Below are 288,358 nucleotides of genomic sequence, written 5' to 3'. Positions count from 1 at the left end.
CTAGATTATGACAATATTGGAACAATTACGATTATTATTAAAGACAGTCATTTTGTTGTTGTGTGAGAGCTAAATGCACATTGCTGGAGGCCATGACACGATGACACGAGATAAGCTGCCTTATGGTCTGGCTAAAGCTTGTCAAGGTTTGTGTTTTCCACTTGTAAGGAGCAGAGGCAGAAACAAGTGACTGCAATCTCTCTCCCTGCTAGGAATTTAAAGGTGTGATTGCACGAGCTACGAGTAAACACTGGCCCATCTGCTCTCTCTATCACCCATAACTGAGCAGAGCTGACACACAAATATGCCACCACGCTATGGAGTGAAATAGACAGCAGCCTCAGAGAAACAAGAAATAGATATATGACTATTACGTAATATCAATAGCCAATGGCATCATGTTAAGCAAGGCTTGTTGCTATGGTTGCTCATATCTCCACCTGTCAGAGGTAAAGGTGAAACGTTTGAAAACAACCCGCTTTCCTCAGATGAAAGGCGTGTTATGTCAAGTTGAAGTTTAACAGGGCTTGACCTCAGAGATACAGAGAGGCTTCCTGTCGTTGTGTTGGTCAATCAGAAGGCAGCGGTCATTGAAGAAGGCGGAGCAGCAGGTGTGTTTTTGTTCTTTAATCAATTCCAGTTTTTCCCTTTAAAAAAAATTACAAGACAGCAGAAAGCAGTGATTTATCTCCAGCAACGATCTTTCATGAAAGAATTCATAAATTACCACACTGCAGATGCCCCTGACAGAAACCAGCAGGAAGGTACAGTAACAGCAGTTACGAGTCACAGCAAATGAAAAGCCTCATGCTTCAGTCACAATAACAACCACTAAACACATTAGTACATACAACACTGTAGACCTGTACATGTATTATACTTATGGGCCACTAGGTGACATAATAAAAAAAATGATAATGAATCCAATCAATCGTGAAAGTGAGTAAAATGTATGAGAAAGGATTGCATACACAAAAGTATTAATCAAAGTGATTCTCACAGTTTTTGTGTCCAACACTTACAAATTAGGGCAAATCCCAGAATTCGTGTAACACATTGCATTTCCACCTTATCCTACTTTGAGTTTGTTTTATAAAAAGTATCTGCTCATACAAAGGTTTGATTTGATATGAATATTTACTTACATAATACAACTACACAGTGCAAACATATGTTATTAAACAAGCAATTTGAACTGCAGGTAACCAGCGTTGCATTATAACGAGATGTTATGCACCAGCATTTTTTCATGCCCATAATAGTGTGTCAAGTGTCCATTGACTGTGGTACAGTAGTATAACTAATTACACTTATCTAAGGATCATTGTGGATTTGGCACTATATAGTCTGCATGTCTTAAGTGGCAGATGCCTTAATTGGTTTCCTGCAGACTCTGGACAACCCTGCTCAATATCCTTTAAGTGTAAAAGCCTTACACACAGGACCTGCCATACTGACAGAAGGATCACAACAAGGCACAATAGCTGAGATTAGATGATCTGGGATAGAATTGAATGTCTTATACAATTCCTTCATTTCTGAAAAGTTTACATGTTGGCTCTGATAACCTAGATTTTCATTGCTGGACTTCATCTACCTGCAAAAGACTAAACCTTCACAAACCTCACATACAATGATCATTTAAGTTAAGCTGGTCCGAGCTGTTCAGGACACCCCGCTGACAGCTGATGTAAGATCATTTGCATTTTTCAGACTTTTCCCTTCCTTCTCCTTGGAGCCCAGAAAAACATTCTGCCAAGTGGTACTCTTTGAAATGGCAACGCACAGTGGAGGTGTCATGATGAATGTCATCACAGTCAACTTGTCACTCAGTGTTTCCGCCAGGGGGGCGTCTTGCCGTAATTTGACGGCCTTATTCAGCTCGGAACGCCCTGAACTCGAGCCGAGGGCGGCCGCTCTAGGGGTGGACGCCCTCTAAGCCCTGGTCTGGCGGAAACACTGTTGTCCCCATACATCTCAAAAATCCTTCCCAGTGTCAATGCATATGAACTCTTTAGAAGCCAGCTGTTTCATCACATCTGCTCCAGGATTGGCAAATATCCGTATGGTCTGAATGCTCTTGCATCAATTGATGCAATGTGATTCCAAAGATTTCTGTTGCACTTGATAGGAGAAGTGGATACTGGTCATTGTCCCCGTGTTTGTACGTTCACCTGGCATGCATGTAACCTCTGACCTCAGGAAACGCATCCCCGTGGGAGAAGGAAATGTGCCTGTGAGAGGCCCACTCGTGGGCGGCGGAGTGGTTTTATACACAGACTGGCATTATCTGCATCTCCTGCTCAAAGGACAGGGCCACTAAATATACCCTGCGAGGCCTTCCCAGGCTCCTCTGGGCTGGGGAGATGCGGCCGCTGCTTGGGCCGAAGGCCAATGACATGGCTGCCGACCTCCTCGGAAAGTATTTTTAAGGTCAATTACAGGGTACAGTGCCTTTAGATGGCCGACTGGTGCTGAGGAGGCCTCATATTAAAGGTTTATGTGGAGAAGGCCCAGAGAAGCCTGCCTTAGCTCACCCCAGCTCCCATTGTTACCACACACCCACTGAGACAGTGCACTCTGAAGGATTCATGGGGTGATGCGTGCAGCGTGTGTGAGTGGTTTTGTAATAAAAGAGAGATTGACATAAATAGATAAAAAATTGATTTGTTTGTGAAGAGGATCATTTATGTATTTGGTGAGGTAAAAGTCAGTGAATACAATCCTCTTGTGGAGTCTTTAATGTTATGTTGTGGCTAACCTGCCTCCACTCCACCAGTTAATGGAAGGACAGTTTAGTGCTACAATTTATAAATGACATTTCCCATAGGTCTCAAATTAGATGAGTCACAGGCATTTGCTTTAAGTCTGTTACCTTTTTTTTTTTTTTATGTTATGGTTTCTGCAAGCTTAACATTGCATGAAACTTAAAGTGTTTATAATTAAAGGACTGGTTAACATTTTCCCAAGTCTGTCATAAAAAGCAACATTCACAGCCACTTACGGTCATGAAAATATTAAAAAGTTTGAAAGAGAATTGTTAAATATAATTACTCATCCTGTCCATACAGTCTATGTACAGTACTGTGTGACAACATGAGTACAGTGAGAAAGATTGACAGTTGAGAGCCACTCTTTTGTTGGACCTGAAGTTGAGCTGCAGCTACTAAAAGTCGGAGATAGTTAAACCAAGTATTTATTTTTCTAAAATTGCAGTACAAAATTACAAGGAAAGAAACATCAAACATTATACCAGAGAGCCAAAATGTAAGTTTTGTAATAAATACATTTTACATGTGGAAGATACCCACTTAATTTAAATAACTCACACTGCCTGAGTCTCATAAAGTCTGTATTTGATTTTCAAATTGTGTCGATGTTAGTATGGGCATCTTAACTTTGTTTAAACATATCTTCAGATTTTAAAGTTGTGATTGTTGTGGTTTATAGTGCGATTGTTACAAAATATATTTTTAGCAAGCACACAGGCTTTAAAATGTCTGAGAAGAACACAGAGAAAACACAGAGCACTTTCATCCACCCAGACACAGATTATAAAATATTGTACAGAATAACAAACACACTTTGTTGCTCATTAGAGGGTTATCTTAATCCTATGCTCCCACACATTCACTTACACAAGCCTCATTCTTTAAACATAGGCCACACACACACAGACCCACACAGCTGACCAGCGCTCAATATAAACGGACATCCAGCGAGATGATTTTGGTCGCTTTCAGGGTTCATTCCAACACGACTCGGGCCGGCCATAAATACAGGCCTGTCGAAATGTGTTCTACCCCACAGAGAGGGGAGGGGAGGTACAGTAGACACCATTCACCTCTTTGTGTATTTGGAGGGGGCAGAGGGAAGGTTGGAGTTGGTGGCTTTGGTCTCCATGAAGAGTGAAGTGTTGATGGGACAAAAGTGAGGGGAAGGATTGAAAGGCCTATTTGTGCAGATGATGGGCCGGGCATCTCTGTGTTTGGTTTGCTGTGGCTCTGCTACAGTTCAATGGCAGCTCTATCCCTTCTCTATTTCAACCTAGATGCTTAAATAAAAGCAAAATAAAGGCACCGGAAGATGCAACCCAAAGGGTAAACATTGATATGTGTTTTAGTATTTAACTCTATCACTTTATCACTGTGCTCCAGACATAAATTACATTTTGAGTCAGTAACCCTTCAATTAGCTACAGTTAAGCCTGAGACACCAGTCTAGCAAGGAGCAGCCAAATAGTGAGCAAGTAGTGAAGTACACAGTTATTACTTTTAGGGATACAAAGCGTGTTGGTATCAAACATATATCAACCATTTGTTATAACCCCAATCCTTATCTAACCTTCACCACATGATATCTGCCATTTTAATGTGTTTTCAATCAAAATAGTCTTCCAAAAATTATGTTTTTTCCAGTTATATGTTTCCTTTGAAGCTATCTGCTACTTGTCTGTATCTGATATTTATTTAGGCATACAGAGTGGGCCTTTCCCCCTTTTTCAACTCTTCCTCTTTCACCTCTAACCCCCCAGGTCCCACATCAACTCCTGCTAGTCCAAATCCCCACACTTTGTTTCCCTGGGAACATCATCACTCCTGGTCCACATGGCTAGGCGAGTACACATCGCCGAGCTGCTAAGTCCACACTAGCTGGGGTGCCCGGTGTTTGCCCTGGGCGTTCGTGGCCGCTGGGCTTTCTGGGTCAGAAATGGCACACCAGGGTGTGATGGGCTTTGCTCTGGTAATGGCCATCATAGGTGTGAAATTCCCATAGCCGAAGCCCGGCAGCTCTGGAGCCCAAAAGCTGCTCAGACAGAGGGAGTGGATGAGTGCGAGACCTTTTGGTTAGCCACCATTCCGTGTCTGACTTCAAACCCACAGTCTCTTTTTAGTGGGGTCCTTTTTTGTACACAAATACAATACACCCATAGAACTAGTTTGTAAAAGGCTTTATACTCCTGCTGTACAGTCCTAATACTAGTGTACATTTCAGGTGAGCAGCAGTCAGTGAGTCATGGAGTACAGTCACCACATGTAGTCGCCCTCAGTTTCCCTAATTGACAGTTACAAGAGCGTAGCTGTGGGTGGTGATGGGGAGGCCTTTCATTGGGGTTCTGGGTGTGTCAGCACTCTGACCTGGAATGACCCTTGCACTGCTGTACAACCTTACTGCAACTCTGGCTAAATCTGGTTGCAGATATTATCATGCATCTAAAAAAAAAGCATTGCTGTTTTGTACTTGTTAGGCTTTAATTTTGAAGAAGATACTGTATATGCATGTGGAACTGAAGTTAATATTAAATGAAACAAAGACCTGATGCTTAATCTTTTCTTTAGCAGTTTAGACACTTGTTTGGCATGTCTTGTTCAAAAGGCAGTCCTGGTTATCAAACAGTAATGGCTGTGTGTGCTTCAGAGTGCACCAACTGCTGTGGTGCACAATTTGGCACACAGCCAGGCTACAACACTTGACTCGCCTGTCGCCTTGCCATAGCTACTTTGATTCATCCTCTTTTTCTAAAAAGTCCAGGATTGGTTCCTGTTTTTTTCAGAGGAAAATACAAGTTTCAGAGCTGTATAGATGTATGGAAAGCAAATGTATCATGGCTATATTTATCTCAAGTCAATTATATTTAGTATTAAATGTAGTTCAATGAATTTCTAATTGCATGTTGCCTTAAAAAGATCACAGTTTAATTTGTTTTGTGACCCGGGTATTACCCCCTGAGGGGAAGTTAGACTTCTCCAAGGTCATTAAAAACTTTATATGTTTAACATTGGTGTTTTATATGACTTTTTATGCCACAGAGAGGGAGAGAAAGAGTCTATTTGGATGGTTGGCAGAGTGAGGATATGAGTTTAAGGGTAACGTTTAAAGCTGTGTTTTTTTAATGCACTGCATGAACAAAAAATACTTGTTTAGACAAGTACTGTATAACACAAGCCATTGGTATCCTGATATGCAAAGTCCCCAGGGCTGGGTTTAAACACTCTCCATATTCATGCTGGAAATGTTGAGGAATTAATGTTTTGCTTTACTTTGATACATCCCACAAAGGTTTTCTGTGTTGAGAACACAAAAAGTCCCCTCTCTTTACATCTGCCTCGACTCTGCTTTCAATTCAGGTTGTTAAGGAACATTTCAATTTCACAACAACCTATGATTGAATCCTGAAGCCTAATGTAATTCCTCTTGCCATTCAATGGCAAGTTGTCTCTGCTGCAGTAAATAACATGAAATCCTATTGTATAAAGTTTTCCATTTATCTCGTTGACTTGCATGCCTATGTGATTTTACCACAAACTATTCTTGGAGTTATTGGCGTTAAGAAGTTTCACTCTGTACTATAATATTGTATTTCGTTTTGGCCCAGCCTTGTTGTTTTGCTTAATGTGTATAATGCCTGGCGCTCAGACTTTTGCCTGTGGCTTTTAAAATCCTATCACAGAAGCAGCCAGTTTTGGCTTTTCTGTAACCTAAATTTCTTACGAGATGATGGTGGTGTTCCTGACCCTATGGTGTTTAGATATTCACCCGTATACCCCCTTATTTATGGGAGTCAAGAAGACATCTGAAGACCTCTCATTGAAACCTGTTGTTTGGAACAAGCAGATTTCTGCACCAGAAGCACATGGCATTCTCATTACATTTGCAGGCTGTGTTTGTTTGGGGCTTGGTCTGAATTTCTTTTACAACAACAGGATTCAACAGAAATGATGTGTGGTGCAACAGATTAAATGAACAATTGAAATAAATGTTGGAGGAATTAATCTTGAAAAAGGACCTCCCTAAAAATCATCAATACAGGGACAGAAATGGGTGCAGAGTGAGAGAGATGTATAAAAAAGTGCAAACTTTGCCTCATCCCTGTTTGTAAATGGACTGTATGTACATTACAGCTCAACTCAGCCCCTAGTGGCTGGAGACAATATTTCATTAAATTGGGTTCTTGAAACACAATCACATCTTTTGCTACTAAATGTGGCTGACAGCCTGTCATTACTGTTCTAATTGTCCTTATTATATGGACCCATAGTGCTATTTTTATCTATTTACTGTCGTAATGGTAATGACAAGACTTAATGACATAGTAGACAGTAAACAAACAACAGCTTTCAGATGTTGGATTAGTTTTTTTTCCGTCATTTAAGCCCCAGATTAAAGACATAAAATACCACAGAAGGGCTGTCCGTGGCTCTGGTTTTGGAGGATTAGTGTTTGTTAGTAATAAAGAGCACTGAAATGCGTTTGTATCCCCTTTCTTTGCCTTCCCTGGACCAACCCCCTCCAACAGTCTCAAGCCCAAACCCCAGGACTGGGCTTTCAAAGCCTACAATGAAGGCAGCCTGTGACCTTAAGTACTGTTTTGTGGACCCGTGTAAATTTGACACCATTATACCACAGAGAGGGTCTGTGTAGGTGTTAATGCTAGTGTGGGAGATCCCAAGAGATCTGTATAATCCTTGCTTACCTCATAATGTGCTGCCAAAAAAAGTTGCTCCGTATTTTATTACATCATGCATAGTTTTGGTTCCTTTTGTTTCTGTCTGTGATATTTTGAATTGCTCTAAATCTTTCCTAGCAATCCCCCCAATGTTGTTTTTGAATACTCTGTTTCTGTTTCTTTCAGTGGTCTTTAGCGTATTCCTGTGGAGTAGTCCAAAAACGATCGCTGTTTCTAAGACTTGTTGAACTTAATTAAAATGAGGGCTTACTTTTTTTCTTTAAAGTTCTTCAAATGGGACACCATCTAATAGTGGTCCAAGTGGATGTAGTGGTGTGCATTTCTTTTGTTTTGCAGGATCAAGGCAAAACTGACTTTTTATGAAGTGGAACTTGACCTTCAGCATTTACAAGCAAATACGTTTTCTTGAAAAACTTAGAGCTTCAGTTTTTGCATTTTCATACCAAGGACCTACAATGCAGTTTGACCTCTAGTAACCCATAACTGTTACCTGATTGGAATATTCTTTACTGTGTCTGTTTCACTCTTTAACTGGAGGGAATTCCCTTTGCCGACACATTTTCCCTAATTACAAGTTGATCCGAAACTCTTAACATCCCTGTTTCTACTCTTCTTTTATTTTACTTTGCACCTCTCTGCCTGTGCCATGGCTCAGTTTAACTGGCACTCTTGGTAGAGCTAGGTTTGTGTGTGGTGGCACTGGGGGCAGGGAGCAGAGCTCGCTTGGGTTTAGCATACCCTCATAATTACAGACAGTAAACAGCTAGAGCTTTTATGCCTATTTTCCCTCGTCTAATGGGAGAGAGTTCACTTTGGCATAAAAAGCAAAGGCAGAGAAGAGGAAAAAGACTGGAGATGGACAAAAACTGTCACCCTTATTTTGGGTGTTGACCCTGTTAGCCGTTTGCAAAGAGTTTGTGAGACTTGGAGACAGGTTTATAGACATACAAACACACAGACACAGACATTGTCCCCACCCCCTAGAACTCAACACACATACTTCTTAAGCGACAGTCTTTTGATGTGTTATGTCTTACAGTAAGTCTTAATTAAAACTTCCAACACCCCCTGGTTAGATTTGTCTCTCCTCTTTTAACTTTTCTCCCTAAAAACTGTCAAATTGATCACGGTCTTACTCTGTGTTTCTTTTTCAGTGTGTCTGTGTTTTTCTTTCCGTCTGCCTGCCTGTCTCTGTCCTTCCCTCTCTCTCTTAAGTGAATCTCTGCTGCCTCACACTCTTCGCTTGGTCCACATTTAATTCTATTCCCTTTGCTTTTCCTTCTTCATTTTTTCCCCTCACCTCTCACACACACACACACACACACGCACACGCACACGCGCACACGCACGCGCACACACACATAAACGTATTCTTTCCATACTGCATATTCAGTGCAGCTCTGAGGTTGTGTATTCAATGTAAAATATGAAAACAAATAAGTAACCGCGTGTGGATTTGAACCATATGCTATATACCGTCTCTCTGTCTCTTCTCCTCCTTCCTCATCTCTCCCTGTCCCTCTCTGTCTGTGCACTGCACAGCGCTGGCAGGCTGCGTAATGGGAGGTTTTTTTCTAGAAGTCTGCTCCCCCTTCTTTGGCTGGGACAGGCCTGGAACGTGCTACTGGCTGGGAGTGTGGAAGGGAAGCGGGGAGTTAGGGAAGGAGGAGGGGAGGGAGGGAGAGGGGGGTGTGAGGGCTGAGAAGGAGGGAGACTGGAGGGGTGGAGGCGTGGTTTGCAGCTGGTAATGAAGTCTTCTCTTTTCATCCTCAGAAGGCAGAGTGTGAGCGGACGGGCCCGGGGTCTGCGCGGCTCCACAGCTTTCTCTGCCTGTAAAGTGTGCCGACCGCCCCTCCGCTCAGCGCTGTGCTGCCTGTGCGTCAGCACCCGCCTGCCACAGCTGGAACACAAAGAGACTGAGTCTGAGAGACCGCTACAGTCATGAGGCTTTCCATTGTATTGGCTCTACAGCAAAACTCTTGAGGTAAGACTTTAAACTCCTTCATGTGTTCTGCTCCTGCCTGTCTCTCTCTCTCACTGCTCTCACTTTACTGTCTGTCTGTCTCTGTTGATTGTTGTGGTGGGGGGTGGGGGTGGGGGCTATAAAGGGGGCTGTCCAATTTAGGTCCCTCCCACTTTAAATGTGCATGTGCGAGTGTGTGTGCACATATAGTGTGCAATGGTAGGTAGGTGAATGTTTGTGCATGTGTGAGCATGCACACATGAGTGTACTGTACATGTGTTTTTGCACATTTTCTACACTGTTTATGTATGAATGCAGACTGAGTCAGCATTCAGTGAAAGGTTTATGCTAATAGTGACAAATGGCTCCTATTAGTCAGGCAAGTAAGAGGGTCATATTGGGGCTAAGACATTCTGGAAAAAGATGGGACATCATTCATAGGATGGGAACTTTAGTAACAGTTGTCTGGATCTTGGATCACTTTTTTGTTACACTTTCTTTTGTTTTATTGTTGGTTTGTGCTAGTTTTATTGAAATATACAATTGTGTGTGTATCCTGGCAGGGGGTAGCATCTGTTGAGTTATTTATTTGCACTGTTGATTGCTGTTTCAGTCAGATGGATGCAACAGGCTCGTCTCTGTAAATAAAAAAGGACAGGAGACTCTACTCATCTGCAACCCAGTGACACCAGGCTTTGAAGTGATTTCAGTGGATCTGTCCTCCTCCCCGCTGGGCAATTCAGATCCGGCCTGCTACTCCCTCACTTTCATCCACATTCCCTTGGAAATCCATCCATCTGTATTCTCTCACTTACCTCCTTCCTGCTCCCATTCACCCCATGAGTTCTTGCACGCTGATACCCCTTAGTGAGCCCTTCACATCCTATCAACACCTTCTGTATTCTCATAGAAAGTATTCCTACTGTTTTATTCTCCACTAGTCTGACACTTCTCGGGAACGGGTCTTTCCAATACCTCTCCCGGAAAAAAAAAACTAAGCGACTTTCCATTAGTTTCTGCTGGGCCATGAGGATTATGGTTTCCCAAATGAATAGTGTACAGAAGCCCGGCTTAATTGAAAAAACACAAGCATGGTCTGCCATGGACGAGACGGTCCTTGTGTCACTGCAGAACTGTGCGAATGTACTTTCCAGAGCTGGCGTGTGGGAGAAAAAAGAGGGAGGAAAATACAAAAAAAACATGAGATAGAGTACAGACAAACAGAGGGCCGAGGCAAGTAGAATTATAAAATAAAAAGTTGGAAAATCGAAATGACTGACTGAAAACATTGATGGGAGTTTACACTAAAGGTTTAGAAGTGAATGCAGAGACATTGGGGAATTCAATTAGTATATACAAACTATTATGAAGGAATTCAGAAGTAAAAGAAAGTAGTGTTTTGTGTGTACATTTCATGTGGCCTCATCTGGTCAGGAAAGTGTGTATAAAAGGGGGTTTAAGGAAAGGAGGCCATCATTAGGCTGTTTGCTGGTCATTAAGCCCCAAAGGGAAACAATAGAGCCCACAGTAAAACCTGCTGGATTGCAGTTAACAGCAGCATCTTCCTCATGATTTTCCCAACAGGGAGTCATCATAACATTTAACCCCACTGAAGCAGTCTGCTCTGCTGTGAGAGAGTCTGTGTTGCAATGAGACCACCATGAGCCTTTAGAGAAGTTTGTTCTTGATGCATTTCCCATAAGAACAATACTTGACATATCCTATTAATATCTGCCTCGTTATCTGACTGCTGTCTCTCCTGCCCCTCCTCTGTCTGTCTTCGCCCCCTTGCTGTATTTGTGTGACGTGTCTGTGTGGCAACCCCATATGGCGATGATTGAGACCAAGCCGTTGGTTCAGATGGCACATTTGTCACACACATGTTTGCCAGAAGCTGTTGTTGCTATGGGTTGCAAGGTAAAGCATCTTTTGTTGACTTCCTCTCTGGGTGGCTCATTTTGTTTGTCAGGGCACTGTGACTGTGACCCCTGACCCCGCTACCACCTCCTCCTGCCTCTCACACCACTGCTCATTAATGTAACTCTAGACTCCCTGACAGCCCCAACGCCCCCACTCTTCCACCACACTCATGCATGCATGATTACCGGGAGAGAGGAATATGGAAAGATCAACACTTGCAACAGTAGGTCTTAGTTAAAGTCAGCCTTCTAAAGATACATCCACTGGGATTCTGCGATGAAATTGTATGCAGGAGTGGTGACCTCACTGTAACAAGAGAGAGTGTGTGGTGATTGAAATGTGAATGGAAAGATAACACTCCTTTTTTTGATTAATCCACATTTGCATTTTCATTTTAAAAGGCTATTCATCATAATCCCCCCCCTACTAGATTCTTTGACTACGTGACTATTTATATTTATTATTAAATTCAGTGGCAAGGGGCCTGATAATGGCCGTAAGGTTGGTTTATTAGAAGCTTAGCAGGTGCTCTCCAGACAAGTTACTGAGGTAACATAAGACTGGTGAGGTTATCCATCCCTCAATACCCATGTGGAGTGATAGGGTCATGACTCCTGACCTCTGTCCCACTCCTGACTTTCATTGGGCTTCAATAGTCAAAGCTGAACAGTGAACTTGACCTTATGAGAAAATACTCTGCCCCGGTGGTTTAATATTCCCTTCATCACAAGTGTAACAGAGCTGGTGGAGTATTTTAAGGAGATGATGAGTACATTAAAGTGCTTCTCATGGGTTCAATGATATGGTGTGTGGGGATTCCCTGGCAACCATCATAACCATCATATGAGTCTTTGACACATAGATTGTCCCTCAGCAACACTTTTGCTTATCTTGACTTAGACAAATATCATATTACAAGCACAAAACGTAGGGACAGTCACCAAATGGCGTCCTACCGAGAAAGACGAAAATGCCTACAGACATATTGGGGTTTATCCCATAATCCTGATTTGTGATTTTGCACATAGATATACTCATTAACAGAAAAACTAGTACACATTTTCTCTGATGGTATAAATGAGTTCTAATAGGCGGTGAATGAGGCATACAGTATTGTCAAAGTGACTTATCGAAAAGCATGTGTGACTATACAACTGACAAATCCCTGCCATACCATACTGTTTTTTATTAACATTTATTTAAATAAATAGCTGGCTTTAACATAGATATTCTTCTCGGAAACACACACCACACTACAATTCTTGGCACTTCTCCCTCTGTCCATCTTAAAGATTAGAGAAATGGTTGTTTGAAAGTGCTGCCAAGGTGTTTAAAGAACTCAGCAACAGCAAGGGGAAAAACAAAGAAAAGAGATACTGTCCTATCTTGTTCATACCTGAATGCCTGAGTTTAAAATGTATAAAATGATCCAGTTTGGATTGCATTTGACAGTGTACCCAGATGTGCTCCCAGTCACTAAAACTCTAAGGAGTTAGTGGTGCAACCCTTTCAATAAACACGTTCACAGGCCAAACTACATTTCTTTGCCCATATAATTTTCATCTAAATTTAAATTCATAATTGAAGAGTTGCCTTCAGGTTTTCTGTGTTAATTCTCTGAAACTTTACTAATATAAGTATACAAAGTTTTAAAAGTATCGGAAACCATATAGGGTTTGAGTTCTGTCAGTTTAAGAGTAAGTGAAAGCAATTTACTGACACATGTTTTGTATTTTGGTGTTGGGGATACATTTCTGTTTGGATTTACATCATGCTACAAAAATAAATACGCTATAGTCTTGTCGTGACAGTAAAATAAATGGTGGTATGAGTGAAATAAATAATGGTTTTGTAGAGCTCATGAGGGAAACATCCATAGTGTTAGCAAAAGCTTTATTTCTCAATACAACAACACACTGCTCCTTTTGCTGCATTTTCTATGACTCATAAGTTCTAAGTAAAGTTTGTCACAAGGTCATTGGGTATAATAATATAATATATTGGGATTTTTTGGGGTATAATAATTGCTGTTCAAATGCAGGCAGCTTCCTGAGCACCTGTTAGTTACAGCATAAATTGCCTGAACTGACACGACTTTGAATGGCCTTTTAAAGCAATTTAAACCAGACACTTTGTCCTCTCCTCTCTGGTGCTCTTTCCAGCTGGTGGCGCTCTGACTGACCACCTAGTGTACCCGCACATAGAATTGTGCCTGTAGATATGATTTGGAGGCTGAGGTTACTCAAGATGAGCAGATTCACCACAGTGCAGATGTAAATCACATAACTTGCAGGAGGAGAGAGTCCCTCTGGTTCCATCATTTCAGCTCTTTCCCCACCTCCTTTTCCTCTCTATCAGTGTCCTCCTCCTCAAACTGAACACATATTTTCCATTCTACCATATGTCTGTTTGTCAGGTCACACTTTCAATCTTAAAACCCCCCTGAGCTACCACACGCATCCACTCACACACTGACGAATATGTGTTACTGTGTGCATGTACAAATTAGTTTAAGTATGCTGTTGGGTACATTTTAAGAATTCCTAACAAAAAATCTAAGCATTTCTATCAGATTGTAGGTGGTATACTATGTGTCTGCTGACAAATAACTGTTGGATAAGCCGCCACGTCTTTATGAGACACTTAATCCAACAGGCAGAAAATTGGCCGGAATGTTTTCCTGCTCCTCTGCTCCTTCTGCTGCGTGGATGCAGACCCAGCAGCGCTGATTGCTTCTGACAGTGACAACAAGAACAGGCTGTCTGAGAAGACTTTCTGAAGACCTCCTCCTGCATCTGCTCAGAAAAGTCAGAAGAATCAGCCAAACCAAACAAGAAATTGCTTTTCTCTCTGAACTTCTTTGAGAACCTTCTGGAACTTAGAGGTTAAAGTATTAAAGTTGGGCTACCAGCATACAAGTACTGCAGTGGTTGGCGGTTAAATTTAAAACTTGTTTGATATCGATTGAACTTTGTACAATGTGCTGAAATAAAAAAACAGACATCATTGTATTCATTCTTCCTGATCTGGTCTGCAGTTGTGACATCAGATCTTTTGGGGGAGGGAAGCAAGGGAAATCACCATAAAATGATAGGTCAGGCACATCCCCAGACGCCTTGGCCAGTGTTCTACAGCTAAACAGCTTTAGAACTGCTTTCCCTTTTCAAATCCTTTTCTACTACATTCCTGCTCTTCCCCTCTCACTGCTGCGTTTCGCTCCAGATGTGGCATTGTTTGGACACATTTGTTTTGGGCTTAGGCCGGTAGACCTGTGCAGGGTGTGATGTCATGCTCTATTTAAAGGGAAAGCCATGAGAACTGGGTGGAAATGAGTGCACTGTGGTCTCACTTCAAAGCCTCTGTCTAGGACTACTGATGACTCTCATCCATGGCACAGCAATCTGTGTCATGGACAGATGACCACATTCATTTTAAGTGTTGACAGACATGTCATTTTGAAAAGGTTCATATAGGAGGCATCACTTTTCACAAAAGCAAGCTAGATAAAGTAAAACATGGTATATCTCAAATCGCCCACCGGGTTTACTGAATTTAAAAAATGTTGGAATGCTCAAACACAGAAACAATCCTTAGTTTTATTTGAAGTTTGCACTGTAGTTCTTTGTGGTATAACCGATTGAAACTTAAAACCATAGTTAGATGAAATGAATAGATGATGCCCTCAATTGAACCAACAAACATGACAGGGTTTTCTTATGGTTGAGAGGAGTCACATGCTGCACAAACTTCCATGCCCCTCTAATTAGCTCTGTCAGTCAATGAACCTGGCACCTCATGCCATTGAAGAATGGGATAATGAATCTCTTTCTCTGTCTGTCTCTCAGTGTGTGGGGTGTATGCATGAACAGTATGTGTATAGTTTATTCTACACCACTCTAAATACGATAGAATCCATTGTTAGTGGGAGTTAGGAATGGCACCTTTTCTTTGAAGAAGGGATGAGCAGATATTTTCCTCGATGACTGAGCTTATTGTGCCTTTTTATTTAAACTGTCAGCATAGTGGAGAGTCAGCAGCAGCTGACTATGAGGCTCTACTGTTAGATTCCCCATGAGAGTTCTGCCTTCAACACTGTTTGGCCTTCAAACACATATATTTGCCAGGTCCTCTCGAGTGTCCCTGGTTCAAACAGCTATAAGCTCCAACCCTGCTGAATATTTCCGGTTCAAACGGGCATGTTTGCTAGATCTTCACCCCTCACTGTTCCCTCTCCTTGTTTGTTCAAGGAGTTCACAGTGGCTTTTTGGTCCTTTAGGAGTTGAAAGATGGAATGAAACAAAGTGCTTGCAGACGATGAGCGTATTTCCATTCGTTCATGATACATACTCTCACACGTGCAGACACAGAGAAAGTGAAAGCAGCATTTGGATAATAAAGTCAACTGTCATCCTATGAAAACAGAGTATGTTTTTAAAGCATTGTTTGCCTCACCTGTGTAGAATGACGGTCTTAACAAATCCAGGTGAGCTGTTCTGTTGTCTCACATGTACGGCCATAGTTGATGCAGTTCATTGCAAGAATATTTAAGAAGCTCCTTTCCAAACAAGTTGGAAGAATACGTTTTCCCACTTTTGGCAGCACGTTTGTGGGTCTCTTTTGACTCTCAGCTTGAAGTTCCCCACATTGCAATTCCTCTGTGGTCAACATCAGAGACTTGGACACAGACAAGATTGCACACTTGCATGCACAGACATGCAAACAGACTTTTGGATAATTTATATTTACTTCCATACACGAACATAAACATTGAAGATAAAATGAGGCAATTCTCTAGCATGTGTGTCCTGTCTCAAATACATACTCACAAACACCCAGCACCCCGGGTTTCTTCCAGGCGTATTGGCCAGGAAAACGCATGGTGAAAGCACAACAGTTCGGCCCCTGGGTCATAAGGTCAAGCACATCTAGGTGATCAGCGCTTCCGCTCCAGATACTGTTTATGACTATGTGTATACACACCATGCAGTCTGTCAGACAATTGTATACACCCCACACCCTGCCTCGAGCTCACACAGCTGGCACAGCCAAACATTCACTGAGTCAGTTTTAGGGAAGGGGGAGGGTGTGTGTGTGTGTGTGTGTGTGGGTGTGTGTGTCTGTGTGTGTCTGTCTGTGTACTTCTTGAAGCTAAGAAATCTTCAACTGCCACCCACACACAAAAACTAATGCGTGCAAGCACACAAACTCTCAAACTCATGCAGAGATTGGCATGTAGGCTAACTGCATGGGAATTTAGGCTCCTATAATTCATTTTTAATTCTGGAAACACATTTAGCCAGATTGGATGTATTTATCTTTTTGGCAAAATATTAGGCCGATTGCTTCATGTTTCTCTTTGCCATAGAAAATCTGCAGTCTCTCGATCTTGATCTACAGTTTGCAACTGATGTGAAAGTAAATCAAGATGTATTTGAGCTAAAAGGTGTCAGGAAACAGAAAAAGAGGGGTTATTAAACTCACTTTTTATAGGGCTGAAACAGGTGGCTTGCAGAAATGGGAGGTGCAGATGGGTGAAGTGAGTGGGGTGGAGTAATGACAAACTTCAGTATAAATTAAAGTTAAACATTGTCATTTGAGGGGAGTGTCAGGCTGGTTGAAATTGACCTTTACTTTGCTTTAGTCTTATTTGTATTCAGTTCTGCTGTTTGTATGACTGATTCTCCTTTTGCTTCTACATTTCGGTAAGTTATAAATGTAAAGGGATGTAAAAGGGCCGTACTAAATCAGGTTATTCATACGAAAATGTACCATTCTTTGTCAATGGGCATTCTCTCGTTCCAGGCAGTAAAACAATATTTCACTGATCTCACCAGGAAATCTATCTGTCAAAGGAAAACATCTATTTTAAAAATAAAAAAAAACAAGCTATGGAGGCAAAATGTTGGCTTCCTGCTAATCCTGTTTCGTGTAGCATCTGTTATGGACTTTACATAATGGTCAACTTTGTCAACACAACTGACTGAGATTGTAATGTTTGTGTTTGTGTGTGCGTGTGTTTGTGCAGCCATGTACACACACACCTACATGTGCTTTTGTTTAAATGGCCCCTTGTTTAAATGGCCCCTTGTGGTTTCTCTTTGCTATCTGCTGGTTATATCTCTGCAGTAAAGGTTGGTGCCCACCCCTCAAGATTTACCCTCAGCACAGTCGTGTATATCTCAATTCCATGTTTGCATGTAGCCCTAAACTGCCAAGGAGAAGAAAGGGATTTGTTATGTGAACCATGTGTGACTGCTGACGCAAATGGGAGAGGTTAAAGTAGCGGGAGACTCAAAAAGTGTTGCTTCATCTGCCAATCGGTTTCCCTTTCCAACTGATGTCAGACATGAGATTGACAGTCTGCGAGATGCTATCAGCTCCTAAAAAGCCACTGAGGCTGAACATAACCACTGATGCTAGTGATAAGTGTATGTTCTAATCTTTTGTTGTTGTTGATAAAACAGTTGTGTTGTAATTTCATATTCCTAAATCCCACTTTGTTCTGTAAAGTCAAACTTGTTTTAGAGGGGCTGATTTCCAAAAGCTTCCAGGCCTGGTGAGTGGGCTTGTCCAGCTGTGCTAAGCTAACAGTGCTTCTCCCTTTGAGCCACAGTGATGTTACAAATAAATACAACAGATGCAGAGAGTGTACCGTGGAGGCGGATGTTTTCACAGATTATGGGAGTGATCCACTCGCAGTGGGCTAACGGCCTCATCAGTGAGAGGTGCAGTGGGTTTGTGCAGCTTTGGGTTGTGTGGTGTTTATGTAGCCCTGGGAAGGCTATCCTGCTACATGTTAACACAGTATTGTATCATCTCATGCCGACAGCATTATCATAAGGATGTTGACTCTGGAAAGCTAGGTATGGCTCAGATTCCTCCAAAAGTGTCATCCTGCCATAGCTGTGTATGGTAACTATATAAAGTACATCTGTTTTTTTGCAGATAATTTTCCTCTGAATGCATCAAACAGCTAAACCCTGCATAGCTACAGTGTATTACAGCATGACTTATGAAGCATATATGTGGTGAAGCAGTTTATCCAATACAAATCCAAGTAGGATTTAAGAGCTATCTTTTGGACAGGTTGGAGTAGGGTTTAGCTTTAAAGTAGGGCAATTTCAAAGATGTACTGTATAGTGTGTTGTTTGATGAAGAGTAGCTCTATCTAAGAGGACATTACATTCAAGCAGATCAAGCCATTAACCTTTCAACTTCACAAGTCATTGTAGTTGGCAGACAGGCCCACTGAAGGAATACTTCTGCCTATAATTCCCAGAGACCCGGGGCTCAATGAGAATGTTTTCTGCAGGAGGCACAGCTCCAGGTATGCTAACAACATAAATGCTCTGAAGCCCTGGAGCAGAAAAGCTTTTCCTGCTTGCAGGTCTGAAAAAAGAAACCTAAGGCTTTCAGATTTCTCCTGACAATAGAAAGCCTAATAGGCAGATCATCGCCAGAGCCACAAATGCCTCTTTCTCTCGGGTACTTTTATTCGAGAAGCTTAAACACATTGAAGGAGCTTAGTTGTCTTGTAGATACTGGCGTACACCTGGGAGAGGGGCTAGGGAATCCCCCGTCTCACTATCAGCAGAGAGCCCTGATGTTATCTCTTCACCTGCTTCTGAAGGACCTTTTCTGTCGACCTCTGTTACTCTTGTCTTCAGACGTAAATGCAGGGGAAAGCCACCTCATTCCGGCCTTTTTTGAATCTTCATGGCTCTGTTAGACTGCCACTGTGGTCCAGGCACCCTCCTTTGGCTAGAATGACATACTCAGCGAGGGGGAGAGAGGGTGGACAGGGCAGCGGTATTACTATCAGGTTACCCTCTAACTACTGCAAAGACTGGACCCGAGCCAGAGCTGCCATAGGGCTCTTCATATTCCCAGAGGCACTCATGTGTATTCTACTTATGAAATAACATGATTTGCCTCAGCTATTCGATTTCACAGAAGTTTGCCATTATTGCTGACATTTTGTTTTCCATCATTTTTTCTAGTGACTGAGATGAAGGGAAGGATAAGAATGAGCGGGGGTGGCAGTGTTTTGGTAGAGCAGTTGGATACAGCTATTTCTGTTGGAGAGCAGCTTCTCTCAGTGTGCCATGTGTTTTGAATAAAGCAACATATACCGCATATGTATTTTTACGTGTGATCGACAATTAGACCAAATGAGTTCCTTGTTTCTGACAGCAGCTCCCAAAGCATCAATAAAGTATGCTTGAGAAGGAGCAATTTGAAGTGGTTTGATGTGCTGTAACTCACCAGAGTGCTCTGTGATTAGACTTCATTTTCCCCTTAGGTTTGTCTTTATCACTTTCCCTCCTCATTTTTTCACTCTTTTACAACAGTGAGCTTGCACTCTTTCTTTCTTCTTTTGGCTCTATGACAATGTCATGAAAGTTCATGACCAACAAGTCCTTGATCAAGCACACACATGCCCACAGATGACTTCAAACACGCCTGCCAATCAGAAGCTTCAACTTTATTCCTAAATCTATTATTTATTTGTACTGCGAGTTTTCGACTAAGTTCCAGGTCTCATTTGCCAGTCTGTGATTGAGGGCATTATAAACCGTTCAACAGAGCTGCTGTTATTATTCAATATCTAACACAGAGCTTCAAGTCACGATGGACCTTGAGTGAGTTTTAATGAAAGATTTCCTGCTTGGTCGCTGCCAGGCCGTCTACCACGCAACATCCCCTGCTCCTTAAGAGCTTGCTCCTTCAAATTAAGGGTGAGGGAAAAGCTGCAATGCTAAAAACAGAATATTTTCAAAAGAACGGGACCGTAGTCAAGGAAAGTAACAGGAGCTGTATCCGACTCTAGACCCCGGCATGGGTCAGTGAGAGTGGGACTAGTAAAACCCAGAGGGCCATGTCTCCCCCTCTCACTTCACCAATTTAGGCCAGAGATGAGGTGATCCACATGGTGGGGAAGTGTGTGTGTGTATGTAGGTGTGCAGAGACAGAAGGAAACAGTCAGACTTTGGTTTTGGTCCAAGACAGGAAAACTCTGAAGTAAGCTCACCGTCACCCTCCAGACTAAAGAACTGGCCTAATTATGCCTAATGCAGTTTTGTGATTTATTCTTTTAACACTGCATGTGCGCATGCGTGTGTAATGGCCACCGCCAGCCTAATGTGGCAGTGACGCTGAAGAAAAGGTAATGTGAGGAGAATTGCACTGACTATGTAATGATATATCAGGCTTGTTTTCCTGCAGCAGATGTTTGTTTTCTGACAGCTTGTTTTTTTCACCCGTTCCTTGATTTGTGACAGGAGCTGGGGCTTACCCATTTCATGCCGTAAAGACAGAACAGAACAGCCCCCACAGGCACAGGAAGGAGTTTGGTCTGTCAGATGATGTCAGTGTTTGGAGAGGATGAGTGTGTTGGTGGTAGGGAGTTAGATGAGTCTGGTGGAGGGGAAGAGAAGAGTATGTGAGGGGGAGGCAACACAAGATCCCCCACAGAGATGCTAAACTCCGCTACAGACGGAAAGAGAAGGAAGAGGACTCTTTACAAGGATAGAGAAAAACGTTCCACTTTAAAACTGTGTGCAATCTAAAAATAACCTCCCCATTCTGCCGACTGCCCACCGGGGCATGCTTGTTAAAGAGTCTGTCTCCACAGAGAGCCAGCGTCAAAGTGCGGAATAGTAACAAACTAAAATAAGAGACAAAAGGGACAAGAGAAGAAGGAGGGATTACAATGGGAAATTGTAGTGGGAGGGGGGAAAAGAGAGAGTGAGAGCAAAAGAAGGCAGAGTGCTGGGAAAGATGTGGGATAGATGAATCTTCTACAAAGTGAGAATGAGTTCATGAAGCCTTAGAGACTGCCGAGTGGATCAGACTACTATGTTGTCAACTGTTCCCTCTCACCAAGCCAGTCAGACAGCCAAGCTATAAGCAATGCCATTACACACCTATTTGGCCTCAAGGCTTTTGTGAGTCTTGGTCCAGCAATAAAAGCACCCAGTGCTTGGAAATGTGGAATAACAGACAACCTTTTACAGGGCCCGGTGGCATGGCCTTTCTCTGAGAGGTTCACCTCACAAGCTGTGAATCACACACACATCACACACTAACCTATTCTACAAAGGCTTTCCTCTCTGAGCGTCTGACTCACAACTTGCTACTGTACTAGTTTAGCCAGCCACCCAGCCTGATGTGTCATCTCTATCTCTTTTTTCCGCTACTTTAAGGGAAAGTAAAGCAACAGGTGACTGTTGGTTTGTTTCAGTCAGCACTGGGACTTTGTTATTTAAGCCAATGACTTACAAGAAGCGTCTTACAAAGAGGGGAACAGATTCTAAAAATACTAGACAGTCTCTATGATGTTGAGGTCCTGCCGCGGAAACTAAAACAATCCTTTTACTAACATCTGCCCAAGGGTAGGAGACTCTAGACTGCACAAAGCCATGGTTATGTCTTCCTGAATAATTTGGAACAAATCTTGCACAGTTGCGACCAGGTGGCTCACTGTGCTCATCTTATGGTGAATGTATTGTACATAGAAGCACCCTTCATTTGACCTACTGTAAAAACCCAACTGAACTTTAACAATCCAGCTTAAGCAGGGGCTGATGAAGAATAATCAAATCAAATCAAATCAAATCAAATCAAATCAAGTTTTATTTATATAACACATTTATAAACGATTTTTGGTCGAGCCAAAGTGCTGTACAAATAATAAAAATACCCTACAGTAAAGACATTTTACAGCTAATACAACAGCACAGTTTGTTCAGAATATCAGTATGAGAAAAAACGACACCCTCTGTCCTTAGACCCTCACATCATCAAGCATCATTCATATGGCAGCTTCAGTTCCTTTCTTTATATAAACACACTCGCACTGCAAATGTCAGCATATAAATATTGCTCTTATATTCACACAGATGGCATAAAGAACAAAGGCTGCCAAGTATACAATCACAGTGATGCAATTACCCAACATAGCTGATAAACTACATATGGACGCAGGATGACACAAATATACTGAAGCTTATCAGGGGTGACTTTTTACTACTGTGATGTCATTTTTCCCATTTAAAAGAGGGGCGCTATCCCCCCTACCACCGTTTTAACAATGGAACATCAGCTGGGCGTCTGTGGAGGGATTGCATCACTGAGGTTATTCGAGCAGCAGACGTCTGAAAGAAACAAAACAGCTCAGAACTAGCGAGGCCATTGACCAACCTAACACCATTCATAAATTCATCCTAGATTGTAGCCAAGTGCACAGGACCTGGTGAAGTGAGGACTGTTTGACTCTGTAGGCATGATTACGCACGTACGCACGCACGCACGCACGCACGCACGCACGCACGCACGCACGCACGCACGCACACACACACACACACACACACGCACACACGCACACACGCACACACGCACACACGCACACACGCACACACGCACACACGCACACACACACCACAACAGAGATATGTATTTTTCACTCTCGAAAGTTGGACAGTGCTATTTCAAATCAGCTCAAAACATTGCAACCTTATATTCCATTTTAAATGACCACCACTTCTCTTTATGCATGCACAAACTCGGTGGGATACAGAGAATCTACTCTTTGGATACAGATTGCCAATCAGTTGGGAACTGTATCATCTGCTTTTCCTCAAACTTTTGCATACAACTCGTCCACATAGTTTTCAGAGCAGGAACTTTATGAACTTGATGTAATTCTTAGTCTTGACATTCCTTTTTTCAACAGATGAAGAGGAAATGATATGACAACCCTACATTTATGTTATGTCTGTGATGTCCAACGCTTGCATGCAAAGCAGTCGGATCCAATGTGAGTTCAAAATAAATCAGACATAGCTGGTCCTCAGTGAGTGGAAACAGAAGAGGAAAAAAGGATCAAAGACATGTGAAGTCATCCCATTTTATAAATGTATTGTTTATTTAGAATAAGTGTTTCTTTAGATATTCAATATTTAAACATAGTTCTGTTTAAATAAATCAAGGCTCATATTTATGACTGCACCTTTGACCAAGATCAGGGTATGTGTTGGTGACCAGTGGTCCTCACGTGGCTCCTAAAGACCCACTAGCCCTAGATTAATGGCTTTCCTCCTGCCCCAGAGATGCAAGCTGTGCCAACACAAATGGTTGGGCACGCGATGTTGGCGTGACAAATTGAAGTGAGGGCAAAAGGGCAAAACACAGACCGCAGCTCAGACTGGCAGTTTTTCTTTGGGAGCTGCATGAAGGCAGCATTAGGACCACAATGCTAAGCTGAGAGGTCAAAGGTGCAGGTTACAGACCTTAGCTTGTCCCTCGTCTCAGTCTTTAAATGGGCTGTGACAAGACTTCCGATCCTAACAGCCTGGCCAAATGGTTTATTCATCAGAGCTGTTCATGGGTGCAACCAACACTAGCACGTTTGGTGCACACAGCGGTTGGCACATAAATGTGTCAGTGTGCGCTCCTTATTTCGACTTGTGCAAATGGCAATGTTTCCATCTGATTGATGTGCGAAGCTCTGAAAGCAGGCATTTCGTTTGATTTTGACTAAACAAGATTTCAGAAATAAGAATTACCATAGGGAAAAAATATAAACAGTGAAAAAGATACACATCCATTTCCCAACTCAAGTCTTTGTTAAACGTGTGTTTATCATAATCCCCGATTTGTCCTTATTTCTGATTTCAGAAGCTATCATGTCTGGTTATCCCTAATGGTCTCTTAGTCTTAAGTCATATATTGTGTCCTGTCTCCGAGTGAAGTACTGGCCAATGTTAAAACAGTAGTTTAATGTTTGTTTAATGCTTTACAAGATGGTGTGACAGTCTGATATGGCATCACATATTTGCGGTTTTAACTCCTGTGGTTTAAAGTCAATTGGCTAGATCAAATTGGAAAAACAGAGCATGTAACTCATTACTCATTCTCAGATTAGATTTTTCGGAAATGCACGTGCAATGTGCAATATAACACACACACACACACACACACACACACACACACACACACACACACACACACACACACACACACACACACACACACACACACACACACACACACACACACACACACACACACACACACACACACACACACACACACACACACACACACACACACACACACATTTGTGGGCATGAATGCTTGCGTGCGTTTGAAGGTCAAGAGGGGATCGTTGGTGGTTGTTTATGCAGAGAGTGTGAGGAAGCAGAGTGACTGTGAGAACCTGAGTCTGGAACTGGGTTTCTTGTCTTTCTCAGTCACAGAGGAGCAAAGCGTTTGAGCAGATCTAGATTTGTAGCAGCTGTAAAAATAGGAAGGAGAGGGAAAGTATGATTCATGTGATGGGGGAGAGAATTACTCCGGCTTGCATATACTGATTTGCTGCACTATGAAGAGGATCCAAATAATGTGCCCAAGTCAGGCCTTATCAATTCGCTCCCACGGTGACTCAAGAGGGGTGGAGTGTAGGAAAGACCAGTTTGATAAGGGTTCAGCTTTATATAACTGACTAAACACATGCCCCAAAAACTATTCCCATTATTTATTTTTATGATGAATAATGCGCTCAGAGGATTTTTGAATGTGTGTTTTAGATTAGCAAAAAAAGGTGTAGACCCTTACTAGTATCCAGAGAATTTCTTAATGTGTTGCTGCACTATACCTTGGATTCCTCTGAAGGAAGCGTGGTCACTATGGACAATTCTTGTGATTCCACCAGACGTGACGTAGTGAGTTTCTCGGCTAAAATTACACACCCAAGTCTATTTTTGAAGGTGACGCAGGTACAAGCCGGACAGGAAGTGGAATGGCAAAAGCATTTAGAAAATGTTCTAAATAAAAACCCTTTTCACTTTTCTGTTTGTATCACAAACCACCACACGTCTTTCATTATGTAGTTAAAAACTGGATTCTCTTTAAATACTGGAAACTATAAAACGACCTACCCTTCTCACTAACTGATAGAAGAACAAATATCCAGGAAAGATTTGACAAATCAAGAGAATCTGCAAGTCAATTGGCCGTTACTGGTGTAAGTCTCAGAAGCAGTTTTGTGCTTTTAGTATGTTCCGAACCTCTGGTCTGACGGACTTGGAATAAATGCCACTCATTCATCCTATATACTCCCTTAAAAGTTATATCAAATGTTATCTTTTTAAATGTTACATAAATACTCTATTAAGTGCACCTGAGATGGTATATTTTCCATAAGACCTGGGTTGAGTAGAAACTCCAAAGCACACAGCATTCTCTTTGGGTCCCTCTTTGGCTTGGCCCGGACGTCCAGCTTTCACGCAAGCATGTGAAGCCGGGGAGGTTAGGCACAGATGAAGCACAGAAGCCACTTTCTCTATCCCTGCCTCCAGCACCGGTCTCCAGTGAGCCTGAGCAGGTCTGAGGGGAACAACGTGAGTTCTGCCAGGGGCTTTGGTTTGTTCCTCAGACTCCAGTTAGCCACTGACCTATAATAAGGCCTCCTGTTCAACATGGCAAAGGCAATGGGGAGAGTGGAAAAGAGTTTACAGCAGCACGGGTTGACTGAGTTTGTTGATCAACCGAAGATTAGTCCTGTAAACACAGGTTTGTTCTATTAGATACTCTGCAAAGCCTTAAGAGAGCTCCATCAGTAATACAATGTTGTTTCTGACAAGCTGTAGTGGTTCGCTCTTGGAGAGGGTTGAGTATCTTGATGTACCTTTCTCATCAGGTGTTGACTGAGTCTTTTGAGCAGGATCCTTCAGAAGTCTTTCTTTCTGGCCGAATCAGGGGCTGTTTTGTGTACGTTGGTAGGACCCAGCGGAGATCCAGCTGAATCAGTGGACATGTTGTCTCAGAGGTGCTGTCCTGTCTAGGATGGATTAGATCAATACTGGTGTTGTGTAGTGTTGGGACAGCAAGGACTGGATCAGTACTGGTTCTGTTCCAGCCAGGATCTGTCCGTGCTGCACACTCTCTGTGGATGTATGAATGGCTTCTTGCAGTGGCCGTACAGAGCGTCATTCTTCTCACCCTCATCTGAGGCTGACATCCGAGGGGGAAGCCCAGGGAGCCGGCAGGCTAAATGTTTTTCTATCCCCCTGGTAGGAATGGACGTATCGGGTGCTGTTTTAATGCGTTTCAAGTAGAAAAACAAGGCAGTGTCCTATGACTGAAGGTAGAAACGACAAGGACAGTAGTGAAAACAGACTGTGGCTCCGGCTGTTTGCCCTCCCCCTTGCAGTATACAGGGGGAAAGCGAAAACATCCAGTCAAGCGACAGACTCATCATTAATGCTCTAGGTTTGTTTGTCTTAAGAGTTATTTGCCCCCTTTGCCATTTCCCCAGGAATCTTAAATACCTCTGCCTGCTTGGCCCTCATTGGGTCCCTGTTTAAATAGTCCAACTCAGTGGGAATCCACTATCCAAAAGCTCCTGTCCTTCCCACTGTAGCCAGGGTCTAGATGGGACAAAGTGAGCATTCCAGGAATAGCTACACGACTCCAACCCACAAACCCACCTGCTCCCCTCCCCCTCAGCTGGGAATGTTGTGTTTTTTTACCCTGTACCCCTACCATACTGTCTATGACTGTGAGGGTTCCCAGGCAGTAGCAGTTTTTCCACAAAACACTAAAGGACTCATTTACCCATAAAGCATCCCTATAACTCTGCTAAGCTCAACGTTTTTTCCTTTATCTATGACTCTCACTCCTCTCTTTCCCTTCCCTTATGTAATGAGGCAGATGTAGGAGGCGTGGCTATAGCAGACAGATGGACATCGCACGAATACTTAACACAGGCACGTTTCACCTCCCCAGACCTGGGGCAACATTGACACAGCTCGTCTGTCAAGCACCACTGAAAAGAGGGAATGAGCATCGAGTGGATCTCAATGCCTCAGAACGAGGAATATTTGTAAATGTTAAAATAAAGGCATCCTGAGGCTGGCAGGGGAGAAATAGGGAGGAGCATTGGGGAGACGATGAATAGGGTCCTGTGCTCAGCCCCTGGGTGGACTGAACCCCTCTGTTTGCGCTTTTTTCGGCCTTGGCACACAGGGCTGCCTGTGAGGAGTGGGTCGGAAGCAGGAAGTGGTTGTGTAAGGCGATCTGCAGATGCTGCACAGAGCCCCTTTTCAACAGCAGACCCCTTGGTCCCTGCACAGCGACACATCAGGTAGTCCTCCTGCTGCAGCCACAGCAAGACACAGGCCACGCCCACATGTGACCACTAGGGGAGAGATGAGAGGAGAAGATAGGACAGTGGACAGAGAGAGGGGAAACCAAAAATTGGGCCAGTTGCAGAATGTGGAGGGACTGCAAGGAAAGATGACAGTGTGGGCTTCTGCTATTCTAGTCACTGGCCAGATAGGAAAATATTTTTTTAAGAGCGTTGTTAGGGTCTCTGCCAAAATTTGACATGGCTTGACAATTTTTATCCATGAAATCTTCTATTACTGCAAAGCAAGGAATGAAGAAAATGATAATGCGGTTACTTTACTGAAATCAGACACGGAAGATCAAGCTACAGGTGTACAGCAGGTTCATTTTGTCATGGCACATTATGGAGGAACCTGTTGAACTGTAGGCTATTGGTCTAAAGCAGAAAAGCTTCTGTTTTATCCAATTCTGAATCTGAAGTAGGTTGGCAGTCAGAGCTTAGGGCCTCGGGAGCTGGAATCTGTCTCCTTCACTTCCTCTCCCCTTCCTTATATCTCCCCTCCCTCCCTATTTTGGACTTTTGGATTTCTCAGGAGACCTAATTGTTGTAGGTGAATAGCTGAACACTGCTTTAATATCTGATTTCAGATCCTGCAACTGCCCAAGGTTATCCGGCCACCCACCCCCCCCCTCCTAGGTATTTATAGATAGTTTTTGCAGCTGCAAATAAAAGGGCCTCACTCACAAATGTGGCCCATTGACAAAACACTTAGTTTAAACACTGAGCAGGAATACTAGGCACTTCAACCAGTCCATCACGTTCCCCTTGGTTTTGCTGTAATTTTCGTGGCTATTTCCGAACCATTACCTAAAAGTGGTTTTGAGCAGGATGCATACCACCTCCTGTCCAACAGCGTTACATAAACAAACACAGTAAAAGGATAAAGTTAGGATCCTGCTGAGATGTCACTAAATGACAGCTAAACTGAGCTTCACTAGGTATGAATGAGCCTTTGTTAACCGGAATCATTGTTATTGTTTCCAAGCACTACTTTGGGTGCTACTAAGCTGCTGAAGTGGACCAAAGTGTCGGGGCCCTAAAATAGAAACAATTATTGAATAGTGTTTGTTCAGGCAGGGCAGCTTTTGTGTGTGTGTCCATCAATGTCCAGAGTAGAAACTATGTATTTTGTCTTTACATTAGTTTACAGTTTGTATTATTGTGACATATATTAAAGTGTGATAAAGTGACCTGGTCAGATGTACATCTCTGGCAAATCGTTTAACTCCAGTGAGCCTTTGAAGGTCTGCCAAAGCCACTGAAAGCTTTGAAAACCGAGACACAACAGAGAGGAATATAGACAAAGACAGAATCCCGCTCCCTGTCCCATCATAACACTAATAAAACAAAACAGAAGGAAAGCATACTTCACTGCCACCAAAGACCTGCTGTTTTGTCACTATGTATATTTTTGAATACTGTGTCACGCGTTGACACAGGCTACTTAGGAAAGCCTGAGTCGTAATTGGGTCATTTGGACATTTCCGTGGCCTATTTAAAGGGAGGCAAGCAGGGTGAATTTGGAAAAGGCTGGTACTGACTCACACACAGTTTGCCTGGAATTCCCTCTTTACCATTGGCCAGAGGACTACTGCTTTTGGCATTGGTGCAAATTGAAATGAAGAATAATAAAAGGGAGAGAGAAATATTACTCAATGTTTTTCTTCTTTGCTACCCTTTCCACCCTTCTCTTACCATACAGAACGTACTGGAATAATGCTGGGAAAGAAAAATCCTCTCAGATTTCCCCAAAACACTTAACTCAAAATAACCTAAGCTCGTGATCTTATTCTTTGAGTTAGCCCTGTTGCTTCTAGCATTACTCCCTGACTGTCAATCCTGGGCTTGCTCCACTCAGGTTCATCCTAAATCTTATACAAATGTTTTCATTTTCTCCCAGCACCAACCCCCACCTGCCCCTAATAAAGAAAGCAAGAAAGCAAAAATAAAGGAAAGGCTGGATGGTGCATCATGCAATGTGGTTTGAAGCAGAGGAATTTAAGAAGCTGTTACTGATGCTATTCTTTGCTGAGCTCCACCCTCCTGATTTTATTTTGGAGCGGTTTCTCCCAGCATTCATTACGTATTACTTTGTGCCAAGACTATAGGAAATTAATCCCTTCCTGTCACTAATGTGTTCTCCCTTTGATTCAAACCTCTGTGTGCCTGTGACCCCGGCAAAACAGAAATACATTTAACTGAAACCCTTTACTTCATCTACTGGGGCTTAGAAAGTAACATACCTACTACTCTATAAAAGCTAACTACCAAATCAGTCAGTCACACAATGTATGCTGAAATTATACATGAAAGCACACTTAAATACTGTAAAACCACACAGATGCACATATATACAATTATACCCAATTGAGTGTGCAACTGTACTCACACGCTATCGTTGAATTTGTGTAAAACCTGAGACGCTTACTTCGACCAAAGGTTCATTCCAAAAATGCGCTTTTGTATATCTGCTGGCTCTGTAGTCTCACAGGAAAACTGTTGTTTTTTTCATGAAAATTAGCTTGTTTTACTTGGCAATGATAAATTGTGCATTTAAGTAGCCTTCTTTCCCATGTTTTAAGGAAAACCCCTTTCACTTGTTGGAACTTGACTGTCTGTCACCTTGTCTGGAGATGTACGCAGAGAAACCTCCCTATAAGTCTTACAAGCAAAGTTCCTATACCTATAGGTGAAAGGTTAAGAGTGCGGCCTGCAGGTACGCAGTAGACCAAAGACATGTTATGCTGATACTCTCTGATGGATTTTAGCCACACCAAAACTTTCCAACTCACCCTTAAGAATAATTCTTCCCAAATGTCACTTCAGGGGCATACAGCCTGTCACTCTTTTTCCTCCATACTCGTCATACAAAGCATTCAGCAGAAGGTGTTGGTGTAGAAACTCATCAGCCCTGAAGCAGTATGAGTCACATCTGGGTACAAGAGAAATAAATCAAGCCAGGCTGTCACATGTATTTGAACAACATTAACTTTATTGTGTTCTGTAATGTACTTATTTAATAACACATGACATGGTTCAAATTCCAGATGCTAGTTAGTTTGCATTTGGTTTTTTGGAGGGGACTATAGAATTTCCTGACTGTTCAATACATTACTGTGAAGGAAGCACTAATGCCTATGCCATCTTTAAAAATCATTATCAAGCTTTTGTGACACGGCACCCTTATTAATGCTATAGAAACAGTGGGATGTGTATTGCTGACATAGTGTTTTTCGCCATAAATGTATTATGCATGTGGAAAAAGTACATTCTGTCAGAATACCTGTGCTTAATAGTGACACGACGATGTAGTTATCTACCACCCAGCCTGCTTGTGCATGTTATTTTTAGGTGTGTTTGTTCGTCGGTTCACAGGAGGGAGGGTTACGGACGGGTCAGTAAGAAAAGAATGAGTCCCCTGAGGCCGCTGACACTCAGGTTATAACTCTGCCTCTGCAGGCCCATCTTCCCTCAGGACTTTCACCTATGTAGCAGTGGGGCCTGAACTCCTCTCATTGCCACTGGCTTACTGGTGGTAGAGGATATGTGAAAGTTAATGGAGCAAAACTCCAGTTAATATGAAGAAAAGGCTTCCCCTGTAAATCGTTCCTGAATCGATCATTGAGATCCTGTGACTTAATACTTTTAGAAACTACTGAATGCCTGTGGACATTTCTTTATTTGAGATAAAATAAAAATCATACTCTATATAAAACTAATTCCTCTTGTAGTGGTTTTGCATGAATGTTTTTTTCCATATAGAACTAAAAAGCATGCGGATTAGAGATGCTACTGTAAAAATGTTCACATTTAAGGAGGACATTTAATTGTGTGACGTCTAAGACTTGTGTTCTTTTAAGTATTCGTTAACATTTTTCATACTTGTCAGCCTTTAAATAGTTGCAAATTAAAGAGTTAAGGAGGTTTGCTTGGGACTGTTAAATGGTGAGAAAGGGAAATTGATTGTTCACTTTTCTGATTGTTTTTCTTTGGCCGCTTCCGTTCTCTTTACTATCTTCAAGCTCAATAAAACAAAAGATGTATGAGTTCCTTGTAGTGTGTGGTAGAAACCATTGATGTCAAGACTGCCATATTTCATCCTTCACATCTTGTTTATGTTTGTAGGGGGTCCATCCACCACATCCAGATTCAGTATTTTAGGCTCATTTAAAATGGCATGCTTGCTAGTTACCTTTTAACCAATGTTTAGTTACTGAGAGTTCAGGACGTCTCTTTTTTTGCCTTTTAGAGATTATATTTATTGAGTGTCATTTACCTTGGAAATATCTGAATATCTGTTGCCAGTGCAGGTCAGCTTATCAAGCGACAATCTTCTTCTCTCTTGGTATAATAAAATGTGTGGGCCATTCCAACTAAAAGTTTATTTTACATTTAATAAAACTTCGTTGGCTTTTGAAAGGCAATTAAATACTTTGGTCCAAGCAAAAGAAGGGACAAGCAAATATTGATACGATGAAATAAGGAATGCCGTAGGAATAAAACCCGAAAGAATGATTCTGTCCAGTAAGGATAGGGTTATCATGGTAATAACACGGAGTCAGGACATTTTGCCTAGATTGCCGTGTCCTTAATATCCTGTTCGACTCATTTATGTTTTAAAGTCTATCGCACACGTTTTTCACACAGCGACCCACATAGAATTCCATTGACATGCAGAAATAAAGGGAAATTGTTTCAAAAAGAGGAAAAAATAACAGTCTAAAACAAAGATTCCATCATGTTTGTGGAATGCTGTGGTTAGCAATATGGAAACAGACTGAGTCCAGAATCCAGTGGTTAGAAAAAAATAAATAAATGAAAAAACCCGTCTGAGAAAGAGGAAAAACTTGGGAGGGGGTAGGGGGGGGGGCCTCTGGAATTACACACCAAAAAAAACCTTAGACACACACACACATGCATGAACAGAGACACATACTGAGACACGCTGACACACACTCACACCACACACATACACTGCTTCTATCCTTCCCACCGCGTAGCTAACCACAGTGGGTTAAGGGTGGAGTTAGGGGTGGTGGAGGTAGGGAGGCACGAGTATAACAAGCCTCCTTCAGTACTGTGCTCACTGTTTCATTTGAAGTTTTCGAATGTTGGTTATCCCGGCATCTTCCAAATATTCGGAAGGCGTCTGACAAAACATCACTGCCTCATTAATTATCTCTAAATGATACATTGAGAAACAAAGCTACTGACAGACCACAACTGTTCACACTTCTACATCCAGAGCTTGCGTATAAATAATGATGTGGTGGTATAGTTGTGTAAGCATGCTGAGCTCTCCTCACATCGCTGACATATCTCTCCTCCTACTCTGCTTTTGAATGGACACAGGCTTTGGGATCTTAAAGGCAAATTGCTTGCATAATAGCTGTTTCCAAAAATACAGAGGAGTAGGCAGGCACGCTGACCAAAGTTTTGGCAGTGCGCCCCAGCATGGGCCTGAGCCAGCCATTCCCGCAGCGCATTCCCTTCACTGGACCACTCGTGCTGGGAGAGGTGTGAGGAGAGCAGCCAGACAGCATTTATTCTGCCACCTGAGCCTCCCCCTTGCATCCCTCTGATTACACAGCCTACTGGGGTCTGCAGTATACTGAACCCCCCCCAACCCCCTCTTTACTTCCTGACAATCATCCCTTGGTATGGTTTACCCACTCGAATGGCTGTCCCTGCTACTCTTTTCAAGATTTTCTCTCCTCTCCACCCTCTCTGATCTCATCCCTCCTCATCATCGTCTGTCTCTTCTCCCTCAGCGGTTTTTGAGACTACTGTGTGGTGATATTTTAGTTAGCAAGCATCTGGTATAGCTGAACAAGACTGAAACATCCTGCTAAGGCCAGTTATTGATTTATATTATTATAAAGGGAGCCATTGTTTGTAGAAGTGGATCGCTCGGCCTGCTGCTGCCCTTCTCTTGGCTCTAACAATGTTTCCCGTCCCTGGAGAGTCATTGTCTTCAGGATTTAACTGCTTTGTGTGGTATCTTACTTCAAGTGTTGAATTGCTCTACTGCTAGGATCACCCATTTTAGTAGCTATGGTCTGTTTTTACCATTCCTTTTAGCCACCTTCGGGTGCTCTCCTGTTACAAAACACACATCAACAGAAATGTTGAATAGCTCAGGTGAAAGAGACGCTGAACCTCTACTCTTTTTAAGTTCACTGATGTGATGAGTCAACAGAGATTTTAACAGTGCTACCAGCATATTCTCACTCAAGCAAACACTACATACATCCCACACCAAAATTACAGGAAAAAGACCTTTCAGGAAATTGAGTTTTCATTCAGGCCCCTTTTACCCACTCCCTCGGACAGAAACCAAGACATACCTTTGTGTTAGTAATGAAAAGAGGTTTTACTTCCTCTTTTATTCTGGTAATGCACACACAGTAAACACATGTGAACCTATACCACAAACACACCAGTTCTTTAACACTCAGCAGTCTCAAGCATCAGGGTGGTGTTGTGGTAAAGCCATATGGGGCGCCACTGCTTGAGAAACTTAGTCATTTGACAGGAGGCCTAAAGAACACACAGACACACGCACAGCCTTAATTGACTTGTAAAACTCCACTAAAAGTCGCTTTTATGGAACAAATTTTAGACCAGTCTCACAGGATTTGATATCAACTTGTGCCCAGCTTGCAATTCTGTCACCACAACACTGTCTTTATACCCAATCCAAGAGCAATTTATACTTTTCATGATGAATAAACTGAATAAGCTGTACCAAAGACGCCAGAAAATTGGCAGATTGATATGGGTAAAGTCTGTGTGTGAAGTAATTCTGGTTTGGACCTATTGGTGCAAGGGAAGAGTTATTGAGCTGCTCGGGGTGGTAGGGGAAATGGACAAGGCATTTGTTAGGGTATTAATAACCCCTTACTCTTTGTACACTGACAGTTCAGGCTTAGGTGCTACTTCTGTAAGGCCCTTGTGATCCTCATACTGCTCTATCTGTTGCTGGAAGCATTCATCTTCAAGCCCGAACCTCAACGGCCAGTCTGTGTAAATACAGTCGAGGCTATATGCTGTATGATTGTGACTGTTGACTCTGTGGACCGAGCGTTTCCTGGTGGAGATGCTGGCAGAAGCATTCACACCAGTTTCCCCTCTGGTGGCAGAGCTGCAGACACTCCGGCTTTCAGATTCTATGGAGGTGTAGAGGGGATGTGATTTTTCACAACCAGGCCTAAACTCAGCCAAGTCTCAGTCTCAGGCCTCACTCCAAACCTGCTAAATACCTCCGGGAGGTTTACCAGAGGATGAGACAAGGAAACACATGGCAGAGAGTGATCCCTCTGGGTAAAAGAGCAGGGTCATATCTCACTACTCCATTTATCAGGCGATATCTTAACACATTGGCTACTGCTCTGTGGACGTAAACATAGCCCCAAAGACACAATGCCATAGGCTAAGCCATCTTATCCGATTTCTATATCTCTGGCCTCATCTCTCTGCATGTGAGAGGGGGATTTGGCTTTATACACTGAATAAATGTACTCTTTGGACATGTATGCAGCAAGGGCCCCTCAGGCCTCTTTAGTGCACCGCACACTGGCTGTGAGCTTTCATTTACACTGTAAAGCAGTCAACACACCATCAAGTTTGGAGTCTAATATTATTAATAAGGCAACAAGACATGTAGTGGTCTCTAATTGTTAGGACTATGATTTACCATCATTTAAGCTGGTTTGGTCCTTTCACCGTCATTTGTGTGCAGTCTGTCATCATCTCTCGGATAATAGCACTAATGGTATGTCAAACAATCTTATCATGACCTCAACATGGAGATGATCAGATAAGATCTCCATGAAAGGAATCTACAGTAGGTGTGTTGCAGACACAACTTTTGTCACCATAGAGCCTCAACTACAGAGCGAACTTCAGTCAGGATATATTGCTTTATGTTTTAAAGAGAACTAATGTCAGTTAACACAGTCACTACAGTACATATTCACTGACACCTGTCTAAAAGCAGATGTTCTGTAGTGCATGCAATGTTTGGCTTACGAGGCGGTACTTCACATTTTCACGTTGTAATAAATGGATAGTCTTTTGCAAACAGAGAATGATTTCTAAAGCTACTATGCTACCTAACAATTTATTTTTTGCATTTTATTGTAAAATAAAGTCCTTACCATAAACTAGCTGATAGGGGGTAATCCCTTTCACTAGCAGAGAGGCACTCAGGCAATCAGAATCGGAACATCTGTTGCTGATCTTAAAATGACAAAAAAGAGCCAAATATATCTCCATAAATATTAATGAGGATTGGATTTTAGTGGATATATTTACTGCATCTCTGCAGAGAGACTACATGCTCAAAACATTTGCTTTCTAATCTTTACGCTAATTATGAATCCATAGGACTCGGAGGGTAAATCTGGACTTATATTCTTTTAATATTTTGGCTGCTTTCCTCTAACTATTCTAAAAATGTATAGTTCAGAGAAGCAATGCCTTGTGCAGTAGTGATGTTTCACAATCTATTAGTTAGCTGTTGTGGAAAGTAACTACCTTAGTACAAATGCTAGACACTTTACTTCAATAATTGTCTTTTCATGCCACATTTCAAAGGGTAATTATGTACTTTTTACTCCCACCATATTTATCTTACAGATGAACTAACTAGTCACTATACAAACAAATGATTACAATTACAGCTGAAACAATGAGTTGATACATTTGCAACTATTCTGATTTGGTTTATTCAGTTTTAAAACAAAATCATTTCAGTTTCACAAATGTGAGAATGTACTGCTTCCTTTTAATTAGTTTAATTGTAAATGAACTTCAGTAAAATGTTCAATGTTAAACTTTTACCTGTAAAATAAAAAAATGTACACAGTGTTATTAGTTTTTTTGGATCTAAATACTTCCTCCACTACTGCTATTTAGTCAGTCTAGATGATAGGGGGCCCAATACAAAGCTCACATGCAAACCACATTCATTCAGTAATACTGGGATGGAACTGTACATTTTTCACTCCCTCCACGTGAGAAGACTATGAGAGCACCCCTTAAACTGTCAGGAATGTGTCTTGCTCATGGACACTTCAGCAGTGTGGAAGGTAGCCAAAACAGAAGCTTAAACCTGAATCCTCCACGCTAAATAGTGATATATCCCATCTCCCTGCCTCCCCAGCATAGTATACCGTGGATATAGCAGGGGAAACAGACAAGAAGGTGGCATAGAAGGAAACTTTTCCAGGCCTAGAAATTGCATTTTGGTGCTAACTCCAAGTTTCATCTGGTCTGACCGCAAACAAAGCAGGAGCAGTGGCAAGCCAAAGTAAACTTGGACCTGAGAAGCCGTGTCTGGGATGCCTGATGAAAGGCAAGAAAACGTCAGTGTGCCCGCAGTTCTCACTGTCAAATGGCTTACTGAATAATCCCTGATATTCCTCCATGATCTAAACCTGCAGCCTGAAAACCTAAAACTGTAGCAACAGAACACTGTCGCATTGTTGTGTCCCTGCTCTAAAGGAGTCTGTGATTCATTTACTGGCGGAACATTTTGGATTCATATACTGTATTTTTCTCATCCTTATACTGTTGTGAACTTCAGCATTCCAAGACCAAACTGGATTCTTTGTGTGACTGTTTGTGTAGAGGATTAGGACTGATATTTTTACAGCCATCACTTCACTGATGTGAAGCAGGACATATAAGAAACTATTTTCACTGGTTTAAAATGTCTTATTTGTTGTCAAGAATAGAGAATTGAAGTGTTAGTAGTATCTCCAAGACTTGGAGTATAAGTTTGGCAGCATTCTGAAACTCCCCACTGATCACACTGGCTCTTTGTGCAATGACAGCACCACGGTGAAATGCTGCAATAGTGCTCTCTGCTGGTATGAACTCGGAATATTGTTATTTAATTTACATGGATTTAAGAATGAATGGGGTTTTTTAAGGTTTACTTTAAAGATATATTAAAAAAGGAAATATGTTGTGAATGTGGTTTAATGCTTTGCTTGCCTATATTAATAGTTTTCAGATAAGATTTGAAAAGCACATGATATAATCACTTTTAATATTGTGTATAACTTAAACAGTTAACGTTTGACAACTGATCCTCTCTGTTCTCTTCTTCTTCTTTCAGGTTGGCTTTGCTCTGGTGCCTCATCAGCTGTCAGCGATGAAACTGAAGAGATGAACCTGCAACAAGCGGCCCTGTCCCTGCACTTCCTGCCACTGGACGTTTAGTGATTCATACCACACAGAGGACGATGGCCCTGTCTCCCAGATAGCCCTTCTGAGGAACAGGCCTTCACAGCACGCATTGTGCACCATGGCAGGAGAGACTCAGCGGATGCATGCTTTTAAAGAGCTGGCCGCTGAGTCCAAACTGCAGGATGAAGGGACAGTGCTGGAACAGCAGAGTGACAAAACCACAAAGGATTCTTCAGAGCACTTTTCAAGCACAGGCACTGATGCCAGAGCCGGCAGCAGAGGGGCCAAACTAGAGAAGACAAGGGACGTTCCTCAGCAGCGTGAGGCTGTCATACGGCCACAGCAGACAGGGAAGATTGACTTTAGCTCACTGCAGAACCGATCAAAATTTGCCACTGACAGGACTTGGTCGAGTGGCAAAGGCAGCCCCCAGTCCCCGAGTGGAAAGGGCCGCAGCCGAGAGAAGGGGAAGCGAGCAGGGAAGACGGAGCGTGGCAACCCGCAGCAGCTGTACAGACTGAGCATTACAAATCCACGCTCCAACCCCACCATTGGGATTGCCTACCCACAACAGAAAGTCACGCCACCCAAGAAGTTGGAGTCGAGTCGGGGCCCAGTCTCGGGCAGCTACAGATTCCACGTTCCCAGTATACCAGAGAGGGAGGCCGAACTTCAGCAAGAAGACCTCAACTATAGCCGCTGCTTCCAGGAGGCCTCGTCTAATCTTACCTCCCAAAGCTATACCTCACAGGCACTGGGTTCCTCAGGTGGAGTTTCATCCCACCCACATCCACCCCTGTCGCAGCAGCAGCAGCCTTCCTCAATGGAGAACAACAGCACACAGCCCGGCAGCCAGCTGATCCTTGCTGACTTTCAGCTGAGTGGATCTAATGTATGGCCGTCTCCTGAAAGGACTTTTAACGGTGCTAACTATGGGGTGTCATTACAAAAATCCACTTCCCTGACAGATGCTAATAAGGCAAGTGCCTTCTTGTCTGGGCAGTTTCAATATGGATATAATTTTCTGGAAGAATCAACCTCTGACTCTTTTCCCTGTGAACAGAACCCCCAAACCCAAGACTTTACAGACTCCTCGCTGGGTTCTGTTCATGTGCCCCACAACTCCTTTTCCTTTACGACTGGAGAAGGGCAAAACATTGCTCACAATAGCACTCAGTTTAGTAATGAACAGCTGTCGGAGGATAGAAACTCTTATCCTCAACCCCCGCTGTCTCAGTTTATTCAGGGGGTTCCTTCCTCTATCCAGTGTCCGAGGAATCTGAGCGAGGACTCAGCCAGTAGTGACAGCTCTGGGTCCAGCTCACAGCAGTCAGAGCAGGGGAAAACTGCCCTGCCCGAGAGCACAGACACTATTGCACTGGAAGACAGTCAGGATGCAGCCATCACCTCAGGGAGTAAGAGGAACTGTCATCCTAAAGACACAGCTGCCAACCAAAGACCACACATTCAAGGAAGTGTGCACCATGCAAGAAATATTTCAGGTCCAGGCTCCCAAATGCACTTTCCCAGCAAAACATTCAACAACATTCCAGTCAGTAACATTCACACAGGCTCCATGCCTTTTGATAAAAACATCAATAATAAGGTTTTAAATAGGTTACCACAATCATGGGAGGGGCCTAATAAGACATATTCACCAGCTGAACAAAACACAATTCAGTATACTGATATGAATGACAAGTTTCAGTTTCAGAACCAGCCAGCACCAGACCAAAGGTCCAATTCATCTAAAAATAGCAGAATGCCCTGGCAGCAGATACGGCCAACCCCTGCCATGCCCAACCAAAACAGAATTGAGTTATCTAGACAAATAAGCAGTCAGAAACTGCCTTACATTGTTTCCCCTTCTGACTGGCAGGAGGAAAGTAAATCACATAAACATAGCTCACTGAAAAACCCAGCCACTTTTCAAAACAACAGAACCAGTGATGGGTTTTTAAACCAAAGACAGGAGACTGTAAAACATAGCAATAACACAGTCTCTACTTTTAAAGTTGAGATGAGTCACGCACAAGTATGTGAATCCAAAAATAAGGGGGTGTATTTTGGACTAAACCAGTCCCTTCCAGCACCGGCATCGAGAAACTACAGCTATCCTCCACTACAGGTCCCACCTATGGGACTAATGATGGTGTCACCTTATGAATCTCCTTTGCCCTCACCAGTTCATAATGCTGCATCCAATAGTACCTGCTCCTCCCTCTCCCCAGCGTCCACCAGTCCTGTAAACATCAGTTCAGAGGACAGTCAAATGTCAAAGTCAGCCCCCCCTCACCCTTATTATCACCAGCCCATACCCAAAACACAGTTGTCCTCAGATCACCTGAACTCTAACCCTCATCAGTTTCATTCTGATGCTCGACGAAACCATCCTTACGCGCCAGACCGAGCCAAAGACGACATGATGAGCTACCTGCAAAACAGCACACATCCGAAGGCTAATATGGATGGAAACAAAGGTTACATGGACAGTTTTGGGGTGGAGCATCACCAGCCCCCGCCGCCATACTCTGCACATCAGCTGTTAGCGTCCTCATTAGCCGCAGCAAATCTTGACCAGTTAGATGTGCTTCTGACATGCAAGCAGTGTGATCAGAATTTCAACAACCTAACTTCCTTTCTGGGCCATAAGCAATATTGTGCTCAGCATACGTTTGCACAAAATGAACTCAAAGACATATCAAAGATGGAAGACAGCAGAAAGTTTCACACAGAACCCGCAAAAGCGGTGTCGTCTGTATCAAATGTTTTGATGTCACGGTGCCCATCTGACCTTCACCTATCTTTGTTGGGCCTCAATAAAAATGGGGAACTGATATCTGACAGTGAAACAAAAGGAGACAGCAAAGATGATCCAATGAAACTCAACCTGTTCTCTGGACCTGGTCACCTCCCTGTCACTCTCCCTGAGCTGGAAATGGATGCTAAATTAGACAGCCTAATTACAGAAGCTTTGAATGGACTCGGATATCAATCAGACAATGCAGAGATAGACAGTAGTTTCATCGATGCATTTGTTGATGACGACCTCACCACTGTCAAAGCGACATCAAATAAACAATGCCTGAAAACCAAAGAATCCCTGGTCTTTGAGAGCAAAAATAAACAGGCAGCAGAGGATGACAGGTCTTCCTCACAGGGAAAGTATTTTTATGACTCTGATGTTGAGAATCTTGAGATTGATAAACAGTACACAGAAAGCAAGCTTGAGAAAATATCTCTGAATTTGGAACAAGATGAGAGAATTAACATAAAAAAGGAAGTCTCTCATAAGAATTCAAGAATTGCCTCGAGGGAGAAGACGAGGGAACAAGACAACACATTGAAAGAGGCGAGAAAACTATGCAAGAGTGAGGATGAAAACGCAGGTACACAAAGGTTTCTCTTATCCAGCAAGTTTTCTGAGCGTTGTGGCGTTAAAAGCTTTCAGGAAAGCTCTGCACTTAGAGGGTCAACACCCTCACAGGCCTCCACATCTCCAACCTCAAGAACTGCAGTGAAAGAGAGCAAGAGGAAAAACTCTGGAGGGGGCACCTGGAGCAAAGAACTTATTCACAAAATAGTTCAACAGAAAAATAAGCTTCATAAGCTCCATGTTAAAGGAACTAAAAACCTCCAGTTTTCCCTCGTGATGGAGAGACTCACTCCCACTGTGCAGAACCCTGCATTTGGAGAATACGACTACGTCTCGGACACAGACGATGAATGTGAGCCTGTTAAGATGGCAAGCCAGGGCCGGCTGAATCAAAGCAGTCGGTGTAAATACACATACACAAAAGAGTGTAAGTGGAGGGCAAGAAGTGAGAGGGACCAGGCAGCGTGGCGACATGAGTCAAAGGAGTGTTTTGAGGTTAAAAAGAGTGAGGAGGTTTCTCTCTCGCCTGAGAAACATGCTTCTCACCAGAGACTCAGGAGGAGGGGTAGCAGGTCATCTACAAGCAGTGAAGTAAGCACATCTGTGAGTGTTTCAAGCGATGGTATCAGCAGCCCCAAAAGCATTGACCGCACTGACTCCGACTGTGAGAAAAAGACAGACGTCAAAAAGAATGAATTCCCAGAGCAGCAAACGTATGAAAGGTCTTCCCCGCAGAAGTTATGTAAAGACTCCAGCTCACTAGCACTGACATTCTCTAAGCCTGTCAAGAAGTACAATACCGACAAAGCCATTCTGTCAGACAGCACAGACGATCCACATAATCAGTCCAATCCAGAAGTTGATGAACAAGTGTCATCCTCACAAAGATCAAAAGACACAATCAAAAACTTTGAAAAAAGCAGAAGCTCTCATACGAAAAGAGAGAAGCTAATGTCTCCTAGAAAGGAAACTGGCAAAACAGTAAATCCAGACCAAAACGCTCCACAGAGAGAAGACAATCCGTGCACCAAAGAAGAACCAACACACGTGCTGTCTTTACACTGTAGTAGTACAGATAGCACACCACTACAGTTTGATTCACACTCTAACACCATCAACAAAGAACCTGATTTCAATATTGACACACACACAAAGGGTACAGAAGGCGAGGGGCCCCAAGCCACACAGCCAGAGCTATCAGACAGTACCACATTTGAAAAACAGAGTGACAGTGTCTGCATGGTGAAAGAGGCTATTCATTTAGTCAATGACCTAGACGCACACAAGCCTGCATCCCTCTGCACCTCTTTGATGGATGAGGTGTGCCTGTCTCCAACTAAGCGGCATGGCCCTTTGATACAAAAGGATATGCTCCACCTCATGCACTACCCCCTGGATCAGGACCAGGGGCTCCTGAAATCCCCACTTTCATTTGACACCTCATCAATGTTCGGGGATCTTACAGGATTTGACAGTGGCCTCTACTCAGATATGCCGATTCAGAAAGACGGTTTCCATTCAATGGAGAACACAACTGATAAAAAAGAAGAGTTTGTGTCATCCTTCTCTCCCTTTCTGGAACAGAGAGACTGGAACCTTATAGTTAGCCCTGTACTGCCGGATGAGATATCTCAGTACAAAAGCAGCTCTGAGAAACCAAACGAAAAGAAAACAGATTACAATCATGTTTCTTTGTCTCTGCCTGATAAAATAATTGACTACAGTGAAAGTCTCCACAGATGTGCATCAGAGGATGAGTTGGAGATAAAAAGAATAGTGAGTGAGCTTGAAAACCAGCTGCAAACAACTAAGTTGGAAAACCCAACCCTACTAGCTCAGGATGTCACAAAACAGCTGAAAATGAGCAAGTTTTCACCTTTACGTCTGAGTGACGAGACAGAGAGTGGGGGTCTGGATATAAAGTGCTCTGTGCAAACAATGAATGTAGCAGTGAGCAGTTTGCCCTCTGAGCCTTTCACTGAACCATGGTCCAGTCCATTCCACTTTGACCTAATGGGTGAGCACCACAGTCCCCACACTCCAATGCACAATGAACCAGGGGCCCTTGAGCATCTCACTGAAAACGTGGATGATAGTTTTATCACCACAGCCTCCCATATTGAACACCGACAGCTCCACCATGACCAGGAGTCAGTGAAGAGGGATGCTGAAAAAGAGACTCCTACTGAAACAAAGGAAGAGATTTTAGAACAGAAGAGGTATACAGAAAACCTCATGAAAAGCCTGGAGGTGATTTCCGACTCTATATTCAAAAAAGAACCCATTATATCAGAACACAAGGAGCCAAATGTCACCTCTCTCACAAGTCAACAACGTCAAGAAATTGAATGTCAGGCAACTGATGCAGTTGAGAGAGAAGATCACAGTGAAAAAGAAGCAATTACCGGGAAGGAGAATATATTATCACCTCCAAATATCAATGAGCGGAAGGACGATATTGAATTCATTCTGAATGAGTCACTGTCATCTCTCTCGAACAGCACTGACCCCACTGTCGATGGAAAACAGCCAATTTCATTACAGCCAAGTAAGCCCACAGAAAACAATGACAGCAAGGCTGGGACTAAAGTCACATCAGAGGAGGATATCACAGAGAATAGTCATTTGATTGAGTCCGCTCCTTGCTCAAGTGTGGTGACACATGACCCACATGTGGTTGAAGAGTCTGACAGAGACAGTAATGCAGCATACGATGTGAATCACTTATTTGAAAACAGTGGTAACAGTCCAGAACATTTGACCACAAATGGATATGAGGAAGCAGAGGCAGTGAAGGGGATCACCGATCAATCATTTAGCCAACCCTCATCACCAGCTCTACCTGACATTGGTCTCGACATTGACGAGCAAATTAAAACAGCAGGCAAAGAACATTCCACCGAAAACCATGATGACACTGAAGACATTAGTTCATTTGTCATTTCAGGAGTTGAATGCTCAGACAGTGTACACGAGGAAATAACCGCCGAACAGGATCCTTTGATTGGACTATCTCCATGTGAGAACCGCAGCCCTGCTAAGACTTACAGTGCAAGTCCAACAACTGCTCTGTCGATTGAGATCGTCACCACAGACGAGCCCTGTAGTCCAATACTTGTGGAACCCAATACAGAGAGCACCAGTCATTGCTCACCCTTCAGAGACACGGCATCCACAAAGGGACAAAGTCATCTCTTGATTATTTCACAGTCCGATGCCCTTATTGAGAGAGCTTCCTGCAACGTTTCGCCATTCGAAGAGTCATTAGAACCTGAAACAGGTCTTGGCTTTCAGGAACAAGATGATATTTTAAATGTTCAGGACATCAAAGAACACCTTCCTATTGATTTCCTGGCAAGTCACCAAAACTCACCATGCAGAGAAGAGGACGATGAAAGTGATTTTCCTCACACTGCCCCACCAACCAGTCCTCTAACTTCAGCCTCTGATCAAACAACCTTGGAAAACTGGAACGTTGAAGAGGGGTCATGTCAGTCACAGAGCAAATCCAGTGATATGTCTGTTAATCAAGGCTCAATTCAAAATATACAGTCCCCCATGAACACAGAAGAAAACTGCAACGGGAAAGAGGCTTTAAACAGTGACAGAGAACTGCACACAACAGCAGAGATTGAGTATTCCTTGATAAGCCCACATACTCTGGATTTGGGGGTAATTAAGTGTAAAATCCCCACCTCTGAAATCAGCATTCCTTCTCCACTTCCAGTCACCAGCCCAGCAGAACCAGCAGAAGTGTCAGATTGCCTCGAAAAGAGTGATTCGATGTGCGATTTCAAGCTCAGCCCTCTCAACTACAACAGCATCTCAGACGAACCTCCGCAACTGAATCAATATGACTACATTTCACCTGCCAGTGAACACAGTGAGAATGCAGACATCAAGCAGAGTCCAAGAGATGACTGTGGAGCATGTGACCTGAGCGTAAACCCTGCACTGATTTTCAACAAAGCTGAAGTAGAGGCGGTGGTATCACTGAACTCAGACCCTGCAGCTAAAATCATTTTATCAGTTGAACCACTGGTCCTCCAGCAAAGTATGGAATCCTCAGCTTTTCCATTGGGTGATTCCTCAACTGTTAATGAAAAGACAGATTTGCAGGTTCACCATGAAATAGTTGGACCTGTTGAGCCTTTGAATGTTGACCTGCTAAGAAAGGATGAACCAAAGATGTTAGGCTCTCAGCAGGCTTCTGCTGAAGATAGTACACTCATAAACAACATTTCAGATGGTCTGCCCACTTCTAAGCCACTCATTATCTGTGAAAATGAACAAATGCCCCCTCCACCAGACCCATCAGAGAAGCAACTCACAATACAGACTGGCCAGTATTCAAAAGCACAAGTACACAAAGAAGCAACACCAAAAAAGACACCAAACAGTGCCCAGCAGGGGAAAGAGCTCTGTGAAATCTGTCTTATGTGTTTCAGGACTGTGCCTGGGTTAAAGAGACATAAAGCGATGAAACATTTGGTCAGAAGTGAAAAACACATTGGCCTCCAGAGCACAACATCAAGCCATCAGGGGACTATGCTTATTTGTGAAGCATCACAAACCACAGAGAAAGAACAGAAAGATGATTCACAGACCTGTTACCCAACAGAAATAGACGGGCTGCCTGAAACAAGTAGCACTCTCATGTCTAAAGCAGCAGAGACTGAGTCAGTCCCGGAGGAACTGGCAAAAGAGACAAATGCAGTGACAGTGGGTGAAGTAGGCCATCGAAACCCTGTACTACCATCAAAAGCAAAGAACAACAAAACTAGAAAGAACAAAATCACTGATGTAAACATCAAGACAGACCCTTTCTCTGATGAGCTTCTGAATATATTAAAAACAGACCTACTTCAAGCTATAATCCCTGAATTCAAAAGCAGTGGAATACAAGAGATGCGCAAATCTCCAGCAGAGCATATGATAATCAATGAAAAAACTGTTACTGGAACAGAAACATCTCCTCAAGCTGTGACTGAACAATCTGGCTTCAACAGCACACCCCAATCTCTAACAAAAGAACCAAATGTACTAAATGAGACTGTGGAGCAAAATGAAATCACTAATACGGAAGAAATGAAATGTACAAGCATGACAAATGGTGACATTCATACAGATAATAATGTGGAAAGTGCTTTATCTGTAGACAATGAGCCAAGAAACACTCCGTGCTGTGCTGTGGAAGAAGTGTGTGAACAGAAAGCTTCAGAAGACAGCCTTGCCCAAGAGATCCTCAGAAAGGTGGTGGCATCAGACGAAGCACATCCTCTCTCCTGTTTGAGTTGTTCCCCTGTCAGTCCTCCCGGCATCAGTCCTGATCTGAAGGCACTACTTGACGACGACACCACATTCTCACAGCTGTTCCCCAGAGATGACGAGGCAAAAAGGAAAAAGTGCCCGAGGGTGTACAGCAAAAGAAACAAAAGACAAAAGCTATCGCCTGATACAAATGTTACTCAGGAATCTCCTCCTTTAGAAACTCTCATGCAAAGTAAAGATCAGTTCACGGAAAACAAAGCAGAGGAGATTTTCACTGAGAGTCAAACTAACCGCTGTGAATATGAGACAATATCTATTGATGATGCCATCATGTTGAATATGTGCCACAACAGCACGTTAAACACTGGTGTCAAGGAGGTGTCAGACGCTAAACAAAGTGATCAGCGGGATGTTCTTGAGGGCGTTAAAGAGGTCTGCAACAGCCCCTTGAATCCACTCGAGAGCACTGTTGATGAATCTTCAATTGAATGGAGTGGCTCCAGTGGCTTGGACGCAGGCTCAACGGTGACCTCTGACCCCAGCAGCTGTAAAGCAGAGGAGCCAACTCCACCCAGCCCTTCGCCCCCGCCCTCGGCCCCCCACACCGTAGACCCGTGCGTCACAAAGGGTATCCAAACCTTCCAAAGCATTGACATCCAAAACGTCAACACCACCTTTCAACTTCCTGAGATTAAGTTCTTCGATCCAAAAAAAGATATCTCAGTGGCTCCTCCGGTTGCAGCCGTCGACGTGGAAAACAGAGATGATGAAAAGTCCAAGAAAGTGACGGAGAGGCGGGGCAGGAAACGGAAAGACGGCGGAATAAAGGTCAAAGATAAGCAGTACAAGTGCAAAGTGTGCTTCACCTGGTTCCTCACCCTGGGAGAGCTGAACTTTCATAAACTCTCCCACAACCCCTCCCCCCCTCCAACCTGCTACATGTGTGTCCAGCGTAAGTTCAGCTCCAGGGAACAGCTGAGAGACCATCTGAGGGAGAAACACGCCAAGAACAAGACAGGTATCTGGACCTGTGGAATGTGCTTGAAGGAGATTTCGGACGTGTGGATGTACAATGAACATTTACGAGAGCATGCCACTCAGTTCGCTCGGAGGGGTCAGACTCAAGGCTCCATGTTAGGCATTCCAGGCTGCTTCATGCAGGAGACAGCTGTGAAGAACTTTATCACCTCCATCATGCAGCACCGCCCCAGCAAAGCCAGCAGAGAATCCAGCAAAGCCACTAAAGAACAGGAAAAAGCTGTCACTGCAGACGGCGCTGTGGGAGAGGGGAAAAGCTCTGAGGGGGCTGAGCCAAAAGTTCACAAAACTAAAAGTAGCAGTGGAGCAGGCGGGAAGCAGAGCACATTAACCCCGCTCGAGGTCCTCCACAAAACAGAGACACCTAAAAGTGTGGAGATGCATCCAAACTGCAAAGACCCCTCAAGAGACTGCCACCACTGCGGAAAGCAATTCCCCAAGCCATTCAAACTGCAGAGACATTTAGTGGTTCACAATCTGGAGAAGATCTTCCTGTGTCACAAATGCCCCGTCTCTTATCAGGAGGCCCAAGAGCTCAAAGGTCACCTGAAGAGAGAACATGAGGAGGTGGATGAGCTGGATTCCAAGCACACCACCCTCTACACCTGTGAGCTCTGTGCGGATGTCATGCATGTGATTAAAAAATCTTTCATCTGCAGCACCTGCAACTACACCTTTTCAAAGAAGGAGCAGTTTGATCGTCACATGGAAAAGCACCTGTCAGGGGGAAACAAAATCTTCAAATTCCGAGGTGTTCTCAGACCTGTCAAAGCGTCTGCTCCCAAAGAAGATGAATGTGATTCGCCTGCGAGTAAAAAGAGGAGAATTCTATCTGACAGTCTGCAGGAAAACAGCTCAGACAGCGGCATCGCCAGTGTAAGCTCACTGCACTTAAATCAAAACTCAGAGTCTTCAAAACCCTCCGTGTCCACATCAGACGACTCCACACAGACAATCACAAATGAATACCACAGTGACACAAACAACACAAATGTAAAGACTGAGGACGTTGCTGAGGACTACTCTGATCTACTTGTAGAGCTGGAGAAATGTATTCATATGGGCTCATCAGAGTCTGATGCAACGAAGAAAGAAGAACTTGACACAGCCACCTCACCTCTTCCTGATAAAGACACTAATCGGAAATCAATTAGTGATCCATGTGACGTGAAAGAAGAGAATGAGTCGGTCTGCATTAGAGCAGAAACAACCTCATGGTCAGCGTCTAAAGAGAGTAGTAGTGCGGGGGAGGACACTGTTAAAGCTGAGGATAGCTCTGCTGAAGGTGACACAACTGAGACTGAAAAGGAAACAGATTCACTTCCACTTAGCAAAGACTCTTTTGTCAGCTTAAAAGAAAATCCAATTATTTCAAAGACACTTGAGACGAAGCGTGAATCAGCTGCTGTTGTGATGGATCAACAGAGTGATGATGAGCAGTGTTATCCCTCTCAGAAGGCTTCAAATAATGACAGCAAACAGCTAACATTATCCCAAGGTGCTGAGCCGGAAGGTAGCAGTCCCATGAAAGACAAAGTCTCGCCTGCCAAAACAACGGAGAACACTAAAAACAGAACTGGCAGCATGAAGGCTACAGACAGCACACCCGTCATCAACTCCAAGGTTGAGGACAAAGACCCGTTGAGACAACAGAAGAAGAGGAAAGACATGAAATCCCCCCACAGCCTGCAGAGGGTTTCCTCTCCAGCCACACAGGAGAACTTTGGTGTTGACTCTCGGGCCAAGAAAAAATTTCGCCCCAGCAAGTGTGCAAATCAGTCTCTGCAAAGGAAGGCAGATGGACCCAACGACTACCCTGTGCTGTCCTCAGTGCGGGACGACGTCGTTAGCAATAAAATTGTTTCCAAGTGCAAGACTTCTTCAAACTTGGGGTTGCAGTCAAAAAGAAACTTGCTTGACGGCTGTACACAGAAGAAAGCTGAGATTGTGACGCCTCTTAACGGAGATTACAAAGCCAAAAAGGGACCTCTGGGGCGGCCTTTGCACCCCCCTATTTCAAAAGTGTCCTCAGTTCCCATGAACAATTCTTTGAATAAATCTAGGCCAAAGATGGGGGTTAGGTCAATAGAGAGCCATTCCTACAGGACAGCAGAGTCCCAGAATCACCTCTTAAGCCAGCTGTTTGGCCAAAAACTCACTAGCTTTAAGATTCCTTTAAGGAAGGACACATCAGAAACTATTAACTGAGAGGGGCGTGAGGGATCTGTGAATAAGAGACACAGTTATAAATGTTTAAGATAATTCATTACGGTGAATGAGATTGCACAGCCTTTTTTCTGTGAAATGCTATCTTTAAATACTTACGTAGTCACTTTATGTCTTCTTTGTACATGTGTTTTTGTTACACAAATGTGAGGACGAACGGCGTATATGAATTTTGGGTCAAAAATGAATATGCTAGTTGGGAAAATCATTGAACTCCTTTTCTGCTTTTCCTTTGTTGGCTATTATCTGTTTTAGATATTATATGTCATTTACCTAAAGGACGGGAACAATTACTTGAACATATGGTCAAATGTTTTCTCCTAAGAAATGCATGTTCATTTTGCATTGGCTCTTATCAGATTAAGCCTTTCTGCAAAAAGGACCAAATGACATGGTAACTTTCCTGGACCTTTGTCTGTGCACCTTTTGTACATGCTTCCAACATATTCATTTTGTATTAATTTTTTACTTTACTGTACTGCATTGACATTCATCATACTAGCCTTTTGTATAAACCATATGGTGCTGCATTGTGTTTAATTGTAATGTGAATGCAAAATGTCCTCAAAAGGGAACATAAGATCTGTAGCAGTTACACTTCATCCATCCGACTGTCTTTACTGGTTCTCTGTTGTTTTTTAAAGCATTCAAATACTTCATAAGAAGGCAAGATTAGGAAAGCTTCCATTGTATAATCTCAGGTGCATACAAGGACATTACAGTCCCAAGACCTGTATTCGGAGTTCTTCCCATGCACTGATAATCACACACAAATCACAAACTCAATCAACATGTCTGTAACTCCAACTGTTTAATTATGAATAGTATTTACTACTACAACAAAGGTGCTTTATCTTGTTTATACTGTATGTATCTTATATTGTATAATATTGTAGGTAGATTGTTGTTTTTGGTGTCATGCTTCATGTCAAAGTTTTATTTTAATAATGTGCAAAAGAATCCGTGAGAGATGAAAGGGGATTGCAGTGCCTCTTCAAGATGTAAAGTGGTTCACTAAGTGCCTCTTTTATAGATGGTTATTAAAGATCTGTATTGGTCTCTACTTTTCTTCTTTTGTTCATGACTTGTTTTGCAAATGTTCCAACTTCCATCCCTGCGGACTGCAGCTGTCACCACATGCATCAAACAGTGGTAGCAGGGGAAGCTTGTGCCTGCAGGCAAAAAACAGGTGCACACACACAACAAAGTCTGTCTTCATTTGATGTGTTCAGATCAGCACTTCAATGAGCTCACTCATCAACTGAAAGAGGGGCGTAAATGTATCTTTACTACAGGGAAACATTCAGCCGAAGACAGTCGCATTCATCCAGCCGTATGCTAGTCTTCAGGAGAGGCTCTCACTTCTGTCATGGTGCTCTCTCACCACGTGTAAAATGGCTTCTATCCCTACACGAACATTTTTCATCATCACATAGGAATAAAAAGCCATAGTACACATTGGCATACACGTAGTAAAACGCTGGGAGGAGCAATGTTCTCACACCGTCCACTGAATGGCGGTGAAACCTGAGAAAAAGGTGTAGGGGAAAAGGGGAGGATGACAGATTGGGGAGAGAGTAAAAGAAAAAAATTGTTATTTGATCTGTCCACTTAAAGCTAAATCAAACAGCTTTTTATACCAAACTATTGTGAACAATTTATCTTGGTATACAATGGACTTAGTGAAACTGAGATTCATTGTGACGCCAAACACCAGCAGAACAATCAACAGGCCTAAATGCATCAGTCTGTAATGAATATAAATAGTACATATAAATGTGGCATTTTCAATGTTATCGGAAAAGCATTATATATAATTGAATATACAAGATAACACTCAAAATACATATGAAGTTGCTATAATGCTTTGTAATGCATTTCATTGGCTTATAACTACAGCATGTCCATAATAATTGACAAGCTAAAAATGGTGCTTCCCATATTGGATAAAGGTTTATCAACTGTTGTGAACATATTGGTGTTTGCTGTAAAAAGAAAAAAAGGTTTGTTGTCTCTGACACCATCTTTAGAGACCATGGCAGACAGTCAGAGGAAGTATGGAGAAAACAGAACCACAGTGTTGAAATAACTTCTCTAATTAACTAAGTGGGACTGCTGGTTTGGCAGCGCCGCAGAGACCATATTTTTGGATTTATTGGTGACAACTGAAAATAGCTGTACGGCCACTGAATACTAGAATCTGCTTCTCTATTCCTCTCCTCTCAGTGAATCAGAGTTTCTTCAGCAGGAGAACATTCAAATTCATGAAGGTATGCTGGTGGATGTGTTACATCTTGACCTTTGTAACTGTCCTTAAAAAACCATGATCAGCGTGTTTAAGATTTCAATTCACTCTCACTTTTAGAGAGGCAGACAAGGAGCTGTCACAAAGCTCTTTTGGCAAGCTTATAACGCTACAACTATTATATTTTGAGGAATCACCTTTTGTAGAATCTTTTTTATTTTATAAAACATTTTAAATCATTTTTCCCGTATCATTTATTCAGGTATCTGTTTTAGATTTGGGTTTCATAGAAAGAAATATTGTTCATGATCAACTGAACTGAACATCCTTTGCATGCCCATGTATGACCTACACAGTATACAATATAGTACACTGTTAAAATTGGAGATGTACAAAATAGTCATGATATTGATAGGTAGCCTTTTTTGTTGCATATGAATTTTATATGGAGCATTATATTGAATAAAATAATATTTCGTTTTTCTGTTAATGTATGCAGAGTTCACAGCTTTTCTCTTTTGCATATAATACAGTATACGTTGCATCGATTGTGACCATTTGTGGGCTAGACGTGCCAAATGAGGTGCTGACATCTTTGATGGGCAGTGTAAAGATTGCATGTCATTTGCTAAAGATTGGTAAATCTCTTTTAAATACCTCAGTGATACCCGCTGAGACATGCTGTTACTGAGAATGTCTAGCGCTTTATAGTTGAGATTCAACAGGGAAATATCAGAGAGGGTCACAAAATGATAACAAATGTTTTGGGATTTCAAAGCATTGAATGAAAAGAATCTCCTCACATTTGTAGATTCACACTACATAAACCAAATAAAGAGCCAGAGTGGGAGGATGGAGGACCATCTGTTGTTGTTGGATCCAATGGCAGTTGCATCAACATTCAAATAACACTTACTGAGAATTACAATGTGCTTTATTGTACACGCAAAAATGTGAAGAATAAAAAGGAGCACATTTTCTTAGTAGAACATGTACTGTAGCTAGAGTCTAACGATATGCAAAAGCTGTATTCAGAGTTTCTATGTGAATATTACACAATGAAGTCTTATTAAATATTCAGTTCGACAGAGGATGCATGGTCTATTCGCCGAGCCGAGATTAAATTAGTAACACTGCAGGAATCTCTGCAGGTCAGGGATTTATTGATGAGTGTGATGCCTGAGAGCCGAATGATTGATCACTTCAGGGACATTTGAAATGTAAATGAAATGCCTGTGATGAACATGTCAAATAGAACAGTCATAACAGAAGCCAAGTGTAAGAGACGCATACTGTTATATATTTAAAATGTTGCCAGTTCATTATTTCCTTACGCAGATTTGAATTCCTCGATGTGTGTAATATTGCACTGGTCATTTATTGCAAAAATGACAGCCGATAACTTCTCCTTGGTCTTTTACCTCTTTGGGTGGGTGGTCTCGCTGCATATTAAAATCTTGTCCAGGTCCTCCGGGCAGCATCTGTGTGTTGAAAAGTAAAGCAGAATTGTCATATATGTTTATATTTTGTCACAATTGAACCCAGAATGTGTCGCACAGTGTGAGAAGGAGCCCCCCGCACCCCCCTGCCATGCATCCTTTTATCATCTGATCTAGGAGGAGATTCTCTAGAGTCGCAGTCATACAGGAGCATGACAGCAACGCTTTGCACTTTGAAGTAGAGTGACATTATCAGTAAGTATGGTCTTGAAATAGCGTCTCCTCTCACTCGAGTCTCATCTGATCTTTTACTTTCTTCCCTTCCTCTATTTGTTCTACCCTCCTGCTCTCTCCATCAATTTCCTACTCTGTGACTTTCCCTTTTTTTTTGCCTCGGCCCATTTTCCTCTCTCACCTTTTATCTCAGTTATTCACCTGCTTTTTCCCCTCCCCCTTCCCTTCCATATCACCCCGTTTCTCTCCACCTTTCATTTATCTTCTTCCATCTCTCCCTGTCGCCCTCTCACCTTCCCACCCGACCCTCCTCCCCGTGTTGTTCCTCCCTTCCTATCTCCTCTCTCCCCTCACCCTCTGCTCCCCCCCCCCCCCCCGCTCGCTGTGGAGCGTGCTGTTTGCTGCTCTCAGGGAGGTCGGGGGATCACGGGCAGATAGAGATGGGCTACTGGTCAGCGGTAATGACACACAGGCTGAGGGGCCACTGAGGTCACCTCTTTGGGGGAATGGGAGGCTTCAGCCATCACGGAGGGAGATAAATAGATAGATGGATGGGGAGGGATTTGTCGCATGAAGGGGAAGGAATGACTGAGCATCCCTCTCTGCACACACAGGGGGGAGATCGTGATGAATTTCCAATGGGATGATATCTGAAATCATTTGTGTTCGACACTGAGAATGTGTATGAATAATTCAATATAAACACGTTCCCCCGGTGTGAACAAAGAGGGCAAAGAAATCGTATGAAATCAAGACATCAAACCAATTTTTCCCGTCAGCCATCAAACACACTGCCTACCGCATTCTTTACTTTAATGGCAGCGCGCTTGCAGATAAAAAAAAACTACACAGGTAAACCTCATTCCCCCAAGACTGGCACATGGAGTCAAAGGAACTGGGGCACTAGTAACATCACAATGAATGACTAAGTTAATGAGCAGATACAAATAAATCATAGTGGGGAGAGGATGATATGGAAGACGAGTCATTAAAGTAAAGTCATGCCCCCTTTGGATTCCCTAATGAATGGCCTCTCAGCAGGAAGTTGCCATCCCTTGCTTCCAACAGAGCCTTTATCTGCTCAACCATTTGTCATCCAGTCGGCACCAGAGAGGGAGCAGGCTGTACACAATGGCTGAAAGTACTTGTTTGATGTTCCAGGTTTACAGGAATAAATGAGGTTGCTCTGCAGGGGCTATGCAAACACATTAAAGGCTGCCGGTGAGTGTCTGCAGTGGCTGGAACACCGCGCCCGACAGCAGGTGTCTTCAGAGCGGCCGGCCTTAAACATGACTCACAGCTGCTTTCAAGTTTCTTACACATACTTAGTTCAGCTGGCGGTTGCAAGTTTCATTTTCTAATCATGCAGCCAAAATCAATTCTATCCATACCTTTTCATACGGATCCATTTCCCTTCTCTGCGCATTTGGAGGGAAATCCTTTCTTTCAATTACAGACTACAGAGAAAGTCAGCAGGTATAACATCTTATCTGAAATTGCTCTTCCTGGCATGACATTTTCAAATGGACCGAAATGCAATCATGCATATGGGAATTTCATAGACCAACCAAATGACCCTTTATATTCGTAGCAGGAGCTGCTGGCCAGCAGGGATGCTTCTCATAGCACTGAGTCCCCCCCATCCCTCCTTCACCGCCCTTTTCTTACTCTTACTCCACCAACCTTCATCCTCTCCCCTCCTCCACCTCCACAGAGCGCTCCTTCAGCTTCCCCTCTCGCTGTCTCTGCAGTTATCACAGAGAATGTGAAGGATCTACCCTGACATTTGATGTGGCACAAAATTGGATTTCCAGTGTGATTCTCTCCCCGAGCCCCTCGTGGAGTGTAATCCACGCTGTGACTAATTGAGTGGCATGCCAACAGCCAGAGTGCGTAAATGGATGGTGAAATGTGTCTGTGACCTGCTACCTCTTTTTTGTCTGATGGCCTGCTAGTTCATTAGACAGAGAAGAGACACGCACGCACACGCACGCACGCACACACACACACACACACACACACACACACACACACACACACACACAGTCCTCGCTATGCAGGATTCTCTGATACAAAGACACATTTTATCCTTTGTCAATGTCATCTCTTCTTGCTGCCTATTGAATGTGACCCTGCATGTGCTTTTTGTCTCATCGCCTGTGACAAGTAGAGCTATAATCCAAGCAATAGAAAATCAATTGTACATGTATTAAAGACTGGCTGCATTTATGTGACGGTGGACATAAATCCCCATGCTAAAAGACCTGTCATCTGAAGTGTGAGACAGAGGTGGCGGGTACAGATGTTAGAGGATGACTCACCACAGCTATGTCACCTGTCTGACCGCCAGTATCTCAGAAGGCTTTGCTTAACTCAAATCCCTTATGCAGACAGAGAAAAAGCTCTGTAACAATGACGCCACAGACAGACGAAAAAAGTCCCCATGTTGATGGGTTATCTTCGCACAAAATCCCCATACTCTAATCCAAAATCTCTGTCATGCCCTTTGCTCTCGGGACCCCAAATCTGATTTGGATTTGAATAATTAGAGCTGTTTTTCTCCCCAGAGGACTGGATACAGCAGTTTCCTCTTCATTAAAAACTTTCCACTTCTGCTTTATGTGTGTGTGTGTGTGTGTGTGTGTGTGTGTGTGTGTGTGTGTGTGTGTGTGTGTGTGTGTGTGTGTGTGTGTGTGTGTGTGTGTGTGTGTGTGTGTGTGTGTGTTCCTCATTTACAGTGAGCACTCTCCCTACACACCCACACAAATGTACACAGACAGGCTTGGATAAAGTGTGCACTCAACACACACACACACACACACACACACACACACACACACACACACAAACGCACACACATACACTCCCAAGGTTTGCTGGGACACGTTTTAAAGAAAACAATACTTTAAAGAAACAAGATGCTGTCATCAATTCCAAGCTTAATGGCAGGCAGCGTACGACAAAAGGCACTAATGAATGAATGAAGTCATAGATGGATGCCAACGTGGCATACGTACCTGCAGGATTTCATTCAGCAGACTCTCCCTGCTTCTCCCCTCTGTGTGTCTCTCACCCCTGTCTCTCCCTCTTTGTGGCTGGCAACCTGTTTCCAGAGGAGAGAGTCTTCACCCCGTCGAGTCGGGGACCGGGGCTCAGCTGCAGAGACTGACATCATCCCTTTCAGAGAGGAGGTTTTCCCCTCCCGCTATCTGCACCCTCTCTCTCTGTGTCTCGCTCTCCCTTTCTCTCCCTCTCTCTCTCTCTCTCTCTCTCTCTCACCCTAACTTAGCCACTCACTCACTCTGTACAGTAGTACTCCTCCTATCTTTCCCTCCCCTGGCTCCTTTTTTCTCCTCTTATATTCTCTCTTTCATTTGCTTCCACATATTGCTTCTATTTTTCAAAGCCAACACACGTGAGAGCTGCTGGCACTAAAACTGTGGCTCTGTAATAAACAGTAACAAGTGGTAAATAAGGCTTTACTAATCACAGATGCCTGGACTTGTGCTGTGTTTTAAGAAAGCATGTGAATCTGTCATCCCACAGGAAACGTATCCACGAGGAGTTCTCCATTAGAGGTGTTATTAATAGATGTGGTTGCCTGCAGGTCTTTCACAATTAGTTCCCCCTCTTCCATATTCTCCCTGCATTTCCTCTCCATCCCCGTTAAAGATCAAGGATTGGAGGAGTATATCAAGACTGAAGCCTAATGGGCAGCCGGCTTTCACCTATCCAATTCTCTTAGATCTGCAGGAATGAAAAAAAGGTAAGGTGCTAGGCAGAGGAAGCCTCTATTGAGATGGATGCCTGCTGTGGTGCCTGCGGTGGTGGAGATCGTTGTTGCTGTCCATGGTGCTGATTACAGCAGAAGGAGACATTACTAAGGACAGCAGTGACCCTGCAGACCCAGAGGAAATAGCCTTGGACAGAGCAGCGAGGGAAAACCTGTTTCACCTGCTGCAGAAAACCTTAATAAATGCACAATCTTACACACACACACACACACACACTCAAGTTCACACACCCACAAACACACATGCACATATTGAGACTTACATCTACCTCCGAGCCTCCTCCTCTGTGTCTCGCGGGCATTTCTCTGCGTCTCAACTCATTTAGGCTTACATTCATCATTGTAAGGTAACAGTGGCAGGTGGGATTAAAATGGATTAGCTCTATTAAAGAAATGTGTGGTGCATATTACACCCAGACCCACACAAGCTCATGCATTTAAATGTAGACACAGCACAATAGCTTCCGTCCTTTCACACAAACACAGCAGCGTGTTTTAGATGCACATACATGTCTGCCCATACACAGATGCACACAGTCTGATAAAGAAACTAAATATTGATGTGGGGCCAACACAGCTGTTTGATAAAGACATGCAGGGTGGCAGAACATGGAGGAGAAGTATATATGCCATGTATTTTGCTGCTTTTCTGCCACTCACACTGTGGACTCCTTTTTGTTGTCTTAACTCTCGTCTCAAGAGGTAGCTTTTAGAATCTCGCCTCCTTGTTTCCATAGTGACACTTTCCCTCCTCTGTGCAAGAGAGTATGTGTGTATTTCAGAGACACACAGAGAGAAAAAGACAGGCGTAGGGAGGGAGAGAGGGGGGGGATGCCAGCGAGATAACTTGGTTCACTTACATTTATTCATTATAAAAGGAAAGCGAAAAAGGGAAAAAGAAATCCACACAGCCAGTTTCCTGCATCAGGGAAAGCCTCCTCTGTTCACTTTTCATTGGCCGTCAGCAGTAAGCTGTTTGAGTCTTTGACTAATGGCGCTGCAGCAGCTCACCGAAAATAAATCTGTTGTTGCTAAAACTGTAGAGCGTAGTAACTTTTGTCACAAGTTCTTTCTTCAGTTTGTGAGAGTTTTTAATTGGAGTAAACACTGGGAGTAATGCAAATGTGGGGGCTGCCAGAGTATCTGAAAATATACTTCACACATGTTGAGAACTGTTGAAGGTTTGAACAATTCTGTTGAAAAAATACTTAATACATAAATATTTGTATTAAAACCTTTTTCTTTCTTATCCACCTGGTGAAAATAGCCCAGAGTTGAATATTGGGTAAGGTTACCTTTTCACAGATTGCATCACCTTTAAAAATGATACTGATGTTGGTTAGATATGGATTTTAAAATCAATTGTTGAAAGAAAACAATGTCTGTAAAATCTCCTACTTTGACCCTTAAATTCTGCCAAATAATGTAATTGACTCACTTTATCTCTAAATTGTTGCACAGCTGTATAAAGCCTAAACTCAGGAAGCAATAATGAAAAACATTCAGAATGACCTTCAGGGGTAAAACTATTACCTCGATAAAATACTACCTAATCTAAATCTGTGGCGCGCTGTGTGTAATGAATTATTAATTATGGATATTAAATTGCTGAATTTATCACTTTCACAACAACCTGGGTGGATTTAGGAGATGGATGGCAGGAAAACAGGTGTGTTTAATGTGTGTGTGCTCATATGAGAGTGTATATACAGTGTCTATAAGAGTTTAAATCTCTTCCTGTGGCCCTGTAGGAATCGACACAGAGAAAATACTTAGCCGACGAGCAAATCCCTTCTCCCCATGCCCTCCAGCATCTCAGACAACAGCGTTCCACATCAGTGAGTCAGTATCAGGAGCAAGGACACTGGAGGCTGGGCTGAGACGCAGGGTCGACTACACATAAGGGGATTGTCTAAACTGAGACGTCTGCCATCTTGAGGTGTCACAACTCTTGTTTATATACAAGGATACACCATGACAAACTTAATGAAATGAAGGATGAGCTAAATGGAGCCTCTAAGAAAGGCTGAAATGATGTTTCCCTTACTCCAACCCAATAATGCAGCACAAAGAAAACAGGGCCTAAAAGAGCAGCTGAAAAACTTGTGTTGTGTTAACACAATTGCAGTTTTTGAATGAATCACATGCAGCAAAACTGATCTGAAAAGACTTATCTGAGTGCGATGGCAGGATGGTATTAAATAAATTGGAGCTTTTCCCCATGAGTGGTTGAAGGTAAGTGGTGGTTCTTGACCTTTTTTTGTGAGAGAAAGAGAACAGCCCAAAGAGCAGAAAGGAAAATTCTGAAAGCAGTGAAACTGGACTGTGTGTGTCAGCGGTGCTGTGTGACGCTCGAGTGGCTCTGGACTTCTCTCGGCAGCAGGTTGAAGTCGTCTTAAGCCCAGTGTTGCTCAGCTGCTCCATCAGCCTGGAGTTATCTCCATAAAAAGCCGCTCTATCAGCCTGACAGTGAGGCGGAGGTGCAGCACTCCATCTCTCACCATTTCAAATGACTGTAACCTACCTGCCACACACTTTAGCGGGGCCGTGTTACATCGTAAGGATTTGTTATCACGGAGATATTGAAGTTGCTCGGCCATGTGATTTCACATCTGTGTGCGAGCAGCAGTGTGTGTGTGACTCCAAGCAGGTGGCACATGGCCATAGATGACTGTGTAGTCTTCTCTTCACTTTTTCTATTTTGTCTTGAATCAATCCCCGGAGTGTAACAATACCTATTTCTTTCTGTATAATTGGACTGGATGACAGGCACATCTGAAGTCAGCGGATGAAAGCCTCTCCTGACAATGGTGTCTGGCCTGTGACATGACTTGAATGAGGAAGAGATAACGCTGACACACATACACACACACATATACTGTAGGTGCCCTAAGACATAGTTAATTGAAAAGACACCAAATCTACACACACACATTTTATTTCTCGTTTGCAACACAAATCAGAAGAGCCAGTGAGCAAAGAAAAGAAGCAGAGGTGATGAATTGATACAATTTGTACAATGATCTCAGATATATACCCTACAATAAATCTCATCAGTAACAAGTTGCAGATTGAATTTATTGCTGTGCACACCGAATATGTGCTATCAAACTCTGCGTTCTGCTTGTTTTGCATAACGCTAGTGTGACAGACTGAACATTTGAATAGCTGCCAGTAAAACAAATTATTATTCAGTTTCCCCTGTATTCTGCCTTGCCTATTTATATCTCCGTGTGAGGGTGTGAATGTAGAATCCACACAAACTTGCTAACAGGCTGTGAACAAAACACACTGAATGCATCTCAATAAAGCACTGAAGAAGGTATTTGTAAAAACAGACTCCCAAGTTGTGCCACCGAAGCACAAAATGGGTCTCTCTCTCTCTTAGCGTATTTGCTGTTCGCTTTGTCGCCACGGAAACCGCCATTACCCAACCATCCCCACGCTGGTGGACACTTACGTTAAAAGTGTCTCCCATCTCCCTCCCTCTGTCATCACTAAGATAATGCAGGCAAGTAAACATCTCTGAGAAATGGTGCTTCTCAAAAGCCACAATGCTTTTTTTTCCAAGAACTGGATCTCACAAAAGGGAACACGCTTAGCTTTAGATGAATTAAAGCCACTGGTGGAACACTATGTGGTGCCTAAATCAATATATTATAAGAAAGAGAGAGACATTTTTCTCTGAAGAGACTATTGATTTATCTCACCCAAGTTGGCTATATTCATACTCTCTAATGACACCCTGTGTGACCCATGCTATGGAAAAGGTCTGTGTACGTATGGAACAGGTAAAGGAGTATATAATAGCAGCCATAAATCAATATGACGCGATGTCTGAAAGTGATTGGTTTTCTTTATCTCCTCTAAATCCCCTTCACAACCTGAACATGGCCTCATGGAGAATGCATTTCTCAAACAAAAGCTTAAAACAATTATTTGAAACAATGATTTATTTAACTGAAAACGTTTTGCAGACTGCAAACAGAAAAAACTGCATACTGGGAAGATGTTTATGAATAAATTAGAGCAAACCATTAATCATGCACCAATTTAATCATATAAACAGAGAGCAAAACGTTTTTCTCAAGAACAATTTGGAGTTTTATCTTTTTAACAATGGCTTATTTATAGTAATCACTGATACTGTGCTCTGTGTGTATGCAGCAGGTGGACCCATTGTCACGTGCATGGGTATAATTTACTGAAACTCAACAGATAATACATCGTAAATACTGAAGCATATAAAGTTACATTTATTTTGAGGCTGCAAGAGCTGTCTGGTTCAATTCTTTGGGCATTTCTGAAGCATGCTGCATTACAATGGATTCAATGAAATGCAGCCTTCCTGTATTGTGCACCTTCTACATTCTCTACAGACAGGACAACATACCATGAATACATACAGTAGTATAAGACTGGTGATGTTCTATATTGTGATTATTGTTAACAACAGCTTGATTACAATGAACATAGGAACGGTATAGTTGATTCAGTCCCATTTACATTGGGCTTCTGGCATAGATACCCACTAGCATCAAATGTGTATTAATCAAGGCTCTAGGCTCAAAGTGATTAACCCTCATAGAGTTTGCCTTAGGTATGCAAAGCGCTTAACATCTTTCCACTTTCGTTCCATGTTTTGTCATCTCACAATGTAACTGTCATGGTTCAAATTGGTTTGCAAAAAGGTTCATTTGTCGAGGCTTCAATTACACACAGAATCACCTGTTGTTCAAAGCTTGTAAAAAAGGAAGGTATATTAAAGAGTACTTTGTGTAAAATACATTTGTATGGCGCACTACACTTAGATTTGTATAACTTATTAATGGCATATATTAAGGCTCAATATGTCATGCTATCACTTTCGTCATTTTTATGACATACTACACAATGCTTTTTTAATAAAATGTTCCTGATGTATTATAATATGACTTTTTATTACACTCTATACCATGACTCTTTTATTACATACAATACTGAGACATACTGGTTGAGTGGGCGACTTTTTCCAAGTGTTGTTTGAGACGATAAGAACCTGTGTGTGTGTGTGTGTGTGTGTGTGTGTGTGTGTGTGTGTGTGTGTGTGTGTGTGTGTGTGTGTGTGTGTGTGTGTGTGTGTGTGTGTGTGTGTGTGTGTGTGTGTGTATATATGTATCCATATGTATGTATTTATGAATCCATGTATCCATGTATCTATAACTAGTAAAGTTTGTCTTTTTTTTAATAGGGAGAGCAATGGGAATGATTAGATGATTTCTCCCACAGCTTAGTGTATTCATCATGATATGGCCTCCTGACACATTGGTCAGCAGCAGCAGGTGGTATGATGTGGCTGAAGTGTAAGTGGCTTTCAGAATGCAGGATAGCCTGTCAGCCAGAGGCCCTTAGGGGAGCAGCTTCACACCATGTCTGGTTGCAGAATGGCCTTTACACACTCTTTTTCTATCTCATTCCTTGTGTGTGTGTGTGTGTGTGTGTGTGTGTGTGTGTGTGTGTGTGTGTGTGTGTGTGTGTGTGTGTGTGTGTGTGTGTGTGTGTGTGTGTGTGTGTGTGTGTGTGTGTGTGTGTGTGTGTGTGTGTGTGTGTGTGTGTGTGTGTGTGTGTGTGTGTGTGTGTGTGTGTGTGTGTGTGTGTTAATATATAAAGCAAGGGAGGGTGTTAGTGCGTGGGTGTAAATCTCTGTCCGGCAGCACGTTGGGATGGGTGTTTGGGGACTGGTTGGAGAGCTGGCTCACAGGAGCTCAGATTGATGAAGTGATGGTGATGGATGGAGGTAATAAAGGCCTGGATGTCCTGTCTGCTGCCAGTGATGAGGCTGGTATGAATCACCCGTCTGGGGCTGCTGAACATGACGCTGCTCAATCCCCAGGCCCTCCACCCTGCCACCCCACTCCGTCCCTCCATCTCTTTATCTCTCCGCCTGTTGACTTACCATCATTATGAGGTGATTGCTGTCTGAATGGAACAAAGCAGAAACATTCACCAGCATGCCATTACTGTATCAATCTCTACCGATGCATACTATGAATTACATTATAAAGCCTGTTTATCCGTCTCAAAAAACAGTGTGCACAGTTCAAAGCGCTGCACGCTGTTCATTAATTTTGTGTCGAAACATCACTTGTTGAATGATTGCGAGCCCTGCTAGAAAAAAAATCCAATCAACTCAGTCAGCCACTCCTCATGAATAGGGCCATTTGAATAAAGAAGGGCATCTGGAATTGCAGTGTTTGTGTCAACATAACAAGTTAATGATCGCAGATGATAATTGGTAGTTGGATGCTGGGGCGCCGTGTTGTGGCCCGTGAGGTTCAGTGGCAAGGACCTCCTGTGATAAAAGAAGCAGCATGAGGGCTTTCAAAGTGGCACGATGCTGTAGGGAACACAATTCATCAACCACTACATGAATATTCATCCGGCTCTCCGTTTCCTCCAGGGCTGGTGGAAACACGTCTGTATTAAGTCTCTTGTATGTGCTGCGGTTTGAAGACACCTGAACCTTATGGCCTCTCATTACCGCACTACGCTCTCGCTGCCCCACCGTCAGCTGCCTGCCAGCCAGAAAAGCCATGCTTCATTAAAATAAAGAGGAAATTCTCTCGCTCCGTGCACTAACAAGGCAGAGGTCAGGCAGTCAGATGATTGTGAATTCACCCCTCTGCACACGTTTCTCAGAGCTGGTGATTGTGATTGAGCTCGCTCCATGAAGTGTGCACAGACCAAGCAGGCAGATGGATTTTTCCAGCATGTGTTGTGTGGTTTCTGCGTGCAACCAGTCTGAGGCTTGTTGTTTGCAATTTAGGGAACATTTGCTGTGTGTCTTCCCAACCCGCGCTTCACCCTGACAGGAGCCTGCATACCTCCTGGATTGGTTTCTGGGGCATCTTTTCAGCGCTTTATCAGACCTGCAGGCTTCTCAGCGCTGTCCCCAGATTACAGTTTAGGGATGGGGCACTTGACTGACAGGCCTTGGCCTCGCCAGTCCCTGGGGGGAGAGGGAGAGGGATTTGTGATGGCTGCACTGACTCGCACTTCTCTTACAATTTTCTCCAGGCTGGTTTCAGACTGTCAGGCTGAGAGAAAGCTCTCTCTGCATAATTCATTAGATCTCCTCTCTTTTTCACTCTTGGCTGCTATGTGGCAGGCACCGTATCCCCATTGTTTAAGAAGAAAGAGTAATAGAGCTTGTCACAATATGTTAACATAGTTTATTGTTCACAGCAACAGTTTGGAAACAACTTAACCTCATTCAAAACAGGCCATTCTGCATTTTCAGTGTATAATTATGGAGGGAACAATATTCAGGTGGCTTTTAGGACAAAACAACCAATAACACATGCATGTGTTATGTATAATTGGCTAACAACTTAAAAAATATGTATTAATGATCATCAGCTTGCCAGCTTAAAACTAAACAAAAACAGCCATCAGCTATACAGGTTGCTGCTACACCAAGCATTGTTTTGTAGCCAATTATCCCAGCCCTACCTGCATATGACACATACACAGGCCTGTCCTTTAGAAGCTTGTATACTGTCTCTAGTCATGATCTAGCTGGCATTTATTTCTTGGAAATCTGCAAGGGAAAATATCTCATATTTGATGCTACATGACATTCCCTTTCACAGAATGTGACAAAACAAGCGCATCCTCCAGCACACGATGCTGCTGCACGTTGAAGCCAGAAGACATCCTCTGTCACTGTGGCAGAAAAGAAGTGCTTGAAGGCAGAGACTTTGTATGAAACTGTGTACAGTAGATGCAGTTTGACCTCTAAAACACCAAGCGTGTGTATGATACCAAAAACAAAAGTTGACAAAAGTGTTTTTTAATGTTGTTGTCTATTTGTTGAAATGGTTTCAAATGACACACTGGTGGGAGTAACGTTCAAATGCAGTCAGCAGCGTTGTTTAGAGGCTACACTTAAAATATTAAATGTACAGGCAAACTAAGGATTATACATTTCTTAATTGTTTAGTTGATTGGATTGCATTGTGTAATAAACAGTTTGTGTTGTGTTCAATATCAGCCTACTCATTACAAACAAGCACACAGCTAAACTACCCCACAGATGTCCCTGCTGTGAATTGTCCTCAGAGTTAAAGCTAAAATAAATCATATGAGGAAAACAAAGAGGAGGGAGTAGCTTGCTGGCTTAAGTTGAAGCAGTAATGATACAGATTTGTACAGACCCTAATAGTGTTTTAATGGACAATACCAGAATTACTGGATGTTTTGAAAACGTTATATTGTCTGTTTCACAACACTTTAGGACAGTTTATAACATTTTGATCATCTTCTGTATCTGCTGCAGGTATGTAACTATGTGTATGTTGAAAACAAACACTTTCATAATATAACGTAAGTAACTCACAGCAAAGATGAATTTAAACGAACTTGGATCTTGCTTTGATTGACAGAAGGGTCATCATTTGACCGTTGAGTATTTTCTATTAGAGATGATAATACAGAAATACAATTTTAAAAATGCCCAGAGAACGTGCTGTACATCTGTTGACATGCAGGAAATAGAGGGGAAACAAAGTTGCACATTAATATGAAAATTAAAGATCTTCAACAAATGTGATATTTTTGTATGAAGTTTTACTCCATAGGGGAAATCCCTAACCCTGCGTTTGAAATAAGATACTGAATGTTTTTAATTAGCCTTCTAAAATCCTTGTCATTAATGTACCAAATACTGTCTTGTATAAATCTTATTTGGTTAAGAGGGTTGTCAACCTCACTCCATTCCAAATCTGAAAATTCCCCTTACATTGTAAAGTCATGCTGAGGTCAATTGAGGTGAAGAGTTGATTGAGGTTGCAGAAAATATCTATAGTAACCTTAAAATAATCACACCATAATCCTATATGCTCTTGTAATTATAGACCCTTGTATTCCAAGATGGAGCCATTTCAGAGCTGTGCTCAAAGCAGCAGGGTCATGAAGCCGAGTCCCAATATCTCTGGTTACTGCATCCGTCTGTTTTATTTTATGTGTATCTTACAGTTGTTATTTAATGGCTTTGGAGCTGAAATGGCTTATATTGTTTATTTTCAAACCAAATGGCAGTTTACCATGTGTCATGTAAGCATAATAACATTCAACATTTCCTCACGTTGAACCTGCAAACACGCTTTGGAGGACAAGGTAAGGTGCTTGGACATAATAACATAAAGCAATGATGCATATAATTAAAGTTGCTCAATTTCTGTGGGGAGCTTCACAACACAAATATTCCCATAATACCAGGGTTATCTTTGTACCGGCTAATGGGCTTTTTTTTTAAAGTTCTATTGTCTCTACATAACTTAAGAGACATAGACAGGTTTTCAAATGTTTATTTGAAACTGTTCAGCTGTAGCATGCCACTGAGTCACCTTTAAACCCATCTTTATTTTAATGATACAACATGTATGACATATTGGCTGGTGAGCCTTATTACTTTGGAAATGTTAGCTTTAACAAAATATCGAGTAATTAAAGTTTTGAATATCTTGGTCATGAAGTATTTTTTGTCTGTTATCTTTTTTTGTAATAAACACATTATTTGTTCTTTAATAAGCCCATCAGTCACTTATATAAATTCAACTGTTTTGAAAAAGAACTGATGTTTTTGCCTTGAATCTTAAGTATAATCAACTTGACAATGCATGCTCGATTTCTTCTCACCAAAAGTGACTCCATGTGCATTTGAAACAATGGGAGTATTTCTTCCCAGAAACCAGTCTACTTCTTTTCTCTCTAAAATTAGCACATTTAGTTCTGCTTTATTTTGAAAAAATATACTGGACTTGTAAAAGCTAAATCCAACCTGAGTCTGTGGTCAGGGTGGAGAATAGCCCCTTCATAGATGTCTTTAAGAGTCAAAGCTGCTTAAATGAGTGAACAGTGCCACCTACTGGGCAACACTGATAAGATGTTCAGACATAAAGCAGAGAAAAATGTAACATAACGCGTTCAAAATGTTATAATACTGAACATTATTGTAAATATTTATATATTTGTTATCATGGTCGTAAGGAGAAGATTGGAGCAAACACATGTGCAGGGCTTGTTGAACTCTAAATGTAGAATCAATTGTAGAAAGAAAGACAACGTTAGGTTCCTCTTTACTTTGTTCTTTATTACACATTAAATAGGAGTGGTGAGATTCATGGCAAAAAATAGACTCATTTGAGATCAGATCACCACTCTACACTGCCAACAACAGGTGTGTTGTTAAGTGGTCATTCATTCACTTCCCTAGACCTGGATCCAGTCACACTAATCACATACACAGAGTGGAGGCAAACTCCATTAAAGCAACATTCATTTAGACACACCAACGAAATGAAGCACAATTTACAAAATATGCACCTTTCAGTATCACAACTATACAAAGGTTGTTAAAATATGATCCAGGTAAAAATGATACATTTCAGAAATCAGCTGTTGGCACGCAATAAAGGAAGAGGAACATTTCAGTAAAACTACTTTTGAAACATTGTTAACAAGAGGGCTCCATGATTAAAATTGTATTAACAGTTATTATCTACTTCATGGGGAAAAAGGGAGGTAATAATAAACTGGGTCAAAATTCATTAATCCTGAAAGCAAAATGTATCATGACTGGGTTTCCTGTGTCAACAACAGTGCGTTTGGTGCCTTTCTTGAGCACACACGGGACAAAGTAAATGTTGTCTCGACTCTCTCTACCGTCTAAATGTAGCACCTAATGGAAACATAGAAGGCAAATAAAAAATCTTTCGGGGAACAGCTTGTTAATATGGTGGAAATATGGGTTGACCTGGGAAAGAAACAAGGACTTGGTTGTTACAATTTTCTCTAAAAACCAATTGTATGGCAATTATAGCCTCATTTACAAACATCAGTTCCAGTTACACCACCACGATACACAGGCTTTGTGAGAGAAAATGACAAATGACTTTGCTGGACAATCATTTCTGTTGAAAGGCAGTCATCCAAACAATTGAAACACTTTATGAAATTAATCCAAAAACTCTTTTCAGAAGCTCTGCGAAAACGAAGAATCTGAAAATCCATTTAGACAATGTTTAATAACCTTTGTGACTCCACACCAAGAGAAACTTTCCTGAAAGCTGCTTTAAGATCTGCTTTCTAGCCATTCACAGGCAAACAAGTCGACAGCTCGGAAAATGTGCAAGGCATGAGACCTCTATGGCCAGCTAATGGAGAATCATACATTCTCAAATGTAAATCCTAAGAAACATAATCTTATGAGCTGATAAAAGGTTCCTTGTGCTGTGTATATATAGACACCTTGATCAGGAGGATGTTTAGAAGAGGACTTTTTAACTCACTCTCCAGTAACAAAGAGAAAACAATTAATGTCAAGATAAATTATAAAAGAAAAACATCCTGCTGTCAAGCCTTAGAGTAAAGAAAAGCAGGAAATGTGTGACCAGTGAGGCATGAATCCCTGCTAAATAAAATTACTCGAAACATGGCTGCTAGTCCCGTTTCCTTATCCCAAAACAGGAGGAAATGGATCTCTAAATGTGTCATTAATCAAGCCAAATGGCTGATTTCTTTCTCAGAAAGGCAAGTAAATGAGGACTTTATATAAACTTGCAAAACAAGACTGTATGATGTCAAGTTGAGTTCCTCATTGGTGGATCTGATTAAACGTATAAACCAGAGGCAGTTTGCAACACCCATGTCATCTGAGACACAATGCATGCAAAAAGAAAAAAAGAAAAACATTAATGTAGGCAAGAAATCACTCCCACACAGTACAAAGCATCGACAAAATGCAAATTAATTAATAGCTAATTAGGGTGTTAAACATTCGGAGAAGAGTAGGAGTTTGCATGCATACTTATATCAGTGACATAACTAAGTAATTCCTAGAGGTAATACAAATGGGGAAATGACACAGTGGCTGGGACATTTGGATCTCATCTGGCTGAATGTTGGTCCTTTCTTCAAATCTGTATCGGTATTTTTTTGAACGGGAAACGGGATGAACGTTAATTCTTTGGCATCCCAAACTTAAAAAGGGCATTACAGAACGTTTGCAGGCCATGACCTTTTAAGCAAAGGGTGGGGAAATAACATTGAGTTTGTAATAAGTAATTTGTCAACCATTCGTTGTGATGCAATTAGCTCACAGCTTTGCATGTATATAAAAAAAAGAAACCCAAATCAACACCGTCCTATAAAATCAAACAGGCTGTCAGACCAACACGTGGGCAACTGGCACTAAACTGAAAATAAAGCTTATTGGTGTCCATGTAGCAAATAATAGAAAGGCAGGAAAAAGGGGTCAGGTTTAGTATTCAGTATGGTGGGTTTTGAGAAAGAGGCTAATAATTTAGTGTAATGTACAAAATGTTTTACTTTAACTGTTCAACATAGTTTTTTTTTTTTTAGTCTGTCTTGAAAAGGGGCAATTATTCACATAAGTGTACACTTTGTCTTGGACTTCTTTTTCTTCTTTTTGCCCTCCTTGCTCATCTTCTCCTTATGCTTCCGGATTTCTCGCACTAATGTGTAAAAGGCATCATCAACGCCCTGGGAACAAAACAAAAAACAATTAGAGTGACAGGTTATTGACATAAACAAAGATGAAAAGAAGAAAAAAATATTAGAAAAACATTTAAAATAATTGACAATGTTTTTTGATTCAGAAGTGGTATTTTAAAAGGCGGCCAAATTTAAAGGGTAATTCCACTTTATTAAATAATTAGAACACCCAAAAAATACCAATCCACACTTGCTATTAATATCAAACTGATGTGTAGCCTTTAAGTGATGCACAGTAAGTTGTTTTTATACCATTTGTACATCTATGGCAGTTTAATTGTATTATTTGGGATTTTCTTTCCAATTCCAAACAAGAAAATATACTTAAATTGTCAAAAGGATCATCTTGGATAACGTCAATTCCATCTTTACATCAGTTTGAACTCCATTTCTATCAAGTGTAGATCAGTGTAACCTGTAAAGTGCAGGTACATTTCCCAAATCATTTCAGCCTTTGCGCGACACAGAAGAACAGCGTACAGATAAACAAATGAAGTGTCATGTATTTCAGAATCAACGCCAGCAGTGTTCCCCCTGACAACAACACTGACAGAAGCTGCGGTTACATGAGCCAATTTCTTTCTCACTGAATGTGATTAATCCAATTTACCACTCCTCCAGTGCGTTTAAATATGTGCTAAAATAAATGACCGAACAAGTTGTCCTTTTTATATTTGCAATAGGTTGTGTACAGTCTGTCAAGCATTAAAGCACACACTTAAAAAAAATGAACCTTCATCCAGCGCTAGGTTACCGTTCTCAGCTTGTACTGAAAAAAAGAATTTTCACAAAGATATTCTACTGGCACATTTATTGAACAGCCTTCTGTTTATCTCACTAAAACTAATAAATATAAACTATTCTAAGATTGTTCCCCTGGGAGGGAAGAGACTCATGGGGAAAAACGGTAGAAAACTCATAAGCGACAAATAAAGAGAGGCAGGACTTCCTCAGGTAGTCAATTTATTCTGCATGAGGTGTCAAAATGAGGATTTTATATTCAGGCGGAGCTCTTATTCTGATTATTAGTGAATGAAAAGGCTCCATGTAAATGCAGCTAGCGTCTGTTGGTGCCACACTGAGGTAAGGCTGTGAGTACCAGAACAGTTTGTATAGTGAATACATGTGATGATGACTCTGCAAGGAGCTGCAGAGTTAGGAGCCTGAGGTCAATTAAAGGTTGTGACAAGACGGCAGGAAAGGAAAGAAAGAAGACTTTTTGTGACCGCAAGAAAAACTTTCACCCACAAACACACACTTTTTTTTTCACATCGTATCGGACAGTTCCTTGGACCACATCCTCATAGGAAACATTTCAGCAACTGATATGGTCCAGGATTCACCATAATCTCCTTTAATCACACATTGGCTCACCAGCTCTATAAACACAGTTTTTGTTGATTTCAGCAGAATGGGATGCTTTCACACTGGTTGTTTGGTTCAAATTCGAAACTAGTTTGCCAGGAAATGTTTTAATATGAACACTTTTTTTACAAGAGGAGTGCAGACAAAGTCAACCTCGGGGGGGGGGGGGGGTTTCTCTGATTAACATTTGTCAACTCAGGAATGGCTTGAGTGCAGTCAGAACGCAATCCTTTTCCCACAGGAAACAGTGGCATGTTGACCAACAAAAGAGGAGATATGAAATATATCACTGGTGTATGAGCAGAGAAATAAACAACTTAAGGAGATGTTAGTGCTTTGCTCCTGTAGAGTAAGAAAAGCATGTGATTGTTTTTTTAAATGGGTTGTATTGCTTTAAATGTAGCTTTCCTGACACTGCCCGCTTCTATAACATTCTCAATTGTTCCTTGTGGAAACCAGGTTTAGTTCCTGATGAAAAAAATAAGTTAGGATATGTACACACAGAGCAAAACCAAAGTAGAAAGTGTGAAAGCAGACTAGCATGGTTAGCATAAAAGGGGAGGGGGGGGGGCATCAAACTCACTCAGACCCAAGTCAACAAACCCAGTGTGAATATATATTTTGATCAGCCATGATACACAGACACATTGAAGAGGGGGAATCATCCCGTGTTTCAGCCTGCTGTCACAGCTCCACCACAGCCCCAGTAGAAACCAGCAGGTTAGCTTTGAGCACCAGCTCTCACTGTGTGTCCGCTCACATTGCCTTCTCCAAAATCCCCACCAACACACACACACACACATCCACACAGAGCTCGTGGGCGCGCGGCTGCATACACTTACCCCTTTCACATCACAACACACTTTTTAAGCTTGACACAGCGCGGAGTCTTTTCTTCCTTGCTGAGCTTATTGAGCCGGTACTGCCTGATCTCCCGTACCAGATTGTAAAAGGCATCTTCCACTCTCTGCAGTATGAGACACAACTTCCCTCAATGTTGAGGAATACAGGGGGACATACTGTATGGTGCATGTGTTACAGATACAAAGAAGCAAAGCAGATTTTTTTTTTTAGGTGGGTCTACCTGCAATGTCTGTCCTGCCTAAACATTGTAAATGTCCCCTCTGTGGGACGAATAAAGGTATTCTGATAACCTGATACTCCACCCTAACTTGTGAATTAACAACACTCACCTCCTCCTATATGCTTGGGAAATGTTATGCGTCCTTCCTCTCAATTAAGTGCGAGTACATGGATAGAACTCCTATGGTTATTATTTTGTGAAATGGCAGCAATGAAGGTTTTGCCTTCATTGAAGCTCTGCCATAAGCAGTGTATTTAGCTGTTTTGGCAGAGTTGTTTGGAAAATACTGAACAAATAGGAGTGGATACATTTGAGTTTTATTCCTCTCACGTTGGAATCCATTCCATCTGAAATAAAAGACTAACTTAAAATAAAGAAAATGTGTATGTCTTCAGTGGGTGAGTGACACACTTCAACAGTTAGGGTGGAGTATCACAGTCTTGCCTCATATAAAAAGGAGAAGCGCATGCATAAAGAGCATATTTTGATTGTGTAGTATGCTGTAGGTGGGAGATTTCCCAGAGGAATAAGAGGAAATCAGTGCAATTTGGCAAACACTGCTTTGAATGCAAGAGACAGTTGCTGTGCCGCCAGCAGCAGCAGCAGCGCCATGTGGACAGTGAATTATTGGTACACTCAGGTAGGAATAGATGAACAGAGCTGTAGGAAATGAATCATTGTGTCATTAATTTCCCCCGCACCAGAAGGAGCCGTGAATTACCCCGGGTCAGAGAGACCAGGAAAGTTTGTGTTTACAGATCACTGTCAGCCAGTCAGCCACCTGAGGCCATGCTCACAACACACACCATTTGATGTACCTCTTCCACGGCAAACCTTCCAACACCCAGTCACAGTAACCAGTAAGCAGTAAGCAGAATCATTAGACCCCCCCCCTGAGTAATTACTGACAGTTTGTCCTTTCATGCAGACTCCTTGACACGCGTTTACTGATTGCTGATTATTTATAATGCAGGATCCTCTGCAGATGGCCCTAATTATGATATAATTTCATATTTCCGTGACAAAGTAGCATGCAATGATTACATTATCACCCATAAATAAAAAAATCAATTAACCAAAGAGGATTTAACGATGCGCAGCACAATGCCCGAGACATTTCCAAGCAACGTTATAAAAAGGACCATTAGATGTGACACAAATCAACAGCACCACATGACTCAACACTTAAACTTTTCTCACGATGCAAGTGCCAAGATCATCAAGCTGTGCAAGGACACTTGTCAAAATTACTATGAGATTAATCTCTCTGGAACAAGAACATTTGAAGTGAAATGTATAGGACTGATATGTCCATCAAGCCAATTCTCCTGAGGCCACATTTAACTTATCATTATTGAACTCAGTCTCCAGATGTGCAGAGGAATACTCCAGCTGTTAAGTGGCGGACTGAAAAGTTAAAGTGTTTGAGTCGTGAGGGCGTGGCTGTCTTTAGCGGGACGCTCACCTGTCTGGTTTTGGCTGATGTCTCAATAAAGGGAATGCCGTAGCTGCGTGCTAAATCCTGAGCCTGCTTGGTGTCCACTGTCCGGGACGGGAGGTCACACTTGTTCCCCACCAACACCATGGGGACGTCCTCGGAGTCCTTCACCCGCTTAATCTGTTCTCTGGACATTGACACACAGAGGAAAAGTCAATGTTCTCATCTAAAAAGGTGATAATCCAATGGCTTTGCATCTGTTCAGAGTAACTAGAAAAGGACATAATCGTGGAAAGAATATGTTATATTATTGGCTTTTGCGCAATGCTGCAACATATAGGACATTTATATGGAATTTATCCACAAAGTGTATCATATTATAAAGTATACAACTCCAAAGTTGTGGCCAAAAAATATCAATAAAGAAAATTGTCCCCAAAAAGAAAATTGTGCAAAAATCTCTTCATTAGTTAGATTTTTCCCACAAACTGTGCTTGTCAAAACGTCACATCGCATTTAAAGGCTTATCAGCCATGAGTAACATGGTGCAAAGAGGTGATGTTGCAGGGTAAGGGTTACACATACCAATCAAACATTTACATTCAAAATCTTCAAAAATATCGTTACTTTTTGAGGCGTTTCCGTGTAGAGAAAAGGGGAATGACATGCAGCACAGGGTCCTGGTTGGACTTAACCCCGGCACATTGCCTTCAGTCTCTCAGCTCACCTATAGTGGTGAATGTCCTCAAAAGACTTGGTGTTGTTGATGGCAAATACACAGAGGAAGCCCTCCCCTGTCCTCATGTACTGATCCCTCATGGCGCTGTACTCCTCCTGACCTGCAGTGTCCAGGATGTCCAGCAGACACGTCTCTCCGTCGATCACCACCTGCTTTCTGTAGGAATCCTGCAGGAGGAAGAGGCCAGAGAGCGATAAGAATTATGGGATAAACCGAACGGTGTCTAAATATTGGCTTAATCAATATATGATTAAAAAAATGTGCATGTCATCATTTAGAGATTATTTATTTTCTTCATACTTAAAGCTATGATAAGTGTGTTTAAGGATATATTGTGTAATAGAAGTGGAGCATGGTTTTTCAAGTTGCAACATACTTTCTTATAAATATAAATAATGGCTCAATGATAAGAATAACAACATCATGATAAAGAAATGTAGATATTGAAACTTAATGTTCAGCAAAGTGAAAAAATATTTATAAAATATGTACTTTAATCACTTTAGTTTTAGGATAAACTTAATATATGTTATCATGACAGGATTGTATGAAATGATTTTGCAATTCACTCTATTGTTCAACAGTAATACAAGTCTTGGTTTTCATAGTGACAAAGCACTCCAGCTTTTCATCACACTGATGGCCACACGGAATCTGATCCATTACAAATAATTACTGTCTGATCCAGTGAGCAGATTTAGTTTCAGATGTTTATCTTGTATTCAAATAATCTATGGAGGAGATCAAACCTGCAACAGCACATCAAAACCTGAAAGAAGTCATGATGAGACGGTTTACTTAGCATAGTTGGGCCCCCAGAGCCCAACTATGGGCAGGCACACATGGAAAGTTATTAAAAACCAGTTTGGTGTCTTTTTAAGACTTAGACCAGAAGAACCTGCTGCAGGTCTTTTTTCTTTCTTAAACGTGTCTCCTTTTGCGGCCCCTATACTCAAATAGACACAAAAACATGGACCATCGTGAACTTGACTGCAAACACATTCACACTTTATGTACATGAACACAATGGTTTATTTACCTCAATGGTGGGGTCATATTCATCGACAAAGTGATTCTGGATGAGCTGAATGGTAAGTGCGCTCTTGCCAACACCACCAGCTCCCACCACTACCAGCTTATATTCTGTCATGATTCACCTGCAGGAACAAAAACAAAAGCACATTAGATTCATATTTCCACAGTCATCTGGCACAGCATCAATTCATCTGGTGCACCATGTTAGTAGAAGACATTTCTCTCTGTGAATTACTCAGTCTGCACTTAAGAGGTTATATTCTTCTGCTGACTAATAAAGGATTTCTGATTCTGATTCTGTGGATGGTTAAACTCTTTAGGAGTACTGAATTGGCGCTTAAAACTTTTTTGTAAATTAGCTTCATTTCTGTCCGACAAGCTGTCAGTTTGCCTGGAAACGTGCATCTTTAGGATTGGCCGACTGATGTATGAGTAACTTATACTGCTAAAAAAAAACTCAACGATTCTTTAAAAACAACTGCTGATTCACTGGAAAATGTGTTTCAATGCCATCATCTATATATTGCCTCATATGTAAAATGCAGATTTTAGTATTCAACAAGAGGCCTGAGGAATAAACTACAATGTGATACAAATGTGAAAATTAAGATATTTAAAAACATAGACTGCAACTCAATTCAGGAAGAGTTTTCATATTAAATTATCATCAACCCTGAAAAGTATGTTAAATGTTGACAAACCACTACTTCAAAATTCATTTAGCTAAGTTTAACGAGATTCTCAGGCACAACAATTAAGCTTTATATCCCTAATACTGAAATAAATTAAGATAGCGAGAACAGCCTCCCTGTACATGTAATAATTGTCTGATACCAGCAACACATCAGTGGAATTGTATGAGTAGCAGCAGCACAACAGAAACGAACCCCAGGCAAAAATCTATGATATTACATTAAGGCTCCAAAATTGACATGCCACTGGGAGGCTGACTGCTGTCTGACTGCTTTGTTGAGCAGCAGCCATCAATAGTGGTGGCTGGCCTTTTCAGAAGTTACAGTACATACTGCTCACAGCCTGCAGTCAGGGAGGAGTTCAGCTGAATATCATTGCCTTTTCTAGACAAACAAAAAGGAGAATGTTGTTTGATAGGTATTTGCAGCGACAAAAGGTATACTTTACTGCATGTTACATATTATACCAAGCACAGCCTATAGTTTACAAATATTACAAAGAGGCTGTTCTGTCCATTATAAACAGTCTTATCTTTACCTAAAGAGATAAGACTACTGACAATGTCACAGACCATTGTAGCAACAATTGTCTGACACATGCTTTCCATGCCTGTAAAAGTACTATGACTATTCATCTTATTAGGCACTGAAAGTGGCTTTAAATGACTAACTAATACATGTGTATTTTTAGCAACAAACAAGTATGTATGTACGGCTTATTTATGGCCCAGTTATAAGTAACCTTTCACAATCATTTGGGTTGTAGTAGAGTTAAAACATTAACCTTGAATAGGTTTCCGTGTGTTACCTCACATTTGACAAAGTTATGATGCTGTGGGATTTAAATGGAAAGATATTCCTGACTCATTCTCGTGTTTACAGCATCTGGATGGCATCAACCTTTTTATTTACAACACCACTGACAACAACACTATGACCAATGAATAACTCGATTTTTCAGACAATACTCCACTAGAATAATTACCAAAAAGTGAGGACGTAGGGAGAAATTAACCACTGATAAGCAGCTATTTAAATGAATAGTAGGCTATTCGTAACAGTTTGTCACCAATGTGAATTAGCCGAGGTTTAAACAGGCCTTTCAACGAAAGCCCCAGCCCTGGGTTCAAGCAGGCAAAAACACACACAGCAGGCTTATAAGTCACAGGAATTTGATTTAAATCCAGTGCTCTGTACCCGCAGGGGTTGCCAGATTGGTTGTGTGAAAACCTCTGAACACTGTGTTTAAATAACCAGGCTGCTGTGCTGATAGCTAGCTTAGCATTGGGGCTCGCCCACAGCCTCTAAATAAAGCTAACTAGCCCCTTTCAGCTAAACTAATATAATTTACTAACTGTAATTCGTTAATGCTATATTGTCTGCACCATATGCCCGAACAAAGTCATTATTATTCATTCAAAGGGGAAGGGTGCATATTCTGAAGCCGCCATTGACAGGCTAGCCCAAAGGTCTGCATTGCAGGGCCAGGCGTTAGGTTAACAATTGGGCGTAGTTTGCACTGACAACGACATTTCTTCCCCCCATTATAATGCTATTGATCAGTGGTTATATGTGGGGAAAACTCACTTATCTTATAATTTAGTGGTTACAATGTTGCAACAAACCGCAAGTGACACACATTTATAAAATGTATCCATTTGTTTTACCTTTTAGCGAGTGGAGTTCCGCGTCCGAAGTAGCGACCAAATAAATCAAGCTGATAATCCTCTCGTTTCACACGATCTCTGCATTTCCTATTTCACACCGAAACGCCCGCATTTAAGTCGGTCTACCTCGTATCAAAAGCAAGTGGGAACATGCAAAAACGTGGGCAAATTAATCGATTGAACTTTCCATCTGATCCAGCGTCCGGCCTAGCTGCTCAGGTTGGCCTCCGTAAAGCGAATATGGGCGGATACCGGGGCGCACTTTACCCAGAAAGCATAGCTGGGGATTTCAACCGGTTTGGGGCATATCGCTGTTCTGTGTCGCAATGTGGCCAACAATACGCTCTCTTTTGTCCTTTGTCAACATACTATTGGTGTTTTTATTATAATAAACTATATGTTAGCTATAAAAAAACAGTGATCCTTCAAACGTAGCCTCATACACACGTTATTAGGATCATTTGAAATGTTAAGATCGTTTTTTTTATTTCATATCATTGGAAGTACTTCATCACATTAATAATTGAATGATCAAACATAATATTGTAACTCTGTGGGTCACATGGTGTCAGTTTCAGGACGTTTCCTTTCAGTATCGTGATCCCTTACTGCTGCCTGCTGCAGAGTCAACAAAGCCTAGGGGGCGACTCCACTATATATAGGGTCTAAATATAACCGAATAGTGCTGGAGGGACGTCATTCCCAGGCAAGGGAAATGATTTGGCAATCCCTTGTCAGTTTTCCAAAGTGTTCGTTGGGCTGCCTCCTGCGCACTCTTTACGCATAAAAACATGCACCATTCGTTGAAAAAAAAGAAAATTCACCCCGATTAAGAACGATGAGACCAAAGTATGGATTAATACACATTTACTTACTTGGTTGATTTAGTTATTTAACGACGAAAATGCATGTGAGGGAATTGCTCTTTTAAAAGACGCAGTAAGATTAATATAATATTATGATCTATTCATTCAAACGAATAGCCTGCTGCAATAATACAAAAAAATGTACGGCATAAAAGGCCATTACAAAATATATAAAAAGAAACACTTTTCTACTTGTGTTTTTGTTGTTTTACTTCACACAACAGACACACTAGAGGTCACTATTGACTTATTGTCTGGCAGTTCTCCAAGCTGCAAGCCTCTGCCGAGAATATGTTGTTTGGAATAAGTAAAGGCCCTTTTTAAATCAAAGTGCCAACTGCTTTTATTCTCAAAACAGTATTGGTTATGTATTTCATGTTATCTAAAGGGAAAAACTGGTTATTCACATAAGAAAGTTAAAATAAAATGTGCATCTTGTGCAAAACGATTATATCAGAAGAAATCTGTGTCTGCTGCTTATGTGCCTGTGTCCTTAAAAATGACCGACATAGTGCCCTTATGCTCTGATAGTGAGTGGTTCATTAATTAGGACCCATGTCAACATTTGTGTCCATCTATTATATTGTATCTGTTAATACTGCATAGGCTACAATTGGGTGCTTCTGTTCTGACTGGGACCCCAATACAAACTATACAAATTTGTATTTTTTAAAAGTACTTATTAAAACAGAAATCACAAAAAGGATTTCCCAAGGAGCACATTGGTTATCAAATCCATCTGTACCTCTGTGGTCTGCATGGAGCCCCGTTTTTGTAAGATGAGGGTTAATGAGCACATATTATGTGCAGAGTATAGTGATTATACGACCATATTTGAGACTGGAATTGTGTGTTAATTATCCCATTTTGTAATATGGTACCAGCTTCTTTTATTCACATTTCAAATAAATGTGTTATGCACTTGTGAAATAAAAATATCCAGGATTCAAACATATAATAGGATGTGATGAAACATATAAATGTTTTCAATTAAATAGTTTATAGTTAGACATTCATATTGGAAATAAACTATATTTACTTGCAGAATGGTCCCACTTACTGAGACACTAAAGAGCAATCATTGAAGTTATTATTTACACCTGTTATATTTTTTACCTTACTCCTGCTGGTTACATTGTCTGTTGGAATAGTTTTTTTAATGGTTTGAGATTAAAATGGTATTCATAAGTTATGACTTCATTTTTTTAAATTAAGCCCTTATGTCTATTTTATGAAGAGACTTCATGTTCAGAGAATAACCCTGACCTGCAGTCTTTAACCAGATTTGGTTACTTTAACCGCAATATATCATATAAAAGACACTTTTTAGAGATATGACAGTTCCAGCTGACATTTCAATACAACAGGAAATATGTTCTGTCACAAGAGGGCAGCAAGTCTCCACTGATGCATGGTCCCGTTGTCAAAGGCCTATCTGCCCCAGTTAAATGTGCTGTTTGTTTTAATTCACTATTTATTTTACTATTTGTTGGAGCTGCACAGTGACTAAAATAGCTGCCATTTTAAATATATGTTCATGTCGGTTAACCCCTTATATAACATGTTCTACCAAATGTGCTACTCTATATTATTAACAATACATAATGACTTAATCCTTCTTTGCCTTTATGGTATGCTGAAATATGTTAATCAATTTAAACTGCATGGTATAATTTGCAATTTTAATTTAAGATTATGTGTTGCAATTGTATTTCATAACATTGGTCTCTCGGAAAACAGATGAATGATGACCACTTTCACTACATCTGCATAATGTTAAATCCTGAATGACTCTCGTGGCCTCTTATTCATTAACAAAGTTTACGCAAGGAAACTGCACATTTCAATTATCTATCAATGATTGATTCGGTTTTGCTCACAGCAACTGCTGATGTTAGTATGTTAATTTGGGTTATATCTGTATAAGATCAGGTATCAGGACCCCCTTTATTGATCCCTAGAGGGGCAATTCAGGTGCTACATTAACACAAAGAAAGACATGTAGCCTTAAAATAGTAAACATAAAATAAAGATGTGTATACCAGAGTTTAAATTATATATAATGATCCATGTTTGTTGGAAATAGGCTGTTAAGATGTCCTGGATGTGTAAAAGTTGGCTGAAGGTGGCCTCCCCTCAGAGTGTATTGCCGCTTTAAACGGTCCACAATGCCTTGCGGTGTCCCAGTTCCAATGCGATGTATTTACCAGCAGGAGTAATGAAACGGGGAGAGGGGCTTTTTCCGCAGCTTAATGCTGAGACCTTATGCTGAGACCGCAGGATACCAGCACACAGAGAGGACAGACAGACACAAACTTTCGGACAGAGGACCGAAACGTCATTTATCTGCTTTGCATGCGTCTGTAGTCTTTAATTCAGTTGTGTCTGTCCAGCAGCCAAACGATACTTTGTCGCAGTTCGTTGGAAGTGATTTACTGGGCAACGGTAAAGAAGAACACATTTTGCGGATTTGACGCCTTTACCTGTGTTTTCCCCCTAAACTTCACTTCGGATAGGGAGCACATAGTTGAATCCTATTTGCTCCATAAAGGTAAGAACATTACACGGACCTAATAATAGCAGAGTGTGCTGCAGCTAAGCCCGTTGTAGTTGTGAGGCTGAGATAACGGAAACATTTTTGTAGTAGAATAGTTCGGCTATAGCCTACTCTGTGAGCCCACTACGGCCCATTATCGCCATTTCTCAAGCCTCGTCCCACTCAACACAACAATATAAGGCAGGGGTGCAGTGAAAGATGCTAAAGTGTTCTGTCTTGTGGGATGTTAAAAGGCTAATGCTGCTTTTCATTTGTAAATATGAGAGATGGGATGGCTTGGAAACAAGTTTAGTTGGATGATCAAGACTTTATCTTGTGTGTTTTCGCAGCAGGCTAGATGTTTTGTCTCATAAGTGTTGCACAACGTTGCTTTGCCATTTTTTCACAGTTTTGTCTATCATCAGGTTCAGCATCTTCTGTAAATATAACGACCTCTCTTGGTTTGAAAAATCTTACATTCATCATTAATCACAACAACATTGAGGTATAAAATCGCTTCTTCCATCTCAAGTTGCATTGCTCCACATAACTTACTAACACACACCAGGTGCAGCAGAGCCAACCTGTGGAGCTGCTGCACTCAGCCAAGTTTTATGTCACACAGTACACTTTGTGATCTAGAGGCCTGCTTTAGTTCAGAAATAGAATCCAGTATTTCAGTGGCCCTTCCATCTGATAATGTCACAGCACCATGAAGACCAGGCTGCAAAGAACCACCCACAGACTGGAAACATAAATAAGTGTTGCCACTTTTGTGTGTGCAGGTGCCACTTACTGCACACACAAATTCAGTTCTATAAATGTTTAAAAATGCAAGAGTGTGATTCAGTACCAGATGATGTTTTGCAAACCACTATAACATGTAAACCTTGGTTAGGGGCCTCTTGTGGCCCCGCCGAGCCTCTGCCCCGGCCCTGGAGCCTGCTGCATGCCCTACTGGCTCTCCAAAGCTGGCTAGAGAGCAGTGAATATGGCAAGGGAACAAAGGCGGCATTATTGCTGGCCGAACGTGCCGTCCAGATGTTCAGGATCCTGCCAGCACTGACCTCCCAAATGGGGGAGGCCGCTCCAGCCCCTAATAGTTTAATATCATCCAGGCAGAGAGAGAAAGAGGTAGGCTGCTCCAGGGCAAGAGCCTCTGGAAAGCTCTCGGGAGCTGAGGGTGTAGCCTCTAGCGTGACAACACTGGGTTTAATCCCAAACACCCAGGTCTTCAGAAAAGTGCAAGAACGAAATTTGAAATAGGAACTTCATTCTGGGCAATGCCTCTTTCTTTGTTAATATAACTTGGGCAACAAACAACAAACTCTTCCCAAAAGCTTAACAAAACATTGTTTAATGAAATAGGCCTACATTCCTTTCTGCTTATAAATGCTGCAACCTCTTTTAGCCTCTGATTAAGTGGTGGTATGTACAATGTCTCCTTTAATTATTTATTAATTAACATTAATCTATTTAGCAGGCATTAGGGCTTGTCTTGGGGAAGAGGCTAACGCAACTTAGACACGAAATTAACTGAGAGCAGGCTGACATCGTGCACAGCAGCAGCTTTTAGGAAACTTTACTACATCTTTTTGATTTCAGATGCATCAACTCAAGGATTTCAACTATTCAAAAGGTTGCTTCCACACATTGTTTTGTGATTACTCACTTGAGATAGGATGCATCCTGTTGAAGTGTCATTGCATAGCTGTGGGCTGTTGCGTAGCCATCAAGATCTCAGAGGGACGCAGCCATCGCTTTCTTGTCTCTTAGTCATGGCCCGTTGCATTCTCACAGCCCAGGAATGCATACCCTGGATGTTATCAGTTTCCCCTCGACAGGACCAAGGCCTGTCTCTGGCAACAGTCTTTGCCCTGCTTCGTATGTTTACATTTGCAAAAGGTATTGTATGCCCTTCAGGCTGTCTCACTGATATTCCAATCCAATCCAACTTTATTTATATAGCACATTAAAAAACATCAGAGTTGACCAAAGTGCTGTACATCAATACATATATAAAAAGCTGCATAAATACATTTAGACAAAACACAAAAAACCGAATGTAAAAACATGAGACAATAAAACCATACTTATAGCCACAGACTGAAAAACTCTCATACACGATGTAAAAACAATACAAAAAAAATCACAGACTGATAAGTCTTATACGTGTTCTGCAGAAGCACGGGAGAACAAGTAGGTCTTTAAAACGAGATTTAAAAACAGGCAAAGTGGGAGCAAGTCTGATCGGGGGGGTAGATCGTTCCACAGCCTGGGAGCAGCCCAGATAAAGAAGCTCCTGATATTGAGGAGCTTCTTTATCTGGTTCCCACTGAAAGTCCCTTAACGTTTAAACCACGGGGGTCCCATCGTGTTGGTGCATCTTATATTAAACTGTTGAGAAATCCAGTTAGTTCCAACCGTTTCACCTCCACAACAAACCAGCGTCTGTCTCTGGCTCTCACAGAGATTTATTTCACAACAGATCTGTTACCAATTACAGCAAAGTATAAATTGCTAGTAATTACATGTTGCTCTACAGGGAGTGCAATTTGAATTAAAGTTTGGTTAGCAATAGGCAACAAGGTTTAAGTACTAGAACATACTGCTGTCGTATCAGTCTGAATGAAGTATCCCATTGTCTTTCATTAACAGCATTGTGGGGGTGTTTTGCACGTCGGAAACCTTCTGTAATAAATTAGTTACTAGTTTTAATAAGCCGCTTGGAGATACATTCCTTCAAACTTACAATGCCTTACTGAACAATGGCCTGTACATTTGGACAGGAACCAAGGTGTAATGATGTCGATTCGTGGAAGTAGTACTTGGAACGTTGTGTTTTCCTGTGAGATCATTTGACCCAACTCGGTTCAGTCGCTGCCCTGCAGGCTTTCTCCTGAGTCGAGCTCAGTCTTGGTTTTCTTTAATTGCAATGAATGCTCATTTTGTTTTCCCCAAATACCCCTTGTGTTCAGCAAACTGGTACGCTGCACGGAACTCATGCCACTTTGTGATGCTTGACGGACTGTAAATCCCCAAAAGAAGCAGTGCCATATTTAATCTCCTACGGAAGGAACTCCCACAGAATTTCTCCTTGGCGTGTGTTACAGCAATGGTTGCTCGTGATGAAACACCCACAGGAGCATATGGTTGGTTGTTTACACCAGCAGCCAGCTGAAGCTCTTTTCCTGCCAGCTCTGTGTGCTCCTGTAGGCCTGGAGAAATGTCATCAGCAGCCGGGCGGCAGGCTGCTCACACACCTCACTGCTCTGAGAGGAAAGCATCTTGAGTCAACACTACTGAACGAAAACAACTCTGAAATAAACATTCTCTGAAGTCATGAGGAGTTTGATGTTTCGCTGCAGTTGATCGTCTACTCTCAACTGAGCTTAAGTAGAACTCACAGGAATTTAAGCCCTCGTCTGTCTCATCAAATGCCCCTCTGGCATGAGATGAGCTGCACAAATCAGGGAGCGGGCATCTCCCCAGGCTGAGGCTTTGACAGGCTGGAGGAACGGAGCGTGCAGAGCTCAGGATGGCACTCTGCCCCACACCGCTGTGCCTGGATCATCAGTCGGACTTTCTAGGTTAATGTTAACCAATATAAATGCTACTAGTCTGGACCAGAGCACATTTATAAAAAACCCGCTGAGTCTTGTTGGGCTTGGGCAAGGAAGAGCCATTGATTCAGTTTTTGTTTTAACAGTTTTTGTGATTTGTCTGCGTGAAAAAACATTTTTGAATGTTGTTCATGCTGATGCAATACAGTATTCTGTGCAGTTGTCATTTTTAAATTCTTTCCAGTTCATTCTTGTTAAAGGTAGTCTAGTATTGTTTTAGGCTCCTTCCCCTTCCCCCTCCAGTTTATCCAAACCTTCTTCCCGGCTGATCCACTATGCCTGCTTTGCATCAAGACCTACTCAGTCCCTATTACTGTTCCCCCTGAAAGACGGGTTAAACAAAATGGTGACAGAGTTCTGTGTCAGTGTAGAGAAGTTTCAGTGTGCTTGTGTGTGACCCTTTTCCTGTTCGTCTCCATCCCTCAGCCCTTAATGCCATTTAAGGGCAGTCTGAATGAAGCACAAAAGCACTTTCCAACCAGCTGTGAATGTGCCAGGAATAGAGTGATCAAGAGTCCAGGCCACTGACAAAGGTGACACTTACGTACATACAAATGCACAGACAGAACATATTTGATCAAGACACAATGAGATACACACGCAATGCACTTAAAACACACTTCAGTCCCTGAATGTCTTAACTTCCTGAGGTTTTTTTTAAGTTTGTTTGTAGAGCTTGAATGATTAGTCGATGAATCAGTAAGGCAATCTACTTAAAATCACAAAAACAATTTCAGTACTACATGATTCATATCAATCATCCCACTCATTAGGATAATTATCAACAATGAAAATCATTAGTTGGAGCTCTATCACTTTATCAAACTCCACAAATGTTTCCTCGCAGCGCTTGCTAATGTCTTTACCATATTTAGAAAGCCATTGTTGGCGTGTAGGAGAGGCTGGTGTGGGTGACTTTGTGGATGGGGACTAGGGAGGGGGGAGGTGTAATTGGTGGGGGGTTGGCGAACAAAAGGACCTTTTGACTCAGTAGTGTAGGTGCAGTGAAGGTTAGATCCACGGAGAGTGATACAGATCTGAGGAGATGCCATTCATTCTCTCTCTGTGCACTTTCCTTGAAGAACGCCTTGAAGGATTCCATTAGATGGGCTTTTCATATACTGTGTTGTATCTCATCTTTAATATATTTTCACACAAACAGAAAGATTGACAATAAAGTTGACTTTGAATATGTGCTCTGATAACCTAATAGCTGATTTTGTGACTCTTTTAAAAAGCATCAGTTGGTAGAAATCGTATCAAAACAAGCTTTATAAAGACAGCCCGGCATCTCGAATATCTTACATTTGTACTCGTATCACAATATTGACTGTTCTTATAACGAATAAAGGACACAACTATGTGTTACAGAACAGTGAAAATAACTGAGTCATGCAAAAACAAACCCCTACTCTACTCCCTTGTGTTATGATTCATCTCCCTTTTCCTTTTTAATTACATTGTCATGCCTTCTCTGTTTCACCCTGTGTTCCCGTCCTCTCTGTGTCACTGAGTCAATCTTCCTGTTCTGTGTTCACTGCCTTCATGTCATTTTCTGTACAAAAGCAGGAACTGGGCTTGGGAATGTCTGCTGGCAGTCTCTTCCTGCGCCCCCAACAGACATGTACCTATTCATAGAGAAGAACAAAACAACAGCATTATGGCCAGCTGGTCGTGGCATACCTAGCTGTGCAGGTCCATTCTCCACTGGACTATCCTTTTACTTTCAGCTAAGGCTAAAATAATTGTCCTTACCTATTATTTTCTGCTCTATTTGACTACTCGTGTAGTGGAAGGGGAAGGGGAAGCGTTTGCATATCTGTGTCTGTTAAACGTAATCCTTTTATGCCACTGATCATTTTAGCCGTGGCCTTGAGCACATCCTGACTAACCGCTTCCTGTTTTCCCCTGTGTTTCCTCCACAGAGACGTAGCCAGAGGGGCTTCAGCTGCCCTGCACCACTGGAGCCTTCAATAATGTCGGGGCCAACACACCACAACCAGCCCCTTCGCTTCTGACCCAACATGGAGCTCAAGGTCTGGGTGGATGGAGTCCAGAGGGTCGTCTGCGGGGTCACGGAGGCCACCACCTGCCAAGAGGTGGTGATCGCTCTGGCACAGGCCATAGGTAGATCATTTTCGGATTATTAAACCACATACAAGCACACGTGATATACAAAAAGGCATGTTTAAACTCTGCTGAGATGTATTGTTGACATCCTCATTCCGGGAAATTTGATTAATTGTGAAATAACCTTGAGGTAAACTGATTTAAAAACAAGGCTTCAGTCATAAGAATCATTGCTACACTCAATGATTAACCTAATAGGTCATCCAGTTGGTTTAATCAATCACTATATTTTGGGCTCATATATATACACAAAAATGAGTTTTGTGTGAATCCAGAAAGATTATATTTGTTGACAAATACTGTGTTGTGAGGTTTGTATTCCTCTGATTTGTTGATGAAGTTACCCCACTGTAATTAGGTTTCACAAGGAACATTCAATTCCACGTGACCCGCTGAATTCCTATAACAAAGCCACTTTTGTCATTATTTTGTTTTTGTACTTGTCCACATCCGGTCAGTAGTGCTAGTGAAATCCGGCAATACATTGGGTTATAAAAGGAGCTGACACTTCAGGCTGTCGGCATACTTTATTCCAGAGCATATGTAACCCTGTGTGCTAACTTTAACCTTCTGTATGTTGCCTACTAGCATGCACAAATCAGCTTCATGTTAGTTACAGGTTGATGACTGTTTAATAATAATAATAATACATTGAAATCTCCCTCTACGATGTAAGTTCTTTGTTAGTGAACATGGTATTCACTTTCTTTCTTCACACTTTCAATACTTAAAGCTGCAAAACCTTATGAAGCCTATCCATCGAGGGTATTGCTAAGCGTCCACCAACCTACAATCTGAGTATGATGCAAACTCCACATTTAGCTAAAAAAAGCCCTTCTGAATTAAACAAGTATTTGAGTCTTCTGCCTACATGTTAAGCTCCTGCTGGGATACAGTGGCTCATAGTCAGAGGCTTTATTGGTACTTGCTTGGATCTAAGCAGCCCCCTTCCCATGTGGCTCCTCCAGGAACGGGGGGCACTTGAGCAGCCTGTATTGACATCACTTCCCTCAAAGCGCAGGGAGGGAAGAGGGAAAGTCTGACTCATCCTTCAGTCTCCTGCCAAACTGAGGAAGCAGCCCCCTCCTCTGCTTTATTCTGTTAAAAACATACACCATGTTAAGTGATCAGACGTCAATATTGATTTAGTACTTTGGCCTTTCACAAGGGTTTCTGTCTATACTGCTACAACTGTTGTGTTTGGGTTTCCTCTACACAGCATTAACGCTCGTGTGGTGTTCATATTTTTGTTACTCAGCCAGTGTTCGTGGGTCTGGTGGACCCGCTGCCTTTTTGGGCTTCAATTCAACACAATCAAATTATTTTATGTTAAAAAAACTCAACAGATGTTTACTTCATCTCAATTACAAGCAATATAAACAGCATATATGGTTAATATGTGCCCTTTTACATTTGTTAGATCACATTAATGAATTAAAGTGCTACTTGTTTTTTTGCCTGCTGACCAGCTGGTCCTGTGGCTCGTCGTTTTTTGTAACTAGCTGATGCTCAATCTCATCCTCTTCTTCAAAGTCACTGTCAGACTCAGAATTCTGAAACCTCTTCCCCTTCCTCTTCATCATCATCAAATGGTTCTCCCTCTTCCAAAATCATTTGCAAGGCCCTCTGAGCAGAGAATCGTTTGGCCATCTTGATCAGTGGTGATAAGGACCCAAACTGACACACACACACACACACACACACACACACACACACACACACACACACACACACACACACACACACACACACACACACACACACACACGGCCCAGACAGGTGCACAGGACCTACAACTTCCACACTGTTGTTAGCCCCGGGTCCGAACACCCTGTATGTAATGTAAATGTGTAGGGGGGGGGGGGGGGGGGTACAGTGGGTGGTAATTGAAAAATGTTTTCTGATATATGTGTTCTTCACAGAAATTAGCCAAGGCCATTGAGTGTGTGTTTGAAAAAAATAATTTGTCATATCATTTTTCTTTACCTAAATAATGGTCCCACAGACCCGAACACCATACAAGGGTTAGGCAATTTATGTCTTATAAACATTTAATCAAATCCTATGTGAAATGGTTGCTGATAAACCACGAGAAACACCCAGCAGTGCAGCTCCTTGCAGCTTTAATAATAAATAATAATACATTTAATTTTTATAGCGCTTTTCCCAGTGCTCAAAAACGCTTTACACAAAATCAGAAACAGAAACAGCACAAAGAAAACAAAAAAATCACAAACAGTAGTCCTAATCCAAGTGCGAGCCTCTTTTAAATGATTGTTCAGTTCACAGCCTTTCATTTCCCTTTACTTTCATTCAGCTCACTTCTGAAACCACACTGCACTGTTCTTAGAACCAAACTTACACAAGCTAGATGAAATGCAAGAAACATGGCTCCAACAGGAGGATGAAACGGCTCTGTGTCTGTATGAGAGATGACAGTCGTTTGGTCACATGTTATCTTAACAGTTAGATAAGAGGATGGTAAATCATGGCTAAGAGTTCATATTGACTCTTCTTCCCCATCAGTGGTCAACATAGCTTGAAGCAATGAAAGTTCATATCTTTGCAGGTTGCTTTCCCAGCCACCAGAATAAGAATATGTTGCTTATGCTTTTTCTTTTTTGTCTTTTTCAGGTCGCACTGGGAGATACACTCTAGTAGAAAAATGGCGGGACAGCGAGCGTCACCTGGCCCCTCATGAAAGCCCTGTAGCTTCTCTGAACACCTGGGGCCAGTATGCTGGGGACGTCCAGCTCATCCTACATCGCACTGGCCCCTCCCTGACTGAACGCCCCCCCTCAGAAGGACCCCCTCTAAGAGGTCCTGAACGCGGGCTGCATCGGCAGAGCCTCCCTCCCCTTGCAAAGCTTCGCCATCCTAACGATCGCTCCCTCCGCCGCCGAGAGCCGCGCCGCAAGTCTCTGACGTTCACCGGGGCCCCCAGAGGCCTCAGGGAGATACTGAGCGGAGGCCGAATGGGCGAGGCGGAGGCTAAACGCAGACTCTTCATGGGTAACGGTGGGAATCACAACCATGCAGGACCGGCCATGGGGACCGCCTCCCCCGGCCTGTGGGCCTGTCGCATGGAGGACCTGGTCAGACTGGTGGGCATACAGAGGGAGACGCTCAACGTTCTGGTGAACAAGCTGGGAGCCTATGAGGCGGAGCTCCAGGTGTGGGCTGAAGGGCGAGGGGGCCGCGGCGGAGGGTGCATCGGGGACCCAGATGGAGGAGGCGGGCTGATAAAGGAGATCCTGAGGCTGGAGAAGCATCTGCGGAAGAACGACGTGGAGATGGAGGAGGAGGAGTTTTGGGCCACTGAGCTGCAAATTGAGCTGGAGAGTGAGAGGCAGCTGGAGGAGAGACTGCAGGAGCTGATGGGACGCATGCAGGGCTGTGAAGTGGAGATTGAAGAGAGGCTGGCAATGGTACAGGTGTGCTATGTTTGGGCGAATTTCAGGTTATTCAATCAAAAATCCTGTATTTTAGCAGCAGCTTTGGGGAAAAGATCAAAAAAGAACCAGCTAAGAATCAAACAAAGACACAGATTTTTGATATTGTAGTGGTTGCTAGCTACCTCTTCCATAACTGTTTATCTCCTTGTCCCCTCAGAGTGTGGAGGCAGGCCTGGAGGAGGAGCGGCTGCAGAGGGAGCGGCAGGAGACCCAGTGGGTCAGTGAGGCAGAGGCTCGGGCGCAGATGCTCAGGGTCAAATCAGAAATGAAAGCCCAGGAGAGACAGGCCGTCCAGCTGGAGAGCAGCTGCAGAGCTGTGGACCGCTCACTTGGACAAAGCAGCAAGAAGCTGCAGGTAAGACATATGCATTCATTAAACCTTAAAATAAACAGGGATGCAGGGATAAGGGAGACCATACATCAGTAATAATGCATTTAAGCATCTGTCCACCTGAAGTATCCCTTAACACGATGCTGCAAACCTGCCAATGCAAAGGGGATCTTTTTTCACTTTAAAATGTGTTGAAAGGGGAATGCTAGATCTGTAACGGCCCGTCCACACGGCGGCGTGCGTTGAAGCTTCAACGCTTCTGGCCATTCACTTTGAATGGGGTGACGTTACGCTTTGCCGAACTGCATTGTGGGAGCGTTGCTTCGCTTTGCTCGCGTTGCTCGCTTCAAAAGTTGAGCAATGTTCAACTTTTGAACCTTCGGCGGAAGCGTCAGCCAATCAAATCATATGCCAGTACAAGCTCTAGCCAATCAAACCGCGTGCTTGTGTGTCCGGGGCGGGAGATTCATTTGATTGGTTGTTGGTCGAGCTGCGTAAGTGTAGGTAAAAAATAGTCATATAAAGCCTTCTTCAGTTACCAGAGAGATGTGAGAAATTGAAGGCTTCTCAATACTCTAATTTCCCCTCCTCGACTCCCCTCCTCGACTCCTATCCTCGTGTCTTAGTCCCGCCCACAGGAGATGCGAGCGGAGGAGTCGAGGAGGGGAACCAAGGAGAGAGGAGTGGAAGCAGCAGGCGTTTAGAGAAATGAGAAATCCTCTCCTCTGAGCGGTCATTTTAAAGAGACGTCCATTAATGATGACAGGAGGCACAGATGGACAGAACTGTGTTCATGACCACTTATTTATTTACTTTTAATTCATTCACAGTGCGGTATAATGAGACAATAACAGGCTACAGATGCGGACATATACACACACATATATTTATATAATTTCAGAATCAAACAAGTATGAGAGCACTTTCATAATAACGTAACACAATCAGAGACTGGATATACCAGTATTAAAAGTAAGCATAGGACACCAAACCAACTGAGACTGAGATCCGTCTGTCCGCTGCATCTACGCACTGTACAACACACACCTACACACTGTACAACACGCACCTACACACTGTACCACATGCACCTACACACTGTACCACACGCACCTACACACTGTACCACACACACCTACAGCTCCTAAAGCATAATCAGGCTACAGCCGTTGTGTATTTTATTATGTGAAGCACTAAATGGTCTTAGAAAAATATCGACTCTTTGTTTGTAGATATCTACTAAACTACAGCATACAAATACAGAGAGTAATGTAGGCCTGTAATACTGAGTGATATATATTTTACACACTGCTCTGCTTTCTGCACGGACCTCACAGCTGTTCTCACTGTAAACATCGTGTCGCGATGAAAGCAGTTACTAAAATAATATCCAGGGGATGCATGCTGAGCTGTCATTGGCTGAGATAAGTCCGGACGTGCGTAACGCCTCCACCGTTCCCGGAAATGCATCCGTGGAGGAGCCATGGAGGAACCATCAGTGTATCCTCGGTTATAGCTCCTCCAGAGAGCCTCCTCGATGCTCGATCCTCGGTCCTCGATGTGCATTTAGAGAAATTAGATGTCCTTCTACATGGCGCGCTGAAATCCATTTCCGGGTCACTACCGGAGGACCGAGGAGGGGAAATTAGAATATTGAGAAGCCTTGATAACAATCTCTCTCACATGCACGCACCCTCACATTTGAGTCATTTTCTCTCAGCAGGCTGTTAAGATGTGAGGAAAAAATAATAAAAGTGCCTTGATGGAAAAGAACAGCACTTCATGCACTCTTATTGAAATAAGTCATGAGATGCCTGCATGAATGGCAATCATAAAGCGTTTAACCTCAGGCAGTATGCAGTTTGACATACAATTCAGTTTTAACTCCTGACGGACCATTACTTACAATAACCGACCCATATATGTTACTGTCTGCACTGTAGTCACCAGCTCAGTTCCCTACATGTCATAGAACAACAGGAAGATATACCGTGGCATACAGAACACTATACATGACTTCACTCCCATATCGAGTCGAATCAACTCTAAACCATATTCCCTAAGAGAACAAATTCCACAAATCTAATGTTAGTAAGAAAATGCTTTTACCTATGCCATGCGTGCTGTGAGGACTGTCCTCCTCGGAGGGTTTCGGCCGGCAGCACTGTGACCTTGGTGCATTAGAGGCTTCTCAATACTCTAATTTCCTCTCCTCGACTCCTCGACTCCTCGGTCCTCCGGTAGTGACCCGGAAAAGGATTTCAGCGTGCCATGTAGAAGGACATCTCATTTCTCTAAATGCACATCGAGGATCGAGCATCGAGGAGGCTCTCTGGAGGAGCTATAACCGACTCACTTTGATGTCCTTTTAGATGGGATGCCTAGACTTCAAATACTAAAACACAGATTCATATATCATCATCAGAGCTGTTGGTAATCCTCTTATGTTTCCTAAAGAATGACTCTCCTCACTGTTTCTTTGAAGGGCATGCAGCAGGAGCTGGAACAGCTGACCAAGGAGCTGAGGCAGGTTAACCTGCAGCAGTTCATCAAGCAGACCGGCACCAAGGTCACAGTGCTGCCGGCCGAACCCTCCGAGGAGGACAGTCCTCACAGCACGCATGGCATAGGTAAAAGCATTTTCTTACTAACATTAGATTTGTGGAATTTGTTCTCTTAGGGAATATGGTTTAGAGTTGAATTTCGACTCGATATGGGAGTGAAGTCATATATAGTGTTCTGTATGCCACGGTATATCTTCCTGTTGTTCTATGACATGTAGGGAACTGAGCTGGTGACTACAGTGCAGACAGTAACATATACAGGTTGGTTATTGTAAGTAATGGTCCGTCAGCAGTTAAAACTGAATTGTATGTCAAACTGCATAATGCCTGAGGTTAAACGCTTTATGATTGCCATTCATGCAGGCATCTCATGACTTATTTCAATAAGAGTGCATGAAGTGCTGTTCTTTTCCATCAAGGCACTTTTATTATTTTTTCCTCATATCTTAACAGCCTGCTGAGAGAAAATGACTCAAATGTGAGGGTGCGTGCATGTGAGAGAGATTGTTATCAAGAAAATGAGGAGGGGAGGAGGGGGGGGGGGTTGTGGATGTGGAGAGAACAGTGTTATTTTTTACCCACTCCAGTGGCTATTATAGTCACCATGCCAACAGCTGCCTGGATACTGGCAGACATGGTGTCATTCATTCACCTTACTCTCTCTGTCCGTCTCACTGCTTCCATCACGCTGTCACTCCATCACATGCTCAGCAGTTTCTGTGATGGGCTCATTGTACCAAGGCTCATCCTACAGCAGAAAAGCAGAGAGCTGACGCAGAGCTAAGAGCATCGATTCATGGGAGAGCTGTCACAATGCAACATTTGTTGACCAGCTGGTTATTCAAACTACAGTCATAAACTACCCACAGCGTAATTAGTGACGTAAAGGTAATTAAGATTGACTTTGAGAAGAAAGTTTGAGGTTTGGGACTAAAGCAGTGCATCGTGTTTAAATCGGGGACATGCACCACTTTGTAAAAATAAGCTTGGGAGCAATAAGACTTGAAAAATAAAGTGCCAAACTAAAGCACAGGAATAAATATCTAAATGCACATTTACATGCAAAAACATTAAACTAAACCTCCCCCATTCCATGAATAATTTAGTTTCCCACATGCACCCTGCCTTTAAAACTGTATGTAAAAGTTGCTTATGGGATTTCATGCTGCACTTGAAATGTTTAAAAATAATGAAAATTGCCCACCAGTCTACTCATGCATGAATCACATGGTTGTGTGAAACATGGAAAAGCATATGGAGGAATAACTAAACGCAGTGGTGATCTTTTTCCCCTTTAATTTAAGATTAAAGATTTCTCCCCTCTCCAAAGAGCCCAGATACCTTTCTGATTGCATGACATGCACTTCATCATTGCATGCATTGAGAGCAGTAGGTCTCTTTATTAAACCTAGCAGTGATGGATTTCAATTATAAAAAAGTAATGAATTGAGTGTTCATGTCCTTCTAGTAACCTTCCATTTTGTGTGTGTAAAATCAGCTTTGGTGCCAGGCCATAAAAAATCTCTGCATCGGCTGATTCTCTGCTTGGCTCAGTACTGCCCCCTGGTGGCTCATAGCAGCGATATCATGTAGCGTCCACTGGGCTTCATTGTTTTATTCAAACAAGTCATTTAATGGGGTTTCTTATCAATTTGAAGAGTTTGGAAAAACAAAACGCTACAAAAAGTTTGTGTAAAATCTCTCTGTTTATTTTCAGCACTACAACTTTTAAAACCCACATTTTTTCTTCCTTATGTCTTTTTAATTTTTAAGATTTAGTTCCCCTGTCTGGCTCCCTGAAGCGCCCCGTTTCGCATGCGATGTCTAGTCACCTCCGGGTCCTCCACAGCCCCCTGACTTCAGGCCTGAACCCAGAGGGGATCTATGTGTGAACCGTCTCCCACCCTGAGCCCAGAACACACGTCTGTAAGTGGATATCTTTGTACAGGATACCTCAGTGGAACTCTACTATGCACTGTCTCGAATACAGGAGGCACCCTGGAGTGTGAAGACTCACAGAGTGAAGGAACAAAGATGATTTTGACAAGGAAGTCGTAGAGCACTTAGTGGGAATGAAAGATGTCATGGTGCTCAGTTTCTGAACTTACAAGGACTTCAAAATCAATATCAGGCTGTTGTGGACGTCCTTTATAAACATATCCACTTAACATACTCTCACTTTATTACCTGCTGAATGATTTGTATTGTTTTCTCACTTGCATCATGATTCTAAACGATTGCCTTTTGAACAGTATTCTTGACAACCTTGGTATGTGAATTTATTAATTATATCTCTAAAGTTATATGTATATTCTGCAGTGAAAACGGCATAATGAATGGTTCTTACATAAGAAATGAAGGATCCACTTGTGTCAATACTAAACCAGTCTAGAATATATCGTTTTGCATATCAGAATGTATTCCTGTAGCTCTGATTGTCTGTTCATGTTAAAACTATGCACAACTGGTCAATAGTTTTGTTACCGAAGAATGTTACTGTCCGTATGTACCAACATGTTGGCTAACTGTAAATATGTTTTCTTACTTTTCAGCTTTATTTAGAGAATTATTATATTTTATTACAGAGGTTACAGAATATGCAGTGCCCTCATTCCCGCTACAATATCTGCATAATGAAACAGTGTTAATTACCCTCTTAAGCTGTTATTTGTTGTTTAGATGACTACATGGTATGTTTTGGCCAAATGTATTATGCTTGTTTTTTCTGTGTAAGGATTGGTGGCCAAAGATTAGCAGGTCTTGTTGCATGATTGTCGTACTATAGCCATACCTGGATGTGCAGAGCACCCGCAGTACAGTAAATCACTTAGTTGAATCTAAAAATGGTGGCATGCTATAATACAATGAATAGCTACAGTGTGTATGAGAGTGTGATTGAGTCAGCGATTAAAGAGATTTGTGTGTGTGCAGAGTCGGGAATGTCAAGGTATGAAGCCCCTCTTAGGTTGTAGTTCAGCTGCTAATCACATCAAAGTGCCTTATTCATTCCACAGTTGGTGTATTCATATGATGACAGCAAAGCTTTAGTAGAAAACATTGAAGCAATGATCTAGTCAGTTTAAATCTGATGTTGCTAGATGTATTAGTGGCACATTGCTGCACAGAGAGAAATGGCAATAGCACAGCATCAAAGAGAAAACTGTAATCATGTTTTTGTCAGTATTTTATAAAAAAATCAATGGAGAAAATGTTACTGTCTCATTCTGACAATGTATTATTGACACCATCATACTATGTGATGTAAAATGCATTTACATTATCTGATTTATTTTGTCATCATGCAACACATACTGTTTACTGTAATTACCAGAATAATACATGTATTGATCCTGAGAGAGATATATTAGAGTTAGAGAACATCAGTACCACCATTACATTACATGTTACTTGTTAGACGCTTTTATCCAAAGCGACTTACATACTCAATACTGTGGACAATCCCCACAGGAGCAATTTGGGGTGAAGTGTCTTGCCCAGGGACACAACGACATGCTGACTGCAGTGGGGTTTGAACCTGTGATCCACTGATCCCATCACCAACGCACTAGTCCACTGCGCCACCGCCTCCTGGGTTCCATCACCCAGGAATAACTAGTAAATGTAAAACAGAAGCAAAGTCCACCCTTTAACATTTAGCATCTACAAAAACCCTCATCAGGACATACCGTTTTAAATTCTTAGCTTTGAGATAATCTCTATATCGGGGCAGAATTTCCCTTTAAGAAATCACTTGTGTGTATTTTCCACCTGTGGATGAGATGTAGTTTTGGTCACTGTTTACAACCATATAATGTTCTATAGAACTGTACGATGTCAACTGTACATAACCTGTTTTTATTTTTGTCCTGCCTTAATATACTGCAAGTGTTGACATATGTATGGCTGTAACTGGCTGCTGATATGACATGGATTGCATGATTCAATAAACCATCTGACAAAATGAAAAGTGTCACAACCGGTGCTCATTGTAACGGTTTGCCTGTGGATGTAAGGGAGAAGGTGTTTGTCCAGTATGTGCTCTTCATGCTTTTCAATCCTTTCGCCAGTAGATGGAGACATTTACTCAGTAATGGTAGAAACAGGGTCACAACATGGCTGGGAGAAAATTAAAGGAGAAGCTTGTTTTTCCCACAGAAGAATGAAATTACAAGAAATGTCAGCTTATAGAAAAGGCAAAGTTGCTCTCATAGGTCAATGATAATACTGAGCTACAACTGTGAATCCCGTCAGGTCATACTTTATTGTAATTTGAGGTGAGAAAGGAGCAGCAAATTGCATGTTTTTTTCCCAAACCTTGAAAGGCATAATTTGACTGTAACTGGACTGCATTGTTGCCAGGATCATTAGAAAGCCTCACGTCAGAGACATGAGTTACAAAGCTGTTGAAATTATGCATAAAGATTAAAACTATATTGCAGATAGTCGGTACATGTTAACAACAAAGACTGGGTTTGATCCTGCTTAAAGCTTCTGACAAGTGTGGAGGAGGCCCCTTGTTTTTCATCAGCGTCTACAGACTGAGTGTAATCTCACTTCATCATCACATGACATGTATTTAAAGCCTTGGTCTACTGTACACTGTAAATTCCCTGCTGTGACCTGTCAGCTGATTAAAGTCTTAGCAACAATACATTTCATCTACTAGCCTTCCAGTAGTGTGTATTCATAATACTGTACTCTGAACTGTTTTGTGCAAACACTCGTGCATTGTTTCCCAAGTCAGAGATTTGACATGTACGTAGTTGTTGGAAAAGTTTCACACATTCTCACTGAGCTTTCCTGCTTTTGCTAACATTTGAGACTGTAAGCATAAACAGAATTTGTGTTAAACAAGAAGAAGTCTGCAGAGTTTAGTTTTGATATTTATTTTACAACTCATCAGCAATAATTTAGAACAGCATATGTGTAAAGCATTAACGAAATGTGCAACAGTTGCTCAGTTAAATCTTTTAAAAAATCCATAGACTTCTACAACATTGACATAGACATGTATACTTTATGGAATATTCACAAAAATACTTCTATTTACAGACACACATGCCACTTTATATAACAGTGTATAACAGATTTGAGGCAAAACCAGCTGAAGTAAAATACGAAAGCAATATCATGTATGCAAAATACAATGAAAATCTGTTTATTCTGTCACGTGTGAAACTTAAAAAGTGGAACAACACTACATTGCAGGAATCTTAATCTCTTAGAAAACAGGCCAAGTTAAAGATCCTAAATCTTCATTATCAAGTGTAGGTCACATGACCACAGCTGCTTTAACACGTAAGTCAAATATTTGAAAGCAAGGTTTTACATAATGAAAGCATAAAAGACACAATCAGGGATCGTTTTCAAATCTGATTATGATTTGAATTTTTGCAAGTCAAAAACTGAAATAAACATTATTTTATCAAATCTGGCTTCATCACCCATTTACTACATTAATTAATCTCGAAGCATTTGGTATCTCTGCTCTCTCTTTTGAAATGAAACGAAATTTTCTTATTTCAAGACAACTCAACACAATAAAAAGGTTCTGAGAGAACTACAGTGTTTGACTTTCAAAATGATGAGGCGACTGTTTGGGGGGAGTAAAAGCAAAAGAAAGGTGCATTTTAAAGATCATCCTACATACAAACTTTACCAGCTGGGAAAATACAGGTACATTCAATATCAAAGATCTATAAGGTGCTATCCTACAATGTTTCCTGGAGGTTCAGGAGGTCACTGCATCTCTGTGCTGAGATGCTTCATTCCATTCGGGGGACGTACAATATTCTGTTCAAGCAGCTCCTTGTGAATAAAGGGTTTCTGAACTAATTCACTGATTGGTTTTTCTTTACTTCAAGTACAAAAAGTAAAGGAAACTCAGATCTGTAAAAATTAGTTGAGGGCAACCAGCCATAATACCTTAACCTTTATATCATCATGTATTGTTTTTATGTGTAAAGTAACTGTTTTTGTATGAGTGTCTGATGGTGGGATCAAGGACAGTTTTATACCTCCCTATCAGCCTAACCCGTGCAAAATTGGGGATGAGGTACTGTGGGCGTTTCACTTCTCGAGAGCACTTATTTTATAGGCCCATTTACATGTCAATCAACAAGACTGTCTTTCAGGTAATAATATTTACAGTCAAAGTCAGCCAGGCTCTTAGCAACCTTGGCAGAGGTCAGTTGTAACTTCATACATCCAAAGAGACTCGCTGAATGGGATATTGCGCACTGTTGTAGTACTCAAAATTTGGCACCAATGTTGCCACTTCAAAATATGTTATCAAAGAGGATACAAAACTAGCTCCAGCACAACACAGCCGTGTATTTATGTCAATCATTGTCGATAATCATTTAGATGTATTAATCTAGCATAAGTGCAAAAGGCACACTCCGTCACAACTGTCCCCTGTTTCGCCAGGATATTGAACATGAGAAACTCTTCTGTGAAACCTCGTTTTAAAACTAGTCTAATTTGATGAAAAGAAACTCCTCAACAGGAAGGTTAACAGACAAATTAGCTGTTTTGACAAACAGAAAACTGATCGTGCGGGCTATTCTTGCTCTCCGACGCATCAGCTACGTCATCCTCCTCTTCGTCACTCGCGGGACTTTCCTCGCGCTCATCTGGTGAACCTATGTCAGCCTCGTGCAGCTCGTCGCTGTCTGGACTGTGAGAGTCACTGGACTGAGGAGAGGCTCCAAAGTGCACAGAGAGTCCGGGGAAAGCGGCTGCAGCAGCCGCGGCCGCTGACGCTTGTGCGGGGTAGAGCCAGGGGAAAGGGGAGGCAAGAGCCGCGGCAGGGTACATGTACTTTTCAATGTTGCTTTTGTCGAAAAAAGGCATATAAGACGCCGCGGCTGAGGGGTTGATGAAGTAGAAAGGCATGCAAATTGGTGTCTGCTGTCCCACACTGCTTATTCCCATCAGAGAGTTCATAAACGCCAGGTCGGGTCTGGTGGGGTCAGTGCCCCCTAACCCGTTCCCAGGCCAGGTCATCTTTGGTTTTTTGGCAGCGCGATCGTCTCCAAACTCTTGCTTGATCTTCACTGCCTTGGGTCCCTGCGCCTTATTGCGGTCACATTCTTTATCTTTGCCGTCAATCTTTTCCGCCTCGCCCCCGTATCCACTGTCCGTGTCTGTGTCATTCTCGTTAAGCTCCCCGCCTTGGGTCCTCTGGATGACCGGGACACAGTTAGCTTGGCCGTCGGCTTTCTGCCCATCATGTGCCTCCCCGGCGGGAAGCTGGTGCTGGAGCGGCGGTGCGCCTGGCTGGAACTGCGCCAGCACCTTGTGAAGGTGGCTGATCAGCTGCGCGCACCTCTCCTCTCGTGCAGTCCAGTTTTCAAACTGACTCAGGTACTGCAGGACTTCTTTGGCACATGCCTGGAACCCGGAGTGGAACGCATCCAGATCTGCATGAATGGACGTTTTCATCGACCGGTCCCCTGCAAAATAGTTGCAAGGATAACATTATTATTCTAAAGGTGTATAATAAAGCAATGACAAGACATGATTCTGTTAACGTATTTTCGAATTGCACAATATTTTATTTGTTCTATTCATGTACATTTTCTGCTGCTGTAAAACTAGACTTCCTCGGACTATTAAAGTTTAATGCAACACATTTATATTAACTTCAGGTTTGTCAGCTCACCATTCTGCAAAGCGACAATCTTCTGGTGCTGCTGCTCAGTGACAGCAGTCAGAGCGTTTAAATGTTTCAACGTTAACTCCAGGACAACAGCTTTCTCCAAATGCCCGAGTGTCTATTGAGAGAAACAAAACATATGTTCCGTTTGCTGTTTAAGACAACTAATCTCATGTAAAGCCATATTCGCGTAAAAACCCTTTGCAGTGTCATGGACTCACCGACAGCTTCAGATGTTCGGGTAACAAATCCTTCAGCTGGCCAATACATTCGTTGATTCTGTCTCTCCTCTTCTTCTCTATCAACCGGTGTGGTAACTTGTATGCTTCCTGCTGGAAATAAACAGGCGTTTAGCGTTTTTAAACACACATTGATATATATTTAAAGTTAATGTAGTACATGTGAACATATCCATGACTTTCATGCACACACAAATGTTGGTTCATGAAACAACAAACTACATTTTTAGATCGCATTATAGCCTATAATAAACCTCACGCACCTTCCCACCGTCCTCTCGTTTTATTCCTCTTTTTGCTTTGCACATGTAGAGAGAGGGGTAATCCACCCTAAAGTCAAGAATAACGACAGATTATTCACCAGGTTGTCATAACAGTTTATCAGACAGTTTTGCAGAGTTTGCCAAAAGCGACACTCACCCTAAGAAATCTGCGTGCTCCATGAACTGCCTGTCCTCTAAATGCGGTATTCTTTCATCCATCGCTTCTCTGCTGCTGCTTATCCGCTCCGGAGCTTCTTTTGGGAATGTTTGTTATTCCACGACCCGCACACACTATGCCGGCTGAGGGAGATGATGCACAGTGAGTGTCCTCCAGTGGAGCTGCTCTTCAGACTGATGTCTATGCTTCCCTGAGCTGCCACTTTGCACAGCCGTCGGTGCTGTGGTTAGAGCGCACGCGCGCTTTGGGTATAGGGAACAGCTTCCGACTCACGTGTAGCCTGCACCAGCACAAAGCCCGGTAATTAGACCTGCTCTGTTAGAGCACCGCCGCTGTTCCTATAGAGATCCAGTCCAAACACTTCTGACCCGGCTGCTGAAACGTGATTCAACATGATTTGAAAATGTAGCAGGGGAAAGTCTGCATGCAAGCTTGAGGGATGGCAGAATAATGCATCATCTCACTGTTAATGCATCTCATATAATGTGGGTCCTTAACTTTGCAGCTCGAGCTATTTTAAATAATTAGACTCCAAACTGCCAGATAAATTGGTGATTGCTGTCATTATAGACAGAAATGACCAAACTAGTTTGCACACATTCATAGTTTAGAGAAAACCCTACAGGTTCCAAGTGCTCCACCATCACTTAATACAAACGAAGATTTGTTTTCCTTCTGCTTATTAAAAACAACTGGGAACCTCCTGATCTCTCCATAACAAGAAAAACACAATGCTAAAATAAAGTGAAGAAATTGAGATTAATGGGAAAGTAAACACAGTGAGTAAACAAATATTGGAGGTGTGTGTCTGATCACACCATGTTGTTGCCCGGATCAGGGCAGGGTAACCTATTCATACACCTCGACCTGTTCAAAGCTGCGTTGTCAGTAACCATGGCACCCAGCTGTGTGCTCAAACACGTGTGTAGAGATTCTCTATTAATCTGAGGATGGGTGCTTCTCTCCCCACCTTCATCTCACTGTCTCCGTCTAAAAATAAATGTTTAACACAAAATTAAACTTTGACTTTTTGATTTGTCTAATCTCCTAAACCAATCAACAAATCTCCCAAAATATTTAGGTCACCCCAATTTGTGATTTTATTCTTATAATAACTAGCAGTACAAGTACGCATTTACATCAACATGTCTAACGAACTACAAGCGTTTCATGAATGACTCCAGGAAGTTAATCTGATTGTCAGTGACACCTGTTCCTATCTTGTGAACGTTTACAGGCTCAAAAACACTCAAATATGAGCCCTTGTAATGCTCTCACATGCCTTATGATCACATTACTTCTTCCTGTAAGTCATGTGATTCTTTCTGGCTGGCAGCATATAGCTCTCTTGTGTAACAGTGCTGACGAAGAATGATCCAATCACTTGGGCTCTCAAATGAAGTGTGACCTCCTCTGTGCTGGGTTTTCATTAACTCATACCTGCTGATTTGCCTCTGTACTTTCCCTTTCTTGTCTTTATTGTAACTAAAAGTGAAATCATCTCACTGTCGTATGTTGGAATCCCCTTTTGGGACTTCCTCCCCCCTTCCCTCCTCTTCCTTTCCTCCACAGTAGGCTGCCTGCTCTATATGTGGCACTGGAGTCGCTTTAGGAATCCAGTCCAAATGTTTTCCATATTAGTTCAGAGCCTTCTCTGTTTCCAAATAGCGACAAAGCTGTGCTTATAGTGAGAGAGGCCTTGGCAGGGAGGGGAGGGAAGTTGAGAGAGACAGACGGCAGGCAGGCAGGCTTATCCACCCCAAATCACTGCAACAGTAAAAGTCGAGCGTACAGAACGAGAAAAAAGAGGAGAGAATGGGGCAGGGGCAGAAAGGTTCCTCAAACAAGGAGGAAGAAGAGAAGAGAGATTGAAAGCCCAGCGCCAGAGGACAGCCATAAGTGCCGAGTCTGTCGCTTCCCTCTGCTCGTCGCCCTGCTCCAGCTGCTGTTGGGGGCGGCCGTCACAGTCGTGGCCTTCCTTATGTTGGCCATCAGCCCCTTCACTCATGGCCCGGGAGACGCCACACTGGGCTGGAATCATTGTAGCTCCGTCATTACGCTTTAACATCATACACTACAGCTACATGTTTGCATGGATTCCCCATTAGTGATACGCCTGCATGACCCTCAGCTATTCCCTTCCTTGTGTGTCCATCTTCCTGTCCTCCACACTGCACGTCAACACTGGCCCTCTCAGCCAGACGCTCACTGTAGGCATGGGAAGTCACTCTTTTTGCCATGTTCTAATAAACCTCCATCTGTCATATTCATCTGAATCTACAATCCGTCGCAAGTCACACAAGCATGCTCACCTTCTGTTGTTTTTGTTCTATGTCCAACACATCCTCAACTCTGGCCTGAATGAGACTGGCAAGCTAACTACAGCATGTCATATTGAAATGGCTTGACTTCAAAACAGAAAGATGAAAGCTAAGCGGAATATTTTATTCAAAGTTGATTGTGTTTAATAAGGTGTCATTTTAAAAGAGTTACAAGAAAATGCTTAGTTTTCTAAAGACTAGTTGGTCTTGAATTGTCTTAAAATGGAAACTCCTTGCATGTGAAAGTTTGTATGGAAGTTGCAGTTTAAGTTGATACATTTAGGGGAGTTAAAGTGTAAGTTAAAGTTCAGGTACAGGCAAGCGTTGATAGGGGTGGAAAGTTTACACATTTAAGCCCTGGAAGTTTAGTCAATTTGTTTGGAATCACTTAGAAAATGTAAACTAATGATTTGTGTATGCCAGTTAACCTATAAACTGTGCTAAATTAAGTGTCTCGACAGACACCATGTAACAAGCTAAAAGTACAGTTCAAGTACACTTTACTAAAACTGTTAAATGTTTAAAAAACACTTTAAAGTAAAAGGTTAATTGTCTTTTAATATCAAAGGACAACATAGTGTAGTTTACTTATCATCCAATTTGTAATGGGAATTAAGGTCACATTTTTGTGATAGGAAAACAAATGTGTTGTTCCTGTTTGGATCCTAGCTTATCACAGACGCCATTTGCCTCTCAAAAAAACATCCCTGGACATCACACAATCCCGAGGGTAGATCCTCAACGAGATTCAGCCAAGTGAAAAACACTGAGGTCATCAAGGAACTTTCCACAGAATCCTGAGTGCTTAAGAACCTGAGAAAAACATTAAAATAAGATGCTGCACGCCAGTCACAAGACTGCAATGCCACTGAAGAGGTGGAGTGCGGGGGTGTCCGTGAGAGAGAGATAAGAGGAGATAGAGAGATAGAAGAGAGTAGAGAGATAGAGCGAGAGAGAGAGAGAGAGAGAAGGAGAAGAGAGAGAGCGGAGGAGAGAGAGAGAGAGAGAGAGAGAGAGAGAGAGTAATGTAATCAGATGACAGCTTAGTGCTGAATCGTGCAATATTAAGAGATACTCATGAAAACCTGGGCAAAAAATACTATCTTGACACAACACTATCTCTACAACACATACTGCACATCATCTACATTTATTACCAACAGTGGATAAGAGAAAAAGCAAGATAGGATGGTGAAATACTACAAAATGTGTATTATGTTGGTATTTTCATTGCACTAATATGAGTGGCTTTTAAGCAAACATTTACAATATCTTCTGATGTGTTGTTGCAGCTTTGTTTAGTTTCTATCCTGGGCTTAATCCTGTACTGTATCAATTACCACCCTGATGAGAGATCATCTATCCAGTTCATTGCCAAGGTGAGTGTACACACCCTGTCTGACACATTGTTTGCAGAAGTGGAAGTTAAAGGAGAGGTGTCATGCTTTTCCGGTTATTACCCGTCCCCTTGTGTGTTATGAAGGTTTTTATGCATGTAAACGGTGTGCTGAATCAAAACCCTCAAAGTACACCCTGTAGCGAGTAAAACTCTAACACAGAAAATACCTCCCCAAAACGCCTCGTTGGAGATACGTCATTGTCCATTTGATTCTTCCGGGTACGGGATGATGTAATCCCGTACCCGGAACGAAATGGACCATCCGTGGAGCCGTTACGTTACGTCGGCGGAGCCGTTACGTTAAGCCCCCGCTGATTGGTCCAAATTGACCAATCCACAGACTTCCTCACACACAGGCAGCTCTGCTGATTTCTCTCCTCCCTGGCTGCAGGCTGATAACAGACAGTTGGGGATTGCGGCCGAAATGCTCTCTGCAGACCCATTCCTCACAAGCGTTTATCAAACCTTTTTCTTACTCAATATCAAGCCACACTTATTGTTTTTTACTTCGGCTGTGAGTTTGTGTGTGCTCAGGATGAGTTTGGCTGTGTTTCGCTATATATCCTAAACAAGGAAACAACACCTTCACGGAGCTCAGCGCGATTCACAACGTCCCGACCAATCAGAGCACACTGTGCTCACAGGGAGGGTGGGGGCTGGAGCTATTGGAGCTACAACGAGCCGTTAAAGGCAGAGAGTGAATTCAGTGAATACAAGTAGTTACAGAGATGCTGTATGAGAAACCAATGTGAGTTTGGAAAAATGTACAATATAAATCTATTTTAGTATACCTCAACAATGGAATTATGATCAGTGGAAATGGCCATGACACCTCTACTTTAACATATCAGTTTGTAATGGACAACCTTTTGTAAAAGTCAGGTTCCTTTATTAATGCACAATAGGTAGAAATTGACCAGAGGAATATACTGTAGAGTGTTCATTTCACGAAAAGTAATGATCAGACAGGTCAATGTATTTTCTTTGCAGAGAACAAAGTTGAACTCAGTGAGAGTGTGTAATTGTTAGATGGCTGATCTTACAGTAAGGAACTGCAACTTTAAATGAGAGAGAGAAAGGCATTTAGCTGCATTCTTGTTTAAGAGAGCTCTGTGGGGATTCCTGGGAGTGGATGAGTGCATTCATTAATCCGACTTGATTGTACAGCTTAATTAGCCGTGCAACATATGCAGTTGGAATTTCAGGGCAATTAAAATCAGTCCTCCATTGTTTGCTACTGAGAAGCCGGTCCTTGGAAGCAGCAACCTCTTTTTTTCTGTCAGTCTCGCGTTTGCATACCAGGTTCAAATATGTTCATTGGCTGTGAAGAGAGGGCTTCAAAACACTTCAATGGTATTTTGCCTTTCAGAAACTGCAGCTAATTTGCAAAATAGTCTTTGCAGAAAGGCATGATAAAAAGCCAATTCAAAGTGGGTATGTGTCGTTGGTGTTACATTTTGAAGGTTAGAATTTCAGTGCCATGTTCTCAGTGTTCATTTAAAAACCTCTGTTACCCAATGACCTAACTAGAGTACATTATTCTTTTTAACTTAAACATTTATGACTTTAAAAATCAGTTTGTTTTATTTCAATGTGCACTTGAAGCAAGGCAAGCGACAACCCAAATAAGTATAAAATGTGCTGCCAACTGGAGACAATTCTGAATTAAGCGTTACTATGTTGACAGATGAAGATTACCCATTCAACATAGTTTACTGAGTTAAACCCTAAAGTGTTCTAAGACCCACAGATGTACTGTAAACACAATAACAATGTAAGTGTTGGCTCCTTTCAGTTTGTCTTTAGGTCAACACTAAATATATTCCATTTAGTGAAGTACATCCTCTTGTCTGCACATGCTGTCCATACATTTCCCTCTAACAGAGACCATGCTCCAGATTTCACAGCTGTTCCAAAATGAACATAAATGATGTTTCAAAGTCAAAGCACCGCTCATTCACTTGCATAATTCCATAAGCAGCATGTAACTGAGGGGGAAATACACAGGGAGAACGACGGCTCCCGTTACATAAGCCAAGGATTAAAACAAAGGTTTAGTGTTATTGAGATTGTGCAATTGCATAAACAACACAAAGCCTCTGTCACATTTCATAACTCTATTTTTTAGACTCTGTTGTTCTCACACAGGGAGTGCACTAAAGGTGGGAAGCGGCTGTAGCTGCAGGGCAATCTTACATTGTGTGTGTCTCCTCTGCACATAAGAGCTGTACTCCTACACTGAGGGTCAGCCCATGCCTTGTATTGTACATAATCTCTTTGAATTTAACTTGCTGTAGGCACTGAGCCAGCATGTCTGTCTCGGAGCTAAGTGAGTTAATCATACAGAATGAAGCAGGGAACAGGCTTTCAGTATAAGGTGTTCTGATCAAAGCTTCAAAGGCTAAACAGCATGACCTCTGACTTGACCTCTGCCCTCCACAGCTCCTGTACTTCGTCCTGTGTACGATCGGCCTGGTCATTTCAGTGCTGGTTATTGCCTTCTCCGGACACCATTACTCTCAGACCGGCAGCTTCAGGTGTCAGCAGGCGGGCGAGGACTGCGTGTGCAGACTGGATCAAGAGGACCCAATAGCTCGCACCTTCACCTATGAGGGGGTCAGTGACTGCGAGGTGATCACCGGGACCCTCACCCTCTACTTCCTGCTGCAGATCGTTCTCAACCTGCTCCAAGCAGTGGTGTGTGCCATCGGGGCCTTCATCATGTGGAAGCACCGCTATCAGGTGTTCTTCGCCGGCCTTCAGATCGGCTCCTCCTCCTCCCAGTGGCAGAACGTTTAACACGGCCATGACAGAGTTGAAAGATGACTCTGGTCAGGGCGGAGGGTAATACCTTCAGCGTGAGTGACGGGGACATGTGCCTTTTTGGTTTGTGCCTAAGCTTGTTTTCATTGATGTCAATTTATATTAACCTTTTGTGATAGTTTTTCTATAATAGCTTTTTGCACACGTTTTGTATACCATATAAGTCATATTTTTTCCAGTTGCCAATGTTATAATGTAGATGAAGAGATACAATACAGCTGCTTTGCTTTGAGAAGTAAGTGTTCCACTTGTGACTTATTCATGTTTCTAATTATCTGGATATGTACTGCTCATATGCAATATGTTGACAAACTAGGTCACAACACTGAAACCACTTTAGTTCATCTGTTATGCACTTATCCAAAAAAGTACACGTCTTGTTTTGGGTTTGAATTATTAAGAATACATGCTTATAATTAGTTGCTATATTGATGCTTTACAGTAGATCACGCACTACTTTGTTGTCACATTATAGTTTGAAAAATGTAAATCAATGGCAGAGTTTCACACATTACACATGTCAAGTAGAGCTTTTATTCCGATAGCAAACATTTGTAAGACATTTATCTTAATCAAAAAGTAGATTATTGCTTTTCAATAACAACATTTATCAGATTTAAGCACATTTAACACTCACAAAAGCAACTAGGTGGATTCAACTATAAATAACCTGTTTTGTTTCCTATGCAGCTTTGTATATTGCACGATAATATTAATAATTATTGGTGAAGTACTTTACAGCTGATAGAAGAACCCCCTGTGATAGAAACAGTCCAGTCAAATGCACTAAGAACAGCTCCTGACAGCAGTAACACAAGCTGGGCGGTGTGCTCTTCGTGAGGCTGGATCCTGACGTGAACTGGGCTGTGAAGGTGGAAGCCAGGCCAGCAGCCAGCATGACTCAAACAGCCTGTAGGAGTCAAACTACTGCAGCCCGCAAAGGGGGAGGGGGGGAAGGGGCCGGGGGCAGGCAAGGGGGACTCAGACAGGCAGCTGCACGGAGGAAACTAAATCATCTCGCTGTGTTTACGTTTCAGGTGTTTTCATTTAGGTATTACAGAACTGAAGGAGCGAAACAGCCAAAAACATTTTAGCTTTTCTTTTCAAATATTATTTCCCCATAGCAGAGGTTTTATGTTGTGCTCACTCTCATCTCAGTTGCTGACTGAGGCTAGCTGCCTATACATGCTCAGCAGGGTTTCCGCAGAAAACAAGATGAATTAAGTGCTCGGAAGCAGAATGTAATTAGTGTGCAATGTTACATCTGTTTTGTCAAAGATTAAAAAAGGTTGAGGTTGAGGTATGCTGTTAAAATATTGTTTATTTTTTACAGAATGTGGTTTGAACAAAGAAGCCAATAAGCAAATATCATCTTTCAACAATGCTATACTGTTTTTTGTGACAAATACAAATCTTTGTTTCAGTTAATTACGATTTATTTGATGTGTTTCTGTCACCACACAGACACAAAAAGAGCCAACTCAGGTAACATCACTCATATTTGAATACATATTTGCTTTAGTTGTAATTTGTATTATTATTTGTAAAGACTGAAAAACTGAGCAGAATAAGAACCAGAAAGCATCATTCAAACTGATAGGAAAATATTGTTATAAACAAGAACTCAGATACTTGAAGTTATGAAAAATGTAAGAAATAAAAATAATTCTCTCTAAGGTAAACATATAAAGGTGCATAACAGAAATACTCAAGTAAAGCAAAAGTACCTCATCCTATTACTTAAGTACAGTACTTACATAACCTTAATCATATTATAACAAAATGTTTCAATCACTATCTCAATCTATAACTATGTAGTTCTTAATATACCGTTTATAAAGTTCTTCTTATGACTAATCTGTGGCACCACCAAGAGACAAAGGTGCCTCTGTCTGAGCCTGGCAGTGATCTACTGTGATCATAACTGTCCATTTATTCAAGTTAACTGTGACTGCTCAGTTTTTTTCTTTGGAGACATTATCAGAATTTCAGAGCTCCGTTTGACAATACTCAGCAGAGAATCACCAGGATAATAAAAGATGTGGTGAATTGCTTTGTCAATTATTAACAAATTCTGTTAAATCATGCATTTCACACATTGTACTTTCTGCATCTACATCCAGCTCAGTTGCAGCGTTTTTCCGTGTGATTGTCCAGTGTTTTCATGTTGATGCATCATGTGACTACAACAGGCTCAATCTCACCAGACACAGGAAGTCACATGCCAGTCATCACAGGGGCATGTTTATTTAAAAAAAATGACAGTGAGAGAGAACTTCCTCCCTCCTCCCCGGTCAGTCACAACTCTCTGTGTGGCCAATTGATCTTTCAAGGCAAAACACGCAGATTGATATCAGATGGTGGGGACGCTGCTGTTAGACTTTAAAAGAGATTGCAGGAGACAGAAGATCAATATGTGTAATGACACAAAACATGACAACTTTCTCAGGAAGTTGAAAACAACCGACTGAACTCTCACCCAGTATTCTAATTAACGAGCTTCAACTGTTGGTTTTATGTGTATTATATCAACATGTTTATAACCAGTTGAATATGACTATAGTTTAGTGTAAGGCAAGACACTAAAGGCAAAAAAGTATATTTTGCTTCCATGAGATACAGTGCATTCAGGTGTTCATTTTACTTTGTCTATTTGCATCTGTAGATTTTTTTATTTTAGCCTTTTTATATACAATCTATGGTTTAACACTGTTAACCTGTTGTGACTGGTATTGAATTTTAAAATACATATCTTTGAAGTCTGTTTTCTCATAACAAGTTTTTTCTAATCCTGTGAACAAGAAATCTCCACTTCAGTAGCACTTACATAACTAACGCTTTTCAGTTTCATTCCCAGCTATAGGAGTTTATTCATATATCATTTAAAGCCTGACTTAAATAAAATGCTAAGTATATTCTGTTATGGAATGATAAGAAGCGATATCAGAAATTCCTTCTGTAATAACCTTTGGTTCTTGTATGTGAAAAAAGTTAATTTGAATCCATTGATTGATCCAGTGTTCAGATTTCAGTTCTGGAAATGTTTGCAAAAGTTTGCAAAAACGTAATAAGATAATGCCTTATTTGAATATAAAAGCACACAATTTCAGGGAACTTGTAAAATAAAAAACAATTGTCTTAATGTAAGTAATCGCTGATAAATGTTTATGGCGGTATCTACTCATGAATAGTGTCTCCTACTGTAGTGTCTCCTACAGTTTATATGTAGGACATTTCCTGCAAGAAGTCCTGTTAGTCTGGTGCTTTAAGTGCATCAGAGTCACATCACCTGACTCACTCTCACTGCCTGCAGCCACAGAGGCGGTGGGACATTGCCTTGTATTTAGTGACCTTCTCTGGGTGTTTTCTCGCTCTCGCTACTGAACACACACAGGCTATGCACGTGACTGTGGTTTGCAAAGAGATTTACAAAAAAATTGTGATCCAAATGTGCCAAAGGTAGTGTTCATTAAGTAAATAATACACCCCTCACGTGCATTCAAAAGGTCCAAAGTGCACTGAGAGAATGAAATGAAGCAGACCATCTTATGTTATTATTCTAAGCCCAACCCTAAAGTAATTTAAAATGTCCTTTTGATAAGTGGATCACAATGTTCAATGTTTTTGCTCAATGATTTAGAGCATCAAAAAAATATGTTTTAGGAACTGTGCAGACGGAAGCAGTGCATGTTTGTATGGCATCACAACATGGAAATAAAACGTTTGCGAGACAGTAATGACGGTATGTGTACCATCCTCTCCCCTCCCTTCTGTCTGTGAGTCCAATACATTCCAGTTTTGCACTTTACCCTTCTTGTCTACGCATGACAGCTGCTCACCATTATGGCACTGCGTGAGCTAATTTTAATGGCTGTCACAAGCAGCAGGAGCAAATACAGGCCTGCCAGCGTAAACAGTGAACTAGAGCCAAGAAGGATAGGCCTCTCTGTAGAGGTTAAATGACAGGACAGGATAAATGACCAGTTAAGGCTATTTTGTGATGCGTATATCATAACAAATATGTTACAAAAGCACGGACATACAGGAAAATCAACAAGCCACTGTTATTAATGATCAATTTCCACATTATAGTAGGCTACCGAGTACTACATTAGGCCAAACAACAAGGTGAAAGGATACGCGCATGAAAGGATTAAATATAGGCCTATTAAATGTTTCACAACTAAAAGGTTATTGCATTACTTATACAAACTGCAACACAAAGGAAAAATAGCTTTTTGAATAGACAGAAGCACTCAAGTGCTTTGGTTTTGACATGTTCTAAAACAGTGGTTCCCAACCTTTTCTGTCTCACGTAGGTCTACACCTCCAGCTCTAGTCAGATGCAGATACAAAAAGTTGTGATTAATGGTGGTCTATTTTTGCTAAATATGCATGCGAGACCTACTGTTTTGAAACCTGGAACCTAAGGGTCTTCAGCTTTCTGTAATCAATCTGTATGTTGTCCAAGCAGTCTAATTAAGACGGATTTAATTGTAAAGTGTTATAAGTAAATACCTCGTGAGGAGCAAGTTGTGTTTACAAGATCCAGGATAGTTAAGTCGTCAGTCTACAATAACATGTTTGGTATAGCAGGAAACTGAAAACTCCCATTTTTTAATGCACCTAAACTTTTTAAATGGTCTGCCACAGTATTTCGCTAGGCACAAGATATTTCTTTGCCAGCAAACGGTAAAATTAGTTGGTTACTCACGGTTCTAGGGTCAAGTGTGTGCTGACGGGAAGTCTCAGTGATCGTGACGAGACGGTAGCCATCTTAGTCAAGTTTGAGTGACGCTCACTGGTGGTTTTATTTTTGTTTGTTTGTTTGTTTTGTGACGAATCGGTGGATTCCTCAGAAAGGACTGTCTGGCCTAGCCTTTGTTTATCTGCCCGTGTGTGTATGGTGAAGCGCATAAGTCTATATTTTTACATATGTATTTTGTAAGTGATTCTCTATTTATTTTTTGGGAGAATTGTGACATTGTAACATGGCTATTGAAATACATTGTTTTAAATGAAACGGTCAACATGACTGTGTTGCATGTAAACATGACTAGAGCCTTTTAGTGGAGATTCAGTTGCATCCTTATCCAAGGAGACTAAGATATAAAGCTAATTGAAATTGAAATGATACAAGGTGAGGTTAAAGCCTTTTTTTACCTTTATTGTATCTACCATAACTGTAACAGTAATATATAAAAGGTGTGTCTACAGTGGATTCACAATGCTTCAATCTTGGAGACCAGAAATGTGCCTTTTGGTTGAGGAGCAATTCTTGATTCATGCAAGTGATTTATTTGTTTTAGGGCATAAGAGTTGACTTTATTTAATATAATAAAGCAGAGAATGTAACAATAATTCTTTATTAACATCATATGTTTGGTTGCTCAGCTGAAGCTAGATGTTTAATTTAACTACCATGGCTATCTGTGTTAACCATAATCAAGTACTTTTAGCTGTGGCTACAGCTGTCAAACATACACAATCTCTTATTTCTGTATAAAGATGACTTTAATTCAAGTGAAAAAGAATGTTACACTTGGATAACGGCAAAGCTTGTGAAGTAGACTGATCAAAAAACAAAGGTTACATTCCAGAGTCGAGTTTCTCTGTCCATCATATCTGCTGTTAATTAGCTGCAATTAAATGCCAAGAGCAGCTTAACAAAAGCAGCAGAGTGACGGCATGTGCAGAGAATCTGATAACTTTAATATTAGATGACTACCCTGGCTGCATTAGCTGAAACCTGATCCTGTCTGAATGAGGACAGCCTTTGACTCTGTCCTGCGCTGCCTTTAGACAAGTATGTGGGTGGGTGCAACGGGGGTCAAGGGGAGCGCTCATTCATCCTCAACAACAACAACCAGGACTGAGGCACAACTCTGTTAGAAAATATGCTGACTCAAAGCACATTGAATCATTTTGTTACAAATTTATTACAACATCCAAACACATAAAATACATTTTTCTATACACTTGTTTAAACCGAAAGTGTCGTAGCACAGTTACCATCGAGAGCTCACTTGTACTGTATCTGCCATTAGTTTGTGCAAGTTAAAAACACAAGTTCAGACTTAACAATCAGTTGCAGTCCAAGACACCTGTGAGCATGATTTACAGTTTTAAGAAAAAGTAGAAGATGAAGACGGGAGCAAATCCAGTAAATATTACAGTATTAGCTGACATCTCTATAGAAATAAGTATGTTCATTTGTAACAAAGAACTGTAAGCTCCCCATCTTCAGTCAGTACTACATTATGTACCAATATAAGATTTAAAAAATAATTTTCAAGTAAGTTCTGCAAAGGTAATAATTATTTTTAATTCACATTAAGTTATTGATATACTCTGTAGAAATCTATTTAAAAACAAGGCAACTGAAATGTGCAGCAAATGCATTTTTACCACAGAACAGAGCATGCAAAGAATACCCCAACCCAACTAACCAAATGTTCCAGTTAAAGGCTTACATTTTTGCACTTTTCTTCTTTAAAAAGTGCACTTTCAGCAGTTGCAATTTACTGTTAAGAAAAGTGAATGAGTGAGGCAGCATCATACTTTTTCCAAAAGGCAAAAATAATACTCCAGTTATGAACCGTAAATGTTCTCATAAATACCATAAGAAAACTAAAAAGGTAAAGGGAAGAATACTTAATGTTTGCACACACACTCTTCCCCTGACGGCATAAAAAAGCAGTTCCTCAAACACCTCCAATCACAGAGGGTGCGGCCTATTTGTCCCCTTTCTGACACATCAGCACTGAGGACAGTCGAGGAATGAGATGTGACCGTCCGCCGACCTAACAGCACTTAACCATTAACCTTACCTTAACATTTCCCTCGACCTCTGTCTGGCACAATAACACCACACTGGCAGATGTGTGCTGCGGCTGGCCGATCATTGACAGAGCTCCTCTGTACGAGGGTGTGTACACACGGCCAGTAAAGCCCGCTGCTAGCAGCAGAGTGAGCACATAAGGCACAGTTGGTATCCCATAAGACAGTCATTGTTTCATAGAAAAGACACTATGTCAAAAATGATGCGTCAACACTTCCGGCCCTATTGCTTTTTCTCATCAATAATCTGAGCACATGTATTGTTCTTTAGGCTGAAGTGTGTGTGTGTGTCCTGTTTGAGCCTTGAGCCCCTCAGTGGGCATTTGTGTGATGGTTGGGCTGAGGAGGACCCAGGAACCCGAGCCTCTGCTTGTTCTTCCTCTGTTCTGTCATCTATGGAGAGATGAAAAACAACAACCTTGAGAGGCTTTTACTCTGCATGTTGCCTACACATGATATGCAAACCTGTATTTGTGTTATTTTTGTTCAAGTGGGCACTTTATTATGCAAAACACAATGTTCCCACTATGTTCACACATCATTATTACATTCCAGGGGGAGCGTTTATCTTTGTGAGCTAGGAGTGCAGGTAAAATGAGAATAATTCAGTTAGACAAAAGGGAATAAATTCAGTTAGACAATACAAAAATCATATTTGGCTCATTAAATAAAGAACTAAAACTCAATTAGTGTTACAAAAATTATTGGATGGCAAAAGGAGTCACACAGTCATTTCAAACACTGCAAACAATTACTTTGTGAGGATTTAACCATTAATTTCAAATAACCTTTTTAACATTGGACGAATATAGAAGAGATATTTCCTGTTCATGGTGGTTCATGAATTGCTTCATTCAATCACTGTTGGACTGGAAACTAATGTCCCTTTTGAAACTAAATAAGAGGACACTGTTGGCTGTTGTATAAGTGTTGTGAGGAAGTTTCACAAATCATAAGCAGCTGGTATCTCACATTCATCGCATTTGCGGCGGTTACAGTGCTGACATCATAAATGAAGGCCACTGATTTTGTCCACCCTAAACTTGAAATGCAAGTGAATCCATTACGCTGTGCAGAACCCTTACACCCACACAAACAAAGAGCAGCACACTCACATTTTGAGCTGTGAGAGTGTAAAGACCTGAGGTCAGCAGAGGTTGTAATGAGGGAGGAGCTGCAGGAGTACTTTCCTCCCAGTCAGAAACAGTTTGAGTTGAGCCGGTGTGAGACCTTCAGGCCCCACCTTGTGACTGCAGAGCTGCGGTTTGGCCTGCACACTCTCTCTCACCTCTGAAAACTTGTGTTAACCATAGAGGAGGAGTGCCTTCCTTGCTAAACCCATGACTACATATTGGTCAGTAAACACCGCTAAAGCAAGGTTGGAATAATAAATGGGCTGCAGAAGCTACTGATTAAGATAAGGTGTCAGCGTCTTGCTCAAGGGCACTTCATCTGCACACATACTTAGTTGTTACAAGAGCAACCCGAGGATCCCAGGCAGCAGCGAGGTGTTACTGACTGAGCTGCCTGCTGAGGCCAACAGAGGTTGTTATTTTGTTTATTGGAGTGTGATCCTTCCCCAGTAGGAGCTGTTTTCACACATCTGGAAGGAGAGGAACAAGCGCAGGCCTGTGACTGGAATCACATGCAGGGGAGGCAGGTGATGGGAGTGATCAGTCACACTGCAGCAGCAGAGCTAGTCATCCCAACAGCCAGAGGCTCAGTGGCGACAATCAGTCGCGTTGATCTCTGGCGTGATAATCACCTATCGTGCTGCCTTCAGGAGCATCAAGGGTCGGATATTATCCATCTAGGTTACTGAGCTAAGTAAAGATATTCATTGCATGTCTCTTCAAATGTGATCTCTTGCCCTGCAGGTGTTTTAGGGCAAAAGGAGTCTCAAGGTCAGATAGCACGTGGAAAACATTGTGTTACTATGAGACAGGAAGACTTTTTCCCCCACAGCTTGAAAAGGTGTGCTGAAGTGGCACTGTACCTGTTCCTTTAGCTCAGCCAGCTGGCCAGACAGCTGAGACACCAGAGTGACAGTGCCGTCCAGTTTGTCCTGCAGAGAGCGCATCTCATTCTGCTCGTTGTCTCCCTCGCTGCTCACCAGAGAAATGGCTCTCATGCGGGGGAACCACTCCAAGTTCTTCTCCTGGGGGGAGAGAGAGAGAGAGAGAGAGATGGGATTTGAGAGAAGCAGCAGTAAGGTGAAAGGCAGAGAAGGGCTGAATTAAAGCTGACTCAGAAGGTCAGAGAGGCGGCGGCAACAGCATGTTGGCACAGACAACAGCAAGGAGGATTTGCATTGACGTGAAGGGAGCATTACGAAGCTAAAGACAGTGTGCAGGAGGACAGTAAACAGACAGGGATTGGTAATTAGAGACAGGTGTGGGGGTTTAATATGAATCATTTCATCAGAATGGCTGCTGCTCTCTGTTTCGTACTTGACGGTGTAAAGTGTTTCAAGCAGCACTGCTGTCTGCTTAGGGATGCTTGGGGATAGCAGTCACTAAATGAGCAGTTACTGGAATTTCAATTCTCACCCACTCCAAGCACACTGTTGATGCAGGAATGAGTCACTGCTGTCTATCAAGGACAACTGGGAGTATAGTGTTATTAATATGTGTGTGTGTTCATGCCATCATGTAAAACTGAGACTTTCAGTTTGTCTGTATTTCCATCAGGTCAGGGGAGAGAGAAAATCATCTGCAGCAATGCCATGAGAACACTGTGAGCCAAACGAACCTATGGCGTTATATAATAGACTTAAGTGCGTCTGTGTTTGTACATGTGTGGGTGTGTGTACTGTTGGCGTGCATCTGCATGGATATGTATGTACATAACAGCCTGAGAGCAAGAGTGTGTGTTTTAAAACACACATGCTCTAGAAAGAGAGATAGGTTTCACAGAGACAGACTGCCACCAGCTGATCTTATGTAATATTCCTTTGCCAGCTCTTCTAATAAAAATGACTTAAAAAGGTGCCGAGAATGGGATTTGACTGGCACCACATTAAGCCCAGTAGGAGGAGTGAGGTATTCTCCCACCCACTCTTAAATAAGAATAGACTACAGGGGTAGAAACACTGATCAGTGTGTGAGACGCTGAGGAAAGAGAAGAGGACACGAGGAGATACTGAGGGGAGAGAAGAAGGTGGGGTGGTGGGGTTATTGTTTTTGTGTCCTTAATTCATGAGTTTATCCCACTTTAACAGCGGGACATATCATGGGACTGAAGTTCCAAACTAAACTTACTATCTGTAAATCTCGTAAGCGGAACATAACATAAAAAGGACTACTAACAAACTCTTATAATCTGGAACATTGTAAAAGAAAATTAAAGATTCTACTTTTGGCAATAAAATGAAGGCATGTATTACATATTTAAGTAAACTGTGCCATGCACAGGAATATAAATGCACTGTTAAGCAACTGTAAAAGCTTACAGTAGATGAGAACTTGGAACAAAACCTTGCTTTTCTTCAAACTTTACTTTTCAACTAGCACGTAGTATGAATGCATCTTAAGCAACAGATACAAGTATAGCAATTTGTTGCCTAAATTAGAGTTAATCTTCTGTGCAGGTCTAAATTGTACATTTCAGCTACAAATCATCAGCTTCAGCTGCACTCAGTCAAGCTCAGCTGTGCTTTTAGCTTACTAACATGCTAATGTTAACCTGCTAACTTGGCGTTCAGCTCAAAATAGAAGACTGGAGGTTGGGGCGAAAACCTTTTAAAATTCACATATAATTGTTGGGAAGGAATTAACCATTTATCTATACCTACTATAATTAGGTAATCTTTCTTTCACTTTTCTGATAAGGTGCATGTTTTCTACTGCTTTTGCAACTGTTTACATTTGTAGGCCTTCTTACACTGATGAAGCAACTGACCCTAAGCTTACCCTTAGCGTGAGCCTTTTTCTAGAAAAAAAGTGGATGTTACTTCAAACATTACTGGATCAAAGCCAGACTGTCAGTGGGGTGGATTTACGATGAAATCCTATAGTGAAGATGCCACTTTGGCCCTTTTGCAGTTATCACCTAACTAAGTAAATGTTAACATGTACTTACATGTGTATATGTTGCACAGATTTCCCTGCAAAAAGAGGTCCTCTTCATCTTTACTGCCCTTTGGTAACTGTCAACACTTTAAACACTGTGTCACTTTTTCCTTCCCTGACTACAGGCGAAGCAGTTAGACTGATTAAGTATGACTGCTGAGCCACTCGGTATGAATCGAGTCATTCTATAAGAACTCGACTGAGAATCTCAAGCTAATTTGGGCCTCAGGCATCAGGGGGGGAAGTAAAATAAAAATAAAAGTTTCCTTTTTCTCAGCAAAGGCTGTGCTAACTCAAAGACAAAGCTTGAACGTCACTAAAACTGAGGATTATTGATGCATGTTTTTTCATGTTATCCATAACTGATGAATTAAGTAACCTCAACGATTCAATAAAAGGGACCTAAGAGACATCATTATTGGGGAATAACTACAGTCACTCATGTCGGCTGAAGCATCATCTCTGTGTTAATGATATGAAGTTAAGCAGTGACTGTACAGAATTGGATCTACCCTGCTCACGTCTTGTTGCTGCTCATTAGACTGTACAGTAGTCCACTGTGTGCTGCACTGACTGAATGACTCAAGGCTTTAGTGTTGCTTCACTGATCCATTTAAACACCTCAGTGAGCATGGATTTACAGACATTCATGTGCTTCTCACTATGCTGTCGCCATCCCACTGGTGTGTTTCCCCACGTACATGCTATGTACTGTACTTCAGCCGCACAGTGCTACAGCGCCAACCAGAAAGCTAAGGTCTGTGCTGTAAACACACCTAACAACAACATCAGACGACAAAAATTCAAAGTCAAATTCCACACGCTGAAACAATAAAGCTCCTGTTGTAGTTGCTATTAGTTTGACCTACTACTAATTTTTTTTTTAAAGTTTTGAAAACAAGAGCAAACTACCATATGAATATTTAGTGTGAACTCTTTTTTTTAACATGTAACTCAATGGGAGGAACCTTCAAATCCTCTTTTACCTACACCTTGCGCCAAATGCTTCTCCTTCCACATACTTTCAGCTAGAGACTTCATTCCAACTTTAAAATGATCACAAGACCCTCAGCTATAAAACTTGTTATTCAGATTTCTCATATATTTTATACTTTTTGAGATATTTAACTTAGTTTGGAGCTTGGTAAAGAGGCCTTCTTCAGATTTTAACATTAGTGTGTACTCAAACTTCACAAACAGTCCAGCGGTGAAGACATCTACAGTACGTGACAGTTTTGAGATTTCTTCAAATGCCGTTGCCATGGCAACACAATGCTCACCATGAAACACGGTTTTCTCATAACTTCAGGGGAAATGCTCCAAACGGCCCAAAACTTCACAGGTTTGGTAACGATGCAGCCATCAACATATCTAAGCGTATTATGGGGTTTCATCAAATGCCGTTACCATGGCGACAGATCACTCGCCATCAAGTTAGTTCAAAGGTTCGCAGTTAAAATATTCTGATGCTTTTCAAAGCCTTTTTACTTTCTTTTCTTCTCTTATCACACATTCATTCACTACTACGTACATCTGATATTTAACTCCTTCAGCTTACTTTCAGCTGCAGAAACCATTCAACTATTACATTATTCAGCTATTTCAGGACATTGAGGCTATACATGTTGTTGTTTATACCTTTTTTAAACATTTTCTTTTAAATATTAAGCTTCTTCACTAGTTTTCCTACTCTTCCAGTTTAACATTTCACTTTCAAGTTTTCAACAAAGTCATTGCAATGCATTTGAGCTGTAACAATTTGATTCAAATCATTTCACTTTTCTGCATTTCTCCGCTAAGTTCAGCAACACACTTGGTTTTTGTAGCTAAAAGCAGCAACAGAGACCATTCAGCTAATTACATATTCAGCTTTTGCTGCATTTTCAGTTAAATTCAGCAACAAATGTTCACAGTTTACAGCATTCGCATGCATTTGCAGCAGGAAATGCATTTTATAGTATAACCTATGTCTCAAGTTTGCTTTCCCGTTTCATATGCATTCTCAAACTCAGGAAGTTGTGATGGTCATAGAGAGTTTGGAGAACATTTTATTTGTAAATAAACTTGAATTAATGTATTTGTAGTAGATTATCTTTAGCTCTGGTGTTATCAATGTACTGCTTATGATATCCTCCCTATACCTTAAAGGGGACCTATCATGCAAAATGCACTTTTGTACGTCTTTTATACATGAATATGTGTCCCCGGTGTTCCAGGGAACTCACCAAGTGTCAGAAAACACAACCCTCTCTATTTTTCCTCCATACCCAAATCTCTAAAAAAGGGGCTGCAGCGGATCTGATAAAAACTGATCCAGATTTGAACACTGTCCTGACGTCAGGACAGTGGCGCTACGGCTATTGGGCCAACTCCACCAATCAGGAGGAGACAGCCACGGCCATTGCCGTTCGAAAGCGCTGGAGACGATGTAGTACATATGCCAGGCCTGTAGATGGTGCTGTTCTCACAGAATCAGCCCTTGCAAAAACAGGGGTAAAATAGTGCAAATTGAGCGAAATGAGGCATGGCTAAAATGCATGATCCGTTTGGTATTCTGAAAAAAAAAAAGTATAAATATGCCTTATATAGGTATGGTCCTACACTATATTATTATAATATAGCATGATAGGTCCACTTTAAAGCCCTGAATACAATATATTTTGTGCTGAACAACCACAAAGATAAAGAAGAGTGTCAAGAGATGCAATGACACAGAGAGTCTACTAGATGAGTCTGCAGATAGTATCACTTAAAACACACACACACACACACACACACACACACACACACACACACACACACACACACACACACACACACACACACACACACACACACACACACACACACACACACACACACACACACACACACACACAACACACACACACACACACACACACACACACACACACACACACACACACACACACACACACACACACACACACACACACACACACACACACACACACACACACACCACACACACACACACACACACACACACACACACACACACACACACACACACACACACACACACACACACACACACACACACACACACACACACACACACACACACACACACACACACACACTTCAACTGAGTAGTTTCTAAAGAGCCACAGTCCTACTACATTTCATGAAGCAAAATCTGACCTCTGACAACAAGTACCTTTTCTATTCAGATAGTAGCTATTTTGTTACAGACACCGTTTAAAGTAAATGAAGGATTCCTCACGTGACAGTGACTCTTTGTGTGTGTGTTAGAGAGGGAAAGGGACAGGAGAGCACGTGCGAGGCAGGGCTGAGCTATTAGCAGGCCACTTGAGAAGGCTTATGTAACAGCGCTGTGGCTGCTGCAGTACCTGCTAGGCCTGTAGTCGCTGTCAGAATTTTACACACAAACACCCACACACTAATTCCCATCCACATGCACAGCACACCAACAGAACAGACACTCAGTGTAACGCGATCCTACTCTTTTGCTTGGCACCACATCACTCTATCCTACCAGATGCACTCATTATTCTAGTCAATGTGCGTGTGTGTTTTCTTGAGGTCATCGGGTTTCAGCTCTTTTCCATCAAGGAGAGGGGAGGGCAGAGTTTTTATTAGGACAGTAGCTTCATGTTGTGTAGTCGGCCCAAAAACTGTTGTGCAGTGTTGCAGGAGATTACTATAAAGACGGAGCTTAACAAGTGGAGCCCCCCCCCCCCTCCCCCGTAACATAAAGACAAACTTCTGGCTCGGCTAGGAGAGGGCAGACAGTGCAGCATCACGGACTCCTATACTTTCTAATTCAACAGTTTTGACATTACAGCTTCTGCTAGTGAACCAAATCTCTCTTTCATCCAGAATCACTGTGTGTGAGATTATTAAGAGTCTGAACTCAGCTTTTGCACATGGAATAAATAGATTATGAACAGCCTCATGTACGTAGTTGTTATCACTTACTTGACGTCCATAAAGTTTGATGCATATCCAGATAAAGTATATTTTAACTCTATTTAAATAACTTATATTACATTGCATTTCTGCCGGGTGAGGTTTCTTTAGTCCTTAGTTCATTGTTCATGTTACTTCTAGTTTATTCCACGTATGTATGATTCAAATGCATTTGAAATTTGGGATAAACCTTGTTGGATGCTGTTTTTATATGATTGGTTGTCTTTACATTTGTCTTTTTTGGTAAGATGTATTGAAGGTTTAACCTTTAACATTGCTTTTGCTTTTACATTAACTTGCAAGCAGGTGAAGTTTAAGCAGAAGCCCTGTTTATCTTATGTCCTGCAACATGAGAGCCTGTATACAAAAACAACAACTATTTTAATGATATTCTGGGGCTTTAAAATCATTTCACCATTTCATGAGGATCATTAGTGCGAATGCTGTGCCACAGCATTCCACTATAGTAGTTCAATTTCTTTATTCTTCCCCTTAAACTTAATATTATTATTAGTGTGAATGCTGTGCCACAGCATTCCACTATAGTACTTCAATTCTTTATTCTTCCCCTTATTTCACCAATACTTTGGCTCTCCATAACTTCAGATTACTTTCAGCTACAGAAACCATTCAAATATCAAACTATTCAGCCTGTTCAGGAATCGATGGGAAACCTTCAACTTTTTAAAAATATTTTATACTTTTTGAAATATTCAGCTTTTTAAACTCTTTTTTTAACATTGAAGTCAATGGGAGATGCCTTCAAATCCTCTTTTCCTACACTTTGCGCCAAATGCTTCTCCTTCCACATAATTTCAGCTAGACACTTCATTCCAACTTTCAAATGATCACAATACCTTCAGCGATAAAACTTGTTATTCAGATTCTTCATATCTTTTACACTTCTTGAGATAATTAACTTTGTTTGGAGCTTGGTAAAGAGGCTTTCTTCAGATTTTAACATTAGTGTGGATGGAGCAGCTCATTAAGTGCTTTGATCTCAAAACAGAGTGCAGCAGTGCTCCCCAAAAAATGTTTTAAACTTGCCATAATTCCCAAACCCTACATTCTTGAGACATAATTTTTCATGATAAACGTAGGAAAACATCTCATAGCTTGAAAAATGACAAATAATTAAGCAAAATAATTAAACAAAATGCCTCTTGAGGGCATGAAGTGACAAAAACGTTCAACATGTCTCCATTAAAGCCCATTGTAATTTCAGGCAGATATTTCCTCACAGCAGCAGCCGCACACCTTTCTTAAACTGCCAAAAAGGCCACATTATTAACCCGAAAGTCAGCTATTTCAGGACATCAAGGCTATACATGTTTTTTTAAACCTTTTCTTTTAAATATTAAGCTTTTTCTGCATTTTTGTAGCTAAAAGCAGCTGCTATTCAGCTAATAACATATTCAGCTTTTTCTGCATTTTCAGCTAAATTCAGCCACAAATGTTCACAGTTTACAGCATTCGCACGCATTTTCTGCAGGAAATGCATTTTCTAGTTAAAGATGAAGTGCTACTTTAAGTAACAAAATGGAAACAAAAGTGGGTTCAGCCAATGTTTCTCTCAGTGTGTGTTTCAGCTATGCAGCACTGTAGGAGTTGTTTGTATAATTTGCTGACTCATCATTGCCTCATCACACAGTGATACCTTGGCCCCGCATCAGAGAGGCGACCTGTTGGAAGACCTGCTGATGCATATTAATTCAATGTCTGTCACCTGTTTATAATGCAAATTGCTCATTATTATGCCGCCATTCTTATGCCCATCATGGCCAAATGTTAATCACAAAATGTGCCATTGTGCTCTGAGGCTTCATTTGAATCCATTAACCTAATGGCAACACCTTTAGTTACCCTTACATCCTTCAACTTCTTGTCTGTGTGTCAGTGCAGCAAGTTGGTGCATTGATGATAATAGAGCAGGACTGGGTTTAATTACTATTTAACCACACTGTCTCCCAGCAGGTTAGGAGCTCAGCACATTGAAGACTACCTGAGCACAGAGCCATCTCTCTCCAGCGGCGGGGGGAGAGAATAAATTGGGATGCTTGGCACAGGCTAGAGGCTCAGTCTCATTTTTCGATCGTTCGTCTGCTGTACAGCCTCACGCATTTCTAGCACACTGCGCAAGTCTGCAAAGTGAGCAAAGCTTTAAGACTCCAACACTGAGACATCTGTATGCTGTCTGCCGCGGCCCCTTAACTCAATATGAATTAAGGGGCGAAAAGAATGTGTTTGTTTGTCCATATGTTTCTGGAATAATAAACAAACAACTGTGGTTTGGGTGTTTTTATGTACTTGTGTGTCATCTAGATAAAATGTGCAGTCTCATATTACTTTTTACACTTGCAAACGCAACAAATCAACTGCTTTAATGATCAGGCAGCTTTGTGGGATCACATTTTTAGGAGGAATAAAAAATGTGTGTGTTACAATTTCCTGTTTGTGCAATACATGTTTGTTTTGTTTACTGACCGCTATCATCTGGGCCACGTAGCTCTCAGGGCCGGTGTACTCGGTCGGATCCTTCACCCTCACCAGAACCAGGAAGTAAAGGTAGTGCCACATGTTGTGTTCGGATTTAATGTGCTCCTCAAAGGACACAGTCTTGTTATCAAATTTGTCTCTCTCCAACCCTGCAAGAGATTTGTTTCGTTTAACATAAGATATTCCAAACATACTTCACTGTCATGTGCATACAGAGTTGGGTGAACCACATAGCTGTACACACCACAGATGAAACAGGTGGTTTTCAGGATCTCCTCCTTCCTCTGTTTTTCACTTCTCAAGTCAGCGAAGGTGTCGATGATAACACCAAAGATGAGGTTAAGAACGATGATGATAACGATGAAGAAGAACAGAAGGTCGTAAACCACCCGGGCCGCAAACAGAGGCTCCTGGATGTTGCGATTACAGGAAAAAAAAGTGAAAAGAGGGCATATTTAAACTTTCACCTACACTTAAATTAAGCTTGAACAGAAGCTACTGTAGCAGTAATTTATGTATAGTTCAAGTCATTAAAAGAAAGACATGGGGTATTAAAAAATGATTCTGTTATAAGTAGAAACACTTCATTCATGTTCATATTTAAGCCGTATTACCTCTTTGGAGGGTCTCCTGAGGATGTCTCCCACGCCTCCTCCATTACGTAGTCCCTGGTTCAAAACTGTGATTATACACATGAGCAGAGTGTCGCACACCCGCTCCGTCCCATCGTCTATAACCAGACACATACATAGAGACAAAATGCTTAGAAACATGAAAGAAGGGCAGAATGTGCAATATTGGCTTCTAAATATCTACACTTGAGTAAGAATAAAATATTCAACATGAGTACAAATCATTAATCTGAATACAACTTGAAGAAATTAAATTAAATTGAACTAAGAATGTGTGAAAGATGCTAAGGACACTCAAATTCAAGCTCAGGAAAAACAGCCTGACTTATTTCAGATAATTATCACTCAGCTGACTTTGATAACTTTGATAATAAAACACCTTGTGAGCGGAACAGCTGATAATGATGTGACTATAGATCAGATGGATACCTTCAACTCACTCCCCTCCTCAAATGTGAGAAAAAATAAATAATTTAACCTCAATAAACTGTTATTCATATCTCATAAAATGTACTTTTATTCCAAGTATAAAAATGGCATGCAGAGTTTGACTGCTGTGGAGACAGAGGGGGTAGAAGATGCGAGATCACGTGTGCCCTTGCAGGTGATCGAGGGAGATGCGGGAACACAAACAGGAGAGTGAGTCACCCCTCTGCTTCATCAAGTTTCTTTGTGTGCACTCGCTGTGTGCACTCGCTGTGTGTGTGTGTGTGTGTGTTAACCTTTCATGAACTGATTACTGTGGGAAAGGTAAAATACACACCCACACCTCGATGAAACCAAAAAAAACTTTGAACATGTCAACTCAGCAGTTTATTATAAGAAGTAAAATAAAGAAAACTTACCAGGACCAGGTTGAGGTGTTGAAAGGGGGCAGCTATCTTTTGTACACGAGCCAGCAACTTCATTGTTACTCAATTGATCCCCTTTTCCTTTTCAAAGAGAAAAAACAAAAGAGGAAATGATGTGAAGTTGATTAATGAGCACCGATTATTTATAAATGAGAAAACATAATTAAATTGTGCTCTGGCGTTAAAACTCCTTCCCACTAATTTTCATTAGCTCCGGTAAAAATCAGTAAGAAAGATTTAGTCAGATGTTATGTAAACTGAGGCGGCAGCTGCTGGGTGGGCGGCGAAGTGTTGATGAAAAAACCTGAACAAATAATTTGCACATCGGTAAAGCCCCGAGCAGCAGAGGAGCCGTGCTGGACTGTGACAGAGAACTGTACACCTGATCCAGTGTCAGCAGAGAGGCTTTCTTTCCTGACAGAATGGAGGACAGAGGGCAAGGCTGGGAGACAAGAGGAAGAGAGGGGGGGCGGAGCGGCTGAGGCGGGGTCACAGCCTCGGTGCAGCAGCAGTGTGGACAGGGTGCTCTCTGATGCCTGTGCTCGCCCCACAGTTCACGGAGAGACAGCAGTGAGTGAGCGAGGCTGCTTACATAAGCCAACACTGCCGTGTCTGCTGAGCTCTATTCAGCAAAACACAGGATGGCGTGGCCACCAGGTTATGCAACAGGTGCACATGTGCACATGACCGTTGGAGCAATGTGCAGAAACTCATTAACACACCCACGCTCTCCACAGTGTTTTCAAAACATGTGCCTGGGTGTGTATATACAGTTCACCGTACATATCCATCACGTTTTATGTGTTCATTGTTCAGAGCAACATTAGTTCTACAGCTCCTATCAAGAAATATAATTAAATAAAAGGAGAAGGAAACAATAGCTGAAAGTTACTGTGAATGTTAAAGTGTCTGATGCACCATGTATAGACTTGCCCAGTCTGCTGCTTATCTTGTATTTTGCACAAGGTTTGAAACTCATTAACTTCTCAGATTTACCATGAGTAATTGATACGTCTGGGGCAGAAAATGATCAACACAGACGTTTATGAGAGCAGTGTAAAAGAGTGCAGGTTCAGGAGATGTTTCAGGAGGAGATCAGCCTCAGAAAATACAAAAAGATAGTATAAAGCACTCTCATAATTCCGTCTTTTTTTGTTCAAAGTATTTGAGTCATTTAATGCAGTATGGACCTGACACAAGGGGGAATTGTAAGACTTTATCAGGAATATAGCAACTACATGGCCAGTGAATATTAGAGTTTATTTTGCAAAGACAAGAGTTAAGCTTCACCAGGTGTCAGGTACAATCTACTAATAATGAATAAACTGTTCAAGATACAGTGTTTGGTCCCTTTACTCTGCGAGGCGCAGTTAAGAATCACTTAGAGTGTTTTAACAGGTTCTGACCTGGTGTAGGAAGACGGTCGACCTCCATGCGGAAGTCATCCTTGAGGAAGAGGAAGCCGATGATAGAGAAGAAGTAGACGAGGAAGATGGCCAGAACAGCTGTCAGAATAATAGAGCGGCCATTCCTGGTCACACTCTTTATCACGTTGAGCAGCGTCTCCTCTCGGATCACCAGGTCAAACAACTGTGAAAGGAGATCAACATTAGCAACCGTTTATATCTGAAGTGCAACACTAATCAGTCATTCACACTGTAATTGAACTGAAACGTTTTGAAACATTTCTTACCAAAAAGCTGTAGAAGAACTCGTGCACAAAGAGACCCAGGACGCAGATGATGGCGTAGCCCAAATGGTAGATGAAGAGCATGTCCATAACAACTGCTTTGTAGCCTCGGGTGAATGTCCCCTGGTTCCCCACAAAACTTACAAGAAAGACCAACTTGTTGAACAGCTAAAAGGGAAGAAAAGAGTCATGAAGACGCTTGCTTTGATGTGTGGAAAGACAAACATGGACATTTCCCCCAGCAACACTACTTACATTGACAGCACCCAGCAGCAACAGAGCAGGGCCGAGGCCCATAGTGTAGATGGCCCGTAGGATGAGGGAGACAAGGAGGAACAGGATGCCCAGCGGCTTGGGTAAGAAGGCAAGTAATGAGGTGAACACCCCCAGCGCCACCCACAGCGAGATATTCCAAAAGGGGGACAAGGTGCCTGGACAAGAGAAAAAAGGCAGAACTTAAAGTAGCGCACATCAGTGCTCAAAAATATTGTGGCATTTCTCTCATGAATTATTCACCTGAGGTAAGAGCTTAACTTAGCAAAACAGAATGAGAGGCAACACTTTAAAATGTCAAAACAGTGGTCCGCAGGGACGCTCAGCTTCATCACTCAAAACTGCTTTTTCAGCTCGCACTGTAAACCATTGAACTGAAGCTCAGGATTCTTTATGAAACTGCAATGCCCTGATCCTTTAATGATTAAAAGAGGCTTTTTTAGGAAAACACTTAAATAAGGGAAAAACTACATTTGAGCACACTATAACACAAAAAACGCATTTTGCTCCCATCCGTGTTAGATCTTGAAAAGCCCCAGATTGTGACTGATATGGCAATGTGACACATTAAACAACACCTGAATGCACCTTCCCTGTACTGCAGATGAATGCCATATAAAGACATGAAGTGGGGTAGTAACCAATTAGGCCATTTACAAAAAGACACTAAAACCACCTGAACAAAAGGCCAATAGCTTGTGCCATATTGTATGAAAGTACAATTTTGATCGTTTTTAACATTTGCTTCTCCTTTTACATGGGCTTGCAGCTCCCACACGGAGTCAGTTCATAATACGGACATGGTAATAGCAGCAGGGCAACAAGGGCAACTACCAGAGGGGAGTGCTTTGGTGCAAAAGAGACAACCAAGGTTTGAGTAAACAGTTATCTCAGTCAAGGCCACCCACTCCCTGAAAAGTATTTATTTTTGACATACTGTAAGAAAGCACTACTTAACTTACCTTTAACATAAACTTAAGAGATGGCAAAAAGCACATCAGACCTGCAATCATAAGGAACCAGAATACCTCGTATCTCCTGTTTTAAAATATATTTGCTATACTACCACTACTGCTGTTGTAGTAGTATCCTATCCTGCCCTGTACATATGAACTATCTAACTAATTAGCTGAATAGCAAACTCTGGCACTTTTACATGTACTGTAGGTTTAAACTGAGATGTTGATTAGTGTGCACATTCCCATGTAAATAAATAAATAAATAAATGGAGTGATAAGTAATATATGTTTCTTAAAAAGGCTCTGCACCCCCACGCAGATGTTTTCAGTTAACCTGACTGATTACACCTCAGGGTGAAGTTGTGCGGAGCTACAACAGGGGAATCACATGGGTGAATACCAATAAAGATGATTAAAGTGAGGCACATGATATACAAACACTGTTAAGGACAAAAGTCAAACCAGGCTAAAAAGTGTACTGCGGCTCTTTATCACTGTTACGTGCGCCCCTCCTTGTTGTATTTTCTGTCTCCCTGCTGCGCAGGTGCACCTGGTCTGCCCCTGGCTCCGCCTCTGCCCAGGTGTTCCTAAATTCCACTCAGCCGGGTTATAAGGAGAGAGTGGAGGAGAAGGATCGGTCGCCTGTCCTAATGCCGGAAGACTCTGTTCTGTGGATGATCTCTCTGCTGCTTTTGAGCTATAGACCCCATTGCTGCTGATGTTTTGATGTGTAGCCTGGAGGACCTGGTAGTCTACTTTTCGTGGCTTTATTTAGTTTCCCATACAGTAGGGTTTTGTTTGCTCTGGGTCCTACGGCCCGTGGTGTGGCTGGCTCGGGCCCCCTCCTTCTTTTTGTTTCTTTTGGCCAGTCCTCCAGACCTCGTTCGTTTGCCGGATGGCTTGAGTGAGTAAACGGCTGTACATCAAATAAATTATCGCTGTCAAGTACTGTTTTTTTTGTGTGTTTTCTTTTATGTTGCGGGTCTCCCCACGAGCCACTACCACGGAGTAGGGGGCGGGTCGTAACAATCACCTTCAAACACACACAACCTCAGGTGACACAGCCAAGAGGCGTTTTCAAATGCAATCACACAGCGCAATAAAGTGCTGAAAACAATAGGTATTTTCAAAGCAGATAGTTTGACCGGTCATAGTTGGAGAAGCCTAGTCACCATGAGTACAACAATGTCTTTGTTCTATTCCAGTGTCCTAGCAAGTCCAGACAATGCCTTATTTGGCCTCCTCGTCTCCCTCACTTGTGACTCCTCCTAGGCCAGAGGAGTCAGGTGTAAATGTGATATCCTCGTTCAGTCAAGAGTCACTTTAAAATGATGTCCTTAACTAATAGTGGGTGCACAGTTTTATCACCTGTCACTTGAATTAACTCAATAAATATTGTCAAACCTGTGCAATTTAGTTTTTACATGTTTGTTGAATTCATCGATTTATATTTGTTCATGGTTTTCAATGTTGTATCTTCAGTCCTATAGAAGAAGAAGAAGATAGAATCGGAGGGATAAAACCCTCTTTAATGGTCACACATGCAGAGCACACAGCACACACAGTGAAATGTGTTCTCTGCATTTAACCCATCCTAGTACCAGGAGTCTAGTACTAGGAGCAGTGGGCAGCTATTGTACAGCGCCCGGGGAGCAATGGGAGTGAGGGGGGAAGATGGGAGTGAGGGGGGAAGGGGGGTGTCCGGTGCCTTGCTCAAGAGCAGAAGGTGAACTGGGACCTCTCCAAGTAGCAGTCCACACTCCATATTTTGGGTCTGGTCGAGGACTTGAACCGGCGACCCTACAGCTCCCAGTCCAAGCCCCTACTGATTGAGCCACTGCCTGTATTTGTGTTTCCATTTATGACCGTTGCATTTTAAATAATAAATTAAACACAATAATAATAATAATAATAATAATAATACGTTTTTATGTTATGGTATATTTATTTTACCAATAAATGGTTTGATGGTCAGTGTGCTATATCCACGCACGCAGCACAAACCCCTATTAAGAACTGTAAATAATAATTTATAATCGAACTGTTTATATAACCGTATGATCTCCTCATTCACCAAAGACATGTTCATATATTCTCACCCTCATCTCCATCATCACCAAATGGGTAGAAGACGGCCACAGCGATGTTGAGCAGACAGGCCAAGTAGAAGGAGATGCTCCCCCAAAGAGAGATGTTGCGTGAGAACCAGAACACAGCTTTTTTCTCTGCACAAACAGAACAGGAAGCATTAATAAGTACAGGGACACAAACTCAGCACACAAACACACACAGTTGCTGCAGGCGTTTCAATTTATTCTGGAAATAACAATAACCAGACACTCTGGTTGATAATCATGATTTACCAGCCCGCTCTGCTGCCACCATCATTATTTTTGCAAGCGCTGGATTCTGAATGTGAAGACTTACTGCGGATCTTCTTCTGCCACCTCATCTCGTTGTAGAGGTTGTCAAACTGCTGGAAGAAGTCGTTAACCTTGCTGCCCTGGTCGTCTCTCTCCGTGGTGGTGAACACACGTGTCTTGGACTCGTCCGTGAGGTATTCACAGATGTCAGGGACCGGAAACACGATCTGCTCCATGGTGCGGTCGTGACGCACAATCTGGCAAATGGAAATCCAGCAAAAGGTTCTCATTACGGGTTTATAGATATTTTTTTAATAGTGAGAAAGGAAAAACGAGTATCAGTGTTTACATAAATGAAGTAATGATGAGTTACCTCTATCTGAGCTGTGTGGTTGGCATAGCAAAGGAGGGCGTCGTCTTTCTCATTGTCGGGGTCCACTCCAGCCCCCAGGCACAACCCGGACCCCGGCCTCAGGATCTGCTGGAGGAGCTTATTGTGTCGGGCCAGCTAGGATTGAAAAACAAAATGATGCAGCCATTTAATGTTTTTTTACTAACAGGGCAGTCTCAATGACAATAACTGTCTCAATACAATTAATTTCCCATGATTCCTACAATAATACCATAATATGAAAAAACGCTTTAAAACAGACACTGAGACAATTAAATTGGAGTGTAAAAAAGATGATGCAACTTCACAGGAAAATAAGAATACAGAAAAGCAGAAAGGCCAAATAATGGTGAAATGAAGAGCTCTAGTAGCTGGAGTTACATTAAATATACATACAGTTCTACACCCAGACTTTACAGCATGATAATTATGTATCTTATCCATGTTGCCATTTATTCAAGTTCTATGTTAACACTTCTGTTAAATAGTATTGGATGCTTAAACCTGGAATAAATGAAGTTGGTAACTTGGGAGCAGCAGACAAAGTGTGAGCGTTGTCATACCACCACTTTTTTTCTGTACAGTAAATAATATATAATTGCCAAAGGAGGGGGACAAATGCAGAATTGTTGCAAACGGCTGTCTGTAAATCCCATGGTTGCCTGGGAAAATAAATAAGTACAATAGTTTACTGTCTGTATTTCTATGGACTACTGTTTATTATTGAATCTTTATTTAATTATTCATTATGCATTTCTTATCTGACACACCACTGACAATGAATTGCAGCTGGCCTGAGGAGCAAACCCCGGATCATATCTTAAAAAAATATACTTTATTAGTTATGTCAAAGTCTGTGTGTCATCGGTGGATATGTGTGGGTGTTTTCACTTTTTTGAGATAAAAATAAATAAATAAATTGACAGGTTTGACAAAGATATCCTGTTTGACAGAAGTGAAAACCTGATAGACTTGGACTGCCCTTGCCAACTAAAAATAACACACACACACACACACACACACACACACACACACACACACACACACACACACACACACACACACACACACACACACACACACACACACACACACACACACACACACACACACACACACACACACACACACACACACACACACACACACACACACACACACACACACACACACACACACACACACACACACACACACACACACACACACACACACACACACACACACACACACACACACACACACACACACACACACACACACACACACACACACACACACACACACACACACAACACTTCTGTCTCATTTCCTTACTGCTGAAAACTCTGTGCAAATGTGGCAAAGGATATTTAGTTTAGTGATACAGTGACTAACGACTGCTTCAGTGAACACCTACAGCCCACCTGTCAGCCCAACCAGTGTCACATCCTGAAAGCTAATTTTGGTAAAACTGGCTGAGCAATTCTTTCATAGAAGAGCAGTGATTCATCATTTAGCGCAGGAGACACACTTAAATAGGAGCATGCACGTGGACACACACAAAAACACACTTAATGCACGGCCCTGAGGTTGGCAGAAGGTCAGACAGACAAAGAGAGGAAATGCAGTATTGCCTATCCCACGAATAAAAAACAGCTCAAGCATTTCCATCACCTGGTGGGCCAGGATGTAAATGTTGTGTCCGACGTCTCTGGGCTTGATCTGGTCTCCCACACTGTCCTCGTCCTCCTCACTCTCCAGGCCCTGGGCGTAGGCTTCCTTCATGACATCCACCTGATGCACAAACAGTGTGAAAAGTTACTGCGACCTACAGTGAGGTGAAAACAGGTTTTCCATGGGACCAAGCTACTCACCAGTTCGGTGGGTCTCATCTTGTAGAGAATCTTCTCTGTGTTCTCGCTGTCATGACGGCTCTCCATGATAGCCAATAAGAGTTTGGCGGCATTGTTCTACAACACAAGCCAATGAGATTTTATATTTTGATCAACTGTAATCTACACACTATTCAGGAATCAATGGATGACATTTCTTTTAGCAGAATCAAAACACTTGAAAACTATTTCTTTTTTAAATTGGGTTGTACAATTGAAATCCTTAGCAGTTTCACAGCTATACACGTGTCTACACATCAAAAACCACATGCAAACATCACTACTAATGAAGCAGATTTTATTCTCTGAACCATGCCTTTCTTGCAGTATTGCTCTTTAAAACAATCTGGATTTGGTCAAACTACCTCCAGTTACTTGTTCCCAGTCTCTAGCACTATGGGTAATTACTGCTCTAAAGAAAAAGGTATTGCCATAGTGATGGCTTCTAATGCCAGTGCGTTATTCAAGCAGCCTCTCAGGCTCTCAGAGGCACGAGGCGCTCACCTTCAGCACCAGCACGAGGTCCATCCGATGCTTCCCCAGGGGGTTGATGGAGTTCACAATCAGTGCTATAATAATGTCAATGCCATTGGACTCATGCTTGGCTATACAGCTCTGGAAAAAAGAGGTGTATAGTTAAAGCGAATGCACATAAGAAAAGAACTAAATTGATCAGGAGAACATTGACAAACATACACACAGAAAAGAAGAGGGCAAGATCAATATCATGAAATGCATACTGTCCTTGGTTACGTTTGGCTGAGCCATGTTTAAATGAATGGTAATACCCTATAAAACACACACTTGTGATTGAATTACAATAGTACAACTGCGCCCAATTATTTTGTTTAAATGTCACATCTTGTTGTGATTTTTGACTTAATGGGTTTGCCAAGCTTTAAAATAAAAACAAAGGATAAAGGATTAACATAAAAATTAAGGAGACATTCTGAAGAATTAAATTGCTAGGCAGAATAATTAGTTATCAATACATTATTGCATTGCTGTTTGTTGCTGCATGTTTATTTTACTAAACGTTGCCAAGATGTTGATGTAGGAATACAGTACAAAAATAAAATAGACATTTTAGAATAAGCCTCCACATTAACAAACCCTCCATCTACCTGGTTTTCATGGCAGGGTCCCTGGCAGTACTCTGTGATGGTTTCCAGGGTTTGGCGAACCAGGTCCACATTACTCTCATTAATGTAAAGGCCCAACAGCCCGAGGCCTCCGGTGGTGCTTCCACAAATACAGTCCAAGAACTGAAGAGTCTCACACACCAGATTGTAGTTGGTCTTGTTGTTCTGGTTGCGCAGAAAGTTCTGGATTCAGAGGATAAATACAATAAATCAGCAGTCAATTTCAGAAAACTTGAACTTCAAGGTCACTCTCAATCGTAAAAGGGGCCAGTACCTGCAGGTCTGTGTTGTGGTTCTCACAGAGCAGCTGTAGGTAACGCAGGATTGGTTTCATGATGGTGATGGCTGGGCTCATTGGAGTTTCTTCTAAAACCTCTTCGGCACCGGCCATCTCACTGTTCTGTCCCAAGCCTTCGAGGTCGGGGTCCAGCTCCTTTCTGAAGGCACAGAAGGCTTTGGAGGTCACTGAGGAGGCCTCCTTCAGCTGCCCACGCATGTCCTCCCTCATATAAAGCCCTGAGTCTTTATCTAGAGTATAGCACAAAGGACATATTTGAAAAAAATATACATGATTGGACAATACATTCACTTTTAGATTAAGTTGATACATGCAACATGCAAAGGATACCATTTCAGATAATGATCAATGGCAGGCTTCACTTTGACACATTACTAAATAAATTATTTAGTTGGGTTCTGTTGAATGAAAGTAACTGATTTGGATACAATGGCCTTGTGGTAGGCTTGTGATGTGGGCGTCACATGGCCTCTGACATGTGACTGCAGAAACAACAGTCGCACAGAGGTCAGCAGGGCTACAAAGATCATTCTGGATTTATCCTTTTCCATTGTATAAACTCCAAGTCAACCTGAACTCGAGGACCACACATACTGTAGATAAAAGCAGTTCGGTTTTTTAAGATTATATTTGAGCCTATTTTGTGGCTTTTCGCTCCTTCGAGGCCCATTACAATGTAAAAGTTTGGCTGTGCCTAAGGCATGGCCCCACTGATTCAGTATGTCACTGGTAAATGCTCATCTCTAGGTACATCTGACATCATTATCCATGTTCAATCGATATAAAGATTGCTTTCAGCTTAGTTTTTTCCACAGTTCCATGTTGAAGACAGCAAAGAAGACAAATGTGTTCTAAACACACTCGAGGATGTGGTTAACCCCAAGGAGCAGTGGTGTGTTGGTTATAATTCAAAGATTAAAATGCATCAATACTCGACTGTACCTTTCTTCGACCTGATGTTGCCGACGTCACTGTCATCATCCCTTTTCCTGCAGTTGACCTCGAACATATTGACGGACACGGTGGCGCGGATCTCTTGCTGGGCCAAACGCATGCGGTCGTAGAAAACTTTGAAGAACCTCTCAGACTTCTTCTGCTTGAACAGCTGGTTATAGAAGGAGTTCTGGTGGGAGGCAGAGTATTAGTCAACATAAATCTGAAGGTTATTGAAGGTCAATATGGACGGAAATAAAAGGATTTGAGTGTCTGTGTCGCCCACTTGTGTCTGTGTGTTTCCGCCCTGGAGAAGGGCAATGCCCAGCAGGATGCTCTCCTCAAACACCCGGTCGTTCTTCGTGTTGACTATGAGGTCAATCACCAGCTCTGATGCTCCAACGTTGTCCAGGAGACACTGGATCTCCACCACACTGCTGCCCGGCTTGTCAGAGTCCAGCAAGGGAGAACATGCTGCAGAGAATATTAAAAACGTAACATAAAGGTACTCCAAACAGACATAACCACGCAGTTATAATGACCAGTTTTTTTTCATTGTCATTGTTCTATATTGTTTGAACAAAAATGCCATACAAACCATGTCCAGATAGTATACAAGATGTCCAGATAATGAATAGCTTCTTCATTTCCAGCTTCCTAACGTACTAATAAAACATATTCACAATTGTACGTGTCTATTTACTACGAATTACACCTTTTTTTGTAGGTTGTTGTTCAAGATATTTATTTAATTACTTGAATAACTAAAATAATGTCTGTTAACTGCTTCATTGTACATATAGATATTTTCATTTAATTATTTTTGGTCGGGGTAATAGATTTATATACACTACACAGTGTCTTTGGCTGGAAAAACGAAAATGCCCATACATACATTTGTAAAAAATGCTTTACATAACTATTTATATTTATGTGGTGCTTTATGAATTGCTTAACCGGATTCAAAGTCTGCAAGAAATTGTGAAGCAGCGCTCCCCAAAGAGCCGTCATTTTAGCTGCTGTTGTTTTCCCTGCAGTGAGTAGTTATTGCAGTGTCTATAGAGTTGTTTTTTTTGGGGGGGGGGGGTTCTCAGTACCTCCAGATGACGGTTTGACAAAGCCGCCAGATGAGCTGTTTCCACTCCCAAGCTCTAACTTCGAGAGAAGCTTTTGATTTCCAAAGTAGCGTGTGAGGAGGATCTTTCTCAAATCGTTTCCCTGCGGAGACAGAAAATCATGATGTTAAATCCATGTCACCTGCCATCAAACTAGAAATATCATATTTTTGTCACTTCTTGAAAAAGTAGCATTTTGTCAGCCGAAATAACTTCATTTCAGTGTTGTAAAAATAACACTGAAATGAAGGACATGTTAACAAATATTGCATCCAAGAGAATGTGTTGCATTTCGTTCGTTTATATCAACATAGGGCTTTGCCGATTTCATCTACCACATAATAGGAATTGTCACAGTCTTCCCATAATGCATTTCTTTCTTGAGGGGAGCAATGGCTCACAGCAACAAAGACATTTGAGACTCTCGCTCAGGGTCATGACAATGACAGTGTTGTAGATCAACTAGATTCTAACTGAGCATCTATGAAATATTGCCTGATGGCAGCAACAATGTTGTCTTTTTTCTTAAACGTGAGACAATAGTGTAAAGGTTTATAATCAACCTAAAATACAACTTTTTTGCAAACCACATATACAAATTCATAAAAAGCAACTTTGACAATATGGATGTCTTCAAGTGTGGAAATAGCTTTGCACAAAAAACAGGGATGAAAATAAAAATGTTGTCAAATACAAATAGAAAAAAACACACACACACACATACGATTCTGGTTTGTATTTGTATGTATGATGATGTTTTTGTTAAACCAATACCAGTTTTTGTAGCTACACATTGAATAAAGAGTTTTATTTTGTACTTACACTAACATCTCTGAGCATCTCTTATGACATTTGACGCAGATGAGCAGGAACGAGATTAAAGGATTCATAGAGATAATCTCCCCACGCTGGCTGTGTAATCAAAGAGTGATTGACAGGTGGATGCTTGCATTGTGCTCCTCACCACCTATTTTCATTGGCAACCGGAGGAGGCCATCATGGGGTCGATGGATGGGTTATAAAGAATGTATGGACTGAGAGTGGACAGCAACAGTTTCTATGGTAACCTTAGAACGCAAAATGTCCTTGTTATGATGACACATCACCAGCATCGTTATTGATCAACAGACAGGAAGGACGGATGAATAGGTGTATAAACAGATCAATTGGAGGGTGGAGCTAAAGAGTGAATAGACTGTAAGGAGCTACCTGTGGTTCCCACGGAAACACGTTAGAAGGACAATCCGCCTTCCCCTGAGCTACAGGTGGTGGACAAAATAACAGAAACACCGGAAAATATTTCAGCTTTGCAGTAAATACAGTTTTGGTGAAGCTTAAACTCTGGAAGTACTGAGGTGTTGATACAAGCGGTTAATTATTTTTAATTATAAAACGGACAAGTCAAATCAAGCAATCTGATTGGTTCTTAGCCGTGATATAATGAGCGTATATCACGAGTAGAATTGTAGTTACTTTTCACAAGTCATGTATCCCTCCGCGTCTGAGAAAAAGCTACAACCGTTACAGCTGTTGCATTACGTCCGTTATGAAACTAACTAACTAACAAAGCTTAAGATGGAAACATTTAAGGTTAACTTCGACCTCCGGGGTGGCCTTACTATGGAGGAGTGGATTGAGCAGTGCCTATCTCCAGAAAAAAAAAGCACCTAAACGACGACATGCAGAGCTGCGTGAAGAGCAGGTAGACCAACTGGAAAAGTACCACCATTCAAAAGCTTTCTGATGCGGGTCTTGCATTCGCGTCGGGCCGAACCACGCCCCTTAGCTGTGATATAATGACCATATACCACGGCCTGTCGTGAGCTATTGCTTAAATGTATTTATCCAATAAAAACATTAATCTTTATTTTCTGTCTCCAGCTCATCAAATGTGACTATTTGTTGATTTTAATTTAATTGTTTTGTTGATTAAATCTCTTTAGTAATCTGAAGATAGGCTCCTGTTTTAATACATTTTATACACTTATTTGTCTTTACCCAATTATATCCATATTGCTTATAAATATTTATTAAAAATGTAATTGTGGAAATATCTTGTGAAAGCACCAAAAGGCAACGGTTCATTACTGTCAAAATATCCACATCGAGTTGTTGTTTAAAAATACCGTAATATTAGATTTTCCACACGTCACTCGGCCCTACACTAAAGGATTAATTGAATAATCAGGGAATTTGTGTTCGAGTCAGTCAAAGATGACAATCCTTTGTTCCGCTCAGATAATGTCGTTTTGCTGTGCTTGGCATACACGATCATAAGATTCTCCTTATTACATTACACAATCCTGCAGTGTTTGCGACCAAACATTCAGGCAGCGATTATCTGGCCTCATGTTTAAGTTCTCTTTTTGTGATGTTCACCCCCTCTATTAAAGCTGACACATATTGCTAATTGGTATTCAGCTATATCTGACTCATTTGTGTAGCTGCTTTCGCAAGCATTGTTTAAAGCTGTTGCTGGTGCATTGCAAACAGCAGTTATGAGGCACAGGAAAAAAAGTCTCTGCTTAACACTGAAACTGATCCATCAAAAGGGAAATACTGGTCACTACTGAATACTTCCAGCAACCCTACAAACTGCATGATGAGACAAATGAGGCACCTCAAAGCCTCGCCGCTAAGGACACCTGGGTAAAGTCCATCTGAAGAGGCTCAAACTAAAGTGCAGTGAGGAGTGAAGATGGAGGCGCACGTGCAGCAGATGCTCTCTGTGTCAGTAAACACTCCATCTCATCTGCAGTCAGCAGAGACACTTGTCTGCCTGCACTGTCTGGCTGAGCCGTCTCACAAACACAGACACACTTCTTGAACTGAAGGTGAGTATCTGTTGAGATAGCCTCTCTCCTTTCCACACAGTAATGCACAGACACAAGATCAAAACAAGAAACTCAGCACTACACTTTGTAAGCAGTGCATCCCAATGAACCCTCTTTGACTGATTGCAGATTAAAATCACGTTTGACTTAACATGTTCCTCTTTTCTTACAGAAGAAGTGATTCTTTTGTGCCACTCTCAAACGCCAGTGAAAGAAACGCTCCGTGGGGGAGGGGGGGGAAGTTAAAAGGGTTGGGGTGACAGGTTTTTACTCTTGTTCGCCTCCCTTCTGGGCGATGCAGTCTGCTGGCACGGGCTGCAGAGAGAGAGGGGAGGAGAGGGGAGCAGAGAGAAAGGGGAGCAGAGGAGAGGAGAGGGGAGGAGAGGAGAGGGGAGGAGAGGAGAGGGGAGGCAGGATGGCGATGGAGAAGAGTCAACCCAGCCTGACTCATCTGCTTGCTGCTGCATTGACGAGGAAAAAACTCCAGTCAGGTGATGTAAGAGCCACGAGAAAGAAAGAGAGACAGAAATAGAGGTAGAAGAACTGACAGAAATAAGAGGAGGAGGGAGAGGAAGTGGGGGCGAGGGGGAGGAAGAGAGGAACAAACAAAACCCAGCGAGGAGCAGACAGTGGTGGCGTTTTAAAATGTGCACCGGCACGCCACACTGCGGCTCTGGTGTCCACGCTAGGGATGAGCTGCAGATCCCCACCTCCGGCATCCTCGCACCCCCTCCCTCCCTCCCTCCCTGGCCCGGCCCACTCGCAGCTCTGCTGTCTGCAGATCTCTCTGACTTCGCATGGAGGAAAAAAAGACAAAGCCTGCCCTGTGCTTTGCTCCTCTAGGTGATCTGAAAACTCTCACAGGCAGAGGTGGTCAGAACGAAGTCTGAACCAGGACAGACACTACCGGGGGGGCATGAGCTGCTCGGGTCAGACAAGGTTGAATAAAGTAAAGACTCAGTACACAGAGGAGGTGAATGTTACCCAAACAATCAGGGGGGTTACTTTCTCCAACAACAGAAGCCTGAGAGAACGCTGGGTCTTTTGTAAACAGTGGGAAACTGTGTTCAAGTACGCTGTGAAAAAGTAGAAGCAGAGGTCCCCAAAGGCCATGTGAGGGTCGAGTAATATTCAACAACTTCACCATCAGGAAGCAACATTTAGTCCCAGCAGAAACTGCAGTCAACACACTTTGTTCAGTGCAGAGTTTCCAACTGAAACTCTACCGTCTATTGTTGTTGTAGTTAGCACATGATACTAAAACTGAAATCTGATCACGCACAGTATAAAGGCATGCCTTGCAAGTTATCCAACAAAGGCTTCAGAAGTCTCTAAGGACTCAGTGAGCTCCTCCACAGCCGGGAACTACAGGGAAATTGAAAAGCTTAAAGTGGGAGCTGTCTGTAATATAATACATATCTACATCAATGTGGTTCTGCAAGGCTTTCTCACCAAGGGAGTTGTTTTATGAACAGGACAAAATCAGGAAACCAAGACACATACTGTCACATTATCCTGCTGTTTTAGTTCAGACACTTTGGGGACACGAAGTGAGAGAGTAAAGAGAGAGATGTGGGAGACAGAGGCAGGGCTGGAGCTGCCATTCAGGACAGTGAAGTCAGGTCAACTCTATTTTTCTGTGATTTTAAAGGGGGTTTTTCAACTTTGCAGGAGACTTTTTGGTTCCAACAGAAAGGTCTCCCGCAGTCAAACTTCAGTCATTTCAGATTCATCTTACCAAGATTCAACATTTTCCACCAGAATTTGACTCTTAAAGTATAAATAGCACTATCAAACAGAACTCACAAATTCCCCAATTGGAACGGCTCGTTTTAAATCCATTTTACGGAAATATGATTACATGTTCGCTGGTGGTGGCTTTGACGCATCACGTGCCGCCATTTATGATGTTTTCAAGCTGCAATTCCTCATCAAACAAACAAGCAGATCAGGAAAAACAAATTAAGCCCACATGTGAGAGCAATTGGTGAGAGTGGTTCAGGGAAAAACAGACCAGCAGCGTAAACAAGCGTTCATCCCAGTGTCAGCCGGCAGGTTCACTATGGAAGTGTTACATGTGATTCACTAACATTGTTAGGCACTGATTGTGTTTGATAGGAAGACTGTGATGTTCCAGAGAGGCTAGCTGGTAAGGTGCAGCATGTATTCAAGGTGGACAAAATAAGAGAAACACCTTCTTATGAAATAGGATGGTGTGTCTGATACATTTCATCCATGCTGGTGGTGTTGCTTTGCCGTCTGATGGTGCGTCCTCCACTTTGGCTAGGACTGAAATATAATTTCTGACCTTGGTGATCCTATGACTTTTTCATCAAGCTCAATGGCAGTGAATAGTCCACATAAGTGACTCATATACAGATTTGCAGCTTTAATAGAAGTGTGATTACCTTTTCATAAATGCGTTACCACAGCAACATAAAGGAAAATACAGAGGGACACAAAGGACGAAAATTGGCTTAGAAAATGATGTAATGTAGAAAGAAGAACAATAGTCACAAGTAGACACTAATCAAAAACCTATTTTGTTTTATTCTAAGGTGTTTCTATTATTTTGTCCAGAAGCAATCAGTCCAAACACACACTGCAATTCACCCCGTCGCCTGTCATGTGCCTCCCTGTGCACAAATGACTTAACTTGCCTGCAATCAGATTCAAATAACGTGCTATGAACTGTGTCGAAACACTGTTCACAATGACAACTAATCTCATTCATATCAAATGCATGAGGCCCTGAAGTCAATTCCTTTTGCAATTTCACAGGATGGCTCTTTCCTCCGAGGCGTAGTACTTAACGGGTCCGGAAAGCACCGTGCTCCTGCTCTGAGGGCATTTCCATGCAGGGTACACCGTTTTCCTGTGCCCAGTCACAGCCAGACCAGACAGACAAACAACATGTGCTAATCCTTCATCGCCATGGAAACCAAAACATAACACTCCGCTAACAGACACCTGACTGATGGACCAAGTGAAGTAAGGGCCAGAGGAGAGAAGAAAGAAGTAGGAAGGAGAAACGGAAGGATCTTCTTAGCATAACTAGGATGGTAAAACAAACATGACTTTTCAAAATAGACAGTCCACATTTAGGTCCAGCATTTCCTGACTCCAACTTGCTGATGATGCTGTTTGTGAGCCATAGGTGAGGGCATGCAATCCAACCAAAGGTCACACCCTGACTCTGCTGATGGACCTAAGCCATGTATACAGACAGACAGGGAAAACCACAGGGGGACGCACGCCTTGGAGTGAGTGAGTGAGTGAGTGAGTGAGTGAGTGAGTGAGTGAGTGAGTGAGTGTGTGTGTGTGTGTGTCTCTCTGTCTGCATGAGCCTGTGTGATGCGCTTAGTATCAAGAGGGTGGTAATCTGTAAATCTGCTTTGCCTTGGGCAGGTGGTGTGAAACTTGGCAAGAAAGAAAGAGACGGACAGGAATATAAAAGGAAAGAGACGGACAGACAGAATGTGAATGACAGGGATGAGTGTGAAAGAGAGGGAGCAAAGAGTGTGAGTGGTTTATATTACATAACTAGCTTTTTTTAATCCCTCAGAGAACAAGACACGCTAACATGCACATACACTTGGCAGCACATTACATCCTTCATGGATGCATGTGTTCACAGAAAAGAACATCTACAATATGGACACGTTTGTCAAAACGTGTGCCTTTGTAATAAAAGGATAATTATTTTGTAGTTTTCTATATATTTTCAATAATAACTTTTTCTATCCGTGTATCCAACACCTGATATAACTTATTTCAGCGGGCCACAGACCTTCCTTGTTGTCAATAAACTATTAAAAATAGTCTGATGAAAATATGATGACAACATGTACTGTAATGCATATTAAGTCAATGTTGTTCAAAGCATATCAGATCTAATTGCTCTAGTGTCAAGTTTATTTCCACATTTTACAATCATATTATATTGTAAGCGTTTTAGTAACTCGAGCTCAGTGGTGGCAAATTAATCCACATGACAATTTATTGTATTGAATCTGACATCATATACAATCATGGTGCCCAAATACTCCGCATCAAATGTGTATAAATCCTCAGCAGAAAATAGTCCCCAACAAATGCATTATTGACTTCTGATCGTGTAACTATTTAAAACACTACTGCTCATTATACTAGTATGGGATAAACGTGAGTTAAGTCTACATGTAACTTTTTCGGTGCTGTACACGTGTGTGACGATTTGAAGTTGAAAATTGAATCTTCCATTTCCATTGTTTACCCAAAAAACTGTCACCCAAACATCTTTAGGGCAAGCAGGAGCACACTCATTTATGAGGCTGCCCTTAAATCTGGCAGCCAATAAGATCAGTGCAGCAGTGAAGGCTGCAGATCTTCCCTCTGCTGCCCGCTCAGCTCTCCTGGCATGACCCATGCAAACAGAAAGCAGAGCCTGGGCGGACTACAGGGGAGAGGAAGAGAACAAATAACTTGGGCGGGCAGACGAAATGCGAAAGACTGAGACAAAGCATGGAGGGGGCAGAGGAGGGAGAGAAAGGCAGCGAGCGGACAGAAGAGTGAGAGTGAGTAAGGAGGGAGGGAGGGAGGGAGGCAGAACGTGATGTTGCACGTGACGATGGCTCAGGCACTGCAGGCTGTTACGTAAGCGCACCCCCTGCCCTGTCTCCTCATGGACCGAGCAGACTCTGCTTTTCTCCAATCCCTCACCCTGCAGCCGCTGCCCACTTTTTTTTTTTCCTTCCACTCACATGGCTCCTCACATGGCTGCCTCCCTCCCTCCCTCCATCCCTCACTCACTCACTCCCTCCCTCCCTCCCTCCCTCCCTCCCTCTCTCACTCTCTCAATCAGTCTCCCTCCATCTCTTTCTCTCACTCTCCTCCACCCACTCATTGCACCCCAGGGGAGCCACCAACCTCTGCTGCCGAGGCTGTCACTCTGTCTCTCTCTCTCTCTCTCTCTCTCTCTCTCTCTCCTTCTGTTTTTGTCTGTCTGCCTCTCCCTCTCTCATTATTTCCATCAATCGTTCTCCCTCTCCCTCTCTCTCTCCTTTGCTCCTGTGCAGTGAGGCTGCAGCTCCACGCTCAGGGCTACAGGGATATGACAAAGAGAGGCCACAAATACATGCTTGAGCACACTCACACACACCTACACAAACTGACATTTCACATATCGTTACCGCACTGTCTGGCTGCTCGAATGCTCCAAGCCGCTCTTATAAAAGTGACTGTTTTTCCACTTTAAATTCCTCTGATCTTATTCCACACAACTGTTGAATCATTTGCATTGGCTGGCTGACACAGGAAGCAAACTAAAATAGTGAAAACAAAACTCTGACTCTTCCATCAGCTGTAAGTGAAACCTGCTGGCATGTACTATACTGACAAAGGTAGTCTTGACAGTATTAATAATGCACTTAAACAGAAACATGGGTGAAGGCATATGCATTGTATTTATGTAGTTGCTTTTGCGCTGCAACAACAACAACAGCCTTAAGCAGGACAGCAGTGTCAGGCCAAAATAATCATGTCTGCATGAAATTCCACATGGTCGGAGGACAGCAACATATGCTTTCCCCAAGTTCACTTCAGGACAATGTTCAATAAACTGAGCTCTAAGAAATCCAAAACAACTGAGTTGTTGTCTTCTTACTAAGAATTATTCTTCATGCACACGGTGAAGTCTCAAACCAGGCAGCACGTAGTGTTGTGTGAATTGCACAGCGTCACCTCCTCTCACCACGCAGCTGGAACAAACGCTCCTGAACCTTCAACAAGGTGATTACAGACCTGACTTTGTTGTGCTTTGGCCTTTGGCCCTCACCCCCTCCACCCTCCACCCTCTTGGTTCGGCAAACACACAAACACACACACACACACACACACACACACACACAGCCTCCTCCATGAGTCCCTGGCTCGGAGGGGTGCAGCAGGAGATGTGCTCCTGCACCCCCCACTCGCTGCAGTATTGATTTGTTTGTTCAGTGCTTGCCCCCCTCCTCCTCGTTCTTTTCCTTCCTCCCTCCTATTCTCCCTCTCAGTGCGAGTGTGTCCTCAAGTGCCTCCCTGTCTTATGTAACAGAGAAAGGCCCACAGCATACTGATGAAGGGGAGTCTGGGCTCTGGGCCGACAGACCTGGGAGAAAACAAGGACTACACCGCACTGCTGATGGGAGAACAGCTTTCCTGGCACTCAAAAAGACAGGGCTAGATTCACAGAAAACTTTGAGATAAGATGGCCTATTCACCCTTTTCTTTATGTAGCCGTGAGAGTGTAAGAGATTCATATAATTTCCTTGAAGACTCCTAAATATTGACTGTTAAAAAGGGTTTCAATAATAATTTAATCACATAAATAACACCATGTGTCTGTGACATATTGCCCATGCACTCACAGCATCCTGGAAGCATTCCTTCTTGTCCAGCATCTCTCTGAGTGTTTGCAGGATCTTGATACACAGCTTCTCCTCTTTGTCCATGAGCTTCTTGGTGTGTTTGATCAGTCTGTCAGGGGGACAAGAGAAGTGCTGCATCATTCACAGTCGTTTCCTGCTAATGCAGTCACTGGCTCTTGAGTCAAAACAAAGCAATACTTTATTGATCACCACTACAGGTGAAATCTGCTTCTCTGTTCTCCAGGGGGGTCTGACAGTAGCAGCAGAGTAACAGCACCCCCGCAGGTTTGATGATGTATCAAACTATTTTTCAGTGAATTTCTTTGGTAAAAATCGAATCTGTTGGTCCACTGACTACATATACATTAAATGTGTTTTCTTTAACATTTGCTATTGCTTATTTTAAAAGTTAAATGTTTGTCTTTTTACTTTTGAATTATATTTTGAGCTATTGTTCTTGACTTTTTTCCAAAGCCTCGTCAACTAATCTAATTATAGTAAGTGGTAGTTTAAAATATAGGTTTAAGTAAATGCTAATTTGACATCCTGGCACTATTTTGAAATGCCAATCTTAAATTTAGAACGACATAATATCAGATAAAAAATGATAATAGCAATTTGCAACTTTTGTCAACAATTCTAACCCAATCCTAAATCTCTACATAAACCGTGCGGCTAGTGCTCTCCGTTGCTAGATGAACACTTTAAAAAGTGGCCTCCAGTCCCTCAGAAATGAAAACTGTAATTTTTGGTCCATATCGAGGTTATGGACATCGACTCACTTGGACATGAACGCTCCGCTCTCACAGCGTAACCGAGCAGCCTCTGGAAACAGCAGCTCCGGGCTGTGAAGAACGTCCACCAGCACGGAGAACTCTGCCTGGACCTTCGGACTGAACTGCTCCTCCAGAAGGGACACGACCCCCTGTACATCACATCACAGACAGACACAAATTAAGGCTCAATCTGATGCTGTCCTGAATAGATTGATACTGTTGAAGACCATTCAGAAAGCCCTCAAAAACATCCTGTGAATGTAAACTTGTAGCAATGCTAGCAGCCAGGCTAGAGGAATAGAAATGCCTAACACTTTGGTACAGACTCAAGTATCTCAAGAAACTGTATGCCATGAAATCTTGTGCAGATATTCTTGGTCCCTAAAGGATGTTGCTTCGTACCTCTGGTGATCCTATAACCTTTTCTATAGAACCATTATGAGGTTGACCATTTAGTTTAAGTGAAATGTGTCAACTATTATTCGATCGGTTGCTTTAAACAGCCAGGGTGTCTTATGCATAGTCCTTTAAACCCTGCTTCACATCTTTAGGTGACCTCATGAAATTGTTTAGGTAAAGTGGTTGAAGAATGAACATTATACTTACTTAACAAGTGTCATTGCAATCACATTAGCCAGCTGACATTTGTATAAGGCTTTAAGCTCTGCTGTGGCTTTGTGTCGTCTCTGGGCAGCTAGCGAGTGTAGGATCATAGTAATGTAAAAAATGTTCACCTGCAGCTTCTCAATGATGTTCTTGTAGTCGGGGACCCCCAGGGGCTCCTTGCGGGGTCGTGTGCGGGCAGACGTCCTCCAGTCCTTGGCTGCTCGCTGCACCATGTTGCTGTGGACCTTGAGAGACAAAGTGTTGACCTGACTGTCCAGGTCCACTGGAATGGCTATGGCCCGGGCCTTAGCTGAGAAACAACACGGAGGGTCAGATGTCGGGGGAAATGTAGTGTCAGCGAGATCTTACTATTACATTAAATCTAATTTTATATTTTAACAATACTTCTTAAATGTATTTCTATATCCGTCTCCATCATTTTGAGATATTGAAGCAGATTAGCAGCACTCACCAACATCAGCCAGTGTTTTGATACAGCTCTCGATATTAGCCTTCTGAGCGGAGTTGATCCAGGTGCAGTTGTAGATCCTGAAAGAAGACTGGAGCAGCTTGATGAAGACAGACTGGTTTGTCTGTGAAGAGAGAGAGAGAGCAGGGATAATATTCTTTAAAAGTGGTCTAAGTGTAGAGAAATGCAGAGATAATCCTGAACACTTCAATATTGTGTCTGATAGTTGACATTAGTACAAAATGATGCGTAAAACGCCTCAAGCATCTGCTCGAGGTACAAACATCTGCAATGAAACAAAAGGTCCCAGGCAATGGTGCAGTAAAGGCGGCAGTCTGCTGTCATATATTTTACTGTAAAGGAGCTCAAAGTTGGCAGAGGATTTAGCCGTGGTTTGAGTGAGCGTCCCTTAGTGGACTCATTGTGAAAACAATACCTGCAGGTTGGAGTGGTTGACAGAGAAAGGTGAGCTGAAGAAACCCTTGATGATGCCCATCACCGTCTCCGTCACATACTTCTCAAGGGACAGATCGGCATGGTTACGGTCTGTGGTAGTGTTGCACACCTTCAGAAACAGAGAAAACAAGCTCACTCTCACCATCACAGCTTTGTCATTTTTCTTTGCAGGTGAATTGTGAATGTATTTAACACATGAGTAAGCCTCGGTGTCTCTCGACTGCCTCGTTAGAATAGCATCAGACAGAGTGCATGACCTTTCAGTCTGACAGAGCCTTACACTGGACATGTCCACCAGGAAATTGTCAAAGAGCTTCCAGATATGGTTGGAGGTGTAGATCTCCTTCATTTCCACCTCTGTGTCTACGTAGCAGTGATTCACAAAGTTCACATAGGCAGTTTTGACCTGGAGGATAAAGAAATGAGATGTAAGGTAACTTCAGGTAAAATGAATGTGTTAAATTGAGAGAAATTGTATTATTATCAAACCCTTACCTCTGGTATACAGTGGATATCAGTGACAACTTTAACAATGTCGTCCAGTGGTAGCAGAGAGTTGCATTTCAGCTCAGTGTAGACGTTCTTTCCTTCGGTGCAGGCGGCCAGCAGCTCCACCAGTGTGTTGTGGTAGGCCAGAGCTCCATCCTCATCTGTCCGCTCACGCTCAGAGCCCATCATCTGCAGCAGCACCGGGAACGAGGAGCGGTCGTTGTAGAACACCAGCACGTCCTCGCCTCCATTCACAAGCTGGACACAGACAGAGATCCAAAGTAAAGAAACAGTAACCATCACAAATGAATTAAAGTACAAAGTGGTTTGATTTGAAACTTTTATAATCTCACCTCTGTCATGACCTTGTCCTGACATTTCTTCACATACTTTCCATCTGCTTTCACAATGGTTTGCAGGAACTTGAGGTACAGCACATGTCTACCATGTGTTTCAATGCAGTGGACAAAATGATGAACCACACGGTCGCTGATCTCGTGGCACAGCTGGTAGCTGTTCATAAAGATGTTACGCATCGTCTCAGCTTCAAGCAACTGGTGAAAAATGGGAGGCATGATTCAGTAACAGAACATTTACATAGAAAAAAACTAGGACTAATGTTCCTGATGTCAGGTTGCTGTTGTTTTGGACCTTGTTAGTTTCATTATAGGTTCATTCTGATGATGCTACTGCACACTCTACTACAAAAGTGGACATCAATAAAAATGAAGGCATGACAACAAGTGAAAAGTAAAATAAGGTCATATAAATATACCCCTGGAGTGAGGAAGAGGTTCAGGTGTTTATGTAGCAGAACTTGGTTCTGAGAGTTTCCTCTGCAGAAATTTTGCAAAAATGCATGAGCCAGGGTCATGATCTCATTCATCTTGTCATCACTCTGTGGAAAGGCAGAGCAGATAGGAAAAATTAGAGCGAATGTAAGACAGCGAAACACCAAAACCACGTTTCGCAAAGAATTCAATGAAACATAATGAGATAAGCACTGGGCTGTTTTGCTTGTTACTCACCGTCTCAAAGGGAATCTGCAGCAGGTCCAGCACCACAGTGTGGGCCCCCATGTTCTTCAGCAGCCTCTGCTGCTGCACACGACTCTTCTTACTGGGAGAACACAGCTTACTGAGCCGCAGTAGGATCTACACATCAGACACAGAGGTGTATTATAGATATATTATACACAAATGTATTACACACAATACAGAAACAATAGATACGAATGATCTGGAAATAAAGACATGGAGCTCACCTCTTTGACAATGTTGTAGTTGTTTGATTTGTTGCTGTCAATCTGAGGTTTAATATCTCCATCCTGCACTGGGCTAAGGACAACTTCCTGGAAAGATAAACACATGAAAAACCTTAAATTAAATTCATGAATTGCCACAGTGAACTAAAGCTCCACTATTCTGATGTGTCACTTACGACACACAGTACATCCTGTATTTTCCAGCCATTTGTCAGTGTCGTGGATAAAGTCTCCGCTATGATCCTTATCATTCACATCATTGCATTAATGTAAAAATAATAATGTTAAAAAGGCACACTATATGACACGGGCCTGACTAATAAAAACTGATTTAGGGCAGATTCCTGTTCTGCCAGACATTATCATGCATTATTCCAACAAAACAGCTTTCCATCAGCTTTGATGAACAATGACAACAAACAAGTGCAGTATTTACAGTGCAGCGCAATGACTGATGAGATGTTTGAGGTAAATATAGTATCTTCCTGCGGAGAAATATCTCTCTCACTTAAATCTGAACTTTTATACTTTATTGCTGGACACCATTTAATAAAGGTACAACACCTCTAGGTTCTGCTCTTTGCCCTGTCTGACCCCCAGGTCCTCGCTGCTGTAGACTCCACTCTTCTCCACCCACAGCTCGGACTTCTCCACAGTCAGACGCAGCTGGTCCAGGTCTGTCTTGATCTGCTTGTAGTTCTCCACATCCTGCTCTGACACAAGCAGCTGGACCTGGAGGACACACAAAGGATGAGAAATAAACCAGACATCGAGATATTAAAAAAACAAAATGTGTATGAAAGCATATCCCTGCCAAGATAGTCCCAGTGCACTTTGGAAAGGCAGAGCATTGTTTAGAAGTGAGTTTGTGCAGCTCTATTATCCAGCTGAGGAAGCTCTTAGTGAGAGAGTTTACAACAGCTGGTGTTTGGCCCTTAGGAGGACCCTCCTAATCCAGACTGATTATCTCAGGAAGTGTCTAACGCCACACTCTGTCACATGCTTTAGTGAAATGCTGTCTCTCTACCTGTTTGAAGGCCTGCAGCACCTCGGATCTCTGGCTGAAGTGCTTGAAGATGAGCTGCAGCGAGCCAGACACCAGCGGAGGGTAATCTTGCATGATGAGATGGATCAGAACCCTCAAAAACGTGCGGCCGCCCTCATCGTCCAGCTCCACCGCACTCAACTCTGAGCTGAAATTGCAATTAAACTTAGACAGGAGTTTTAAAGCAGATGCGATCATTTGGCAAGAGACTAAGAAAGCAGGTCAAACACAATCAGCCTACATCTCTTATTCATTTATCTGTGTGAATGTTTGAGTGACACTTACCTCCCTGCAAACATGCTCTCTGCTTTGGTCGCAATCTCATCTATGTCTGGTTCAGGAGCTAGAGCTATAAGAAAGTGGACAACAGATCAGTAAACACCTCATTAAAAAGATAAAAACAACGTTCAAGTACTTGCATGAAGAGATTTTAAAGTCTCACGTGTCATAGGAAGCATTTCAGAGACAGAGCTTTCCGTTAGGGTCTTGTCCCCAAACTCTTTCTTGTAGATGGACAGCAAATATGTGATCCTATAATCCAACCTCACACTCAGGATGAACTATCAAGGAAACAAAAATAATAGAATCAACTACTAAAATCAAAACATTTGTATTAATGCCAAATGTCATCATAAATCACTGAGTACATCCCGAAGGCAGCGCTTACTTGCAGGATCTCAATGATCTTTAGCTTGGTGTCCATCACCATGACGTCCTCATTATCCGGCAGGAAGTGTCCCCTCCCGTAGCGCAGGGACGGAGAGGTGTCAGGGAGGCTGTGCGGCACACCTCGACTCATCATAATCTGAGTCATCATCTCTCCAACTCCATGAATTGTTCGCAGGACATTGTTGCCTAAAAGAAACATTCATCTTCATTCATTTTGCATGTGGTGTGTGTGTGTGTGTGTGTGTGTGTGTGTGTGTGTGTGTGTGTGTGTGTGTGTGTGTGTGTGTGTGTGAAAAGCCTATCCTTTACATCTATTTACATGGTTGACATTTCAGCTCAAGCCTGTCAAAGTTATATATATATATATACATAAAACGATGTAACCAAATATATAAAATGGATGCTCTGTAACATTATTTAGCTTAAATAAACCTGTAGTCATTGTTTTCAGACCATTTAACCACTTTAATTAAAAATATATCAGAAAAGGTATTTTCAATCCATCCTATGTCCTTCCCAAAAGCAGATCTGTTCTTTCTTTCAGTGATTTCTGATCTCATATATTCATATTTCCTTTTTTCCCTAACTTACTATTTTTGTTTCACTAACACCCAGGCTTCTTTGGACCAAAAGCTCTTATTAAAAGAACTTGAAAGCAAGACTAATACCCCATTTGTCTCCCTCTCTGACTCCCTGTTTCTCTTACAGTTGAATTCTAAATCCTGATTTGTTCATGCATAGCCTTGCTCCTGCATACATTTATCAACTGCTGCATCCATATTTCCCAACTACAAACTCTACAGACGCTGGGATCTTCTCTGTACTTTATTTGAAATGAATCCTACTTTTTAGTAAATGTTAGCTTTCCTAACATTTGGAATCAAAATGTGGAACTGCCATCTCGTTTCATTATCTTAGTCACTGAACTAGGAAACAACAAGCACGATTCTATTCATTAGGTTTAAACTTTCTATCTATTATTTAAGTGCTAAATAACAAAGTTGCCAACGGAATGAATAAAGCACTGATGCTGTGAACTGACCGGCCTCTGGGCTCTTGTTGAGCTTGTTCATGAAGGTGAGTGGGTGCTGGACAATATCCAGGATGGCCAGCAGAGTGCGTGTGAGGCGCAGCAGCTCACTGAAGCTATAGAACCCAAAGTACACCAGGTTACGAGCCAGATTCACCACCTGGAAGACCGAGGGAAAACATTGTGATGTTAAAAACCTTAACAGTGGCACATTGAATCTAATTTATAGAGCACAATTTAAGACTGAAGAAGACTTCTGTATCTTGGAAAATAAGTGTGGATGAAAGTAGTCTGAAGAGTTTATTTCACCTCTAGCGTGAGTTCATTCTTGTCTTTATCCCCAAATGGAAACGGCTGGCTGACCACATCTTTAAGGTATTCTTCCACGAACTCCATGGTGTGAGCAAACTTCTTCTTCATCTCGTCTGTTGACGTGTCAGTGGACTCGTACTCATACCTGTAAAAGAGCAAAATCTGTTTGTGTTGGATCACAAAAAAAAGAGTTGTACATAACACGCATAGTCACACAGACAAAACACTCACTCATGGATGGTGATCTTGGAGGGGATCTCGGTCCAGAGGCGGGGCGTAGCGTACAGGCACCACGGCCTCCTGAGGGTCCCGGTCCACATGCATGTGCAGCATGAGGCGGCAGAAGGAGGCTCGGAGGTTGTAGGGCAGGCAGTCGTCGAACATGCAGCGCAGGATCAGATCCACTGGTAGCTGACAGGAGATCTGATTGATGGCTAGGTACTGGCGGTCCAGACACATTTTAGCAAAGAGGTTCAACTGGTACCTACGGGAGGAGAAGGACATGTTTTTATTGCAGATTGCAGAAGGTGGAAGATAATGGTAGATAAGAAAATGTCAGTGATTGCCCAGTTTAATAAAGTATTATTTCAAAAAATGCTATATAAAACGTAAAGATTCAAGATGCAAGGCTTTATTGTCATGTGCAAATTAGCTACAGTGTAGATATGGTAATGAAAAACGTAGGTCACAGGCTCCTCCAACAGTGCAACATGAATATATATAGGACATATAACAAATAAAACAGATAAAATAGTACAAGAGAATGTTTTGAGATGTGCAAGTAAATGCAAGTAAATACAAATAAAATAAAAATAGTGCCATTAGAGTCTATATACAAGTAAATGGAATATGATATATAGATAAATAATTTGCAAGATGCAAACAGATGAATGTTTATGGATGTTCTTTACACATGTGTTTAATAGTCTTATGGTCTAGTGTTATGATGATTGTTAAAGTGATGCTAATAGCAGATTATAATGCCTCATAAGTATGTTTATCATGCATTATACAGTAGGCATAGAAAGTTATATCTTTGTTTCAGCTAGTTTTGTGTTGCTGGGGAAGGAAGGAGTAGTACACAGAGGAACTAGAAGCAAGTATTCCAGCGTCACCTGTAATAGGTGACAATGTCTACATCCATCTTGTGGGTGCCCTTGGCGTCCTGGGCCAGGTGGCGGATGGATTTTCCGTGAGGCTCCTTGTGGCTGTCGATCCAGTAGAGCCACACCTCCTCCTCCTCCACCTCCTCCTGCAGCAGAGAGGACTCCAGGGTGGTCTCTGTGTTAGGGATTAGTCTGGTGGGAGAAGGGAGGGCGAGGGAGAGAGTGTGACATAAAGCAGTTACTAGAAAAATTGCACACATAACATTCTGACGTGATGCTGCTGCTGAAAATATATTTTTCTCAACAGGGCCCCTGGAGGAAACAGCACATGCTTCAGAGCGTACTGAATGTGCGTGTTTGTACATGTTTGAAAATGATGATCTGAACTAGAAACGGATCAACTCGGATGCTTAAAAATAGATCCACAGGGTGTGACTCACTTGGTCTGGATGAGGATATCTGCGTTGGTGGGGTTCAGCATAAATTTACAGATGAGCTCCTGTGTGACGGGGATGGCAGTTTTGTTGGACACGCAGAGATCAGACAGATAATCCAGGAATCTGAAAGAGCAGAGACGAATCACCATGTTTAACAAATGTTGCAGCAAAGGAGTTCATAAACTGATTGTACACATGAGGTTTGTGTGTGTTCCTGTAACATCTTTGTCTCTTCCATTTCCATCTAAAAACTCACTCTTACAGTATGTAGTTCACAGTATATTCTTTATAAAGCAGCGGAACCACAATAACTGTGACATCTTATAATATATAATGACTCCATAAAATATGGAGGAAAACACATTTACGGTATTTTATTTATTATTATTATTTTATTTATATATGTATTGTTTCAATGCTGTTAAATCCTTTCCTATTTCCATTTATCTTACTATTAAGGTATATTAAAGTGTTGTTCAGGAAAAAATAGCATTGATATTTTATTATCCAAAAAAGAAAAATGAACATTTCAAATTTCACAAAAGTAGAGCTAAGAAGATGTACCGGTTGCATTGTTGTGCGTTATACCGTGTTCCTGTGTCAGTGTTCTGTCTCTGTGTTAGAAAATCAACCAATTGCAACACAAGTCATATGTAGGACTGCTAATTTCCATGCACTGTGTCAGATTTCTAGATATATTATATCATTTTCCTCTCTGGTCGTCTAATCTCCTGGAGGTGTCCATGTCTGACCTGGGCTCTCTGTTGCGCCTCAGCAGGCTGACGAAGGTCTCGATCTCTTTGGCTGTGATGTGTTTTTCCAGCAGCTTGCGGTTGTTGTGCAGCAGGGCAGTGATTGTGTCCTCAGCCAAGATCTCATACCCAATCTGAGACTGCATGATTGAGAACTTTTTGGCTATATATTCCTACGTGGCACAAGAGAATATTGGTTATAAAAAAAGATAGAAATGGTGGTAGGGTGAAGTTAAGAGAAAAAAGTCTGGGAAATACAGAGAGCATAAACATTTGCCAAATCGCTATGTGTTCATTTCACCATCACCCAGGGAGAAGTGGTAAAACAAGATAACATTTTCATAAAAAAAGAAAACAAAATTATTCAAAAAGTTACACATAGTTAGAACTGAGAGCAGGCTGTCACACCCGCAGCCTTTTAGCCACCGAACAGCTCAACATGATTTATTTAGAATTAGGCAACGGCAGCAAATAATGACTGTTTTCATCAAGGGGTTGGGTTCTATCAATTCATCTACGTTCTACATTTTAGCTTGTAAAATGCAGCATTAGCTAAATTAAAATGTAGCAAAGACCAAGTGAGGTTGCACAATAGGCAAGTTTGGTTAATGAGCACACAAAATAACTAAAATATTAACTTTGTATGGAATTGAATTTAGAAAAGTGAGCACATCTTCCAAAATGTGTCACTCGAAAATGTTGTATATTTTGTTGATTTGTTAAAAGCAGGTATACCTTCCTTTTACCCACTTTAAAAGTAGTGAATATGGCATAAAGGCTTAAATTATCACATAACATGAGTTCGTTTTTCTGATCCAATATTGCATCCAGTGGCAGTCTGCCAGAATCTAAATACTGATATGATCCCAGTCATAAGTCAACTCTCTCTGCCCGTGATAATGAGCCTGATGACAGCTCCATTGTGTAGACGGTGGGAACCTGCCTGGTTCTTGCGATAGTCCTGTTGGGAGTGGCGGAGCACCCTGTAGCAGAGTCTCAACATGTACTTGAAGTGAGCGTAGCGCTGGTCTCCCAGATCCTCCAGTTTAAGCATTGGACCATCGCCCTGGTCTGTGAACGGAGCCTTCAGGATGCCAAAGATCTGGAAGAACAGAAACCCATAAATACTGTTTGTTCAACCAAGAACCTAAATACTAAGCATTGAAATATTCACAGTCTATAAAGTGTTATTAATGAAGGTTAGAAATGCTGGATAACAGGTCTCCTGTCATATGGCAAAGGTAAACACTGGGCAATGCAAGTCAAGTGTCCCCAATCTATGGACATTTGCACATCTTAAAGGTCTAGTTAAAACATTGCGATGCAACATGGCAGACCCAGTAAGAGGACTATGTTGGAACAAAGAGCTCATTCTCAGGTAATAAAAACACAACATCTCTTGGCTTCAGGTGATTTTACACTAATTGAAACATAGTTATGAATATTGTGGTCTTTTTATGCCATAAGAGCCTACATTATTCTACACACTGGTTGTTTATGGCCAATCTGTAGTTATTATAAAATATCACCCAATAGTAATCTGATAATAAGATGTTCACTTGGCATCACTGTCCTCACTGAACTCCGAGTTAAACCTAAGATTCATCTGCATTCTGTAGAGCTAGACAAGTGCTGTACTGGTGCTGACCTGGGCGAGGATGTTCTGTTCCCTCATGAGTTTCTGTCTCTCTCGGTTGGGAGTGGAGGTCACCACAGAGAGAACATCCTGGCCGTTGTTTGGTACCACACACACAAAGAAAGCCAGGTCTTCCAGGAGCTTAGTCACAAACCTGAAATATATATGAAGGGCAAAAATAACATATGAGATCATAAAATATGCACATCATCTCGTGTCACCTGAGTCGTTACGCCCACGCCTCTGTACCTCCTCTCGTTCTGAGCGATGTTGCCGTACTGCAGCTTCCTCACGGTGGACTCCAGCACCTTGCTGGCATCGTTGGCAAAGTCCAAGTCTCTGACCTCGGACAGAGGAACAGATACGATGGCAAAAGCCTCTTTGTCCTCTTTCGTAGAACAGGTGCCAATCTATTGTGACAGCCAAAATAAATGTTTAAATAATGCATTCATATTTGTTTTACATTTACTGAATGTGTGTTAGTGTATGTGGGTGTGTGTGGGTGTGTGTATACAATATACAATACAACACAAAGGGGCTTTATTGGCATGACCACATATTACACTTTGCCAAAGCATTCCGCAAAAGGCGTTATAACAAAACAAAAACAAAAACAAACACTAAACATTCATGTCAACAATACATGTGGAAAGGTGTATACCTTGAGCATGACCGGACGCTCCTCCTCTGCATCGATGGGGACGTTGGTGCTCGTCACCCAGGTGTTGGTGCACAGGTGCCTTAGTCTCACATACGAGTTTCTGGGGAAGGATGGGACCAATCATTAACACCACATTCATTTTAAGTTTATTGTATGCTTGCTGCTGTACTTGACCTAAAAAGTATCAAGTGTCAATTAGCTGCTAGCATGTCTTGAGGCATGGCATTTTTGTCATGTCGTTTGATCAGGATATAAATATCTTTGCAACTATGGAATTGTCATGAGATTTGGCCCAGATACTTATGTTATCCTCAGGATAAAATTGTAAAAACATAACTGTTCATATTATGTTTTACCAAGACAAAACATCAATTTCAAATGTGTCCAAAAAACATTATTGTTATTTATGACCGAATAACTTCAAAAGTAGCCCAGCAGCCTCAGCTGTTCTGAAATTGTTGTGTTGAAATTAGCTAGCTTATGTTAGCATGCTAACACGCTAAACTAATATGAAAATGGAATACATTATGCCTGCTAAACATCATAGTCAGGTTCATTATAACTTGATTTTAACTTTCGTGGTATTTTTTGGAGGATTTGCTAAACTATAAAAAAAATCCCACAAAAGTATAGCCTATAGTGAACTTGACTGTCAGCAGGGAAGCATTGTCATGAGAACGTGTTAGCATGTTAAAATTATCATCTTTGCGTGTGTATGGTGCGTATATCATGCAAATTAAATAAGAAACTCCCACTAGCTTCTATTCCAGGTCCAATTATTTGTGAACATTTCCAGGAACAAGTGTTGGTTTATTTTGGATTGGAATCAAAATATGAAAATGTTCTGTGAAGTGTGGTGAAAAATGCCCCCTGTGGATAAAACTACATCAGATGTAACCTGTTGTTGTTGCCGTTGCCCCCCCATGTGAGTGACTGACCTGGGCACCAGACAGTCGGCTCGCTGCAGAGTGGTGGCATCCAGCTCAAACAGAGAGGCAATGTCGTTCCCATGGGGAACAGAAACCAGGGTGAAAGCAATCTTCTCTGCTGCTTGGTGCTTCCTCTTGGAGAACAAAGTGTCTGTCTCATTCTGCAACACACACACAAGAAATTTGCATCTGTAGTTTAAAGCTTGAATGGCAAAGACAGTAAAATCCTTCATCAATGTCTGACACAGTGGATTATATTCTCCGCTGACAATCTTTAAACATACAGTATAGCACTAAATACTCAGTCCATTTTCAAGGCTATAAAGGAAAAACTGCATGCAGAAAGTGTTCGCATGAGTGTGTTGTAACTGTTGCATGTCAATATATCTTACTTTGGATACATACATACATACATACATACATACATACATACATACATACATACATACATACATACATACATACATACATACATACATACATACATGACATTTCTTTGATCATTTCTTTGATCATTGAATATAATGTAAGCTGTTCTTCATTGATTAATTGTTATGATTATGAGGTCTCTAATAAAAAAAAGAATGGGTGCACATTGAACGTTTTAAAGCCTGAATTTACTTTGTGTATGAAATTGCTTATTTAGCTTATTTGTAAATAAAACATGTATGTACAAATAATTAATAGTTAATAAAAAAAAAGGGAAGATTAGGCAAACTTTTTGTCTGAAATCTAATCATTGACTGGTTCAAGCCTATCAAATGTACTGATTGGTCATATTTGATAGCAGATTGAATATCTTTTTTTTGTGTTGGTTGAGTAAAACAAACTATATAGCCGCATTTAGACTTTGGAAACTTTCATTGTTTGATATTTTACGGACAAAATGATAGATCAGAATAACCCCATTTCTAATAAAAAATGTTTAGAAAAAAGGCCCATTTTCTAATTTGTATAGCTGCAACAATGTTTGGTCAATTATTTTACACTATGGCATCAACAATGAAAACTACACAGGATATCATAGTGGAGTGTTACAATAACTTAAAATATCCAACTGTCCGCTAATGATTAATAGTGTAGTGCTAAAGGCAGTTTGCACACAGGATAACACCTATTGTTGTTTTCGTGTCCAGCAGTAATGGGTCAAAATGTATATCTGCACGCACACATTTTACATTTGTTCATAAATGGTATTGTTTGCTAAATTCAACAGCCTAATTCAAATGACACTTGTTATGTTTAGTATTAGTAAGTGCATTCAAGGTGAAGCATAGACATGTTTTCTTCCAAGTTAACATATCTTTCCACACATAAACTCTGATAAATGAGCCCAACTGTTGATAAGATCTATAATTGAGAACGCACGGATGTGAGCCAAACTAAACCGTCACAGCTTCTAACACTAATGAGGTATCAAATTACACGAGCTGCAGCCAGAGAGCCTCCTGTGTGTGGTGTTAGACACTGCGGTACGGAGGCTGCTACAGTCAGCGCAGTGCAGATGCAGCACATAATGGCGAGGGTTAATTTCTCCCACTGTTCTCTGCATGTCAATGGGAAGCTCCCTAGAGCTGCCTCCACACCTCAGCTTCTCCATCCTCCCACTCCTCTCCCTCACCCCCTCCTCTGCTGGTGACTCACCCCACCAGTTTAGCACAGGCGAGTGGAGCAGAGCAGACAGCACGTCTGCCTCCCCTCCATCCCCTCTCACAGGGCACCCCCACACCCAGACGTTATGTAAGGAGCCCCCTGTGTGTCTGAAATTCAGCATGTGCATGAGAAAGTGTGCGAGGCTGACAGAGTTTGTGCGAGTGTTCCTCGCACTGCCAGAATACAAATGTGCAAGGTAGCTGAGAGCTGAAAGACATTTCTAGATATAGATCCAGAGTTTGTTTGTTAGTGTCAGAGAACTGCTGCTATTGTATAACCAAAGAATGAGGAGACAAAGAAGTTGGACGGACAATGTTTAAGCGCTGAGATAATTGATCTTTCCACTAAAACACTGGAGTAATCCCTTGTGGTCACTAGATCACTCTCTTTTTCAGTCAATCTGACCCATTAATAATGTGCACAATCTGTTAGTCACAGCCAGGGTGAGACTGTGTGTTTGTGACTTTGCAGCTGAATGTGTTTGTTCGACTGACTCACCTCTCCTTTGGGCTCCACCGTGTTGTCTTTGAATTCAGGGTTCGCCTGCAGAGAAATTAAGGGGTGATTCTGTGACCTCAAATATAGAAAACACTGATAATTATCCTGCCATTATCATCCCCATCACCCTAGATCCAAACTATCCAACAGAAGATGGGTGATAGGAGCAATATCAATGGGAATACTGCCACCTACAGCACACCACCTGAAATCTTTTTTAATGCAATGTAGAGCCTCTCAGTTCAAAAAAGGACTGAGACAGGCTGCTCTCTAATGGTTCTCTGAGTAAATAAAAGCAAGATGCAGCTACATCATTTAATGGGCTAAAACATTTTTTAATTCACCTCAGCTGCGAGGTAATTCCCAGTCGCCAGGTGTTTGAAGCGGAAGAGGCTGTTCCACTGGCCGGCTCCACCTCTGCAGGGGTCATAGTGCACAACCTGGCATGGGAACACAACAAATGATAGTTACGCAGCTAGAAACATCAGATGTTGCTGTAGGTCTATGAAGTTTTCTGTGTTACTGAAGTATGTGTTGTATTGTCTGTCATATTTAGTGTAAAACACTGCTTATTAAGTTTCTGGTTTTGTTCAGCACACAGAAAAGCTCCTTATAGGATAGGATTTGTTTAACAGCAGTTGGAGGATTTCATCTTTTTGTTATTATATTGTTTTAATTGAGTTAGAAAAGGTTACAAACCTTATGAGATCCAGTTAATTCTGTCACTATGGTAAGTCAGACTAAAAGTCTCTTTGTGCAAAGTACAACAGGAATTTGAGTTTGTCATAATGGTGCAATGTCATGTCAACAACTGATATGGTAACATAAGTTGATACTGGCACACACAGTAAAGGGACAACAGGAACTTCAACTCACACTAGTGCAAGCTGATAAAGAAGAACACACAGTACAATAGACAGTAAATTACAAGGAACTAGAGGCTTAAAAAAGGCAGACTGTATGTATTATCCAAGAGGAAATTGCGTCCTAAATAATTAGAAAATGCTCCTATTAAAAGGTATGTTAATCTCAACTTCCGCTTAAGCAGGGTCATTTGTATTGTGGATGTATGTCTAGTTGTTACTCAAACTCCAACATGGCTTGACATTTCAAAAAAATATACAAAGCAGATGTTGTTCATTCCTGTGTTTGTGTTTCACCTCGATCTCCCAGAGAGCCTTGGAGCTGGTGGCGGAGGTGGCAGACTGCCGCAGGGTCGTCCTTAGGAAGACGTGCTGCTGCTTCTTGTACTCGTCACCCGTCAGAAACTTCTCCTGCTCGGCGTGAAAAAGCCTCACCACGTCTCCCTGACGGAGGACAAGAGCAAAACATGAGAAGGTTGAAAAATGATTGAGCGGAGTTGATGCTGTTCTGCTTAAAAAAACATGAGGAAACAGATGTAAAAATGATAAAACAACACACCCCCTTTAACACATCTTCTCTGTAGTCGCTGAACTTCATGAACAAGGTGACCTTCCAGCTGGTGTTACAGTTTACAGCATTCACCTGGAGCATGAGGAAAACACAACATGAAATTAAGATGTTTATCACACACACAGCTGTTGAAATCCCTGCAAAAACAAATGTTTAACGAGTTTCAACCAGTTTAGGAACTACGACAAAATGTAATAATATTAACTATTTAGATAACTTAAGCTGTCTTTTTTTATTGAGTTTATTGAATCATGAATCCCACAATACTGTATATAGTTTAACTAGCAAAACTGCTTTGATTTGTTCAGTTCCCTGCTTATACTTGCATCTAAGTTTAATTAATTCTACATTTATCTTTCTTTATTTGTACTTTAAGAATAGTTTGATTGCTCTGTCTTTTTCACATAACACTACAACACATTTGGGTACAGTGTGTTTATTATTTGTTATGATGTTTTGCAGTGGCGGCTGGCCCATAGGGGCGCTAGGGGCGCCGCCCCACCTCTTCCCACATTCTAGATTTTTTATTTTATAAAAACATTTTTTAATGAACAAGGTACATATTATATAGTTGGTGTCAGTTAAATGTATAATCTACAATAAAATATCGATAAAAATTGTTTTACGATGTCTAAAGTTACTGATAAGTCACGTGTTTCCTGCTTAGGGCGCAGACATCTTTACCCATTGACTCTCGTTATAAGTGGTGCATGCGCAGTCCGCACCTCTTCAATGCAAGTGATAGGAGCACCTCGGGGCGCACCAAACTGCGCCCAAAGCAGCTGTTGACACCGCCAACAACTAGGGGGCAGCAGGAGCGCCAGAGTGAGTGATTGATGTTTGAATGAGAGAGAGTTAGATGGAGACGGAGTGTAAACAAAACTAGATAGCGAATATGGAGAAGGACAATGATGTTTAATCACTTAAAGAAACACCCTTTGAGAGGAGGACAGTGGAGGGAAAGCTGAGAGTAAAAGAGCTCAGACCTGATCAGCCTGACATAGGCAGGAGTTAAGGACAGAGGAAGGCAGTATACCTGCTCTTTTTCAAGGAGCTGGTTCAGCAAGAAGGCTGGGCTAACTCCCTGTAGCAACACCAGTGCTATATTTTGCTTCCCCTGCCTCCCTTTTTAAACGTCAGGGTCAGACCAGTGTATGGACCAGACCCAGCATGGATCCAGACAGATGGGAGTGACTTAAAGCACATATCAGAAAAAACTAAAAAGCATGAACAAACTAGAGTCCACATGGATGATGCTATGCGACTAGCCATGTTTAGGAAAGTAAACACAGCTGTCCAATGAGGGCTACAGGATAGGGATCTGTAAGCATAATAAGGAGGTTGACCAAAACAGGCTAAAATAGACTGTATCAAGTGCTGTGTGCCTTTGAGCTAGCCCTGCGTTGTAATATGACGTATGCTTTGAGTTTGTGTATACGTTTGCTTACATTTTGGTAGAGGCCCCCCTCGAGAAAAATGCACCAGCCACCACTGATGTATTGACACTTGGCCTGGCTAAATGTGACATATTTTTGTATTTTGTGATAATTTAAGAAAAAAGGTTGATTCACTACAGCAAAAAGACAAGCAATTGGTATTTTGTGGTAAAACTGACTACTATGTTTCAGCCCATATATAAACAATAGACAAAACAGTCGCACCTCTTTGCAGCCGAGGTTGTCCAGCAGCTCGATGTTGCTGGCATGGAGAGGCTGCCCTGCGTTCACCGGCATCAGCACCACCTTGTCTCCAACCACCACCTTCAACACGAGGAGAGACAGCGGTCATATTGCAGCACAGGACGAGACACAGGCTGGTAAACTTCCAGAACTGTTTAAATAGACTAAGTAAGAATGTGACCATGCAAGGGGCTTGTCTAAAGTCTGCAAACATCCCCTGATTTAAAATAAAAAACAAAAAGGTGATATGTGCAGCAGCAACAGGCTGAGCTTCACATGAGTGAGTTGTTTGCGGTGGGGCTGGGTGACATCGCAAAAATCTTTTATCATCATGTCATGCTATGATAACAGTATACATCAAGATATAGCATGTTTTATGGGAATCAAATAAATATATTGATTTCTAAATTAATGAAAAGAAAAATATGGGCAAAATTAACAAACCAATTTCTTATGAAAATACATTAAATTAACATTTATACCATGTATATTGACATTTTTGTAATCACATTGAACTGATAAGTATTGTTAAGTTTAATGAATAATAACTAAAATCTTAAAATGACATTCCTATTTCTACTCTGAAAATAGAGTTAGTACGTGTACGTGTGCAATTAATTTAGACAACATAATTGTGTACCACAATAGCTAGATGGATGATTTCATCACGATACAATTCCATTAAAAGACGATAAACTATCATATTGAATTATTGCCAGCCCTAGTTCACAGCAAACAAGTTTATCATACGGTGTTGAGAGGACATGAATGCAGCACACAGAGGTACACTGCCTGTCATTGTATCATCAGTTACACAATACATGCTCTCTTACCAAATCCAAGTTATAAAAGACTCCACACAGTATCTCATGTTAACCAGCCTCATGCAATATTTAAAAACATTTTAAATAACACGAAGCAGCATCAGTGACGTTCAGTGGATAGCAAGTAACAACCGACTGGATGCTTTAAAGCTCATCCTAAGAGTCTAACATGCAATGGGAAGGTTGGTGCGTCCATGCTGTTTACATGATATTCTGTATCTGACTAATGCACAAACACCATGCACAATCAGGAGCAATACCTTTAACCATAGGATGCTAAAGCCAAAGGAGGAAGGACAAAATCAGAAATGTTACTGGGACAGGACGAACAACGAACTGACAGGATGAAAAAGTCAGACATCTGCTTTACTTATAACAGAGAGGAATGTTAAGTTGTTGAACAGTACTCTGTGTCTATAGTAATGTGAAAAGGGGGGGGGGGGGGGGGGGGGGGGGGGGGGGGGGGCCTACATTATCTCCTTCGCTCCGGAGCTTCCAGAAGGGCTGGATGTAGAACCAGGAGCCCTCGTTCCCGGCCGCGTCCAGAGAAACCCGCATGGCGTTCTTCTCCAGCAGAGCAGGGAGACGCTTGTTCACCGTCAGGTACTTATTGCTCTTAATGTGCAGCAGCTGAGACAGGAGAGTCAAAGGGATTAAATACTGCAACATAGGGGTGGAGGAAGTACTCAACTCGTTAAGTGAATTACTCATACGACACTGTAGAAATACTCCATAAAGAGTTCAAACCTGCACTAAGTCAAATTAGGAAACGTGTACTCTCAGAAGTATAAAAAGTACTAAAATAAACACTTTATACTATTTTATACAACTTGTATTTGTTATATAATTCTTACTCGAGCAATAAGACATATTTATATACTGTAGGGACTCCAACTAAATATTGTTTCCGTATGGATAGTTTTCACTTGATTATACTCTCAATGTATAATTTGCTTGTTTGTTTGTTTTTTATTCCCACTACATTAACCCACAGCCCTGTAAAGTGACACCTTTACAATGCATTTTGTCTAACCTCAATAAATATAAAAAAATGTATATGAATTATCTCAACAATTTAGAGGAAAAGCAGCATATACTAACATTTGAGAATCTGGGACTATGAAATGTTTGACACTGACTTATACAACTATCAATCAACTAATAGATTAATCAATCAACTACTTGTTTCAGCTCTAACTGAATATACCGTATGTTTGAATCCATGAGAAAGCACAATATTTGATAAGGTTGTCATGTGTTTTAAATGGAAATATTTCAATATGTAGTAACAGCTATTAAAGCTATTAAATACTTGTAGTCAATTCAAAAGTAAACTATTTCCCTCTGAATTGCAGTAGAGTGGAAGTACAAAGTGAAATGTACAAGTGTAAGAGAAGATTTCCTTTTCTGGGAAAAACAGAGGTATATTATGCCTTCAATGTAACGCCTTTATGTTTGATTTAAAACAGCTTGTTCAATATTTTTGTTCAATATTTTATTTTACATGGCCTCAAGTGTGGGTTTTACCACACATTACATGGCCCTATTCCATTTAACAAACAGGTGCTAAGATATAGGGAATACTAACACATGCTCTATTGAAAAAAGCCTGTTTGTTGAAGGAACAATGGAGACTGCCTTGAAAGCATTTTGCATCAGCACTAAAGTTGCTGCTTTTCTCAAATAAACTCGTAAAACAAGAGTTTAGCAATCAGTCACACCAAATACAGCCATTGTGGACTTACTGACTGAGGTATCAGGGATTGGGTGACAGTAACACAACCTTAGTAAACAAGAAAACCAAAACAAGGCTTTGGACTAAAGACAGTGTGACGCCGCAGATCTTTGCTGAGGAGCTGTACCTGGATGACATTACTGTATTTCACAACTTCTCCAAGGAGCTTCTTGTTCTCCGACTCATTCTGCTTCTGCTCCAGTTCTGCTGCATGCTGGGTACACAGACAGACACAGAGATTTACTTAAGCGTTAGTCTGCAAATGAAAATGGAGATCAGATGTAAATGTAATTCAAAACTAATGAATATCTACCTGTAACTTCTTAAACAGGTCTCCCTGTGTGTTGTTGTTCCCTTGTTTCCCTTGTTTGGCCTTCCAGAACTGCTTTTGGGCCGAGTATCTGTTCATGGGACACACCTTGAAGAGGCAATCTGCAGAGGAGGAGAAGCATTCAGGCACACACACTCTGTGGGTCAGGTTAAGCAGCACTCAAGGGTCTTAATGTGGTGAAGCAGCATTTTTTAGGTTAACGGTTATTTACCCACCAGAGTTATTTAGACTTGCTTTTAAACATACAAGCTTCTCTAAAACCACAATGTTGTGTGTAACAAATAATGTTGTGTGTAACAACATTGTGGTACATTGAGGGCAAACTTTCAGGTCAGCCTTGAAGAGTGTGTGTGTGTTTGTGGATGTAACCTCAAAACCAGTGTGACTAGTATTTTTGTACACACCTCTGAACTTTTTGGGCGGGTTGGCCAGGTCTCCAGCATCAGGCTGGACCACACACCTGTCATCAACAAGCCTGCAGAGAAGAGGAAGTTTAACATTCAATCAGCATAATTTATTCATATCTAAACATGTATGCAATGGTTCCGTTGGCCAGTAAATCACCCGCCTTGAAAACAAAGGTGTGTACTATACACTGTAGTCTGATAGTGGTATCACAGTCAAATGCAAATACACAAAGCAGAGTCCCGGACTTCTATTAAAGCAGAACATTTGAATAAGCAGCTTGAAACCACACTTGCTCTACAGTTGATCAGCCACCTGCAGGATGAAAAGCTCAGCTGGCAGCAGAAGAAAGAGGAATGGCTCTGCTCGCCTTCACATCCTCCTCCCAGAGCTCTCCCAGTGTCTGGACCGAGCTCCTCTCATTTAACAGGACTCTGATCTCCGATTAGCAGCCCAGCAGGGGGTCTGCTCAGTGTACAGGCTGTATGGAGATAAACTGAGTGATTGGTATCTCTCGGGGTTTGTCATAGTGCAGCGTGGAACAGACTGATAGCGAATACATCTAATTATTAGGTGTGTGAATCTTGCTGTATCTTACAATACGTTTCAAAACTATTCGGGATTCAAAATCGGTTATCGATTCAGTATACTGTATGGGGGTGCTAATTTCATGATCTACTGCAGTCCAGTGTGGGCGGACAAAGGCAGTAAGGAAAACGTATGGCATGAAAGCAGATTCAAGCTTTTTACGGTTTTAAGTCTTTAACGGATTGTCATAATGTTAATACACAAAGGCAAACCTAAGACAAAAGATAACATTAATTATTGCTAAAATTGCACAAATTTGTACTGGAAAAGTGGTAGTATTTCGAAATTCTTGTTGAGTTTAATAGTAACAGGTTCAAGTTATACAAAAAATAAAGTGCATCCTGTACCATGCATAACATTGGTAGGCTTAGGCTAGCTGACTTTTTCCAACAAATACCCACACAATAATGCTGGGCTCAATTTGACTTAGTTTGTAGCATTATTATCATCAAACAAAAGCAATATGGTTCTTTTGTAAAAAATTGACTTTAAGATATGATTAGATTTAATTTTAGAAGATAATATTCTTGATTCTTACCATAATCAATTCCCCCCCCACCCCAACTGATTATACATAACAAAACTAGATATCAACATGCCAGTGTGTAAAATAAGCATTTAAAGTCAAGATGTTTTGTAAATGTAAGACAAAGCCTAAGCTATATGCAGCTTGTCTACGCTGCAGTGGGCTGCAGAGGATGCATGTGGTTTCTGTGCAAGGTTGATTAGAGGACATGGGAGTGATGTCATCAAGTAAACTGCCACACTTCCCCACATCCTAGCCTTGTTTTGTTTTTTTACACACTAGTGGTGTTTCATTGACAGGTTCAGTAATGCACTGCATGTAGATGGAATTCACACGTTGGACTGAATTCAGTTACTTTTTAATCTGATGACAGATATCAAGAGAAACTGGAAAAGCTGACGGGCCGGAATTTATGCTGCATAAGAAAGGGGCGGTGCCAAGTGTTTGGTTTTCGTATAGGCCAATTCACCTCATCCATGTAAAATAAAAGAAACATGTATTCATATGTTTCATTACATCATACATCAGTGGGACGGGTTTGTATTGGACAGTTTCCCAGGTCTTTATCTGGAATATCAAACCCTGGTTTAGAAATGGCTTTGTGAAAAAAATCAAGTAAAACAGAAACCATTTCAGGCTCCTATGTTAATAATCCACACTGAGAAGACTCGGGGTGAAGGTGCAACAAACGCAGCCCATTATTTAGAGGAGCAGTGAGAGCAGGCAAAACAATGGCAATGGAAAACAGAGTGAGATAACTAAGAGAATACCTAAAACATGACACTGATCAGAGGGGGAATTTTCTGAGGTGTGCATTTACTTTGTACACCTAAAGAAATGTGTCAAAATGATTGATTAAGTCTGGGTGTTGTCTTCAGTAAAATTATTTAAGGCTTCATTTAGTCTGAGGGTAACACTATTCCCCCTTCAGGAAATCTTTTTTTTTTTTAAATGTCAAGACAAGGCTCAACCTGTGAAAGTGAGATAATCTGGTGTTAAAGTACACTTTTTTTTTTTTTAGAGTAAGGTTTAATTCATGCTTGGACACGCAGTTCTGTGAGGGTGAGGGTAAGAGGAGTTTTTAAGCTTTGGTAGAAAGCCATCTGTGACTTTAAAACTGCAGAAAATGATTGTAACTTCAACTTGCTGACTGTGGTGTATTCTATGACACAAGCTATACATTTCTGTCATCATCCCATTCCACTTCTCCCCTTTGCACCAAAGGCAGAGGTGCACAAACACATCCATTCATCCCGTCCACTGAGGAGAAACATAATGCAATGCACAATTCCTCCAATTCATACAATGCTGGCAGCCCCGCTGAAGTGAGCTGAGCCGTTTATGCCCTTTATGCCACGGCACTTGATCAGTGTCAATCCACAGACTGTGCACTATTTCCACCGACTCGATATCAGAGTTACATCTTAATGAGACACAATAGAGCCCAATAGGAAGCAGAATCAAGTGCTAAATGGCTAAACAGGAAGGAAATACTCTGGATAAGTCCCTCGAGCTCATAAATAAGTAACCTTCAGTATTCAGAGAGCTGTGCTTTAGTTCAAACAGAGAGACTTTGACAGTGGCACGAGAGTTTGCTCCGTAACCGAGTTAAACATGAACCAATGATAGCAGGCTGGACACAGAGAAGCTAATTTTAGCTCCATTGCTTGTGTCGAGACAACAAGGCCCAGAAAATAAAGCATGTATTGCAGAGCAGCAGGCCTGATGTTTGTTCTGTCAATTGTTTTCCAGTGAAAAACTATAACAACAACTGACAAATGACTCATCTGTGAAATTTCACAACCAATGCCAGTTATTGCATGTTTCAACGTGCTGATAGAGTGGCCCAGTAATCTAATTGAGTCACACACTTCCTCGTTAAATGTATCCTGCCATTATTTCACTGTTTATTAATTAAGCTGAATTCATGGGGAAATAATGTTTACACTTAGATAATGTGTGCAAAAGTATTGTATCTGTGTCTTATGATGTATTTCTTATCTATATATTGATTACTATAAAACAAAACATATTATGGATCTAATTAACTTAAGTCCACTTGTGGTTCTGCCAAGTGACCGCGAAAGTAAAGTCAAAAGGTAATTTAGCTTTCAAATGTTTGCATTGTTAGGTGTGTGAGGAACTAGCAGATTTAATGTTATCCAAAGCAAATAAGGGCATGTAAGGCCGAGGTTACATTGTGCTCACAGGGGCCGTGGTTCCTGCACGCTCTTACGCTCGCTCTCTGGGCCTTGGTGAGCCCTTGATAAAATACTCAGTGCTCCTGTCACACTACATGAGTTATTGAAAGGCTGATAAGAGTTTGGCGGCTTTGCCTCACAACAACATGAGCTGTGAACAATCACCGCTGTGCATGTTCGCTTTTTGAAGTTTATAGCCCCTGTGCTGCTTGCAATTGGGTAGGCAAAAGCCTTAACTGTTAAGAGCGCATTCAGCAAATTAAAGTAGGATAGCTGTGTGCACTCAGATAATGAGGCAGGGGACATTGTTGCTTACAAACAGGTTGTTTGTAAAGGTGCTCACATGTTTCAGCTGCCATCTTCCCTGAGACCTCTGCTTGTTTTGATCCTCCACAGCGCATGGCATTAAAGAGAGGTTTAAACTTCAAATAATTACCTCTGTTCTGAAGTTTAGGTTTGTAAGAGAAATGTAAAAAGGAAGTTTTAAAAAAGAGTGGCGAACAGAGTAAGGAGGTGGGTGGGGCACAATCATTCCTCAGGGCAGGTCTATCTATCCAGGGTTGTTCTGCAGGCAAAGAGGTCAGAGTGCACCGGGAACCAGTGAGGTATGTCACCTTAAGGTGACACAGCTCAGGAAGAACCACAGCCTGCTGGTGGAAAGTTTCTTTTTTTGCACTGAAGTGTAGCGACACACAATGAAAGCAGCTTCCATCACACCTACACACAACCTGACAACTAACAGTATGATGACATACAGGCAAAGAAGAACAATAACTCTATCACTATCAAAGCCACGTTAAGTTCTTATTGTTTGAAGTGAAGGGTGTGCTTGGAAACACTCATCAAAATATGTCTATGAGCCGTGAGCGATTATTTGACTGCAGAGAATGTCACAAAATGAAAGATTAGTAAAAATAGAGTCTAAAATATTCTTCTTTCTTGCCCCATTACTTATCTTGTGACCCCAGGTTGGTCACCAATGCTTTAAATGAAGGATGATTATGGAGCAAACTCCAAATCACTCTCTTCTTAATCAATCCCTTTTAAATTGGACTGCTCCACTACAATAAGATCACAAAGACACCTCAAGAGGTGTGTAACATTCATGCAGTGTTTTCTTAGCGTCATTAAACCCACATACAGACACAATGCTTCTGCAAAGGTCTCAAATAAAGTATGTTATTTGAGGATCTACATGACTTAAAGCTGCAGGTGAGGAGGAGTGAGCAACAAACCTCTTTCTCCTAACTTCAAATGAATACAAAAAGTGTTCCCCCATGGTACCCCATTAAGTCCCCTACTTTGGGGTCCACAACAAATTAAAATGTGAGTGTAACCATTACCACAAGTGTACATGGACAACACGCTGCTTTGCATTCCTGTTACATTTGCCTAAACGTGAAGTTTCCTGAGAAGCAGCAGTTTTCCCTGACAGGCCTCCGCCACAAGTCGCACTTTTGACTTGTTAGTTTGCAGGGAACGTATGTACCGGTATGTACATATAGAGAAGTTTAGGTGGTGTCAGATGCAAAGTGAAAGTATTAAAGGTGTGAGGATTAATCCATACGGAGTCCCCAGTGAGTAGAAATTGAGAGGCGGAGGAACATACCCCAAAGTACTGATGAAGCCATTCACCGAGCCCTCCGCGTAAAGAGACACAATGTCTCCAATGTGAAGAAAACTGGACCTGTGCTCTGACATTTTGTTTCACTGAACAAACGATTTAGTTAGGTCCCGGTTTCTCCATTTAGAAACGCCTCGCGCTTCTTCTCTTCGGGTGAAGTAGTCTGCACGTTACAGGGGCTTTGGTTCAGCAGCAGTCTTCAGATTCACCCTCATTCTTCAATATTTACAATCCTGCAAGACAACCGAGTGTCAAAAGAGCGAAACTGCAAAAAACTGTTGGCGTTTTTTGAAGATAACGCTGTGTTTCGAGACTTATTTAACTTCTTCCTGTATGTCACACAGACCGGAGGGTGCTCGTCTTCACATCCACTTCAGGGGGAGGAGACTGCTGCTGTCAGGCTCTGAGCAAATTCCGCTCAATCACACGTTTCTGTTTTTATTCGGGGTAGGCCCCCAAAAAAGTCATTAAAATATACCTTTACTTGTCCCTATAGCTGTATTGTTTCAGGAGATAAAAGTGTAGCATAACGGTTGCTTAACAGAGAGGCTACATATGTTTTGATTATATTGAAATATTGCACGCTAAGCCCTGTTAATGTAGCCTATGACAAACATTTCTCAATAGTGAGTTCATGTGGATCATTTACATTGCATCATGACCACATCTTTGACATCCTTCCTGCACAGTTTTCTTACTCAAACTTAACCACTACTAAATTCGCTTTTTCACACTCCATTTATACATTTTACACACTTTTGTTCCAAATTGTTGTCATGTTGTGACATAGGCTATAAATCATCTAAGTTAGAAGAGATCAGGCATGCAACCAGGGCCGCCCCTGGCCAACTTGTGGCCCCACGCAAAGTTATGCGATGAGGCCCTCTGTGAGCGTCGACGGGGTGGGAGGGAGGGGGGGAGCCGGAGCCTCGCAGCGGCGAAACTGTGGCACGCTTCGCATAAGCGCATAAAGGTGCGCCGCATTTGCGCTACGGGCCCCCTCCGCGAGGTGAGGCCTCTATGGAAAGCCCAATGTGCCATAATACGCATACATAGTTTTGCGCGAATATACGGGGAGGTCCGTATATTCGCGCGAAACTACGCGCGAACATATTATGGCACATTTGGCTTTCCATAGCCCCACGCAGTCTGCGTGATCTGCGTGGAGGGGCGGGCCAGCATGCAACAAGATTATCTCCCAGCTGTACTATGACAGGAGGACATACAGTAGGATGTGGATGAGCACTTGCAGAAGACATGGTTCACTAGAACTGTTATATATATTTACATATAAGTACGTTTTATTGTGTGCACTTGTTATTGCTCTATGCAGAAAAATACATACAAATATAGCCAAATAACCTTACTGAAACATGCAGCATTTATTATTATTGTGTGTGAAATATATTGACTTTTATCACAATCCTGCATTACATGAGTTTGCTTTGTTCTTATGGAATCTGTTTTTTTGTTTACTGTGGGGCCAATGCCCCCCTACCATAAATAGAGTCTGAATGTGTGATTTTATCAACTGTTCAAGGCAGAAAAGGGAAAGCTGTCCAATGTTTCTAAAGTGGGACGCCACATTTTTTATATAATCTAAATATTTAATAGAAAAACAAAAAAGGTAAGAAATAATAAAGACATCTAAAGAATGTATAGCCTACAAACTTATATATCAGAGCTGTTCCCCACTCCTATCAATAGTCCAAATCCCTCACATTTATCTTGTGACACTCTGGAGGGGCCCGGCCTTAAGGCTGCGAACCATTGTAGTAAAATAATAAATGTATAATGTATTATAATATTTCTAAAAAGGGGATATTTTTCTGCAGAAGTACATGCATCTGATTCCCTACATTTACACAAGTAGGCTAGGTTTGGAATGCAGGACAACTTGTAACCGAGTATATATTGATATTGTTTTATAGGTACATTTACTTAAGGAAAATATCTGAATACTCCTTCCACCACTGACAAAGACTATAATGATTACAAAGATAATATGAGTCGTTGGGATGTTTTTGTGGATTGTTTTGAACAGGTTTTGAAAGTTTGAGCCATGAAACTAAGTAATAGCCAAGTGTGTGGTAATCATGGCACACACAGACGTGGAGTCGGCTGAAGGAAAGTGACAACATTAATCTTATTTTAACTGATCCTATCTCTATCCTTTGAACGGCTGAAGGTGGCCTAAATGGCCAGCAGGGAAACAGTGACAGAGGCTTTTACAGAAGGATGTTAGCGTTTTTTTTTTATGTACTACCTACATTCACACAACAGGGGCCGCTAGAGATCCAGCCACAGGAGATCCCATAATTTGACATTTGTCGCTCTCTAGTGCTCACTTTACGAAACAACAGGTTATTTTGCTGCGTTAAATCCAAACAAATGCACCAGTAACAGTTATTTCATACTGGTGGTGCGAAATACTTGTTCCTCTGGAATATAGTGTCTCTAATGGGCTCATCCACAACATTGAAAATACCACTCATCGATTTCAGAGAGATTATAGCCTGTTGCATTTAAATAGAAAGTGATTCAAAATTATTTTAAATTACAAAAACCTGGTACACTTTACACACTGTAGGAGAAGTGGAACAAAGGGTGAGTGTTTCATTATGAAATACTCACTCCTGAGAACCATATAAATGCTCTAGAGTTGCTAAAGGAGGTGTTTTTTACAGCTTACTCTTTTATCTATCTACAGATTACTAGTGACCTTTTTATGCCATAAAATAATTTAATTTTGGCACACTATGTATGGTTTATGTCTTCCAGGAAATAACCTCTTTACCGCCTTTAAGATGGACTTTTATTTATTTATTGTTTCTCTGCATTTGACCCATCGTGTTAGGAGCAGTGTGCTGCCATTTTGAACGGCGCCCGGGGAGCAGTGTAGGGAACGGTGCCTTGCTCAGGGACACCTCGGTAGCACTTGCTTGCCTTCAAGCGAAAATATTACTGTACTTTATAGTTACATTTTCTGTATTCATTTTGTACAATGTAAGTACACGGTGTAATAATTTAGAATGCAAGAAAGAAATACAACACGTCATTCTCTCTTTACTCCACAATATTCACACTATACAAAATAAAAGATTGCCTCTGTGGTGGAAAGTAACTAAGTATATTAAAGAATTTCCCAATTTGGGATCAATAAAATATCTGTCTATATATATATATATAGTATTCAAGTTATATAAAACTGTGAGGTACTTTACTTGAATTTATGTTGTTCCTCTTATGCTACTCCATTTCACAAATTTACAGAGGATAATTTGTGTGGGCCTACTTTTACTGGTGACACTTAAAGCTCCTACTGCTTGTATTTTAGTACGTTTTTGTTAATCAGAGTGACATAAAATAAAATATTTTTGAACGTATAAAGTGTAACAATAAAGTGATAATACATTTCTCAATATTCCTTCCAAATATAGATATGTAATTAGGTTTCATTAACTACTTACTGTTTCTGTATGGGTTGGGGAGATAGAGAGAGAAAGAGGGTGTGTGCGTGTGTGTGTGTGCGTGTGTGCGTGTGTGTGTGTGTGTGTGTGTGTATTGATGTCCCATGTAGGCAGTGCAGTCGCACCTTTCCACCAGCTCGCGGACAGTGCTCTCCTCTCTCCCTCCGTCAGTCGGCAGCACACGGACCTGTGTCCTCGCTCGTGTGTTCTGTCAGAAAGCTAAACACCGTCGGAGGCTTTCTTCTTCTTTTGCAAACTGCGAGTTTAATACCGAGCCGGCTCAGTTTGCCTCCGACAGCGGAGGGACTTCTCTCCCGGTCACTCGTCACTTCACCGCGAGTCGTTCAAGTCTTTCCCGGAATATGTAAGTACACCAGACTTTCTTAAAATGTAACAAGCTGTTTTCCGAGCACATGTTGCTTCTGCTTTCACACAGGTGTTTTTCAGAGCAGTTGATTAGTGCTGTAAACTTTCTCATACATTGTTTCTCTAACCTTTGTTGCCTCGTGGATGTGACTTAACAGCATGCAAGGCTTGAAATTAACCTAATATGTAGGACAAACGTTAATAAAAACTATCGTGGGCCATCTTTAGTCGGCTACCAAAGGGGAAAATCAATACCAGTGTACAAACAGTGGACCTGGCAGTACTCCGAGACAACAGAGTTGAAATACATTGCATTGCTGCCTCTGGTTCTTTGTGTCTCACACACCACAATGCCACACTATGCAATTACTGTACATTGTGACATGTGTGCTGTAGCAACACTATTCCCCCCCAATAACTGAATCTACTTCACATGGTTTGCCAACATTCACACACATAGGAGTGTTAAGGTTTACTAAACTGTACACTTTATCTCCTATTGGCCACTTTACTGCCAACTGTCTATTTTTAACACTGTTCAAATCCTCTTTCAGAAGATTGGAGGCTGGTTGGGCCCACCCTTCTTAATTTTGTAACACATTTATTGTATTGACACATTTTTTACTTTTCTCCCCAGAAGCCTGAGAAGTGAATGGTGTGAACAGTGCTGGAATGCAACAGGATTATCATCTGACCTTAACTCAGTGGAGGCGGAGCAACCCGACCATCAGATCACACGTTTTCTGCTGCACTACAATGCCTTTGAGGTTATAATGTCTACGCTGCAGCACGTTATTCTACAGGATAAAGACCAGGACGTTGAGAAGAAGCTGGACTGGAGTTACATTGAGTGGGTTGAAAATGAAGTTGTCACTACAGGTGTGGCAAACGCAGAGACACAAACGAACTGTGGGACATTTGAGCACAAGGAGTGTCAGACCAGCAGCCCAATCATAATGCACATAGATCTCTCACGGACACACTCCAAGCTGAGACATTCGTCCCTGGTGGACACTGATGGCTTGGTCGCACCTCTCTTCCAGTTTGACCGACAAGCCCCCGCACGCATCTCCACGTCTCCCACCTTGAGGAGGATGAGGAGCACCCGACGTCCTATCCTACCGGATTTCCGGGACCCTGTCATGATGGGGAGCACTCAGGAGGAGCCTTCCCCCACAACCCCTCTGTCCCCAGTACACAGAGTCAAGTCTCCTCTCGCAGCCAGCCCCCTCTCTGATGGAGAGATCTGTCCCGATCCTCAGCCCATCTCATCCTCAGGGCGACAGAGAACCAGATCGCACAGATCAAAGACTTTTGACAACGGCATCACTAAAATACAAGAATGTCGCAGTGCTCATCCTACTGTGATGCAAGATTTTAGATTTCCTGAAAGTGGAGCACAGGTGAGTTTTTACAAGTTGTCTGAGTGACTTTAATTAAAACATATCTGCACATATAATCATTTGATGCCCTAATCATCACGCAAACATCTCCCCACCACCACCACAAGTCACATGCTCTATGGTGAGGTTTTTTATCCAAAGCCTATAAATTAAATGGTTACACATTCCTTCCTTGCGGAAACCTTCTCTCCCTCATGCTGCCTTGCCTCCTGTGGTGGTCACTCACAATGCAAGCTTTTGACAGCAAATGAATCAGCAGTTACATGCACTGACAGCTCTGACCAAGCCCACTGCCTGGAGAACCCTGGGAAGTGCTCTCCTTGGGCCCCTATTCACCGCAGTCAGCAGTCACCCAATAATGGAGGGGTCAGTGAGCGATGGAAAAAGATAATGGGGAGATCTATTCATCAGCTCGTGGTATTCAACCGAGCTCATTCTCAATAGAGTCCCGACATTCTCCTCAGATATCAGAGGCTTTTCAATTCAAGCGACCACTTAAAACACTGATTCAAATGTGAATGTCTTTGAAAGTGATACAGCGGTATCGTTGGCCATAGGAGGTCTCTGCACCCTCTATTAAATGTTGAGTGCACTGTAAGACAGTGATAATATGGCATGTAAATAGTTTAATAATTAGAGCTTTGGAAACTTCAGAGCAATACATTAAATAAGAACTTGTTTTGATGAAATGCTGGAACTTCAAGGAGAAGTGAATTACTCAATGTTTTTGTGTATGGTTTTCCATTGACTGATGCGGTGTTTTCCTCTTTTTTGCAGGAGAAAGAGCTCTGCCACACTAGGTAGGTGTCTCTTGGACTGCTTTGCATGTCATCTGTGTGCTCTGTCGCCAAAAAAACATGCTTCACTTTGAAGCATGTGAGAATATGTTTGCATATCAGGAATGTAGTCAAATATATTTCCTGTAACTGATAAACTGGACTTTAGTGTTCACGTTTGTTTTTCCATCTCTCTGATTCATCTCTAATTTCCATAGTTAACGCTGCTGTTTCCAAAATATTTGGGACAACGTGTGCTACAACACTCAGCATCATGAGGGCCTCCCATGTGCTCTCAGGACACTCGTGAGCGAGGATGATTGGACCTTCGGTTTAAGGAGCCCCATTGTTCATTCATTGTCATTCATGTCTTTGTTAATGGGGCATAAGCTTGGTGGGTTAAGTTTTGAGAGTCCCATGGTTATGTACGGGCTAGACAAACCCTCATTAAGGCTGTTTTCTCTTACTGCCACCCACACCCCTCCTATTGGGCTGCTGGGCTCTTCCCCTCACTGGATAATTAGGCAGCTATTGTCCTGTTAATTGCTCCCTGGCACTGTGCTTCTTACAGTGCCGGGCCCTGCGAGCCATTGGCTGGGACAGTTTTGTTTTTGAGCATAATTATGTCTCTTGTTGTACAGGAACAAAACAACAATTTTTACAAGTTCTCTCGTTGGCAGAGAGGCTGACACAGAGGAAGCTTTCTGAACGGTCACAAAGCAACAAGATGTCATTGTGAGCCCGCTGTGGAATGAACTGCAAGGAGGCACTGACCTGGTTTAGAGCAGTAATCGTGCCTTTCTTACTGTCCCATTAGGCACGTATCCTCTACAGTGCTCAGGTGCTGACAATTGTCCGTCTCACTGATTCAGCACTGCCTGCCTATACATTGATCTGGTGGGGGGGGTTGTATCAGGTTACCAGAGAGAGAGGAGAACAGTTGGTGCTTTGACAATTCAACAAAAGTGTCCTGGAGAAAAAAGAAACATACCACTCCTGTACTCCTGCTTGGGTTCAGACTAACTTATCCTCCCAGTACATCATGTCCCCATGTCAGTCATGTGGCACACATGTGCGTTCAAGTTAGTTTCGTTTGCTTCTTGTGCAACTGTAGCTACTGTGTGAGTGGATGTTATGAGCGGTAAGAGGGAGAAAGTTTCAAAGAGATAATTCAGTCTAATAAAGCAGATTTTACATTTAAAGGTAAACTGAGAAAAACCAGAACCAGCGTTGTTGCCCTTGCATTTACTTCTGCTCCATTTCCGTGTGTTGTTATAAACAGGGTCATTAGCCCGTATCTCGAGCCAGGCTTCCTTATGGTCTGATCCTGTCCTGATAACCTTTACCTTTTTTAAATGAACCCAGATATAATTGCCGTTGTGTAAATAATCTACCAATGGTGTGAATTGGATTTTATAGCTCAGTTTTTGTATTTCTATGTCTCCTTCCCCATCAATTTCCAAACTTTTCTTTTTAAAGGCAAACCCTCTAAAAAAAGAAAAGTGAAAAGTGAAACGTCAGCATGTTGACGCAGGTCACTGGCCAGCTGTCGATCAGCAGGCTGAAAGTGAAGATTTGGCTAAACCAGCTCTTCTTGTTGTGATGCAGACCTTTTCTGCTGACTGCAGCCACGCTGAAGGACTAGAAAGCTCCTGTTAGCAGAGCTACAGTTGGGATTGTGATTGTTTGAGTGACGCAGTCAACAATCAAGTTTGACTACATTAAGAATTGTCTTCAACATGAAACATTTTTCAGATAAAAATGTTCATGTTGTCCATGCCCTGTCAAGATTATTAGTCGGCTCGACACAAAATAAAACATTGAATTACATTTAGAAGGGTTTTTATTTTTTAACACCTATCCATTTAACATCCAGCAGTAATCCCTGGAGTGTCAAAACACTTGAACAGTGGCTGCTCGAGCTTCGCCTGAGGGTAAAAGGCAGGTCTGTGTTTTTCCAGCTGCAGCCATGCTTTGGTTACTAACTATGAAAAAGAGACCAGGAGGATTACAACTGGCACACTGACAGCTCGCTGCCTTCCACCCAAATATAGTGAGCCATTAATAGCGCATAAACCACACACATAACACTTTATCCCTGATAAGTTCTCTTGCTCATTTTAATCACCATTTTGCATCACAATGCAGATGGTATTTTGGAAGTATTTGAACCATGTAAAATCCCAAGAGGAATTCTGTTATTTCCTGTGGCCCTCTTGCTGTATTTCATTTACAATAGAATAAGATAGTTCTTGTAACTGAGTATCGGATGCTGTTTGGAAGATGTTAAGCGTTACTACTGGTTTTAATCTTGGCGTGTCTGTCAGTTCCCTCAGGCTTCAGGAGAGGAGGCGCAGCTCCGTGGTGGTCAGCTTACCCGGATCGGACGTTTCACCAGGAGACCTTTTTGTTTCCAATGGAGCGGCTGACATGTTAAACGACTCATTCTCTGGTAAAATTCGACATTGTTTTATAAATAATGCTAATAATATGTGCTATGCAAACCAAACGGCTGATTTAACCCCACAGTATAAGTTCATTGATGCTTCTTCAACCTCATTTATCACATTTATAAACCTGGCCCTTGCAAAATGAGCTATCATGCTGTAACCCATCCTCGCATGTTGTTCTGAATATCCAAACAACATGTGAGCATCACAGGTTTGATTATTAATTGATTTTGATGCTTTTTTAAACCCCTCACAGTCTAGGTGTTGACCCTTGACACCTAGGAGGATGAGTAACCTGGTTTGACTTGAGAACTTGAATCACAGTCCTGTAATATGTTCTAGTTAAAAGACTGCTGTAAGCCCAAAGTTGCTGTCCCATTAGTTGTTCAGCAATGAGCTATGATGCTTGACCACTTCAGAACTTTTATCAATTTGCATTGTAATGTTCCTAAACAAACCCCAATTCTCTATTTAATCCATCATACATCTTGAATGCCAATGCAGTCATTCACCAAGAAAACCATAATGTGCAACACCTCCATGCTTGATGCTGATTTAGAGACTCTGAGCATTAGCACCGAAACAGTTCTTAGCCTCGGATTGAACGGGTTTATCAGATTATAGTTTGTCCGTGTGTTTTGTGCCACTTCTTCTTTAATTCCACCTCTTATATTTGCATAGAAAGTCCAAAGTTGTAACCCTCAAGCCTCACACTGTTTAGTTTGTCTCATTATAATCCTGTCATCTGTTGCACAGCAGCACATATTCCTGCTTGATCTGTTTTGTTTATAATCTTTTTTTCGTATGTTTATGATTTTGTACAGATACAAAGAAGTCAAAGTGGCCCTTTCCGTGGCGAAGCACGGTAGGTGTTGCTTCTCTGTTAGATGTTATGTGTGCGTGTGGCTGTTGCCAATTGTGTGTTTGTGGGTTTTTTAATGAACTTTGTTTTAGCAGTGAGCAGTTGGTTTGGACATTGTTCCCTGACCCACTTCTCAAAGCAGATTAATGTGGTTCCTCTATTCAGCTTTTGTGTTGGGTTTAACATTTGAAATGCAGAACTTAAACCAAAGTTCCGTTTTTTGGACATAGTGTTTTGAACACTCATTTAATATAATAACTGTGTATTTTTCAGACTAAAGGGAAGTCGCAGACAGTCACGGCAGCAGATATTGAAAAATATCTGTCAACATCACAGATTCAGGACTGGAGGAACCATGACCTGCAGAGGTATAAGGTGAGAAATGAGCACAGCAGCAAAAGCCCTTAAGCATCCAGGCTGTTATGTAAATCATCATGTTGATTCTGTCTTTGCAGTGGATTCTAATGCAAGCAAAGTCAGAGTTTAGGCTTAAAGGTCCAGATTTCCAAAACAAATAGATCTCAGTGTTTAACGAGTGACTCAGAAATAACAGGACGGCAGTTAAAGGGAAGCTCCCGCAACGTTTTAGATGAGTCACGTTGTTCAAGAACCAGAATTTCTAGGCAGTTACCAGTCAGGTCGACCCTGCACGCGAATGTAAACAAACACTGACACACGCTGCAGTGTGTCAGGGTGGTAGTCGGAGCTTTACAGTGACACAGTTGACCTTTTATACCAACACACTAATACATATAATGATCATTTTCCAGTCTTTCTTAATAAAAGTGATACTTTCTGTATTTCTCCCTGTGTGCGCAGGAATACTCTCTGGCAGAGTTCCTGCAGGACCATTCCTCCCAGGTGAGCGCGTCCTCTGACCCTCAGGGCTTCAAAAGACAAGAGGCCATCTTGGAACTCTTCACCAGCGAGTGCGTTTACTTCCTGGATCAGCTCATGGTTCTGAAAGAGGTGACTGTCCCTACAAACCTCTAAATGCACACACACATACATACATACATACATACATACACACACACACACACAGAGAGATATCACACACACACACAGAGAGATATCACACACACACACACACACAGAGAGAGATATCACACACACACACAGAGAGAGATATCACACACACACACACAGAGAGAGATATCACACACACACACACACACACACACAGAGAGAGAGATATCACACACACACACAGTGAGAGAGATATCACACACACACACACACACACACACACACACAGAGAGAGAGATATCACACACACACACACACACACACACACACAGAGAGAGATATCACACACAGAGAGATCACACACACACACGGATCACACACACACACGGATCACACACACACACGGATCACACACACACACAGATCACACACACACACGGATCACACACACACACACAGATCACACGCACACACGGATCACACACACGGATCACACACACACGGATCACACACACACAGATCACACACACACACGGATCACACACACAGGAACACACACACACAGGAACACACACACACAGGATCACTCACACACACAGGATCACAAATGAATAGACCCAACCCAAAGGAAACCCAACACCTGCTGCTTTGTGTTGTGTTCTTGTCACTAAATTCCTTCCAGGGAGGTTCATGTAAAAGTCTCTTTAGTTTTCCATTCTTCACACTAATGGATTATAAATCTAATAGCCTGAGCCTATTCTCTTTTGGACTTTTTGTTGCTTTCAGGTGTTTCTGGCTACACTCACAAACCTTCAGATGACGAACTGCCTGGCCGACGTCGAGTCCTGGAGGCTGTTTGCAAACCTCAATGAGCTCTGCCTGGTGAGACACCATGCTAATACGTAGCATAAGTCCTGTTAGTTTACGTTTATTATACATAAATATTGGGAGCATCTGAATCAGAATGTAAAAGACAGCAAATTGTAACTCTGTCTTAACCTCAATACAAAATATAAATTATTTATAAAGAGGCACCAAAAACATAGGACAGTTAGCCATGCAATAAAGAATCAAACATAAACATCATGAATGACATTTAAAATAAAATCTTGCTTTAGAAACAACGTTCATAAAACAATGAAACAACTTGTCTAAAGCTATAAAATATACTGTCTAAAACAGTATCTTATCTCACAACATAAATAGTTTTCTTATTGGTGGCACCAGAGATTAAACTGAGGAGTATGGTCACTGTCTACTTATTTTTGTATTCATTCATCACTCATTAACCATGTTTATTACTGAAAATGAGCTGATCAGATTTTGGCCACTTTATGACGTCATAACGAGCACCATTGTGTTCTTTTTAATCAAATATCGAGGGGCGTGGGGAGTGGCTCCTTATCTTCATCTAAAGTAACAGACTTTACTTTTGAAACAGGGCTGAAACAGAGGGGATTATGGGATGCTACAATGATCTGCTTGGTATTTGGAGCCAAACCCAGCAATATATTGATGAAAAACAGTATAATAGGGGACCTTTAAATAGTGTTAATATTGTAAACAAACTGAGTGTGTGTGACGCACCAGGGTGTTGCATGGCTGCGTGCTGACACCTGACACTGAGTGTTTCCTGCCTCAGGTGAGCTTTGGTTTCCTGAACAACCTCCTCCGCGTCATCAAGGACACGTTTGAGATCACAGAGGCTGGCGGGCCCACCCTGCTGGAGCTGCTGAGCAAGGCAAGTCTGACCCAGTCACACGTGGACACACACTGACACACACACGCTGACTGTCACTGTACGCTCACTTAATGGTTCCAGTGTAAAGCTCCACTGATAAGACAAAGAAAACATTTCACACTTTAAAACAAATGTGTGAACATTAGTTTAATATTGTGTTCTTTTATAATGAATATCTCAGCTCCAAATATCAAGGAGAAAAATAGAAATGTCTTCATCGAACTGTTAAATTATGTATCACAGCAATCGGCTATATTTCAGACACAGGGAAAATGCTGTGCTCGACTGCAGACTGGTATCAAATCTTTTTATGATGTGTTTATCTGCAGCTCGATGCCTGCTGCAGTCTGTTTCCTGATGTTTGTGTAACACTGCTATCTGTTGTCAGGCTTTCCAGGAGAGCGTTTGTCACTGCCTGCAGAAGTACTGCCTCAACTACTCCACGGCTCTGCTTTATCTGGACAGCCTGAAGCCCAGAGAGGACTTTGGATCCTACGTAAAGGTACAGGGGTGTGTGTGTGTGTGTGTGTGTGTGTGTGTGTGTGTGTGTGTGTGTGTGTGTGTGTGTGTGTGTGTGTGTGTGTGTGTGTGTGTGTGTGTGTGGTGTGTGTGTGTGTGTGTGTGTGTGTGTGTGTGGTGTGTGTGTGTGTGTGTGTGTGTGTGTGTGTGTGTGGTGTGTGTGTGTGTGTGTGTGTGGTGTGTGTGTGTGTGTGGTGTGTGTGTGGTGTGTGTGTGTAGTGTGTGTGTGTGGTGTGTGTGTGTGTGTGTGTGTGTGTGTGTGTGTGTGTGTGGTGTGTGTGTGTGTGTGTGTGTGTGTGTGATGTGTGATGTGTGTGTGTGTGTGTAGTGTGGCTGTGTGTGTGTGTGTGTGTGTGTGTGGTGTGTGTGTGTGTGTGTGTGTGGGTGTGTGTGTGTGTGTGTGTGTGTGTGTGTGTGTGTGTGTGTGTGTGGTGTGTGTGTGTGTGTGTGTGTGTGTGTGTGTGGTGTGTGTGTGTGTGTGTGTGTGTGTGTGTGTGTGTGTGTGTGTGTGTGTGTGTGTGTGTGTGTGTGTGTGTGTGTGTGTGTGTGTGTGTGTGTGTGTGTGTGTGTGGCAGGCAGCGACTCATCACGGCCTTAACCGCAAACAACCAGTTCAGTGTCACCAAGGCCTCTCAGAGACAGGAATTTGTCCCTTGTGTAACCTTCCCTGTCCTTATGTTTTTGTTAGGCCTTTTGCTTTTAAGATATCACACGCTTTTCACTGCCCCCCCCCCCCATTACCCTTCTGTTCTAACAAACGCCATGACCACTCTTTCACCCCTCTGACCTTCTTCTTTCTCCCACCGACAGCTCTCCTCTCACCCTCTCTCTCTCTCTCTCCTCCCCAGTGGTGCGAGAGGAACGAACAGTGCCGCAGGCTGCAGCTCCGCGACCTGTTGGTGGCGCCGCTGCAGAGGCTGACTCGGTACCCGCTGCTGTTGAGGAACATCGCCAAGAGATGCCAGGCGGAGGACGAGACCAGAGGCCTGCAGGTTATAGCAGAGCAAGTGGACACTTCCATATGTGAGCACACCAAGTTACTTCCCTTTCATTGAAAAACCCACACTGAGAAATATGAATGGGACATTATAGGATTCCCTCCATATCCTAACGTGTGACTTAGGAAGACTGTCCTACTCGCTTTGATGGTAGAGAAATTAATAATAGAGCCTGAAATATCCAACAGGAGTTATCATGATGAAAGATGGAACAACTAAAACTATGTTGCTTTTTTAAATTAATGTAGGGGGAACTTATTATTTACAATGACCTTGTTTAAGACTGCTGTTTCTCTATGGTCCAGTGTTCATTTCGTAACTTTTATCGAGATCAGATAGTGAATCTCAATCATCCTGGCCAAGATAATCTGTACATTATATGCCATTATTTACATAAACAGTGATGCTCTTCACCACTGAGCATGTCAGCGCTGCCTTATCTGACTCTCCCTGGGTGAGTCAGCACAGTGTCGATGCTCGGTTAGTTTAATAACTTAAAGGTTTTTTTCAGCGTCTGATGACGAGCTGAGCATTTCTCTGATCATTAGACATCTCAGTTATGTCACTCAGGTGATCAGGACTCTAGTTTTCTTTTCAGGCGGATGATTGACAAGCCTTTAGCAGTCAAATACAGCAGCATGTTAAACAGATGTACATGGGGTATCACTGTCAAACAAAAGGGCACTTATGAGTAAACGAGCTTCACGTTTTGGCTGGCTGCCAGGAGTCTGTTTTTTCTTTTACAGACCTGTTGTATCGGTTTACTGTAACTAGATGGACAGGCTGTGGGAAAGGTGCTGCGGCACTGCACCTTTGCATTGAACAAATAGCCCTAGAAAAACCAACGGCATGGACTCACTGATCTTTGATTACACAAACACATAAAACCATTAAAAAGGCGAGGCCGAGCCGCACAGACGACGAGGAGCATTGTAGTCTCGGCCAATGTCCTCTGGGTGTGTGCGGAATATTTACCGTAAAAGCCGAGTGTGCGGAAATCTCTTACGACACGGTCACGCCCGTGTTTGGTAGGCAACCATCACTACACTGAAGAAAGCACAACAAGATAATAAAGTAGTGCTAAAGAGCCATTTATCTGTGTGATTATGTGTTATTAATGTGACGCATACATAATACATGATGATTTCAAAGCAGTAAGAGAGATTTGTGTCTTTCTGTCCCTCTTGATTGAACCGATGCCTCTCTGCTTCCAGGTGATTTAGAGGGAAAGGTGAAATGGCTGGATAACTACCAGAAGGTGAAACAGCTGAGAGACGCCCTCGTGTGGCTGCCTGTGTGGGAGAGAGACAAGCGCGCCTTCGTCCCTGAGGTCGGTCGGTCTGCTTGTGTGTGTGTGTGTGTGTGTGTGTGTGTTTCTGTATGAATATGAATATGAATATCTGTGTCTGTGAGAGCTTTGTTGACAGAGCAGCAACACTTGAAAATGATCAAATCATTTATCTAGCTTAGAAATCAGATATAAGGAAGAGCATAGAAAGCTATTCACATTTCAATGCAGTGTGTCATTAGCGATAACTTTAGTATCGGCACTTTAGATATCGGATAACGTTTCAAAAGGTGAACATACTTTTCTTATCCTTCAGAATCTGAAACATCTCTTAAAGGCCGTCACTCTGGAGAATCTCATTTCTCACAGAAGCCTCCTGCACGACGGGAAGATGCTGCTCACTGGTGTGTACAGATGGCACCGCTCCAACACGTCACATGCTCAGCGACTCGGTTTAGGAACAATCTAACTCCTGTCATCTTTCTGTGCTTGATCACCAGAGAACACAAAGCTGAACGATGTTTATCTGTTCCTGTTCGACGAATTCCTGCTGATCACAAAGATAAAGAGAAACAAGAAGGTACGACGCTTTGCAATCGATTTTAATCTCACTCTTTATCTTAGATTTTTGTATCATTATAGATGATATCATATTATCATAGTATAGTATAGTATATACCTATCTTCCCTTAATCTGATTTTTAATATATATTTATTTTATTTTATCTTTAATTTATCAGTTTACTAATATATTATTCTCAATTTATTTTAGGCACACGCTAAGGCATGTTTCTTTGTTTTGTTGGAAAAAAATAGTTTGTACAAAGTACATGACTGGACAAAATGATTAAATAAATATAATGATAGTAGTAGTAGTAGTGCTGCGTTCTCCTGCTCTCAGTCTAACCTGGACAGATATCCAGTGTAAGGCTTGTTGTAACGTTAATCACTTCCTGTGCAGCGGTCCGTGGGCCCGGAGCAGAACCCCCTCAGGCTGCCTCAGAACCTGGAGCTGGACCAGCTCCTGAAGGAGGGCTGCACCTTCACGGTCCTGGACCAGCCCGTCTCTCTGGACCGGCTGCAGCTCAAGAACGTTGATCAGCTCAATGCCTCGAGTAATAGAAGTTTACTTTCTGTTTGAATGAATTGACGTCTCTCTGACGGTGTGCACAGCCGTTGTTGTGAAAGTCCAAATTAACGGGAGAATTGCGATGTTGTGCTTCCTTTTGTAGCGTCGGGGCTGCCTCACTCTTTCATCATCATGCACCAGAACCGCTACCAACAGTGTATCGGAGCGTTCATCCTGCAAGCTGCCTCCGAGGCTGCCAAGGTACATCCCTTCAGCTGTGAATCTCTCTGATGTTCACAAGGAAGTGAACAGATGATGTTCTGCATCATATGTGGATTTGTTTTATATTAACATGCATTTCTGTAATGCCAGATTTCACTTTTAAACTTTCACAGAGAACAAACAAAAGTCATCTTTTTACATGTATGCAAGTTTAGAGGATTTTTGAGCAAACCCACTGTCCCTTGCTGAGTAATTTATATTTACCTTATATGCTTCTGCCAGGGGGTTCCTTTATGAAAATGTATTTTCTTTAGATGTGCATACATTTTGTCTGCAAGTTTGTCTTTTGCTTTATAAATGTCCATGCAGGGATTCATATTACTTTACAGATGTATGCACATGATCATCAATCTCTGAATGTGTGGCGCCATTCAATTCAAGTATCTGTTGAATTCCAACACAAAGAAATTATGTCAGTAGTTTTATAGAATAAAATAAAAGAATAGTCATTTTACTCAAACACATACCTATAGATATTCAAAACAGATAATGCTGGAGTGGTCTCTTAATTTTTTTCAGAGCTCTCACAAGATCAAAGTTTAAAATGGCTGCTAACTCGTGGATTAGGAACGTGATGGAAAATCTTTTCATGACCGCCTTCATGTGATTTTCTGCAGAAAACCTGGATGTCGAAGATAGAGGGCGCTGTGGAGGCGCTGCTGAAGCTGGACTCTCAGCGGCCGCGCGGAAAGAGCGCCGCCCTGTGGCTGGAGTCCTCACAGATCTGAGACATAAGAAATGTCTCTACTGTCAATGTGCACTTCACTGTCTCCTGACGTCTTGTAAATTACCGTATTACCACTAGGATAATTTTGTAAATTGAATGTCTGCCTTTTAAAGGCAGCGGCTGCAGTAGTTTACAATAAATATCAAAATATGTAGTTAAAGGTGTCTGCGTGTTTTTCCTTTTTAAGAACACATCACCTTTTCACAAATGAAAAACACTTCAATTTATAACCTTTGATTATATGCTACATGCTGAGTAGGGTAGCATTTAACAGAAGTGCTTTAAAGTCCAATTGGAAAATGTACCATTGGACATAAGCAAACTATCTGCTTACAAATATTGATAATTAAATATTTTTTTATCAAGATAAGTAGAGTAAAGTAATGTCTATGAATGAAAACAACACACGAGAAAATAGAAACATACTTTAGGTTTTATTTATGTTTGTCATGACGATGAATTAGAAAATCAACTGGTGCGTGTGAACATAAGACATTATTCCTCTCATCCCTTCAGACTGTGTAATACATGGTGTGTGCAGTGACGTACGAGACGTGGCCTAAGGCACATCTTCACAACCATCACTTATGATGACTCTAAAACACAGAGGAAATGTGAGCCACAGGCCAGTGAAGTCACCATGCATGAAAACTGACAGCAAGACCAAGCAAGCCACAAGTCAGTGTGTCAACACTTTATGTAAAAAGAAAAAGTAAGCCACTGATGAATCCACCAACATTTTCACTGTTATGTTTTACATCCACAAGTGTTATATATATATATATTCCTTTTTCTCTTTCATTACAAACATGTACAAAGATAATTATGACAGCCTTAGTATTAATGAGCGGTTTAATACATCAGGGCTAGAAATGCTGAAGCCTGTATAAAGTCGGTGGTCCTACGTTTGAGGCTGGGTTCTCATACGGACGATCCCAGAATACAATAAGGTGCAAATCATCTCTCTAAAGGACTGTACAGCTTGACGGATAAATCACAAATCTTTCATCAAATGCAGGCAATGACGTGATGTTTGTGACCACTAAGATTTAGAAATAGTGCTTTTCCTGTGCCGATCTGAGGTAGACATAACAAAAACCAATGCAACACAAGAGACAGGTGATCACGAGAGCTTGCAACTGAGATGGACGTCTCTAGAGCTAATTTTCTTAAGTCTGAAACAAGCAGCTTGTTGCAAAATGCCTCCATTGTCGCCTGGCTTACAGTGTTTTCGCCCGCTCCAGTCTTTAGACAATTGCACAAAAGATCTTACCAATATCTGTCAATTATAAATTATACAAAATCTGGAATTTACTTTTACGGTGTCCTCAGCTGCACATAGGTTTGACAGAGAACCGACGGAAAACGCTGCACCTGAAGGCAGCACGGACATCCCAGAATGAGAGATACTGAGATTCTGAGCAGCCAACGTTCATACAGTGCAACTCAGCAGCGCGCGCGCACACACACACACACACAGCAGGCGTTAACTAAAACACACTGTTACAGCAACATTACACACAAACCCTGCTCTAAAGCAGCACACACACACGCAGCTCCAGCAGTATTCAGTGTAGCTGAGTGGAGACAAGCAGCAAAAATAATAAAATGTACATGCAGGCATCTTTAGTGACTGCTTTAACAGTCTGTATAAAGCACCACCATTTGCAGAAATTAACACGCAAAGAGAAATGTGGCTGCGCATAAAAAGCCTCTCAGGTCGTCATCCATGCTGTTTCCAGATAAAAATGTAGGACCCCGTCATTTAAAACTCAAAGCTTCTTAAGAGACGCTTAGAAAAATACTGACATGAAACGAGTTCAGGGTTTTCATCTCCGCTGTTTTCCTGCTGCAGACATTCTTTGGTCATGAATTCGGCTGAATACATCAGACACACACGCGCTGCCGCACAAAGGGAACATGCAGTAACTGATTCGACGTCACAAGTCCTGTACAGAGAAATCGCTGGTGCATAAATCAACTCATTCCTTTTTTTTCTTAAGAGCAGTTTTAGTTTTTACAATTGAACATTCATAATACCAAAGATTATGATTGAATGCGTTATACTTTACAGCAGAATGTTATTCAAAAGGGGACCAGTGCTCTATACCAATGTGAATTTGCAAAATAGAATGTGTATTTTGACATTTAACATCTTACATTTTATATTTTCATGAAATCCTGTCCATGAAACATTAAATGAAAACATATAAATTAGCAACTTTTGGATGAGTTGTGTAGGGGCCAACTGACTGAGCATGTTATTCTGTTAACGCAAGAACAAAGATTTCCTGAAAAGCTCATTTAAATTAGGTTCCTCAAAAAACAATAAAATAACACACTTTTGTATTGACACGTAAAAGAAAAAAATCCCAAATAAAAAATATTTAGTACCAATAACTTGAGTTTACCATTCTTTCTTTAAAAAAAACCATCACATTTTGCATTTCTTAGTGATCGGTGCGATGCAGTTATACTAAAATATGTCATAGTGGGTATTTACAGATGTTATTTTCTTGACAAAGCCGCCTTTCAGTTTCCTGCGTTTACCTTTGTAGGGCAGCAGTGACTTTCAACACTTCCTCTACAACATGTCACTTCCCTCTGTGTCCCGCCTCCTGACGGCAGATGTCAATCACCCTACGACAAACACAGCGACCCCCTGCACTTTCTAATAATTCCAAACAGCCGCGGAGATGTGAATGCGAACTTAAAGAGATGGGCGGTGTTTAGCTCTCAGTGTCTCCGCATTCTGGCAGTCCACAGGAGTAGCAAAGGCACAAAAACAGACAATCCCAACCTACCCCCCCACACCCCCACCCCAGTTACACAGCTCTGGGGTCTCCTCAGTTGTTTCCCCATCCCACCAGAGCCAGACGTCACACACTGGTGGGAGTCTCTGCCCAGGGTCTGTCCTCAATAGTGCACATTAAATATGACAGAGACGCCTTCTTCTGCCCGCTGAAGTAAGGGGGGAGGGTTAGGGGGTAAGGGGGTTTTGGGGGAGGTAAAGGGGGGAGAGGGGAATCATCATTGGAGATCCTCAAAGCACGTCTCACAGACCCGGACTGGCTTTTTAGAGGACGGCGTGAGGGCGTTCTTCGTTGAACACTCGTTGCAGAAAATGTTCCCACAATGTCTGCAGTGGTGCTGGAGATTCAGGGGAGAAGGAGAGGGAGTTGTTACAAGTTGGCAATTAAAACTAAAAAAACAAGTTTAAAAAGATGGAATCATAGGATGTATATCTAAAAGATTGTAACAACTAAATAAACTGAAATGATGTTATTTATATGATCGCCATTTCCCCTGTTTCAAGTCACGATCGCATACAAGAAGTTTAATGTTTGTCCTTTAGCATGTTAGCATCACTCATACAGATAACTTCCTCCTCACCTTCCTGACAGTCACACTGAAGCCCTTCCCACAGGACATGCAGTTCTGCACCTCTTGGTCCTCAGCCCACTTCCTGGTCAGACTTTGGGACTGTTTGATCTAAGAAAGCACCAGATGCATGAGTTACAAACAGAGCCTCTCAGAATAAAGGTTTTATAATCGTCTCTTCAGTGTACGGTTCCAACAGGAGGAGGGCTTTCTGACTGACCTGTAGCGACTGGTTCTCTCTGCCCAGCTCCTGCATGGCGGCCGTCGTGTCGTCCACTTTCCTCCTCAGCTCCACCACCTTGGCCTGCAGCTTCTCTATCTCGCCTTCCCCCTTCACACACCTGAAACCCAGCCACAGCGCACTGATGATGTGTGTGTTCTTATTAAAAGAGCTAACGAGTGGCTCAGGAGGATTATCCACATCTCGGCAGGCTGCACAATATGCTTGTTACAGAATACTTTAGATACACAGGAGACTAACTATGTGTCTTTTGGTGATTTATATTTACCACACACACTCTATTGTTGTATTTTTATTCAATTTGACTTATCACATTGAACCGATTCACCAGGTACAATACACTCACAGTCAAATATAGCCTCATGTTTTTGCGTGTGAACCTTTTTATGTATTGTAGTACGTCACTGCTAACAATGCAGAATATCACAGCAGTTATTTCTTCACGAAAACATATATTATACTGATTTAATCCTGCTGACTCACATTCAGTATGTTGCCTGCCTCCATGTTCTGATATTCTGTCCTAACGGATCTCTTCTTGCTCGGTTAATCAAAATGTTATTTTCTCCCCTTTACGAGTGTGCTGTGACGTCACATGCAACAGCCTAAAATAGGCCTCATTTATAATGAATTTCACAGGATCATTTTTAATCATCATTTGTTACGCACAAGGAAATTAAGAGACCATCAATTAGAGTGAAACTTCTCTCGCTGACTTATGAGGATATGAGGAGGTCATCAAAGGTTTTTTAGTCAGTCTTATATTAAAGAAGCTGATCCCACCAGCTTGACATCAGTCTATAGCTTGTTGAAAAGTTAACTTTAAATGTGCATATTCATAATGAATAGAAAAGGCGATGTTCTTTTTCTTTTAAAATAATGCTTTCCATTTGAGACCAGAGAGAAAACTGTGTAAAGCTCTTTTCTATTTGTATTAAACCTCTTCCCAACAAATGTAGGATCACACACTCAAATGTCACAACAAATACACAAGCTATTAATAAAGTGCCAAGACACTATCCAACTACCCATTATATTATATCTCCAGCCTTTTATCCTTTCATCGCAGCAACTACAGCACTAGATCTACTGATTGGGTTATTTAAAAAAAGTCCCCAAGTCGACTAAGAGTTTGGCAACACTGCTTTATCTTGATATGCACCCTGGGCACGGAATTACATGCAAAATACTATGACCTTAGTAGTACTTTACAAACTGCTCTGAAGGTGTTGACATTTTACAAAATCCTGGCTCAGGTCATTGCCATTTTCTTTTTAAATGTGAAACGGATCATGCTGCCGGTTTGACCTGCACTCACCTGAAGAAGAGATCTTATATCTCATCAGGACCTTGATGGCTAAATACAATCATTCAAGTTCCTGTATTAAAGCCATGTGATACTTTAGAAAATCTTGAAAAATGCCAACGTAGAAAATCCTGCTGACTTTTGCGGCCGGCACTGGATGCAAATGGTTTCAATAATCTGGATGTTCCGCATAAAAAGCAGCTTTACAGCAATACTCTGAATATAGATTGCTAATGTATCTCTTCAGTTTAATCTGCAAGAAGCTGATTCATGTCACCAGCTCTGCAGAACAGACAGAAGTGCTTCTAAACAGAGATTGAAGACATTCCTTAATCCTGCTGATATAACTAAATAATTTGAGTGAGTTTTAATGCCAATCAAGAACATCCCAAAACGTCTGAAGACCTTTAAAAGTATTTCTGTAAACGAGGTCTCATTTATTCCCCTCACCTCTCCAGCAGCGCCCTCCTCTCGTCCTGGTTGTTCTGCACCGTGGCCTCCAGCACGGCGATCTCTCCTCTCAGCTCGTCCGTCTGCTTCTCCAGCTCCCCCACCCTGCGCTGGCTGCCCTGCCACTCTCTCTTCAGCGTGGCCACGTTCTCGTTCAGAGCGGTCATCTGCACCCCCATCTTAGCCTCCGCCTCCTCCCCGCGCTTCACCTGCTCCTGTCTGGCTCGCTTCTCTGCCGACTGCGGGAGGAAGCATTGATTGAGTCAAGAAATGGATCAGGAGAGGAAGTGAATGACATTTCAATGATGGGGTTTAGAGCCTACCAACTGCTCCTGGACCCCCTTGGTTTGTGCGAGGAGCTGCTCCTCTCTCTGGCTCCTGCTGTCCCGGGTGGTCTTGTGCTCTTTCTGCTCATTCTCCAGGGTCTTCTGTGCGGCCTCCACCTGACCCTGCCGCTCCAGTTTCTGCTGGATCAACAGTTGTTTGGCTTTCCGCAGCTCTACCAGCTCCTGAATGCAGCAGAACATCAGGCTTTATGCACAATGCTTGGATGTTAAAGGCCCTCATAGTGTCTCTTTTCACGCATGGGCTTAAACTTTAAAAGGCTTTAAGCTCAGGAAGTTATTGCTCTGACAACAGCTTCGGATCAATCTTAAAGACATCTTTGAAGACCGGAATAATCCGATGCTCACGTCAAATAGTTGACTGAAGCAGTTATGACTTTAAGGAATGTGTCCCAGATGACCTGCAGTATTCCTGGGTAAAGCTGGGAAGCAGTAAGAGAGATACATGGTACTATTAAAGCTTATCTGAGGAATATTCTAGCCTCTCTCAACCATCTAAATCAAAAGAAAGATAGAAGTTGACTGACCTTCTCGTTCTTCTCAGCGAGAGCTTTTAATTCAGAACTCAGTCTGGTGTTATTCTTCTCCAGGACACTCTTGGCTTTGTCCAGCTCCTCTGCTTTGCTTCTCTCCTTCTCCAGTTCCTCCTTTACATGACTCTATAGGAGAGTAATCATCATTTAGAATATATCAACTGAATCAGTAAGTAATATAAGAGTTTATGTCTATACGAGTGAAACGGTTGGTCTGACCTGTTGCTGCTGAAGCTCGCTCAGGGTTTGTCCTTGCTGTTGGAGCTTCTGGTCCCGTTGAGCCAGCTCCTTCTCCAGCGAGCCCCGGCCCGTCTGCAGATCCTGGATCTGAGTCTCTAAAACCGCTCTGATGGGTCCGGTTAGCAGCCAGCTCTTCCTGAGCCACGCTCAGCTTCTCCTCCGACGCCTGCAGGGAGAGGAAGCAGCAGGGACATGGTTTGTTTGTAGCCTTTATTTAACCAGGTTAAAAAATCCCATTGAGATCAACGATCTCTTTTTCAAGGGAGACCTGCGGTACATTAGTTACACATATAAAAACAAACAGAAAACAAAAGGACATCACAACATAATTACAGGGGTATACATTAGCAACCTATTTACATTTACAGGTATCCAATAACATTTCATCCAGCCGTGCTTTAAAACGATGCAAGGGAATCAAAATGCTCAGTTTCAATATTTTTTGCATGGTGTTCCAAGCCAGAGGAGCAGCGCACATAAAAGCTTTAGTACCTAAAACAGTCCTAGCACTTGGCACATGTAATAAAAACACATCCTGGGATCTCAGGCAATAGCTACTTGCCACTCTCCGTGAGATCAAAGAGCATATATAAGTCGGTAGTTTACCCAGCATGGCTTTATATATGAATATGTACCAATGACTGAGCCTCCGACCAGTAAGTGAAGGCAGACATGGTTCTGAATCATCAACATACTTAGAGTAATTCATCTGTGATTGGTTCAAAGTTTAACCCACAGTAACAGCTTCTTAATTCAACATTTCTACTTAACAACTTGAACCCCACAACCGACTGGTGGGTTAGAAAGGCATGTTGTCTTTTTCTTAAATCAACAAATAAAATACGTAATTTACCATAACCAGACACTGTGAAAACAGGAATTATTGTCAATTTTCTAATTTCACAATGTCCATGTCACCAATGCATCAGTTTTGAAAAGACGAATAAAAGCCTAAAATATGGATACCTTAAACAGATACCTTAAGAAACAACTGGTAAGCCATGAATGACTCGGCTGAGACCAAAAGTCATGTGATGAAAACTATGTGAAGCGTCCAATAACTGCAGGCGGTTCATAACAAGCCGACAAGAGTTCAATATGTATAGAATGTAGAAACCTTATTTTGTAAACGCTTATCAGCACTTGGAAACATTTTGCATATATAGCTTAAATTTGTCTTCATTATTTGTGTAAAATAAACTATGAAAATTGTTCAACTTGTATTTATAGTTGTAATATTGTATATGTCTTCTATTAATTATGGCCTTATAACTGTTACTATACACCAAAGACCTTATTGAATTCTCCCTACTTCATTTCATGATTGTGCTGTTTTCATATGGGGCGTTTGATTTATATATACACTGCAGTGAAAAAGGAGGCTACAGTGAGTAAAACGTGACGGGAGCAAATCACGGTTTGGGGGTTCAGAGGGTTGAGCCTGGTCAGTGTGTACCCCTCCTTCCTTCCTGCAGTACCCACCCTCATGTCCTGGCGCAGGGCCGACACCTCCGACTCCTTGCCGTAGAAGTCAGACTGAAGCGTAGTGAGGCTCTCCTTGTTTTGCTCCCAACCCTTCTGCAGATCTGTAGTCCGACCTCTCTCAGAGCCCAGCTCCTGGCCGAGCGCTGACACCTGCGCCCTCAACGTACTCTCATCCTCTGCCTGGAGGTAAGGGTCAAATAAACAAACGTACTTTAGGAAACATGTGAATGAAGTACAACCCTGTGGCAATGCAGTGTTTATCTCTGCTCTCAAGGTACAGGAAGTGCAGCTGTGTGGTTAAATAAGTACAGTATGTCTGTATTTAAACAATTCTACTTGCCTTCTTGACATTACTTTCTTGTAACTCTGCAACTTGGGCCTTCATTTTCTCCCTCTCCTCCTCAAAGGACCCCTGGGCTGTCTTCAGTTGAGCCCGCAGCTTCTCTAACTCCTTCTCTTTCTCCGTCAGTGTCCCCTGAGTCTTTGAGCGCTGCTGCTCCAACGTGCTCAGCTGCACTTTCAACTTTTTCTCTGCCTGGAAATGTAGTCGACACATGTTCAGGTTCAAACAAAAAACAAAAACAATGAGACTTGATGCAACGTTTTATCAGACGCTTACCTCTCCTAACTGCTCCAACTGCTCTTTAGATTCTTTCATTGCCTTGGTGATGGCATCGTTACTCTTAAGAAGCTCCTGTCTGGCCTTCTCATTGGCCTTCTCCTGCGGATTAAGACAGATACATGTTGTGAATGTCCTGGTAATAAAGCTGGCAGTGTGTTACTCCAAACAGGCTCTTTCTGAACCTACCCTCTCCTCCATGGCTGACTTGTGGTTCTTCCTCTCCATGTCCAGTTGACTCTGACTCTCTTTCAGAGCTTTTTTAGCCTTTCCTAGGCTCTCCTGTGTTGAGGTAAGCTCCTTCTTCTGAGCCTCTTTCTCCTGCTGGGCCTTCTGTAGGTCTGCTGTCAGGCTCTGAGCTCTCCTCTCCAGATCTGCATGCTGAGTCTTCCCCTCCTGGGTCACCTTGTCCAGGTTCACCTGCAGAGCAGCTTTGTCCTGCTCACTGCGCTCCAGCTGCTGCTGAACGTCGCTCAAAGCAGCTGCATCTTTCTTCAACTCCTCTTGTAGTGTTGCAGCCCTAAACAATGGAAAGACAGGTATTTTTGTCAGAACTCATCACGAAAAAGTGAATAATAGCATGAGGTTGTACCGGCACTGAATACAATCAAAGGGAGTTTAGTAACAAATTGATTTACACACATTGCATTTGAATAACACTATGCACCAGTAGATTTGATCTCACCCCGCTTTCTCCGTCTCCAGTGAGCGCTGCAGCTCCTTTGCTTTCCGTTTGACCTCTGACCCCTCCTTTAGCAGCTTCTGCACTTCTTGCTGCACCTGGTCCCGTGAGGCCTGCACCTCCCCAACCTGAGACTCCAATTTCTGTGTTTGGATTAAAACACCAAATTAGAAAAACCGAAATGTATGTACACTGAGGACACCAGAGAGAGGACAGTTAAGGCCTCAACATGTCCCTCTGACATCCTGTACTCTCAATAAAGAATCATCACAGACCTTATTGAGTCCCTCCAGCTGCTCTATACGCTGTTCTGAGGCCAGGAGTTTGTCTTTGCATTCCTTCAGACTGGCGTCCAGCTGTGAGCCCTGCTCCTGTCTCTCCTTAAGCTTTTGGGCTTGCTCCTCCACCTTCTTCTGAACTTTATTCAGCTCCTTCACACGACAGGGGAGAGGGTGCAGGATACGAGAAGGAAGAGTGAGGTGAGTGAGGGGGGGGGACAGAAGAAAACAACAAATATTCGGTAAGGCATTCATAAATATGCTCAAAGCCGACATAAAGTGGCACAAAGGAGGTGCTAACCTGCTGCTTGTCCTGCAGTGCATGCTGGGCCGTCTCCAGGCTGTTTTCCAGGTTAGCTTTCTGTGCAGCCTTGGCTGCCTCTGTAGACAGCAGCATCTCTGTCTTTGCCTTCAGCTGAAGAAAGATAGGCGCACAAAAAAAAATGTTATTCCCTTTTCAAAATCAGTTTGACAACATACAGATTTTTTGAATAAAGTCAAAGACAGAGACACCACTATATGTAGTTGAATACATATTGCTCAGGCGTGCTTCTGAAGGGGTTTACCTGAGCATCCAGCTGGGCTACCTTCTCCTTGCTGTCAGCCAGGTGGGCGGTGAGTTCGGTGACGGAGGTCTCCAGGGTGAGGGCTCGGTCCTGGGCGGAGCGCAGCAGGGTCTTCTGCTCCTGGACCTGCTTATGGAGGTTATCCTGGGCTTGCTTGTTGCTCTCTGACTGGTTCTTCAGCTTGTCTGTCAACTGTGTGACCTTTAAGACCCACATATAAAGAATAGTTTTAGAAAAGCTCAACAACATTCCCCTGTCATTACTATACAATAACACTGGCCTTTCTATATGATGCTAATAGAAGATCTACATTGCAGGTTTTAGAGTGACACTACATATACCTGTTCTTGTAGTGCGTGGTTTTTCTCTTTCAGCTGGTTGAGCACAGCGGTCTCTCCCTCTCCGGCCTGGATCTTGGCACACAAGTCCTCCCTCTCGGTCTCCAGCTGGGTCACAATGTCCTTACTCTTCTGCAGCAGAGCCTCCAGATTCTGGATCTTCTGGTCCTTGTCTCCGATCTGACGCAGGACCTGCTCCAGGTCGTTCTGCAGCATTAAGGCAAGTCAGCATAAGAGAATGATTACATTAGGAGAGTCTGGTAGAAATGTTTAATTTGTGTCTTGTGGGAGGTTTATATTAGGATTATCACAAATTGTTTGTGGAGGAACAAAAGTGTTATTGATGTCTGTATCAGAATAGTGTTTAGTGTGAGTGTGATCTGGTGATGTGTATGCCCTCTGATAATAATATCTGAGGGGTTTTCCTACAGTACCTGTGCCTCGCGCAGTTTGCCGTTGGTGTTTTGCTGCAGCGCCTGCAGCTCTGTGTGCTGCTGCTTAGCTTTCTCCAGCTGGTGCTGCAGGTCTGTATTCTTACTGGCACTCTCCTTCAACTACAGGTGTGAAACAAAGAAGCGCATTCATAAGCACAAACCTATTAACCTAAATGGATTATTACTTTAATTTGTGCATCATCCTGTCTCTTTATTATCAGTCTACAACAGTAACATCAACTACACATGCAGATCCTACAGCATACCTCCCATCTTAAGACACACACTCAAACATTTAAAACATTTATGTACAGGTGTTCTTTCAGTATGTCAGTTTCCTGTAGTGATCAGTAAGGCCTACCTGTTCTTCTGCCCGGGACAGTTTGAGCTGCAGGTCGGCGGCTTGCTGTTCGCGGTCTTTTAGTTTCTCCCCAGACAGCTGCCTCTGTTCCTTCAGACGACCTTGCACCTCGCCCAGCTGCCTCTCCGCCTCCAGCAGTTTGGCGTGCAGCTAGAGAGAGCGCAGGGAGAGGGGAGATGATGAAGATGGACGAATAAAGATGGAAACAGTAATAGCAAAGAAACACAGCAGACGTAGGAAACACAAGGAGGATGTCTGGAATCATTTTTTACTTAGTTTTTCTTTAACACATTACTAAATGACATGTGTGCCTACATTCTTGGTGTTTTCTGAACAGGGATTCAGACAGTTATGACAGTAGAGTTCTTCTTTTGCACCATCTGTCTATCTCCTGCATGTACTGTGTGTGATGGTCCGCCCTGCTCACCTGACTGATCTCAGTCTGCTGCTGAGCACCTTGGCTGTCTTTTTCCTCCCTTTGCTGCTCCAACTGTTTCCTCTCGACCTTCAGCTCTGCGTGCTTCACCTCCAGCTCGGTGATCTCACTCTTCAGCTTTGCCACCTCCTCAGCCCTCTCTCCCAGCTGCGCCTGGGCCTTCTGCAGGGAGGCTTCAGCCCCCGTGGCCCGGGCCTGGAGCTCCTGAACCTCCAGCTCCCTCTCTCTCAGGCTGCCTTGAGCACCCTTCTTGGCAGCCTTCTCAGCTCCAAATCGCTCCTCCAGGTCCTTGTTCTCTTTCTCCTTACGTTGAAGCTTCTCAGACAGGCTCTGTAAAAACAGGAGAGGACAACATGAGGCAGACGTTCAGAACTTTAGGAAGTATTGGGAGTGAAAGATGTTCCTAAGTAGGAATAAAAGCCAGGGAGCAAATAAGTAAAAATAGAAATCAAAAGTGAGTAAAATCTTAGTTTTTTAAGGTAGCAGGTTCTCAGGATAAAGATTGACAGTGTTTGAAAAGTGAGGTCTTTCAAAAAGCCACACTGTAACGACTTGTCTATTAAAATACAGTTGGCATGATAGGAGATGCAACAAGTCACAAATGATTCATGCAATGTAAGCTATGGAAAGGAACAGTCGGCGGTCTATTGTAAAGTGAGGTATGGCATTTCTAGGGGAAAGGTTTACAACACAGGACTGGGAATAACGTAGCGTGTGAACAGCACCGGCCCTGCTGTAAGCTCAGGCAGTAAACTTGGAAACAGGGTGATAAAGAACAAAATGTTGTTAATAGTGGAGTGTGCTGCTAACCAGGGATTGTGACAGGACACCTGGACTTCACAGACGTCCAATAAACCTCTGCAGGCCACCACAGCAACTGGCAAACCTAAACAACCCTCTACAGACACTTTCTGTTTTTTCCTTCCTCTCTGTTCTACCCGCTCTTTGTGTCTCTCTAATGCAGACCAATGAACAGGTCTTTCACCTGTCTGTTCTTAGTCCTGATCCTCTCACTGTCTGCTCCATCACTTTTCTCATGTGTTTGGTATCTGTTTCAAGTCTCAGGGTCTCCTGTTGCGAGGAGAAGCGCTGGGAGGGGGCAGCACACTGGATATCCAGTTCTGTAATCCCCCTTTTACCCAGAAACCTCTGTGACATGCCTGCTGTGGGAGGATTTAATCTCCGGCAGGAACCCACTGCCTCCAGTCCCCGGCTCATTGGATCAGTGCCGGTACCTGTGATTGTGTTTCACCCCAAGTGACAGCGGAGTTCCCCCCCTGCTGGTTTAATTATAGAGCTGCGCGTGGTTTGGTATCAACATGTCTGAGTTGCCAAATGAGGCTGGTGACAGCAGAGCATTGTGATAGAAGCTGAAGCCGAGCAACAGATGTGGGTTCACAGAAACAGAGAAGGCGTGCTCTGTGCTAGAGAGGGGCAGCTGGGAAGGCTGATTAACATTACTGAAGTAAATCCTTCACAGGCATATGCTGTATAATGGAGCTGTTTCTATTTCCATGTTATCCAATCAGGGTTAATGGACAACAGGGGCCGCAAGAGTGTATGTAAGGGTGGCAAGCAATGCCGTTATTGTTACGTAAATAAAACATTTATAAAGAGCCAAAACATGTTATTTATAATATTTCTAGCTTTCTAACAAAATCACTGTGTTTGTTTTTTTATATTATAGTGTTATATTTTGCATGAAAATCTAAATAATATCAGAGACGGCAACATATTTTAATACATTTTTAGGATTTGAAATCCACTGTTCACCCGTGGGTTTCCATGCTGCTTCACCGAAAACCTCTCCAAATGTACAGTAGGGTGCAGATCAGTAAATTAATCGCTCTGATTAATAATCCCTCATAATCCCGTCAATCATCCCTTCAATCGTAGATATAACAAATCGGAATAAGCCTAATGTACCTGCAGTAATCAGCTGAGAGACAAAACAGTCACATGACTATGACTCAGCGACGTGCAGTCAGGGGAGGCAGAGCCTCACCTGTCATACTCCAATGTAATGGAAAAAAAACGAAAGAAAAACTAAATAGTAATAATAATAAAATGTCTCCACTGATCTGTGTTGTAAATGTGATTTATGTATGATTCCAATCGCTTTTTATAGTCAAAATCAGCTAATTTGCCGAGCTCCGCTATACGGGAGCGATGAAAAGTGAGGCAGGGACGTGCTCTGCCTCTCGTAAGCCCACAGTAACTTGCTGGAGCACGGGCACTAATTTAGCTCGGGCACTTATTTTGTGAGCGCGCTCAAGCCATTTACTGTGGGGTGAGGTGAGGCACAGATGAGATCTGCCTCACCTCAGAATGCGTCACCCCACAGAAACTGGCTGGAAAGCGGGCACTCAGCGCATGCCTGTTCCCATCTCACTGTAGGTCACCAATGTAATGTTTGTAGATCCCTTTATTACATTTATCCTCGCCATCCATAGTCTCTAAATAACTTATTTCACATAGATATGATATTTAGGCTCGCTGGTCTCATCATACAACGGCAATGAAAAAAGCACCAGGGGAGGCAGCCATAACCTCTGCCGCACTGAAGGGGGCGCACGTGAGCCCACAGGTTCTTGTTGCTACTGTAATTCTACGCAGAGACGGTAGACGCAAACAACAAACTAGACTTTTGAAACTACAGGAAGATAAGGAGGACTTGTACAAAAAAGTAATAGAGATTGTTGTCCAGAAGGATAGCATGGACTTCATCTTCAAGTCAAGGTAAGACCACAATTGTAATGAAAATGGGATCTTACTAAGAAATCCAATATTTAGATTTTGGGTATCCTTTTGTTGAACGGTCTGTTTAAAATGAATCTAAGCATCAGACTAAAAAAGCTTTTGAAAATAACCGAATATTTCGATTAAGGTCAAAATATAATATTTGTAAATCTGACTCAGTGAGTCAGTGCCTCACCAGCCATGAACCTCACCGCACGTCACTGCTGTGACTAGAATTACTTCCTAGCAATGCTGTGCCTCCACTAACCACTCAAGTTACATTTTACAGCAATTTCTGTCCAAAGTGTCATCACTTGTCATAAATGGCTTATGAATTATGGAGTATTGGCCACACGTTTTTATTTGTGTGGTCCCAGTGACCCTTTGCAATCTAATTCTAATCAGACCATCCTTAAGTCCAACTGGATGTTTGTTTTCCTATAGAAGTTCCTGGGACAATGTGTTCACAGGAACGCTACAGGCGCAGAGGCATTATAATTGTTTGTTTGTGTGGTACCTGGCTCTGCTGCTGCAGATTGTTCAGATTGCTCTGCAGCTGGTGGATCTGCTGTGTGTAGACAGCTGCTTCCTGGGGACCCTTCTCCAGCTCTGCTTTTAGTTGGGATATGGTCATCTGCAACACAATAGAAACATACTGTATGTTACAGTCGGCAAACAATAGACTGCACATTCAGATAACTGAAGCACCACTGTGAGGGAATGACATGAACGAAGAACTTAACATGGATAAGTTACAGCGAGAATTCAGTCGCACAAAAACCCAACGAAGGCATGGAAAGGTTACACATGGGTCAAAAGAAAATCTGTTAACTTTTTTTTTAAGTTTAAAGGAACTGAAAAAGATGTAGAAGTAAGTGAAGGGCCAAATTGAAATGTTTTTTCAAATGTGCTACCTCCAGTTTACGAATCTTGAAGAAATAGTGAGTGTTGTGGAGGGATACAGTATGAGAGGAGCAGAGGAACAAAGGGAGGGAGAGAGAGACATACAAGAGGTCAGTCATGATACATCCATGAACTGCAAATGGCCAATCTGTAACAAAGAGTGAGATGCTCCTTGGATGAGAGTTTATCGTGCCAATATCATGCTATGAAAGTATTAAGCTGACCATTTTGTACGAAAGATGGTTGGCTTCATGTACTGTTGCTGGGGAAGGTGGTGCATTAGCCTTATGTTTTAAATTCAAAGTTGACTTGTCTCTGGCCAACCTTGAGAATAACAGCTGACCGCGATCAGCTCCAATACTTTTATACTGTGGAACTCGACCTTTAATGATTAACCACGATTGTCTCATAATGAAAAAACAGACGCATTTCAAATATTTTAGGAATGTGGTTCCACAAAACTATCTATGAGAACATTTGCAGAGATGTGCAGAAGGAGAGGGTCGGGCCTGAAGCTCTCTATACATGTTCTCATTCTTCTGGGATAAAAAATGCAGGAAGTAAGGCTAAATTATTCACCATGAATTACTTAGTAAGAATAAGAAATATATATGTTTTCCCTACAGTATGTTGGAAACTATTTTGAAGATCATTTCAGAGCTTCTTTTTCAAGTGCAGTAGGTCGGCTTAAGAAATTAGATGAAATGGAAAGGGGGTCAAATTAGAAATACTAAATTATACTTTACATACACAATACAATCTTGTAGATTATCAAGCAAACTGTGGGAATTAATGTGCACGTGTATGCGACTGTTCAATTAGGGTTCAACGGGAGGTTATTCTGCAACACATCAGGTAAAAAGTTTAAGTGAGATTGAGCAGAAGTACATCTCAAGACGTTGTGTGTTTTGTCCCCTCACCTCAGGGTAGGGCTGCTCCATTATGGCAAAAATCATAAACTCGATTATTTCGGTCAATAATTGATATCACGATTATTAAAAACGATTATCCATTTACTTTGAAAACATCAATTTATTTAAAAAAGAAAATTGAAAAGTATGTTTTTAACAGTTGATTACCCTGAACTTTAAGTATAATTCAACTGAAAAACCAATACAAAAAAAAAAAAAAAAATCGTTTTATTTCGATTATGTTGTTTTCATAATCGTTGCAAGCCAAAATCGTAATTGCGATTAAAATACGATTAATTGAGCAGCCCTACCTCAGAGGTAGTGTGGTTAGCCTGCAGCTGCTCGTACTGGGTCTTGAGGCGCTCAGACTCCTCCTCCCTCTCACAGGTCGAACTGTCCATCAGGGTCTGGACCTGCACCAGCTCCTTCTGCAGCACCTCCACGTCCTCCACTCCCGGCCGCTGCAGCTAGGGGGCAGAGCAGAGGATCGGATTAAAGCTGGGAGAACTGAGTGGAAGACAGTGTGGACACATCAGGCTTTTGGTATTAATATAAATCAGAACGAGATCCTTAGTAATAGCTGAACAATGCAAATCTATATGGACGACTCCTTGAAGATCTATAACGTATATATTTGTATGAAGCCTCTCTGAACCACTGAGAGTAGTAAAATAAGAAAATAAAGACAGATGACAAAGAAAAAGTGAAACTAGACAACTCTTCTTTAGAGTACAGGTACATTTCTTTTAACGCCATCACTTTTGGTCTATATCACCAGGGAACAAAGAATCATTTTAACATTAGGGGGGGGGCTATGAGATGAGATTGCACTATTCCAAAACATGTGTGAAAATACTATTTTGAATGATATACTGTCATAATGCAGAGATGTCTTGGCTGTCAGATTATTTTCTAAAAAGTATTTTGTATGACTGTTATAAAAACCACACAATGATGCCTTTGTTTTTCATAAAGAAATTAGAATAATGATGTAAAAAAGTATCACTTCTTCCCAATATCGCAAATCATAGTGTAATTACAATAGTCAAAATAAGCGCAGTTAGATATACAGTATCTTACATTTTTCAGACCTACTTATGGCTATCCTTGCAATAACTGAACTAAAGTTTTGTCGGACTTAGATCTGCTTTGATTCCTTCAGCACACATCTGAAAGCCAAACAGATTTCATGGTGTCAATTCAATGTCTTTCTTTCAGACTCCGGAGCACAACACTGATGAAGTGTGTTCTGTACCAGTTCTGTTTGGAGTCTCTCGTTCTCCTGCTTCTCCTTCTGAAGCTGTTCGGTCAGTCGGCCCAGTCTCTGGTCAGCAGCCTCCCTCAGACTCTTCTCCTCATCATAGCAGGACTTCAAGTCTGTCAGAACAAACCATTTTTAGTAGTTAATACTATCATATTTAAAACAACACAAATACCTCACTTGTTAACTCATGTGAGGAAAAAACATATCAGCAGAAAATGCAAAACCCTGCATCGAGTCTGTAAAACTAAATGTTGAATAAACTACTTCAGAAGAAACACAATGGATGGATTGAGCAGATATAACAGTGGGTTAGTGAAAGAGTTCTTCAGTGTTGTTGGATGATGCAGATTCGGAGACACAGGCCTTTCAGTTTTCTGGCGCCACACTAACCTACTATCTCTGTGGCCAGCTGCGCAGCCTTCTGCTCAAACAGGTCTTTCATCTGCTTGATGTTGAACTTTTCTGTCTCTGCTTCGTTCAGCTTCTTTTCAAGCGCTGAGAAAAGAGCACCAAATATAAGTGATTGATGTTTGGTATCTTTTTTCAGTTATCTTAAACAGAAAATGTCCCCCTACCTAAATCCTCAGAGCCCGGCGTCTGTCCATCATTCTGTGGAATTGAGAGTAAGAGAGAAAAATGTACAGTAAGAGTAAGCATTTCCATCATGTTCTATCAAGCAGTTTTATATTCAGAGAGCCATTGTAATAAATCTTAAATATCTTGAAGGAATTACTTGCTTCAGTTGTCCTTGGACTTTGTCTAACTCCTTCTTGAGTTCTTCGGAAAACCACTTTTCCTCCTAATCAGGTACAACAACACACAGATACAAAATAAAGTATGCATTTCAAATAAAATGTACACATCTGTTTGTTTCAGAGACTCCAGCTTACCTTAAGAGAACAATGCAGGTCCTGAACCTCCTGCCGAAGCATTGTAAGGTCCTCCCTAAAAGAAGGAGAGGCTTGTTTACAAAAAAGCATAAACTCAAAAAATCTGTCATCATCAGGTTGAGCTTATTGTCATAATAAATGTAACATTAAAGTCTCACCGAGTTGGGGCCATGTGAGAGGGCAGGTCTCCGGTATCATGGAACAGCTCATAGTGCTTGAACAGCTCCTCTGCTGAGTTGTGAGACTTCATGCACTGAGGACAGATGAAGCCCTGAAAAGCAGAAACACAACATCAGACTCAACCATGTGACAATGACTTCTTCAAGTGTTTCGGTCTGCTTCCAAAGTTTAGAAAAAGGTTATTGATAAATGAAAGGCCAGCGTTACCTCAGACGTCTGATCGTGGTTCAGGTCTGTGCTGGGCGGCTCCGACTCTGCGTTCTGGGAGCCTCCCTTCCCAGGAGTCTGGAGAGGAGAGAATACATTATATTAGTCTGAATGTATTAAAACCCACTCTCAATATTTTTTAGATAACTCAACTGCCTGAGAGAAACAGTTAGACAACGTTAGGGGTGTTTTTTTTAAACATTTTATTCCATTTTATTACCTTTGCCCTATCAAATTGACAAACTATATTCTAGACATTGAAATATTGCATATAGTGGCCACCAAGTGTTTGATTTTTTTTCAGATTTATTTAGTAATCATGATGTAAATACAAATATTTTATATAGTACAATACATGTATTTGGTATATTATCCATCTTGGAAGAGGTTTTTCTCAGAAACACAATTGAAAACCTCTAGCTTACACACCCCTGTTTTTGATGTTTGTGCTTTTCACCTGCAATGTTTTGGTAAATGCTGGATCTAGTTAACTGTATTTGATTTTGGGGAAGTACCGACTTTTCAGAAAAGAGGGCAAGGCTCGGACAGAGTCATGGCTTACACATCTCAAAAACAACTCTGCTGGGTGCGACTTAAGCCTTCAACAAATGTTATGTAAACAATTAGCTCTACCCTGGAATGCTGTTGCATTTTTCGCTTTAAAAAAGGCATGAATATTTAAGACAGTTGTAACATGATTAACAACACAGTAATGTGTGGTGACACCAGTTCCTCCAGCTGCTGTATAATGTTTATAAAATGTATTCAGCACCTTGGAATTTTTCCAGGTTTGAATCTGGACTACATGTATGGTCAATCTTTGAAAAAGATCTGTCACGTTGCATAGATATGTAGCAGTTTTGGATAAAGGTCTGGACTATTATTTGGCAATGCCACACATAAATTATTGTTTAGCAACAGCTAGCTTTCTCTGTCATTTGCTGTGTTTGTTTTTCCCAGTACCATCACAGCCCTGCCTCCCAGCATCCACAAAGCATGATTCTGCCACCCCCATGCTTTGTGTTAGGGATGGTAAGGGTCTGGTGATGTGCACGGTTTGGCTTGGTACCAAACATTTAGGACAGCTAAATGCTCTATTTAGTTCTCATCCGACCATAGAACCTTCTTTCATTTTGTCTCCCACAACTTCTGGCCAACACTAGCCCAGATGTCATATGAGGGTATTTTCCAGCAGCCCAGCAAAAGCATGCAAAGTGCCTCCCATCTGTGTGTCCACAGGCCTCTGGTCGGCCTAGCTATTGTTAAACTCTTAGCTGTATGTCAGGACAAAGCAAGAGTTATGATGGCACCATTTTTTTTTATGATTGAGCTTGCGATAAGGATATTCACTGCCTTGGGAATGTTCTTGTATCCTTGACCTTACATTACCTCCCTTCTTTCCACAAATAACCTTATTGCAAATGTTTGCTAAGTTATATTGCTTTGACAATAACGTTTTTGGAAGAAAATTAACCGACCAGTAATAGGGTTTTTCAGATAACTGTGTAATTAACCACAGACGTTCTCAGTTTCATATACCATTGCAATTATTTGACCTTAAAATATACTGGCTTTGTATATTTGTGTATATTACCTGTAGATTACTATTTTATTTACTCTACTCTTCACATAGTTTGAAGGTAGAAAGGAATAGGGTCATATCAAATCAGCTCAGTCCACTGGCCTGAAACCCACACATATAGTAGAAGTGTCAATGGTGGTCCATTCGCAAAAAGGGTTTTGCTGTGGCTGGTGAATGGTGATAGTCTGCATGAATGAATCAGGTGAATACTTGGGTTTGAGAGTAGGGAGGGGGACTTTGAGCCCTTTGAACTGAGTTTTCTAAGAGCCTATTGGACAGTAGACAAACACCACTTTGAAGGCAGGCTGAGCATTTGCATCATGGAACAATCTTTGACCCAACTCACACAAAAATCAGAACTAGTCCAACTTCACCACTTTAAAATAATTAATTCAACACAGCAACCTAAATGAGGTCTTAACCACTTTAAGGGTTCATTATATAATATAGACTCACAACATTATTTGTGTCAACGTAATACACTATAAAGCACATACATCTTCATAATCAGTACTGTAAAAAGATTAACTAATTCTGGTCCAAGGTGATGGCTCTGACAAGCTTCAATAAAAAATTCAAAAAATATTGTAATCATTATCTTGAGAACGTGACCTACATTTTGAGGAGTGTCAGTTCCCATAACTGACTCCATTTTATGAACCAAGTCAGAGGTTCACCAACTTTTTCACATGAAGGACAGATGTAAAACATTAGAATGGAAATCTTTAATCAGATGTTTTCCTACAGGTCCCTAAAGCCATTTTAATGACTTTGGTGTTAGCTACACGGTTTGAATAACTGACCAAATTAGCTAGGTTTATGTAATGAGGTAATGGAACGAAACATGAATTCAATATAAAACCTTCTTATCTTGTTTTACTTCCTAAACGTTTGCAACATAATTCCTTAGAATGTAACTTACATTTACATCACAGACTTAAGAGCATAATGTTAAATTATGTTACAAGGTCTTCAGAGTGTACACAGTATGCAGTTAGCTTTAGCAATGCCCTGGTGGTAAATGTAGTCCCAAGTAAAAGCTAGCCAAGTAGCTAACCTCTGGAACTCATACATGTAAAGGCTGTGACAAGCTGGTAATTTGTGTTTAAGACAAAACATGTCACCATTAACATTTATTACAAGCTTTATAACTTAAAAGGGATACATTTTGTTACATGTAGCGGTCAGCTTGAGGCTAACGTCAGCGCTAGCATGTAATGAGTGGAAATGACAGGAAATGACATTATGCACTGCTATCACAAAGCTAGCTAACGGAAACCATGAAAATAAAATTAACCAGAGCCCAAGCATGTTAGCTAGTTATTTATAACTCGGCAAATCCTGGCAAGACGGACACATAAGCTATATAGGTTGCTACTGCATTACATAGACATGTAATAGCTTGCTACAACCATGTCAATAGTAGCATCAACCAAGCGTACCAAGTTAGCATTTTGAAGGCTAGCTCTGTCAACCCCACACAAGAAGCGCTTGATATGACAACTTCGTTCCGACAGTGTGGCGGGGCTTATTCCAATTGAAGAACTCCTGTTGGCTACAAATACAAAACCCGCCCACCCATCACACACTGTGTTATAAAACGTGCAGCCCCACCATGAAAACAGACAAGGATAGGCCTGTGTCTCCTACAAAAAATGACTCAGTTATCCAAACAATAGCGTTACGGTTCACTTTGTTGAACAAAACTCTTACCATTTGAAGGATCCGTCTTAGCATGGCCTCAACTGTGTTTGTCCTGACACTAAATCCAATCAGTTTTCCAAATGCAAAGTTTACGTCGCTGGATAACGAGCACCTGACTGAGCTCAGGCAGCGGCGGCGAATGGGCGGGTCATGGAGAGGATGGTGAAGCAGGACACAGCCTGGCTATATTCAAGACTATAAAGTCAGTTCCTGTTATACTGCTCTGATAAACACACTGTGGCAATGGGCATGAATAGACCTTTTTTTATTTAAATGTTTTATATACAGCATAATTGCAAAATATTCCAATCACACATACACACATAGAAAAAAAGGCTTATCAGTGATCCTCCCCATGCTCACTAAATAAAAGAGCCAGTTCTTGTAAATAAACTCTTTCTGTGGTGTTGACAAAAACACGTCTGGCACACTGACCATGACTTCCTGTCATGGTTCCTGTCATAATTTCCTGTTTATGACGGGAGGGGGTATTTCCCTATTAAACATAAATAAATAAATGCAATCAATTCATACTAAATACTGCACATTCAATTGTAACAACATTTCCATGTTTCCTTTAACATCCTATTGTTTAAATCTAACCACAGCTGAGATAAATAAGAGGCTGGTTCAGACACTTGTGTGTACAGTATCTAAAAACCAAACACAATGTACGATTGTTTAAGGCACTTAGAAGAATCAGAGTAAAGCACACTGTAAATATGCGTTAAAAGTTTAAAACCCTCCCAGACAGGACTTCACATTTGTCAAATCAAATGCACTTAATAATAGTGTCTCATGCAGATAAGTATTATTTCTTGAAAGATACAGTATGTGCTAAAGACTTTCTTTCTTTCTTTGGGAAATACACATGTTTTCAATATGGTGACTTTACATTTCTATAACTTTATGAATTGCTTCTCAGTCCGACAACATTAATTTGTACTACTATAAGATTTGTCTGAGAAGGAACTATTGACATCTGCATTTCAGTATGGTGACTGGTTTGCAGATATTCACCTAATCTTTATTACAGTGTTACACTGTTACCAGTGATTAGAGATAATACTGTGTGTACGTGTACATTTGTAAATATAGGAGGAGCAAGCTTGTTCACACTTATTGTATCAAATCAGACTTTGCCCTCAGCTCTCTTTAGGCAAACTACCTCACAAGACTTGACTTATACTGAGGTGAGCTCAGTTGTACTGCCTTAAAGTGTCTTAACATTTAAAAAAAGAAACTGAACCTTGCCATTTAATTTATACACATTTTTTGGCACTGAGTCACTCTGTGGATATGACATCCTCGAAGAGCAAACGCTTCCCATTAAGACCACCCAAATACTTGTGTGCACTGCTGGTCAAATATTCAGCAATATAGCCTAAACAGGAACTTCACATTGCATGAGCAGCACAATCAGAAAAACTGTCTAAAGCTGAACGCTTTAAAAAGGACACATTTGCTCAAATAGCTGTTGATGGTTATTACAAAAAATACATGTAAAATCTTGAATATGGTTGGAAAACATTTTGGCACTACCTCAAAATGAGTTTCAAATTCAACTTCAAGGAAGTCCATACTGTACATATTAAGAGGCTTCGTTAGTGATGCAATCACTGCAGAGGTCGTGGCCAGATGTCCATCCCAGTGTAGAACAACTGCTTGCTGCTGGTGATTGTCCTTTCTGCCGGCTAGATCTGAGCAACATAATGAGGCGTGTTGTTGTGTGTCACTTGGGAGCTCGGGGTGTTGCTGTTATTCTGGCTACACACCGGGCCGCAGGTGTGTGTGAGCCTGCGAAGGTACTCTGCATGGACAGGCTTGTGGCTCTGCAGCACTCTAATGGCTTCGTCAACGTTGAACCACTTCCTCTTCCGTCCTGTGAAACATGGGAAAGACAAGGACCAATCAACAGGCAGAAGTGTGATGTGCTCAAGGACAGTTTGTCAACAAATATGGATTATACCTAATGGTTGGTGTTGTTGGGATTAAACCTTAAGCCCCGGCCACACGAGGACGATAACGGTCGTATCTGCTACAGTTCACTATCAGATAGACGGTTCGGCCACACGAGGCCGACATGGAAACGCAGAAAACGATAACGATAACGGGTCCCAAGGTGGGTAGATCTGCAAACGAAACGCTCTGGGGGGGCAAACGGCTCCGTGTTTACGCCTATAGAGAGGCGAAGTCCCTCCCCTTCCGGTGGGACTCATGGGACCTTATTTCGGAAAAAGTTTGTATTGAAGTCAATGGAGAGAGAAAGATTATCTTTCGATCCCGTTTGAATTGTGCCACGAATTATGATGTTTGTCAATCTTAAATAATAATTTCCATGTCAAAAAAGTCACAGTTTGTCGTAAAACTGTTGAAATATAAGACTATGAAAAATACGCAACTAGAAAGACTACAAATCCCAGAATCCCGGTCCCGCATGCTGGCTCTTACGGAACCGACTAACTCCCCTTTTGTGTATGTACAGCTCTCAACATGCCCAGACTTGTAGTGATTTTCACCTCTTAATACTTTTCGCCTCATTCTGAAAGAAAGAAGTGAAATGTGCCAACGTGACGGCCGTCTTGGTGTGTGGTGCGAGACGGGAGATGTAGTTCATTGAGCGGTTTCACACAAAAGAAGTGTTACTTCACAGTTTTACAACACATTTTTATTTTTTTGACTTGTAAAATTATCTTTTAAATTGACAAACATCATATGTGTAATTTGTGGCACAATTCAAACGGGATCGAAAGATAATCTTTCTCTCTCCATTGACTTCAATGCATAACTTTTCCGAAATAAGGACCCATGGATCTCAACCGGAAGGGGAGGGACTTCGCCTCTCTATACGATCATTTCCTGATAACGATGACGCAATAGCGCCGCCTCTCCCCACCTCTCCCGCTCAGAGATCAGCTGCTGGGCTGTCAGAAGAGGGGGAGGAAAAGAGAGGCTCCGTGTATTATTATTATTATATTATTATATAGAGTCGTTATTCATTTGTTTTAAAGCTCAATAAATAACAAAGAAGACCTTTGACTGGCACTTTTCTAATTTTGTCCGGAAGATTTAAACTTTAACGGACATGTTGACCGGCGAAATTTGTTTTAACTGAAACCCTGCTGCACGGTCCCCTCGTTCCTTGGAAGAGGCGGAGAGGTGGGTGTTTTTCATCTGCTGGTGGACTACCGGAGAGATTTACAACAGGAGCAAACGCTTGCCTCGGGGAGGGAGAAAAAGAGCCAGAGCGTCCACAGCGGAGAATAAACAGAAGGGCAACCATGGCAACCATGCGCGGGAAGTCTTCTTCGCTGCTTTTGTGGCAGGACTACAGCGCCACTTACAGGCCTGGCATATGTACTACAGCGTCTCCAGCGCTCTCGTGTGAACGGACACGTTTCTGGTGCCTGTTGCGTGTGGACGGAATACTTTTTTGATAACGATTGCGGTCCGTTTGCGTTATCGTCCTCGTGTGGCTGCAGCCTAAGACCTAGTAGTATTACGTAGAGCCATCTAATAAATTAAAGGATGGAAATATAATCAGCAATTATTTTAAAATGTGATTAATTTTAAAAGTAATCCCTCAGAAAGGAATTGCAGAAAAAAGCCCTCAAATAGATTTTCTTTTAATTTGGTGTTTTAGACTGACAAAACAAAGACACTGCCTTAAGGAAATTGAGAAAACAATCGCCAAATAAATGAATAATAAAAGAATAATTATTTTACATATATTTAGCTTGTTTATATAATAAAACTCACTAGCAGTGCTACTGTAAGACTGTACCGGAGTGGTAAGGAAGCTTGCTCAATAGGCAAAATAACCTTAAATTGCCAAACCATTACATCATACAACATGGTCAAGGGTAAACTCTCCATCACATGTTGCAGCACTGAAGTCAGAGTGGAAATGTACATTCCTGACCTTTAGTTGATGTTTATGAAGACCCCATGTCACCAAACCTTCCTAAAAAAGCACCTTCCAATAAAACAACGTGTCCAGTAAACTGTCAGCTGGGAGTTATTTATACTTTAGCTTCAAACCCATCATCTCCTCCAATTGTACTCCTCAAACAAGGAATTGTGCATGGCCTGTGATTATCATAGGGTGGCGTGAGAGGGAGGGGTGGGGGTCAACCACTATATGTTGACACCCTGAGGTACACCAACGCTGGCCTCTCAGTTGAGGGGGAGAGAAAAAATTAAACATGCAGTGCAACAGAGGACAATAAGGAGGGGGCAGTGGAGAGTGATGATAACTGAAAAACAACTGTGCACAGCAAACACCCCTCCCCTGGTGAACTGTAGTTATATGGGCAAAAGTTAGTAAAAGCTACAGTTTTGAGTTGCATATAATTTGAAATATAATACACGTTTAAAACAAATAGTAATGAAGCACACATGCAGTGGTTATCCATTTAGGAAGACTAGTTGTTGCTCCATTTGTTCTGTCAGTATTTTGGGACAGTGAACACAGTAGATCAGATGGTTTGACTTCATAGCTAAGTATGCGTCTCAGTTTCTCAGTTTACAAAAGAGGCCCCAGCGGTCATTCTCAACAGTCCTTATCCTCAAAGAGACATCAAAATCTAAGAATTTGATTGAGAGTCAGAATATCTTGTGAATTATGATTGTGCACAGAAACGTCATTGGTGTAATGAAATTAAATACACATATATTTAAATTTGCCCCAACCCAAATGTGTAGGGGGTTTGTTTTAATACTTTTTTGCAAAAGGCTTGGTATCTAGGTAAATATTTGCAACATCATTTATTTATCAGTTATCAGTAATACAATGAAAAAGAGAGACTTAAACGTGGATTCATACCAATCTTGACAGAGTCCTCCCAGTCTTCCAGTGTTTCCGTCACAATGAGGGTGTAGACGTATGTCCTGTGCTTACTGTCTTTATTTTGCTGCAAAGAGTAAAAGGAACTTTAAATGACACTATATAAAGGACAGAAATAAACGTTAACGCAATACCAGCCAAGCTGTCATAAACAATAAAATACGTAATATTAACTAGGGCTGCGAAAGTAATCTGAATATTAATCCCAATATGGAATAGTGCAAATTCCAAATTTAGTATCTTTTAGAGGCAAAATATGTGTCAAAATATAAAACTGGACTGGCACAAAAAGCATGAAGCATACATTGGCGTTATATCATGGTTACTAGCTAAAGTGATACAGGATTTTATACTGAATTATATAATGTATTTTATGCCCTGTGAGAGTTTATTACAATTGTTCTATAGTCTGACAAGCTTACCTCAAAAATCCCAAGTAGTCTGCCAAGCTTTCCCTTCACACCAGCCTGAACACACATGAAAGAAAACTCATTAAGAGTGACCACAATCTGTTGTTAGTCACCAGTATGAAACATAACATGATGTAAATCATTGAGTACTCGATAAAGATGAAATCTTTGTGAAGAACTTCTAACTGTGCGATATTTCCTTACAGCTGCAACCCAGCCGGACCATGTGACCTGGTACTAGGAACAGCTCACTCTGTTCTGATATGTATGCACATTCTCAGTTGAACATTTGTCTGCACATTCTCAGTTGAACCTTTGTCTCATTTAGGACAGGAAAACTTCAGCAGGGTACTATCCCAGCATCGCCACATACTTGTGAGGCATCATACAGTAGGTAGACCTAAACATAGTCTGAGTGACAGGAGGACACACAGACCGGGGGGCTAAACACAACTACAGTGTATGAGTCGAGATCCATTCCTGTTTATGCACAGTCTGTGACTTACTGTATTTACTTGTACACAACTATGACCACTGAATTAGTTGTGGAAAAGTCATCAAACCGCATTCAACATGGTACACAATATATTGCTTTACTATCATCATCTCAATGTATATGATAAATGCATCTCAAAAGACTGGGATATTGTTCTCAGGGATCTTAAAGAGAGTCGGTACAGCAAAAAGAGAAGCAGAGCTGACTTCACTTTAATTTCTCTTTATTTATAGCAAGTCTTGCAGGAGCAAAACCAACAAAAGGTTTGTAAATTAAAGGGTCTCCAGATGATTAGTGGAGGGAAAAAAAAGTCAGCTTTACAAAATATGTTCCATTTCCTGACTGGATACTAAACATACTGGCTAAACCTCTTCAGGCTTTTTACAACATGTTCCAACAACATTTTTAGTTTAACTGGTCTCAAAACAAACTACAACTTGTGATGACAGTTGCTTTGACCACAAACATTTGTTCTCAAGCAAAAAGATCATTATGAGAGAGTGAAGATGAAGCTAGACAGATACTACATTTTTAATTATCTAAAAAAGTATAGCTGTGGCTGGCTGGGAGACACAACTCCAGTAGATCATGGCTTTGTTTGACTCTTGCTGTGTCTATCATGTTATTATAACATTACATGTTACTTGTTAGACGCTTTTATCCAAAGCGACTTACATACTCAATACTGTGGGCAATCCCCACAGGAGCAATTTGGGGTGAAGTGTCTTGCCCAGGGACACAACGACATGCTTAGGCAGTGGGGTTTGAACCTGTGCTCCCCTGATCCGAACACCAACGCACTAGTCCACTGCGCCGAGCCTGTTATAACCTGAATGCTGTAGCTTTGTGATGAAGAACGACAAAAGATTTATCCAAGTTGTATTTGTAGTACATTCCATTCACTTTAGCCAAAATGTTAAACTTTATTATGTAGTGATTATTGAAAGAAATTACAATCAACCTCTCCTGATCAGATAGATAAATGTCACATCTGCACAGATTATAGCAATCACACTAACATTGATCTTGACAGCAGAGTATTAAACATGACGTTCTGAATTGTTAGTTTGCCACAAGTAGCTCATCTATATTCAGGTGCATGTCTGGTCTGGGAGGCACAGGATGTGGGTAACTGGAAACCCGTTCCCAAATGTCACTGCCATACTTCAAAACTGTCAGCACACTTCTATCCAAGGCAGGGACTCACATCGCACTGGAGTTCAACAACCAGCCACCCCCATTCACTGAACTACAGAACAGTGCACGTGTAGTTCAACTATCACGGGTAAATATGTCCACCCATCACCTGGATCCATACACCATCGGGAGGATCTCAAAGTGTAACCCATGACAACACTCACTCTCAAGGATGGCTGCCATACTCACTTTATGTTTATGATAATGATCATTTGGGTCTGTGCCTTTAACATATCAAATAATATCAATGTTGTCAATTAATTTTCTAGTGTAATGTAACATTAAAGGGTCTCAGAAAAATTGCATAATGAGCCACAATGACTTCTTAGCCTGCTTTGAGTTTTGTCAACTCTATCATCACACAATGTAGGACTGAGTCTGTTCTTACTCATGCGATCATATTCATGTGGTAGGTTGCTGAGATTTTTTTGAAGACATGAAATGACCTAATTCACAATGTCCTTACTCTGCCTCCTGTTTATCTAATACTTTCCTTTTTAGACAACACAGCTAGTTGATGCTGTTGATCAGCTGACTCTCATTACTCACATGTTGGAAATTCCCTCAACCAGTTGAGTTCAACAACAACCAAGTCCTACTTTCACCTGCATTTACTCTGAATCTGAAATCCTCAAAGTACCTCAAAACTTTACTTGAGTGTATTGGAAGCATGTAACGTGTTTGCAATCTGTAGATACACATGCAAAAACACTATGGACATGTTTTACTGGTTGCTTTAAAGTAGTTCCAACACATAATAAAATAAGCGCAGTTACATGATGCCTGTGTCTGTTTTTTTCAGTGGATGAGCTCACCTCCTCGTACACCTCCCTGACGGCGGCCCCACAGGGCTCCTCCTTTGGCTCCATTCCTCCTCCTGGCACAATCCATTGGTCTGGATGTCGACTGCTGCTCACTAGAAGCACCTGCCAATAAGAAAGGCCTTGGTCAGGTCCCTGAGGCAGAGTTCAGGGTGCCAGAAACACGCCAACGGCATGCCCAAGTTTAGACTCGGTCATCACTTTAGGTGTCTGGCGGCAGCTGAGTGTGGGGCTAGTCATTCAGCAGGATCCATATCCAAAAAAAAAAAATCTAGCATCTCATGCCGGTCATTCAATTCATTTATTTAATGCAATATGAGCGCAGTGTGGATTGGGCTGCTGAGCATGTCATGTTATTTGTCACATAATCTAAATAAGAGTTGAGAGTAACCCGTATCCGGTGGTAAATGTTCCTGCATTCAAAGCACAAGTAGATACTGATGATAAACAAACAAAGATTTACTTTAATGGGTATGAAGTAACATTACATTTAATATAATGTTCTCAACACTTAAAGGTGGGGTAGGTAAGTTTGAGAAACCGGCTCGAGATACACTTTTTGTTATATTCCATGGAATGCTCTTAACATCCTGATAGCAATGAATATCTTAAGTGCTTTGACAAAAAATCCATAAAAAAATGTCATCTGTGGAAGCTGTAGTACTGTAAAAAGCACGACCAATCATTTTAGCCGGCCCGGCTAAAATAACTGGATGGCCTACCTGCCTGTCAGCCTTCCATCTGTGCACAAACTTATCTCGTGCCCTCATTGGTCATGTGCGCGTTCGTGTGTGTTGGAGGAGGGGCTCTGTAAGGAAGTGGCAGATTTTTTACGGTTGTGTATTTTCAAATTCTAGCGCACTCGAGCTGGTTTCTCCAAAATTACCTACCCCACCTTTAAGCCAAACTCACTTTTCCTGCCTGAGAGTTTTTCTGTCTGACATAAAAGGATATAATGAAAGCAACACCTTTAGGGAATATCTAATATTTTAGGTGGATTATACAATACGTTGCAAAACAATGTATTATCAAGATGGACAGCCTTTAAATAGAATGTAGGATAAGATTGTATCTGAAACAGCTCCACAATAACCATTGTATTAAATCATTCCAGCCATCATTTTCTTAATAAATAATAATCAAAGTTTTTGCTTTAAAAACAGACAACAATGAAACATTCAAAACTTGAGGTGGAAAAACATGACGTCTCATCTGAACTGATCAAACTCATTCGGCAGTGTTATTAACTGACCTCAATCAAATGAAGCTAGGTCTTTTTAAGGACGGCGTCCCTCTAGAGATGCAGTCACTTAAAACCCTATCTGGCATCCCACTGACCTGTGAATACTTCCTGCATCCTTTCAAACTTGTTACATGTTAGTCGAGCTCTCTTGACAGCTAAGGTTGATCAAAAACAAGAACTCAAAAATCAGCATGCACACTGCGAGATCATTATTGGTGCTAGTTTCTGAATGCCCGCTGCTTGTTATACACTATATAGAACACCAATGTCCCAGCTGAGATTTAGGTATATTGAAAATGGATCGGCATTCCTCCCTGGACCTGATAGTGAATGCATGGCAGATTAGTGAGGAGCACTAATGATAACATCTTCACGGCTGTCAAAGGTGGTCAACATCGCACAGAAAATACTTTGATGAGTGAAACTTCACGCCGGTGATTTGGCTTGGCTGTATTTCAATTCTGTAACCTCGTTATGAGGAGTAAGATAAATCCCTCACGAAATCTCAGGACTTAACCTCGTCATGAATAGCACACTATGAAACTAAAACTTAAAACTCACAAACAGCTCCTATTCACATGTTTACGTACTTTGGGTCGTTGATACAATGGCTTAAATGCAAGTGGATGTCTCTGTTCTTGCATTAACAAACACTCTGGGGACCGTGTGACTTATTCTCAACACAGGCCACTCTGTCAACATGTATGTACTGATAACAGGCCAAGTTAGGAGGTACAGGTTATTCCACTGTCAGGTAATATCACATTCAGTGAATTCAATCTGCAGTTGCCACCTTCGCACTTAAACCTGCGGTTAGATCGTTACCTCACTGGGTCACGTAGTACTCTTAATAGAGCCATTTGCATTAGGAATCATTTAACCTGCATGAACAATTATGACACAAGTGCAAAATAATTGCCAATTTAACGATGTAAAAGAACGATGCATCCCTTAAGGCACCTTCTTGATTTCATTCCTACTTAGTTTTTATTTAGTCTAGAACAGTGGTTCTCAACTGGTGGGTCGCGACCCAAAAGTGGGTCGCGGACCCGTTTCAAGTGGGTCGCGGACCCGTTTCAAGTGGGTCGCGGATGTGTGAGTGAAGAAAAAAAAGTTGAAAAAAAAAAATTCCATTTTTTTTTTTTTTTTTTTGGGAAAAAATGCAAACTTTTATTTTGAAGGACCGATTTTCTAACGCTGTGCATGCAGTAGGCGTTGGACTGGAAGTACCGGAGACCATAAATGGTTTTGAAAACTTCTGTCACGTAGTGATCATCTTCTCAATAAAACATCCCTGCTGATGTTTTTTCGAGTCTTCTGGCCAATCAGAATCAAGATTGTTGCCGGAAGTCCCCACGGAGAATAACTGCGGTAGAACTATTCTTTATACATCCATGGGTACAACTTCAGATACAAATGAACACATAATGAAATATGACCCCCGGTTTGATGATTGACAGGTCACAGAACAATGGGAGCTATCTACCCTTACCCACAATTTAAAGTAAATCACACAGACTATCTCCTCTGCAAGATGTCAGAACTAAGTGAAAAACAAACAATGGCATAAAATATTATTAATATGTCGGGTAGTAATAGATGTATTTATTTTCTTCTCAGAGTGTACCAGAATGCGTAGTTTATGTTAGTATTTCTAAAAATCTCCTGGGGGAGAATCCCCCCAGACCCCCCTGCTGGGGTTGGGTTTTCAGCATGTGTGCCTTTTTATATAGTTCAGCTTTGATTCCATCATCTCATTAAACCTTGTTTAAAAGCATACTTTAGTTCTGTGAAGGGATATAAGGGATATATGCACTGTACTTCACTTTTATTAATATTGTATTCTGAAAAGCGTATATATTACAGCACGATTTTTTGTTGAATAGGTTTGAGTGCTTCAAAATGTTGGGTCGCGATGTATTGACCAAGTAAAAAGTGGGTCCCGAGGCCTAACCAGTTGAGAACCACTGGTCTAGAATACAGTGCCAAAAAAGGATGACTTCATGTATATTGTCTTAAAACATTGACTCAAAGTACAGTAGATTTAAGTAGGATTTTTGCACACCCTGTAATGTCAAAGTGAAATCTGATTGTTATATTGTCATTTGAATAGTCCAAAATAAGGGCTATGCTAATATAGGTAATGTCCAGTAGAGTGTTACACTCTGTGTGACATTAATGTGGAGTAAAGAGTTGTTGAGGAGGTGAATAATAGCAGATGGCAGCAGTGGGGAGTGTGCCCTGCAAGAGCCCCTCAGACAGCGCAGGGCCGGGGGGGCACTGATGGCTGTCTCACTGACACAAATGCACACAACACACACAACACACACATGCATGCCCGATTTCACTCAAACGCCATGTGAAACACGTAGACCGTTCCACGTACGCAGCTACTCACACACACTCCCAGCCAAAAGGCTTTTCAAAAACCACTGATCAGCAGTCGCCTTTCTGAACGAAAACAAAAGAGCTGGGCAGACGAGGTGAATGACCCCGGCACTCACGTCAACATCAGCTTTAAGGTGATCAACAACTCATTACGTAAGACACTGAGGTTATATTTTAATCTATTTATTTCAGATTTGTATTATAGCTGTTGCAGGACATAAATAAACAGTGACTAGACGTATAACTTCTATACAATATAATGCAAACCAATAATACAGTATTGCTTCTGATGCTTTTCTAATTGAGCTTTCAGTATAACACTCCAATATTGTTTCAGAAAATAAGACGAGGACACTTGATTATTGTTTACTGACTTCCTGCTAAAGAATACTGTGATGATATGAATATGCTATTTGACCGTTGCATGTTGTCAAAAGGAATTATTCTTGAAAAAAATGTAATAATAAACTGACTTATTGAGGTTCTTGTTTTACATGTGTAAAATATTGTTTCTGTGTTAAAGTGTGATGAACAATGTTTTCCTGATCTCGTAAATTATAATGTTAAAGACTCAGGCCATATTAAATGAACATTGGTCACGTTTGTTTCCATTTCTCCAGCTGCAATTTGAAAAATGCACTTCAGGAATGCACTACTGTATTGTTGAGATTTGTTTTTACTTTGTTTTCTTATGAAGGATAAAAGGACTTAGCTACTACAACTGCATTTGTTGTGCAACCCTAAAAAAAACTACCATGTGATTTTACATCAATTTCTGGTATATTTTGATATTATTCCCTAATATATCAATTAAATATTAAGTTAATATCAAAGAAACACTGGTTTCAACCATTTTGCCCAGCCAAAAGCCCAGATTAGATTTTCCTTTTGTAAACTGCATTATACTACTAACTGGATAGTGTACACTGGAGCATACTTACAGCATAATGACTAACAGTACTTCATATGCCAGTTACAGCAACTATGATGATATCAAGAATAAACGCACAGTAAGTCATTATGTTGTGTTCCCTTGAATTAAAGGGTGAAAATGAACAGATGGCATTATTGTTCAGGGTACAAACAACATGAAGTCACCCTGTCGAATGTTTTCTGCAGATCTGTTCCTGGACTCCAGCTGATGTTGAGGAAGTGACTGTAAATCAGGCATGCAGACTGGATGGATAAGTTACCACATGACGTGAGGCACATCTAATCACAGCACACATGGTGACAGTGAAGGAACAGATCGGTTGGGCATGAGACCATTGCATCATGTGCCAGCGCAATCAACAACAATCAAAGTGACTTTTAGCTGATGTCAGCACTCTGTCACAGACAAGCAGCAGAGAGAGAGACAGAGAGAGTGATGAGGAAGAGGAGAGGGGGGGAGCACGAGGAGCAGGAAAGAAAATCCTGCACCTTGTTTCTATAAATTGCAGCTGATAGGTCACTTGGTGTTTAGGACACAGTGTAACACTCACCACTCACACCCCCCCCCATCCCCCTACAACCCCTCTGCCGTCCCCAGGCAGACATGCTCCGTTATCTCAGACAACCTGTGCCCTCAGTGTTCAACTTATTGTATATAAACTCAGCCTTAAATACTAACCCAGCAAGAGAAAAGTACTTTCCGGAGGCATCAAATGAAAATGCCTGCACTCTTTACATCTTATTTTGTATCAGCCACATGATCCTGTTAGGTGGCAGGATGCATTTGATATTAATATTCAAGGTGAAAGGTCACATTTGATTTAAAGGTAAGCATTTTTGAGTGGGCGTGTGCAAACTGAGCCAATGTGGGACAAGTTTTTCTGCCTAGATGCTAATTCTGCTATCAAAGTATTGATTATAATATACCAGCAATTCTGCCATTTATTTATATACTGTTGCAGCTTTATCTGTTCCTCTTTTAATGTATAATTCTAACCATTCACTATTGCCTATATGATATGCTCATTCTGGCATTGTTTTTGTTTGTTTATTTGGGTATTTACCATTTTTCTATGCTAGAATTGTGCACTGTATGTGTGACAGATACAAATATTGAATTTTGAAAACATGCAACCTTAGCCTGATTTATTCCTCATAAGAATAAATCAGGCTAAGGTTGCAGAACTGCATTGTGAACTTACTACAGTTTAAGTCAATTGCACATGGGATACTATAAAGGCAGCAGCAACAGAGTGGAGGTGTGGCAGGGTGCCTCAGCAAAAGGATTAGTGATCACAAAAACATGTGTTGATATGGAAATTATCCTGTACAATAACCACATCAGCTGATGCTAGTGCAAGGTAGACAACACCAATGTGCATGAATGTAGAATATTTTAAAATGACAGATGGTATTTAATGGCTTAGGAGCGTTACATACCAAAATGACACGAAAGTTCATAATCACATCCAATTTTAGATCTATAAAATGCATCAGCGGTTGAAGAGATATGTAACCACAGACATTCTTGAGGGTGCAAGGCTGTCAATGTCAATACTTGAGCCAGCACAGTGTGCAGTGGCAGGACACAGAGAGGATGTCTTTATGAATTATGAGTTATCTGGATTTCCTCCTGGACAGGAAATTCAAATGATGGGGCTCCTGCTGTGTGCTGGTTACAGTAAATGCAGTGCGAGACCCCTTGTTGTTTTATATGTCAAGTATTTTGGATTTTAGCCAGGTTAGTTTCACCTCTGCCCAACACATCAATTAAAAACGCGTGAGCAGACTCACGCACACAACATTCAACTGAAACTCGGCCTGCACTATGGCGTACACACTTTAAAACTACTTAACGATAACCAGGCAGAGTTTAGTAAAAAAGGAACATTGTCAACAATAAAGTATAAAGTTTAACCACTAACTCCAGCCGTGGACAAACACCCCTCTCACCTCTTCCTCTTTTTCGTTTTTAAAACACACACACGCCGCTCTCTTTTTGAACCCTTCGCCGTCGTACGTCCTGGTCTGGTTGGGCTTCAACTTCATCATTTATGTTCCCAATCGTCGAGTGTCCGGAAAAAATGTTTGTAAAGCGAAAATCTGGATTCAACCAGACGCTGGAGAAAGTGGCTTTCCGAGGGAGAGAGGGAGGGCACGAGTGTATCTCCCGAAATACTCCCAACTTTAAGCTTCTTCACAGACAGTCCTACAAAGTGTGCACTCGGTCCATTCATTCCTGGGCAATGTCAGACAGCTTCAGCTCGTATATTGTACCTACCATGGTGATTTATCGCCGCTGTCAACACGCATGATTCAACAGACTCTCTCCCATCTGAGCTGGGAGAGGTGAGCTGCTACCAGCTGATCTGAGAGCTGCCTGTCAGCCCCAAGTTACAACCACTTTCATGTTCATCATTAACAGCAGGATTGATAAGCCAAACATAGATCAAGTGTCTGCATACAGCTGCCAGCTCCACGGTGTGTTTCAGTACTGCTAACAGTAATCATCAGAAACACAAGTGAGTGATGGCTTTCAAGTGCCGCTCATAAGATCTTCACCCTTAACTGAGAAGCTTTAAAAGATCATTTTAGAGCCTTTTTGTGAGATATACATAGTAGGACATAGTAACCGTTTGTGAGGGGGGAGTTTTATTTCAGGTAATATTCTTTCAAATAATTTCCAACAAACATACATCCAATTATCCTCCATCCTATGTTTTAACATCAATCATCCCTTTTTAATTATCTGAACATTTTATATTCTGTTGTATTTACAGAAATTAAAATATTTTAAAGAGGTAGAATGGTAGGGGCTCAATCATTTTCATATTGAAATGTACAGAACCAAAAGTAAATAGACACACAGACCCCAAAATATACACTTAAATTAATAAATAAATAAACCATAATCTTGCATTTTCATTATTATTTGAAATGCCTAAACTCATACATTGGCAATTAAACTACTACTACTATTTTGATTCTGATGAGCTAACTTCTCACTGTAACTGAAGCAAGCATAAGGCCGTCCCTTGCAGTTTTAAGGTCAAATCAAGAAAACGATGGTGACACTCAATGGTTATTTACAGCAGCATGTTGCTGTAGCAAAGCCTGTAATATACGGCTGTGCAGAGGCTCAGGGTCTCCCTCTAGTGGAGGTGGACTTTCCTCAGACCCCAGGATGTGTTCAAGGGTGAAAATGTTCAGAGATGTTTAAAAGTGACGGTGTCTGAGTGGAGTATTATTATTTCCCCAGTGAGTGAGAATTAAGACGAACCATTTTGAAACACGGCTGACTAGCAGAGGTACACATTTGTATACACATTACTTTATTATACACAGGGTTGCTGAATGAAAGAATAATGTGTCTTCAACAGTAGGCCTAGGTAATTATTTCTGCAGAGCATGGCATTTTTTTTCTTGGTTCCTGCCTGATATCAGTGTCCCAATATTATGAGTGGCTTTGGTTACAGTCTTCAAGAAGAAAACACATCCAGCTACTCAGGGGAGAAAGGAAATAAAGTGCACAAAAACGTCTTTGGTTGGCATGTGCAAAAACTGCTTTTAAAATTGATAATTAAAATGCATCATCACAGACAGCTCACAACTCTGCACAATAAAATATTAATTTAAAGGAGCACCAGGTAGGGGAGACCAGGGACAGTTGTAACATGGGACAGTTGTAACATGGGACAGTTGTAACGCCTTCAATATCTCCAATCACAAACAAGCTAGAGCAGTGGTTCTCAAACTTTTTCTTTGGAGAAAAAAAAAAGTTGGGCCCCCCCCCCCAACACAAATAGTCACGTAATGGGCCAAGTTAACATTTATTCAAATACATCAATATGAACGTGAGCATTCCTTTCAAAAAAATAAAAAAATCACTTTGCTAGAACAGTGATAATAAAACAATGCTCCATACTTCTGTGTGATCAAATAAAATATAATAATATAATTGTGTGAAGAAACACACTCCTCAATGTCAGTTTCAGTGTTTTAATGACAAAGATGACGACACCCTGAAACAGAGTAATACAGCGAGGTAAGCTGACAAAGTATTACATACATGCATGTCATCATTAACACAACACAAATATATGCTACGACACCACGTATATATACACCAACAATAGTGGGAACAGTCTTACATGTGTGAGTGGATGAACGTCTCGACACGAGGCGGAGTGAATGAACAATGTTTGAACTAAAATGGCTGCTCAGTTCTACCGGGTCAGAGCACGGCATATCCTGTGTGACAGCAGTGACACGCTGCCCTCTAGTGGCCGGCGATAAACTCTTCATCCCCCCCAGACCGGAAAGCTATAGGCTGGAATAGATTAACGGTCTAAATCCCGTATCCAGCTGCCGGACTCGGGCTCGTATCGTGCCGGCGGCTTCCTCACGCGGCCCGGCCGAGTGGGCTGGGGCAGCGCCGGCGGCGACTGCGGCACCGGGAGCGGTGCGCCCAGGAAGGCACCCGTAGGAACGGCGAGGTCAGAGGACGCCTCATCAGCAAGCGCCGGTGGGGAAGCGCCCATAGCCGAGTCGCGGGGACCATCAGCCGGCCGCTGAGCAAGCCCCTGGGGCGTCGCCCAGCCCGGGCGGATAGGTGGGGGCTGATGTCCCAGGGCAGCGGGCGGCGGCGACGGCGTGGCCGACTGCTCATGGGCGCAGGGTGTGGCCGGCGTGTAGGCACGGAGGAACCGCCGGTTGCGCAGTGTCAGACGTCCCGAACTGTCAACCCTGATCCGATACTGGTCATGGTCCAGCGACTCCACCACGATCCCTGACCTGTCCCATTTGCGGGGGCTCGGGCCTTGCTGGTTCTGGAGGAATACCCTTTCGCCGAGTGCCAATGGGCGGAGCGGTCTTGAGTGAGTCCCCAGAGACTCGGTGGTACGGGACATACGGGTCCGAAGGGCGTCCTCCTTCGCCGCCCATGCCTCGCGCCATAGCGGGCGGATATGCGGGTTCGAGAACTTCTGGAGGCGGTTCACGAAGGAGAGCGAGCCACGAAGGGGGCGGCCGAAGATGATCTGCGCCGGCGAGAGGTTGCAGTCGGGGTCAGGCGTGTTCCGCAACTGCAGCATAGCACGCAGGAAGCGGTCCTGATCAAGGCTGCCCGACGGGCCGGTGTTGGACATCAGGAGGCGCTTAGCAGTCTTAACCGCAACTTCCGCCCTCCCATTCGACTGCGGAAAGCTAACGGAGGACACACAGTGTTTGACGTGCCATAAGCGGAGGAAGTCCTCAGTGTGGCTCGCCTTGAATTCCGGACCACCGTCGCTCGAGAGCTCCTCCGGTACGCCGAAGGTAGCAAAGAACGAGCGGAGGTGTTGGACCAGGCCAGCTGAGCCCGCCAGGGCAGTACCCGCCGTAGAACTCAGGACCTCTACCCAGCCCGAAAGCCGATCCCCGACAACTAGGTAGTGGCGGCCCTCATAGTCGAAGAAGTCAGCAAACACCGCCTCGAATGGCGTGGACGGGGGTGGTGACGGAAGGGGGGGTGTAGCCGCCTGTGACGGAGCATTGCGGTTGCAGTCTGCACACCCGTCCCTGGTGGCCTGAATGTCCCCGGACATCCCGGGCCAGTAAACTATGGCTCGGGCATGCTGCCCCATCGCTGAGGTCCCCTGGTGAGCGGCATGGAGATGCCGAAGGACTCTCCCACGGAGGGATGGGGGGACCACGACGCGGTCCCGATAGAGCAGGACGCCGTCCTGTGCGTAGACGGACTCACAGACCGATGACAGACTCGCCAGGGCAGGGTCGTTAACGTCAATCCCACCCTCCTGCTCGATGAGTTGGAGGAGGTGGCCGAGGCATCCGTCAGCCGCTGTCTCCCGTGCGAGGAGGGGCCAAGAGACGGCTCCGAGCTCCCGTGCGTCGTCGCGGATGGAGGCCATGAGTGCTGACTCCACGGCGTCAGGCCCGCTCGGCAGCCCCAGTGAGAAGCCGTTCGCTGAGCCCGAGGGGGAAGGATGCCTTGACGTGGCATCAGCGGCATAGTTGCTCTTGCCAGGCAGATGCACAATGTCGAAGCGCCATGGGAGGGTGCGCTGCTTGAGTCTAAACAGACGCGAGTTTGTTATCTCATCCAGCGTACGGTCACCAAAGATCTTCACCAATGGCTTATGGTCGGTGACCACGACGAGGTTGTCGGACCCCTGCGTGAAGTACCGCGTCTGTTCCAGACCCCAGGCCACAGCTAGGGCCTCTCCCTCGACGGCCGCATAGCGCTGCTCCGCAGGGGACAGGAAACGCGAACCCGCGAGGGTGATCCTCCATCCTCCTGGACAGCAGTCCGGTATGCCCGAGGCACAGTGACAATGTTGCTGGAGCAGGAAGTAGCCAATGCCACGCATGGACCAGTCAGGGCGGAGGCAGGTACGCTTCTGCATGTCGTAGATCTCCACGCCCTCGCGGATGGCCTCCATTATGGCTTGCTTGGACGTCTGGAAGGCCTCCTCCAGAACGGGGGACCATAGGAACACACAGCGCGAGCTGAGGAACGGCTTAAATGGGGCCATCGTGTCACGCAGCTGGGCGTAGTTAGCCACCTGGTTGACGAGGCCAAACCAACTCCTGATGTCCGTCGTGGAGCCTGGGGTGGGGAAGTCCCGGATGGCGTCCAAGTATTTCGGGAGCGGTTCGATGGTAGATTCCGACACCCTGAAGCCGGCGAAGTCGACGCACCTCTCCGCGAACTGAAGCTTGTCCGGGTTCAACACGATGCCCGACCGGCCGACACGCGTCAGGAAGTCGATGGTCCTCCACCAGTGTTGCTCCAGGTCGGTGTCATAGTGGATGGTGTCATCCACACAACGTTCCTTGCGTTCATAGTCCGAGAGGACGGCGTCAAACCGACGGTTGTAGCCATCCCCTGATGACAGGAAACCCTGTGGTGTCCTGGTGTAGCGCCAACGGCCGAAGGGCGTGATGAAGGTAGTGAGGTGGCGATCCGACTCACGCAGGGGGACGCTGTGGTAGCCGTTCCAGGCATCCGTGACGGTCTTCCAGGTGCCCTTCGGGACGCGGCGTGCAAGGTGGAACGGGGACTCAGTGGCGAAGGTCTCACGTTGGCAGAACTTGTTGAGGGGGGAGAGGTCCACGGTCCTGCGGGGGGAACCGTCGTGCTTCCGAGTGACTACCATGCGATGGCACCACGCCACTGGCTCGCCGTATGGTACGGGTTCAATGACCCCGAGGGCTTCGTCCCGCAGGAGGTCATCGTGGACCCTCCACTGCCAGTGTAGAGGCACTGTAGCCGCGGTGTGGCATGCCTTAGGTGTAGCTGCGGGGTCCACGTGCATCTCGATAGGTGGCCCCTCCATGCATGGTAGTGCCCGATGGGGGCAAGTATTGAATGTCGACGAGGCATATCTCCCGAGCAGCCAACTTTTCATCCGGCTGTTGTTCTCTGGCGTACAAGGGAACGGCAAAGCTGCGGGGCGCGCCGGGGGGACCGTGCGCTGAGGACATGAGCACTGGGCGTCCTGGGGGTCCCCTGGCCCCACGCAGCCGCCGTTGGTTGACCTCGTCGCATTGACGGATAAGGGCTGGTCTGGCGTGTCAGCCGTGTCAGGGCCACACCCGTCCTGGGGCCCCCCCTGCAATGTCGTCCGACGGGAAGCCCACGGGCAAGAGGCCGAGGTTGAGCAACGACTCGTAGGATAGGTACATGGCCCGGACTGAGCTGCTCACGTATACCATGGAACGGCAGGATGTAACACGCCCCCCGCTGCAGGTCGTCGAGAGCCTGGCGAAGAACGCTCCCTCGATGGCTATAGGGGAGCGGTTGGCGGCCGACAGGCTGAGGCTGACGGGTCGCAAGTCGTCCCGCGCGAAACCGCAGGCCAGGAACTCCTCCAGAGACCAAAGGTCCGACTGCGCGCCAGTGTCCGCAACGGCGGATATCCGAGCTCCGTCGGCCGAGCCCCGGTTGCTGGTGCCATCCCTCAGCCCGACTGGCGAGTCCATCGAGATGGTGATCAATGCTCGGGGGTGGTCTCTCATCCTGGCTCGTCTCCATTCGCCTTTGGAGAAGATGTGGTGCTCGAGTCTGATAGGTGCAGGCTTGTTGAGACAGCCGTGCGACGTAGGGGCGCGGCGTCGGCGATGGCTCCCGTGACGTCGGCCAGGGCGGGCTCCAGCTCGCACCGACGAGACCTGGGAGACCAGCTCCGACCCCATGGCGGCATGTTGACTGTCGGATGACGGCTGTGGACGCCTCTGTCGTCGGCGGGCCCTGTAGCAGCCGATGCACACCAGGTGAGGCTTCGGATTCCACCCGCGAGGCCCCTCCGTGAAGACGTTGAAGACGCTCTTACATTCCGGGCACGAGGCACGTTTAGCCCCGGCCGCAGGGCTCGGGGCGGGGCTCGTCTGTGGAGTCGTCTGCAGGCGCCGGAATGACGACATGGCTGATAGGGAGGACGACGGGAGAGCGTTACGGGCCATCTCTTTGTTCTCGACGAGTGCAATTACATCGTTAACTGGCTTGACCAGGACATCAGATGTCCCCAGCGTCTCGCGGCGTATGTCCGAGTCATAGATGCCATTGAGCAGAACATCACGGATAATGTGGTCGGTATAGTCCACGTCTTTACCACACTCGCATACCGCATTATATGCGCATGTCTCTGCTTTACCCCGCACTCTGGCAGCGAATGCGCGGAATGTCTCGTCGCGTTCCTGGCGTAACTGGAGTAGCTCGGTGCGCAGGACGCATGTAGCGACTGGGATGACAGCTAGGGAACGCATGACGGCGATCAGATCTGGCAAGGGTCCGGAAGCGGCGTCGGGGACGGCTTTCAACAGGCTGTCTCCAAGTACAGGCCCAGCCCACTGAAACAGCTGGAATGGGGCCTGGGCATTCCCTATGCCTGAGCCGGCGCGGAATACATTCCAACGGCGGATGAACACGTTCCATTCCTCTATCGATACGCCCACATCAACTTTGGGCCGATCGAGTCTCGGGCCGTGAGGGGCTGGGGCCTGGGCTGGCGCGGCCATGACAGGCGCTGCGTGCTGGTGGCTAAATCCATGAATCGTCAATAGGGCAATGACGAGTGCTTCAGATACGTCTTCGGATTTGAACTCTCAGCCGGGGGCAGGGCATCCAACAACGACCATGGTGTCGTCATGAAGAAACACACTCCTCAATGTCAGTTTCAGTGTTTTAATGACAAAGATGACGACACCCTGAAACAGAGTAATACAGCGAGGTAAGCTGACAAAGTATTACATACATGCATGTCATCATTAACACAACACAAATATATGCTACGACACCACGTATATATACACCAACAATAGTGGGAACAGTCTTACATGTGTGAGTGGATGAACGTCTCGACACGAGGCGGAGTGAATGAACAATGTTTGAACTAAAATGGCTGCTCAGTTCTACCGGGTCAGAGCACGGCATATCCTGTGCGACAGCAGTGACACGCTGCCCTCTAGTGGCCGGCGATAAACTCTTCATTGTGCAATCCCTTTGCTAGAACAATAAGTTATAATACTTTGCCACTTTGCAATCTGTGCAAAAAAATGAAAAGAAAGAAAATGCTGATATTTGGCAAAAAAGTGTGTCTTATCACAGCATTAGTGGCTACAATGAGCCTGTTTTGCACTGCACATTTCTTCAAAACGGGGTTGCAGGCTCAGTGGGGGGTGCTGTGGGGTAGCTTGACGTTTCATAGAGGGTGCTCAAACATTTAGGGTTTCCCTTTAATGTACCGGGTGCTACAGTGGAATTTTCTACTGCAACACTCCCCACGCAAATACACAGTGTACCCGCGACAGTTACAATGAAGGCTCGATAATCAGCTCACGGCATATAGGTGTAAGCAGGGGTAAAGTGCTATTTTTATAAGTGGTGTGTGGACCTCACATAGGGGGGTCCGGGGGCTAGCTCCCCCGGGAAGATTTGTTTTAAAATATTGAAGTTAAAAGCATCAATCTGAATCTGGTGCACTTTGAGAGCAACATTAAGAGATCTATGGATACCTCTCTCAACACCCATTTGAAACAGACCTGTAAACAGATTTACTATTTCTTTATGGATATTTTACAAATCACTCCCCTTTTAAACTTTATTCTTTTTTTAATGTCATATAGTATTTCATACCTGTTTTTCATTTATTCTCTTATTTTTTTATAACTATAATGATCATATAAACGTGTGCCTCGGAAATAATTGTTTACATTAATCGTGACCAAACCGTTTGAGACCCGGCCACTAGCTCGCTAGCACCAGAAGCTAACAACAACGATCTCCGGTACCGGAGCGCTCTCTCTCTCTCTCTCTCTCTCGCGCACACACACAAAATGGCTCGTTCCACACACACACAGAGCCGAGCTTGAATGAAACACAGAGACCCAGACGTACTTGTACTGTACTGTATCATATTATTTTCAAATCAATACATTTTCAAATTATGATTTTTTTAAAAACATTTTTCCTCCTGGTTTCTCGCGCCCCCCCTGTCATGCCTCTGCGCCCCCCACTTTGAGAAATACTGAGCTAGAGTGATGAAACTCACTCTGCACATGCGCAGTTAGATGGAAAGATTGCCAAAAAAAGGAGCCACATTTAAATCTCTCGCGAAAGATATCAGCAAAAGTGTGTTTCTGAGGTAAAACAATTACAAAAATTATATGATGTATTTTTTGGATACTGTCTTGAGGTCAAATGTCTTGGAATCCAAACTAGTATTATTACAATCACTGTTTTGTAAGCTAAACATATAACTAGCTAAATATGGGTCAAGCTAGCAATCCGGCAGGTTCACAGGGGGTGAAAACATGACTGGTGGTCCTGGGACGGTTGTAACACGGACCACCTGGGACGGTTGTAACATGGCACATTTACAATGATGGCTCATTTGCTCGAATGATCAATATTGTTGATTGGTGTGCATTGTCCCTGTAAAAATAAACAGAATCAAATACTGTACAGTAAAGTGTGTGCGTGTGTTTACAGTATGCCAAATATCAGAAAGAGGAAGACAGACAGGGGAGTGCCACTTCCTCTGCTGCATGAGGGCCTCAAATGAAAAGTCAGGAGGGCAAATCAGTCAGGGCAGTGGCAAAGTCCCATGATATATGCCATGTCACCCTGTACCGGTTCCATAAAAACACCTGTCACAACTGTGAATCAGATTAATTCCATCTGGTGTTCTGTTTTAAGTTCTGTTCATTGTTCATTGTTTGTTGGAGGATGTGTGAAACCCCATTCAAATCTTGTTGCCTTAGAATTTGACAGCTTTCCCTCTTTTTTGTCATGTAGTGTGAAAAAAGGCAACCGTTATTAACATGTTACAACCGTCCCTGGCATGTGTTACAACTGTCCCTGTACACAGGGATGGTTGTAACAGTTGAGTTTTAAAAAAAAATACATTTTCCAACCTGTACTTATTTCATAGAAACATCTTAAATACATTGTTTCAGTAGTTGACACATTGAGAATGTATAATATAGCAAAATGGCTATCCTAGTGTAAATGTTTTTGTACTTATTGGGGAAAACCCAAAAAGTGTTACAACTGTCCCTGGTCTCCCCTACTTGATGGTGAGGACAGAATCATGTTTAAATAAATAGATTAAAAAAAGACAGGTAGCAAGTTGAGATTAAACAACTTCCAATTAATTTAATGAAATATTATAAATAGCTTAAAGGGCCCATGTCATGGCCATTTCCACTGATCATAATTACATTGTTGAGGTATACTAAAATAGATTTATACTGTGCAATTTTCCAAACTCACATTGGTTTCGCATACAGCATCTCTGTCAAGCATGTGTATTCAGCAGTATTCACTTTCTCCACTAAACGACTCGTTGGAGCTCTTGCCCCCCCCTCCCTGTGAGCCTAGTGTGCTCCGATTGGTCAGCTCGGCCACTCGTTCTGATTAGTCAACCACCAGAGAGGCTGCGCCCATGTCAGTGCTTTTCCCGGCTGCTCTCAGCGTAACATCAGTCTTATCATGGCGTCGGTACAGCGGTATATTTTATATACATATATATTTTTAACTGTTGTTATAGAAGAGTGTGACGGCCCCAGGGCCTTTGTCTTACGATGGGGTGGAGCTGAAGAGGCTAATCAGCACGATCACGGACACCTCCGGACACAGTCTCTCTCCAAAGCGGCTGCAGGAAGACTAATGCCGCATTTCCACTACACGGTCGGCCTCGGCCACACTCGGTACGGCTCGGTACGGCTTGGCCGCGTTGGGCCTTAACAGGGCCGACTCACTTCATGCTGCGCTTCCATTACAGTTTAGGAACTGGGGTAGTTACTATAGTAACGCAGTGTAGGCGGAGCCGTGACGTCATCTTCAATGAGAACTCCAGAAAACACAACACAGCCGTTAGCTGTTAGCACTCAGAGCTCACAGCTCCTTATATATGTTCAGAAACTCGACAAAAGTTAAACAAGTACACACCACAGACTGCCTGTGTCATGGTGAATACAGTCGCTGCTTTATTTATGTCTGTATAGGCCGTTGTTGTGAGTGTGGACGGTCGGGGCATATACTGCGTTAGCTTAGCCAATCTCCATCTAGAAAAACACGAATTTTAAGAGGTTTTTCCCCTGCCGTCTGTCTGCAGACTTGACAAAGCATTAATTCATGGTTTTTACTAACCGGTATCAGTATGTTGTTACTTCGGCATCATTTTGGAACGTGTATTACAATTAAATCACGGTCAAATATGTCCATCTTGTTGTAGTTGGAGCCCTCTTGCCAGCGCTCCTCTCTCTAGTTTAGCATACTCAGCCCGACTCAGCCCTGTTTGTTGGCCCCGATAGAACCACAATTTTGTCGGGCCAGAAAAGAGGTGAAAAAGTGGCCCCGGGCCGTGCCGGGCCGTGACTAGGCCTAGTGGAAGCGCAACCAAAAACGGGTACGGCACGACACGGCACGCTTAAAGCGAGCTCCGCGCTGTAGTGGAACTGCGCCATTACTCTGCGATCCTCTCAACCACCTATCTCTGCATTTACCACAATAAATGTGCCGTGGTTTTGTAAACTCGTGTATGTCTCCTTGTCTTTCCGTTGTGGCCTACGAGCTACTCTCATAACAAAGAGTAAGTTATTTTTACCCGTTATAAACTACTACTGTTTGATGAGAAATCAAATCATGGTTTGCTATATATGAATTCAGGGAAGAAAGGATAGGCCTACTAAGTATTTCCATTAAACTTTATTTTTAGAAATGTACAAAATGAACATAAATATACATATATACACACGGTATATCATTCATTCCTCCTCCTCGCATCTTGCCCGCGCACAGTCGGTGCGGTGCCTTTTAGCACGAGCCCTCAGTAGTAGTCGAAGTCCCTTCCCCGTCATGGATTGTCCGCCAGGATCTGGCTGGACGAAATCAAATGCAAATCACAAAATATTAGAGAAACTTAGTTGTTTTAGATTTGTTAGTAGTAGTTGTGTAATGAACAGCTTGCCTGCTAATATGCTAACCTAGCTTTGTTTACCTTTGTAGCTAACACGATATGAACGTTAGCTTGGAGGAAAGGCAACTATAATGCAGTGTAATAAAACTACTATGAACAAAAGCTAGTGGTTCATATTAGGCTAGCAATAACGTGTTTATAATTGCAATCGTATACGGGTATTCTGCTACCATACAATGTAACTTGCATGAATACATTGTTTTGCGCTAGCATACAGCTAGCCTCGTTAGCTACATGCAGTATATGTACGGTCACAATGTACGGTAAATCACAGTACAGTATACTGTATGAGTATTCCGTGTGTGTGACTGCAGACATTCTCCTGCCATGACAAACATGTAAGGCCATCTGCTGACATTGTAGTTGATATATTTAAACGCTAGCAACGTAGCATCACAAAAATGTTTTTCCGACCAAAACTAGCTCTAGCTCCGTGTGTTAGATCGCTACGCCAGCTATAATGTAATTAAGTTTCGCGACTGACCGGCAAATCACCCGGAGTATACTGTCAATAGGTATTTTGTGTGTGAATGCAGACATTCTCCTGCTATGAGATACATGTATGCAAGGCCATCTGCTGATATTAGAGTTGATATATGGACACTCTAGCAACTTAGTTAGCACAGTTAGCACTGTGTCAATGGCTTAGCAGTCCAACACAGTTTACACATTTAAACAGTCTTGTTTGATAAATACACAAATAACAATGCAAACTTACAGGTTGTATACCCAGATCTTCCCCTGCTCCAAACGGTCCAAACAAGCTGTGCATATCCGGCCTCAAACTGGGCAATGTTTTGGAAGCTTTCGTCTGTGAAATGCCGGTTCTTCGAACCTCTGGAGGAGGAACACGCCGCTGCTGGTGTGGCCATAGCTCTTCGGGATTGGTCCATTTCGTTCCGGGTACCGCATGACATCAGGCGGTACCCGGAACTAAATGGAAGACTCAAATGGGCAGTGACGTATCTCCAACGAGGCGTTTTGGGGAGGTATTTTCTGTGTTACGGGCCGTCTCCACGGCAGCGTTAAAACATCTTGAAACGCTTCTGCCCATTCACTTTGAATGGGGTGACGTCACTTTTTTTCGCTTTCGCCGAAATGCATTGTGGGCAGGCGAGCGGAGATTCTCAGGATTTTCAAGATCCAAAGTTGAACAATGTTCAACTTTTGAAGCTGAGGAGGAAGCGTCAGCCAATCAAATCCCGTGTACGCAAATCTGACAGTTCAAGCTCTAGCCAATCAAACGGCGTGTATGCTGGGAGAGCCAGACCGCAGGTCATTTCCTCATATTCCAAAAAATGGAGGAGAAATTAGCGGTAGCGAATCAATCACCCGGTGCTTTATGACCAGACCTACCGGGATATAAACCGGAGGAGCCAGGCATGGAGGGAGGTGGCAGAGACAGTGGTATGTTTTCGCCTGTTTTGGGGAGTTTATATCCAGTTTACTTCGGGCTTTTTGGCTTCGTATGTCGCGGGCGGGAGATTCATGTGATTGGTTGATCGCAAAAAAATCCCCAAGCCTCAGATACGCCCACCTCCAAGATTTTTTTAACGCTGCTGTGGAGACGGTCCGGTACGGGCCGTCTCTGCCACCTCCCTCCATGCCTGGCTCCTCCGGTTTATATCCCGGTAGGTCTGGTCATAAAGCACCGGGTGATTGATTCGCTACCGCTAATTTCTCCTCCATTTTTTGGAATATGAGGAAATGATCTGCGGTATGTCTCTCCCAGCATACACGCCGTTTGATTGGCTAGAGCTTGAACTGTCAGATTTGCGTACACAGGATTTGATTGGCTGACGCTTCCTCCTCAGCTTCAAAAGTTGAACATTGTTCAACTTTGGATCTTGAAAATCCTGAGAATCTCCGCTCGCCTGCCCACAATGCATTTCGGCGAAAGCGAAAAAAAGTGACGTCACCCCATTCAAAGTGAATGGGCAGAAGCGTTTCAAGATTTTTTAACGCTGCCGTGGAGACGGCCCGTTAGAGTTTTACTCGCTACAGGGTGTACTTTGAGGGTTTTGACTCTGCATACCGTTTACATGCATAAAAACCTTCATAACACACAAGGGGACGGGTAATAACCGGAAAAGCATGACATGGGAGCTTTAATAGTTATAATTACCAGTAGTTTAAAAACACAGAAAATAAACATGTCAATCAGTAATAATCTAAAAAATGCATAATTTAATCAATGTTAAATAAGGGCATTTTAATTTATCAACCCAAGTGTGCCTTTGGTCATTTAGAAACATACTTTTTTTTACTGTAATGAGCCCTTTACAAGATAAAATAAGCAGCCTAAATTGTTCCGAATAGTATTAAAGCTTTTTCAGTTGTAAATCAACTAAGAGATATTCTTCATTTATTTCCCTTTTTCAGAGCCTCCCATGTACAGTCTAAATAAGTATACCTAAACACTTCAGTGATTGGAATTTACAATATAAATCAAGTGATGTAATAAATTAGTTTTGCTGCTTTTATTATCCTATTTCACAATATTTATGAAGGAAATTCTAATTCTAGTCTACTACATTTATTTAACAACTATTTTTGTACTCTCATTTTTCAAACAGTCCTGCAGACCCCAAAATGTGTTTTCACGTATTGAGGATGATAAGATCTCAAGTCGAGTTGAACTATGATGGGAATAAGTGAGGATACAAAATCCACGTAGGCCTACAGTAAAAAGTAATAAAGGTGTAAAATAAAGGACATGATTGTGCACCATAAACAACTTCACCCAGGCAACCATTTATTAATCAACAGATTTTATTTACAGAACATAAAGGTATGCAGATGGACTGTTTCATAGCGTTCTGAGAGCAGGAAAACACTTCCTTCCCAGATTGATAGAAAGAATGAATTTACAAACAGTAAAATTAAATACAGACTTTTAAGGCCAAAAAACAGTCAAAACAATTGAGTGAAAGCCTTCATGATGTTTGGAGTTTGATCCCGTAACAGCCCAGCATCTCCTCACCCACCAACCACACCCTGTCCACCACCAGGTCATCAAACAACTAACAGCTCAAATGTAACCGCCGCTTTGTGAAATAAATGCCAAGTAAACCACTGAGTCTTATAGCATTAAACTGAGAGGACATACAGAGAGAAAGCAGAGTACTTAGTATGGCAATAGTAAGAAAGATTCACATATATAAAAGACTTGATATGGTAATAAAACATATGTGCTAAAACTAAGGAAAGATCCACAATGTCCTCTCCGCCCTCCTCACTCTCCCACGCCATCAACAAGCCTACAGTTTACATTGAGAGTGGTTGAAACAGTTAATGTGACAGTAGCAGGCTCAGTTTGGGTTTTAGTCATAACATTTTGTTTTCAATGCAGCCAAATGTGAAGAAGCACGGCTACGATAGATTATGTGTCCAGTTGGGCCATCTACACAGCACACAACTCTGGATGGCCTCCAGCTGAGGGTCTACATACAGTGGGCTAGTTAGCTGCTTGGAGAGAAAAAAAGCAGCGACACAAGGAAATAAAGTTAAAATAAATGTTAAGATTATACAATGTTAACCACATCTAGTCAATCTCCGCCCATTCCACTACTCCAGGGCCCCCAAAACCCACCCCCCACAAATACACCCTTTCCCCCCCTCAACATGCTTGTCAGAGCAGCAGTTGGCGAAAGCTTTCTAAAGTCAATGGACAAAGAAAGCCAGGTGAGTAGATCTCAGCTCATGCATTTGAACAGTAGTAAGTACGGACAAAGACGAGTAATTTCATTACTAGTATGCATTTAAATCACCAATTGTCAGCAGGAGTTTTTTTCCTTTACAATATATTCACGTTTATTTTAGAATATATATATATATATGTTTATATATATTTAAGACTGTGTCCTTTAAATGTAATTGAAGTAGGAGGAGGCAGAACATGAGGAGTTGTGTTCACACTTGATTTCCACTTGTAGGGCTGCTCTACACCTCGTTTCTGCTTCCAGCATAAAGTCTGGTCCATGACTTGGCTGGAAAGAGTAAGAAAACAAAAACAATATGAATGACGTTCATTTTACCAAAGTGGTTTGTTCAAAGCCTGCATTAAGACACATTTACAAAATCCCTCATCCCTCCAAATTAAACAAAAATGATCACAAAATGTAATTATATATATTTGTCAACAATAAATTGGGGGAGATCAACCAGGTTGCCTCATTCCTGCTTGCAAATTCAATTTTAGAATTTATGGTTGCCATTACTGAAATAACCAGCAATGACCTCAGGTAACAAATATGGTTCATTACTCAATGTTAGAACAATGTATTTAAAACCTTTTGTTGAACACAGCCAGATGAGAGCCCTCACCTGTTTCTATGGCTTCAACTTCATTGGACTTCCACTTCTCTGCAACGTCATTTGCGAGGGGATCATCAGGGTTGGGTGCACTTAGTAATGCCTGGATTGATAGCAGCACTGTGCGAATCTGCAGAGCCGGTGACCATTTATCTGAAAAATAAAAGAACAGGGATTAATAAAAGTCTAATTGAGGCCAGGAAAAGCAGAGGGATGATCTTTTTTTTTTTTTTTTTTTAAAAGCTGCAGGAGTGAAGAGACGGTGCAGTAGTATTGGCGAAAAGCTTCAGTCAGGGGTCACAAGTGTAACATAAGAGGCCCTTGATCTTTTGAGCAAGATAAAATTGACAAATCCCTCACTTCATTCACAGGGGAACATCAGAGGACAGAGAACGTACAGCGCTGTTTCTACAGTAACAAGCCTGACTCAACAGAAAGAACAGGGACAATGTAAACCACACACAGCTAGCCAAGCATAAACTGTTACATCACAGAGTGTTGACTTACCTTTCAAAATGTCTAGACAGATTCTGCCCAACTTGTCAACATTGGGGTGATATATTTTGGTCATGAAGCGTACTTTAGGAGCTGCCATGGGATATTCTTCTGGTAAAAAGAGCTCCAGCTTAAAAACGCCCCCCTCAAAAGGTGAGTCCTGAGGTCCACAGATGACCACATGAAAGTAGCGGGCGTTGCCTTCATCTGGCTCGGCCCGGATGCCTGGGACAGGCTCTGCAATCAGGCGTTGAGTTTCCTGGCACAGAAAGAGAGAGGAAGACATTAACCTAAATAATATTTATCAGTAACATAAAAGTGATTTAACCTTGCACTGCAAAACGCATCGTTATCACCACAATACTGCTAAATATTGTAGCGAAGGATGCAACTCCTAGCGTGAAGGTAGGGTAGGTGCACAAAGAAATGAAACTGGAAATAAAACCTTGATAGTTGTTAGATTTTTAAAAGAGATGCAGCACAAAGCATCCGTCACACCGTACACATTTAGAAGTAGCATTTCAAGCGCATCTCCTTCAGTGAGTGCTGACACTTCATCATTTAATGACAAGTAATACATTATTTCTGCTACAAATACAACTGTGGCTTGTAACATATAGGAATGTCTCATGTAGCATTACAGATAACTGCACTGTTGGAAACTGGTTTTATTTTATGCAAACCAGCTCAACCGAGATTACTCATTATGACACATTCTGCGAATCCCGTGCCGACGGCATCATGGCGCTAAATCAAACTCTGAGCAGAAACAATGACTCAGCCCCTCTCCCCAGGAAACCACAGGCATAGACACTTTATGCAGTAACCTGTAGGAGTACTAGTCATTCATTTCAAAGTACAACAATGATACTCTAGAAGACTATCACCTTTTTGTTTTTACATTTATACATTTCTTTCTTGTTTACTTTGCCAAATACAGGGCCTGTGAAGCCATCTGAGATAATACACTTTGATGTAGGGCTCTAAATATTTTCTCTCCATTTTCTTATATTGTCAGACTCTCGTGATGATTAAGAGTCTAACTTTGCTTTGTCTTAGCAGAATAGGCAGCATTTGCAATTGATGGATAAGGAATTTTTCCTGAAGGATACTCCAGCATTAATTCAGTCTGCATTTGCAGAACAGCCAACATTAGCACTTTCTCAAGCTGCAATTGGCCAAAGTATGGTTTCTCTCAGAAGAACTATTGAATAACAATATGCTGAAAGTGTATTGCCAACAACTACCTTCCCCAGAATTAGGTGAATCCTCCTTAGGATTTTTAATTACATATAGGTAAAACCTGTTTATTAAAATTATTTATTCAAAATAATTATTCTTCTGCCAACAACTGAGAGTTGCAAACAAGTTGTGAGTCACCATTATTCTCAGACCAGACATGGCAATAGATGGCAGGTGGAAGGTTTACTGTTGCCTGCTTGGCTTTTATCCTATAATACAGGGGGGAGGGTGGCGTTGCCTGCAGTAGAGGCAAAATGCTGAATCTCTGTGCACTCTGTAACTGTCTTCTAGAGGTGACACTGACTCAGCCACCGCTCCATAGTCGGCCATTACTTTCATTTCCAACAACCACTGCAGCAAAGATCCTCAGTGTCAGCCATGTGACTAACAGAAGAACACACCTCTACAGTGAAAGAGGAGCAGGTATCTGATATCTGTTGTGGTAGGCATGAGGCAGCATGAGTGACACGCCTGATAGATGCATTTGACAACAGCAACGTATTAAAAATGCAAAGGAATAGGACGTCATGGCAGTGGTGTGCAGCTACTATATATAGGCTATGAACTATTTAGATTGTTTGATTTGAGCTACTGTTTTATGGTCTCCATTCTCCAAACTGTTTTCTGAATGTACATTCACAATCTTAAAACGTATAATCCCCCTGTTCTGTTCATGCCTGAAATCAACAGAACAATAAATAAATAACATAACATCCATGCATGAGAAAACAGCATGAAGTAAAGCATGCCAACAGCCGGCACTCTTGTTTTTGCCGTTCCTTTCCTGAATGCAACTGGGAGTGAGATTCCTGAAATGTTTCAGATAACCCACAGACAAAACCATGCAGTGAAAACACAGACGAGAGGGGCTCCCAGTCCCAGTCACACGCTCCGAGGGCTCAAGGGCTCTGTCCACTAAGTACTGTTCCCAAAACGTCCACCTTTTCCCACCAACACCAGTCTGTGACCTTCTGACTCACCCACCTGTGCAGCCTGATCTCAAACACCATTCATGTCCCTGTTACGGCTGGGCGATATAGCATATTTGACCATATTGCATGTTTTCTGGTAATAAAATGAATAAATCCTCAGTGTGGTAAAATATATTTTTTGTATACTTATATCTAAAGTATATACTTGATTAGTGTTAAATACTTTAACAAATGCTCAATACTTAACAACTAATTATTTAAATTAAATAACTAGTGCAAAAAGAACACAAACATTTCAAGGGAAAGTAAAAGGATTTTAAATATAAAAAATAAAAAAGGTGTAGCTATGTTTACTGACAATGTATACAAGAATGCATAACATAGACGTTATAACATTACCCCAATAGTTAGAGAGGAATCATTAGGTGTTGGCACGCAGGAGTAGAACAATAAAGATGATAAAATGGGTGAATGACTACATTTATTTGAATCAAATTTTTGGTTCCAAGTTAATCTTACACATTGTTTTTTTTTATGTGTATTATTGGGGTAAAGGAGCATACATTTTAGAGAAGCTTGTAACCTGAAGGTTCAACATTTGAGTCCAGTGTTTTAATTGCAATTAACTCATTGGTAATGTAAATAAAAACATCACCATTCACTATCTTGAAAATATATTCCTTCAAATTATTTCACATCAGATTTTCTGAGAAATTTGAGTTATGATGAGATTGCTTTTTATTTTTTATTAGGTTAGTAATTGAGTAGTATCTTTTAGAAACCTATGCTGAGCAGCTCGTTTTGGATATGGCCAACATCACTTTCTGATGCTGCCACATGGAGTCAAGGGCCAAAGTCTGCAGTGGAAGTGATTTCTCTTCAAGTATCAAACGTTTCATCTATAATACTTTGTTATGTGAATACTCACTAAGGATGGGAAACCGCATTTATGTATAAAACATGGTACATACTTAGGAACTTCACTTAATGAAAAGGCTAAACTATGCGAAAGAAAATACAAAAAATAAAGATTATAAAAGGCGATTATCCCTACTGAGATAAATTCATGTATGAAAAATATGACACAGAGATCATCAGGCTACCAGGGTCGCTTTAGCTTGTTCCTGTTGTTTTATTATCATTCACTCACAAACAAAGCTACAGACTAGCCGTTGCTAGCACTGTTAGCATTGTTAGCACCACGATCCGAGCAAGGGCTATTAGAGAACACTGTTGTGCCTGAGAACTACATTTGGAAGATATGGTCCCGACACAGACCACATCCATGCGCCGTTTACACAAAAGGTTGGTGTATTTTTAAACCCAAAGTGTTTCGCTATCTGGGCACAGGAATTAAACGGAAGTTGCTTTAGCGTGCTAGGTGCTAACGTTAGCAAACAAAACTGTGAACCAGCACCGGGAGTTCAGACAGTGTATGTAGAGTTTCCACCCTGACAGAAAAGGGACCTTTGCTGCTGTTTAAAGTGTGTAATAGTTACCTTAAGGATCCTGCGGGGCAGTCCTGCCATCTTGTCTTAAATGCGGGGTTTCAGCTCTCAGTCCTCTGTCGCTGGCATTGACAGCAAACACACGTCTTCCGGGTTCTCTGCGTCATGGCAGGGCATGATGGAGCAACGCAGCAGTTAATGTGATGAATGTATTCAGAGGTGGGAGAAGTACTCAGATCCTGTATTTAAGTAAAAGTATAAGTACCAGAGTGTATGAATACTCTGCTACAAGTAAGAATCCTGTATTGCAAATGTTACTTAAGAAAAAAGTACAAGAGTATTAGCTTCAAAATATACTTAAAGTACCAAAAGTAGAAGTACTTATTATGCAGATAGGCCCATTTCAGAATAATATATGATATGTTTTGATTATAATTATTGATGCATTAACATGTTTATTAAAGCTGGTAAAGGTGCATCTAGTTTGAATTACTTTGTATACTGCAGGATAGCTTGTGAATGTTACTCCAGGTGTAGTGTTGATTTATATTTCACATTATTAATCAAAATCTGCAAAGTAACTAAAGGTATTAAAATAAATGTAGTGGAGTAAAACCTCTGAATTGTAGTGGAGTAGAAGTACAAAGAAGCAAAACACGTTAATAATCAAGTAAAGTACAAGTCTCTCAAAATTGTACTTAGGAACAGTAGGCTACTTGAGTAAATGGACCCAGGTACTTCACACTACTGAACTACACTACAACACAACAAGTTTAACGTGAGAGCACACCATAACCTCTCAGCAAAGACAGTAATATCATATAATCCATTTTCCAACATTAAAGTAGTGTTGCAACCATTTTACAAATATTTTCCAACCAGGATTAATTTTTTTCACAGGTAATGATATTCCTAAAGTTGCAGAATGTACGTTCTAAAACTCTAGAACACTTTATTTTTCTGAAATTACCTTGGCTGGAAACATTATTATACAGACATTGTTTTTCAATCTTATTCTTTTTAAGACCTATTTTGATATAAATTGTCTAGATAATGGACTGTTGAAAATCCAAACGTTGTGTCCCACAGCTCCTCAATCTTTCTTAGACAAAACAAGTATAAATTAGACCTAATATTTACACAGGCGGCCAATAAGGCTGAAGGTACAGCTGCATTTTCATTTTTTTTGCACTACAGGCTGAATGGGAGCTATAGATTGGAGGGGACCTGGAGCTCCTCCTCCTGACATGTCTGTTTGGACAGAAGCTTTGTCCCTCTGGGTGTTAGGCCTGTTATATGTTCATTAGCAGTGCAGCAAACTAAGAGGAACTTTATTTAAAAGTCTGTCTAAGAAAACGAAGTCCAGCATGCATTTTCTTTCTCAACAAATCCTAACAGGTGAGTTTGACATTTGTTTCAGTTCATCTTTAGAGCATGGAGTCTATGTGTACACACGTAAGTGGGCTAAGAATTGTATGTATGGTTTTTATTTATCTGGGTAGAAGTATAGTAAATTACAATTGTCTCCTCACACTTTTGGTCATAACTATAGGTCATTTTCTGTTCATTGTGTCCACGCTTTGTTTGACTATATTGCTATACCGACTAATTTGCCTTCTATGTAATAAGAAAGCATTATGTTACACTGCAGATTATTCTCAAATGTTAAATCTTTATTTTGAAAAGTTGAGGACAAAAGATGAAGGTTTTTGACTACTATAAGGCTAATATTTTGCCAGCTCACTTATTTTGTAAATGTGATTTTGATTTTGCACCACAATTTAGAGCTAAATATCATTAGTGTTTTGAAAAATGTGCAGGTCAAATCAAATCATTACTACTTAAACGTATGTTTGTTGCTTTGCAGGTGAGGTGGTCAGTGTGAGTGTGATCATAGAAGCTTGTCAGATCAATCTATGGTAGTGTGATTTCAAATTCTTCTATTTCATTACGTGTATGCAGGAATTATAAATGACATATTAATAATAGTCATTTTTTAAATAGAGATAATCATTTTTTATTGGAACCTGAATACGTAATGCTCTCCAATGTATGTAATGGTTAAAAAGGCAGCATTTCAGTAGTGTAAACAAGTCCCTAAAAAATAATCACAAGTTTTTAATTTATAATAACAGAATATCTGCAACTTATCTAAGTGGTATCTTTTAGCATTCTGCCCTGCCCCACCTCACCAGCCCTCCAAAGTTTTCCATTGTTCAACAGACACAGGAACAGATGAACCAGCACCTAATCTAGTCCCTTCTCTCAGTGCACAGAGAGAACAGACAATATCAGCCACATTACAGGGGCTGCTGCTCCCACAGAGCGCCTGATTTGAGTCACAAAATCAATCTCGACAGGGCGTAACCAGACTTCCTTATCAATTTGGAGTATTTCATATAGAGGCATTATTGCTAAGCTTGGTTTGAAGACTCAAAAGAGGTATTTTTTTACATTGAAACAACACTTCACAGGATATTAGATATGAGCAGTTAAACTAAACCGGTTTTCCCTTCTCTATCTGAATATATCATATTTTGCCTTACATTGGACAGAGCCAGGCTAGCTATTTTCCCCTGTTTCCAGTTGTTGTGCTAAGCTAAACAAGATAATGTCTTCTGCCTGTATTTTTTTATTGAATGGACAAACATGATGATGATGAAAGGTTTGAAATTAAATTGAAAATGATAGTCTTCTTAATCTCTGCAAGAAAGCGAATGAACATTTATCTAAACATTTTGAAATACACCTTTTATTATCTGGTGACCCTCCTCAGATGTATTTTGTAAGCCCTGAGGGTCCCTGACCACCAGATCTCAAGCTACAAGACTGGACTTTTAATTTGTAAAGCAAAGACATCTCAAATATCTAACTTGCACATAGTTTCAGAAATGTATGTTTACCACTTGTAAATGTAATAATTTTTATTTCCCTTTCTTTTTTAGCTCAGAGGAGCACACACTGCTACCTGGCATGTATACTGATCATGATCTCCTGCTCTGGACCAGCTTCCTCTCTTCACGGCCCTCCGGTGACTTCAAGTCAGAGTTCTGCTTTCTCTGCCACACGAACCAGCAGCATGGAGGGAGGCAAGCAGAAGGCGGTGACCTTCAACAGGCTCATGGTCAACATTGGAGGGGATTTTAACCCAGACACTGGGCAATTCCGCTGTCGCGTCCCCGGGGCTTACTACTTCTCCTTCTCTGTGGGGAAATTCCCAAAGAAAATGCTTTCTGTGATACTGGCGAAGAACGGAGAGGAGGTGCAGGCCATAGCATATGACGACTACCGCAAGAAAGGAAGGAAAATTCAAAGCCAAAGTGTTATGATCAGTTTAAAGGAAATGGACACAGTGTGGCTGCTTTTGCAGCGGAGTCCTCAATATGCTTTGTACAGCAACGCTGGCCCTTACATCGCCTTCTCTGGTTACCTCGTCTATCCTGACATCTCCCCAACCAGCTACATCAGCAACCATCTGTCCACATCAGGGCCGTCCTACCCAAACTGCCCCCCTCAGGCTGACCCCTTGTCCAGAGGTCACACATCAGAGCAGCCAAGGTCAGCCTTCTCTATGGCACGGACCTCCACACTCATAGGTCAGAGTATCAAGCAGCATGAAAAGCCACCTATGACCTTTGATGTGGAATACGTCAACATCGGGGGGCATTTCAACAAAACCTCCGGCCTGTTCACCTGCCAATACCCAGGCGCATACTTCTTTGCCTTCACTGTGGGGAAACACCCTCGTAAGGCTGTTTCTGTGAAACTGATGAGCGGGAAGGGCGAGGTGCAGGCCATGGTGTTTGATGAGGATACGTCGAAGAGGAGGGAGATGCAGAGTCAGAGCCTGCTGCTGTCTCTCCGTCGGGGCGAGAGTGTGTGGCTATACAGTCAGCAGGATGAGCGCTACGCTGTCTACAGCAACCAGGGGAGGTACACCACCTTTTCTGGCTTCCTGGTTTACCCTGAAGCAGAAACACTCCCACTTCCCACCACCCAGGACAGAACTCAACGCTAAATGTCTTTACCCTTCATAACAGAGTCTGATGTTTTTGTAGAAGATCTGTTTATTATTTCTTTGTAGATCGAGCATAAAAAGAATTCTGTGGTCAGTATGGTGTTACTACGTTGGTACTGCTTTGTTTGTTTGCTTCTGTAACCCTATAATGTAACTCATGGGAGGATATCTGTTGCCAAATTACGCCACAAGATGGAGCTGTAATACAAAAAAGGACATTAACCTGCATGCAACAGGGTTATTTATGTCCTTGAAGTGTAATTAACTGTAAGACATCACAATAAGAAAAATATATTTTAAATAACAACTCGTTCATTAAGTAATACAGTTGGGTTTTTGTTTACAGACGTATTTTATTTGTATTTTAAATGGAAAAAATAGTATTGCCTGTTAAGAAATATTGTGTAAATGATGTATAGTTTATTAAAATCTGCTCACTGTAAAAAATAGATACAGATGTGAGTGGTGCTCATGTGAGTGGTGTTCATTTGAGTCATGTCATCGACGTAGTATTGCAAAATTCAATTGTAGATATATCTGTATCTCTTGTGATGTTTTTATTTCAAGAAACTAAATAAATGTAAACAATTTACTGAATTCACAAGGTCTTGTTTCTTATGCTAATGACATCATTTCTTACATATTGTTCAAATTACCGGTCTGTTTAATTGACATGTCTGCACTAAAATGTAAAACTATAGACTGATACATGATTCATTACTTTAATATGTACACAGTACTGCTTTCTACTGTTAGCTCTCCATGCCTTGGTGTTGCTGCTGCACCTTGCATCAGTGCTACAACACTACAGCAACTACAGCAAATAAAAGCAGTATACAAAAAAGGAAGTTAGATAAGAGTCAGCAGCAAATCGTAAATATATTTTAATTATCAAAAAGGAATTATCTGTGCAAAAACACAGTTATGCTCCTGCATTTGAGGTGCATTACTGATACCCCACTGAAATGAAATATCAGCTCTTACAAGCACTGAAATGTAGGCATAATAAGTCATTTCTTGTTAGCTGTTGCAGGTAATATATGGGACCTTCATCAGTCTTAGGGTTAGCTATTGATAGTGTAACATTCTGCCCATATTATTTGAGGAGTTTGAGCATGATTTAGCTCAGTTAAATTAGATTAAATTAAATAGAGTAAGGGGGGACAAGAATACAAAATGTTCAGATGTACCAACTGTTATGTCTGTACATGTACCCCTTAATAGTGAAATAACAGGTTTGAAGAATGTTCTAAAGTAAACCTTTTTCCTGTTAATCTTGTTATTTATTGAGGCAGAACATACACCTTTGGCATGTAGTATTTACAGCAAGTAGATTTAGCAAGTACTATGACTTTCACAAATATAAAACAAGCTAATATAATCTAAAGTTAGCACTCCTTATGAGCACCATCGTTGCGCTGAATAAGTTTCAGTGTTTGTACTAGTCGGATTTAACATGTTTTGTTGTACACAACCTTTTAACATGTTCCTCTTTGCACTGAAAACATCTCAACAAACAGGCAAGTCAGAGTTTGCTGAATCACAGTGAAAATACATGAAGATGTTTCAGGCCATAAACAATCCATGAGCAGAATAAAGAAAACCATTCACCGATTCATGACTAAAGCCATCAACAGGTGGTGCAGGGATTTAATTCTAAATCCTCATATCATCCGCTCTAAATATGCGCTGTATTTGTACCCTGTATTTGTCTTGCAAATTGAAATGTTCATGTTATCATTCCTCTGCAGGCTTCTCCACCTCTCCTGGTTTGTCACTGCACGTCCCAGATCTCACAGAGCAGCGGCGTAAACTTGTGGTCGTTGGTCTTCCAGGAGGTGAGCATCTCTGCGTGGTAGTGGTGTAGTGTTCTCAGCTCCGTCAGGCGGCCCAGCAGGCGGGCAAAGTACTGCGGCTCCTGAGGGTGCTGCAGGACACACAGCTTCCTCAGCACGTCCAGCATGGTCTCCTGGAGTCTCTCCACCGCCTCATGGCTCTTCACGTAAGGCCGGTCTGGAGAGGATGAGGATTAGCCTCTCAGAATATCACAAACTGTAGGAAATTAAATTAAAAGTTGTGGATACTGGCTTACCTGGTGTCAGGATGGTTATCGTGGTGAGGATAGCCTGTTCTTCCTGTGTCATGTGGAGTTCTCCGATGCTTTTGTAAAAGTTGAACATGGGTGTCATGAATTCTTCTGACATACCTGCAGAAAGAAATGCATTGACTAATCAAAAAACATGTATGGTGAATGGACATAAAATCAAGGTCCTTGTAAAACCTCCAAGATATGTCAAGGTCGAACACAAACCCTGAATTAGCAATAACACAATGTTGTTACATTACATTACATTACATTACATTACATTACATTACATTTAATTTAGCTGACGCTTTTATCTAAAGCAACTTACAATAAGTGCATTCGACCAAGAAGATACAAACTTGAAGAAAACAGAATCATATAAGTACAGTTTCATAGAGCCAAACCATTTTAAGTCCTACTCAACACATACACACTAACATGGCAATAGCCTGGATCAAAATTAAGTGGTTACAACACACACAATAGAAAAACTAAAGGAACCATTTTGTGGAATCTTTGTGGTTATCGACATATAGGCCCTTTTAAAAAACAGTTTTAAAACTGCTGTAGCATCTTTGTATTTATATTTACCAGAAATCTTTCTGACAACAAAATGTAAACTTGGATGTTTGACATTGACTTTCTCAGATTTGTAACCCTTGAAAAAGAAGTCATTTATAACTGAATGCAGATGATGTTGTTGTACATTGCTCATGTGATGAAGAAATCTGATGAACGATGGTGCCATCCGGTTGAATGTTTGTTGTCCTGCACCGACTTGGTGCAGGACAACAAACATTCAACTGTTTTATATATCTGGTAGGATGAATAAACAAGAAGTAGTGCGAGAACATAACAGTCTGCACTTTGAACCAGGACATTTAATCAACAGCCCTCCCTCATCTGTATTAATCGTTATCTTTATGATCACAAGGAACATAGAAAAAGGTAACATGAATGTTGGGGAGGGTTATTTTCTCGCCTACATTAAGGAATATACTGATTGAGCGATATATACGTATGAATCTGAATTGCATCCAAATTAATAATAATAATAATAATAATAATAAATGGAATTTATAAAGCGCCTTTCACGGGACCCAAGGTCGCTGTACATGGTGGACAGACAAAACAAAACAGACAATGAGGAGTGAACAAAACAAGACAAAATAAAATAAAATAAAGGAAGCCAGGGGACCAGGAAAGGACTAGGGTCCGAAGGCCACGGTGAACAGGTGTGTTTTTAGTGAGGATTTGAAGATGTCCAGTGAGGCAGCGTTCCGGATCTCAGGAGGAAGTGCATTCCAGAGGGTGGGGGCCGCAACACTGAACGCCCTGTCACCCACAGTACGAAGGCGAGAGCGGGGGATGGAGAGCAGGCCCGTGTCGGAGGACCGCAGACTCCGAGAAGGGGTGTAGGGATGTAGGAGGTCAGTTAAGTACTGGGGGGCGAGGGTATGGAGGGACTTGTACGTGAGGAGGAGTGTTTTATAGTGAATCCGGGACTTAACAGTTTTGACTAAGTAAAGAGAGGAAAAAGAGGCAACTTTGGAATGATAAAAGTACTTTCAATTGCAAATTAATAACCTGGTCCTTTGTGCAAATCAAACACAGCTGTTAATGCAGTAGAAAGAGGATCCACCTTATTCATTTCTAATCAGGGAAACGTTTTGCGGAGACCTTAAGCATACATAATACACATTTCTTTGTTTTTCTTCTTCTTTGGAAAACTGATTCAATAATAAATGCAGATGATAATTACAAACTGCTCTCTATATCATTTCAAATGTGTGCTTTCACTTTGCTTGTGCACGCTGGCAACAGTTCCTACTCATCACATCATCAAGCATTCAGAAATGCCAGTGAGTCTCCGAGGGAGAGAAGTGGACAATAGCCCTCTTGATGTTTTGATAAGGAACAATAGTCTCTTCAGACAGCTTTGCTTCCTTATTCTCCCAGACTGTCCTTTAGTGTAAATGTCTCTTATCCCCAGCATTCACAGCAGAGCTGCGCTGAGGGACCCAGTGACTCACACACACTTCCACCATCACTGTCTGTCTAACTGTCCAACCTGGATGACATGGTGACACCTCGCATACATATAAATGACTTCCTAAAGCCACCACGCTGGTAAACTATTTGATATTAAATAAATGAAATCCAGTGCCACAGAAGAGCTTGGTTTTCTTCGACTGCCGTCCTTTACCTGTCAGCATGCCCGCACACATACCTGAACTGAGTGAAACTGTACCCAGGCAGGGTGTGTGTGCATGTGTAACCTACACCTAGCTAGAGATCAACAGATCAGCACACATCTCCAAGCTGCATCACACAGATCAGGCAGATCAATTATTCAACAAGGATTTGACTAGACCTGGCTGCTTGGCTGCAGGTGGAACTACAAATGTCATGATGCTGCATGTGCAAATAAAAGGCCTGAAGACTCTTGAAGGTCATAAATAAAGGGTAAAGATATTCTAGCTCTAAAACTATTTTTAATATTCTCTATGATAAAGACCATGGTTTCTACTAGAAAACAAGGATTACTGTGGTTACACCAACTGACTTTTGAAAAGAAATGTTGTGCGTTACATTTTCTGTATACATTTTGTTGACTCACCACTCTTGCGTATTCTCTCCTCTAAAACCTCTATGTGTCCGCTGGGCATCTTTTTGCTGAGAACCTGAGCTGAGCGCAGGAACATGGCCTCCACAGCCGAGCCCTTCAGCAGAGCGATCTGATCCTCACGATCCAGAGAGAGAAAACCTGCCAGAGGCATCAAACCACTCATTACATCCAGCATTAGTGTTTTTCTACTTGTTCTGATATTATGGTAGATAATCACCCATGGTCATAATATTATACATTGACTATTTTTTATAATATTCTCAATGTGGAAACAATACCTGGAATATTTTTTGTAAACTCCACCAGTACTTGAACTTGACTAGTTGCCACCTCTGTCAACAGGAGGAAGTTTTCCTCTGCACTGTACTGTTCTTGCAGCTGCGGGGAAACAACAGGAGTAAACAGCACTGAACAAGATCAACAAAGAGATAACAAACCAATGTAGCTTTAACTCCACCAGCAGTAGGTTACAACAACTAGGTTTAGTACTTATTGTGTCATCAGAGGCCTAAGCATGTCATCATGTTAACTTCAGTGTCTGAAATGTAGATAAATGTCAGACAAATGGTCAGAGAGTGGCGTGTTTCTGTAATGGCTTTGTGCAAATAAGCTGCACTCTGTTGCCAATTTTCCCAAATGCATCTATTAAATCTTTTGAAGGGGACATTTTATGGCAGACTAACTTTTTCAGTGTTGTTGCACAAACATTGAGTATCTAAAAGCCTATCTTCAACCCACAATAGTGGAAAATATAAGAAGCCAGTCAGTTTATGGGTAGTTTCAGTCAGAAAACATGTGAGCCAGCCAGCCGCTATGTTACATGCATTAAAGTATATCGCCTCCCCATCTGAGTATCTCCACCCAAAGCTTTTTTATTGCAAAGCTATCAAATAGGATTCATTTTCATGAAGTGGGCTTAAAGAGACAGGTGCTAAATATGGTATTGAAAATGACCATAATATGTCTGCTTTAATGTCACATATTCAAGTAATTAATGACATTTGAATTGATATACATGTACAGGCTAATGTACCAGTTTTTTGGTCACATCTTGAGGAATTTGATGTCGGTTGTAAGCATCTAAGATGGCTTTGATAAGTGCCCGCTGCTCTTTGGTGATTTCGACTTTCTCCTGAACAGAAAACAGAAGACATCATTGTGGTGAAAATTATTTTGTATTTAACAACAGACTTAATGATGTTAGAAAACTGAGCTTTTTCCCAACATGGCAGCCGGTGTGTTTACCTTGGACAGTTTGGTGGTTGAAGTGACCTGTTTGTTGTCTGTGTTGTCCGCTGCTTCTGTCTCGTCTCCGGTCGACTGTCCCGGGGAAGTCTTAGTGTTCTTTCGCAGCCTTTTAGACTTACACTGGATCTCCGTCAGTAGGCCTGCTAGCGGTGATGAAGGCTTCACTATGTGTGTTAAATACCTCACAGCTCTCAGCATTTGTAAATGTTCATTTTCTTATATCATGATGTCCAATAACCATCAGTACCAAAACTGCATGGTGAAGTGAAGTGAGTCATTTTCTTAATCTTAATACCACAATGTATAACCCAAGTATGTTATTGATCCAAAAGTCATATTACTTTTAAATCATTGCGTGATTTCCTTTTTGTTCCTTATGATTTATTGTTCTTCACCATACTATTTCTGAATTATAATGTAACCACCAAAGGGAAAATATATATTTTTACTTAACTATCCTTTATCATGACAACTTGCTCTAATTCTAATGAACAAAGGTAACTATAGGTCCTACAAGTTCAACCATAAATGATTTTCCTCTTTAAATAATACTTGAAACGTGAGAAGTGACACAAATCCCTCCAGTAAATTAGCATCTGTCATTTACACTTTGACCAAAAAAGTCTTAGAAGTGCGTTGAGCTCTTATTGCTCCAGCAAATCATTAATGCCTGCCGCCTTGCAGTATTAATCACAACGTGCACTATTTATGAGCAACAGGAGTCTTGTCTATCTACCTGCTCTTTTTGACCCCCCAGCTCTTTTTCGACACAATAACTAATCATCCTCCAAAGATTTTGAAAGTATTCATTCACATCTACAATTTCTGTCTACACGTTAGGTATGCTCAGCTTCTGAAAATAGAGGAGACTACATTCCCCCAAAAGGTTTCAAGATGCAAAGTTCCATAGCAAATACTTTTTAATAACAGGATCCATTTTACATTTCTCCAAATGGATCTTACGGTTTCTGTTTAACTATTTATATTCCTGTAACAGCAACAAAAGCTGGACCTTTCTATTGTGTGCTAAGTGACATCCTATCCTCCTGTAAAACTCAACAGGCTATGTCAGAATGGAAAATGAGGGTAGCCTTTGACAGCCTCTCTTGACTCGACTAAATAAGGTGTGCATGTGGATGGTGCAATACAGTTTGTGTATACATTTATGTATTATAATACATAATCTAAAATTGTTTAATTCCAAATTGCATTGAAGAGAAATCCTTTAAACATACTGTCACCATGATGATGAAGTGTCTTCTTAATGATCAGCGATACTCACATTCAGCCAGCATGCCCATCTCTTTGCACTTTCTTAGCCGGCACTCTTGGCATTTCCTGCGCATGTACATGTCCATCTCACAGTTCCCGCCACTCTTGCATTTGTACACAGCATTCTTGGTTATGCTTCGTCTGAAGAAACCTGAACATGTTTGACAAAAGCAGGAATTATCACATATGTCCCTAATATTTTCCATACTTTTTACCTTTGCTCCACAACATTTTAAACTGTACTTTTTACACATTTGTGTGACTACATTTGATGCCAACTATGTTTAATAGTTACCTTGCATTTTTCTTGCAAATATACGGTGGCCGACAGGTGCAAACGCATTGCAACGGCCCAAAACATTTCATCAGGAGAAACATGCAGCATTTTCAAAGACGATGCAAATATAGAAACACAAATGTGCCAAAACAGCACAGCATAAACAAAAAACTGCTAATGAAAAAAACTCTGCAAGAAACACACAAAATGGCAACGGGGACACTGGAAGGTGAAGCACACAGCTGGGACCGGAGCGATTGTTTACATTTGTGAATCACAATGTTGGCCAACAATCACTGTCGCAGAGTCGGTTTCATAATTGTAAGTGTTTCAGTCGTCAGTATATCTGAAATGACTAGGTTAGCTATGTTAGCCAACTAGCTTACAGCAGATCTGAAATAATACCTTTGTGGTTTCTACTTTTAGACTTGAACGTGATCTTCGCCTACCACTGTCAGCAATGTAATTCATGCTTTATTTCATGCATATTTCAGCTGATTTAACCAAAAAGATCCGTAATGAGGCAATATTAATTACATTCTTACACACTGTTCTAATAATGTCATGGAGAGAATGCGGTGAACCCAGCTGGCAACGCCCCAGACACACATACACACACACACACACACACACGCACGCACGCACGCGCACACACACACACACACACACACAGGATAACTTTGGAACAGTTATTAGACATTCTGACACAGAACATTAAGCAGAATAGCATGCATTAGCGTAACGGAGCTCAGGTTGCTCCTGCATTGTGCAGCAGAAAGCTGAGAGGGAACCCAATCTGGCAGCAGCACCGGGTAGACCTGAGCCTCTTCTCAGTCAAATGGCAGGACAGACCAGCTGCTGCACTCCTGGCATTGTCCAAACTTTCAGTGTGGAATTACACAATTATCCATTCACTGGGGGTTCGGCTGGAATCACGGCCAATTTGCAGCGTCACAATAAACCGGGAGGAGCAGCTAAAGGCCACGACTCCACGGTCACCAAGTGGATAACCTCTACATGACAAATGTTTTCTTCCATCTATCTATCTATCTATCTATCTATCTATCTATCTATCTATCTATCTATCTATCTATCTATCTATCTATCTATCTATCTATCTATCTATCTATCTATCTATCTATCTATCTATCTATTGTATTCATATATAAATCTTTATCTTAAATGGATTCGCAATGTGTCATTTTCCAGGGAAATCTGCTACAACAGAGGGGGGCACAGCTTCTCTCACCTTTACATCCCTCACAGGTTAGAGCGTTATAGTGGTATCCAGAGGCCTTGTCTCCACACACCACACACAGTTCCTCCCCTTTGACCCTTCCCGCCTGTGACATGTGTCGTGTCCTCTTGCACACAGCAGGCACTACAGCCGTCACCTCCTCCATCTCAGCATCATAGCCGACCTCCAGGGGTCCTTTCCTTAGTTCATATATCCCTGTGTGTGAGTACCACTCGTCTCCGTTGTACTGAGGGTAGAAGTTCTGACTGGAGTAGTATGGTGTGGAAGACATAGTCGGCTCCATGGAGGGATAATGCGTGCTGGGATAGGTGAAGGGTAAGATGTCAGGGTCCTGCAGGAAAGGACTGCCTTGATCTGCCAGAATATCTAAGAGTAAAGGAGAAGGATTATAAAATCAACTAAAATTGCTTATTGTGGCCTTCATTATCAAATGGAGATGTCATAAAAAGCATGAAAAGGGAATCAAATAATGAATTCTCACTGTCAGCAGAGCAAACACAATTTGCTGACAATGATCATAAGATATAGCCTTGAAAAAGCTTGTAAACGGACCTTGAGATAAGATAACACTCAAGGTCAAGAATGAACTTTCATACTTTTTGAAGTTGATATAACATAATTTAGCCTAACATTGAATAATCTTAAATGTTAGAAAGCGATTAAAATAGAAAGGGTAGTTCATCTGGAACATTGACACGTTTTTTTTTATATCCCAAGATTAGGACAACATTATTTCAAAGAGATTCAAAATCGGAAAGTCACCAATACCAATTTTTCCCTACAACTGATCTATCAATTAAATAATGATTAATTAAAACATCTCTCTTTCTGTCTGTTTTCTGCTGCTTGACCACTCGCTATTAACAAATTACTACTCTTTTGAACCAATGACCTAATATAAAAACATGGATTGCGATTTAACCGTACCTTGGCCACAGTTAGAGGCCAACCTCGAGCAGCAAAGCTGGCTTACTCGCGTTGCAAAGCGGACAGGGTATTAAAAAAGGAGTTGGTTGAAATCTATGGCCATCTGATGAATCTAAGTCAAATATTCACTTTCTTTGAACTGATGTTGGTCTCCACCAACACCTGAGGGAAAGATCTGAGTATGCTCCAATACGTTCACCAGCTAGATGCTAACTTTGTCTGCCGTTTAGTGCTAGGTATGCTGCATCAGGGAATATTGCAACTAGAGCAAAGAGAGTGTACCAATACATTGAGGTTGTGGTTCAGAAAACCAATACAAAGAGGTGTCACATTTCACATTAAACGTAGTGATTAGACACATCGGTCATTTACATATTAATTAGTGCAGCTTTAATAATATGGACAAGTTCCTTGAATAAGACCGCTTCAGCTCAATGGCCAAACACACAGAAGGAAATCCATTTTGGTCAATGTCAAGTCCCTTTCATTTTTATAAACTCACACATTTGTCTGAGGGGGCTGTCTACAGTTTGATACCTTAGATAATTAAAACCCCTACTTTGATAAGGAAACACTCCAAGACAGTTTTATTGTGCTTCCCTGCACAAGCTTGTCACAGTGGAATAGGAACTGGCTCAGCAGTAGTTGGTAACCGTCACAACACATATTATAAACTCATAAATGATTAACAACTTGCTTGCACAGAGCACACGGTGTCTTTTAGAGTGACATCAAACCTGAACCACGAACAGGTTGGCACTTATGAAACAGATACAATAATAATTAGCAGATGTAAAGTGTTATTTTATCATTCCAGATTTCCAGATGATGTGTTGAATTTTAACAATTTTCCACCGTAAAGTGATTTTGTAGTCTACAAGAAAAATCCCTTAATCCAATCTGCCATATAAGTGAACAGACACACTCAACACTAATGCTGCACCTGTGAAGTATATGTAACACTGACCTCTAGAAGACTTGGTCTGGACCATGGCCATCTCGTGCGACAAAACTCTCCAAATTCAAGACTTTACTCTCGATCCCAACAGTCCAGCTGTATTTTGTTAACCAGTCCGTCTTTTGCCTCTAACTAACAACAACAACAACAACAACAACAACCATCTTTCATGTAGTTCTTTTGATGGGAAACCTTCCTTTATACGTGAACAGCAGATCGAGTACTGAACTCCTTGACGCTTGCTTGAGAAATCTAAAGGGGAGCAAAGGTTTCTACGGCTACTCATTAACCACAGTCTCATTTCTTTACATCACTACAAGCAGCAGAAATAATTTCCAGATTGTGGTTGTAGTACTGACGTACTGCTACTGTATGGTGTTGCTTGAATTTAATAATCATTTTCACGTAAAAGACAGAGTGATGCTGGTCGCCTTTTGTCTCTACTGTGTTTTTTACAGTTAGGTTAGTCAAGATTGCGTTTGTAGTATACAACTTAAAGTGACAGTAGATGATTTAATTAATTATCTTTCCTTATTTTTATTTCACTGCTATGCTTGTTTGCTAAATAGTTTTCGGACAGCCATGTGCAGCACATGGTTTTACAACTCACAGTTTGAGTCTTGTACAGTCTGCCTATCATAACAAGGAGTCAATGAGTTGATTTGATAATAAATGTCCAGATAAGATCAGCTTCAAGCCACAGTATTTATTATCTATTTTTGCATGTTTGTATTCCTGCTTAACACAGGTGATATATAACGTTTTTATATATCATAATTTATTTTAAATGTTTTGTCAGAATAATGTTTTGGGCTCTGATTGATAGAACAGCTTTTGTGATAAAGGGGGAGAGAGGTGGCGACATGCAATAAGTTGATCCACCGATTTGATCTTGAGTGAGAAATCTGAACAAATATTAGATTTCTAAGGAACTAGATAACTTGTTTTTTGATAGAAGCCTATAGATGCCCTAGACTTTTTTGTATCTGTGTCATGTTTGGGTTAAATCCTCAATTTGTCTAAAAGGTTTTTAAGAGCATATACCTGCAAAAACAATGAAGTTACCCTCGACTTCAGTTGTATTTTGGGCCAAAATTAACAAAACGTGTGAACCATCCACCTGTTGTTGTTGTCACTGTGAGCATGTTAGCATGATGGTGTTGGAGCAACACAGTGGCTGTATTCTTTCTGTGACCTGTGTCCTGCTTTATAGACTTACCAAAGAGGTGGGAGCTCTCTGAGATGGAGAATTCATCGCTGGGTGGGATTTGCAGCGGTCCCACCACATTAAAGTCGGGGCCCACCCACTCATTCATTCAAGATGGTCGTCGGGCACCAGCAGAGTTTGGACTTTATGGAACAGAGCCTCTGGTTTATTCTGTAACAAGCATACAAATAGTGTGATTTGTGATCCATGGTGACGATTTTCTTGACACTCTTATGGGTCTGCAGGATCAGCCTGGGAGTCTCTACATCACCACAGCTGACAAGTATTGTCTCCCACACAGGGATGAGATGTTCAGTAGCCTACATGGGGTTGGGGGATGAAAATCAACCCATAATAAGGACCCCCTAAGAGCCAGTCAGTCTTTTCTTTCTGCATCCTGTCAGTGCAGTCATTTTATTTCACATTCAAGTACACATTTGCCAGGGGCTCGTTTGACATGATGTAGGCTATAACTAGATCTGTGTTATTTTATCTTTCTAAAATAAATTACTAAAATATTACAGGCAAGCCTTCAGTTTGAGATAGATGCCCATTTAACCAAAGGGTAAAAGCTGATTTGTAACTTGAATGTATCTTTTGAATAACAGACATGTTTTTAAACGTATCCGTGGCCTTTCTGGTGTCAAGGCCGCTACATGGTCGCATGTGAAACATTACTTTCATGGACTTCATCTGCCACTGATTTTTTTAATTAACTCAGTGTAATTTCCCCTGAGATCCAAGACCAACCCACAGTGATTCAGAAACCCCCGGACCTCTTAACAACCCCACAAAACAGCCAAACCTCACACATAATGGCACGTCGCGGACTCATAAAGAATCACCTGCTCACCGGTGAACTTGAAATATGTTCAGATTCCATTTCACATTTCTTACCTTGCGCTGGTCCTTGGATGTTGATTTGCTGCCTGCTAATGTTCCTCTTTTTCAGCTTTGTTTCTGATTTCCACGCCGAGAGCTACAGCTCAATCAATGTTTGCTAATGAACATTACGCTGCTTGTGTCTGGACTCCAGTGAGAGCATGTGTGACCAGTTGAGGTCAGGGAGAAATGCATGGTGGTTATTAATTAAACTGTCCATTCCTGTCCATGTCACCCCCCAGCCCCCTCCCACAAACACAAACTCTCCCCCCCCCAAAAAAATAACCTCTTTATCTCACTAACACAAGAGGCTGCCTCATGAATTCTCCAGCACACCAGAAATCCCCCCCCCCACACACACACCACACACACACACACACACACACACACACACACCACACACACACACACACACACACACACACACACACACACACACGCACACACACACCACACACACACACACACACACACACACACACACACACACACACACACACACACACACACACACACACACACATTACACATGGAACATACATCCAGCCATTGGCAAACAACTGGTGTTAGTGCGAGCAGAAGCTGAGCAGAAGCGCTGCTATCAGTCCAAATACTTTTTTGAAAAATAAACAGAGCATCACGGTGTCTGTTCTTTTCACTGAAACAGTAACATTTCACTGAAAGTTTTATATTATTATTTACAAGCACAGAAATGAATTATATCAATCATTGCTGACTGTCCTTGACCTAATCAAAGTTATTTTATCATGTCACTGCTAGTTGCAATACCAGTCTGCACAACAATTGTCATATAATGGCACTGTCATATGGGCCCTTTGTCTTTGTGTAGTCTTAAGATTTACCCAAGCACACAGGAAATCTAAATCTTCTTTTCTATACAATCCTTAATTTGTCCAAAATACAATAGTTTAATCATTGATGGGTTGTTGCTCCATCCAAAGAGGCCCTTCTGAGTCAACAGACAGTCTCTCAGAAATAAACAGAACCTTTGCTATTGGCTGCCGGCTGTTTGTGGACTATCTGGTCTGTGTTTGAGAGCATGTGGGGAGTGAGCTGGCAGCGATGACTTCGGGGAAAGGACCCACACAACTTAACTGAGCATGTCTAAAAGTTATATATTGTCCAATAAACCTGCAGCTGGGTCTTCAGGTTCTTCTCCAATGTGTTGTAGTTTAAAAAAAAATCATATAACACAATGATTTAGATTTCAATGTAATAATAGGTTGACTGTTCCATGGAATAGCAAACTGTATTCACCTTAAAGTGCTTATATACGCTATACACCCATATGCTCAATTCAACTCCTCCTGCTTTGTAACTTATTCATATCTACATTTCTCTAATCCTTACTTTATAATTTGATATTATAAGTGATGACTTTTTCTCAGTGGATATTATTGTGGCTTTAACAACCTGCTCCTCCATTCCTGTCTGCTGACGTCATTGGCTATCCCTTTGTATCAGACATCATTATATCTGGATATTCCTTCAATCATTATCTTTTAGTTGATACCACACCAATCCTTTTATTAACACTGGTATCTATTGTTTTATTACGTGTGCTTCTTAATATTATTATTAACAGGAGAATATGTCCTACTTTAAATGCCTCGGATCATGTAAGCACCTATTGGGTGTTGCCTTTCACCTTGGTTTTTATTAGTCATTACAAACAGACCCTTTTGTGAGTTTTGATAGATACAAAAACAGAAACACACCCTTTAAAGTGACATTTGCGGCCACATCTTCTGTGAAGAAAGCCAGCAACAAAGTGTGTAATCTTGAAGCTTTTCATCAACATGTTCAGTCAATATACTTTTTTATTGATCAATAAGTCCACGTTAATACATTTTTATAAATGTATATTTCGTTATACTGACTCCCTCTACAGTAACTGTCATCTTTTAGTTTTGTCAAAGCAAGACTTAAAACGGGTGACGAATATCCTGTCCAGTAATTGTTTTCTTGGTGGTCAAAATGAAACAGGCAAGAGAGATAAGACAGAGGATGTTTACCACAACGTGATGGGAAACAGAGCAGTCTTTGGAATATTTAAAAATGTCTAATTTGAGTGCACTAACATAAACAGGCACCATTAAGGACAGCCAAATGTATCAAGTAGCAACAGAAGAGAACGAGAAGCTGTATCGTATAAAGGACACATTGTGTATGGATAAAGCTTTTTAAAAATAATTGAAAATTAATATATGGTTACTTAGAAAGTGCAGACCTCTGCCAAAGACAATCTGTTTTATAATTGTGTGTGTGTGATAGAGATTATGCAACGTTTTTAGTGTGTGTTGATAGTTATGTACCTGCCTGGACTACAGATGGAAAGGAGCAATTAGCTCAAATCTGGCAAAGATCTTCTCTTCTCTTTTCTGAAATTAATGTATTTTAATGCATGGTCCTTGTTCAAATAAATACATACATTTAATTCAATTAAAGCCAAATGCCCTATCTCGTTTTTTTTACGAAAGATGTATCTATTAGCCTTATGATTCAGAACCTCTCTGAAATGTAATGGGTTCTTCCTTAGCCCCTGCTAGACCCTTCAACCAAGGTTAATGAAAGCAGTGCCCATATTTTTTCCATAATTCTGCTGACAAACAGAAAACCAATAGTAACATAACCCCCTTGGCCGAGATAAAAATGAGCTTGAGAGGTGGAAACACATCTTAAAAAGCTGAATAATAGAGGGAGAAGGCACTGCTTGCCCTCAGCTTTTAAATGGCTTCTTTCTTTCTTCTATTCTTTTAAACAAGAATGTCTAGATCAGTCCAACAAATGACCCAGACCCAAATATCTCAACAGATATTAGATGGATTGCGATGACATTCACGGTCCCCAGAGGATGGAGCTTTCTGACTTTTGTGATCCTCTGGCTTTTCCTCTGATTCATCTTGCAGCACCATCACTTTAAAGTTCTTTCCCAGCCTCCTAAGATGTTGTCTGTTTATTGCTGATTATTGTCAGCATGCTAACATGTTAATCTAAGATGGTGAACATGGCAAACATAATACTTGCCAAACATCAACACGTAAGAAGTGTCATTGTGATCATATTGCCATGCTAGCGTTAGCATTTAACCCGTAGATTATCATTGTTGATTTTGATTACCCACAGTTTGCAATTTGATGATTCATTTCTTTGAAAACACAAAGTAATGTAAATGTTCAATAACCACATAAAAGTTGTATGTCTCTAAACAATCTTAATACAGAATAAAAATGTAGTTTATTACATCTCCAGTGAGTTCAAGTAAAGTGCAAATCAAATCAATGCTCTTTCAAACAATAAGATAATAATTTACTGTACAAAATCAATTTTCTTTTCTATAACAGTAAAGACAAATAGTAAGAGTAACTTCCCCATACTCTAATGGGTTAAACATTACACTACATTATTTTTTAGAAACAAACTGGGTCGTCATGTATCAAATATTGAGAAATTGCAATAAAGACAACCACCAGGAGAATAAATAGTTACACTAAATGCGTCATGGAGTAGCGTCAGCACTTAACTCTCCTTTATGTCCTATTCTGAGCTCATAGCACTTTAAATCATGAAGCTGACATTATGCTGGAAGAAGTGTGATACAAACAGATGTCGAACTAGGACCTGCTCAGACTAGGAGAGCGAACTAAGCAATGACAAAGTGCAATCATTCAGCAACAGCAAATACATACAAGCAAAAAAACATTAACACTGCTGTCAAGCCGAGTATTACATTCCAGAAGCACAGCTCTTTTTACGGTGCATAGCTGACACAAAACATTTCAAAAACCGCCAGGTGGCTCAAAGTAAGTCACATAAAGTCTAGTTTGCTTTCACAGATGGAGTACGATCAACGCAGGCTGCAGGGATGTCAGGTTTCAAGGTTGATATGCAAGTCAGATGTTCTTTTTTAACAGCACTAGTTAGTCTGTACTGAGCACACTAGTCTACAGTATATGCCGGTGGAGATTACTAGTATTGTTCAATTTTTTTATCTTGTCCCAATTTTATCTATTTAAAAATGATGCTTGATTTTAGATTTCTTCCTTTTTTATGTTGTGTTTTTATATGATTTTTAACAATACAGTACATCACAGTTAAACTGTAGAATATTGACCAAAAGAAAAATCATCTTGCGGTACACATGGAGCTGCTGCTGTCACTTTGCCGATGTTTCTGACATTTCCACGGGTGTGAAATGAAACTTTCAGCCTTGACCAGACTCAAGTGTTTAGCCCCCCCCCCCCCACAGGGCATCTCACTGGTACCGATCCTGATAGTCGCCATTCCCACAATGTTCCTCCTCCTCTTGCATGGTCACACCTCTCTTCTTTTTCAAGCCCTGTTTTCCACCAGATGAATTGTCTGTGGTCCCATAACTCTTTTTTGGAGCAATTGCGTCCTCCATGTTGAGCTCGGATTCTTCAGCTAGCTCGTCCTCATCAATAATGCCACGTTTATCCTCACTGATGTTCTCAGGGTTGGCCCATTCCTGTAGCTCTCCCGAAGCAAAGATAGCGTAGAAAATGACCCCTGTGTAATGCACCATGGACGCAATAATAAAGATATGCTGCCACTCCAGACGAGTCTGTGGGGGGATGAATAGAGTCAATGACTTTCCTCTCTCAGACAGATCTTTTGATTATGTACCACTGAGGAAACACTGTTAATGCACTGCCCTACTTACGGTATGGCATTGGAAAAACTACAACTCCAATGTGTGTAGTACATTTTAGAGGGCTATAAATTATTAACACCAAACGCTGATAGATGCAAGAATAAAACATTGGGTTTGTGTTTGATGAAAAAGCAAAGCTGATATTATTTTATACATGAGGGGGAAAATTCAGTGAAGGACTCTGTTTCTGAGTTTTCTACTCTCATTACAAATTAAATAGATTTCAACATAATATGAGATGAAAGGATAAAGTATTAACCTTAATTTACAGTCAAGATAAGAGCAAAATATCTTAGATGAATTGCAACTAATTTATGTACTTCTGTTAACATATTTGCAAAACAGTTACTGTTACAAATCAACTTGTACCTTGTTTTTAGTCAGGGCTCCAACGATAATAGGACACACCATGCCAGATAGTGTTCCCACCCCGTTAGAAATGCCCATCAGGATGCTGGCGTAGCGAGGAGCAATATCCAAGTGATTGACATTAAAACCTGAAAACAGCAAACACAAGAACATTTGATTAAGAAAAGAGTGAGAAAATGTCATCATAAATTCTCTAAAAGTCAATGTGGTTTGTAGATCCACATGCACATTTGATGTAGATTTGTTGGTTGCCTTGACAACAATCTATAAAATATTCAGGGGAAGTGCCTGCGTTAAGGCTAGGCAGGCTGTGTGACACCCAAATTCACTTCAAGTTTCTCGTAATCCGAAAGACAGAGAACGAAGAGGAAAAAGCAACAAAATGAAAAATAGGCAACATCATGTTTATTTGAGGGTTTTAAAATGACCACAAATTAAAAGGAAAGCCCTTATGTTTTCCCCTTACAGTAATAGCAAAACTAAAAGTATGTCACTTGAGGTTGAAGACAAATGTTTCTTTGGTGCAGACGTGGTAATACCTGAGATGGCGAATCCACTGAACCCTACAGCAAGAACTAGGAAGGAGATGGCGACTCCGCGTGTGTGAGAACACCCCACTACCAACAGAAGAGTAGCCTCCATACCAAATCCTGATACAGGACCAGAGAAATGTGTGTCATTAGATCATTTATAAAAAAAAACATGTTTATATGGTCTCCTTCAATCTGAGAGAGATTTTTCAAATAATTTTCCTGCACAATACCTTAGTCAGACTCCTTAACAATGTACAGAAAACGCTCAGCAAAAGACAAAACTAACACAAAAAGGCTTAATCTTCTAAAATCTGTATTGATAAAAACAGAAGCAGATTGCATTTACTTAAGATAAAAAAACATCTGCTCTGTTTTCTGAATTAACATGTTCTCAAGAAAAAAAAGACACATACACACTCTTCAGTAGCCTCAAACCCATAGGTTGGATATTACTTAACAGTCATATTACTATGCTTCTATGCAATCGAGCTCTCAAGTAAATACAATAAAAAAGTATTGGGATTTTGAGGTATCTTTGTTAATACAGAAACCATTAAGCTAATTGCTTAAAGCAAATGCATTGTACACTTCCATAGATATGTTTCACATAAGGATAACAAATGACAAAACGTATTGCTTTTAGTTTACCAAGACGTACCTCCACAGTTCATGATTTTCCTCACATTTGTGGTAGACATGATATTGTTAGTGCGTAAATAGTCAGCCAGCTGTCCTCCGATAGGAACTACAATAGTCATCACCAAGTGGGGCACAGCAGACAGGATCCCCACCTGTAGGGAGATCATACACACAGTAAGCTAATGTCTAAGTCATTCCCATGAGTATTAACCTTTGTGTATGATCTTTGTCATTGTAAACTGAACAGCTAGAGTGTAACTGCAACGCCAACCTTGCTGATGGGGAAGCCAAAGACTTCCTCAAAATACGCCGGCTGGCTGATGAGGAGCAGGTAGAAGGTCCAGCTGCGGCAGAAGTTGGCCACGATGATGGCATAGACAGGCATGGAGGTAAAGAAACGACGCCACGGTGTCTTGAATTTCTGCGTTTAGGAGACAGAAGTCAGTGTTTGCCACAGAGGTTGGATAGTTAGTTTTAAATATTTCAGGTCTCGAGTCAAGTACCAAATCCTAAACAATACGTTTGAAGTCCTAATAAGTCCTTTCTATGGAACCGTGTTTTCCAACTGCAACGTTAGTTCTTCATGGTTCTTTCCTGCAACTTGATTGGTTGCTGTCAGATTGGTTCAAACAAAGAGGATCTTGGGACATGTTGACTTAGCGTTTGTGAATTTAATAAACAAGGGCAAATCATTTGGTTTGTGGCACATGTTTTGGGTAACGTATGATGTAATTTTTGGGCTTGGAAGGCTTGGAAATATATTTTAGTTTAGTATAGTTTAAGTTAAGTCAAGAGTCATTATTGTTAAAGTCAAGAAGATCTTTTTTTTTTTTTTGAAAAAGTAATTATTTTTCCAATTTGTGACCAGAGACTGACTTGAGTCCAAGTCATGTTACTTGAGTCTACACGTCTGTTATGTATACTGTGTGTGTTTGTGTTTGTGACCCCCTGAAACTGGCAGCATGTTACCCATACACACCTCAGTCTTACTCAGTTGGCGCATTGTTTCACCGATGGTGGTCTCGATGTACGTCCTCTCCTCATCTGTGATGGTTGGATGTTCAGCAGGACTTCCATATGCCAGAAGCAGCCACATGATATACCATATCATCCCAAAAACACCTTGAATAAGAACATTATTACAAACATTTTGTATGCATACCTTGTACATATATAATTAGAGTTGTTATATTCTTAGTGAAGCCTTTGTAATGGGCCGGACAGCATAATTAAAACAAGCCCAGACCTTCTCTGGACCACAAGAATTTTCATTATTTAAATGAAAGGTATGAGTCACAGAGCCCTGACAGGAAAATGCTAATTTACATCAATAAATCACGAGATGATATCACAGCAGAACCAGAGTAGGTTTTTATTAAAACACATTTGGCAAAGTACGTCAGTGTTAATCCTTTTAATCAAACTCTAAAGCGATTCAGATAACGCTTAGTGCAAAGCATACAAAGTACATCTGACACAGCAGCGTGGCAATATGAAGACCAATTTGTAAAGTCACCAAACAGACACCTAGTGTATATAATGACTCAACACCAGACTATATCATTTGTGTTTGTGTGTGTAATCTATTTGTAAAGATCAAATCAAACAAAAGTGTTTTTAACCTCAGTTCTAAAATATCTGCAAAACAAAAAGTGACCCTTGTACAGCTTTAAGAAAAATGTTTCACGGAAATACTGTTTAATATTAGCTTTCTTGCTAAAGGTTAAGTAAGAAGACCAACTGATATGTATTGAAGCAACTGCAAGCGTCCAGTTAGCTTAATTTAGCACAGTGACTGTAACTACCTTTCTGAAGAACCAGTACCTTACCGTGGTAGGTATGTTTCATGTGGAACCTACTTGAGCAGGTCTGATTGATTGATTGATTGATTGATTGAAAAGTTTATTAACAGCTTGTATATTGGGTACAGTACAGTACATCTCAAAACATACAATTGTTAAGGGGATGCAGACCAGAGAAAGACTTTCGTCTTGTTTACATCAGGGTCCCCCATTTCCAATTCATCATATCATTTAAGAAACGTGTATTCCCCCTTTTTTGTGCCAAATCTGGGTTTTACATGATTTGTGGAGCTCCCTCTGGTGTTATGATCATGGTATTCCTTGACCTTTGGGAAGAATTTTGACATGTACATGGGTACCATAGAGGTGTAGTGGATCTTGTAGACCAGGCCCATTGCAAGTAGCTGTACTCTGTCGTCTACTCCATCCTAGGTTGTCAAAGTGGGCAGAGGTGAGGTGGGTTCTAGATGAAAGGTCAAGCAGTAGTCTGACCAGTTTATTTTGCGATGTTTGAAGTTTTATTTTTAGCGCCTTGGAGGTGCTATGGTACCATGACGTGCAAGCATAGTCATAGTACCCATGAATGAGTGCTCCTGCCAGAGTTTTCAGGGTGTTTTTGTTTACCAGAGAGGAGATCCGGTATAGGAATCTAGTTCTTTGATTGACTTTTTTTATTACATTGGATGCCATTTTGTCACAGGAGAGGTTTGCCTCAAGAATAGATCCTAGGTATGTAATTTCCTTCTTACTTGTGACAATAATGTCACCCACTGCAACTGAGAAGTCGTCGGATTTGCTGAGATTATGTTTCGAACCGAAGAGAATGGACTCTGTTTTACCCAGGTGTAATGATAATTTATTATCGGCGAGCCAGGTGCAGATTCTGCCGAGCTCGGAGCTGATGGTTTTTTCAACCTGCAATCTGCTCCTGTCACCCCTTTCACACCAACGGTGTTTCAGGGCCGGTTCGGTGCTGGTGCTTGAAAAGCACCGGGTTTTCCTGTTCACACCGCAGCGGAGCAGCGTCATAGCTCCGGAATCCGGTTCGTTTCGAGCACCAAAAAGTTGTCCGTCTAGAAGCAAGAACCGCATACGTCACGCTTACGTCGGAGGGGGGCGAGATTAACCTGAGCTAACACTTAAGGCGAGTACGGCAAATAAAAGTTGTAACAAGCAGTAGTGCTGAGCAAAGTGACTAGAACGCAACCACACACTTGTTAAAAAAAACACACTTTATAAAGTCAGGCAACACTAACCAGGCTTCGTGTGATTCTGTTTATTTGTACCTTACTTTGACCATCCGTTCGCTGTTATTGATCATTGTGGAGAGCAGGCAGACGTTTTGTTTGTTATTATAGCAGCTATCGGATGGAATCAATACATGGGCTGCACAGGTTGTCATGTCCGACTATCACAAGTAGAATCATAATGAAAAATACGTCGGTAAAAAGTGCCTGTAGAAAACTGCTTAGCAAGTAGTCAGTTTAGCTTCGGTTGCTATGCTAACATCACCCATGATATACCAGAGAAACTTTCATAACAGCGTTGTGATGCCAAACAGCGTCAATTCAGACTGACACCAAACAGCGTCAATTCAGACTGACACACATTCACTTAAGGGGAACTGGGGATATGTATCAGCTGCTTGTGTGACAGTCAGACAGTGAATACTTTAGAGCCGTGTGAGCTAACCCGGAGCTAACGGGAGAATACACTCCCGTTGAAGAGCAGCCGGCCAGCACTGCAGCGGTCGGTAAATGCCGCTGAAACACATTAATAAACAATGAACCACGGCACTCTGGAGAAAAGTATAAGGTTGGAGAAGTCGTTATTTAATTTAATCTGGCTTCGTATGATTAAAAGCAACGCAGTCCCCGGCCCGTTGTTGTTGTGAGGTGAGCTCCGGCGTTGGGGAGAAACTCAGCGACGTAAACTGTGACGTCATGACGCAGCAGCGGCAGCACCAGTCGGGCTCTGAGCAGTGTGAAAAGAGCCGGCGCTAAACCGAAGAACCGGTTCTGAACCAGAAAAGCTCTAGCACGGAGCTTGAACCGGAGTTGCGTTGGTGTGAAAGGGGCATCAGAGACCAGCAGGGCTGAGTCGTCCGCGAACAGGAACAAGTTGCAGTCACATGCTGATGACATGTCATTTGCATAAATTAGGAACAGTAACGGACCTAATATGCTTCCTTGTGGAACACCACAGCTCACTGGGAGGGGGGGGGACAGAGTACCGTTTACCTCCACCATCTGTTCTCTCCCCTCCAGGTAGGATTGCATCCAGCTCACCGATAGTTTATCAAAACCAATTGCTTTTAGCTTGTCAATCAGAATGGGGTGATTGACAGGTCTCCCTTGAAAAAGAGATCAATGATCTCAATGGGATACACCTGGATAAATAAAGGTTTGAAATGAAATGAAATGAGAGAGGTTTGTGTGCCCTGATGAACCTGGGGGCTGTGTTGTCTGGAACCTTGTGTTCCTGGTAGGATCTCCCATGGCAAATTGGTCTCAGGCAAGGGGCCAGACTAAGATTGGTTCAAAAAGACCTCATGAAAGACGACACAGGAAGTGAGGATACCCGGCCCGGAGGAAGCCCAGGGTCCCCTTCTGGAGCCAGGCCCAGAAGGAGGACTCGTCGGCGAGCGTCTGGTGGCCGGGCTTGCCACAGAGCCCGGCCGGGCACAGCCCGAAAAGGCAACGTGGGCAACACCTCCGCTTCTCCGTCCCGCGGGCCCACCACCTACGGGAAACAGCGATGGGGTCAGGTGCGCTGCCAGAAGGGTGGCAGTGAAAGCAGAGGGTCTCGACGGACCAGACCCGGGCGACAGAAGCTGGCTTTGGGGACGTGGAACGTCACCTCTCTGGGGGGGAAGGAGCCGGAGCTTGTGCGGGAGGTGGAGCGTTACCAGTTGGATCTGGTTGGGCTCACCTCTACGCACAGCGTCGGCTCTGGAACCTTACTTATGGATAGGGGTTGGACTCTATTCTTCTCCGGAGTTGCTCAAGGTGTGAGGTGCCGGGCGGGTGTGGGGATACTCACAAGCCCCCGGTTGGGTGCTTCGTTGTTGGAGTTTACCCCAGTGGACGAGAGGGTCGCCTCCCTACGCCTGTGGGTTATGGGGGGGGAAACTCTGACTGTTGTGTGTGCTTATGCACCAAACAGCAGTTCAGAGTATACGGCCTTGTGATTGGGAGGAACGGCCCCCCTGATCTGAACCGGAGTGGTGGTTTGTTACTGGACTTCTGTGCTAGTCATGGATTGGCCATAACAAACACCATGTTCGAACATAAGGATGCTCATAAGTGTACGTGGTACCAGAGCACCCTAGGCAGAAGGTCCATGATTGATTTTGTTATCGTGTCATCGGACCTGAGGCCGTATGTTTTGGACACTCGGGTAAAGAGAGGGGCGGAGTTGTCAACTGATCACCATCTGGTGGTGAGTTGGGTTGAGTGGCGGGGGAAGCCTCTGGACAGACCTGGTAAGCCCGAACGTGTAGTTCGGGTGAACTGGGAACGTCTGGAGGAGTCCCAAGTTCAGGAGGCCTTCAACTCACACCTCCGGCGGAGCTTTTCGGGCATTCCTGTGGAGGTTGGGGACATTGAACCAGAGTGGGCGGTGTTCAAAGCCTCTATTGCCGAAGCCGCGGCGGGGAGCTGTGGTCTCAAGGTCTTAGGTGCCTCAAGGGGCGGTAACCCTCAAACCTCCTGGTGGACACCGGTGGTCAGGGAAGCCGTCCGACTGAAGAAGGAGGCCTTCAGGGATTTGTTATCCTGGGGGACTCCCGAGGCAGTTGCAAGGTACCGACAGGCCCGAAGGGCAGCAGCCTCAGCCGTGGCCGAGGCAAAGCAGCGGGTGTGGGAGAAGTTCGGAGAAGACATGGAAAAGGACTTTTGGGCGGGACCAAAGTTGTTCTGGAAAACTGTCCGACACCTCAGGAGGGGGAAGCAGGGAACCATCCAAGCTGTGTACAGTAAGGATGGGATGTTGTTGACCTCAACTGATGGAGTGTTGAGGGGGGCGTTGGAAGGAACACTTTGAGGAACTCCTGAACCCGACAACTCCGCCCTCTATGTTAGAGGCAGAGCTGGAGTATGAAGGGGGATCAACACCAATCTCCCGGGGGGAGGTCACTGAGGTCGTCAAACAACTCCACAGTGGCAAAGCCCTGGGGGTGGATGAGATCCGCCCAGAAATGCTGAAGGCTCTGGGTGTTGAGGGACTGTCATGGTTGACACGTCTCATCAACGTTGCGTGGAAGTCGGAAACAGTACCGAAGGAGTGGCAGACCGGGGTGGTGGTTCCCCCTTTCAAAAAGGGAGATCAGAAGGGTGTGTGCCAATTACAGAGGCATCACACTACTCAGCCTCCCCGGGAAAGTTTACTCTAAGGTACTCGAAAGGAGGGTCAGGCCGATTGTCGAACCTCAGATTGAGGAGGAACAATGCGGATTCCGTCCTGGTCGTGGAACGACGGATCAGCTTTTTACTCTCGCAAGGATCCTGGAGGGGGCTGGGAGTATGCTTATCCAGTCTACATGTGTTTTGTAGACTTGGAGAAGGCGTATGACAGAGTTCCCAGGGAGTTACTGTGGGAGGTGCTGCAGGAGTATGGGGTGAGGGGGTCTCTACTCAGGGCCATCCAATCTCTGTACTCCCAAAGCGAGAGCTGTGTCCGGGTCCTCGGCAGTAAGTCTGCAGTTCGGTGGACTAAGGATTGCACCACTGCTTTTTGCAGATGATGTGGTTCTAATGGCTTCATCGGTCTGCGACCTTCAGCACTCACTGGATCGGTTCGCAACCGAGTGTGAAGCGGCTGGGATGAGGATCAGCACCTCCAAATCTGAGGCTATGGTTCTCAGCAGGAAACCGATGGACTGTCCACTCCAAGTAGGGAATGAGTCCTTACCCCAAGTGAAGGAGTTCAAGTATCTCGGGGTCTTGTTCTCGAGTGAGGGTACAATGGAGCGTGAGATGGGCCGGAGAATCGGAGCAGCGGGAGCGGTACTGCAGTCGCTTTACCGCACCGTTGTGACGAAAAGAGAGCTGAGCCAGAAGGCAAAGCTCTCTGTCTACGGGGCCATTTTCGTTCCTACCCTCACCTATGGTCATGAAGGATGGGTCATGACCGAAAGAACGAGATCGCGGATACAAGCGGCCTAGATGGGTTTTCTCCGCAGGGTGGCTGGCGTCTCCCTTAGGGATAAGGTGAGAAGTTCAGTCATCCGGGAGGGACTCGGAGTTGAACCGCTCCTCCTTCGTGTCGAAAGGAGTCAGTTGAGGTGGTTCGGGCACCTAGTAAGGATGCCACCTGGGCGCCTCCCTAGGGAGGTGTTCCAGGCACATCCAGCTGGGAAGAGACCGAGGGGTAGACCTAGGACCAGGTGGAGGGATTATATCTCTTCGCTGGCCTGGGAGCGCCTTGGGATCCCCCAGTCAGAGCTGGTTGATGTGGCCAGGGAAAATAAAGTTTGGGGCTCTCTGCTGGAACTGCTACCCCCGCGACCCGACCACAGATAAGCGGGAGAAGATGGATGGATGGATGGACTGTAACTAGAGAATGCAATTCCTGAAGAAATTGCTAGTGGCAATGCTCTAACTGCAAACTTTTTAACTAACTTGATGGCGAATGATCTGTCGCCATGCCAATGGCATTTGATGACACCCCATAATACGCTTAGATGCGTTGATGGCTGCATCGTTACCAAACCTGTGAAGTTTTGGACCGTGTTTCATGGCGAGCATTGTGTTGCCATGGCAACGGCATTCGAAGAAATCTCAAAACTGTCCCGTAGATGTCTTCACGGCTGGACTGTTAGCACACATGTGAAGTTTTAGCACTTTTTGACAATTTTCATAGGAGTTATAGCGACATCGTGTTTTATGCCGAGGGATGCGTTTCCATGGAAACGGCATATGATGACACCCCATAATTGACGTAGAGCTGTTGAGGGCTGGACCATTAACCATTATCTGAAGTCTGGTGCTGTTTTGACCCTTTTCATAGGCGTTACGACAACATCGTGTTTTTAGGCGAGGGATGCGTTTCCATGGAAACAGCCTATGGTGAGATCTCAGATTTGGCGTAGAGCTGTTGAGGCATGGACCGGTGATATACAAGCAAAGTTTGGGGGCGATCGGACCATGTCCATTGGAGTTACAGCGACATCGTGTTTCATGGCGAGGGATGCGTTTCCATGTAAACGGCATATAATGACTCCCCATAATTGACGTAGAGCTGTTGAGGGCAGGACCATTAACCATTATCTGAAGTCTGCTGCTGTTTTATGGCGAGGGATGCATTGCCATAGTAACACCACATTACGTTACATCAGATTTGATGTAGAGCTGTGTTAACCATTATCTGAAGTCTGCTGCTCTGAGCATGTCAGTTGGAGTTATGACATCATCGTGTTCCATGACACAGGTGTTTATATTTGAGCTAACGACGTGTCCAGTGATCAAAGGTGTCCATGGTGATTAATCAGTGAGAGGAGAGCGTTTGCATTGTTCTGAATGAGAGATAAACCTCTTACATGTGAACGTTTTGTTGAAGAACCGTAACAGATATCGGTGAAATTTCAACGCGTGAAGCATCTCAAGAACTCTGAGCATCTGAAGTGTGCTTTTTGTGTACTTTCGGGTTCATAATGTGGCCTTTTTGGCAGATTAACTAAATATGTGCGGCTTCTGCTGTGAGGAAAGAGCAGCCTGAATTTACAATGGGCTTTAATGGAGAAATGTTGAAAGTTGTTGTCACTTCATGCCCTCAGGGGCATTTTGTTTAATTATTTTGCTTAATTATTTATTTATTTTCAAGCTACGAGATGTTTTCCTACATTTCTCATGAAAAATGATGTCTCAGGAATGTAGAATTTGGGAATTATGGCAGGTTTAAAAAAAATATATGAAGGCAAATTTCAAGCTGTCCTCCACTCTAGCTGTGACATCACGCACTCTAAAATCTGAAGAAGGCCTCTTTACCAAGGTTTGAACAATGTTTAATATTTCAGATTTAAAAGTTGTGTTACACGAATAATGTCAGAAAGATGTGTAACATTTTAAAGTTGGAATGAGGTTTCTGAGTGAAAGTATGAAGAAACAGTTAGCAGTTGAAGTCGCATGAAGATTTTTCAAGTCTGAAGAGTTTCTCCAATGACTTCCATGTTAAAAATGTGATGAATTATGGGATATGTCTCTGGAATTATGAAAGTTATGAATGAGAAAAGTAATAGCAATCGATTCCCGACCGAGCTGAACGTTTTGATGTTCGAACGGAGTTTCTGCGATGTGGAATGTGGGAGCAGAAGAGGCGCAAAATAACTCGGCGGAATAATAAAGAATTTTGAGCGTAGCATAACAAGTAGTTGGAATGCTGTATCAGCATTCCCACTAAATTAGGAGAAAATAGCTAGACAGGTTCTTTCCAAGGGTAAATACATTCTCTTACAAATAGGTTGACTAAATGCATTTTTATATCGAAAATATTAACAAAAGTGTAAAAGCGTTAATTTACATTAGGTTATGGGATTTTGTTATGGCCGGGTACAGTCACTTCCTGGAGTCTCTGCTGGTTGCCTGGCATATTCTCCTGGCTAACTGTTTCCCTCTGTTTCCAGTCTTTATGCTAAGCTAAGCTAACTGGCGCTGGCTGCAGCTACATTTAGCGTACAGACGCGAAAAAGCTATTTACCTTCCCATCAAACACATGTTGTACTTTTGCAATATTTTTACGAGAGTTACTTAATGAAAGGTTTGGTGTGATTTAATTTTTGTTGTGATTTTTATTCAAACACAAGTCTTACCATAGACATAGAAGACTGAAGGCCAGCCGACGTACTGAACAAGCACTCCCGCTAAAGGCATGGCTATCACTGCTCCTGCGTAGGATCCTGTGAAAAAACAGTGTCAGATTTCAAAGTCAAGGTATGATTATTCCAGCAGTAACATTGGATCTCAGTGCGGATGACAAATAACTAAAAGTAATAAGTAAATACATATTTAAAAAAATGGTTTTCTTAGTTCATATTTCCATTTCAAAGTATTGTATAATATGACTTAATTTAATGTAACAGTGCAACCGACTTCAATATCACAGAAAACAATACTGTATAGTGGAAATGTGTCTGGATAAAAACAAAGTCATCAAAGAAACACATTAGTTTCATTGAATAAATGCTGAGTCGTTGGCACAGAGAGGCTGATTTGAATGGAGCATGAGAGTGCTTTTGGACAGTAAGCAATGTGATGCTTGCTTTAGGTGAATAAAGGGAGACGCTCTTTCTGAGCACGCAGGTGAGCCGTGTTCATTTACAGACAATGTCAAGAGGGTTTTGATGCGTGGGTTGTCATGGTACCAGTTTATTTGAATTCAGGAGAGAAAGCCTTGGATTAAATCTGCAAAACAAAATGACCTCTCTCATGTCCATTTACTGACTAGCCACACTGTGACTTAGGAGGTTGTGTAAACTGGTTTGCAGCTCTATGCTGTGATCAGTTTTGTAGTCTGCACTGAGTAATACGACCAGAGAAAACTGCAGGCATCGCTCACCACAGAATGAAGTTGTGGCCAGTCGACTGCGTTCAAGAGGTGGCGCCCATTTGGACCACATCCCATGGCATGCTGGGTAGGTGACACCCTAGCAGGGACATGGTATAGAAGATGTCAAAGGACAAAGACTTGAGAGTAAATTGATCTGACAACGTGGAAATACTTGGTTCCACATTTTGGGAAACAGACGTATTTGCCTGAGATTGATGGATGAGCGCTTTGACATGAGAGTGATATTGATCTATCATCTAACTCTAAACAAGAAGTCAAATAAGTGTATTTTCCCACAATATGGAAGTATTGCTTAAAATGCATCCTTCTCACTTTTTTTACATCCAATGTGTTTTTTCTTACCTCCACTAAGCCTTGCAGGATGCGAACAAACATGACACAACCGTAGTGCACCCGCGCTGCTGACGGGATGAACATGTTGAGAATGGACGTCAGGAAAATGGCAGCCCCAAACACCCTGTAGAAATACTGGAGTGTCATCATAGCAGCGACGTGCAGTCAGTGGAGGCAGGGGAGGCAGAGCCTCACCTCCTGTCATACTCCAATGTAACGGAAAAACAATTAAAGAAAAACTAAATAATAATAATAATAAAATGTCTCCACTGATCTTGTGTAAATGTGATTTCTGTATGATTCCAATCGCATTTTATAGTCAAAATCAGCCAATTTGCCAAGCTCCGCTACGGGAGCGATGAGAAGTGAGGCAGGGACGAGCTCTGCCTCACGTAAGCCCACAGTAACTAATTTAGCGCGGCCACTTATTTTGTGAGCGCGCTCAAGCCATTTACTGTGGGGTGAGGTGAGGCACAGATGAGCTCTGCCTCAATTCAGAATGCGTCACCCCACAGAAACTGGCTGGAAAGCGGGCCCTAAGCGCATGCCTGTTCCCATCTCACTGTAGGTCACCAATGTAATGTTTGTAGATCCCTTTATTACATTTATCCTCGCCATCCATAGTCTCTAAATAACTTATTTCACGTATATATGATATTTAGGCTCGCTGGTCTCATCGTACAACGGCAATGAAAAAAGCACCAGGGGAGGCAGCCATAACCTCTGCCGCACTGAAGGGGGCGCACGTGAGCCCACAGGTTCTTGTTGCTACTGTTATTCTACCGCAAACAACAAACTAGACTTTTGAAACTACAGGAAGATAAGGAGGACTTTTACAAAACAGTAATAGAGATTGTTGTCCAGAAGGATAGCATGGACTTATATTCATCTTCAAGTCAAGGTAAGACCACAACTGTAATGAAAATGGGATCTTACTTAGAAAGAACAATCCAATATTTAGATTTTGGGTATCCTTTTGTTGATCGGTCTGTTTAAAATTAATCATAGCATCAGACTAAAAAAGCTTTTGAAAATAACAGAATATTTCGATTAAGGTCAAAATAGGCTATAATATTTGTAAATCTGACTCTGAAAGAGTCAGTGCCTCACCAGCCATGAATCTCACCGCACGTCACTGCATCATAGTGTGTGTGTGTGTTTGTATTAAGTGACGGCATTGCAACATCAATGTGAACCTAAAGCCCTTAGATTACATCCTTATTATTTAGTCCTTCTCTTGGAAGAAAAAGGTAAATTATTGGGGAAATACAGAGACTGCTAAATGATTACACTTTAAATGAATTCCAATTAATTTCCAATGTAATCGACGTCTTTTTGTCAGCTGAACTAATTCCCTATTTTTCCCTCTAAGAATCAAACGTCTTCCATGAATGTCCTAAGAAACTATCAGGGAATTATAACCTTGACTTATATTGTGATTTTTCTGATCTGTCTACACATCATGTTTACACACAACAAACAAACACCTGCTGCCCAGTGTCTGGAAGCTATACTGTAGACGTCTAATATTGGCTGGCAGCATATCTCCAAATATCTGACGGTCGAAGCATCTCAGTCAGCCTTATAATGAGACAGATCTCACGCCTCTCCCTTTCATGCACCGAGATAAAGACATCCCATTCAACCTGCAAGTTTCTGCTTCATCACCACAGTGCCGCTTAGCTCCCATCTCTTCTCTCCTTCACCACATCCCCCCTTCCTTCTCTTTTTCCAAAACAGTGTGTAAGTGACACTTGTAATATTCCAGTGGCTGGTGTTTCAGAAAGAAATCAGAGGCAGGATCTTTCATTATTAACTCTGTCAGTGGCGTGTCCTCTTTTCCTGTGAAGCTTTTATTACAGGACTGCTATCTGCTCCATCAGCACCGCTCACCACACCGTACAGCTTTAACCCTTTACCCACACAGGCTGAGGAGGCGCTCTGTCCTAAAACATTGATCTTTTCAGTCTTTCTTGGAGCGTTTCTTAACATAATGTGCTCAGGGCTGCTGCAAACATGGCCTTACTCGTGGAAATAAATCAACAAAATACATGATACGTTTTTATTATAACCTTTTTATTCTTAATTTGTATGAAAAAGTGTGCTTGTGGATTTAAGATCTGCTGGGAGTATTAAAATCTTCAAACTTTGAGGAAAAATAGTTTATAGACATTTTCAGTTTATTTCATTCAATAGTTTTTAAGTTATAAAGTGTTATTGTATTTTATTATTATTTAATAAATCACTTATTTGGCTGTGTTTATGTTGTATAAATGTTTTGAATCTATTGTTATTCTAATAATGTAGTTTTTATATTACTCATATTACATACTCTTACATATACATTTGGATCATTTAATTGTCTGTTATGCATTGGTTTCAAATTGTCAAACTGTTAAATCACTGGGTTGTTTTTGTTTCTTCTGTTGTTATCACTGTCAGAACTTTGAACCGTAGTTATCTGTATAAAAGGTGCTTTAATATTAAAGCTTTATGTAATGATTAATAATCAATTCATCCTTTGGTTAATGAAATATCAGAGAATGGTAGAAAGTGTCTCAAAAACATCATCAAATTACTTTTCCAATCAACAGTCTTAAATGTAATGTATAATGACATCAAACGAGGTTTAAGTGTTTTAGTGGAATCATTGATAGTCACCGGTTGGCAAACAGCTTGTTGGAGATGAAACCACCGGGGATCTGAGTGACGATGTAGCCCCAGAAGAAGGAGCCGTGGATCAGCCCCACTGTCTCTGGGTCCCAGTTAAACTGAGCTTTCTGGAGAGGAAGAAAGAAAACTGATAGAACAGCAAAAATATGGAAATACCCTCCATTGAACAGTAAATTACTTTGGTATAATTATAAGAGCAATTCTACAGTATAATGTATGTTAGTTTATAAGTTAATTGTGGCACACATTATAATATAGTCTTTATTTATGATAACAAAATGATTCTGAAACCTTTCAGGAAATCATTTGTAAAACATCTGTAAGCACACATAAATGGCTTTTCAGATATTTGTAACACTATGATTTGTACAATGTGTTAAATGGTTTGAGGTTTAAGTGTTATTTAACATGTAAAATGGTATTTAATAGTTAAGTCTTTGTCAATGGTTTAGATTCTGTTTTGCCTATTTAATAAAATTATTTGGTCGTTTTAAAAACGTCTAGTACAACACAAGATTACTAATACTCAATTTACAATGTTTTATTGATGCTTATTATAAAGTTAGGCCTCTTCAGATCAACAAGAATAAAATCCTGTGGCCTCATATCTCAGGTCCTGTGTGATGTCATGCAGCTACCTGCATCACAGGAGTGCCGTTGATGTAGACGGTGTTGTTGTTCACCATCTCCACAATGGCCACACCGAGGTTGCAGCGGATGCCAAATGAGATGCAGAAGCCCAGGCCGCTGAGGATGGCGATGATGTAGCGCTTGGGCAAACCCCCACAGTAGCAGTCCAGCAGCGGGGCAGGACGCGGGGCTGAAGCCACCGGACGCCCATCGTCTGTCAGTTCAATGTGGTCCTCTTCTTCTACATTACTACCATCTATTTTCCTAAGAGGTCAAAAGTAGCAGGAAAATAAAGAGTATGTAACAGTAGGAACATGTGATCATAGTGGTCTTCCTTATCTCTTCAGCTCATAATAATAACAAGTTTAAAATGCATTATAAACATACTTATCATGTGAAATAATGTCACTGAACATTATAGTTATAAGCACTGATGAATATTCATACTGTTTTATAACAATAACATTTTTTAAATATTTTTTAAATATTTTATAAGGTCAAGTATACTTGATTATTTCATACTGTTGCTGGTCACTCATCACTGTATTTTTTAGAACATGTTGCTTCATACATAATTCCCCTGTTCTTTGTTCATTTACAGTGAATAGCTGAACATTTACCTTACATGTGATTAAAGCATAATATGGCTGCAACTCAAACAAACATATAGCATATTTTGTGCAATTTTCACAATATAATATTTTAAAATACGATCACTTTTGTCAGTACCTTTGATCAAATGTGGCATCTCAGTAACATGAGTGTCTCGGCTCTCTTACAGAGTAAGGAGCGGGGAGGCATGACACAAGACTGAAAAGATCACGACACTGTTATCGGGTTGCCTTCAGCTGCATCACTCTCCACACCTGTTCCACTGCCCAGAATCCATCTCTTTTTCCGTCCCCTGCTCATCTGCCTGCTGTAGTGCTATACTGCATTCCTCTAAGAGCAGGGCTCAATTTAAGCTGAAACTGCGATCACGTTTCGATATCAACCCCTCAAATCTGCACTTTTTTAAACCCAGAGTTTGAAAATCCCTATCATCTTTACAGAAGTAACTACTGGTGCGTCATATTTTCTGTAACAATACATGGCTATTAAAAAATGTAATGTAAATGTGATTATTTGAAAGAATAGTTAATATGGTGGGTATGTGTATGAACTGCATTAAGATACAGAAGTTATCTTAGGGGTGTTCGATGCCCTTACACTGCAACCAGTCTCAAAAGTATAAGCAACAAGCTGACATGTTAAAAAATAACAGAGATGGGTTAAAGTTTTAATTTTCAAAACCAGATAACATCTTTTCTATTGGTGCATTAACCAGAGTTTGGCTTTAATTGTGCACACCTGTATGGACGTCTGGTTTTTATATGTTTTGTTTATGTGACTTTTATTTTAAATATTATATGTGTGTGTTTGGTGGAGCAGGATAACCTAACCCAAGAAACTAAACACATTTACAAAGTATTAACTGCATCCTGATGAGATTATTGATTATTTGAAATGAATCTGTTTTTGTTGGTTTTTAAAAACTGCCATTTGGAAATGTCATCATACTGTAGCAACAAGTTCTTAATCTCGATTCTGGAAAAGTGCAGGCTTATTGATAGTGAGCTGGATCATGACAACGCTGTTTTAGTGTGAACCCCATACCAAATCTCTTCTTTGGATACATATAGCTGAATATTGTTTAAATAATATTTTTAAATCTGAAATAATAAATACACATGACTACAAATATTCCCATCCATGCTTTTTTTTAAGGCATAAGGAAAGTACATGTAGAGTAACGATACACACACAAAATTAATTTGTCAGGAAATTGCCTACTTGGTCGTTTATCTCTCAAAATGAGAACAATCTACCTTACAGAATGGGGGCTAACACATCCCCCTGTGAAATATTTATCAGATATAAAATATGTATTAATGTCTTAAAATAAAATCTGTGATTACATCACTGGCAATGGCTGAAAAGCACAAGAATCAAATATGTATTTATCATCAGGATCTCAGAGAACATGCTGGGCTCAATGTGCTCTCTTCGAGGCTCTCCGCATCCCTCTGACAGCAAAGATTTCCCTCTTAGTTACAGAGTTATTATTACAAATATGAATCCCCTGTGAATAAACACATGGATAATGAGTTAAATGCTTATTCCATGCAGTCCCAACACCCTGCACACACAGTCCTAATGCCTCCTTCCATCGCTCTCCATACAATCCCTCTCACCTTTGCAGTTTTCCTAGAGAGTCCCCCACTGTGTTTTTCACTTCCTCCTTCCCAGGCTTAAGCACCTGTTCCTTCAAACCTGCTAGCCCACCAAAAGGCATTTTTTCAATGTCTTTGTTTCCTCTCCTCTTTTATCTGGAAACAGTGTCTTGATACCTCACTAACAGACTCTGCTCTGACAAAGGGGAAAAATCCACTAGATGCTGTTCATCATCCTTGCTGAGCTTTTGGCACCGGGGGGTTGGCTCCACCTTCCCGCGGGGCCACGGGTCCCTCAGAGGGAAGACAGGCTTTTCCTCTCCACTTTGATCTGGAGTGAGGATTCAGTGGAGAAGTGAAGAGAAGGCTGAAGTATTCCTCAATGTCCAAAGTACCAAACAGCCAGAGTTTCAGGAACTTGTTTCATCTTCTTAAGATCCAGTTTAGAGAAAGACTGGTGTAGAACGAGGAGAGCAAATGAAAGTGTAGATCCAGGTTTCAGTCTCTAGATCATGTGAGCTTCCTTTTGTCTATATCCTGTCTTCATCTCATAATGCATCCACTCGTGGTGAGGAGGGGCAGGTGGAGCTGGTTCTCTTAAAACCCAGCCCCCTCGCTTTACACATCTACATCATCTCCGCAGCACCACCCCTTCTGCTGGTTAGGTTCATCTGATAGCAGCCCAGACAGTTAAATATGCATGAGCTTGACAAGTTGCATTGAGGAGAAGCTGGACTGCTGTGGTGTAAAATGGGAGCAGGTGAAACCTAAGACAGAACCGTCAAGCTCCAGGTTTACACTGCCAATTTTTCCATGACTGATAATTACAATTTCTGTATTTCTGAGGGAGTGACAGAAGTCATAAATGTTGCAATCAAATTTAATAACAGCCACAATACTAATCTGTTACCATCTGACACTGATGGGCAATTCCCTGAAATGACTGTTTTGCCAGCAGAGGGAAACTCAACGTTTATCAGAGTGAGGTACCTTCTTTCAAGATAGTCAAAAATGCAGTATTTCAGGGAGATTTTAAAATGTAAACAGCAGGCAGGATGGTGTGGGCCTGAACCATGAGCGTCTGGTTCAGCTATGGCTGTTGGTGCTTTTACTCCAGCTGTTTATGCACTTCATGAATAAACTGTGAGCTCAATCCCTAGAGGAGACCCTCAATAAATAAAGTCCTTTGTATCACAAATATCACAGCTCCATTACAAGAAACATTAATGGAGCTGCCTTTTATAGTAAGTATACTATGGCATGGAAATTTGATATTTAAGGAATTATTACATTAAATGCATTAAACATATTAATACAAATAAATAAACCAATATAATTTCAAAATAACAAAACAATACAACCAGCAAGACTTACATGCTTCAATTATCCAATTGTTATTAAAGATAATGAAAAGCAATGGAGTGAAATACACAATTTGAATTGTTGACATAAATAAAGATATTATGTAAACAGATTACACATAATTGTATTAGGTTAGTTGAAAGCAATATTATAATAGCATTGTTACTTAAATTAAACTGAGGAGGTTTTGAAAAATAACATATTACTTTTGAGTAAGTAAAGTCTACCATCTAGTGGTTGGAGTGGGAAGGGACATGTGATCAACCCCAGCAGCCGCTTGTATGCTCCATGGGGATAGGTGTTTAATCATCAGTCCTCAATGTTGGAGTGATGAGGCCAGAGCCTAGATCTTTACAATTTTTTTAACGTATTATAGGCAATCTTGAAACTTCAATTAATCTTAATTTAAAACCTGTTAAACCCCAACAAAATCGCAACATCTGCAAGAAACAGCGTCTGAGGGCTTCTTAACATTTAAAAACCTATTAAAGTGTCATAGCCACTTAACGGGAAGAAACTCAGCTATCAGACAATATTAACAATTTTTTGCAAAACGAAACATAAGGGTAATAACAAAGGCTCTGAATTAGCCCTGAGCGAAAAAATGCTAACACACCACAGAACTCACGTTAAAATACCCTTATTACTTATCGTATCTGCACAAACAAGATATGAATTAGCAAACTGAGATAGTGGCGTTTTTATATGTACAAAAGTGGTGGGGCACAAAAAACTTAGATGTCTATATAAGCTTCTGCAGTGACGTGCAGTGAGGTTCATGGCTGGTGAGGCACTGGCACTGACTCTTCAGGTTGACCTAAATCAAAATATAATATTATTTTCAAAAGCTTTTTTAGTCTGATGCTTCGATTAATTTTAAACAGACAGTTCAACAAAAGGATAGCCTACCCAAAAAATGTAATGTTATCATTTAAATATTGAATTGTTCTCTCTTAGTAAGATCCCATTTTCAATAA

At 41.9% G+C, this 288,358-nt stretch overlaps 14 protein-coding genes across 24 annotated transcripts; 5 read left to right on the top strand and 9 right to left on the bottom strand.

Annotated features, from left to right (window-relative positions):
* Window positions 1-38,128: 38,128 nt before the first annotated feature.
* On the top strand, window positions 38,129-50,714 carry LOC117491518 (zinc finger protein 469; the record flags this gene model as incomplete). The annotated part of the gene is made up of 1 exon (XM_034141534.1): window positions 38,129-50,714. A coding segment is annotated over one exon (11,505 nt), but the record flags the coding sequence as incomplete, so codon positions are not given.
* A 16,759-nt stretch (window positions 50,715-67,473) lies between these two features.
* On the bottom strand, window positions 67,474-78,200 carry kras (v-Ki-ras2 Kirsten rat sarcoma viral oncogene homolog). 2 transcript variants are annotated; one of them, XM_034141222.1, is made up of 6 exons: window positions 77,938-78,200; window positions 75,583-75,700; window positions 74,532-74,710; window positions 73,832-73,991; window positions 72,125-72,249; window positions 67,474-69,905 (listed from the first exon to the last, which is right to left on the bottom strand). In XM_034141222.1, exons 2-5 carry the CDS (start codon window positions 75,691-75,693, stop codon window positions 72,130-72,132), a joined length of 570 nt encoding a protein of 189 aa, XP_033997113.1. In that variant the 5' UTR covers window positions 75,694-75,700; window positions 77,938-78,200; the 3' UTR covers window positions 67,474-69,905; window positions 72,125-72,129. The 2 variants fall into 2 exon arrangements, with proteins under 2 accessions (XP_033997113.1, XP_033997114.1); XM_034141223.1 differs by lacking the exon at window positions 72,125-72,249.
* A 2,811-nt stretch (window positions 78,201-81,011) lies between these two features.
* On the top strand, window positions 81,012-97,404 carry LOC117491451 (ras association domain-containing protein 8). 3 transcript variants are annotated; one of them, XM_034141439.1, is made up of 6 exons: window positions 81,012-81,248; window positions 86,888-87,089; window positions 89,727-90,526; window positions 90,705-90,902; window positions 93,364-93,508; window positions 95,216-97,404. In XM_034141439.1, the coding sequence occupies exons 2-6, from the start codon at window positions 86,987-86,989 to the stop codon at window positions 95,332-95,334; spliced, it is 1,365 nt and encodes a 454-aa protein (XP_033997330.1). In that variant the 5' UTR covers window positions 81,012-81,248; window positions 86,888-86,986; the 3' UTR covers window positions 95,335-97,404. The 3 variants fall into 3 exon arrangements, with proteins under 3 accessions (XP_033997330.1, XP_033997331.1, XP_033997329.1); XM_034141440.1 differs by having other exon boundaries at window positions 81,012-81,354; window positions 89,727-90,520; XM_034141438.1 differs by having other exon boundaries at window positions 81,012-81,354.
* A 906-nt stretch (window positions 97,405-98,310) lies between these two features.
* bhlhe41 (basic helix-loop-helix family, member e41) lies at window positions 98,311-102,009 on the bottom strand. 2 transcript variants are annotated; one of them, XM_034141441.1, is made up of 5 exons: window positions 101,762-102,009; window positions 101,605-101,671; window positions 101,324-101,434; window positions 101,109-101,220; window positions 98,311-100,899 (listed from the first exon to the last, which is right to left on the bottom strand). In XM_034141441.1, the coding sequence occupies exons 1-5, from the start codon at window positions 101,821-101,823 to the stop codon at window positions 99,968-99,970; spliced, it is 1,284 nt and encodes a 427-aa protein (XP_033997332.1). In that variant the 5' UTR covers window positions 101,824-102,009; the 3' UTR covers window positions 98,311-99,967. The 2 variants fall into 2 exon arrangements, with proteins under 2 accessions (XP_033997332.1, XP_033997333.1); XM_034141442.1 differs by having other exon boundaries at window positions 101,324-101,431; window positions 101,762-102,008.
* Window positions 102,010-103,341: 1,332 nt separating this feature from the next.
* Window positions 103,342-109,624, top strand: sspn (sarcospan (Kras oncogene-associated gene)). The gene is given in 5 exon segments (XM_034142106.1): window positions 103,342-103,651; window positions 103,653-103,778; window positions 103,780-103,824; window positions 105,396-105,482; window positions 107,945-109,624. Coding segments are annotated over 5 exon segments (669 nt in total). The 5' UTR covers window positions 103,342-103,597; the 3' UTR covers window positions 108,302-109,624.
* Window positions 109,625-114,245: 4,621 nt separating this feature from the next.
* On the bottom strand, window positions 114,246-173,952 carry itpr2 (inositol 1,4,5-trisphosphate receptor, type 2). The gene is given in 58 exon segments (XM_034141211.1): window positions 114,246-115,558; window positions 117,162-117,323; window positions 125,674-125,834; window positions 125,930-126,095; window positions 126,300-126,415; window positions 127,163-127,249; window positions 128,575-128,758; window positions 128,862-129,026; window positions 129,114-129,289; window positions 132,190-132,315; window positions 132,518-132,710; window positions 132,827-132,961; window positions 134,501-134,620; window positions 134,701-134,796; window positions 135,223-135,333; window positions 135,843-136,043; window positions 136,135-136,388; window positions 137,101-137,281; window positions 137,378-137,565; window positions 138,189-138,309; window positions 147,430-147,538; window positions 148,212-148,354; window positions 148,940-149,121; window positions 149,284-149,404; window positions 149,717-149,845; window positions 150,017-150,142; window positions 150,232-150,483; window positions 150,579-150,779; window positions 151,001-151,123; window positions 151,254-151,379; window positions 151,490-151,576; window positions 152,054-152,221; window positions 152,517-152,682; window positions 152,820-152,883; window positions 152,977-153,094; window positions 153,202-153,389; window positions 154,246-154,393; window positions 154,543-154,690; window positions 154,777-154,817; window positions 154,819-155,029; window positions 155,661-155,843; window positions 156,092-156,211; window positions 156,841-157,013; window positions 157,784-157,942; window positions 158,489-158,630; window positions 158,726-158,886; window positions 159,138-159,237; window positions 160,076-160,227; window positions 162,218-162,262; window positions 162,562-162,657; window positions 163,378-163,524; window positions 163,640-163,723; window positions 165,313-165,411; window positions 166,626-166,784; window positions 168,017-168,103; window positions 168,203-168,321; window positions 168,625-168,695; window positions 173,550-173,952. Coding segments are annotated over 58 exon segments (8,064 nt in total). The 5' UTR covers window positions 173,642-173,952; the 3' UTR covers window positions 114,246-115,477.
* A 3,171-nt stretch (window positions 173,953-177,123) lies between these two features.
* plekhg7 (pleckstrin homology domain containing, family G (with RhoGef domain) member 7) lies at window positions 177,124-190,644 on the top strand. The gene is made up of 17 exons (XM_034141870.1): window positions 177,124-177,398; window positions 178,038-178,803; window positions 179,581-179,603; window positions 181,907-182,031; window positions 182,854-182,894; window positions 183,165-183,266; window positions 183,711-183,860; window positions 184,647-184,742; window positions 185,503-185,601; window positions 185,990-186,103; window positions 186,969-187,143; window positions 188,333-188,448; window positions 188,723-188,810; window positions 188,907-188,986; window positions 189,368-189,521; window positions 189,639-189,736; window positions 190,375-190,644. The coding sequence occupies exons 2-17, from the start codon at window positions 178,174-178,176 to the stop codon at window positions 190,483-190,485; spliced, it is 2,202 nt and encodes a 733-aa protein (XP_033997761.1). The 5' UTR covers window positions 177,124-177,398; window positions 178,038-178,173; the 3' UTR covers window positions 190,486-190,644.
* Window positions 190,645-190,896: 252 nt separating this feature from the next.
* eea1 (early endosome antigen 1) lies at window positions 190,897-212,721 on the bottom strand. The gene is given in 30 exon segments (XM_034141369.1): window positions 190,897-193,634; window positions 193,878-193,976; window positions 194,086-194,206; window positions 195,863-196,101; window positions 196,186-196,371; window positions 196,734-196,865; window positions 196,959-197,067; window positions 197,069-197,145; window positions 198,462-198,644; window positions 198,805-198,999; window positions 199,084-199,185; window positions 199,273-199,603; window positions 199,769-199,908; window positions 200,041-200,196; window positions 200,345-200,458; window positions 200,610-200,810; window positions 200,951-201,154; window positions 201,382-201,501; window positions 201,743-201,892; window positions 202,170-202,508; window positions 205,435-205,551; window positions 207,043-207,198; window positions 207,987-208,108; window positions 208,386-208,490; window positions 208,571-208,604; window positions 208,729-208,794; window positions 208,886-208,940; window positions 209,044-209,156; window positions 209,273-209,350; window positions 212,568-212,721. Coding segments are annotated over 30 exon segments (4,188 nt in total). The 5' UTR covers window positions 212,592-212,721; the 3' UTR covers window positions 190,897-193,514.
* Window positions 212,722-212,807: 86 nt separating this feature from the next.
* nudt4a (nudix (nucleoside diphosphate linked moiety X)-type motif 4a) lies at window positions 212,808-227,273 on the bottom strand. 2 transcript variants are annotated; one of them, XM_034141180.1, is made up of 5 exons: window positions 227,174-227,273; window positions 220,323-220,433; window positions 217,827-217,871; window positions 217,384-217,471; window positions 212,808-214,440 (listed from the first exon to the last, which is right to left on the bottom strand). In XM_034141180.1, the coding sequence occupies exons 1-5, from the start codon at window positions 227,174-227,176 to the stop codon at window positions 214,253-214,255; spliced, it is 435 nt and encodes a 144-aa protein (XP_033997071.1). In that variant the 5' UTR covers window positions 227,177-227,273; the 3' UTR covers window positions 212,808-214,252. The 2 variants fall into 2 exon arrangements, with proteins under 2 accessions (XP_033997071.1, XP_033997070.1); XM_034141179.1 differs by lacking the exon at window positions 227,174-227,273 and adding an exon at window positions 226,846-227,161.
* Window positions 227,274-232,476: 5,203 nt separating this feature from the next.
* On the bottom strand, window positions 232,477-234,353 carry LOC117491517. The gene is made up of 2 exons (XM_034141533.1): window positions 234,229-234,353; window positions 232,477-234,099 (listed from the first exon to the last, which is right to left on the bottom strand). Exon 2 carries the CDS (start codon window positions 233,908-233,910, stop codon window positions 232,477-232,479), a length of 1,434 nt encoding a protein of 477 aa, XP_033997424.1. The 5' UTR covers window positions 233,911-234,099; window positions 234,229-234,353.
* Window positions 234,354-241,115: 6,762 nt separating this feature from the next.
* On the bottom strand, window positions 241,116-246,996 carry ube2na (ubiquitin-conjugating enzyme E2Na). The gene is made up of 4 exons (XM_034141458.1): window positions 246,856-246,996; window positions 243,195-243,441; window positions 242,700-242,840; window positions 241,116-242,362 (listed from the first exon to the last, which is right to left on the bottom strand). The coding sequence occupies exons 1-4, from the start codon at window positions 246,883-246,885 to the stop codon at window positions 242,316-242,318; spliced, it is 465 nt and encodes a 154-aa protein (XP_033997349.1). The 5' UTR covers window positions 246,886-246,996; the 3' UTR covers window positions 241,116-242,315.
* Window positions 245,663-251,808, top strand: si:ch211-219a15.3 (uncharacterized protein LOC563077 homolog). Of its 2 annotated transcripts, none has more exons than XM_034141456.1 (2): window positions 245,663-246,661; window positions 249,750-251,808. In XM_034141456.1, the coding sequence occupies exon 2, from the start codon at window positions 249,791-249,793 to the stop codon at window positions 250,820-250,822; it is 1,032 nt and encodes a 343-aa protein (XP_033997347.1). In that variant the 5' UTR covers window positions 245,663-246,661; window positions 249,750-249,790; the 3' UTR covers window positions 250,823-251,808. The 2 variants fall into 2 exon arrangements, with proteins under 2 accessions (XP_033997347.1, XP_033997346.1); XM_034141455.1 differs by lacking the exon at window positions 245,663-246,661 and adding an exon at window positions 248,136-248,202.
* On the bottom strand, window positions 251,690-263,673 carry nr1h4 (nuclear receptor subfamily 1, group H, member 4). Of its 5 annotated transcripts, none has more exons than XM_034141450.1 (10): window positions 263,582-263,673; window positions 262,697-262,855; window positions 259,584-259,958; window positions 258,068-258,208; window positions 256,783-256,949; window positions 256,571-256,669; window positions 255,816-255,915; window positions 255,529-255,675; window positions 252,915-253,028; window positions 251,690-252,835 (listed from the first exon to the last, which is right to left on the bottom strand). In XM_034141450.1, exons 2-10 carry the CDS (start codon window positions 262,791-262,793, stop codon window positions 252,597-252,599), a joined length of 1,479 nt encoding a protein of 492 aa, XP_033997341.1. In that variant the 5' UTR covers window positions 262,794-262,855; window positions 263,582-263,673; the 3' UTR covers window positions 251,690-252,596. The 5 variants fall into 5 exon arrangements, with proteins under 5 accessions (XP_033997341.1, XP_033997342.1, XP_033997343.1 ...); XM_034141451.1 differs by having other exon boundaries at window positions 256,783-256,928; XM_034141452.1 differs by having other exon boundaries at window positions 256,783-256,925.
* Window positions 263,674-267,842: 4,169 nt separating this feature from the next.
* slc17a8 (solute carrier family 17 member 8) lies at window positions 267,843-286,141 on the bottom strand. Its single transcript, XM_034141852.1, has 12 exons — window positions 286,041-286,141; window positions 283,815-284,070; window positions 283,165-283,283; window positions 280,513-280,627; window positions 280,159-280,246; window positions 279,413-279,499; window positions 270,783-270,925; window positions 270,075-270,224; window positions 269,823-269,955; window positions 269,171-269,281; window positions 268,632-268,759; window positions 267,843-268,172 (listed from the first exon to the last, which is right to left on the bottom strand). The coding sequence occupies exons 1-12, from the start codon at window positions 286,139-286,141 to the stop codon at window positions 267,843-267,845; spliced, it is 1,761 nt and encodes a 586-aa protein (XP_033997743.1).
* Between the last annotated feature and the right edge of the window lie 2,217 nt (window positions 286,142-288,358).

The sequence above is a fragment of the Trematomus bernacchii genome, unplaced genomic scaffold (assembly GCF_902827165.1).
Source record: "Trematomus bernacchii unplaced genomic scaffold, fTreBer1.1, whole genome shotgun sequence".
In the NCBI taxonomy this organism is placed as follows: Eukaryota; Metazoa; Chordata; class Actinopteri; order Perciformes; family Nototheniidae; genus Trematomus; species Trematomus bernacchii.
This window is presented reverse-complemented; position numbering and strand designations above follow the sequence as displayed.

What these genes read in the sequence shown, in the direction of transcription:
- kras (XM_034141222.1), bottom strand. Translation starts at nt 75,693, where the DNA reads ATGACAGAATATAAGCTGGTAGTGGTGGGAGCTGGTGGTGTTGGCAAG. An exon ending in AATATGACCCCACCATTGAG is followed by an intron (nt 74,711 to 75,582) that starts GTAAATAAACCA and finishes TTCCTCCTGCAG; the next exon opens with GATTCCTACAGAAAGCAGGT. An exon ending in CATCAGCCAAAACCAGACAG is followed by an intron (nt 72,250 to 73,831) that starts GTGAGCGTCCCG and finishes CTCATACTGCAG; the next exon opens with AGAGTGGAAGATGCCTTTTA.
- LOC117491451 (XM_034141439.1), top strand. Translation starts at nt 86,987, where the DNA reads ATGGAGCTCAAGGTCTGGGTGGATGGAGTCCAGAGGGTCGTCTGCGGG. An exon ending in CGCTCTGGCACAGGCCATAG is followed by an intron (nt 87,090 to 89,726) that starts GTAGATCATTTT and finishes TGTCTTTTTCAG; the next exon opens with GTCGCACTGGGAGATACACT. An exon ending in AGAGGCTGGCAATGGTACAG is followed by an intron (nt 90,527 to 90,704) that starts GTGTGCTATGTT and finishes TTGTCCCCTCAG; the next exon opens with AGTGTGGAGGCAGGCCTGGA.
- bhlhe41 (XM_034141441.1), bottom strand. Translation starts at nt 101,823, where the DNA reads ATGGATGAAAGAATACCGCATTTAGAGGACAGGCAGTTCATGGAGCAC. An exon ending in GAGCACGCAGATTTCTTAGG is followed by an intron (nt 101,672 to 101,761) that starts GTGAGTGTCGCT and finishes TCTTGACTTTAG; the next exon opens with GGTGGATTACCCCTCTCTCT. An exon ending in CCGAACATCTGAAGCTGTCG is followed by an intron (nt 101,221 to 101,323) that starts GTGAGTCCATGA and finishes TTCTCTCAATAG; the next exon opens with ACACTCGGGCATTTGGAGAA.
- plekhg7 (XM_034141870.1), top strand. Translation starts at nt 178,174, where the DNA reads ATGTCTACGCTGCAGCACGTTATTCTACAGGATAAAGACCAGGACGTT. An exon ending in AGCTCATGGTTCTGAAAGAG is followed by an intron (nt 183,861 to 184,646) that starts GTGACTGTCCCT and finishes TGTTGCTTTCAG; the next exon opens with GTGTTTCTGGCTACACTCAC. An exon ending in CTGCCTCCGAGGCTGCCAAG is followed by an intron (nt 189,737 to 190,374) that starts GTACATCCCTTC and finishes GATTTTCTGCAG; the next exon opens with AAAACCTGGATGTCGAAGAT.
- nudt4a (XM_034141179.1), bottom strand. Translation starts at nt 226,944, where the DNA reads ATGATGAAGTTGAAGCCCAACCAGACCAGGACGTACGACGGCGAAGGG. An exon ending in TCAGGGAGGTGTACGAGGAG is followed by an intron (nt 217,872 to 220,322) that starts GTGAGCTCATCC and finishes ATGTGTGTTCAG; the next exon opens with GCTGGTGTGAAGGGAAAGCT. An exon ending in GACTACTTGGGATTTTTGAG is followed by an intron (nt 217,472 to 217,826) that starts GTAAGCTTGTCA and finishes TACTCTTTGCAG; the next exon opens with CAAAATAAAGACAGTAAGCA.
- LOC117491517 (XM_034141533.1), bottom strand. Translation starts at nt 233,910, where the DNA reads ATGGCCGCGCCAGCCCAGGCCCCAGCCCCTCACGGCCCGAGACTCGAT.
- ube2na (XM_034141458.1), bottom strand. Translation starts at nt 246,885, where the DNA reads ATGGCAGGACTGCCCCGCAGGATCCTTAAG. An exon ending in CTGTCTAGACATTTTGAAAG is followed by an intron (nt 242,841 to 243,194) that starts GTAAGTCAACAC and finishes TTTATTTTTCAG; the next exon opens with ATAAATGGTCACCGGCTCTG. An exon ending in AGTTGAAGCCATAGAAACAG is followed by an intron (nt 242,363 to 242,699) that starts GTGAGGGCTCTC and finishes TACTCTTTCCAG; the next exon opens with CCAAGTCATGGACCAGACTT.
- si:ch211-219a15.3 (XM_034141455.1), top strand. Translation starts at nt 248,172, where the DNA reads ATGCATTTTCTTTCTCAACAAATCCTAACAG. An exon ending in TTCTCAACAAATCCTAACAG is followed by an intron (nt 248,203 to 249,749) that starts GTGAGTTTGACA and finishes TTTCTTTTTTAG; the next exon opens with CTCAGAGGAGCACACACTGC.
- nr1h4 (XM_034141450.1), bottom strand. Translation starts at nt 262,793, where the DNA reads ATGAATGAGTGGGTGGGCCCCGACTTTAATGTGGTGGGACCGCTGCAA. An exon ending in CAACCACCAAACTGTCCAAG is followed by an intron (nt 256,670 to 256,782) that starts GTAAACACACCG and finishes TTTTCTGTTCAG; the next exon opens with GAGAAAGTCGAAATCACCAA. An exon ending in GGAGAGAATACGCAAGAGTG is followed by an intron (nt 253,029 to 255,528) that starts GTGAGTCAACAA and finishes TTCTTTCTGCAG; the next exon opens with GTATGTCAGAAGAATTCATG.
- slc17a8 (XM_034141852.1), bottom strand. Translation starts at nt 286,141, where the DNA reads ATGCCTTTTGGTGGGCTAGCAGGTTTGAAGGAACAGGTGCTTAAGCCT. An exon ending in AACAAGCTGTTTGCCAACCG is followed by an intron (nt 280,628 to 283,164) that starts GTGACTATCAAT and finishes GTATTTCTACAG; the next exon opens with GGTGTTTGGGGCTGCCATTT. An exon ending in TTCAGTCTTCTATGTCTATG is followed by an intron (nt 270,926 to 279,412) that starts GTAAGACTTGTG and finishes TTCTTATTCAAG; the next exon opens with GTGTTTTTGGGATGATATGG.